Source organism: Rhopalosiphum maidis, chromosome 4, assembly GCF_003676215.2.
Source record: "Rhopalosiphum maidis isolate BTI-1 chromosome 4, ASM367621v3, whole genome shotgun sequence".
Taxonomy (NCBI): domain Eukaryota; kingdom Metazoa; phylum Arthropoda; class Insecta; order Hemiptera; family Aphididae; genus Rhopalosiphum; species Rhopalosiphum maidis.
In genome coordinates this window covers 18,129,552-18,377,824 of record NC_040880.1, presented here as the reverse complement: position 1 = coordinate 18,377,824, position 248,273 = coordinate 18,129,552, and the positions used below count along the sequence as shown (strand labels likewise).

At 28.0% G+C, this 248,273-nt stretch overlaps 13 protein-coding genes and 1 pseudogene across 37 annotated transcripts; 9 read left to right on the top strand and 5 right to left on the bottom strand.

Moving 5' to 3' along the window:
• The first annotated feature begins 4,719 nt into the window (after nt 1-4,719).
• On the top strand, nt 4,720-14,065 carry LOC113548192 (probable serine/threonine-protein kinase DDB_G0282963). 2 transcript variants are annotated; one of them, XM_026948938.1, is made up of 10 exons: nt 4,720-5,269; nt 5,338-5,445; nt 5,532-5,708; nt 8,070-10,964; nt 11,024-11,201; nt 11,262-11,456; nt 11,623-11,786; nt 11,862-12,003; nt 12,817-13,152; nt 13,246-14,065. In XM_026948938.1, exons 2-10 carry the CDS (start codon nt 5,351-5,353, stop codon nt 13,762-13,764), a joined length of 4,701 nt encoding a protein of 1,566 aa, XP_026804739.1. In that variant the 5' UTR covers nt 4,720-5,269; nt 5,338-5,350; the 3' UTR covers nt 13,765-14,065. The 2 variants fall into 2 exon arrangements, with proteins under 2 accessions (XP_026804739.1, XP_026804740.1); XM_026948939.1 differs by lacking the exons at nt 4,720-5,269; nt 5,338-5,445; nt 5,532-5,708 and adding an exon at nt 5,835-6,191 and having other exon boundaries at nt 13,246-14,063.
• Nucleotides 14,066-17,536: 3,471 nt separating this feature from the next.
• Nucleotides 17,537-20,772, bottom strand: LOC113549893 (WD repeat domain phosphoinositide-interacting protein 3). 2 transcript variants are annotated; one of them, XM_026951404.1, is made up of 8 exons: nt 20,582-20,772; nt 20,242-20,470; nt 18,772-18,948; nt 18,519-18,701; nt 18,250-18,440; nt 18,094-18,179; nt 17,782-18,002; nt 17,537-17,726 (listed from the first exon to the last, which is right to left on the bottom strand). In XM_026951404.1, exons 2-8 carry the CDS (start codon nt 20,306-20,308, stop codon nt 17,611-17,613), a joined length of 1,041 nt encoding a protein of 346 aa, XP_026807205.1. In that variant the 5' UTR covers nt 20,309-20,470; nt 20,582-20,772; the 3' UTR covers nt 17,537-17,610. The 2 variants fall into 2 exon arrangements, with proteins under 2 accessions (XP_026807205.1, XP_026807204.1); XM_026951403.1 differs by having other exon boundaries at nt 20,242-20,772.
• Nucleotides 20,773-20,974: 202 nt separating this feature from the next.
• LOC113549890 (probable multidrug resistance-associated protein lethal(2)03659) lies at nt 20,975-58,943 on the top strand. 4 transcript variants are annotated; one of them, XM_026951398.1, is made up of 26 exons: nt 20,975-21,670; nt 37,642-37,725; nt 38,734-38,844; nt 38,910-39,044; nt 49,500-49,710; nt 51,563-51,785; nt 51,921-52,077; nt 52,172-52,310; nt 52,395-52,505; nt 52,592-52,873; nt 52,938-53,102; nt 53,169-53,290; nt 55,161-55,258; nt 55,317-55,402; nt 55,517-55,908; nt 55,967-56,277; nt 56,344-56,423; nt 56,491-56,641; nt 56,762-56,868; nt 56,931-57,054; nt 57,135-57,305; nt 57,383-57,510; nt 57,573-57,818; nt 57,929-58,101; nt 58,187-58,427; nt 58,525-58,943. In XM_026951398.1, the coding sequence occupies exons 2-26, from the start codon at nt 37,649-37,651 to the stop codon at nt 58,606-58,608; spliced, it is 4,125 nt and encodes a 1,374-aa protein (XP_026807199.1). In that variant the 5' UTR covers nt 20,975-21,670; nt 37,642-37,648; the 3' UTR covers nt 58,609-58,943. The 4 variants fall into 4 exon arrangements, with proteins under 4 accessions (XP_026807199.1, XP_026807200.1, XP_026807201.1 ...); XM_026951399.1 differs by lacking the exon at nt 49,500-49,710 and adding an exon at nt 46,825-47,035; XM_026951400.1 differs by lacking the exon at nt 49,500-49,710 and adding an exon at nt 42,978-43,182.
• On the bottom strand, nt 22,815-23,822 carry LOC113548374 (annotated as a pseudogene).
• Nucleotides 58,944-65,069: 6,126 nt separating the features above from the next.
• LOC113549892 (probable multidrug resistance-associated protein lethal(2)03659) lies at nt 65,070-74,879 on the top strand. The gene is made up of 26 exons (XM_026951402.1): nt 65,070-65,241; nt 65,693-65,776; nt 66,388-66,498; nt 66,565-66,699; nt 67,290-67,500; nt 68,129-68,351; nt 68,433-68,589; nt 68,661-68,799; nt 68,897-69,004; nt 69,113-69,403; nt 69,473-69,637; nt 69,709-69,830; nt 69,901-69,998; nt 70,065-70,150; nt 70,248-70,636; nt 70,708-70,985; nt 71,054-71,133; nt 71,720-71,870; nt 72,129-72,235; nt 72,309-72,432; nt 72,494-72,664; nt 73,563-73,690; nt 73,774-74,019; nt 74,129-74,301; nt 74,382-74,622; nt 74,698-74,879. Exons 2-26 carry the CDS (start codon nt 65,700-65,702, stop codon nt 74,746-74,748), a joined length of 4,062 nt encoding a protein of 1,353 aa, XP_026807203.1. The 5' UTR covers nt 65,070-65,241; nt 65,693-65,699; the 3' UTR covers nt 74,749-74,879.
• Nucleotides 74,880-80,897: 6,018 nt separating this feature from the next.
• On the top strand, nt 80,898-90,298 carry LOC113548765 (probable multidrug resistance-associated protein lethal(2)03659). 4 transcript variants are annotated; one of them, XM_026949814.1, is made up of 27 exons: nt 80,898-81,154; nt 82,191-82,263; nt 82,906-82,992; nt 83,216-83,326; nt 83,399-83,533; nt 83,932-84,142; nt 84,472-84,694; nt 84,765-84,921; nt 84,988-85,126; nt 85,207-85,317; nt 85,398-85,688; nt 85,760-85,924; nt 85,986-86,107; nt 86,171-86,268; nt 86,342-86,427; nt 86,525-86,913; nt 86,985-87,262; nt 87,327-87,406; nt 87,498-87,648; nt 87,747-87,853; nt 87,916-88,039; nt 88,098-88,268; nt 88,851-88,978; nt 89,063-89,308; nt 89,418-89,590; nt 89,671-89,911; nt 89,975-90,019. In XM_026949814.1, the coding sequence occupies exons 3-27, from the start codon at nt 82,913-82,915 to the stop codon at nt 90,017-90,019; spliced, it is 4,062 nt and encodes a 1,353-aa protein (XP_026805615.1). In that variant the 5' UTR covers nt 80,898-81,154; nt 82,191-82,263; nt 82,906-82,912. The 4 variants fall into 4 exon arrangements, with proteins under 4 accessions (XP_026805615.1, XP_026805614.1, XP_026805616.1 ...); XM_026949813.1 differs by lacking the exon at nt 82,191-82,263; XM_026949815.1 differs by lacking the exons at nt 80,898-81,154; nt 82,191-82,263 and adding an exon at nt 82,632-82,680.
• An 868-nt stretch (nt 90,299-91,166) lies between these two features.
• Nucleotides 91,167-104,259, top strand: LOC113548766 (probable multidrug resistance-associated protein lethal(2)03659). 2 transcript variants are annotated; one of them, XM_026949817.1, is made up of 26 exons: nt 91,167-91,198; nt 95,994-96,080; nt 96,292-96,402; nt 96,476-96,610; nt 96,973-97,183; nt 97,578-97,800; nt 97,871-98,027; nt 98,094-98,232; nt 98,298-98,408; nt 98,489-98,779; nt 98,851-99,015; nt 99,087-99,208; nt 99,271-99,368; nt 99,435-99,520; nt 100,107-100,495; nt 100,567-100,844; nt 100,909-100,988; nt 101,085-101,235; nt 101,328-101,434; nt 101,497-101,620; nt 101,679-101,849; nt 102,778-102,905; nt 102,990-103,235; nt 103,345-103,517; nt 103,598-103,838; nt 103,902-104,259. In XM_026949817.1, exons 2-26 carry the CDS (start codon nt 96,001-96,003, stop codon nt 103,944-103,946), a joined length of 4,062 nt encoding a protein of 1,353 aa, XP_026805618.1. In that variant the 5' UTR covers nt 91,167-91,198; nt 95,994-96,000; the 3' UTR covers nt 103,947-104,259. The 2 variants fall into 2 exon arrangements, with proteins under 2 accessions (XP_026805618.1, XP_026805617.1); XM_026949816.1 differs by lacking the exon at nt 91,167-91,198 and adding an exon at nt 95,745-95,802.
• A 2,151-nt stretch (nt 104,260-106,410) lies between these two features.
• Nucleotides 106,411-120,353, top strand: LOC113548767 (probable multidrug resistance-associated protein lethal(2)03659). Of its 7 annotated transcripts, XM_026949820.1 has the most exons (27): nt 111,170-111,357; nt 111,440-111,464; nt 112,217-112,309; nt 112,493-112,603; nt 112,676-112,810; nt 113,184-113,394; nt 113,597-113,819; nt 113,894-114,050; nt 114,116-114,254; nt 114,336-114,443; nt 114,536-114,826; nt 114,898-115,062; nt 115,124-115,245; nt 115,309-115,406; nt 115,480-115,565; nt 115,663-116,051; nt 116,123-116,400; nt 116,466-116,545; nt 117,252-117,402; nt 117,501-117,607; nt 117,670-117,793; nt 117,853-118,023; nt 119,015-119,142; nt 119,226-119,471; nt 119,581-119,753; nt 119,834-120,074; nt 120,145-120,353. In XM_026949820.1, the coding sequence occupies exons 3-27, from the start codon at nt 112,230-112,232 to the stop codon at nt 120,187-120,189; spliced, it is 4,059 nt and encodes a 1,352-aa protein (XP_026805621.1). In that variant the 5' UTR covers nt 111,170-111,357; nt 111,440-111,464; nt 112,217-112,229; the 3' UTR covers nt 120,190-120,353. The 7 variants fall into 7 exon arrangements, with proteins under 7 accessions (XP_026805619.1, XP_026805622.1, XP_026805621.1 ...); XM_026949818.1 differs by lacking the exons at nt 111,170-111,357; nt 111,440-111,464 and adding an exon at nt 106,411-106,570; XM_026949821.1 differs by lacking the exons at nt 111,170-111,357; nt 111,440-111,464 and adding an exon at nt 109,827-109,933.
• A 2,282-nt stretch (nt 120,354-122,635) lies between these two features.
• LOC113548769 (probable multidrug resistance-associated protein lethal(2)03659) lies at nt 122,636-135,925 on the top strand. Of its 5 annotated transcripts, none has more exons than XM_026949827.1 (26): nt 122,636-122,655; nt 128,131-128,223; nt 128,456-128,566; nt 128,639-128,773; nt 129,536-129,746; nt 130,039-130,261; nt 130,332-130,488; nt 130,555-130,711; nt 130,794-130,904; nt 130,985-131,275; nt 131,342-131,506; nt 131,576-131,697; nt 131,761-131,858; nt 131,932-132,017; nt 132,107-132,495; nt 132,569-132,849; nt 132,904-132,983; nt 133,076-133,226; nt 133,329-133,435; nt 133,504-133,627; nt 133,687-133,854; nt 134,431-134,558; nt 134,643-134,888; nt 134,998-135,170; nt 135,251-135,491; nt 135,586-135,925. In XM_026949827.1, exons 2-26 carry the CDS (start codon nt 128,144-128,146, stop codon nt 135,607-135,609), a joined length of 4,059 nt encoding a protein of 1,352 aa, XP_026805628.1. In that variant the 5' UTR covers nt 122,636-122,655; nt 128,131-128,143; the 3' UTR covers nt 135,610-135,925. The 5 variants fall into 5 exon arrangements, with proteins under 5 accessions (XP_026805628.1, XP_026805627.1, XP_026805629.1 ...); XM_026949826.1 differs by lacking the exon at nt 122,636-122,655 and adding an exon at nt 123,226-123,245; XM_026949828.1 differs by lacking the exon at nt 122,636-122,655 and adding an exon at nt 127,140-127,335 and having other exon boundaries at nt 128,137-128,223.
• Nucleotides 135,926-146,160: 10,235 nt separating this feature from the next.
• On the top strand, nt 146,161-151,316 carry LOC113548248. The gene is made up of 3 exons (XM_026949031.2): nt 146,161-146,518; nt 150,014-150,253; nt 150,812-151,316. The coding sequence occupies exons 1-2, from the start codon at nt 146,409-146,411 to the stop codon at nt 150,171-150,173; spliced, it is 270 nt and encodes an 89-aa protein (XP_026804832.1). The 5' UTR covers nt 146,161-146,408; the 3' UTR covers nt 150,174-150,253; nt 150,812-151,316.
• Nucleotides 151,317-157,314: 5,998 nt separating this feature from the next.
• On the top strand, nt 157,315-168,769 carry LOC113560871 (high affinity cationic amino acid transporter 1-like). The gene is made up of 12 exons (XM_026966984.1): nt 157,315-157,540; nt 161,387-161,515; nt 162,056-162,211; nt 165,714-165,818; nt 165,906-166,180; nt 166,928-167,025; nt 167,142-167,281; nt 167,430-167,532; nt 167,639-167,826; nt 167,910-168,064; nt 168,157-168,265; nt 168,576-168,769. The coding sequence occupies exons 1-12, from the start codon at nt 157,315-157,317 to the stop codon at nt 168,680-168,682; spliced, it is 1,791 nt and encodes a 596-aa protein (XP_026822785.1). The 3' UTR covers nt 168,683-168,769.
• Nucleotides 168,770-170,298: 1,529 nt separating this feature from the next.
• Nucleotides 170,299-171,734, bottom strand: LOC113548940 (39S ribosomal protein L22, mitochondrial). The gene is made up of 3 exons (XM_026950049.1): nt 171,398-171,734; nt 171,118-171,331; nt 170,299-170,605 (listed from the first exon to the last, which is right to left on the bottom strand). The coding sequence occupies exons 1-3, from the start codon at nt 171,620-171,622 to the stop codon at nt 170,385-170,387; spliced, it is 660 nt and encodes a 219-aa protein (XP_026805850.1). The 5' UTR covers nt 171,623-171,734; the 3' UTR covers nt 170,299-170,384.
• Nucleotides 171,735-173,303: 1,569 nt separating this feature from the next.
• LOC113550046 (serine/threonine-protein kinase tousled-like 2) lies at nt 173,304-215,154 on the bottom strand. Of its 6 annotated transcripts, XM_026951650.1 has the most exons (15): nt 214,589-215,154; nt 214,216-214,282; nt 194,220-194,308; nt 177,042-177,464; nt 176,682-176,885; nt 176,322-176,569; nt 175,883-176,252; nt 175,613-175,816; nt 175,442-175,533; nt 175,234-175,381; nt 175,027-175,138; nt 174,825-174,963; nt 174,640-174,751; nt 174,458-174,565; nt 173,304-174,273 (listed from the first exon to the last, which is right to left on the bottom strand). In XM_026951650.1, the coding sequence occupies exons 2-15, from the start codon at nt 214,244-214,246 to the stop codon at nt 174,040-174,042; spliced, it is 2,514 nt and encodes an 837-aa protein (XP_026807451.1). In that variant the 5' UTR covers nt 214,247-214,282; nt 214,589-215,154; the 3' UTR covers nt 173,304-174,039. The 6 variants fall into 6 exon arrangements, with proteins under 6 accessions (XP_026807451.1, XP_026807452.1, XP_026807449.1 ...); XM_026951651.1 differs by lacking the exon at nt 194,220-194,308 and having other exon boundaries at nt 214,589-215,153; XM_026951648.1 differs by lacking the exons at nt 214,216-214,282; nt 214,589-215,154 and adding an exon at nt 202,280-203,084.
• Nucleotides 215,155-234,930: 19,776 nt separating this feature from the next.
• On the bottom strand, nt 234,931-239,589 carry LOC113560616 (late secretory pathway protein AVL9 homolog). The gene is made up of 10 exons (XM_026966602.1): nt 239,169-239,589; nt 238,519-238,725; nt 238,228-238,462; nt 237,977-238,166; nt 237,635-237,911; nt 237,436-237,570; nt 237,147-237,369; nt 236,859-237,030; nt 235,566-235,654; nt 234,931-235,464 (listed from the first exon to the last, which is right to left on the bottom strand). Exons 1-10 carry the CDS (start codon nt 239,229-239,231, stop codon nt 235,355-235,357), a joined length of 1,701 nt encoding a protein of 566 aa, XP_026822403.1. The 5' UTR covers nt 239,232-239,589; the 3' UTR covers nt 234,931-235,354.
• Nucleotides 239,590-248,273: the final 8,684 nt, after the last annotated feature.

Here is a 248,273-nt window from a genome sequence, read left to right as displayed (position 1 = left end):
AGGTAATAGTGTAATGCTGGTGATAGCTAGAGTAAGTCATATTACTTATATTAGTAATATTGTATAAAGAGATACTTTTTGGTTATTTTATGAATTTTGATCTACATGATGTATGATACAATTTTCGTCCGTGCGTAAGTAAAAGGCTTGAAAAATGAAAAACGAGATTTCTCATTAGTTTTACTTATAACTATCAAAAATACATAAGCATATTTGTCACATAAATGTTGACGAAATTCGTCTAAATCACGAAAATATGGTAGGTAATTATTTTGTTGCAGGTAGTTAAAAATACATAAAACGTTAATCAAAACATCTAAACCATGGAAATTTAATTCAAGAATATTCTAACTTTTTAAATTTTAATTAAAAAAAAAATAATAAATTTAGCGTAAAGCTATCTACATTTTTATGAGTAATGATTGAAGTTCAAATTTTGACATCAATGGATAGTCACATGTGTATAATAGTAATTTATAATAGTTAATTATTATTTTGTTGTAATTACAAAAAAACTTCGATCAATAACTAATAAAACATAGATATTACTTTTACTCACATTTTTATATTATAAATTCCTTTTCGTAATGACATTTAAAAAATATTTAAATTAATTTTATGCTATTTGTTGAGATTTGAAGTAATTAATTTAAAACATAATTTCTATAAATGCTGATAAAAATTGTTATGCTATGTCAAAATACTTAAAAATTTAATACTATTATTACTATTTATTATTTTAGTTGTTCGAACAGCAATCTAAAGATAAATAAGTACATAGGTATTATAATACACGTTACTTTTATACAGTGTATAATTAATAGTTATATTATGTTCATAATTTTAAGGCCTAACATCAAATCCTAAATATTGTGTTTACAAAATTAAATGATATGATGATATACAAAAACATAAAAAAATATTACCACTTCTCCTTTTCCATAAAAAAAAATCCTAGATTTCCGGCGCTGGCGTATTATGTTATTAAACAAAAGTTGAGGCTCTTAGCACTGACGATTTAAAATACGTATACATAGGTACAATGTAATATTTTTAAAGTTGTGAATGCAGTTTACAAATAAAGTAGGTTGTAGATATTTATGCAGGTTAGTGAGGTTAGGTATTTACTATATTAATATTATAAACTTATTATTTAATTTATGAAAAACTAAAAATAAACTTATGGTTTAGTACAATAGTACCTATATGTATATATATATAGGTAATATTTAAATGGTTTATTAAGATTTAACAAGTAGTAACTAGTAAGTAATTTAAATAATTAATACAAAAATTTACTTAAGTTATATAATTGTATTTATAATCAATGTTATATCAATTGCCAACTGGTAAAAAGCCAGCAATCGAATAGTTTATATTAGCCACGTGTGATTTATTTTAAAATGTTTAATAGTGTTTAAGTGTTAAGTAGGAACTACTCTTTTTAATGAGTAGCTATTTATGTTGCATGCGTTTAATTCAGAACAAAAATTAGTTGGTACCTACCTAATATTTAAAATACTATTAAGAGAAAAATTCTACAATAATTTATAATATTGACTATAATATGCCTATCAAAATTATAGAAATCTAATCTATCCAGGCTAGTATACTAATTACTATTAATATTTTATTTTTATAACGTTTAATAATTTAAATAAAATATATTTTTATTAAATTATATATTTATGTTCAGACAAACATATAATGTATATATATGAGCAATGAACAGCTTCTATAGCTCTACCTATATTAATTAATTCTATTTATACGTATTCACTATTCATAAAACGTAATATTATTATTTTCAATTGTTACAAATTGATATATTATAATTGTAATCTGTAACTATCTACAATCACCATAAACTATTACTAGATGATAGATATTATTGTGATTTGAGAATCATTCGTGGGTGTGGTATGATTTTTAATCATTTAAAATTATGGTTATTCTTTAATTTTATTTTAAAATCAAATTTTCTATTGTTTTACTTATATGGCTACGATTTACTATATAATCTCTAAGAAATAAACATTTGATTCAAAATTATTATATTAAATTTTATTATTACTTTATTAAATTCATATATTTGAACGTGTATCTATACTCTATAGGTAGTTTAATAGTGTTATATTGTTATACTAATAAAGTAATAATTAATAACTACTTTTCTAGAAAAATGAGTGTTAGACACTGACGAGTTATGTTTCAAAGGAACCAACATTTTAAATTTAAAGGTATTAAGTATTAAAATTAAACATAATCTAAATTGTGTCGTGTAAGTGTGTGTATAGTAATTATATAGTAAGTTATAAGTGAACTTACTAAACAGTGTGTATATTATAATAAATTAATAACAGTGTGAATAGACAGAAAATGAATGTATAGTAGGTAAGGAGTAAGGACGTAAGGTATAAACTGTAGAAATAGTAGATCACACCAGCAAGATTCATTTCAATAAAGCGCTATACAAATATTATTATTTTTTTTTTCGTAGCAGGTATTTTGCCATAAATATTTTTCCAATTTAAATAATTAGCCTAGTGCTCCGATATTTCTGAAAATATATTTAAATTAATTGTGAATTTTACATAATAACAATTTTCATATATACTTTTAAATTATTTTTTTTAGTTTAGTTATTATTAAGAGGCCACAACAGTACAACACCCACATGTGTTGGTATTTTACGATTATTAAGTTTTTAAGTGAGTTATGAGCAATTTTAATTTAGGCTATGTTATATACGCATAACTTGCTAAAAAATTAAGCTATCATAAAAAACCATTATACAAACACTGATAATTTTCTTACCACCAAGTTTCATAATAGGTCGATTCATTCTAATTTTTAAACTGATGGAGCTAAACGTGATCTGCTGAGCGTAAATTTGCTACTATGTTATGTACTTGTAAGACGGAGACAACTCAGACAACACTTGCGGGTATGACAACCTCTTAAGAGAATTCAACAAAAAAAGTGAAAAATTAATTTTATATCATACTTTACAACGAATTCAAAATTGTTTTCAGAAGTTCCCGATTATTAAGATAATCGGTATTCGGTAAATTTGGAATAAGATAGATAATAGACCTACTTTTGACAAAAAACAGGATCGAATAATCTTAAAATAATCAGCTTATGCATAGTTATATATTATGTAAATGGTGTATGATTAAAATATTTCGTATAATTATATTATAGGTTAATGTTTAAACTTTAACCTTTAAACAAGCATAATCAAATATGTTTATAATATTTTAATTACAGTATAGTATTATTACGTAATTATTATAAGCATATAATCTAAATTGTAATTTAGATTCCATCATAAGTTGAAAAAAATACGTATACATATAAGTTATTTGTCACGTTTAATATATATATATATATAGAGAGAGAGATTTATAATATTGAACTATAGTCAATATTTAACAATATATTTTAATATATAATAATATACTATATACATATACTATACTATTATAGTTGTGTGTACATTGGTGTTTAGGAATACAATTTAATATTAATCATAAAATTTACCCAATCTATGGAATTGACAATTGTTTTTCCTCAGTATAATAATATAATGTATTAATATAAATAATATATACACCTATATATATATATATATTATAAGCTTATAAGGATTATGTACTTATTACATTTGAACATTTATTAAATTTAAATCCATAGCAGCTTACAGATACTTTGGGAAATAGAGATATCCCACTATGTAAAAATAAAAGTGTAGCTACAGAATAAAAAATAGCACATTTATATGCAATATTAATATACACTATAGTAATATTTTAAACAAATTTAACAATAAATAAAAATGATTACGTAGTAGAGAAAAATAGTATAAATCATAATGACAATATCTAACTATATGTAATTATAAAACAATTCACTCAATTCAGTAGTTTTAAAGTTGAAAGTATATATTGCTATAGGCAATAGCCATATTATAGGCGAGGCCGTCGCCAACACTTCTCTCTGTTATACGCCTAGATAGATATGTACATTATAGGTCTAACCTAACCTGACGACTGACACCTATAGTAAATATTGAAGCTGTGAGTAGGTTTGGTACAGAATTTAAAATTGTAATTAAGTTTAGGTAGGTCGTTGTTAGGTATGTATAATCTATGTGTACAATATATTATAATATGTGTGATCATCGTCCATTGAGTGTTCGAGTATATCGTTAAATCTTAAACATGTTTGTTGTCTTAAACTCGAATTATTATAAGAGGTACCAAACCTATACCTAACCTTGATGGAGGGGACATGCCACAAGTCATAATTTATCATTATTTAGGTGTATAATATTACACGGTTAAAACTTACAATATGATGCGTGAGTCACGAATCCCGAATAAATTAATAACACATTATACATAATACCATATTATATTATACATAGATATTTAGACAATATTATATCGTGTTAAGTACCAAGTTTGTAGTGTATTAAACTATTAGCGTATGGTATTTATGGATCGTGATGAATCCGCGATGATGTAAATTCTATATATATTATTTTTATATTATTGTTATCACGATATGGGCAGTGTATGTTAGGCTAGCGCCACCTGTGGACGTCGCTGCCACCAGTGTATTATTATTGTTTTACTGATAAAGAACAAACTACTACAATATTATTATTCTCAGCAGCCAGCAGGTTATATGTGTTATAACGGCAGACGATACGGAACGGACTTCCCCGTCTAGCAACTGTGATAACGTATTGATCTATAGTCAGTACTCCGTAGTGTATGCATTCGTAATACTTGTATGCACGTCATCGTATATTCGAATATGATACCTTGGCGGTGGCGACTGGCAGATGGGCTTTTGCGAGGAGTCTCGTGCGATTTGGCAGTTTAAAGAATTCGCGTTCCGCTGAATAGCTTGGGACAACAAAACATTTATTATTATTTTTTATACAGTGGGACGACCGATTGTGCGATAGTAGGTACCTACTAATGAACTATTTACCTATTGCATTATGATGTGGAGGTGGCACAAATAATAATAATAATAATAATAATAATAATAGTAATATAATTAATTCTGGTGCGCCTTTCAAATTCAAAATTCAAATCGCGTTTTTGATTGTATCGGTTGGCGTATACCGTAATACTCATTAAAAGAAAAAAAAAAATAAACAAAAAATGTGAACTTTACTGCTATGTTGTCTATAGTTGTGTACACATTTCACTGGATATTTTTAGCTCCCAGATATCCATCAATGTATTGTGTAAGTGATGAATGTTATTACGATTCTTACACTAGCTGGTGTAATCAATGTTTTTAATTTTCGTCCAGTTAACGATGACTGATGGATATTGATCAATCTGTGAATGGGTGGTTTGAAAGGATAAGCTTGATACAGAGGAAAGCTGATCACTACAAGCTTCATCAAGATATTCTTTCGTGAGTACTACGTACATGTTTTTATTATAATACACATTTATCACTAGTTATATTTATGAAAACTGACAAGTACAATTTTGTCACAGATTGTTATTGGATAAGGACGGTTTTGATTTTTATATTAAATCTAAGGGAATTATTATCAGTGCACATACTTGCATATTACGCTGCCGCTGTCCACAATTTTACCATGAAGTTATAAAAAAAGTTGATGTTGCTAGTTTGCCATTATATTTATTAGAGCGCATTTCAGATTTTATCAAGTAAGTGATAAATTGTTACAGCATAACATACATCAATTAATTTGATGCTTTAAATTTCTGGTAATTGAATTATTCCACCTTTTTAAGACCAGTACTTAAAATAAATAAATAGTTATACTGTTGAAAGTATAAACTATCATTTAAAATAATTAACAAATGTAGGTAACTGCAATGTAGTACCTAATGTTATCATTTATTACATGCAAGTTGTCATGGTGACTAAGATAAAACTTAACTTTCACTTGGCTCATCTTCACTGAAGCACATAGTTGTAGTTCTCATTAGAAACAATTAACTTACACCTGTTGATTTCTTGTCATTTTTTTTTGTTTTTACTCTGATATTCATGTTTTATTTATTCATGACTCTCTCTTCCAAAAATATTTGTTTTATACTCCAAAAATGAGTATTCTCAAAGTTTTATCTAAAGGTATTGATAATATGAGATATATTGCTAAAATATGGTAGGCAACTAAGTAAGTCGTAAGTAATAAACATTTAATGTTAAATTTTTATCTAATATTTATATTATTAAATCATATTTTATTTATTTTTAGCAATTCAAAACTAATATATTAATTTTATTTATTATCTATTAAAATATCAAATTTCACTGTTTCAATAAATAAAAATATTTTGGTTAATATTTCATTCAAATGCAAATAATTAGGTTCAAAAATGACTTAAATAGTTTGATTTAAGTAATAAGATTAAGTTTATAAAAATGTTCTACTTGTGTAGGTGGATTAAAGGTGTGGTAATGTGCATTTTGCCCGTGATTTGTAAAATATAAGATCAGATTTTTTTCTAAATTATCCTTAAAATGTATTTATTTTTTTACATTATTGAAGTATTTCCATTATAAAATAATTTATCAATATTTCAAGCTTGTTTAAATTCACTAATCAATAAATATCATTAAAGTTTTTAATTTCTTATCAAAGGAATGAATTAGATGATCTGTATCTACTTAATATATATATACTATACAATATACATGTCTATACTTACAATTGACAATATCTTCTATAATAAAATACACTTTTTATTTAAGATTCATGTACAGGACATTTTTATGAGAAATTGGTGAATTTATTTATATATATATAGGGAATCTTAGTTTCATAAATTTGAACAATCTTTTTTTAACCTACTCAAACTCAAACTTGAATCTTATTCAAACCTTTATTATCAATCTTTAAAACATTTAACCATTTAAAATTTTAAAATATAATAGTAATGAGTAATGACATTGTGTATTTGATAAAAATAAATTAATCTGTCATATGTACTCAAATTATTTTAACTGTTTGAGACGTTTGAATTTAAATTTTCTTAAATTTGAAATTATTTAAAATTTGAGTCTTAAAAAAATTCATAATAAATAATAAAATAAACAGTTTATATTAATTATAATTTTTAGTAGTTATGTATGTACAATGTACATTGTACATATCTTATATGCGTGTTTATTACTGAATATTTATGTATAATCTGAATATTTTGGAAAATAAAAGTGTATCTAAATTTGATATAAAAATAATAAGGTATTTTAAATACATTTAATTGAGATACAAAATAATGTTTAAGAAAATATTTTGTTTATTTATAAATTAAAAGTTATATTATTGATTCATAATCAATTATTTCAGAATTCTACCTAAAATCAAGAATTAATCTCATCTCATAAGGGTGCAAGCGATATTTATATAGATTGTTAAACACCTATTTTAAATACCTAGGTAAGATATAGGCTGTATAAATATCACTTTTGTGAAAATATCGCATGTACCCCTTTGCATGATTTTATACATTGACCTGTCACCTTTAAATGATAAATTATTTTTTTTCATATATCACTTATTTAAAATTGATAATGGAATTTGATGTATAATACCTTGAGTTTCCTATTAAATTAACTATAATTTTATCTATTTTCTAATTATTACTAACATAAATATAAGAAATGTATTTATTGGTAGACTTTACAATTAATTTAAAGTTAAATTTTATAAAACTACTAAAACAGGCTTAGTACATAATCAAGTAACTTTATGAAACAAAAAATTTCTTGAAGCTTTTAAAAAATACTAAAAATGGTTACCTATTTAAAAATGAACAAACATGTATTTATACAAAATTGTATACTCATCATCTTGTATAATACTATCTTTTAGATGTAATAATAATTATTAATTATTTATGGTTGAGGACAATGGGCAGGCAAATCACACCTTTTAAAGAATCACAATGTTTACATACAATTTGCTTTTCATGGTTATCGTTTTTTTTTAACTAAATGTTTATTCTATATGTTTATTCAAGACTTAGTAATTTTGTATTTAATTATTTATTTTGTAGGTGTGTTTATTCTGAGAACAATGTCACTGTACTAGAAAAAAAATTAATTAAATCAATTAATGTTGACCATCCGAAAATAAAAAAACTTCCATCAATTGATTTATATGAGCCTAAAAGGATCTCATGTGATATAAATCCATTATATTATTCACTAGCACAGTATGATGATCTTTCTTCAAGTGAGTTTAGTGATTTTGAACAGTGTGCATATGATGGCATAGAATCAGTCATCTTAAACAAGGTGAATATTAGTAACTCTTCGTTTAACAGCATGGACATTAAATCAAATAATTCAATTGAATCTCATCAAGTTAAGTCTCAATCAAGTTGCTCTCATAAAGAGTCAAATGTGTTAGTTAATAAAGACAGTTTTATAGATGAAAATTCTGCACTCAATTTTAAAATTGATGGATTAGATATTGGCAACAAAGTTCAAATAGTAAACAATCTTAGCAATGAATTACAACATGATCTTATAAAAAAACCGAATAATGACATAAATAGTTTTTCAAATTTAGAACTTGCAAATGGATGCATTAATACGTTAGATTCACCAATTCATGGCCCAAATAATAAAGCAAATCAACCAATTATTGGAATTGTAAATAGTAATACCAAAGCCTGTAACCCTGATTCATCAATGATTGATAGTAAGAATTTAAATGATGAAAATATTTTACTTAATGATAAAACAAATAAAATGATTCAAGAAACTGATGATGATTTGGATGTTATATTGCCTAACAATTTTGAAACTTTTACCGTAATTAAAAAAAGCAATGAAACTGGAGATATTTTTTCTAAATGTAGTCATTTTGAAGATAGTATTATTAAAAGTAATCAAGATCAATTAAAAAGTGAATCAATTAATTTTCAGACATTCACCGTAATAAATGAAAATATAATAATTGATGATGACAATGAATTTCAAAAAGACATAGTTGTAAATAGTGAATCTTTTGATCCTGAAACTTCAAATGATTATAAAACATTTACTGTTGTTAATGGTATTAGTAGAACTCCTTTTCATACAGAACAACTGAGTAGTTCATCTAATTCACCTCTATTAAGCAGTAAAATATATGTAAATAATAATGACATTGATTTAGATGTATTACCCTCAACTCATACACTATCTCAATTTGATACCATTACATTATTACCACAGTCAAATAATGGCAACGAAGAAGACAATGTTTCAACAACTTTAAATAATGATAAAAAAGAGATTATTATGGCTAATTTTGATATTGATACAATAAAGAAAGAAAGCTGTGGAAATAATGAGTCATATAATCAAATTGATTTCAAAGCTGAGGAAAATATAAGAAATGATGTAATTAGTTGTTCAAATAATGTTGATATTAATGTAACATCAACTGAAAGTATTTTATGTACTAATATAAAACAATGTAGTGATGTTATACCTAGTACATTATGTACAGTTAGTGATAATTCTATATTCAATTTTATTTCTGAAGATAACAGTAGACAAAACAATTCAAATAACCAACATTTAGAAAAGCTAAAAAGTTCTGGTGAGTCTGATAGTACTCTTAGTTTACATCTTGACATTTTAGAGAATACCAAAGGAATGAATTCTCCTGATTCTTTAAATGAAGATGAAGTGTTTGGTCTGGAAGAAAAGCCTATTGTTTCTAATAAGCTAGAATTTGTACCTTTAGAAGCAACAAAAATAAAAGATAATAGAAGTCCACGTTTATCAAGAAAGTATATGGAATGTTCACCTGTTATATCAGCTAACGCTTATATTCCTGACATTGATGTGGACAAATCATCTGTCACGGAAGAAAATAGTGAACGAAAGAACTCAAGTTCATTTTTCATTGATTTTAATCAAGGTAAACCAAAAAATAAACCTAAACGTTTTGAAAATCTCACAAAGTCTTTAGATTCTAGTACAATTGCTAATAGCAAAGAAAAAATATTCTCTATGTTTATTGATTTTAACGAAGATTCTGAGTCTAGTGAATCATCATCTAAAGGTGTTAAACATCGTAAACCTCAAACACTTGCAGATCGCTTTGTTCGAATGCATAGTGAAGAGGCTTGTGCCAAAACTAATGATTGTGAAAATACAGTAACTCCTCCTCCAAGTCGAATGACATCAACTGTAGAAAATTCTTCTGCTGACATATCTGAATCATGTAAGAAACAAAGTGTGTTTATGTTTATTGAGAATGATTCACCTACCCCAGTCAAACGAAGATCATTACCTCAGAGCTCTAGACTTAAGTCTCAAAGAAATTCTTGGAATGTTGACAGTACAGTTGTTCATAAAACTCATCATAGAACTCATAGTGTAAATTTATCTGAAGAAAGTAATTTTGATGCCAGGATGACTCAGAGTCATATAGAAACAGGATCAAAAGACTTCAATAAACCTTCGGATTCATTTGATACTTTAGAATGTAATGTAAAAATTACTGTAAATGGTGCAAAAGATAGTGGAATTGGTTTAGTTGATTCTTTTGTTCGGCTATCTGACATGGATAAAACACCTTCTCAAGAAATTATTAATAGTTTATATAAGAGTGAGTCAAAATCTGAATCATTGAGACGAGATTTAAAAAATACAGAGTTAGGTAGATGTTTAAAACGAATGTTTCCATACTTAAAAAGTATTGAAGTTGAACGTATATTACTCTCTAAACCACCTCATGCCCTTGACAATAGAGAAGAAATTAAAACTGGTCTTGGACAAGATTTGCTTCGTATGTTTATAGAAGAAATTGGTGCTGATACAACAATTGACGTTAATGGAAGACGAATTAAAGCCCATAAATGTGTGTTAACTTCAAGATGCCAATATTTTGCTGCTATGTTCAGTGGTGGATGGGTACAGAGTGCTGGAAATGTATTATATTTGAAGGGGTAAAAAAAAAAAAGTTTGATTTTATTCTTATTATTTCATGTATTTTTTTAAATTTTAGTTTTTCTTATAATACCGTCCATTTAACATTACGATACATCTATAGTGGTGAGTGTGATTTCTCAGAGATAAAAAATGTGGCTGAATTATCCAAGTTGGCTGATATGTTGTGTCTTGAAGGATTAAAAGATAACATAATGTTATATTTAGCAGCAGAATACTGTCATTTTTTTAAAGAGGTTAATATTATGCTAATTAGTAGTTTTTGATAACTTTTAATTTATTATTGATATTATTAGGTTTGCGAGCGTTGTACTATTGGTATTCTCGAGTGCTTGACATTAAGTGTTGCTTATGGACTCGATGATCTTTACTTATCTTGTATAGTATGGATAAATGACAATTTTTCAGTGGTCTGGCCAACACACCATTTTGTTTCATTGCCACAAGATTTAAAAGTTAAATGTTTCAGACATAAAGTTGCCCATGTTGATGTAATATATTTATATTAAGTAGTTTGGTCAACAGAAATGTAATTCTCAACTACTTATTAAAATTATTTCTAAATTTATAATTTTAATAAATTATGTGTTTTTGTTGACCATCATATAATAATTGTATTTTATATGTATCATATTAATTTGTATTTAAATTTATTAGGATCTGAATGATGTATTGAGTGTAACAGAAGGCTGTGAAAAGATAAAAAAATCCTTACCAAATGATGAATGGACTAAAGAAATAATAGACTTAACTACAGACCTTTCAAATAGTATAATAAAATATTTGGCAAAACATTTTTATTCTACTATAACATCAAAATAGTAAGTCAGCTAAAATAAATCATAAATATGTCAATAAGTATAAGTTGTATAATTTAAATATGTATTTTTTGATAGTTTTAAACAAATGCTTGAAAGTGAAAACTTATTTGCCGATAGTTTTGCTACACATTTATTGGCATCTTGCAATTGCGCAAATAGAAATCAAATAAGACAAGCTTATGATCACTTGAATAAATCATCATCAAATAATTTTTGGGTAAAATTACAAGTTTTAATATGTTATAAAATCAATTTAAATTTGTTAAATGTATACAGAAAAATGTTGCCAAAAGTTTTATTATAATACTTTTGATAATTGTATGTGATTTTGTCTATAGTAAACTAATTAATAATGTATGAATATTTTTTTCTATACACTGTCTCAAATAAGAGTAACCTCAGGCCAATTTTTTTCTGGCTCTGTTAGACTACACTCATCCATTAAATCGGTTTTTATAGTTTGTTTTGATTTTAGACAATCAACTACAGCAAAAAAAAAAAAAAAAAAACTGAATTGTTTTAATCTTAGCAATATGAAAGCTAGACAGTTGTTAGAATAATACAATTGTGCTCCTGAGAGGATGGTATTTAACGTGTTTTAGCAACACCCATTAGCACCACTTGAGGTTACTCTTATTTGAGATAGATTTGATTATCTACTGTAGATATTATATGTGTATTTGTTACAAAGTTCTTTTATTATCTCGTTAGTGTTATAAAATTAATAGTTGAAAAAAATCAATTTGTACATTGGCCTTAAAATTAATAAGTTATTAATTATTTTTGCTAGTAAATAATTAATATAACTTTTGTCTTTGATATTTAAATATAAGGTAAAACAAGTATTTAAATTATTCACAAATTTACTATTTTGTTATATTACAAAGTGAAGATACTAATTAGTAATAATACTTAAAATATTAGTTATCATTCATTAAAAATAATCTAGGTAATTTTATATAGCTTTTAAATATTTATCCAATGTAAAAAATGTACATATTTTATAATATTGCTTATTATAAATTTTTAGCATACACAAGGAGACATTTTAGTGAATGCTATTATGGAGTTAATAGTTAAAGGTTTAGCTTCTGACTTCAGAAATGGTAAAGAAAGACAAGCAATGGGTAGTCTCCCAAATGATTATCGTATGTCTGAAGCTCTTGCTAAAAGAATCTCATTTGAGCTGGGTATATCTGGAATAGAATTAGCAGCAAATGGAACTCTGATAACATCAAGCCCTGTTAAAAAAATGACAAATAGTACTAGAACATTAAATAAAACACAAGAAAATAAAGTTAAACTAAAAACTGCTGTTGAAAATATTCCGTTAACAAAAGCTAAAACTCCAGGAAAATTTGCAGAGGTATTAGAAAAAAATTAATTCTTAATTATGTATTATATATTTTAAAATTATATCTATATCACATTTTATAATTATATAATAAATTAATTTCAGGTAAAATCACGGTATATGGAACCAAAACCACAACTGGCTACACCTACACCTCCAAAAGTGTTATCTGTTCATAAAGATTTACCTCGTGGCCGTCGTAATATGTCATCATCAACATCTCTGATCTCATCGCCTAGTGTTAGAAGCACTATGGCAAGTTCTAGGTTGTCTACTAATCGAATGGATAGTGGTTTGAAAACTAAAACATCATCTGAATTATCTCTATCTACTCCTAAAACAAAACCTAGGACTATGTTGCCAAAAACTGATCCTTTACCATCTAACAATCGTGCATCATCGATTGCAATAAAACAAATACCCAAAACTAGTAGAAAACCTATACAGAATATTGTAAGTATTAAAAAAACATCTAATGAGAAAATCATGAATGGAGTAAAAAAACAAACTATTATTCCAAAAACTAAAATGTTGCCAAATGGACATCCCACTATAGGTTCTAGATCAGGTACATTTTGTAAAGATGAGCCTACTGTTATACACAGTAAAGATATTACTAGTTGATTCTGTATTTTAGATTAATTGGTATTAAAAAATAAAATAAAAATATTATGGTTGATATTGCATATTATATAATAAAGTTGTAATTTTTTTCTATTTCAAATCTGATTGAGATACTTGTCTTTTTTTAATTTTACCAGGAGTAGAAATGTTTAATACTAATATTGTAATATTGTTCATTGCAATTCTACTATTATATCACCACTAAAATATATGCCCAATTACTTAATAACTGTACTAACGTAAATTTATGAATAATATTATTTGTAATATATTTATATGTTTATTGTTTCCTTCTTTTCTTTTTTTTGCACATAATATTTTTACTCATAATAATTATTATTGTTTGGATATGTTAAATATTGTACATATTTATTATTCATAAAAATATAATTTTTCATTTATCTCAAGTGAACAGTGTTTACTGTGCAATATATATATTTATAAACAGTTTAATAGATAAGTTAAAATACCTTTTAACTGTTTGTTTTTTAAGTTTCAATATACCCTCATCAATATAATACCAATATATTAATTGTAAACCTATATTAACCTCCCTAGTATAAAAATTATGATTGTAATTAGTTATAAAAACTATATTTTAAATATATATATATAGATATATTATTTTTTTCTTGTTAATTAAATCTTTTTGTTATGAAATATTTTTAACAATTTTATATTTAAATAATAAGATCCTAATGCTGTCTTTCTATGTTTTTAACTGTAAAAATTGCAATATTTTATATGGTACTTTTATTTTATAATGTGAACTAGTCATTGTGCCATTTATGATTTAAAGTTTTAAATTTTCATTTAATGTTTACTATATTTATTATTGTTTATTATTTATTTTTATATTTAATAGTTATTTAAGCACAGTTTGGTATTTATTAGTTAACTTATTTATGTTTGCAATTTATTAATAATTCTTTTGTAAATATTTTAATTTTAGTTTATCTTGTGCTTTGTCCGTCCAAATTCCAAAGATAGTATAAATAATTGTTATTTTATATGACTTGAAGCAGTTTTTTTAAGGATGATTTAAATACCATTTAACAATTGTGCAATCAAAAAAAAAATGTGCAATCTCATCATTGAAAGTGTTAAATTAATTGATTTTATTTTTGTGACTTTTGTAAATTATTTTGTTTTTAATCTCAATATCCTAAACGCAAAGATATCATATTATGTTAAAATAACTAAAGTATTGTATGTATAATTTATCTTTGTATTTTGCTTTAATTGTGCTTGAATTTAAAACATATACACTTATATATATTTTTTTAATTCAGCTTTAGTTTATACATAATATATTAAGTTATTATAAAAACTATTATTAATAATTTATGTTAATGATTAATAATATCAATCCTATTTAGTTGATCAAATCATTGTAGATTATGTGATAATAATAGAATCAACCATTTATAATTAAGCTCTCTATTTGGTTCAAATATATGTGTATATAAATTTAAGCTTTTATGTAACATTAAAGTTTTTTGTAATGTTACTGTAAGCATTTACAACTATCCTTATTATTGTTACCTATTATTTAGGTGGAAATATGTTTTGAAGTCCAATATTTGCTTTTTATAATAATTATGTTAAGCTCAATAAATATAATTATAAATATTAAGCTAATAAATTTATTCATACATATGTTTTAAATATTTTACTATTTATTTACTTCAATTATATATTAAAAATATCTTATAGAACTATATTTAAGAGTGTTAGAAGTATTCCAACATTAAGGAGTATAGTTAAGTTTGGTGAATATTAAACTTAAATAAAATTCTTGAGCAATAATAGATTTTACTCTAGTTGATTAATTATATCATACATTGAGTAATCGTCAATTTTATAGGAAAAATAAGTAAAAAAATTATAAATGTCTTAAACCTTATATTTCTCCAATATTTTATTTTATTTTCTATACATACTGCAAAAAGTTAATAAACTAACATGTCAATAATAGAACTTAGCAATTTCAGTATACAGGAATAATAATAATAATAATAATAAAATAATATAATACTATAATATATAATCAAATACTTGAGCAATTTTGTATTTTTGAGTAATTTAAATACTTTTCAAACTCTAAAGTATCTAGATATTGTCTTACTGGAGAATTTATTTAAACTTGTATTACCAACTGCCAGAGAATAATACTTGTTTTAAATAATGGTTTTACAAAATAATAAGTTACAACATTACTAATAATAATGTTTATACAATAATAATTAGTGAGAATAAAATACAAACATTTATTATAAAGCTTTCTACATAACTAGTGTTACCTTGTTAGTTGACTATGGAATGAAATATTTTTAGGTTTCAAAAATTAGATTTATTACTCAGTGAATGGATTCATTTTCTTTCACATATGCATGTATAGAAACTAAATCTGATTAAAAAAGATTAAAACTTCATAAAAATATTCAATTATTTTGCTTTATAACAGATTTGTGATTTATTATAATTTCCATGTTTTTTTTTTTATTATTGGATGATGGATATTCTAAATACAAATTTGTTTAATGAGATGGTGAATTTAAATAGGTACATACTACATAGTTTGATTTATTATATTTACGATAAGCATATTTGATGAATATTAAGGCATTTTTAATAACTATTAATATTAACTAGCTTATCATTTAAGTGCATTACTGCATATTCTAAATTATTTTAGTGTAAAAACTCTCAAACTTTATTTATTATCCAAGAGATTTTATTGTGTCATTATGTCTTAGTTTTGGAATCAATTATAAAACAATATATTCTAAAATCAATGGTATTGACTTATATAACTTTTCTATCTCTTAAGTTAAACATACATTTTTATTTTTTAGCATTGTATATTATGTACTTGTTAATTCAATTACATACAAAGCAAAAGGATTTATATTTATTTATAATATGATTAATAATATTATACTATTATAATAACAATTTATGAATTGTAATTTGTAAAATTATTATTTTTTTATCTATGGGTAAATAATCTAGATAAATATTGGCCCACATAATCATTACTTAATAGCTATGGTTTTGATTTATAATTATATATGAGTGTTGTTTTATGCAGTTTCTGTATTTATTAAATAAATGTTATGAGCTCATTATAGCTTACAAAGGTCACTTCCACAGTTTCACAAGAAAAAAACTTGATTTTACTTTTTAAACACTGTTATATTTTAAAAGGTTAGTAGCATTAAGTAATACACATATTATTATAATCCAGATAATTTATTAACATTAACATAAAACTTTACTAAAGATAGCAACAAGATATCAAATTGTCCTTCTAGTTCAGATATACAGTTGAATGTTTTTAACCACAACAGTTCACGCTAATGACAATTATGTCCTTTCTATTGATACAATTTTTATTGTTGTCAAACCTGTTTATATAAATCCAAAATAGGAATACTGTTTATAAGAGTTTATTATTCTAATATATAACTTATAAACATTTGTCAATAAATTAATTATTAGTATATTCTTTACTTCATGTATAATGAGAAACATGTTCACCTTAACCTCGCACAATTCGTAAAATGACGGAAATACAAAAATTTATAATGATGGTGAAAATGTCTTTTATTTTTTCCTTTTCATTATACATTAAGATATATAGAAATATATAATGATCCAACATTTATAATAAATACATTATATTAAGAATAACAAAAATAAATTTTAATTGGTTATATTTATAATAATTTTTTAAAACAAAATTAACTATCAATTTAAATAAAATAATACTTTTTAAATAAAATGATATGGAATATGTAAAAATAGTTGAATAAAATAAAACGATCAAAACAAAAATTAACATCAACTAATAATATTATTATCATTGGTTATTTCTAGAAATTGAGCACAAATATCTCTCCAGCATTCACCCTTTTGATTGAAAACAAACTTGTAGTAATTTCCGTCAGCACAAATTACTTGAACAGTTTAAAAATTAAAATATGCTTAAAAATTTTAAATTTAAATTATTACCTATGATGCAATTATTTTCTGATCCGAATGCGCAAACACACTGTGGTCCATTAGGCACTTGAAATTTGCAAAAGCTCCAACTAGAACTAAAGTATTTTGGTAAAAAATTAGAAGCTAAACTTGATTGTTTATTTAAACTTTGGTCTTCTAATGCAAATATATGAATGGTTCCATGATCACTAGCCACACACATCATAGTTGAATCCGCGTTGAAGTTAATACTAAAATAATGTTGTAAATAAATGAATAAACAAATACAATAAAAAATAAAATTTAAATTTTAAATTTTGTGAAATCAAAAAAATAAATTACCAATAAATTTGAGCTGTATTAGTTCCTCTTCGAAATTCATATAACATATTTCCAGACTTTGTATCAAATACTCTTATTAGAGTCCCCTAAAAAAAGTTTTTAATTGTTTTCATTAGTTTTACTGACAAATTTTATTTTTTTTTAATAAAAAAGTACTCTTTCAGAAGCAGTTGCCAGTCTTGTACCCTGTAAATTAAGAGCTATACACCCTAAAAGCGTTTCATGTGCAGCAATATCCAGAGGAGGTTTATCTGTATCTGCTAAATCTACCAATTGAACATGTCCCATTTTTCTTCCAGGGAATGCTAATAATGAATTGTTGCTATTGGGGCATAACATACACAAACCTAAAAAATACAAATATTTAATTTGACAATTCATTTTTGATGATAATGAAGAGATAGTTTAATGATACTATTAATTACCTTTTGGATTGGCATGAGTTTCAAACACATGTAGCTGCTGTGGAGTCTGCGTGAACGTGTATACTTTGATAACACCTTCAAGCACAACAACTATTCGATCTCTTCTTAGCCGCACACATAGCACATGCGTGTTGAACTCCAAAGTAATCACAGAATCTTTTTTCAGATCATCCCAGATAACAACTGTGGGCAAAACAACCTCACAAATGAAAACGCTGATGGATTTAATTTTTGTGTTCAACTGAGGTCGTACCTCTGTTTGTGGGATATTTTGGTGATGTGCCTCCACCAACCATAGCTAAATAGTTACAACGAAATAACATTTCTACAAAGGCAAGGCCGCCATCTGGGAAGTCTTGGCGTACTTTTTCTTTTAAAGGGTCACAGTTGTACACTCTAAAGCCTTTATCCATACCACAGGCGAAACATCCTGAAAACAAATAATAATTAATTAGGCTTAGATTTTTTAATAAAATAAATGCATGTATTCATTGGCTATGCAGAGGGGCTGAGGTACTTTCTGACATTATTCAATTAGTGCCTTAAAAGTTAAGCCCTTCAGACAGGGGCCTGTAGTATAACCTTGTTATTATTAAATGGAATGTTTTTTTTTTTTAACTGATAAATCATAATTAATTGTTATTATTATTATATGTAATACACAAAATTAAAAAGAATATAAATTATTAATATCTAAACAATAATAATAATTTACTTGAATTTTAAAAATAGGCTGAATAGGTAATGAGAAGGGCCTAAAAAGAGTGTAGGTACAATCTAAATTAAAGTCAGGTCTATGCATGCCATATCTAATACAAATAAAGAAAGAAAAGTTAATTAATACAACAGCAACACTATGACCAAAATAATTAGATATGTGTATGAAGTATGCCACATAATAAACTGAAACAAAAATAATAAAAAATATAAATTTTTTTTTCATTTTTAAAAAAGTTAAATAAATTTAGTAATACTTATTACGGGTTTAAGTATCTAGTTAAAAGATTTAAACATATTTTATTATTATATTAAGATATAATTTATTATTAAATTGGTGTGTGTTTTGGAACTTTTGGGCAGGTGTCTGATCCTGCTTCTGGGTAATCACCTGGACTAGATAACACAAATTGGATTTTAAATTTCAAAACTACCTTTTTGTGTGTGTGTGTGCCACATCTGGGTTGTTGTGACTAACATATTATTAAAAATTAGGTTTTAAGATATCATTAATAAATATTATTCAGTAGACCTGATTTAAAAATCATAATATTTAAACATTTTAGGGGTTAACTTGGGCAAGTATAATAAAACTAGTGTGGAAAACATTTATTTTGGTCTTTGTTTCAAAAAATGCATACAAATTATGCCATTATACGCTAAATGCCTTTGCTTTTGATATTTTATAATACAAAAACTACTTTGAGGTTCAAATGATTTGCAATAAAAGCCAGATTTTAGACATGACTATCAAGTCATATAAATGGGAATAAACTTAAAAATGATTGAATCTGGTTACTCAAGTTCTTTAAGATTTTTCAAAAACAATATCGAAATTGACATTAATATGACTGTGAAAAACAGTATATAAAAATAATGTCGAAAAAAATAATTAATAACAAGTAATTTTTAAGAACATTAGGTAGAATTCAAATAAATTAATGGAACATACTGGATGTTTAGGTATTTTAATTCGTCTAATCGGAAGAAAAAACAAATCAATTACCTTGATCTTGATTGAAGCCAGCGAATAATAGACGGTTGCCATGTGGATTACTTCTGCCGATGTTCATTATTTCAACTAGGTCAACTGGCGAATATATTTTTTTCAACAGATATCCATGCGACAAACCGTGAACAGGTAAAATTCGTTTTCAAACCAGCTTGTTAATCGCATCGGCGACCTATTGGCAGCGTGAAACACCTTGGGCGCATGATAAAAACAATTCAACTACCTAAGCATTTAAAGTTTCCTTTGTAGTGAAACAACATTACCACATAAATAACATACCGTCAGCAGATACGGAAATGTTCTACGAAAATAACGAAAAAAAAAAAATAAATACGTATTTCAGAATGGAATCGTGGCGGCAGAATTCGTGAGTTCGAAAGTGGCGGAAGAAATGAAGTGGAAAAGACTTTAAAATAATATTATAATTCGTGATCAAAAACAATAACAACAAACAACAACGAAAGCAACTTGTCTCGAAGTCGACGACGGCAATCGGGGATAAATAAAATTATAAATAATCGGAACGTCATAAAAGATAATAAAATATATATATATATATATACATATAATGTCATTATATTCTGATTTCTCACACGTCGCTTATCTCTGGACCGTTATCAACTGTCGTGAGTTGGTAGCGCCGCAACATCAGCTGCTGAACATGCGACCACCAGTGATATAAAATCGTAGTCGCAGCTTTGGTCTGTTCTCGACTTGTTTTCGCCCGTTCTATTATCTCTGACAAGTCCGCAATTTAGTAGTTTTTTCCCCTTTTGTGTTACACGCACGCCATCGATATTATTATTATTATTTCCAAACTGCCGGTGATTGCCGCCGCCGGTCTGATTCGCCGGCTTGCGAGTTGCCGCCAGTCAGTACTCACAGTGGGCCTGTGCCGAGTGTGCCGATCACCAGTCAGTCAGTGCTGTAGCGTTGTTGATTGTGTTCGCTAGTCTCTCGTTTGTGCAGTCGTCCGTCAGTCTGTCCGCGCGCCCGTTGCACCGGCCCTTGTATCTTGGTAGTCTATATAATATAAATTGTTCATTGGTTTTTCCGTAAGTCCGTAACGGTTGTTTTTTTGAAAATTGTTTCTCGACAATCCAGTGCCTATGCTGTAGCTGATTCGCATACGAAACGCAATATTTATTATTAATAACACAATATTTAACGATAATATTATTATTGACATGTCTTTGCGATGATTTCCCGTCACCCGTCGTCCGAACGTCACTCACTGCCGTCGAGTTATTGACCCATCAACATATGCTATTGGCTGCCGCTTGCTTGTCATCGGTTACGAAATCGGAAATAGGTCCCCGCGGGCTATTATAGACCACCAATCATCCGGCTACACATCCATCTGCATTGAAGTCAACACCGGATCCGTCATTGTTACTGTCAAAGCGATTTTATCCCGCAGGAGGTTTGTATTATTATATATTATGCAATTATTATGGAATAAGTTACGATAGTATAATGTCATAATAATAGTTATGCCTTTGTTAATTGTTACTATTGTGATAAATATAATTATCGTAATTAGCTAGTTAAATAGTAGGTAACTCACCTATCCATTTATATTACGCACGACAATAAGTAGGTAGCTATTACACGACGGCCGTGCTTTGTCTTTGGGAATTTTAATTTATTACGGTATTTGCATAAAACGCTGACTTGATAAAATTGCTGGTGGTATAGCCGGTAAGTAGGCACTCTATTCATATTTGTTTATTTCATATCACAGTACCCAGAATACTATACGAGTACCTACAACTAGGGTTCCATAATAGAAATAGAAATATTTTATTTAGTTGGCATCTCAAATATCTATTACTATTATCAATGATTTGAATAAAAAAATGGAGTAAAAATATATTTATTGATGGTTGGTAAAGATCAAACTCTCACAATCCTCAATCCTTGATTCATACCCGGTACGTCCCTTCAAGTGATATAAGTAATTGTAGGCATGGCATAATGATATGGTAGACACAATAAAATATCTTATATTAGAATATTACAGGTACGTTATGTTATGGTGTGTTATATTACTATTATATTACGCATACCGTATCTATAAAACGTTTTGTATTGTCCATTTGTACGCATGACTCGCTCGTGTTTTTACTATTGTCAAGGTCCGGGTGCGATTTTGGCTTTTCGTTTTGGCACTGCCATGCAGCATATTTTTATTGTGTATACGGTAGCTGCAGGTTAGTTGTGATATTAATAAAATGACGATGATGATGATAATAATAATAATGATAGAAATATGTGGTGGAGGGGAAAACTGTTTTTGAACTCGAGCCACGAACGTTTTTAAACATAGCTTCAGCACGAAACGCCCTCGAAAACGACTGACAAACCCCACCCACCCTTTAGTTGTTCCGATTGTCCCATCGGCAATAAGGTGTCACACGCCAGAGTCATGAATATGTTTTGTTGTATGAAATATTAAATAATAAGGGAAATAATATAATATACGATCAAAATTCTTTAAAATCCACTTCCGTGCCAACTTACTGGTTCAACATGAACCTGTAAATGTTGAAGCATACTACCCCGTTCTTTTCTGTCAACAAGTTGTCCGTTTCCAGTTGATAATCTACTGATGGGGATCTATTTTACGAGGTTTTGCCCGACGTTTCAATGAGATACCTGTAATAGTTATTATTTATTTTATTTATTTATATAATTTATTATATTATTATATATAATTATATTACACCTTGGAAGTAATTCTGGAGTTGTACCACACATATTTTTTACAATTTTTAGCCTCAATGGGCGCCACAAACTCTCTATTCTTTGGGTCTGTGCTTTTGATATTGGATCTACAAAATGTTCGCTATGATTTACAATATTGTGACTACCCGAGATCCGAAAGTCCATTATAACCTGACCAGCCATCGGAATGTATTGTAGACCCAGCAATGACCTCTCTTTGTATATATTATTGTGTAATGTAACCTTGTCTCTTTTTTGGACTACAAAATATCTTCCTTCGTTATTATCACGCAAACCGAATACCCATGGTCCATCAAGCCGTCTTCCATAATTTCTTGCTCCATTTTCTAGAGGATCAACATTTTCCTAGTCATCATCGATGTTAAGATTTTCGGATGGTAAATCTCCAAGTCGAAGTCGTTCTTTATTATTTTTTCTTGATCTTCGTAACAAACATTGTCTACTTGGATAACTATTCCGGATCCTCCTAATTTATTGCGGTTTTCAAATATTCTGACGGGTACATCACGACACAAGTTCATCTAGTCACACACTGTATGAGCTGATTTACCGATTAAAGTTATAATTATGGATTGGTTTAAATCTTGACACCAATAATAAACTAATTCTAGTTGTGCTCCAATGTTTAATCCACTATTATTACGCCCATTTTTATCCAAGTATGTTCAAAAACTATTGTTCTTTCTAAATATATAAGTAATTAATATTAAACATATGAAATATTAAATAGTACCTTACCTTATACTTTGAGTGGTTTGATACCCTTTCCTTTTACACCTCAACAATTTCCTTTCTTTTCCGCGTTATTTTTTTATGTAATACTTCATTTCACTACTACATATATCGCACAATACATTTTATACATTTACTAAAAGTTTTTTAGAAATTAAAAAATTAGTAGCCGATTCTTCGTTTTGAATTATAGTATAAAATTCTTTTGCAAGCATATTGAAAAGTAAAAATAAAAACCGTGTAAACCCAAGAACTGTCGGCCAATGACTAAGTACACGATCAAAAATTATATCATGCAGTAAAAGAGAGTACTAATCATTATTAGCATTAAGTCAAGATAGTAAAGATAAATTGGGTAGTAGAGCGTATACGACAAGCGTGCCGTAATTGCAGGTAGACCGCGATCTACGGTAGAGCAGCGCATACGACAAGATAGCCTGACCTCTTTAAAGATAGCTATTTTTTTTATAATCTGATTGTAAGCCCGTGTAAAGTGATTATGAAAAACTATTTTCAGTGGTGATTAAAACTAAATAAGCACGTTATTACATATTACGTATTTTAATGTAAATAGGATATAATGCGTTCACGTGGGCCATAAATTAATTATACTAATATATAAATATAATACGTATATTTAATCTATGCATGGACGATGGGCTAAAAATATTTGTCGCGAATGAAGTTTTCTACTACATCAAAGATAAGAAAGACGATTAACTGCAAGATTGTAAACAAAAAACATTCAAATTTTGAGAGTTAAAAAACCAGTTTGTAACATTACCTACATTTTTTTTATTAATTTTAATAGGTAGGAGGTAAGTACCTATGTATATATTTATTTTAATTGTACTTCTAATGAATTTTACTTATTTGACTATGTTTCCTTTTATTTAGAGGATTAGAGGTGGAAACAGGTGATCATATATCTAGCAGGTCATAACATAATTTACTTTTTAGATGTCTGGGAGAATTATCGAGAATTGTAGCAACTGCAAGATTTCTTAAAAATTATAGGGGGATAATAGATCGTTGTAGAAATGTTTGTGAAGTCAAATTGCTTTGAAATGAATTGTGTGATAAGAGACATAGGTGCGGGGCATGTTTTAGTGCTATATTTTGAAAGGTTTGAATTCTACCGATGTTAGATTTTATTGCATTATCCCATAGTTAAATGCCTATAATTTCAGATGGGTTTAATAAGGGATTTATAAATGTGAAATTTATTATTAATTTGCGTGTTAGAGCTATACATTTTCATGAACATTTTGCAATTTTTTTTTTTCATATAGATGTCGTATTATTTATATTTTTTGAATAATAGACAGTTGACCATTTGTTAGTTACACAATTATACACAAAAAACTTACTGACCTACTCATACAATAAATATACTAATTATTTAATATATTTTATTACTTAAACAATTTGTTATAAATTAAAAAAAAAAAATTAGAATTTCGAATTAATTAAATCTTTATTAGATACACGAATTGTTAAATACAATTTGCATTCTTGCATTACATACCTACATAATACCTTTTATATACTATATTATTTAATATAAGTTAAAAATTAAATATGTATTTTAATACTATTATTACATAGTTGGAAAAACAAGTTGGATACCTGACTACGGCATATGCCTATACCTATTCGTATACCTATAACTCCTGTACAAAAAAAAAAAATTGTCATGCTTACAGCCCTATGTATATTTATTATTAAAGAAAAATGTTTTCGGTAATCGTAATTCGTAAGTAATTTAAATTGAATGTTTTAGATTTTAAGTGAGGGGCTCACGTAAGGTATTTAAATATCTTATTGATTTTTTTAATAAAAAATATATTTTTAAATTCAAGTACTAATATTAATATTTTATTATGATTTATGATTATATTAATAATAATTTTCGTAACTAAAAATTTATATTGTAAAAAAAATAAATTATATTACATTTATTTTTATGAAATTTTTATTTATATTATACGTTTTATTCAAATGTAGATATGTTATGTATATTTTAGTAACCAATATTATGTGTCGGGTGCTATCGAAATAATTATATTTGGGATTAAATAGAGATCTTAACTTGGCCGCAATCATGTATCACAAATTTTCAAACTCTATCAAAAATATTATATTACCCGAATGTACAATATAAGTTTAGATATAATGTTGGGATGAGATTTATGTACACGCAGTGCGGCGAATAATCATATTTTTGATTCTTTTGCGATAGTCTTGCAATAATGATTATAAAATTGTTCTTATTGTTTTTATGTCTATGTCTATGATAATTATTTTGGGTACAATAAAGAATAACTCAATTATTATTCTTTCGTATCTTAAAAAATTGAACGTATATATGATAATATACTGGTAATTTCGTTATTTTTTTTCACTTTTCTATCTTATTATTTCAAGACCTACGAAAAAACACTTTAATATTTCCAATGTACTCGCTTTTTAAAATTGAATGAATTTTAGATATTTTGTTAAAATTTAAAAAAATATAAAAATGATATAGAGACGCAAAATTATTAATCGTTTGATATTATAGGTAGGTATAATGTAGATTTTCAAATTGAATTGTATTTTAAAAATAATTTGTAAAATAATTTTTCTATTTAAGTATTTCAAATAGTTTATAATATTATTGATAATGGTGAGTGATGATCAATGGTCATTTACCATACATATGATATACAATAGTATACGAAATATATATGTTACAAATTTTGAAATATTATTACAATATGCGTTTGTTTACTGTTACATACTTGCGCGGTGTGCCGTAAGTCCATAAGGTATTATTTGTTCGATATAAACTTGTATTTGGAACACGTTCTATCTCGTTTAGTTATTATAATTATTAACAAAGTATAGTTATTACACATAAAAAAAAAAAATAATAAATTTCACTGATTTTAACAAGACTACGGCGTTTGGAAGGTTTAATTTGTTGAATAATATGTTACCTATGCGTAAAATCGATTTTTTTTTTTTGGTATTTTTGTACGTTTGTTGTAGTTTGTTTGAATATAGTTGTCACGTTTTGTAACAACAGGACTTCATGTAATAAGTGCTACGCTATAATTTATAGTAGGTACATATTAGTATCTATAGATATTCAATAACGTATTATGTTGTGTAGGAATTCTAAAGTTAACAGTAAAAGTGTGTATGTATTATCTGATTTTTACTTTAAATATTAATGAAAAATTGTTCTATATTAGTTTGACATTCTATAGTTATTGCTTATATTGTGGCATTCGTGCGCCCGTCGATACTAATAGTTGAGCTAGTTGCATTATGCATACTTCATGAGTAAACTTAAAAATTTAATCTACCTATCATTATTCCTTTTGTGTAATGGTAGGTATATCACCTATAGAAAAATTAACTATTGTTCATCGATTGTTCATTAAGAAATAATAACACAGTATCTATGCAGCATTGTTTACCGAGTTCCTTACCAAGTATTGAAGTATCTGTTATGTATTAAGAGATTTTCAATACTCAATATTTTAGGTGTTGTCTAGTTGCGCCCTAGCCTGACCTTTTGTCCCGATTGTACATTGATAAACAATTTTAGGGCTTAAAATGATTCTTAGACTGCTGATACAAAACAAAAAGGTAAAAATTAACTTATTCCTGGTATGTGGTCTCATACTAAATCTTTTGAAGTAATGTTGAGAGTTTACAAGGTCTTATCTTGAAAAAAATAAATTAAAAACATTTTTTTTACTTGTGAAAATCTTTTTGAATTATCAAAATTTGTTAAATTATTTCAAGATTTTAAATAATGTTCACAGTGTTTGCAATATAACTCGTCAATCCATTTAATATTGATATTGACGATGATCTTGTTGAGCTTCTAATGAAAATAATAGATTTCAAGTTCCAAAATGTTCTCAAAAACGCATTCAAACAATAGCCTTTACTTAACTTATTCCATAACTTTTAAAACTAAAAAAATGTAGTTGCAAAATATTATTGTATGTTTGGTTCTATATATGTATACGAATAGGTTTTTTCTCACATTTAAAAATTAAAAACCCGACCGATTACGTCTCACAGCCATCTGCTTAATGCGCGCGTAAATAATTTTGCTGTGAAAATTAAAAAAAAATAGTGAATAATATCCATTAGCATAAATCACATTAAATGTATTCATCAAGTATTCAAATAGTTGTAATTTTATTATTCTTTAATTTATATATAAGTCAATTATAACATTTTTTTATAAAAAAAATTTTAAAAAAATACTAACGTTTTTGTCCGACATGTCCCATTAAACTTTTTAAATCTTTGAATGCGGCCCTCAGAGTACAAAAATGTTGCCGACCACTGCTCTAGATAGATAATTTACGTTATAATTGGATATTATTCGTTAAATAAGTTTCTGTATTCCCGAAATATATGACTATATATAATTTTTTTTTCAACGTACAATTGGCATTGACTAATATTTATATAATTAATTTTAATTTAATGAATTATAATTGTGAATTTATTCACATGCAATTTTAATATAAGTCGCATAGTCTATTTATTTTTAGTAAAATTATTATGGAAGAATAAATAATTATGACAAATTAAATAACATTAACTACTGTGTAAATTATATGGTTTGCGTCAAAATTATATATAATAAATAAATAACTTAATGTTTTTAAATGTATTTGTATATCTGTTTAGTGTTTACAATATTGGTAGGTACAGCGAGTTTCTATAACATGTTTGTTTCCGTCACACTAATATTAACGATCTTGAAAAATTATTATATAAGTACTTTATTATAAGATCTATAAGTACAATTTTATTGTCATCTTAATATACCATGTATCATTTTTTTTAGTTTATAATAATTGCTGATGAGAACCTTATATATACAGATGCATATTGCATATAGCATGAGTATATGAATATAGTAGGAAGGTGGTTACTGGTTAAAGTGTGTTCAAAGAAAATAGTGTAACTTTATACTAAAAAGATTTAATTTATTTTATTGATTTACAATTCTAGATCCAATTCTTTCAAAAATTCTGAAATTAAATAAGAAAAAAATAAGTAAAGTGAAAGTCATGTTAACTGCGAAGTAACTCTATAAGTACATATAAACTTTTATTTAATAACTATTTTAATGATTAATAAATAGACGTCACTGTTTCTTTAGCTTTGGAATGTAGAAAATGTATCTAAGTTATAATTTCTTGAATAATCAACCAATGCGTTCTTATTATAATGCAATTCTTTATCACGCGTATAGGTAATAATCGTAATAAGTATATCGATTTTGTATTAACTCCATTGGCAACTGTTCATAATATCCATCCACGATTTTGCCAGCTATTGATTCCATCGAGTCTTAAATTTAATATGATTTAAATATTTGAAATAATAAACTGTATTATGCAAGTCATTATTTTGAATTGCTTAGGCATTATTTTTGAATTAAATTGAACCTATTATTTATATCAAGGATGGCAACTGGTGGTCTGTGTATCTTTTTTTCTGACTCGTGCTACATTTTTAAATTACTTTATAAAATGTTAGCATTTATCTGTATTTTATTTTATAATGTTTTTTAAACATTGAAACATGATGTTAGTGTAAAAAGTAAATTTTATTGATTTTTTTTTGTTTTCTACGCATCATAATAAATCTGTTGTATATCATGTTTAAAATTTAACTAAAACATTTAGTCAAATAAAAACGGAATTTATACTCTAGCATTTTATAAATTTAAGACTTATTGGAATCGATAGGTAGATAGTATATAAATAGCCAGTGAACCAATAACCGGAAAAATCGATAAATATACAATAAACTTACTTTATTTTATTTCATTCTTTATCATTAGGTGAATCAAGAAAATACGACTTTTCTCTTTAACTTAATTGGATCATGCCATTTTTTAATTAAATACCATATTTTAAGTAAATAAATAAAGATTTAATGTAATATTGAATGTTGCAGGTACAATAAAAATATGGCTTTACTACTAATATAAATTTAAATTTTTTTTCTATGGCTAATTTACTGGAAGCTGCATCACTTGGTTTTATTCTTTTGTCAGTTATTTTAATATATTTTATTGTTTAATAGCCTATCAGATTTTAAAAACAATACAAATAATATTATATATTAGCCTCTAATAGTCTAATATTTACTAAAACTATAAACTTAATAATTAATAAATATAAATTATTAACCACATTAAAAATAAAAATTATTAGGTTTTAATCCATAATAATAATCAGTTTACTAATAACTAATAAGTATATATAAGTTTGAATTTTTTGCTAAAAAAAAAAAATAAAAAAAAATGACTAAAATGTGAAATAATAAATAATAAATTCATAACATTAAATAGATAATTTTAGCTTTTAAACGATATAGTAGACGCAAAGTTACTGCTATGTTAACCACGGTTAACCATATCCACATCCTGCAGTGACCATTTTACTTTAGCACAGTAAAAATTATAAACTTCATATTGTAATAAAAGAATTGCTCATGTATCTTGATTGACAGATAGTGATAGTTTTCGATTATGGATAGTTATAATGTTACCCTTAATTCCCTAAAAAATGTCCGGCCGTGGGCTCTTCTCTCTCCCTTGATAATACTATTGTTATAACTTATAACACCGAGTTGTGTTACCATGACAATATTTTTCAAATGAAACTATATCAAGTATTTATTTTGTGTTTAAGATACAATTGCATATTTGCTTTGTAGGACATATTTTCTAGTATATTCTGAGTGGCGTTAGTGTTACTATGACAATATTTATTTCATTACATATTTATACATAAAATATTTTGTGTTTAAGAGACTATTACACATTTGCTTTGTATAGGAAATTTTGCAGTATATCCTGCAACTAAACTATAGTATTTTCTTAGTAGGTACTTACTACCTACCTAGTTATTAAATATATTTATGTACTCTAATTAGTATAGTTATACTGATTGGAGTTGATTCATTATAATTCATTATTATTTAATATAATGGTTCTTTTATCTATATTTATTATTTTATATACTTCACAATAGTTAAGTAGGATAACCAATGATTATTCATCTTTCCGTCCCTACAATGCTGTAAGAAATTATTTTATCTGAATTTTCACAATTATTTAGTAGAATATTATATATATTCTTAGCTATTAAACTAATTAAACATTATGGTAATGAAAAGTAATGTTTCCTCTAGTTGATGTGTATTTTTTTTTTTAATTAAATAAAAATTATAATATTTTAAATATATCTTTTGTGAATTTTAGTGTTCCAAGCAGATCATCCAGACTATCTCTCCCTATTACGTCCCACGATATATCACAAACTATGTCCGAGATCGCCCTATCCACCGAATGTTGCGAATAGCAAACAAGAACATATCTAGTCTTTAAGCCTTTGTGTTTTAATACTTAATTGTAATATTTAATGTATGTCTGTTTTACTGTTCTTATCTTTCTAAACTTATCTACCTTGGACACTAGCCCTTAATGTAATGTAAATAAAAAAAATGAAAAAAAATGTCTACAATTATTATTTAGCAAGTGACTTTATTTGACTTATTCTTGTGTATATTAGGTGAAATATTATAAACTTTTATACAGCGTGAGTTTTAATTATTTACGTAATAACTAATAACGTATAATCTATTATTATTTTGAGTACAGGGTGGTTACGAAATTATGATGACGTGTATTTTTCAAATGCCTGTCATATGGTTAATAAATGGTCATTAGTATCAATTGTTAGTGGTACCAATAGTATTTTAGATTATATAGGCAGAGCAATGTTTTAATTTAAAAATATTTGTGGGTTTTGTAGAAACTTAACATATTATATTTTTATATTTTGGATATATAGGCAATAACGTTTTAAATTAAATTTTTTCGTAAAAAATTAATTCAACCTATCGTATTAACTATTAATATAAATAATAATGAAATAAATGACTAGCCATATAAATATTTCGTAAAATATACTTATGCCGGGTTGCATCATGAAAATTGATTAATTTAATGGATCAACTGTGGAGTATTAAATCATATTTTTTTTTTATTAAGGGACCATTAGCTCGCTATTGATTCATTTAATATTTGGTGATTGTTCATGCAACCTAGCATTATCGATATAAGCTGACAGACTGTCTTAGCATAGAATCGTTTTTTATGTGCAATTTATCATTCAATTCAAATTTAACTTATACTTTATAGTAACTTTTACTCAATGACTGGTTAAATTCGACACTTATATTATACACTAGGATGGTTACCTACTTTTTGAATATTTACTTTATTATAAAATTATATACAAAAGAAAAAAATATTTTCAGTTGTAAAGTATTTTATATTTTAATGTCATTTTACATCGTTTTACTATTTATAATTTGAATACTGAAATTATATAAAATAAAGGTTTTTAATCAAAAATTATAATAATTAGTAAAATTAAATTTTTTTTGTCTGAATAAAATCTATATTTATTAGATTTTAAATCACATTCCTGTAAATAAATAGAGTAATTTATTGTATGTTTTATTATTGTTTGAATGAAATATATTAAAATGTTTTACTGGTAGATAGGTACATTAACTATTATAGAGGTCACTACCTCACAACAATAGAATGTGTTATTTCTTATCTTAATATTCTCAAACTTACTAAATAATTAGTATTCTTGTTTCTAAAATTGTTAGGATTGATATTGAATTATATTGCTTACTGGGTTTTTTCCATTGCAAGGTATATAGTAAAGACAAAAAAATTCTTTTATTACGATTTCCTTTAGATTTAATATATTATATACACAATTATTACTACAGTATTATTTTTATATATTTATTTTAAGTAGGTAAGTACCATACATTCATCGACATTAGATATACATTTCATCATTTATGTCAATGGCATTAGTAATCATGGTCTTTCATTTATATTATAAAAGTTTATCAAGGTTTTTATATAACTAAGTAAAAAAACAAGAATATGTATAGGTTTATTAAACACTTGCCACTAAACTAAGTTTAATACGGTTGAATCATATATAATAATATAGCATATACGCATTAAGTACACTTTCAAATTATTAATTAACTTTTTTTTTATTTTACGTACAATTTAAATTTTTTTCTTATAATCTAATGAATTATAAAACATAATATATAATATGATACATTATTATCACCTATTTTAAAAAAAAACTTATCTATAAATATTTCCGCGTTGCATGAAATTTAAACTTATAAATGATAACGTAAAAAGTAATGTATAGAATATATCGTAATATAAATAATAAAAGATATTTTAATGTATGTTGTACAACAAGCTTATGAATATAATACTTTTTTCTACTCGTTTATAATATGTCTATATTTCTAACCATTTCTGATACAAATAACCAACTTTAAAATTAACTGATAAGAAAAATAGATTCAAAATTTAATTATTATTTTAATATATTTGTACAACTAATTAAGAACATTTTAGGATCTTATTTAATAGATATATATCGCTAATCTATTTAGTTTTCTCGATTAAAATAATTAGATTTAAAAACTTATTACTATGCTAAATGTATTTAACAAATTAAAAAAATTTTAGATTTCTTTTGATCCTATTCTCACATCATTATAAAACTTCCAATCAAAGTCAAGATGGAAATATAAAACTGTTGATTTTAGAATAGAGTAGTCTATTCTATCACCATTGATAAATATAATTGAGATTAAACACATTTTTAACAGTTGGATTAAATAGATTTTTTATTTTAAAATTGGATAATTAAACTATAATTTATCAGTATTTTGAAACTATCATGTAAGTAATCGCTTTGAAATTATCATGATAGTTGATAACACGATTATCACAACTGCCTCTATTGTTCGCACAAGATAGTGATAATATATTATTCAAACGTCTCACAGATTTCTTCTTCTTTCAGAAGTCTGTGCTGTGTCGTATGTAAACATAACGATGAAAAACAAGTGCGTTGGGATATTTACGACTATGAAATGTTTTTAGTTTTAAAAATACGATAGGCCATAAAGAAATTGATTGATGGCAGAGAAAGAGGCTCGGGAACCAAGTAGACTTTTAGAAAAAGATACTATAAAACTTATCTGTGTACCCGTTAATATCGAGAAAGAGAAAGAAGTTCTATTACAAAATATATAACAACATAAAAAAAAAGATAGCATTCATTTTATGCCCTATCCTTATGTTCAGGTATTGACTATCTCTTTCTAACAACGTTAGCTTTTGACAATTTATCGTAGGGAATGATGGAGGACGCGCAGTTTATAATTAATATGCCTATGATTTATATAAACTATATAATATAATAAAATTATTATACTAATTGTTTCTAGATATGTTTATAAGTTATTACTATATATCTTATAAATCTAAAAACCAAAATTGATGTACACGTAATACGTTTGGTTATTAGCATAAATAGGTTTGGCGTAGGTACTATATAATATAATTTATAATATATAGTAAAAAACCCGTCAACTATCTAAAATTTTAAAACATTACTTTTTTTATATACACTTCAACACTTGATAATAATTTAACTTTCATTATTCAATATTCCAAAAATTGTATTCACAAAAATGTGATTTATGGAGATAAAACAATGAAACGTTCATTAATCTTAATATGCTTAGCTACTGTTTTTAGATAAGTACAGTTAATATTAGGTATCTTAATTTTTATTTAGGTACCTAATTCTATAGTATTAGATATATTTTAATTTATCAATTATATACATAGATACAGTAATGTTTGAATAAAAGTGATTCGATGTATTTTTTTTTAAAGTTTAGGTACATCACACATGTTATTTTATCACCAATAGCAGATTATATTAAAATTAGATTGAATGTTCAAATAATATAATATATTATACGTGTAATAAATAATTAGATATTATATCTTTATTACTTATATTAGAGTATATTTTATAATTTGTATAGTTTTAATTTTCTGTGAAATAGATACAACAAAAAATTAAAATTGATTCATGTAGTGTAATTTATGGCAGTTTATATATGGTTGAACTTTTATAAAAAATAATCCCACATTATAGCTATAAATAAATTATTTTTATCACAATTTCATGACGAATATTCATAACTCATACACGTAATAATTAATATTGTAGAATTACATACCTACCTTTGTTACAGATAGCATTTTAATAGAGTATTATATAATTTTTTGAGCATACATTATGAAATAAAGTGTATGTCTATTGCCTGTTTTATACATTTATAAGTAAGAATTTATATTATATTTATGATATCAGGAGTTGTTGTCCCTAATTACTAACCAGTAACTATAGCTGTTATGAAATTAATTTATAAACTTAGAATAGTTATTTTAGAATTGTATAGATAATTATAATTTTAAACTACTTTGATAAAAGGTTTTCTATATAATACATTGTACATTTGTACGATTTTTATTAATTTTTAATATTATTATACTAAGAGATTTTAACATTTTAAAATATCTAGTAAGCCTATCTTAGGTAAAAGTTGTTTTCATGTAATATTGCTTTGAAGTGATCGAAATGGGATTAGTATTCATATACTCCAAAATCAATCTGTATCCCGAACTTTATTTTGAATGTTATTTTATTATGATTTTATTAGTATTATTCCATAACATATTTAAATAATTAAATATATATATATAAATGTATATAATTAGGTATCGTTCGAAAATATTAATTTAAAAGTCAATCAAAAAAATTTTTATATAGTTATATTTATGAATTTTGCTAAGTAATAAAAAAAATATTTTTGTGATTAATTTTATATTATGATATACGAAATGTGAACATTGCGTAACACATAAATGTTATCGTGAAATAATAAATGTATTTATTTATTGACTGTAATAAAGTTTATGTAACTTATATAAATCATATCTGAACAATGTGGTGGTCCAATTTTGACTGAGGTGATGTTTGTTTTAATTAAGGTACCTAAATTGGCTTATCATAGCTTTATAGATAATAGGTTTCGTTTACTTAAAAGATATAATTTATCGCTCCTTTGAATTGTGAGATTTGTTCCATAAAATATAATACTTATAGGTATTTATTCAAATTTTATACGGGTTGTAGTTTACGGAATTGTAGACTATAAAAAAAAAAAATATATTTTATTATATTTTGATAATATTAGTTGTTTTAATAAATATTGACCATTTTACTAGAAAGATTGACATTTTTTTCTTTTACTTTTTAAAAACTGCATATAAGATTTATGATATACTTTTATTAACTTTAACTATGGAAACTAGGGTGGAAAATAATAACATCTTCTATGTTTTAATCTCTTATATTCATAAAAACGTTTATTGGTTAAGTACTCTTTGAATATGATTCATCATTCATCTTTCACCTTCTTATATAATACCATAATATGTGTTCATTTTTTATATATACCTGCAATATTTACATTTTTGGTTAAGCACAAAATCAATAAGGTTATCGAAGGTTATAAAATTTTTTATCTGTAAAAGTTATTTTTAAAGTTCGTATAATATGTTTTTTACTAAATTTATATCACCTACTAAATAACTGGAACACGTATTATATAGGTATGTAAATAGTTTGAATTTACCTGGTTTTATGTGATGATTTTATACGTCCTTGACATATTATATCTATGGTTCCAATGAACGATCATTTTCATTATTGTTTTGCTCAATGTCTACTTTTGTTGTGCATGACATATGTTAGTATATTTATATATAGTATTCTCTAATTACTCTAGTATTCAAGGTTGGTCTTACAATTCGTTCAAATGTTAAATACTTCATTGTTCGTTAAGTTAGAAGATCTCATAATTTGTTGTCTAATTTTTAAATTTTATTATATTGCCTTTAAATTATTATTATTTTTTTAATATTCAATTTTAATATGGATTTTTAAAAATCAAATATCGCAGATTTATTTAAATTTTTTTGCACCCAATAATACTTTATATCCGGGATATTTTATATATAATTTACTTATTGGACATTACTGGAAATAAATTAAGTTAAATTGATATTCAAGCAACAAGTTACAGTTCCAGGTTTTATTATTTTATTAGGTAAATTTATAATACATACATTTTATACCTACTTTTTAAAACTTCATATTATTTTGTTCGGTGGTTATTGAGAAAGTCATATTAAATAGCAAAATAACAAAACCATGGAAGTCATTGCTCTACTGTAAAGGTACTCTGTAGGTTTGAGTATACCCGGTCATTGAATAGGTCATGTATAGAAAATAATAATTTTAAGAACAGTAAAATATTTCAAGTTTCTTGGATTAATTTTTTTGTATTACAACAAAATAACAAAATAATCGTTATTTTAAGCTTAAATATCCAAATTCGACGAAATTTTAACTTAAAACCCTTATTAGTTATTATTAATTAATAAAATTAATGTGGCTATTGGCTAAACGCTAAACTTTTTCTGCCCCCGCTCAAAATCTAAAATGTAATGTAATCAAGTGTACAATTATAAGTTTCGTTTAAATCCTGACTATTTAATATTTTTTATAAATACGTGGCTATGAATAATTTTTCAAATTAAATGATTTATCATCCTAAATAAGTTGTTTTTTCAATCATTTGATTTATTAATACTACGTTAAAATTGTATTCTCAGGGAACAGTATATTTAATATAATATCATGAATATAGTCATAACGGTTTTTACGATCGCCGATTGCCGTAATTCATGTTTGAAAATTATATATTTACAATGTACACTGTACAGTGCCTACACATTATGTGTACTTATGCACAGGTCACTGACGATAAAAACAAATATAAATACTTGGTATTGTAAATAATAATTTAAATTTTATTTTATTTTAGGTAAATTATGGACGCTGGTTTTAAAGAAGAACGGCCTTCTCATCCTAGAGCCAAAGCCAACATTTTTGAAATCCTCACATTTGGGTAATTAACTATAAATAAATTAAACATAAGAAATGTTTTAATAATAAGAATTAAATATAAGAAATGTTTTATTCTCTCTAAATTAACTGATTGGTGATTTTCTGTGATGTTCAGCTTAATTCTTAAGTATAACTATTTTTAATAAATCATATTATCAACCAGTACTGCTTAATTTAGTGTTAATTTATAAATACAATAAATGTGTACATTCAAGTTCTTCTGGTAAATTTACTTACTGATTTTTAGTATCAACAATCAAAATTGTTTTGATAACAATAAATAATTATTTTTTTAATGGACCTTGCTTCCTTTTTTAAATTAAAAATACTTCATATAAATGCGATGTATTAATTTTAAAATGTATGAAACAGGAAATACGTTGATAACATTTTACTAAAACATAAGACACGCATGTAGCACGTGCAAAATATGTTTTTATTTATTATTTTCTTATTAAAATAAAAGTTTAAATGATATCAACTCGCTTCATGATTTGTTTTTGTTTTAATTACATACGTTTATTATTCATTAAGAAAGTGAGATACAAAAATACCTAACAAGTTCTTAGATTTTAAAATAATGACAAATCAACGTATTTGTAAATAATTGAAAATAATATAATATTGACACTAGTAATTTTTTGTAATTATAAATTAACTACTGCAAAGGCTGCTTAAACTTTTAATTATTTTAAAATCGCTTCGTCTCTTTCTTATTATGTAGATAATCTTTACCGTGCATCAAGACGGAATAAGATTTCAAATTCAACATAAAGAATAGTTAAAGCATGTTTTTTCATGTAAATATAAATATGTAATATATATGATGTATTGGCCTAGAAAACAATGATTTATATACTAAACTGTAAAATTGTGTAGTTGTGTCTTGAATATATTGTTTTTAATTCTAACCTAATTAAATAATATTGTAATCGAAATTTAGTTCATAGTGGAATTGTATTTGGTAGTTACTTAGTATTAATTAATTGTTTTAATTAATTTTATTCAGGTGGACTTTAAACCTGTTCAAAACTGGACGAAAAAGAGATTTAGAAGTAAACGATTTGTATACAACACTAAATGATCATTCTTCAGCAACATTAGGAAATGAGTTAGAAAAGTAAATTTATGAAAAAGTCAAATTTATGAACTTTATCAATCATACTTATATGTATTACTTTTAAGGAAATGGAGAATAGAATTAGCTAAAGCAAAACAGACAAATCGACAGCCTAGTTTATTAAGAGCATTACTTCAAATGTTTGGACCTAAGTTAATGTTATATGGATTTTTACTTTCAATTGTTGAAATTGTACTAAGGTAAGATTTATTTATTTCCAAGGAAAACTTTAAATGGTTATTTGATGCTTAATTGTTTGATTCTTTTAAAATTGAAATATATTTTTTAGTTTTAGTTTTAGGTTAAGTTAATTATATTGATGGTTAAAAATAAATATTTATAAATAATTTTTAAACTAAACCAAACTATTAACCAAGAATATTATTTATTAAAAGGTTAATATTTTAGTAGGTATGGTATAAAATATACTATCTTGATAGTTATAAAATAAATCTAACTTTTCATGTTTTAGTATAAATGTTAATGTTCTATTAAATTAGAAATGAATATGTATTAGCAATGACTACTTGTCGACCTTAAATAAGTTAAACGTGACAAAGTTTTAAATTATCTAGAAATGTTTATATTAGGTTAAATTTGATTTGCACATATGTGAATAAAAATAAAAATGAAATAAAGTTTTATGAGCTTTTTGTTACCTTAAACAATCTTAATTTAATTCAAGGTTATTATTTTGAATTATTATGTCAAAGAAAAACAATGAATCTGATGTTGATTATTTCCTCGATTAATAATATATATATAAAAATATATATTATTTATATATTAATATAAGTTTAAAACTGGTTAATTATTAATTATTTAGTTGTATGTATAACTTTTAATTTTAAGAGTACTTTGTTTTATGTGATTCATAATTTTAGTAATTTTAGAAGAAAATTTAAATAGTATTCACTTTTGTTATACAAATATAAATTAGAAATACCATAGATTGGAAAAATATTTCATTGCTAAAAATGAATATCGTAAAATAATATAAGTATTATAGAAATATTTATATTTTTGTTTTCTAAATTGTAGAAATACTTGTTAAAATTTGTTATAATGTTGTGTTCATGTGCAAACTTCATGAATTGTTAAAAAAAGAAAAAAATAATGCACACCAAATTCAAAAGTTTAAGTTAAATAGAAAATATTATTCCTATGTTTAAGCTTATTGTGAAAAATTGGTTCAAATATGTTATACCATTAACTTGTCAAATATTGAAAAATATTTTATTCACAGTTCTTTGCTGTTTTGGAGTTATATAAATAGAACCAAGAAAAGTGAATCTTTGCTAAATATTACGTCCTGCAACTATTGATTATCTGTTTTGTGTTTTGCATCACTTTTATATAAAAAACCACTTGAGCTGATAGTCAGCTTTTTGTCTTAATTGGATTTCTGATTTAGTAGTATACCTATTCTAATTTAAAAATTATACTAGAGAAAATCTTTGAGATACTAACTTCTCTAGGTTTTGATATTTGTCCAGGAACTGATGTGTTACCTCCAATACTGTTTAGCTGCTGTTGTTATGCTTTGACTAAACCTATTAATTATCTATTTTTATTTTCATTGAGTACTTGTGAGTTTCTCTTAAAATGGAAATTGTCTATTAAAACCCCTGTTTGGAAGTCTTTCAACCATTCTACAAAATTTTTAAATTGAGTATGTTACATAAGCTATAAGAAAAACCAACTGAATAAAAGTTATTTAATATTTTTTAGATTATTTTTGTAAGTGAATAACATAGACTTCTTAAAGACAAATCGATCACTACTAATCTTATTTTGTTCTATACATTTATGATTCAAGATGTTCCATGTGTTAATCAAGTAGACAAAGTCTATATAGATCTAAAAATGCTTTTCTTTGAGGATCATGTTTCATTGATTGATATACTTAGAAATTTGGGTTTAAGTGACTAATTTTTGTTGTCTTAATACCTCCAAATTTCAATAAATTGTGATTGAAATCCAATTTTATATTTTGTATTTATCTAAACTTTAAATGGTCCAGGCCCAATTAGATAATAATAACAATTGTTCATAAAAAATAATGAAAACAAAGTAATACAATGTAAAAATAAAATAAAATAAAATACTTACAGTTATGGATTAACTAGTATAAAATTATAACGTTGCATTAGTGAGATCTATTATAGAATTTGGGCCAGTATAATAGGACCCATTTTAATGTGTCCCGGAAATCATACTTTTTTGGTGAAGTAGCATTTTTTTTTTTTATTTTAGTATCTTTTTTACTACATTTAAAATAACATTTTGTTCCATTTTAACTGACTCAACTGCTAACTCAAGTATTATATCTGATATTTCTAAATCTGGCTGGTATCTTTTATTTATATATTACCAAAACAACTGAAAACTTGATTATATCTAAGTTAAAATTATCTACAAATATGCAAAACAAACTTTTCGATAGATTTTACAGGTTATAAAACGCAAACATTTCGTACGTTAAAAATATGTTTTTGCATACAAATCCGGACTCTTGTTTTTAACGACTTGTTAAAAATGGTACAACTAAAACTGAATTAAGAAATTTTTAAAAATAATCTAAATATAATACTTATACTTATCAGTCAACAGTACTAGTTTTAAGCGATAAATTCTATTCCACGCTTCTTTACACAGAATTATTTTATTAGGTATATACAATAAATTATCATTGAATTAAAATTTTAAACATTAATTACAGCAATTTCCTCAATGATTAAGTACATTAGAAATCTTCCACCCAAGTAGTAAGAGCAACTAGTATTAAATTAGCTAAATAATTTTGTTTACTAAACAAATTTATGAATTTAAATGAATTATTGCTTGTTGTATAAGTTATGGAAAGTATTGTAAAAATCATAGATTGATATTATTCACATAAATGAGTTTAAGTTATTAGTATTATATTCATCTATATTATATCTCATGTATTGACTCAACAAATAAAGTTATTGTAAAAACGTTTCAAATTTATTATGACTTTTATTTTGAACTTAGATATGTCATTATAATTTCTCATTTCCACATTAGTGTTAAAATTTTAATATAAACAGATGTCCTTAACATATATTTTATCTTTTTCATATTTTCTATTATAATAAAAATTAAATTATATAAATATTATCTGTTCAATATCAATTTTAATATTAGTTTATGTATGTTATAATTCTAAAATATAATAGCTTATTTTCATAGCTTTTCATAAAAAAGTATTTAAGTTACTTATTACAGTTACAATAAATACATATATTATTTATATAATAAAATAGTTAAGTAAATATAGTTCCTACTACATTACAAATTGATTTTAGTATTATTTTTTTCAGATATTAATATTTTCAGGCTCAAAATCATTGAATAATTAATTGTAGATCATAACTGATGCATTAATGCTTGTTTTACAATTATCATTTTATTAGGTTGTTAATGCTTGTGTATTGTTTTTTTTTATGCTTATTCATTGTTATGCCATTATCTCTACAATATACAATATATAAATAATGTAAAAGTTACTAGTAAATTATGTTTATTTGTAAAATCAAAATACTTATAATACATATTTTAAAGGTTAGATGCACTGTTAAAATTATTATTATTTATTTACATATTTTTTTAATTGATAATCACATATTATAGATGTTTATAATTAGGTAGGAGTATCTCCGTTATTAAATTGTGTTTACTTATTGAATGAAAGTTAAATCATATAATCAGCTTTTTAATTTAAATTGATTCTGAAATTTTATTATACACTTTAAGCATTATTAAAATTGAGTTACATACTTGAAATTATTTGTACTACATTTGATCATAACTTAGTTATAATAAACTATGCTTTATTTTATTATAAAGTATTATATCATAATATTAGGTCCTTCTGATTGAAGTGTTATAATAATACAGTAATATACTAACTATCAAGTTATTTAGCAAAATGTATTGTTAAAAAGTTATTAGTTGTTATACAATTGGTACTACATTTTAGATACTTATTTTTTGTTTTAATCATTTTACTCTAATTTTTAAAGAACTCATGTTTCTTAGATTTCTTAATACTGGTTAACAGACATTTTTGTTATTCATCAACACATATCCTTGTATTGGTTGTTCAGGATGATTCAACCCATATCTATTGGTTACCTGATTGGTCATTTTGATTCACCATCTACTACTGACTTATACACAGCAACTGTGGCTGCAATTGCATTGCTGTTATCTACATTGTTGTGCACAATTGGAATGCACCAATATATGCTTGGTCAAGTTGAAATTGGTTTTAAAATACGTGTTGCTGTGACCACTATTATCTACTCAAAGGTACACACAACCTATAAAAAAATTTGTCAAAATTAAAAATATAATGATATTTGATAGAATTAAAAAAAATTGAAGATTGGTCTTTGATTTGGTGAACTCTTAAATTCTTTGTCAATGTAGTTTCTGATGATTTTTTTTATACATATATAATACATTATACCTCTTAAATTACATAACATTGTAGTTGATGTTGTGATATTTGCTTATTGTGTTCGCTATTTTCTATCTTCTCTTTACTATGCATTGTTAACAATCTAATTTAAATAGCTTGTATGAATTTTTATTTATTTCATGCACAAATTTAGTTTTGTTTCATATTAGAAAAGTAGCTGTACATAGAACAAAGTTGAATATAGTAAATCTATTATTTGCATTATTGTATTGGTACCAATATGTGTTTGTATAAGTTATTTTAATTTATAACATACTAATATCACTTCTATAATTGAATTTTATACTTAAAATTAAATTAATTTTATTTGATATATTAGTATGTGTTAATATAATATGATATTCATAAATAAAAATTAATGGTAGCTTATGTTTTTAAGCATGATATAATTCATCAGTTATTTGTAATGATTATTTTTTACTCTATTTTCAGTTGTAGATAAATAAATTATAAATATATATCATCATTTAGTAAACGATTATACAAGTTACAAAATATTAATATGATGAAACTGTATGCTAGAGAACATAAAATTTAACCCAAGGATGGTTAGGTTGCCCTCTTAGCTCTTAATACTTTTTTATTATTATAATTATTATGTATAAACTACAATAATTATATACTTCATGAAATACCTAAATTTAACTTAACTTTATTTTTGTATAATTATTTTCTTATTTGATAATTTTGTTTTAAATTAATAGAAAAATTAAATGATAAATTTAATTTGAATGATAATATTTTATAATTAAATACTTGATATAAATCTATTTATAATATGTAAAAATATTTAATTATTTGTATTTTTTTAAAAAATAGTTAAAAATATATTGTAATTGTAGTATAAATTTTAGTTTCTATAAATACAAATAAAAAAATGCTAAAAAAAATATTTGATTTGAAGAAATTAAGTTTTTAATTGTCTCTAACATAGGAAGTCTGTCTTTTGTATAATGTTTTATATAGGCATATATAGTATATACATGTATTCATCAGATCTAAACTGCATTTTTTGTAATAGTTTTGTGTTCTACAATTTTAATCTATACTTATTAGAAAAAATTATGTCATTGGGCTTATGTGTATAACAAAAAAATCCACATAAATTATTATTTTATAACAGGAAATTATTTTAAGTAGTTTGATTGACAAAAATTAAAGTTAGACATTTTAAGTGTTTTTATTCAAGTTTTTAAACAGGTAAATATAAAGTTCTATAGACTATAGATATATCTTCTCGAATATAGGGGGGATTTACTTATACATTCATTTTAACTATAATAATAGTTATTGACAAAAATTAATAAATTGTTTATGTATACTTTTCAATGTCCATATGATTTAATTAGTTTTATTAAATTATTTCTATATATTTAGTTGAACAAAAACATTTTATACCGTGGCATTACAAGAACATGAAACAATTACCTTTAGCATTCTACTCAGAGGTAATGGATAAGGTTTCACTTTTATACATATTATACATAAACATCTTATTCAGATGCTTTGAATTTTGAATTTATCATTGATTATTATACTTGATCATTATTTAAATATTTTATTTTGTCTTATACAATTCACAATCATTTTAGACTTGAAATTGCACCCTAAGTATATTTAAAATATATTAAAAAATTTTATTCACAGTTTATTTGTATGAGTATTTTATGGTGAAAAATAATATAAATAATAACTTATACATTGAAGTTTGTTCAAAATAATCTCTTTGCAATGAGTATTGCTTTTAACTTTGATATTCATTTGATATAATTATACTCCTTTTTGTTCCAACTTTTAGTGAGTATTCACTTTCCTAAATTTTTTAAAGACTACATTTTCTTATGTTTTTTTTTAAAATACTTAATTAAAAGGTATTTGTATTTTAAATGATAAATATTTTTACTTTTTACTACAGTTAATTTCTTTAGTTTCTATCATGAGTCTATACCAGTTTTATTGAACTGTCATTATTTTGTATGTCTCATTCACATTGGCTATTTTATAGGATATTTATGCAATAGAAGTCTATTTATAAACTACTATCCTTATTATAAAATATAATATCTATAACAAATATTTGTAATTTAAACTTTTTTCTTTTGGTAAGATCCAGTCGTATCTTCCAATCCTAAACATTTTAACATTAGCCTGATTTAAATTTAAAAATTAGATAAGAGTCCTTCATATGTGTGTGCACAAGTGCAGATTATTTGTGTGTTATATCTACAAAAATTTTTGGGAAAATTAATTGGCCTATAGGCCATAGCGATGTAAGTTATAATCACTTAATCACTGTTAGTTACAGGCTGGCCAAGCCAATTCTTTATTTAATAAAAGTACATAAAATTAATTTGAACAAATTTTTCTGTTAGATAATTGATACTTCCAATACTTGTACTTAGTTTACAACAAAAAGATACTTTGTCAAAATTATGAACTGTAATAACAATAACAAACCTACTTGTATAACATAAAATTAATAATTTTAGCTCAAAATTTATTTGTCGATTGTAAAATAATAGGCTACTTTATTCTGTATGCTGCATTTAAAATTATAGTCTACAGTTTATAGTTTGATGCCTAAGACCTCTTTTGTATCTCCCTTTTCTTTATAATGCCACTGGTTATACTTAATAGTTAATATTTTACAACAGATAGGTTAAAATAAACAAGTAATTAGTTATTACTAACTTTTACTTTTAGATATAAAAGTGCATAAGTGAAGATTTCAATTTCTATATACTTTAAATACTATACAATTATTGATAGATTATACTGTTTTAATCTAATAGAAAATCAAGGTATAGTAAAGTACTGCATGCACACCCAAATTAATTTTACTCATAATTTTATATAATTATCATAATATTATAATTATAAAATTGAATAGCATTAATAACATAAAATAATTTCCTATAATTTGAATTAATTCTTATTGTTTATAAAATCATATTAATTTTTCATTCTGTGCTTAGTTTAGATATTTAAATAAATTTTTAATAGTTTGTTGTTTTATTATTACTAATAATTTGTGTTGTGTATTGTACGTGTATTAATTAATATACATACATATTTATAAACTGAAAATATGATTTTATCTACATTTCATAAAAATAAAATAGCTGATTTAAATTTATTATATTTATGAAATTTGATTATGAACAGAAGGGACAAAAACTACAAAAGTTTAGAGTATACTGATTATTTAAATATTTCATAATATCTCTTAAAATTAAATTAATAATTAATATTACAGCTGTATAAAATATTACATTTTATTTAGTGTATTTTAGTTTTTTTTTCTTATTAATAATAGTTAGAAGTTAGAATTTGATGAAGAAATTGGTTTTCTGTTATATTTTAGAAGAACATAACAAATATATATGAGACATGACAATTCAGATATATTTTTTTAATTAACCGTGTTGATTATTAGAGAATATTTTTTGTGTTTGATATGACTTATATAGTGTATGCCAGCCGATCTTCTTGGGTCGTATAATCGCACAATTTGAACCAGACATTCCATCAGATCAGTCTTCTCATCTTGGGATATTTTATGGTATTTGCTTGTTGGGAGCAGTTGCGTTCAAGACTTTTGGTTTCACCGCCTACGATATGCTCACCACGCATATGGGCATGAAGATGCGCGTGTCAACGTGTTTTCTCATTTATAATAAGGTACCTTTGCGGTCCTTTCTCAATAAGAATATTTAATTAACTCAACACAAGTGTGATTGCTTAATGCATTTTCCTGGCAAACAAAAGATAGCATTTTTATCTAATTTTGAGTATGAATTAAATGTTTTAAGAAAATAAAGTTATTCTACATTTGTTTTGTACACTATAGTTGGTTCCAATAACTGAAAACAACTTTTTAATATAAATGTTGACTGTAATTTTATTCCTATTTTTGATAAATACCCTTTTTCAAGTTCATAAATTAAAGTTATTTCTTGTTATATACTAGCATAATTAATAATTCTTCAATACATATTTTTACTTATTTATTTGTTATAGAGATTTACGTGCTTAAGATAGTATTATTATTAAACCTATCCATATCCGCATTTCTAATACAATCAATTATTAATGTTATATTTATGCTGATATTATTGAAATTAAATATAGTAGTATAAATTCTTTATAATGAACAATTATAAATTATGGTAAACTATTTATTTGATTAGTTAATTCAATAAAATTACAATATAACACTTAAGTGTTGTTTAAATTTAAATAAATTTCAGTTTAGATTATAAAATTATTAACATTTTATAAACATTTTGTAAACTGTATTTCAATCAATCCAAATTTGCACTTTATTCTTATTTATACTTTGTATATAATTTTATTGTTATTGTTCTTCAATAAATATTAAATGTATATTATGTTTGGTCAGAAATAACTATAATTTTTATTTTGATATTGATGTACTGACATAATCATTTAAATTACTGCATATGCATACTGGTTGCAAAAGACAATAAATATTATAACATATTCTATGAGCAATATTTCAAATTACAATTATTGCAATAATTTAACATTTTGTTTCTAAGCGGGACTATCTAGATCAATATTTCCTTAATAGGCTACTATTAGTTCAATAAAATAAGCTTTTGTAATGTTATCTTTTGCTAGTCAACTTGGTCAACTTACTAAATTGCTATTTTTTTTTTATTGCTATTGCATTGAATTTTGTTTCTTTTAATATTTTTGTGTGTTTTGTGCTTTTTTAACATGTGTAAAAAATAATTTTATGTTTAGTTAGATATTTAGATTTTACATTAAAAAAAAATAAAAAAAAAAATACTAAAATAGGCAATGCATTAAATATCTATCAAGTTGTATAGATTATTATATTCACATCTAAAATATAGTAGATTTTAAATATTTAGATTATTAGTTAGTTAAAATATTATATTTTAATAAATAAATAATATTTGGGGTTTTATTAATTTATCAATTTTTAATGTTGAAATATATATTTAACATTTACCATGACATCATATGGTTTTATTAATATTTGTATGTATGTATATTGTAATGTATTGGCAACTATACTTAATTATATAAATTATTAGTTAGATATAAAACCTAAAATAAACATTATTTGCTTATAATACTTTTACATTATTATAATTCCATAAAAAAGCTAAAATCTACAAATTAGAAAAATAATATATTAAATAACAAAAATAGTTTTTTTTTAAGTTTAAAATTTAGTTAGCTTTTTATGAGTACTAATGTGATAATAATAAATAACTTATAATCTAAATTATAAACATGTTATTAAATATCATGTCCATTTAATTTATCAAATTCTTGTATGGTTACTTCTTACGCTTCTAATAAATTTTAAAATTGCCTTCACATCATTTTATTTTGTATACTTGACAAGGATTTTAATTTGTGTAATTTTGCAGTAACGGTTTTGAGAGGGGTTGATGGTGGTGAATGGTGATCACTCTTCTTCCTTTGGACTTAGTTTCCTTGATAATTATTTTAAATTTTAAAATATAACATGAATTTATTCTAACTAAGTAAACTTGGAAAGTTTAGCTAGAGGACGAATACAACTTTTTGTGCCATTGTACTAAATTTGGGGTGAAAACTCTTTTTTTAATGTTTTGTCTAAACCGCTTATGTATTTCTGGCGACTGGCGTAGGACGTTAATTGTCACAAGATGCTTGGTCGGTTCAATGCCTACATTAGTATGTGACCAAGCAACTGTTTGAAATTTGATAGATATGCTGGTTAATATTCATTATTTGATTAACAAACACATAACAACATTTTTTTGATTTATTCTATGCAATTTATAGTCTAGATAATTTATCGATGTGGGTGGGTTTAGTTTAATGTTTTATATATTTTTTTAATTTTGGTCTATGGTAAGTAAAAAAAGAAGAATTGTATATTGTTTAAATCTAGACGTTTAGGATATTATTGTTTGTATACAATTTATTATTCAGGTCCACGATTGAAAATATTATTCTGCCTATTTATTATTTGTATAGAACATAATAGGATTATGTATTTTTGTATTAATATTTTAATTTACAACAGAATGAGCAATGTGTTTTATATTTTATTTATATGTACCTATATATATGTGTGTGTGTGTGTGTACCTATGTAGAATGTCTCAGCCTCTGCTCATTGGCGGACTGTTAGCATATTTCGACCCTGATGAGTCCAGACATACCGACTTGAGACATGCATATTATTATGCATTTGGTTTGGTGTTAAGCATGTTTGCTACACTGGTCTTGTATCATTCAACACAATTAGAAATCATACATTGCGGGATGAAGATGCGTGTTGCCTGCTGTTCATCAATATTTTATAAGGTACATAACTTCTCAACAAAAGTTGACAAGTTTTTTTTTATTTGATTATGTGAGTTCTTTGAAAGCTTTGAAAAGAACACATCTTGTTCTATTTCTGATTACTTACTCAAAATTAATTATACTTTTTTTATAGTTAACGTGTTATTACTATTATTATTCAAACATGTATGAAACAACGATATACTATTATATTTATTATTGTGACGAGTAATCTCTTGTTTGTTATCTTTATCTAATTAGCCAAATATACAAACAATATAGATTGATATGAATAAACTATACAGGAAATGTTATATAGTATACCTATTACCTACGTCCTACGTATTATATAGGTTATTTTTGTCGATGCTATTACACTTGAACAATTTGTTTTGTAATACCTAATTAATAAATAAAATTAAGATAACATATTAAGTCTTAACACGCGATAATGTGAATGAAAATAAATAATCTCACTGTTAAAACTATTTATTATTAGATCCATTTTTATAGATCTAATCGTTATAATAATAATTTTCTAATTGATGTTATTTATTTCTTAGCTGATTAATTTTATCGTTTATAATTTTTTATTAGGTTTTTAATTGTATCTTACTGTTTTTTGATTTTCTATTGGTAAATTTGGTTAATCAATTTAGGAACTTAAAATAAAAATGTTCTATACCTATTGTGTAAAAACAGTGACATTTTTTATGTAGAATCAAAATAATATATAATCTTGTAATTAACTGTGTAGGTAGTAAGAACTTTTTATAATTTCGTTATTATTACAAATCTTATATTGGTCTATTATTTTAAAATTCTGACTAATGATAAAATCAAAGTAATGAATACATGATTTTTGATGCATACATTTTAGTATATTACATATTTTTACCCGTTAAATTTATGTAATTGTTTCATTTTACTACAAAATAGATTACATTTTATCTATTCTATGATTCTACCGAAATGAAATATTTTTCCTGTGTTTTTTCTACAAAAAATAATTTTGTTTGTTTTAATTGAATATTTATTTGCAAATCTGATTCATTATATTTTAATTATTATTACTAAATATTTTCTTCATGTAACAACTTAAATGAATTAAAAAATAAAGATATATTTGGATCACTCATATTTATTATTATTTATTATTTTATTTCATAGTGAATGTACTTTTTATGAAACAATATGTGAGTACATTTCTTGTATACCTTATGCAAATTTGGTTTGTGTGATATTTGTTTTATATCTTACAAAATAATAACTTATCTAATGTCTTTTTTTTAAGTATTTGTAAATCTACTTGTGAAGCGCATGGACTATACACAATATATTATGTCTTTATTTAGTCAAGTAGGTAAATTTTAATTTCTATATTTAGGACAAAATTATACTTGAATATAATTTTCTTTATTATTTTCATATTTTTGGTTTCAAAAATTGCTCTTCCAAGATTTTGGATAGATATAATTAAACATTTTTTCACATATCTACGTACATTATAATATACACTTACCTGTAGGCTGTAACCTACCAACATTATCAAAAAGTTATTACAATAATAATGTGTATATATTAAATTGTGTGTAAATAAACTGTAAATTATTTGTGCATGTTGTTTGAGCTTTAATAATATTTTAACGTAGAAAATAAAATATTTGATTTTTTTGCATGGTTTGTGTTTTATAATATTGTATTGTATATATATACACATGTATATAGTGCTAAAAGAAATATTAATATTGTTATTAGATTTTATTTTAAATATTATTATGTATTGAATTATGATATATTAGTTAATTTAGCAATATAAATATTGTGAACAAGTATATATAAAAAAAAAAAATAAGACATTTATTATGTATAGGCATTACGGCTAAGTAAAACTGCTCTTGGTGAAACCACGGTCGGTCAAGTTGTAAATTTATTATCAAATGATGTAAATCGATTCGATATAGCAGTTATATTTCTGCACTATCTATGGATCGGTCCACTAGAAACTATCGTGGTTACATATTTTTTGTGGCAAGAAGTAGGCGTGTCGTCAATATTTGGAGTAGGCGCGTTACTTATGTTTATTCCTTTACAAGGTTTGTAAAATAATATTTAAAAAGCCGAATACCGCAATAATATATAAATGTACCTAATATAATAGCGTGCACCTCCATAGGTTACCTATTATTGGGTTTGATATTTAATAAAATAAACAAATGTTCAACTTTTAGGCTGGTTGGGTAAAAAAACTTCGGAACTTCGACTGAAGACGGCTATCCGGACTGACGAAAGAGTTCGTTTGATGAATGAAATCATTTCGGGCATACAAGTAATTAAAATGTATACTTGGGAAAAACCTTTTGCCTACCTTGTACAATATGCTAGAAAGTACGTTGATATATTAAACTTAATAGGCTGTAATTTGGTAAAAATAAATACAACTTGTTTAAAATTATTTATAATTTATATTTCGTAATGTTAGGAAAGAAATTCAACAAATTAAGGGATCCTCTTACATAAGAGGAGTTTTGTTATCATTCATAGTATTTCACACTAGAATTGCATTGTTCTTCAGTATTTTGTCGTACGTGCTGCTTGGAAATTTTATCACCGCCCAAAAAGTATAAATTGATGCAATTAAAATAATAGTTGTTTTACTGGTATTAAAATAATACAACATTTAAATTACATTTTCATGTTTTTAGGTTTTTGTCATAACTTCGTACTACAATATATTGCGAACAACGATGACAGTATTTTTCCCTCAAGGTATTGGACAAATAGCCGAGATGTTAATATCTATAAAACGCCTTCAAGTATGAATAATTTCATATTTATTTTAATAATAATTAATTTATACTCAATAAATATATTTTAAATTATGTATGTATTTTTTTTTTAGAATTTTCTATTGTATGAAGAAAAAAATAATCAAGTGGCAAATCGTTCAAAAGCTGACAAAGCTTCTAATGGTGTTAGAAAACCAATCATTATTAATGACAACGATACATCCCCACTGAACGACCAAACTAACCCTGAACAATCAGCCAATTTAGGAATAGTTGTTTCTAATGCTACAGCTAAGTGGACAGATGCTCAAACTGAAAATTCTTTAGAAAATATCAATCTAACCGTAAAACCTGGTAGATTAGTCGCAGTCATTGGTCCTGTAGGAGCCGGAAAAGTAAAATTTACGAGAACTATGAATTATTAGAAATCCGGTTATAATATTATAATATATATTACAGAGTTCATTATTACATGCAATTTTACGAGAATTACCTCTTTCCGAAGGAAATATTTCAGTGCGTGGTGTAGTATCGTATGCATCGCAAGAACCGTGGTTATTTGCCGGATCAGTTCAACAAAATATTTTATTTGGTTTGCCTATGGACAAAGAACGTTATAGAAAAGTAACTAATCAACAAAATGTTCTGATCCATAATAATAATTTGTATACTTATTTGTTTGTAAACTAGGTTATAAAAGTATGTGCTTTGAAAACAGATTTTGAGCAATTTCCTTATGGTGATAGAACAATTGTAGGAGAAAGAGGAGTTTCACTAAGTGGTGGACAAAGAGCAAGAATTAATTTAGCTAGGTAAGTTCAGTTAATAGCTTGCAGCAAAGCAAGTTTATAATAATTATTAACAGTAGTTTTAGATTCTGAGCGGAGCGATAATTGTATTGATTTTACAATAATGTGTTTTTTTTTCTATTATCACCTGTTGGGATAGTAAAAATGTTTTGATTTTCAACTTGGGGAGGGGGGTTCTAGTGAAAAAAAAACTAGTTAGTAAATACTTCAGAGTAAAAAATTCTCAGTTGCTTTCTTAATGATGGGTAAAAACAAAAAAAAAGTAAATAAAAACTTGAATTTTTACGCTAAAGCAGTTTTTGACCAAACTAATTTACTTATTTTATTATAGTTTATTTAAACATGAATAATTGTAGAAATTTATTTTCACCATGTTTAAATTATTTTCTATACATCGTATAATTTTTAAAATATTTTGAATTTTTTTGAGCTATTTAAAGGTTTCTCATAATTTTGTTATCATTAGAAATTTTAATAAAAGTTAGCGTAAATCTATAAAAAAATTTTATAAGCATTTGAAGATAGAATTTCTTCAGTCGTTAAAATTAGCAAATTATTTTGTGCTGGTTAAAAATTCATAACAAATGTATAATAATGCCTAAGATTTGAAAATTGAATAAAAAATTTTTTTTTAAGTTTTGTGCCTTTATAAAAAAAAAAAACAAAATTTCTGCTGAAGTCAAATGAATTTTTTATGATCGTTTGAAGTTTAAATTTTTTCTACATTGCTTATTCGCCCGTAAAATAACTATTTCTCTTCAAACTTTTTTTTTTATTTTGTTGTAATTCGAAAACAAATTTTATTTTTGATTCTATTGAGTTATTTATAGGCATGAGAAATTTTCAATTTTTTTTACAGTATTTTCTATAAATTACGATTTAAAATTTGTTGCTTGAAAACTGAATACAAGATCAAGTTATCTTTATATCTGTATAAATATAAAAATACATATGTATGCCAAATTTTGTTTAAGTATTATATACATTTTAAGTTAAAATTTTTACAAAACCACAACAATTTACAAACTAGAAGTGTTTTTCAGTAAAAAATTTAAGGTTTGAAAGTTAAATACAATATTCCTCATTTAGTTCAAATTGGAACTAAAATTTCTAAATAATATTAAACACAATTATTTTTTATAGACTTTTGATGTTCAAATTTTGACTAAATGATATATTTCAATGATGTATATTGATTATATTAAAATATTATAATTTAAAAACATTATTCACGGAGATTCAAAACTTTTACGTGTATTATGAATTTTATTTTACATAATGACATTTAAAAAAAATTAAGATATTATCTAAGTATATCTTAAACTTATTCAAACCGTTTTTTGGAAGATATTATTGACTTAAAAGTTATTAACAATAACATAGTATGGTTTAATTAAATTAGTCTACTATACTATTAAATGAAAAATAAGTTTTTTTAATTGCATTATCAAAAAACATTATAAAATATTCCTAGTGATATAGGCTGACAGATCATCACCGCTCAATATTGTTTTTTGTGCATAATTATGTATCAATGTATTCTAATTTAACATATTAATTTATAGTGACCCACTCGACACCTACTGTACAGCAGAGCGGTAACCTTATTTTATCTACATTTTTATTTGATTAAAATAAATATATTATTAAATTAAAAGTTATTATATGTCACTGTTGGCTATGTTTCTAATGTTTTATCCTATTAAATGTAGTAGTTAGTGAGTAATATACAAATATTGAAGTAATTTTCTTATCTTCTACAAGTTGAATAAGAAACTTTATCAGCTATAAATATAATCCTTACACCATATTACAATTAAATTGTTATTTTTTTATTTTAGATAATTCAAAATTTTATACTTCTTTGTTACAGAGCTATTTATAAACCAGCAGATATTTACTTATTGGATGATCCTTTATCTGCTGTGGATACTCATGTTGGCAAGCATTTATTTGAGATATGTATTAAAGGTAATTTTGAGTACAAACTAAAGTTATCACAAATAATTGTCAACAATTCAATTTTTAGGTTATCTGAAAGAAAAGACTTGTATTCTGATTACTCATCAGTTACAATATTTAACTAAAGTTGATCAAATTGTTTTAATGGAAAATGTAAGTATTATTGAATATAGAATTATATGATTTATACATTTTCGTATTATATAAGTTATGAATGATAAATAATTAAATAAATAATGATTAATGAGTCTATGTATATTTTTTTAGGCAAATATATTAGCTGAAGGTTCATATCAGGAACTTCAAGCTTCTGGTTTAGACTTTACAAAATTGCTTGGATCTTTAGTAGATACAACTGTTGTATCAGATAATGAATCTAGTTCTAAATATGCAAGTACACATACATTAAGTCCCCGAACTATTTTATCAAGACAAGTTTCTATTCAAAGTGTTGCTTCGTCTATTGACGAGAGCAAACTTGGAACTCAGGAAGAACCAATTGAAGTAGCTGAAACTCGTTCATCTGGAAATATTTCACTTACTGTATACTCATCATATTTTTCTGCTGGTGGAAATGTTTGTAAAATATCATTTTTATTGTTCATGTGTGTTTTTACCCAAGTTTTAGCATCTGGTGGAGATTATTGGATAACATATTGGTACTGTGCTATTATTACCTTGGTATTTATTTTATTATATATCAAATTTTATTTTTAGGGTTAATTTAGAAGAACTTGTTTTTCGTAATACAAGTAGTGTAAATGATGATTTATTGACATCCAATGATAATAATAGTACAACTACATCAACAACTAGTGTTATATCTAATAAATTATTATGGTGGACAATTTCACGGCAAACTTGTGTCATAGTTTTTGCTGTCTTAACATTTTCTATGATATTAGCCACCCTAGTTAGGTCTGCTACATTTGTGTCAGTTTGTATGAGAGCGTCTATGAATCTGCACAACAAAATGTTTAATGCTATAACCAGAGCCACAATGTATTTTTTCAACACAAATTCATCTGGTAAAAATTGTGTATATTATTGCATATTAATAAGTTATACATAATCTATTTATTTTGTTTTATTAGGACGAATTCTCAACCGATTTTCAAAAGATATGGGTGCAATTGACGAAATGTTACCTGTGGCTTTAATGGATTGTATACAAGTAATATTAATATTTACTTAATCAAAAATGTATGAAACAAAATCCTATTGATTTATGATTATTATAGATTGGATTAACACTGTTGGGAATCATTATCGTTGTTGGTCTAGTTAATGTTTATCTTATGATACCAACATTTATAGTTGGAATAGTCTTTTACAAAATTCGAGTTTTCTATTTGTCGACTTCTCGAAGTGTCAAACGATTGGAAGGAGTTAGTAAGCACACAGGAGTATTAAATAACTTAATTTAAATTAATTAAACACCTATTTTTGATATTTTGAAATAATGTAATGTTTTAAAATTGATTTTATTTTTTTTTTTGTCATAAAAAATAGCACGAAGTCCTGTATTTGCACATTTAAATGCATCTTTACAAGGTTTAACAACAATTAGAGCATTTGAAGCAGAACAAATTTTATCTAAAGAATTTGATAACCACCAAGTTAGTAAAAATAGCTATAGTTTTTTTTTATATTTAAATGTTTATTATTTCAACAATTTTAGGATTTACATTCTTCAGCATGGTATTTATTTATATCTTCAAGTAGAGCATTTGGTTTTTGGTTGGATATGGTCTGCCTTATCTATATAAGCGTAGTAACATTCAGCTTCTTAGTTATAGGCAGCAGTAAGTTTTAAAAAAAATAATCTTAAAATAATACATTTGGTTTATATGTTGTAAATGCTATTTATTTAATTTAATTTTAGATACATTTGGAGGAAATGTGGGTCTGGCTATTACTCAAGCAATTGGATTGACTGGCATGTTCCAATGGGGAATGAGACAATCAGCAGAGTTGGAAAACCAAATGACATCAGTTGAAAGAGTATTAGAATATACCAATGCCCCACAGGAAGCTGCTCTTGAATCACCCCCGGGTAATTTTAATAAAATTGTTAACCAAACGTAAATCAAATGACACTGAGTATGATGTTTTGTAAATAATTGTTTCTAGAGAAAAAACCATCAAAGGAGTGGCCTCAGAAAGGACAAATTATGTTTAAAAACTTTTATTTACGTTATAGCCTAGATTCACCACATGTTTTGAAAGATCTCAATATTAAAATTGAATCAATGGAAAAAGTAATTTGTAGTACTAAATCATACTTTTTAAAACAGTTATTAATGACCAATATTATATTTAGATCGGAATTGTTGGTAGGACTGGTGCTGGAAAGTCGTCCTTGATAGGAGCATTGTTTAGATTAGCTGTGAATGAAGGTTCAATTTTTGTTGATGATTTAGACATTAATGATTTGGGACTACATGAACTTAGATCCAAACTTTCCATCATTCCTCAGGAACCGGTTTTGTTTTCAGGAACAATGCGAAAAAATTTAGATCCTTTTGATGAATACCCAGATCATGCTCTTTGGAATGCTTTAGACGAAGTAATGATTAATATGTATTTTTTTTTTATTTTAATACTAATGCAATTAGTGATGCTTATGCTTGAATAATAGTTACAATTCTCAAATTAATTATTATACTATTGTTTAAGGTTGAACTTAAGGATGCAGTTGAAGATTTACCTGGTGGCCTGAACTCAAAAATGTCTGAAGGTGGTTCTAATTTCAGTGTTGGTCAAAGACAATTAGTCTGCTTAGCTAGAGCTATAGTGCGAAACAATAAAATCCTGGTGTTGGACGAAGCCACTGCCAATGTTGATCCACAGTAATAAATAAATTTCAAAACAATAATTGTCTATCGATACTATAAAATATCCAAACTATATGATTTCCTTGTTTTATTTTCACAGAACTGATGCATTAATTCAAAATACAATTAGAAATAAGTTCAGATTGTGTACAGTCTTAACAATCGCTCACCGTTTGAATACTGTTATGGATTCAGACAAGGTTCTTGTAATGGATGCTGGTAAAATGGTTGAATTCGATCATCCCCACAATTTGTTGAAAAACAAGGATGGGTTTTTGTACAAAATGGTGGATCAAACCGGAAGGGCTACAGCTGAATTGTTGCATAGTGTAGCTGCCGAGGTAATATATTTTATAATTCTCTATTTTTGTTTGATAGTATCAAAATGTGTGCATATCTAATGTTGATTTAATAAAATTAAATTTTTTGTCACGACAGAGTTATAGAACCCAGCAGTTGACTAGAGAATCTCCAATCAAACTAATTGATGAAGATGTAGATGACACAAATAGAAATACCTAGTTATTTTTCTTTCCAAAATTATTAATATTAATCACATGATGCCTTACATAATACATTATTATTATAAAACATTTTTTTAATGACCATGATAATTGTTCACAATGTCAAAATTGCTATGTTATTTTAAAAGAATTTTGTACAACAAGTTTATCATCCTACATTTATGTTTCAAATTCAAATCAAATTAGTTTTATTTAGTCAATGTGTTAGTATTTACAAGACATTTAAACATTTTATTTTATGGTTTAAATTGTATACTATAGGGATATAAGTAAGTTGTTGTCTGTTAAATTCTACATGTTTATTTTGTTAAAATAAAGATGATCACTTTTGTACTTAAGTGTTACTTATTTTTACCGTTCCAAACAATTTCATAATGTACACATTACTTTCAAATTAATTTAATACAATATAGCAATTTATATAATACATGCTATGGCTATGATGTATAGCTAGGTATATAAGTTGTATAATTAATGTCAATAATTAATTTTAAGTGATTATTTGAAATATTTAATACCTTTTCCTATAACTCTTAAAAATATTTGTACACTTAGTTTTTGGCTGTTCTTTGGAGTTTTAAATCAAGTCTTTCAAACTATATATAAGTATACTTTTGCAAGCATTTCTGTGGTATATATAAGAAAACCTATTTTAACTTCTTTTACCTACAAACTTTATTTTAAATGTTATTCAATTAAATTAATTAAATACAATGTTTATATTTCATCAACTTTTGTACCAATACAACTAATGATGGGATAATAAATTGATAACATATGCATTTGTTTTTAAATTAGTTTGAGATCAATCAACTTCCTTTCTCAAATTTAAACTGTTAATCCCTTTTAAATTTTATTTAAAATGTTTAAACTGTTTATACAGGATTAAAAAAAGAAAATCTAAAATATAAGGTGATCAAGTAAACTTTTTAAACTTTATACCAAATTTAAATATGTTTTCAGATAATTCTTATCACATGATTGTAACCATGGTCAAAATGTACCTATATGTTTTCGTATAAATTACTACTCGTTGACTACAGGTTGGCGATATATGTGCATTTACTTGAGTAAGTCACTGTTTCTTTTATATTACAATTAACAGTTGCATATAAGTAAAACGTGAATCCAACTTCTCCCTTGTATTCTAAATAAGTAGGTCTCTCTCTCAAAGATCTGTATTAGGGTCAACGTTGTTTAATATTTATTGCCATGACATACACACACCATAGTATAGTTAGCAACGTATGCGCTTGTAGCCAGAAATCAAAATCGTAGGTGAAATTATACATTTGTTAAAGGCTAGACCAAAATATAACTTTAAATTTTAGTGAATTTGCTCTCCAATACTGTCACTTATACACTTATAATTCAAATAGGTTAATCATAATATGTGTATCATTATATTAATTTTATTCAATTTCATGTTTTTTTAATAATATAGGTTGTAGTTTTTGGTTTAATGTTATCTAGTGTATTATTTATTTTATGTGATTTAGAATATAAAAGTTATTATTTTAGTTACCTATAGTATAAAAGTTTTATACAATTTGTAGATCTTACACATACTGTCTTACTCTTTTGTTCTGTTTGTAGGCACTTTCAATGTCATATCTTATGAAAATCTGTGCATTTATAAATTTTTTTGTTTTCTTGCAATACAAACATTTTCTTAGACAAAAAAAGTTAATTTTCTTCACAAAATTATGGTTTATATCCATTTTTTAAAGACTATGCGCAGGAATTCTATGTAAGTTAAATCAATGAATAATATTAACTGATTGTTTATGTTGCTAATAGTTTCACACAAATAGGTAACGTAATTAATTATTCTTATTTTAGTCTGATAATATTTTATTTTTTAAAAATATTGTTTACATTAAACATTCTTGTTTTATTAAATAGAAATGACAAACAATACTAATGTGATTGGTCAAACTCTATAGATACATGGGTGTAATATAATTTACTGAAGTAGTCAGTGCCGCAATTACCGGGTGTTGGGGTGCAAAAAACCCCCGGGCCTCGGGTGGCTGGACCCCAAATTATTTCATAATAATAGGCCCGTGACTGAACTATTTGGAACTCTTTTCTAAGTATTATTATGGTTACAATTTATTATATGTCTCATCAATATGAAAAATGTTTAGACTATAAGAGAATTATAAATCAATAATGCTATAATAATAACTGTTACAGTGTTACGCGTCGTGAAAACAAGTATTTCGAATCACAAAACGATTTCATTTAACGTTGTTACTTTATTTAATACTATATAACTATATGTGTTGTGTTGTCTTGAATGTTTAAAAAAGCACGACCGAATACGTCCGTTACGCCGGTTACATATATACTGACGATTATTGAGCTTCGTGCGATATGATCGCCGAGCTGAGCTTATCGCATACGGTCGACACGTACCGAACAATAACAATTCTGTGAATTAAGAAATTAAATAATTTATTCATTATCTAAAAATAGAAGGATTTTGTATAAAATTAACGTATGTCTAATGACTAATAGTTTATTGCACCGTACCATCCTCCATAAAACGTTTCATATAAGTATATTATATAATATATATAATATAAGGTAATTTTTTAAGCATGCACACCTCATTTTTATGCTTAAATTATTTTTCCACTCAAACCCCACCCGCAATATAGATAAATACTTTCACCTAAAATTATTATTATTTGAGTAGTCTTAGAGTTAAATCACTTATTACAAAAATTATAGAAGGTAATATTTTTGAGCGAATTATATTCCTATTGGTTTTATATTTTATTGTTATTTGATTTTGAATTCGACTTTCAAAAAAACAAGAAAATGAAAATTTTCAATAATGTTTGAAATTTTTGAGACAATATTTAGACAAATCGATATGTCATACCCTCAAAAATATTATTTTTTATCGTTTTTGTAATTGGTGATTTTACTCTAAGATTAGGTAAGTACTTAAAAACAAAAAATAACGACTCTGTCTTTATAAATACGTTTTGTCTATATTTTGCATGAGCCAGACAGAGAAATCAAACAGTGCACTGACATCCTCTTAACAATTTATTGGATACTATCAAAGTAAAACAATAAAATAAAAATTATATTCTATAAATTTAATTCTATATTCAATAAATCAAATTTGAATTTGACTTTCCTTTAATAAGCTTCGACGAATTGAAACTTTCTGTAGTTAACGGTCATTCCTATACATAGATCGCTAGCAGCACAGAAAAAAGCATTATTTAATACACGTCGTATATACAAAATGAGTTGATGATGGTGTATAAATCATAAAGTGTTGTCTTACAAAGGGAATATTTATATGTTTATTTAGGTATGTTGCTGACCAACAGCAGGCAGATAGTAATCTACAAATACAAGTACCTCAACTTATTAACTATCAAATCAAATATTATAATTTATAATAAATAATATTTGAATATTCATATAATATAATCATATACAACATAATAAAATCATAATTGCCGACCACTATGTCAAAACGATAAATTTTCCGACTAAAATGAACCAGGTATCTTGAGAGGGAAAGGGTGTAGGTAATACCCCCACGCCCCCCATTAAATTCGATCCTGCACACATAACGATTATAAAATAATATTATATATTGTAAAATCAATACATTTATTGTTCGGTGTTCGGCTCAGAATTAATAAAAAATAAATTTTTAAATTATGACAATAATTAACCATATTTCAATTTAATATAAGTCTGGTTATCGTGATAAATGGCTAGGTTAAATTCACTAACACGTGTCGTAAGAACGGTATAACCTTTGTATCTTTTGTCTCTTTGAGGTTCGTACGTGCCAAGTTGGCTCGGTTCGTGGCTCGTGCAGTCGTGCTTCATGCTAATTTTTGGTTTTATATCTAGACCTTAGTTAACAGTTATATATTAGTTTATATACCTAATTAGTAATAACTAATTACTAATTACTATAATGTTTTATTTAAAAAAAATTCAATTAGTTTTTTTATGTCATACACGTACATTGTACAATTTTGTTTCAGCAATGTGAAACAACTATAAATTTATCAGAACGTAAATAATATTATATTTTATTTATTAAATTGTTATTAATTCATAAATTTGTAATATTCGTATTATATTCAATTTTGATTTGTAATGTTTAATCTGTCACATAAAGTTATTATAAAATAAATTAATGACTTACTGCAGTTTTGACTTTAGTTTGAGATGCAATGTATATACATTATATAGTATAATATACTATTGAATATTGATAACATACAAGCACTACGTCATACAGATAATACTTGCGTCCGAGCCACTGTAGCGCTCTAAAAAATAGGTAGCTATATACCAGCTAGATACGGGGTATCAAATATATTCATCTGTTTATTTTTTATGATTTCACGATTTTATTTAACTTTATTTGAATAAGCAAATAAAATTAATATTTTAATGAAACAAAATCCTATTTATGCTTCGGCGAGATAGGTTTCGGCAGGATATATTTGTGCAGGATATGTCACGATATATTAGGAGCCTTGTATTAATATTTCAGTCTTTTTGACCTAACGAATACGATTGTTGACAATTAAAAAAAAAAAAAAAAAGCTCTGATGAGTAAAAACTGAAATTTTTTGGCAAAATAGGATTCGAAAAAATGGCATTCGACCAAATGGGATTTGTTATCAATCCGTATACAACTGGTTTTTTATCGGTAAAGTGGGATTCGGCGAAATGGGACGATACCGTTTATAATTTGAGAGGTCTAAGGCTAATAAATACCTAATCCGTAATCATCATTGCACACGAATTGCATCCAGGTGCAGACATTTATGTAACGAATACATAAACACATTGCGTCCTAATGTAAAAAATTATTTTCTTTCAATTTTACACAGATTTAGGAGTTAGGACTGCGAATAGCAAATTATAATTATCGGTAGTTTAAAAATATTGAAATTTGGCGTTGTTATGCAATTAGCAGTACGCAATTGTAAGTAAAATGAAAACGTGAAGGTAGTAGGTTTAAATTATAGGAGTGCAATAATTAAAATAAAAAATAATAAATAAGTTATAAATATAAAATTAAAAAATGTTGTGTAAACATTTTAGTACAAGTATCTTTATTTTCACTATTAAATAAAAAAAATACCAGTGGTACATAATAATTATTTTTCAAGTTGTGAATTGTACAAAATTGTTTAAACAATTTTAGACAATTTTTAAGAGTTCCATTCATGAATATTGAATCAATTTCACTTAAAAATTTAAAAACCCAGACGCAATTCATGTAGTCGTTTAGATAAAGCTGGACGCAGTTCGCGTAATACCCACTTATCAATTTTTTTTTATTTCAAGACGCTATTCGTAATTATTAATTTTTCAAATAGGTATATTATATAATTATTAATTTATATTATCTGTTAGCCCTGTTAAACTCAGATAAAAATGTAGGTACCTACAGGAAATTAGGAGTATGTAGTAAAGATGGATAGGCAATTTTATAAATACATTTATATAAATAAATTTGTATAAGCACTAAGTTGAATATTTTGAAAAATTGATATTTTTACAAACAATTATCATTTTTATTTTTTATTGTATTACATCTTCAAACTAGAAATTAATTTTAAAATTAGCGATAAGTATTATAACAAATATAATTCTAGTATTATACTAAGCATTTTTTTCTCATAAAGGTTAAAAATCTTGAATAATGTTTTTTTTTGTATTTATAAAAGGTTATTAATACAGATTCATAATATTATAATATTATATAATATTTAATAAGTGTTATCTGACTTATACTGGCTATATATACTGGGTGTTCAATTTATTTAAGTTTAATTTTATTAGGAATTTATTTTTACACAATTTGATAAAGTTTTTAAATTCCACATCTATTTAAAAATAATCGAAAAATTACTATAATTTACATTTTATTGATTAATTATAGATTTTTTATGAAAGTCTTCGATAGGTAATTCATGTTTACCTATTTAAGGTTTAAAAAAATACATACTATATATTTTAAGAAAACATCAATGAAAAAATAGAATACTAGATTTGACTACTATTCACAAAACTGTAATAATGGAAGTTAACGCTTTATATTTATAAAAAAACCTAAAAACCATTATGTATTACATGGATATCATTGAATAAGTCAAATGAATCATACCTTATAACATATCATGTTCACGACCTAAGTGACCTAAGAGGACCAATAGTCTGTTTAGCTTCGTTTCATATTTTTATTTTTAAATCATAACAGGTATTGGACTTGTATTTTAATGTTAAATAAGAAATATAGTTGTTGGTAATTTAAAATCGTTCCTGTTATATAATAATTTGTTTCAATTCCAAATGAAACACGTTAATATATTTTTAATGTTTGAATTAAAGTTTTAATCATAATAATTTTAATTTTTGAAAAAAACTGTGCAGTTAAATGACAATTTTTACTTTATCCTAAGCTAGTTTATTTCTTATACAAATTTTATACTAAGAGTAGGTACCTATATAATAGAAAGTGTATAATGTGTGTAACAATAAATTATAATTTAAAGTAAGAACTTTTGAACTGTTTACTCAACGGATCCATACATATATAGTTTTTATACATTCATCACACACGGTATGTAGTCTAAGGTTTTTATAATAATGTCTTAAAATATGTATTGGGTATTTTATTTTATTTGACAAAAAATATACAGCCTATATTAAAACGATATTTAATAAGCATATTAATATAATATTATAGAAATTATGTAAAAAAATTTGCAATGCTTCTCGTGTGTAGAGATTATTCTTCACTGATGAAATTCGAGTACATTGTATTTCAACAAAATATACTGTCAAATAGGTACCCAAGTGACTAAAGTATAAACCATCAAATATAATATCAGTTGAAACTTTCATTCTATTTCATTTCATAAAATGTATTTAAAACTCTTTTACTTCTATACCTACAATAAATGTATATATACTAATACTGCTTGATACATGATCAAGTTTCAATGGTTCAATATATTTTAATATAATCCATTATAAATTTGATTGTTTTTTTTTTGTTTTTAACATGTTAGGTCAAGAATGGATGCAGGTAATAAAGAAGAGCGGCCTCTAAATCCACGAGCCAAAGCAAATATCTTAGAAATCTTTACTTTTAGGTGAATTTTGTTATACCTATTAATTAGTAATTAGAAACACTTATGTTAGTTTAGAAATTAAAATTTAATTATCAGGGCGTTTTGAATCAGAATATATCTATTATTACTAGTATTTTAGTTGTAAGTTGTGTTCGATATACACGGCAAGAGCCAGGGGAGGCGTTAGGGTTCAGACCCCCCCCCCCCGAAATTTTTTCTTGTTATTAGATTTCATAATAATTTCATATTTTATTACATCATGTATCATGTTTATATTCTATCTCCCTTCCCCCAAATATTTTGCTGGCTACGGCCTTGTCGATATAACTTAGTTTATTCCTAAGATATTATTAGGATAATATTATCCTTATTTAATCAAAATTAATTTATTTATTCATAATGCTTTCAAAGTATATTAAACACAGCAAACATAAATGAACATAATATTTGTATAAATAGTCATATATCTGTATAATCGGAAGTTCTGATTAGGAACATAAATATTATGATTTATAACATAGTTTTTTAGTAGCCTCATTTGTTAGGTTCTATTTTTATATTTTACTATAACAACGATTTGTTCGATTTGATTTTTTATAACGATTCAATTATAATTTGTTTGTTTGTTTTAGCTGGATTTTTAAACTTTTCAAAGTTGGCCGTAAAAGGGATTTAGAATTCAGTGATTTATACATACCTCTAAATAATGACAGATCATCATTATTAGGAGTCGAATTAAAAAAGTAAACTGGTTAAAATGTTAATATTGTATTTTAATAAATTGAGTTACATTTTTTTTGTCATGCTAGGAGATGGAAAATCGAGACGGTTAATGCGAAAAATGAGAATAGAGAGCCTAGTTTGGTAAGGGTATTAGTTCGAATGTTTGGTGCCAAGCTTATGTTATATGGATTCATACAAGCATTTGTTGAAATTGTATTAAGGTAAATTTATTAATTAGTTGTTGCAATGATAAAAAATGTATTCACCACATAGCACACAATGTTATTTTTAAAATAAACAGTTGTTGTACCTATCATAATTTTATCTGTTGTCACAACAGTGTTGTGCATACAATATAGGTAATAAAAAACAAATTGGCCAGTATTATAAATAGTGATTTCATTATTTTTAATATTTGATAATATTATGAAATACGTTTACTGTTTACGATTAATTGTTGGGTAATATCGACGTTGAAATTTGTTATCATTGGTAGGTAATTCCTAACTGTGATGTTCAAAAACGGAATTTTGGTTTAATTTAAATTACAATTTTTGTTATTTATAATTTATTTGTTAGAATTTTTGAATAAACCGTATTTTGTAAAGTTTGCAAATTATTTTAACGATGACTGAAAGTCTGGAAATATATATAATGTATAATGTATACAATATAAAAATATATATCTGTAACATACACACTAACACACTATGTTTAAATATATAAATATTATTTTTATTATTTTTAATATTGTTTTTGTATAAATAACAAATTATCTTGATTTTATGTGTGTACGTATGTTATTTTGAAGAATGTCTCAACCCATACTTATTGGTGGATTATTAGAATATTTCAACCCTGACAAGTCTAATACTAAGGACTTGAATCATGCATATTTTTATGCGTCTGGTCTATTATTAAACATGTTGGCTAATATATTATTGTTTCATTATTCACAAATGGAAATGGGGCACCTCGGGATGAAGATTCGAGTCGCCTGCTGTTCAGCAATATATAAAAAGGTAAACTATCAATTATTAAAAAAAAAAAAGTATTTATATATATTATATAATGTATCTAATTAAATTAATTAAGCTATTAAATATATCATAAATATTTAATAAATTATATTTCCCAAATATATGTTTTATCTATATAATCTCATAAATAATATACTAATAATATAATGTACAGCCATAAAGCATTTGTCTAAATGACTAATTATTATTAAACTTTAAAATAGAATACAGACAATACAATGAATACTGTATATTTACTATGAAATAATAAACAAGTCTTTCATTTTTATTGATATTAAATTAAATTGTATGCTCTGTGAAACAAACCGTATGAAAAAAAAAATTAACTTTATTTCAAATTGAAAATAACTAAAATATATTTGGTTAAATAATACCTATAAGATTGAGTAAACATTTTTTGTATATAATAATATTTCAAAAAAATGTGTTTAGTTTTTATTCGTTAAATTTGATTTTTAATTGGATGATTGTTTTAAAACGCAATCGGCAACTCAAACTTGCCATGAATTTAAAGGTAATTAAAAAGAGAGTTTATTGTTTCCGCCTGTTATTGAAAATCTATGAAAAAAAAGATTTATATAGTTTTCATTATTTTTTATCTTAAAAATAGGCATTGCGATTAAGTAAAACATCTCTAGGTAAAACCACGATTGGCCAAGTGGTAAACTTGTTGTCCAATGATGTCAATCGGTTTGATATAGCATTTATATTTATACACTTTCTATGGGTCGGACCCCTTCAAACAATTGTGGTCACCTATTTTTTGTGGCAAGAACTTGGCGTATCATCGTTAGTTGGAGTGGCTATATTTCTTGTATTTATTCCACTACAAGGTATGTATATAGACTATTGTCACGGATTTAACGCATAATATAAGACATACTAATAGGAGTAAGCAAACATTTCAATTTAAGGATGGCTGGGAAAAAAAACTTCCGAATATCGGTCAAGAACAGCCCCTAGGACAGACGAAAGAGTAAGGTTAATGAACGAAATAATATCAGGCATACAAGTGATAAAGATGTACACTTGGGAGAAACCTTTTGCAGTGCTTGTACAATTAGCAAGAAAGTATGTGTATTGGATTTCCACAATAAGAGATAATAATATAAAGTTTGTAATACTCATTTTTATTGTTATAGGATGGAACTTAAGCAGATTAGAGGTGTCTTATTTATCAGAGTATTTTTGCAATCTTTTATAATATTTCATCTACGATTTGCGTTGTTTATAAGTATTTTGTCATACATATTATTAGGGAACTACATCAATACTCAAAAAGTAAAGAAAAATATATATATATATATATTGTAAATTGTAATACAATATGTTGAAAGAGTATAATGTATAAATATTATTTTTTATGACGTATTTTCAGGTTTTTGTCATACTCTCGTACTTAAAGATATTGACAACAATGACAGTATTTTTTCCACAAGGTATTTTAACGTTAGCTGAGATGCTAATATCCATTAAACGCATTCAGGTATAATAAATAGAAAAAAATGTTATTGACACAAAAAAAAAACAATCATATTAAATTTTAAAAATAATTAAGAATAATTAATAAATTAATATTAATTTTGTTTTAAAGACATTTTTCCTACAAGACGAAAAGCACAAACATAATCAAATATTGTCTTCAAAACCAGAAGCAACATCAAAAAATAGTATTGAAATGTTACATTTTAATAGCGAACATTTTGCGACTAATAAAAATGACAATGAAGAAAATACAGTCCAATCGGATAATTTTGGAATAGACGTTTTAAACGCGTCGGCTAAATGGATACTCAATCAACCCGAAAACTCTTTAAATAACATTAACTTATCCGTTAGACCAGGCCGATTGGTTGCAATCATTGGGCCTGTAGGAGCCGGAAAAGTATATACAAGTGCTACTTAGAAAATTATTAAAACGATAATACGATTAAACGTTACTTATATTGTACAGAGTTCATTGATTCAAGCTATTTTACGAGAATTACCACTTTGCGAAGGAAGTATTTCCGTATGCGGCACAGTGTCATACGCGTCTCAAGAACCATGGTTGTTTAATGGATCAATTCAACAAAATATACTTTTTGGCTCACCCATGGATTATAATCGTTACAAAGAAGTTATATTTTTAGAATATAAATTCATACTTTTAAATTAAAAATCGTATATTTTATTTAAATTATTCATTAGGTTATAAAAGTATGTGCATTGAAAACCGATTTTAAACAACTGCCTTATGGTGACAGATCTTTAGTAGGAGAAAGAGGAGATTCGCTTAGTGGAGGTCAAAGAGCGAGAGTAAATCTAGCGAGGCAAGTCGAAAATTAGTACTGTTTGTGATAATGGTGATGATTGTTTAATATGATATATTGTTTTTTTCAGAGCTGTATATAAACAAGCCGATATTTATTTATTAGACGATCCACTATCAGCTGTTGACACACACGTTGGAAAACATTTATTTGAAAAATGCATTAAAAGTATCAATGTCATATACCATTGTCGTTAGAACCTTTATTTAATGAAATTTTATTTTTGATTTACAGATTACCTGAAAAAGAAAACCTGTATTCTCATTACTCATCAAATACAATACTTGTCGAGCGTTGACCACATTGTTTTGATGGAAAATGTAAGTACAGAGTAGGGTTATGAGTTGGAAGTTAATTTTTCAAAATTATTTTAATTTTAATAATAGCATAATAATATATTTAGTTATCGTTTACTAGGCGAATATATTAGCCGAGGGTTCGTATCAAGAACTTCAATCATCTGGTTTAGACTTTACAAAATTGTTGAAGTCATCGGATGAGACAGCTGATAGTGAAATTGATGATACAAAAGCAACTATTAATAACAGCGTGGAGCAATTATCAAGTTTATCTCGTCAAGGTTCTATTGGAAGTTTTTCATCGTCTATTGATGATGATAAATTAAACGGAACTCGGGCAGAACCCATTGAGGTGGCTGAAACCCGGTCTTCTGGAAAAGTTTCACGTAGTATTTATTTGTCTTACGTTTCTGCCGGAGGAAATGCTTTTAAAATATTATTTTTATTATTCATATGTATATTCACTCAAATGCTTGGTACTGGTGGAGATTATTGGATAAGTTATTGGTACGTTTGTTTTGAATTTGATTTTATTTATTGGCTTAACTGTAATGCTAAAAGATATTTATTTATTTTAGGGTTAATCTAGAAGATAACGTGTTTCGTAATATAGAGAGTAAATCTACGAATACTAGTAATTTTATGACCTACGTGACATCTGGTTCATCGTGGGTAATATCTCGCCAGTGTTGTATTATAGTATATACTGTAATAAACGTATCTATGATAATAGTTATTTTTATAAGATGTGCTACATTCGTATCAGTTTTCATAGGCACTTCTATGAACTTGCATACCAATATGTTCAACGCTATTACCAGAGCAACAATGTATTTCTTTAATACAAATTCATCTGGTAGAATATTTAATAAATAGTTAATTAAATATGAATTTATACTTAATCAATATTTATTATTTTATTAGGACGGATTCTAAACCGCTTTACAAAAGATATTGGAGCTATTGATGAAATGATAACAGTTCCTTCATTGGATTTTATATATGTAAATAATCAGCTTACGTAAACTTCAACATTTTTACTCATTCATTTGAGACATTTTGACCTTGGCAAATTTTTTTTAAGTTCATGGCATGTTTGCGCAAACACTATAAACTGTTTACTATATACGATGATTTGTACACTTGTTTTTGAAAATACTATTGCGCGTATGGGTAAATATAATATGTAAGCATGAAATTCTAAGAAAGTAAGAATTGTCACTGCAGAACTAGAAATAATAATAATACAATTATAATAGTTATATTATATTGTTTACAAATCTGTGGTTAGTATAAATATAAAAGTTCAGTTATATTCGATTTAAAAACAAATAGCGATTACCAAGTACCAACGGAAAGTTAATGAAATTAAATAATAATTATAAATAGATTAATGAGTATATAATATTATAAACATTTTTTTCAAATAAACATAATATAGTGTTTAGGTATTCATATATTTTTTAATGCGCGCAACGTTGTATTATGTTTCAATATTTTATGTCCAAAAATAACTTTGAAGTATATACTTGTAAACGGTTTATTATATCATGGTAACATTTTTGTTTTTATTTACACTTTTTAAACTAGAATTCATTGTCACTAATGGGAATTATTGTTGTGGTTGGAATAGTTAATGTTTACCTTCTAATACCTACATTCTTCATTGGGGTATTATTTTATTATACAGTAGTGTATTATTTATCTACATCACGCAGTATCAAACGTTTGGAGGGAGTTTGTAAGTATAAAAATTTATATTTTTATATTTCGTAGTACATTTTGATTCTCAATAATTTGATTTTTTCCTGTCTTAATAAATCATATATATAAGTAATATATTTTGAGTTATTTATTTTTTAAGTTATAATTAATGAACTTTTTACAAAATTTATTTTTACTTGTGTTGAAAGTCGAGTTATTGAAACTTGAATGTACATAACCTATTGTAAAGCTTTTTTAATTAAGAATTATTATATTTTTTAAATAAAATATTTAGCTCGAAGTCCAGTACTAGGATATATGAACGCATCGCTTCAGGGTTTATCAACAATAAGAGCATTTGAAGCTGAAGAAGTTTTGTCTCTAGAGTTTGATCACCATCAAGTAAGAAAAACAACTATTTCATATTGAAATAACTATATTATAATAATATTCATATTTTGTTTAAAATGTTTAGGATTTACATTCTTCAGCGTGGTATATTTTTATTTCATCTACCGAAGCCTTAGGTTTTGCGTTGGATATAATCTGTCTCATATATATGAGTATTTTAACATTTAGTTTTTTAGTCATCGAAAATGGTATTATATTAATTTTATTTTTCAAAATTTATTTCGGTAAAAATAACTACTTTGTTTTCAGATATTTTTGGGGGAGATGTTGGACTAGTTATAACTCAAGCAATTGGTTTGACGGGTTCACTCCAGTGGGGAATAAGACAGTTTGCACAATTAGATAATCAGATGACATCCGTTGAAAGAGTACTTGAGTATACAAATGTTCCACAGGAAGCAGCACTTGAATCTTCACAAGGTAATATTCGTTGCAGTAACGTATTCCACAAAATCTTTATTCATTACCTACATAAAAAACATTATTCTATAAAATAAAGACGAAAAATTGGGAGTTTCTATCTTAAAGTTGAATGTCTTAAGGAATACTTTTAATTTATATTCGGAAAACATATTTGAATAGTCGGTTTAAAAAATATTGAATATAATATAATTTGAATTCTTTAAAAAATAAATATTCAGAAATCAAAATAATTTAAAAATACTTTGAGAATATTAATTTTACTTAATATACAATTTTTAGTAAAGTAAATAAAATAATTATTACATTTATACATAAATTATTAATTATTTTTATAATATTCATACGTAAATATACTTAATCGATTTTGGCAACAAAAAAACTGGCATCGGTTTTTAGTCTTCATATTATGGATTATTAAAATTCTAATGATAACAAACAGGTTTTTTATTTATAAACGTAAATAAATTATTTTCCAAAACAGTATAAAAATATAAAATAATAATATTAAAAATTTCAGACCACGATTTTTTTTCAAAAAAGGTATTTAGGATACTTTTATTTAAAATTTAAATACTATACAAGACTGCTATTGTGTTAGCTATTTAAAATTTATAACGTTTTATATAACTTCAAGACGTATTGAATACCTTAAACTTACATAAATCTTTAACGTAATCTGGTAATGGCTAAACAACGTAATAACATAGTGTACATATTATAATTTAACGTTTATTATAAATTGTATTGTTCATATTTTTTAGTTCAGTAAACATTACATTAGTATATTAAGAATTAAAAACTCTTTTAAACACGATATTATATTGCATAAATTATAAATAGGTACGCACTGAATTATAAAGTATATTATGTTTTTCATTACTTATTTATGTTTTAGATAAAAAACCACCAAAAGGATGGCCGGATAAAGGTCAAATCGTGTTTGACAATTTTTATCTACGTTATAGTTTAGATGCAGCTCACGTTTTAAAAAATCTTAATATACAAATTCAGGCAATGGAAAAAGTAATACAAAAAATTACGTACTTTAGTGTCTTATTAATATTTTTTAACAGCTTTTATATTAAGATAATTTTCTTTTAATATAGATTGGAATTGTAGGTCGAACTGGTGCAGGAAAATCGTCGTTGATAGGAGCGTTATTTAGATTAGCTCTCAATGAGGGCAATATCACTATCGATGGTATAGAAATTCACGAAATTGGATTACACGATTTACGTTCCAAAATTTCAATAATTCCTCAAGAACCGATTTTGTTTTCGGGATCAATGAGAAAAAACCTAGATCCCTTAAACGAATACCCAGATCATGCCCTTTGGAATGCTTTAGAAGAAGTATATATTTTCATTTATTATTTACAAACACGATACATGTTTTTAATTGAATAATAATTATTATTAGGAACTAAATAAAGTTTGACAATTTATTTTTTGTTGATTTAAGGTGGAACTCAAAACTATTGTAGAAGATTTGCCCGACGGTCTGAACTCAAAAATGTCAGAAGGCGGATCAAATTTCAGTGTAGGCCAAAGGCAATTAGTGTGTTTAGCCAGAGCTATAGTGCGTAGCAATAAAATCCTCGTGCTAGACGAAGCTACCGCCAATGTCGATTCACAGTAATTGATACAAATCTTATAAAATTTCTTTTCTCGTTTAATCGTAAAACTATGTTTTATGTATTATTTTTTATTTTCAGGACCGATGCTTTGATTCAAAAAACGATAAGAAATAAATTCCGGTCATGTACAGTATTAACGATCGCTCATCGTCTGAACACAGTTATGGATTCTGACAGAGTGCTTGTTATGGACGCTGGAACAATGGTCGAATTCGATCATCCATACAGCTTGTTGAAAAATAAAGATGGATTTTTTTACAAAATGGTAGAACAAACAGGGCCCGAAACGTGTGATTTTTTACATAACATTGCAGTTGAGGTACTATATGAATCTGGTCGTATTATGAGTTTATTATATTTATCATTTAAACTAACTATGTACAATTTTTTTTAGAGCTTTATGAACATGGCACAAGAAAATAACGAATTGACCACAAATTTCTAAGGTTCAGCTGAACTTAAAAGTACATAAATGATTGTCAGTTATTGTTAATTATTGTATAGTATTTAATCGATAAGTTTTCTGCACTACTGACTGTATTAATTATTCATTTTATTAAATTTTTATTAACTTTATTGTCTTAATAATATTTCATTAGATATTATACAACTTCACACCAACTTCTAACTAGAAAACTTATTCTTATTGATACCTATTGTTAATATACGATATATATATTTGATTAGTTATATTTTCTGGTCAATTAAACTTATAACAAAATTTAAAAAAAATTTAAATATGCAAATTTTAAGTTTTAAATACGTTACTTAAAATTTGAGTAAATATACTGAAATATGTTAACTATATATCAATCAACGATTATTGATAAATAAAAAAAAATGTCATATTATATCGCTGTTAAGATTATAAAAATAATAATTTATACAGACACTTATGAAGTATAAAACAACATAGATATGTTATATAATATGTAAAATAATTAATAATTAAACAGGTATTAGTTAATATTAAGTGTTAAAAAGTTTAAAATCAAAAATTACTTTAAATACTAAAACAATATCTAAAAATCAAACTTGTTTACAGATTTATTAAAAAAATGATTGTAGTAAAAAAATTAAATAACTCTACATAGATAATACAATATTATTAATAACTAAATATTTACAATATATTATGTTTTTTGTTTTATAAATATAAATTATTCTTTAACAATCGTTGCGAAAATGTACCTTTTACGATTAATTATTAATACAACATATATTTTTGAATCTAATCAAAACTAAGTCATGTATTAAACATACAAAAATTAATAGTTTCTTTACATTTATATTGTATATGATGATTATGATGTAAATTACTTTTTAAAGTTAAATTAACCATTAATCACATTGTATTTTAAATATCGTTGCAGACATTGGATTTTTACTTGATAATTAATTATAAATAGTATGTCAACATTGTCAACGTTAATTGTATATCGGTTAGATACTACAGTATTCTAATGAATTATCATATATTTAGTTTATAATACTAACTATACAACTCTCTGATATTTAAATACTAAAAAAGTGGATATCACTCTGCCGTATAGTAAACATGATGATGAGTAGGTTACTATAATAAAGGATGTGTTAAATTTGAATGCAATGACAGGTATCATTGTATACGAAAAACGATTCTAAACGGAGATTATTTGAAAATCTAGGATAATTAGTAGGTTATATTATATTCTTGCCTATATTTAAATTGTAATATATCGTTATTTTATTCGATTTCGTAAAAAAATAAATTTCATACGCCCATACAATTTTTTCTATACTGACGTTGGAGTTTTTTTTTTTACTGTTATTTGAAGAAAAAGTAATGGAGAATCTTGTGTTGGATATTTTAACCTTAAATATAAATCACAACAATTTTATGAATTTTCAACTTCAAAATTCCTTGTCAATTTTGGTGATTTTGTAAACATTTGAATTTTTAATACTTATAAACAAAAATTGTAACTAACGATTTTTGATTTTTTTTTTACTACAATAAGAAAAATTTATAATAAACCTTGTATCAAATTTTAAAGGTTTTTTGGATAGCCAAATTTTTTTTATTGGCATTTCAAGAAAAAAACTTTAGAAACATGGAAAATTTCATGTCGTATAAATAGTTTAAAAAAAGGTCTAAATATTTTAAAAATTTAATCGTAAATAGATAACGCTAATATAGACATTTTGTGAAAATTTTAAGTATTTACAATGATTTGTTTTTGAGTTACAGCAAAATCAAAAAATCGATTTGGTCGAAAAGTGGTTATGCGTAAAAATTCCCGTTTTTCAGTTACTTTTTCAGGGTTTTTTCTGACGCTTTTGAAAATTTTTACTTTTGACCTCCGCCCCCAAGTACCAATTGAATTCAGTTTCCTTTTCAAAGAGGGACTGCAGTCAAAAATTAAAGCACTATTACTATTCCAAAACGTTATATCATACAAAAAAAAAAAAAAAAATTAAAAAAAAACACACACACACATCATTGTAAAATCAATACATTCATCACTCCATTCAGAATCTAAAATAAACATAAATATCGTATAATAAAGTAAAGTATTATTATTTATATTAGAAATTAGAATATTTACAAATTAAATTAAATTGGATTTATTTTACGAACTTTTTTATGCTAATTTCGTCAGTAAATATTTGAATTTAATATTTATCATAATTTTTTCTTTGATTAAAATTGTAATAAAATCACTTAACCTCTATTAGGTCATTGATATTCTTAAATATTCTTTTCTTATTATTAACTTAGAAAAGCCTCTTAACCCATATATCCCGGATACAGTCTTTATTAAATAATGTGTTACGTTACAACTTCATTTTGAGTAAAATTGTTGTTATTTATTATAAACTGTAATAATTTTAAAAGGGTTCTATCAAGTTTTATTAGTTTAAATAATACAATTAATTAATTTCTTTTTTCCATTGCATAATCTTTGTTTTATTAAATCCTTATTTTTTGAAAATACACAGTTGTATAAATTAATAAAAACGTTTCTATTACACTCTTAAGGCATATTATAAAAATTACTAATGTCATACAAGAACTTTCAATGATTGCAATGGTAATATATATGTTCAAACCATTTTTTAAGAGATTTAATCGCTACATCAAAATTTAAAATATGGTATTGGCTTAAAGTTAAAGTTTAATTTTTATATTAACTTTTAGTTCATATGTTATCCTAATTTTAATAAAACAAAAATATAATATTCTTTTTTTGCTGACAAATAAAATCTTGTATTATTTATGATGCTTAATTTTCTAATTAACTAGCGATAACCTAAACTTCTGTAAATAATTCATAAATTAATTTATTTTGTTTAATGATATAGTATTAGGTTTTATATTGGATGAAAATAAGATTAAGCTTATTTTTAAGATTGAATTAATTTTTATTTTAAAAACCGTAGTGACAGCCCCCCCAAAAAAAAACCTCTATTATTTGTAAAAACAATATGTAATTTCAAAGACTGCTCTGAATCTAAAAATCTATAACCTAATTAATTAGTTAATAAAATAGTTTTAAAAATATGTACCAAAAGTTTAATTCAAGGCAAAATCTATTATTTTCTAGTTTTACGAATTACATAAATTATATTAACTAGCTTATCCTCCAGGAAGTTACCTCGGACAAATTAAATGCCTGTAGATTTACCCTTTTTCAAACAAAGTAAAATGTAAACTAAACAGATTTTTATATTAAAATATAAAATCTAAATCTAAAATTGTATCCAATTAAACTGGCTATATTTTATTTATTTAAATATTCTCGGACATAGGATAAACTATGTACTAAATTACAGTACTATGAATATGATAGACTTGGCTGTGAACAGCTAACACACACAATGTATTTTATTAATAAAGATAAATTTGTGATTTTCGTTTTGATAATTTATATAAGTTATAGGATGTAATAGGTACACACTTATTGATAAATACTAAATACTTAAACAAAATGACGAAAAGAAATTTGTTAAGTGTATACTTATTGTAAATTTCGATGAAAGTATTTCCTGTTATAATATATTGTTATAGTACACTTATAAGGTTGAAAATTGAAACCATATAAATATAATATAATTACACAAATTATCCAATCATTAGTATTCAACTATATGCGATTTACCTGATATTATTTTACGAAATAAACTATTAGAGGCGGATTGGTGAAATTTTTCGGCCCAACATATATGGATCAAACTGGCTCTGTGCCAATGTAACTTTCCCTTACCTCTCCCACAAAAAAGGCAAAATTTTAAAATGTATTATTTAGTTTTACTCCTAAATTAGTAAAATATTTAATACTTATAAATTATAATTAAAGCTAACAGTTTTCTCCGCAATTATCAATTTTTAATTTCTTAATTATTACAGTTCTAAAATATAAATATATTTTAATTATAATTACTCATTATTAAGTACATACACCTTAATAATAATTAAGTTCTCTAAAAAGCATTTTATTCTTATTTTTCAATAGTCCAATTACTTGGTCAGAAGCTATATTACTCTAAATATTTTTGTTCGAATACTTATGGTTAAAACCTTCTAATTTATCTTCATTTATAGTATTTCTTAAGCGAGATTTTATTACTTTTAAAATTGAAAACGAACGTTAACAGCTCATAATAAAGAATATTAAAGCAAATAAGTATAACAAAATGTATAATAAATATATAACATTTAAGCTAAAGCAATACAAATATTATTTAATACATTAACTGGATTGAAGGATGAGTTTGAATAGATACTTATAGCCTATAGTTTTAGTAATGAATTGGCGATAAACTTGCTAAGTTTATGTGTATTTGATTATTTTTCATGAATCTTTTTTCCATGCTTTTCACTAAATCCATCACATTATTATACATTACTACAGTAAAAAATTAAAATGAATCAACGATTGGGTCATTTTTTGTCAACACTTTAAAAGCTTCTTTTATTCTTAATCTTAATTTTTGTAACTATTTCAATAGTAATGTCCAACTCTACTTCATTTTCGTGGTTCGTCAATAAGACAATAAATGACTCCATTTTATTATTAACATTAATAATAAATCTATCCAATTCTACTATAGAGTATAACAACAGTAGTAAATACCACAAATATATGTATAATATAGTAATAATTAATAATATAGACATCTATGATAAATACTCTAGTTAGTCTAGTAATTAGACTCTAGTTTAATATTAAGGTTTATAGATAGGTAATAATAGTAATATGAGTATTATTATTTTTAAACCTTGATTTAATACAATTTAATATATTTTTAAATTATCGTACTAATTCCGTCGGTCAGTAATACTACGAATGTACCAATAAGTACCAAAATAATAACTTTATATTTGATTTTTTTTTTAAATATTATGCTTATTTTACAAGAATACATCGTTTTTTTTAATAAGTATAGCGGCCCTTACTAGAACCGGCCTATCGGGAAGATTCTTGATTTACCGATAGGCCATTCTGCCCCTGTTTAAATAAATCAACTATAATCAATGATTTGGAATATTTTAATAAATACAATTTAGGTCTAAATAGTTCAAATATGAAATAAGTATATGTCTTATATTGTGGTAGAAAAAATAATGTGATTAGTACTGAAATAGTTTTATAGTTTTTTATTGTTGAACAATAAACTACGTACCGATTTTTTTAATACATATTTGGAATACTAAAACATTGGTCGGGTATTATACATATATATAAAGCTATAATGTGTACGTACATTATGGCTATCAATAATTTACCTATAGGTATATTTATAATTATAAATAATTAAAATACAATGTACTAGATCGTTTTGGCCTACAATTGAATATATATTTTTTTCATAACTTAAAAATTACATAATATATATATTTAACTACGTTGTGATATAATATTATTAATCTCTAATTGGATAACTATAACTATTATTGCACGTAATGGACAATGTTTAATTTAAAAAAAAACATAGATTATTTGCTCTGTTATATAAATAAATTGATTATCTAACTTACTAATATGCATAATACTGAGTGATCAATTAAATGTGAAGCATAAACACGAATACACGATCATAATGACTGAGTATGTCATTTGTTGTGTTTTCTAAATTCATCATATTTCGTTATTTCACCAAAAGACATTTATAAATTACAGTTATATTTATAAATTCATAATATTAATTGAATAATTTTAAAAATCAAGCCTTTTAAAATTTCTTATTTTAATGATTTTGTACGTTAAAAACTTTTTAAAACTCTATTTAAGAGTAAAATAACTGTGAGTAGTTAAAAAAAAGTATTGAACATAAAAATTAATAATTAAAACACAAAAAATAAAGAAACTTTAAAGTTTACATCTTATATGATTAATATGCATAATAATATACATTATATATTATATATTAATCAGTGTACACATTAGATCAATCACTCATTATAATATCATATTATCTGCGACCTATGTGACCTAGTCGATTAACTATAGTTACTACGATGTTCTAACAATTTTACTCACAGCAGGTGCTTCATTTTAAATTAGATATTAAACAAATTATTTAGTCGTTTTTATCATCTTGTTCAACAATATTTTTGATTGTGACTTTAAAAAAACGATTCTAACGTTCTCGTGTTTAAAAGAATGTCATCTATTAAAAGTATTTTAAACTGTTTAAACTTTGTATTTAAATAAATTATGATTGGTTTCAAGACAACATTTTTTTAATATTATGAATAATTCTGTTGTGTATTATAAATCTCATACAGTTTATATACAAACAATTGAACCGTATACACAACAAATCTGCATACATTTTTCATAATTTTTATATATTAATCGCATATGGTACGTAATCTGTTTTTATTAAAATTTGTATTACATTTTTTAAAAGTCTTATCTAGTATATATTATAAATGAGTTTTCAGTTGTGTAAAAATTAACAATAGGTTAAACGTTTGTCGAGATTAAATGATTTACAAAAACAAAGTTGATAAATTACATAAATCTGAAATATTACTATTTTTATCATTATTAATAAAATATACTAAAAGTTCTATAGAACATTCGTGAATCGATTATCGTAGAATTTTGAAAGTGCTTACAGTAATACATCAAAATTCTAAGGCAAGCCGTCTGCAATTTTTCCCTAATATATTGTTAAATTATTAAAGTATAGTATTAATATAATTAATATAATTATCCTAATTAATGATACAGTAGAACTTTATTTAACCATCATACTCAAAAATAAATATTATTAAATAAGTGTCAAATATTTTTAGTGTTGAAAATTTTCGGGTGCTAAATATAATATTTGATAATTCGGCACACTTATTTGATAATGTGTTAAAAATTTATTCGGTCGTATATCAGTTAGAAATTGATAGTCAAGTGTCAAGTCGAGTTGTTTTTGTATTGTTTTTAGAATAATTTACACAGATTTTTTTTTAAAATTACACATTACAATGTTTCATAATAAAATATATACATATACAACAATGTATGAAAATTAAAAATAAATTTTTTTCTTTTTCTTTTAACAAAATTATTCAATACATCCAATTATCCGTATATTTGAATATTTCTTAGGACTTTATTCCGGTGCCAGACGAATAATCAAAGTTCCACTAAAATATATACTACAGTGGCATAATTAATTTATTATGAATTAATAAAGTCATGCTGTATATAAAAATAAAAATTAAAAAAACGAAAAGTAATTAGTAATAGTAAAGAAAACGTGAATTATAATAATAAATGTTCAATATTTAAACAAAGTTGCAAATATGAGTAATGCATTAATATAGTTAAGTCACGTAGGTTGTTAAAACCTGTTCAATAATAATATCGACCTATTTTTTTTTTTTTTTTATAATTCAAGTTAAAAAAATTATTTGAAATTCAAAATGATCGGGACAGCAATCAACATCCAATGAGTTAATCGTTACTTACGAGTAAGTTTCAGAAATAATTTAGGAAATACTGATGACTAAAACATTATTTTTGTCCCTCTAAATGATAACTAGCATAATAGAAATATCAACAAGAATATTTGATACATGATAAAAAAATTCTTGATAACAATTAAATGAGATAAACTGATTCTAGTAAAATAAATTAACGGCCATGGCATGTCATTGTTTTTTCCATATTGTAATTACGTGCATGCCTTTTCTAGAGTATTTGTTTTAAATATTGTAGTGTATTTGTTGGTGATTTTTAAATTAACAAAATTAAACTTTCTTTAACAGATTGTGAAATATGTGAAGGGAGAATAGAAAAAAAATTATAGTATTTAAAATGTCTTTATTATATTCAGACTATTAAAAATAATTTATTAAAACAATAAATTATTGCATTATTGACTAAAGGTAAATTAATTTTAATTATTTGACCAAGATTTTAAAAAGCATAATAGTAGTAAATAAATAGATCTTAATATATTTTTGTAGTAAAAAATAAAAAAAAGTATATTTTAAAAATAACTAAATATTATTGTTTTATAGTGTATAAGTGTTTTTGAAAATATTTTCCTTTGTTATACATATTTCACAATGTATTACTAAACTAAGTTTATTTTTAAAATTATGTTTTAGATTAAAGATGGAAACTGTGGGAAATAAAGAAAAACAGCTACCAAATCCACGAGCCAAAGCAAATATCTTCGAAGTCCTTACATTTAGGTACATAATATATTGATATATATATATATATATATGAATTATAATTTAAATTAGAATGTTAACTTATAAACAATAAGAGTTGAAAAAATAAAATTGTAAAAATTCTTTACATCATCAAATAATAATTTCGTATTGGCATTAGCCGAATTAATAAAAAATTAACCAAAAATTAAATATTTTATTTTAATACTTATTATAAATTTAATAATTCATTATGGTACAGCTGGATTTTAAACCTCTTTAAAACGGGACAAAAGAAAGATTTGGAGACCAATGATTTGTATGCTACACTTGACGATGACAAGTCCTCACTATTAGGATTCAAATTCGAAAAGTAAGTTCAAATATGATTATATCCTATTATAAAATTATTTTAACACATTTACATGTATTTTTCCGATAAAAGTATGTGGAAAAACGAAATCGCTAATGCAAAAAGTACAAATCGAGAACCTAGTATATCAAGAGCTATACTACGAACTTTTGGTGGAAATATAATGTTTTATGGATTGGTGCAAATGTTCACAGAAACGATATTAAGGTGAACTTAATAAGTAAATAAAAAAAAAAATTGTTACGTTTTCACTTATACAGTCATACGTTGTGGTATTTATTGTATAAAATGATACTAGAGAATTTGCTATGCTGTATAGTACTAAGTAACTCATACTAAACTCATGCTTGAGTTATTATACAATATTATATATGAGCAATTGGGTAAGATAATGGTATTTCTATTAAATGTTATACTTGAAATAGTTTAATAGTTAAAGTACACATTTTTTTTATACAATAATAATTGTATATTATTAATAAAATGTTATAAAATAAAAAATGTTGATGATTATTATTTAATGCATTTTTAATAATACGTGTTAAAATACAATCATCTTTGTTTATAATATCTTAGACAGATTGATGAGATTAAATTTTTTATAGAATAACTCAACCTATACTCATTAGAGGGCTGTTAGCATATTTCAACCACAGTGAGTCAAACAACGTAGACATAAAACAAGCATATATGTACGCCACCGGTCTATTGATAAACATGTTAGCAAACATATTGTTGTATCATTATTCGGAACTGGAAATGTTGCATCTTGGAATGAAGATCCGCGTTGCTTGCTGTTCAGTGATATATAAAAAGGTCAATTCACTTAATCAAAACCACTAAACAATTATATCGTATTCTATTTAATAATATCATTAAATAAATACAAAAAAAATCTCCAATATATTTTTATATAGAAAAGTATTAATAAAATATGATGAGATACTCATGTGAATGGATATTTGTAGATACTTATGCTATATTTATTTTTTGCAACAGTAAATGTATTATATGTATATAATATATATTGAATATTATTTTATGATAACAGTTTTTCGATATAATTGAATATTAAAAATTCTATATAATTTATTATAACTTCTCTATTATTATTATGCGTTATACAAATATAATATATAATATAGGCATTAACATTAAGTGGGACTTCTCTAAGTGCAACTACTGTCGGTCAAGTAGTAAATTTGATATCAAATGACGTAAACCGGATTGATTTAGCATTTAGATTTCTACATTTCATATGGATAGGACCTCTGCAAACTATTGTGGTCACTTATTTTTTATGGCAAGAAATAGGTGTATCATCAATAATCGGAGTAACTGTATTTCTTGGGCTTGTTCCGATACAAGGTACATACAAAGAATATTTATATCTGTAATATTATAATGTATTTATAAATGAAAATATTTTTATTTTCAGGCTGGTTAGGGAAGAAGACATCTGACTATCGATCAAAAACAGCCCCTAGAACTGACGAAAGAGTAAGACTTATGAATGAAATAATATCAGGCATTCAGGTGATTAAGATGTTCACGTGGGAGAAACCTTTTGCGTTACTTGTACAATATGCAAGAAAGTATGCGCTACTCAAAAATATAATAATTATTGCAATGGTAAAAATATATGAATTGGATTGTTATAGGATGGAAATTAAACAGATAAAAGGAGCTTCGTGGATTAGAGTATTTTTACAATCATTCAGAATCTTTCATTTTAGATTTGCATTGTTTATAAGCATTTTATCATATGTCTTATTAGGAAATAACATTAATACACAACAAGTAAATACAAGATAAAACACTTATTATAAAAAAAGTTGTATTATAATACTTTTATTATTATAATTAACATACTGTTATAGGTATTTGTTATGATATCATACTACGGTATATTAATGACAACAATGACAGTGTTTTTCCCTCTAGGAGTTTTAACACAAGCTGAGATGATGATATCCAATAAACGCATTCAGGTACAAAAATAATTAATCATAAAACGATGACGAATACATATATTTATAAATAATCAATATTTATTACTTTTGTTAAAAAGTCGTTTTTACTACAAGATGAAAAGGAGAAACACAATAAAACATTATTATTAAAATCAGAAACAACATCAAAAAATGGTATAGAAATGTCAAATATTAACAGCGACAATAACACAGAAAACGGAACTAGTAATGAAAAAGATATGGATCAATTGGATAATTTTGGAATAGACGTTTTAAACGCTTCGGCTAAATGGATACTCAATCAACCCGAAAACTCTTTAAATAACATTAACTTATCTGTTAGACCAGGGCGATTGGTTGCAATCATTGGGCCCGTAGGAGCCGGAAAAGTATATACATGTGCTATTCAGAAAACTATTACAATTATAACACTATATTAAACGTTACATTTTTTGAACAGAGTTCATTGATCCAAGCGATCTTACGAGAATTACCACTTTGCGAAGGCAGTATTTCCGTATGCGGTACATTGTCATACGCGTCTCAAGAGCCATGGTTGTTTAACGGTTCAATTCAACAAAACATACTTTTTGGTTCACCGATGGATTATAATCGTTACGAAGAAGTATTGTTTTTAGAATATAAATTCATACTTTTATATTAAAAATATAGAAGTTATTTTTTAGGTTATAAAAGTATGTGCATTGAAAACCGATTTTAAACAACTGCCTTATGGTGACAGATCTTTAGTAGGAGAAAGAGGAGTTTCGCTTAGTGGAGGTCAAAGAGCGAGAGTGAATCTAGCGAGGCAAGTCGAAAATTAGTACTGTTTATAATAATACAGATTAATATAATATTTCATTTTTTTTAGAGCTATATATAAACAAGCCGATATTTATTTGTTAGACGATCCACTATCCGCTGTTGATACACACGTTGGAAAACATATATTTGAAAAATGCATTAAGGGTATCAATGTCAAAGATAATATTGTCGTTAGAACCCTTGTTTAATGAAATTGCATTTTATTTTTGATTTACAGATTACCTGAAAAAAAAAACCTGTATTCTCATTACTCATCAAATACAATACTTGTCGAGCGTTGACCACATTGTTTTGATGGAAAATGTAAGTACAGAGTAGGGTTATGAGTTGGAAGTTAATTTTTCAAAATTATTTTAATTTTAATAATAGCATAATAATATATTTAGTTATCGTTTACTAGGCGAATATATTAGCCGAGGGTTCGTATCAAGAACTTCAATCATCTGGTTTAGACTTTACAAAATTGTTGAAGTCATCCGATGAGACAGCTGATAGTGAAATTGATGATACAAAAGCAACTATTAATAACAGCGTGGAGCAATTATCAAGTTTATCTCGTCAAGGTTCTATTGGAAGTATTTCATCGTCTATTGATGATGATAAATTAAACGAAACTCGAGCAGAACCCATTGAGGTGGCTGAAACCCGGTCTTTTGGAAACGTTTCACGTAGTATTTATTTGTCTTATATTTCTGCCGGAGGAAATGCTTTTACAATAGCATTTTTATTATTCATATGTGTATTCACTCAAATACTTGGTACTGGTGGAGATTATTGGATAAGTTATTGGTACTTTTATTTTTATTTTGATCTCATTAATTGGCTTTTATTCAATGCAAAAAAATATTCGTTTATTTTAGGGTTAATCTAGAAGATAACGTTTTTCGTAATACAGAGAGTAAATCTATGAATATCAGTAATTTCATTACAGGCGCATTATTTGATACACCTATGGTAATATCACGAGAGTTTTGTGTTATAATATACTCTATTATAAATATAGCTCTACTAGTAGTTATTGTCATACGATGTGCTATGTTTGTATCAGTTCTAATGAGTGCTTCTATGAATTTACATAACAATATGTTCAACGCCATTACCAGGGCCACAATGTATTTCTTTAATACAAATCAATCAGGTAATGCATTTTATAAATAATTTTTATCCTTCTGTTTAATAGTTAAACAATATTTATTTTTTAGGTCGTATACTTAACCGCTTTGCTAAAGATATTGGTGCAATTGATGAAGTATTGCCAACACCTATATTGGATTTTGTCCATGTAATTGTTTATTTAATTTAATTAGCTTAATATAAAATTATGACGTTATACAGCACATAAAAAACAATTTTATATTTGAATTTTTTACTAGATATCATTGCAACTTCTGGGAACTTTTGTGGTAGTTGGTTTAATTAATTTTTATCTTCTTATTCCGACCTTTATCATAGGATTGATTTGTTACTATACGTTTTATTTTTATTTATTGACATCACGTAGTATTAAACGTTTGGAAGGTGTTTGTAAGTGAATAATAATTATTTTATAATCGTAATAAAATATATTACGATTATATAGAGTTTAAAAACTTTTAATTTTTTTTTTATAAAATAAATTATAGCTCGTAGTCCTGTGTATGGGTATTTGAATGCGTCGCTCCAAGGAATATCTACTATCCGAGCGTTTCAAGCTGAGGACGTTTTGAGTAAAGAATTTGATGGTCATCAAGTAAAGGAAATATATTAGGTGCTTTATGATAAAATGTTAATATTTTGTTTTTAAATTCAAAGGATTTACATTCTTCGGCTTGGTATCTATTTATAACATCAAGTGAAGCATTTGGATTTTCGTTGGACATAATATGCTTTATTTATATATGTATTTTAACTTTTAGTTTCTTAATCGTAAACAATGGTAATTTATAATTTATAATGTTTTATTTATTTTATTTATAATGTTGCCTAATTTTTAGATAATTTTGGGGGGGATGTTGGATTGGTCTTAACTCAAGCAATTAATATGACAGGTGCGCTCCAGTGGGGAATAAGACAATTAGCAGAATTAGATAACCAAATGACATCTGTTGAAAGAGTTGTTGAGTATACAAATATTCCTCAAGAAGCTGCTCTTGAATCTTCCCCTGGTAATAAATATTTTTTAATAAATAACTGAATGCTAAAAATTTTTACACGACAATCCTTTGTCCTGATTTTCAAAGTCTAATAGTATTTAAACTGCTATGGAACTATACTTAAAAAAAGTCAAGTAGTAAACGTAATGCGGTTTTTCTATGAAAAGCTGGTATTGGGTATATGGTTTTTTAAAATTTTGATGATAAAAATTCAGGGTTTTTATTTTAAATAAGAAAATCAATTATTTTATAAAAAGTAATTAAACTTTGACAGCATAACTATACTATTATACTAGACTACGAGAAGCATATTTTTTTTAAAAATGTTTATAGAAATATTTTATTTAAATATTTTACAAGACTGCTATAGTATTATTCAATTAAAATGTATAACCTAACATATTTTGCATAAGATTATGCAAAATAATATTTATAATAATATTATTATTTTTTTTTTCAAGATGTATTGATTACCTTAAACTTAAATCAATCTTAAACATAATAAATTAGTATTACTAATTATTATAATTTAATGTTTATTATTTTAGGGTTAGGTTATTATATTATATTTTTCATTACTGATATATGTTTTAGATAAAAAACCACCAAAAGAATGGCCGGATAAAGGTCAAATCGTGTTTGACAATTTTTATCTACGTTATAGTTTAGATGCTGCTCACGTTTTAAAAAATCTTAATTTTCAAATTCAGGCAATGGAAAAAGTAATACAAAAAATAACGTACTTTTGTGTCTTATTAATATTAAATTAACAGGTTTTATATTCAGATGATTTTCTTTTAATATAGATTGGAATTGTAGGTCGAACTGGTGCAGGAAAATCGTCGTTGATAGGAGCGTTATTTAGACTAGCTCTCAACGAGGGCAATATCACTATCGATAATATAGAAATTCACGAAATAGGATTACACGATTTACGTTCCAAAATTTCAATAATTCCTCAAGAACCGATTTTGTTTTCGGGATCAATGAGAAAAAACCTAGATCCCTTAAACGAATACCCAGATCATGTTCTTTGGAACGCTTTAGAAGATGTACGTATTTTCATTTATTATTTCCATACTCGATATATTGTTTTAATTGTGTCATAATAATTATGAAAAATTTAGACAAGTTTGACGAATTATGTTTTGTTGATTTAAGGTGGAACTCAAAACTATTGTAAAAGATTTGCCCGACGGTCTGAACTCAAAAATGTCGGAAGGCGGATCAAATTTCAGTGTAGGTCAAAGGCAATTAGTGTGTTTAGCCAGAGCTATAGTGCGTTGTAATAAAATCCTCGTGCTGGACGAAGCTACCGCCAATGTCGATTCACAGTAATTGATAAAAATCTTATAAAATTTCTTTCCTCGTTTAATCATTATACTGTGTTTTATGTATTATTTTTTATTTTCAGGACCGATGCTTTGATTCAAAAAACGATAAGAAATAAATTCCGGTCATGTACAGTATTAACGATCGCTCATCGTCTGAACACAGTTATGGATTCTGACAGGGTGCTTGTTATGGACGATGGAACAATGGTCGAATTCGACCACCCATATAACTTGTTGACGAATAAAGATGGATTTTTTTACAAAATGGTAGAACAAACGGGGTCAGAAACGTTTGATTTTTTATATAAAATTGCAGTTGAGGTAAGTATCTGATCGTATTGTGTGTTATCATATTTACCATTTAAACTCCGTACATTTTTTTAGAGCTTTATGAACATTACTCAAGAAAATAATGAATTGACCACGTGATTGCTAAGGTTCAGAGCAGATCTTAAAAGTACATGGATGATTGTCTGCAGTTATAATTAATTATTGTTTCTTATATACTCATGAAATGTTCTGCAACGCTCACTGTATATATTATTAATAATTAATTTTATTAATTTTTTATCAACATTAGTATCTTGATAGTTATTTTTTCATCAGTTCATATACAATTTATTCACAAAGATAACATTTTCTAACTAGAAAAAAATTAATATTATTGTTTCTGTGTATATTGCTTATAAGATACCTACCTATTCTTAATGTACGAAATATATAGTAATACAATTAAATAATGTATTAAAATCTAGACATGTTTAGTTTGAAATTTATTACTTAAAATTTTAGTAAATGTACCTATTTAAATATGTATTTAATATTGATAACTATATGTTAATGTGCCTATTAATTCTTTGTGATAATTAAAAAACAATATAATATGTCTCTGTTGTGTTTATAAAAATAACAAATTATGCAGGTTGGTTCTTACAAAGTATAATTCAATATCGATATTATACTGTACTTATGTGTAAAATGTTTCTAAAAATAGTAACTAGTTAATATAAAGTGTTTAAAAGTTTATAACCAACAATTACTTTAGAGAATAAAACAATATCTAAAAAAAAAACAACATGTGTGTTCGAACAACACCGACCCTCTTGGCGCGTTTCAGCCGGGTCAAAGGTCATCGCGACGTTAGTGACAGTCCGGCATCACAATTGGCCAATTTTCCTTTCCGAGTGGTCAAGGTGTGATCGGCTAGGACTTGTTCGCCGCCGTCTCGGTCGACTCGTCAACTTTGTCGCGCCATCTTGATATCTTTGACACATTCGTCAAAAACCGGTCGTGCTGCGTTGTTACCGCGGTAGGCTTTACGCACTGTATCCGTGTGCCCGGGTTCTTATGTCCGTTGACATATAAAAAGCGCTAAGTTCGCGTTTTCGTTGTTCGCGTTCGCGTTTTTACCCATTTATCGGCCAAGTACCATTTTCGGTAGTCGTAATATATACGGTAACCGCTGCGGCCGTATTTTCTGTATAATATATATTTATTATAATATTATATTACTACGTCGTCAAGTTGGTTCTAATATTTTATTATATACCAGTGAAGATTTCCAACTCAAACCCGGGATATTATATCGACACCGCTACCGGAAATCAGGTATATTTATTTATATTGCATTATACCCTTTTTTGCCTAAAAGGTAAATTAATTATTTATGTTAGAATTTATTGTAAAACTCATATGACTGTATTATTTATATGTTGTTATCATTATTATTATTTTGTGGCCCAGTGTTATTATGATATTATATTAGTAACACATTGCGACAGTGTCGTAATATCATATATATCGAAAATTTGCAACTAATTTATTATCATAATTTGTTATTATATATTGATCACCTACTTATATCTTTTCCACGCGAGTCGCGTCAAACAACTGCCTATATTGTAAGATTTATCGCGACGACAGTACAATGTGAAAATAATTTAGTGTTATATGCAAAATAAATTTTAATTTTATTCTATTGTTATATAAATAAAAGTTTAATATATTTATAGTTCTTACATTAGACTAAAATTATAATTTTTTTTTTTTTTTATAAATGCAGGGTATATATAATATGTATGTCTTTGAATTTTTTTACTGTTTTAGAAAATGAATAGAAATATTAAATGTTATAGCTAAATGTGTGTATTTAAATTCACAAAAGTGGGTATTAAAACAATGATTGTTGAAGAAAAATGAAATAACTTTATACAACATGGATAATATAATATTTAATATCTAAATATTTCCATTATCTATAAATATTTTTGTTTCATAAATATAGATTTTATTGTCTACGATAATAATTTTTAATTATACTTATATTTTTACCACAAAACATTTTTAATAACTATTTGCCATTTTATATTATATTAAAATAAAAACTTTAGATATGGTATTGAAGTGTATATCATGTATGTATTATTTATATAAAAATATATCAAGGTATATTTATTAACTATTATAATTATTTTCAAAAGCCTGGTCAAATAATTAAAATTAATTCACTTTCCATTAAAAATGAAATTAATAAATTTATCTTTAACGGTCTAAAAATAATAGAGAATTTTTAAATACTACAATAATTTCCGTATTTTGTAACCACTTGTTAGTTATTTGTGATTCATATACGATTTATGTATATACATATACCTAATATGTGTTATCATATCGTTACGCACATAATAGCTTTAGGTAGATATTATGTATATACAATACATTTACGCAGTTTTACGAGTATAATGTCCCTTATAGGTTTTGTTGCAGTCTGAATAATGTTAAATTTTTGTGTGCCACAGTTTACATGTCGACTTTTAGAAAAGGTGTTATTTTATTGCAGTTTACATATAACCGTAAAATCTAATCAATTATCAGAATATATACAAATTAAATTAATTTTGATTAATTTTACAAACATTTTTTATGTTATTTTTCTCAATAAATATATGAATTTATTATCTACCATGACATCTCTATGATTAAAATTGCAATAAAAACACTTAATCTCTATTGGTCATTGTCCATTGATATCCTTTTATTATTATTAACTTAGAAAATCCTCTTAACCCATATATACCGGATACGGCCATTATTAAATATGTGTTAGGTGACAACTTCTTTTTGAGTTAAATTGTTATAATTTATAATAAACTCCAATAATTTTAATAGTACTCTATCAACTTTTATTAGTTTAAATAATGCAATTAGTTCATTTCTTATTTCTATTGCATAACCCTGGCTTTATTATATCGTTATTTTCTAAAAATACCATGTTGTTAAAAATAAATAAAAACGTTTGTATTACCATCTTAAGGCATATTATATATATTATATTATAGTTATAGATTTTAATGTTTAAATTTGAAATTTGGTTGGAGATATTTTGAATAAGTAATTAATTTTATAATTATTATCATAATTAATGAAGATTATTTCCTGATTTCTTGACCTAATTCGATAAAATTAATAAATTATGAATTAATTAATCTATATGTACAAACATTTCGACAAATACTAAATACTTAAATACAATAATGAGATGTAAAGAAATTTATGAAGTATATTTATTTTAAAATTTGATGAAAATAATACCCTTCATAATATTTAGGTATTTATAGTACTTATATAAGTTCGAAAGTTTAAATCATATAAATATAAGTATTATATAATTACAAAAATTATTTAAACATTAGGATTTAACTATATGTTATTTGCCTATTTGAATTTTATCATAAACTAATATAGTCAATGTTTTGGTATATTTTAATAAAGAAAATCTTGGATTAAAGAATTCAAATAAGTACAGTCTTATGTTGACGTGAAAAAATAAAGTTATTAGTACTGAAATAAAGTTTTATAGTTTCTTATTTTTCAACGATAAACTACTAGTCCAGACTTTAAAATGAAAAATAGGAGGGCGGGGATTAGTTAGAAAGTATTCCGTAACTTTTTTCTGTTTTTTACTTATTATCTCATAAACTAATCATTTTCTGGGTTCAATTGAGTATAACATAGTTGTAGACTTGGTTGGTAAAACAATTTTTTAGATCAAAAATTAACCGAGATACAACCGATCAGAGTCAGATAAAGTTTCTCAAAATATAAAAAAAAAAAAAAACTAAAAACAAAGGTTTTGGGTCTACAACTATTTAATACCATAATTTCCATGTTAATTTATATCAATCACTCATCAATATCAACATCTAGGATCACCTATGACCCACCCTCCCTAATTTCTGGTGTATTAAGAATTACACTTCTCTCGATAATGACGATTCGTGTAGCTTTTAATATAATAATTCGGGTATATTAAATGCCTCTATCGATATCTAATAACTAAATAATAACATCATGGTCAGCTATTGCGAGATAATATCACGTGTTATTTGTACTGTTGATGTTGTCCATACAACTTAGAAATCGCTTTTGAGTAAGTAATATTGTATCATATTATATTGAATGCATTTTTCATGTTTATTTTATTTATTTATACTCTAAGCCAGTGGTACTCAATCTTTTTAGTACCGCGGCCCAAATTAATCCTGAAATATTTTTCGTGACCCACATGGTTTCACTTTTCAAAAAGTAGTTATAAAAAACAAAATTTGTATTATATAAATATGTATAAATTTGTAGTATATATTTAATACTTTATAGGTTTAATATGATCAATTTATTTTTATAAATGTACTTTTAATAATGAGGTAAATGCGAAATGTTTGCTTGTTTTCTCTTATGGTTAATAACAGCATTGAAATCATAATTCAAAAAATTGTTTCACAACACACTAAAAATTGATTGACGACCCACACTTTGAGAAACGCTGCTCTAAGCTATATTTATATATTAATTGTATTTATTTAAAGTAATATAGTTTGTAGAATATTTCGTAGAGGAAACTAAAAATATACTTTATTCTTAAATTGTTCTGATCTCAATATAAGTGGTGAAAAAATTAAATAATAAGATGTTTTTTTTAGTAAATTGATACCTAAGTGAGCAAAATAATTTGCCATCTAAACATTTACGATACTAAAAGATCTATAAAACATTTATGAATCCATTATCGCTCAATTTAGATAGAACGCTGAAAAAAAATTTAATATTTCTTAATAGATTACTTAAATGTAAGTAATCTACTGAGAATTCATAAAAAATATATGTGAACTGTGGTTTTAATAATGATGTAGTGGAGTGTAAAGTGAATAAATCATTATCTAAATTTGTATTGCATTTAATCTTACAGTAATACATGAAAATCTAGTGCTAAGACGTATACACTTTTCCTGGTATATGGTTAAATGATTAAAGTATAATAATTAATATAATTAGTACAGTTATATTAATAATATTAGTAATTTATTGCTAAAATAAATACTACATTTGGATAATTAATCGCTTATGGAGTAATGAAGTCATACTGAATTTAAAAATGAAGATAAAATATTAATAACAAAGAATACACAAATTACAAAAAAATAAAATATGTTCAATTTAAGTGGCAAATACGAGTAATATATTAATATATATATTTTATAGTTAGAAATGTTGGTTATAAAAATCTGTTCTATAATAATTTAGACTTATTAGTTATTTATAAATTAAGTTATTAAAAATATTTTGAAATTCAAATTAGTAGGAACAGTAATCAAAATCCAATAGGTTAATCCAATTTACGATGCGATCAACTGATTCTTGTAAAATAAATTAATGGACATGTAATGTCATTGGTTTTTCCGTATTGTTATTACACGCATGCCTTTTCTATCATAATTTATTTATATATTTTGTTGTATTGGTGTTATTTAAATTAAAAAATTCAAACCTTATTTAAAAAGCGAATATCAAGGGAAAATAATAAAAAATTGTAGAATTTAAAATGTATTTATGATTTATAGACAGTTTAAGATAAAATTAGTTTTTTCAAAATTGATTGAAGGTAAATTAATTTCAATTATTTGACCAAGTTTTTAAAACGTATTATAATGGTTTATAAACATAACTTGATATATTTTTATGTAAATGGTAAATACACTCATATTCAAGAATAAAGAAATTACATTATAGATGAAACATGGTTGAAACTTGTTTGGATACACAATGATATTAAATATATAACTGGTTTGAAAACGCAATAATAATTGTATTTTACCTATCCATACCGATCCGGTATAAAATTAGTGAAGTTTTTTAATCGTGACGTGGAACCTTTTGTAAGTAATTTTAAATTTAATAAACATCGTGTTTTGAATAGTAGTGATTTTTATTTTTGATATCCTAAGTTTATTAAGGGGAAGAATAATTTATATAGTTACTATTAAACATGTGTTAACAATTAATAATTATTAATGATAAACAAGTATTATATTACTAAACTAAGTTTATTTTTGTAATTATGTTTTAGATTAAAGATGGAAGCTGTGGGCAATAAAGAAAAACTGTTACCAAATCCACGAGCCAAAGCAAATATCTTCGAAGTCCTTACATTTAGGTACTAATATATTGATAAATATATGAATTATAATTTAAATTAGAATGTTAACTTATAAACAATAAGAGTTGAAAAAACAAAATTGTAAAATTTCTTTACATCTTCAAATAATAATTTCGTTTTAGAATTAGCCAGACTTATAAATATTAACCCAAAATTAAATATTTTATTTTAACACTTATTATAAATTTACTTATTCACTATGGTACAGCTGGATTTTAAAGCTATTTAAAACGGGACGAAAGAGAGAGTTGGAGACCAATGATTTATACGCTCCACTTGACGATGACAAGTCCTCATTATTAGGACTAAAATTCGAAAAGTAAGTTAATATATGAATATATTTTATTTTAAAGTTACTTTAACAAAATTTTTTTACATTTTTCCGATAACAGTATGTGGAAAATCGAGATCGCTAATGCAAAAAGTACAAATCGAGAACCTAGTTTATCAAGTGTTATAATACGAATATTTTTTGGAAATATCATATTTATTGGATTAGTACACGTTTTTATAGAAATGATAATAAGGTGAATATAATTAATAAATAAAAAAAATGTTGTACAATTTTAATAATGTCTTCGATATTGTATTTAAATAGTAAACAACAATTTATTATATAATATAATACTAGAGAGCTTGCTCTATAGTATAGCAATAAGCAACCTCCAACATCATATATATGTGCAATTAGGTAAGTTAAGTGTGTTGCTATAAAATTGTATACTTGAATTTGTTAAAGAACACATTATTTTTATACGATAATTGTACATAAATATTGGATACATTTTGATGATGAATAATTAATGTCTATAAAAATAATAATTGCTTAAATAAAATCATTTTTGTTTATAATATCTTTGTCAAATTGATGAGATTGAATTTATTATAGAATGACTCAACCTATACTCATTAGAGGACTGTTAGAATACTTCAACCACAATAAGTCGAACAACGTAGACTTAAAATACGCATTCATATACGCTTCAGGTCTGCTGATGACAATATTTGCAAACGTATTGTTGTTTCATTATTCGCATGTGGAAATGACGCACCTCGGAATGAAGATCCGAGTAGCATGTTGTTCAGTAATGTATAAAAAGGTGAATACACTTACACAAAAATACTAAACAATTACATCACATTATATTTAATAATATAAAAATATATCATTAAACATATACAACCAAACACAAATAAAATTAAATTTTTAAATTATTTTCTGTGTTAGTTTTAAAAATATTTTTATACAGAAAAGTCTTAATAGAATGTGATGAGATACTCATGTGAATAAATACTTGGACACACCTAAAGTTTTTCATAAGAAATGTTCATTATGAATCAAAAAAAAAGAAATATGCAATTTATATGTATATATATATTTAATATTATTTTAAGTTAACTGTTATTTCGATATTATGGAATATTAAAAATATAATATAATAACTTCATTAATTATAATTATTATGCTTTATATAAATATATTATATAATATAGGCATTAACATTAAGTGGAACTTCTCTATGTACAACCACAGTCAGTCAAGTAATAAATTTGATATCAAATGACGCAAATCGAATTGATATAGCATTTAAATATGTACACTACTTATGGATCGGACCCCTTCAAACTATTTTGGTCACTTATTTTTTATGGCAAGAAATAGGTGTATCATCAATTATTGGATTAACTATATTTCTTGCATTTGTTCCGTTACAGAGTATGTTCAAAAAAAATTTTTATCTGCAGCTTAATGATGTATTTATAAATGATGAGATTTTTATTTTCAGGCTGGTTGGGGAAGAAGACATCTGACTATCGATCAAAAACAGCCCCTAGCACTGACGAAAGAGTAAAACTGATGAATGAATTATTATCAGGTATTCAGGTGATAAAGATGTTTACGTGGGAGAAACCCTTTGCATTACTTGTACAATATGCAAGAAAGTATGCGTTACTCAAAAATATAATAATTGATGATATGTTAAATAAATATTAATTGGTTTGTTATAGGATGGAAATTGAACAGATCAAAGGAGCAACGTGGATTAGAGTATTTTCGCAATCATTCAGAATATTTCATTTTAGATTTGCATTGTTCATAAGTATTTTATCATATGTTTTGTTAGGAAATAACATTAATACGCAACAAGTAAATACAAGTTAAAAACACTTAATTAAAAAAAAGGTCAAATTATTTTATTAATACTTTTATAGGTTTTCGTTATAATAACGTATTACAGTATATTAATGACAACTATGACGGTGTTTTTCCCTTTAAGTGTTATAACACTAGCTGACATGTTAATATCCAATAAACGCATTCAGGTACAAAAATAATTAATCATAAAACAATGACGAATACATATATTTATATATAATCAATATTTATTACTTTTATTAAAAAGTCATTTCTTCTACAAGATGAAAAGGAGCAACACAATAAAACATTATTATTAAAATCAGAAACAACATCAAAAAATGGTATAGAAATGTCAAATATTAACAGCGACAATAACACAGAAAACGGAACTAGTAATGAAAAAGATATGAACCAATTTGATAATTTTGGAATAGACGTTTTAAACGCGTCGGCTAAATGGATACTCAATCAACCCGAAAACTCTTTAAATAACATTAATTTATCTGTTAGACCAGGGCGATTGGTTGCAATCATTGGTCCCATAGGAGCCGGAAAAGTATATACATGTGCTATTCAGAAAACTATTACAATTATAACACTATATTAAACGTTACTTCTTTTAAACAGAGTTCATTGATTCAAGCAATCTTGCGCGAATTACCACTTTGCGAAGGCAGTATTTCCGTATGCGGCTCAGTGTCATACGCGTCTCAAGAACCATGGTTGTTTAACAGTTCAATTCAACAAAATATACTTTTTGGTTCACCCATGGATTATAATCGTTACAAAGAAGTTATATTTTTAGAATATAAATTCATACTTTTAAATTAAAAATCGTATATTTTATTTAAATTATTTATTAGGTTATAAAAGTATGTGCATTGAAAACCGATTTTAAACAACTGCCTTATGGTGACAGATCTTTAGTAGGAGAAAGAGGAGTTTCGCTTAGTGGAGGTCAAAGAGCGAGAGTGAATCTAGCGAGGCAAGTCAAAAAATTGTATTGTTTGTAATAATGCCTATTAATATAATATTTCATTTTTTTAGAGCTATATATAAACAAGCCGATATTTATTTGTTAGATGATCCACTATCCGCTGTTGATACACACGTTGGAAAACATATATTTGAAAAATGCATTAAGGGTATCAATATAATTTACAATTGTTGTTAGAACCCTTATTTAATTAAATTGAATTTATCATTTACAGATTACTTGAAAAAAAAAACTTGTATTCTGGTTACTCACCATATACAATACTTGTCGAGCGTTGACCAAATTGTTTTAATGGAAAATGTAAGTACAGGCAGGGGCGCTGAAACAATGGGGGCAATGGGGACAATTGCCTCCATAGAATAAATACTATAGGATCAGGGCGCCTACGACTTCATGCCCTATTTTTATTTACATTTAGCTCACAATACCTAAACAGTATTCTATATTTTTGTTCAGCAAGTAATGTGTTATATCTGTCAGTAATTTAAAATACTGAATATCACAGTAATTGGCAGAATAAGACATAATATGAACTTATTATTCCTCACTCCAGAAAAATATATTTTGTATTGCGTACAATTTTTATACTTACATAATTTTAATTTGTTTGATAAATATTTGTAAGAAAAAAATGTAATTATACCTATGTACACATTTCCTTGGCAAAAGAGCTGTAAAAATTGGTGAATGGATGGAAATGAAGCACCAAAAAAATAAGCACCTCTATTTTTGCTGCTATGCCCTCTAAAAAAAAGCTTGAAATATTTTGCCCCTTCAGCAAAAAAATCGTTCCGGCACCCCTGAGCACAGGGTAGAGTTGTATGAAGGAAGTTAATATTTTTCAATAATAATAACATAATAATATATTTTAGTTATCGTTTTCTAGGCGAATAAATTAGCCGAGGGTTCGTATCAAGAACTTCAATCATCTGGTTTAGACTTTACAAAATTGTTGAAGTCATCGGATGAGACAGCTGATAGTGAAATTGATGATACAAAAGCAACTATCAATAACAGCGTGGAGCAATTATCAAGTTTATCTCGTCAAGGTTCTATTGGAAGTTTTTCGTCGTCTATTGATGATGATAAATTAAACGAAACTCCAGCAGAACCCATTGAGGTGGCTGAAACCCGGTCTTTTGGAAACGTTTCACGTAGTATTTATTTGTCTTATATTTCTGCCGGAGGAAATGCTTTTACAATTGCATTTTTATTATTCATATGTGTATTCACTCAAATACTTGGTACTGGTGGAGATTATTGGATAAGTTATTGGTACTTTTATTTTTATTTTGATCTTATTAATTGGCTTTTATTCAATGCAAAAAAATATTCGTTTATTTTAGGGTTAATCTAGAAGATAACGTTTTTCGTAATACAGAGAGTAAATCTATGAATGTCAGTAATTTCATTACAGGCGCATTATTTGATATACCTATGGTAATATCACGAGAGTTTTGTGTTATAATATACTCTATTATAAATATAGCTCTACTAGTAGTTATTGTCATACGATGTGCTATGTTTGTATCAGTTTTAATGAGTGCTTCTATGAATTTACACAACAATATGTTCAACTCCATCATCAGAGCCACAATTTATTTTTTCAATACAAATCCATCAGGTCAAACATTTTTCAAATTATTTTTATCTTTTCGTTTAATATTTAAACATTTTTTATTTTTCAGGTCGCATACTTAACCGCTTTGCTAAAGATATTGGTGCAATTGATGAAGTATTGCCAATTCCATTATTAGACTTTTTCACTGTAATTGTTTATTTTATTTCATTTAATTAGCTCTATGCATTTTATGAGGTTATACAACGCACAAAACAAACTTTTTTTTTTACATTTTTTTATTAGATAACAATGCAGCATATAGGAACTCTAGTTGTGGTTGGTATAGTTAATTTGTATTTTCTTATACCAACCTTCATCGTAGGATTGATTTGTTATTCTACTGTTTACTTTTATTTATCAACATCACGTAGTATTAAACGTTTGGAAGCTGTTTGTAAGTGTTAAATTATTATTTTATAATTGCTTACTATAAAACATATTACAAGTTTAAAAACTTTTCATTTTTTTTTGTAAAACAAATTATAGCTCGTAGCCCTGTGTATGGGTATTTGAATGCGTCGCTCCAAGGAATATCTACTATCCGAGCATTTCAAGCTGAGGACGTTTTGAGTAAAGAATTTGATGATCATCAAGTAAAGGAAATATATTAGGTGCTTTATGATAAAATGTTAATATTTTGTTTTTTAATTCAAAGGATTTACATTCTTCGGCTTGGTATCTATTTATAACATCAAGTGAAGCATTAGGATTTACGTTGGACATAATATACTTAATTTATATATGTATTTTAACTTTTAGTTTCTTAATCGTAAACAATGGTAATTTATAATTTATAATGTTTTATTTATTTTATTTATAATGTTGCCTAATTTTTAGATAATTTTGGGGGGGATGTTGGATTGGTCTTAACTCAAGCAATTAATATGACAGGTGCACTCCAGTGGGGAATAAGACAATTACTAGAATTGGATAACCAAATGATATCTGTCGAAAGAGTAGTTGAGTATACAAATATCGCGCAAGAAGCTGCTTTTGAATCTTGCCCGGGTAATATACATTTTCTATAAATTTGTTATTATGTCAAGAATTATTATAATACGATCCTGTATGATGATATTGAATATTAAATTCTATTTAAAATTCTTGGGAATTATAATTATTAGAAAATGCCAATTAGAAAATGAATAAAAAAATGTTGGAAAATTTATAATTACTGTTACATCCTATTAATTGTATGGTGCAATAGTTAAAATAGAAGCAGATACTTATAAAATAACTTAATATAGAGTATGCTAAGCTTTTTATAGTTATAAAAATAAAATATCAATTCTTTATTATTTATGTATTTTTGTATGTTGTATTTGTCATACTTGACAAATTAGTATTGTCGTCAATGCTGTAATTCATATATTTGGTTTAAAGTATTTAATATATATTGCAAATCACAACATAAATATTGAGGACTACCAAATTGAATTTTTGATTTGAAAAATCCATGTATTTTAATTTAAATTAGTAAATAAATTGTTTTAAAAAAAATATTAAACTATAACTAGACTATTAAACTAGGTTACGAGAAGCATATCTATAAAAAAAAAAGTATTTAGAATACTTTTATTCAAATACTTTACAAGACTACTATACTGTTAATTATATGTATCGAATTACATGTTTCGCATAACATCAAGATGTTTTGAGTACCTTAGACTTATAAATACTTAAATACAAAAAGTACTTAACTACTTTAATTTAATCTGGCGAAGGCAAAAAACGTAATATATGAGTGTTTCTAATTATTATAGTTCGATGTTAATTATAAATTGTATTGATCATATTATTTAAGTTTAGTAAATATTACAATAGTATATTTAGATTTCAAACTCATTTAAAAATGAAATTACAATGTATAATATAATATAAGTAGCGAATTATAGATATAGTATATTAAAATTTTCATTACTTACTTTTGTTTTAGATAAAAAACCACCAAAAGAATGGCCGGATAAAGGTCAAATCGTGTTTGACAATTTTTATCTACGTTATAGTTTAGATGCTGCTCACGTTTTAAAAAATCTTAATTTTCAAATTCAGGCAATGGAAAAAGTAATACAAAAAATAACGTACTTTTGTGTCTTATTAATATTAAATTAACAGGTTTTATATTCAGATGATTTTCTTTTAATATAGATTGGAATTGTAGGTCGAACTGGTGCAGGAAAATCGTCGTTGATAGGAGCGTTATTTAGACTAGCTCTCAACGAGGGCAATATCACTATCGATAATATAGAAATTCACGAAATAGGATTACACGATTTACGTTCCAAAATTTCAATAATTCCTCAAGAACCGATTTTGTTTTCGGGATCAATGAGAAAAAACCTAGATCCCTTAAACGAATACCCAGATCATGTTCTTTGGAACGCTTTAGAAGATGTACGTATTTTCATTTATTATTTCCATACTCGATATATTGTTTTAATTGTGTCATAATAATTATGAAAAATTTAGACAAGTTTGACGAATTATGTTTTGTTGATTTAAGGTGGAACTCAAAACTATTGTAGAAGATTTGCCCGACGGTCTGAACTCAAAAATGTCGGAAGGCGGATCAAATTTCAGTGTAGGTCAAAGGCAATTAGTGTGTTTAGCCAGAGCTATAGTGCGTTGTAATAAAATCCTCGTGCTGGACGAAGCTACCGCCAATGTCGATTCACAGTAATTGATAAAAATCTTATAAAATTTCTTTCCTCGTTTAATCATTATACTGTGTTTTATGTATTATTTTTTATTTTCAGGACCGATGCTTTGATTCAAAAAACGATAAGAAATAAATTCCGGTCATGTACAGTATTAACGATCGCTCATCGTCTGAACACAGTTATGGATTCTGACAGGGTGCTTGTTATGGACGATGGAACAATGGTCGAATTCGACCACCCATATAACTTGTTGACGAATAAAGATGGATTTTTTTACAAAATGGTAGAACAAACGGGGTCAGAAACGTTTGATTTTTTATATAAAATTGCAGTTGAGGTAAGTATCTGATCGTATTGTGTGTTATCATATTTACCATTTAAACTCCGTACATTTTTTTAGAGCTTTATGAACATTGCTCAAGAAAATAATGAATTGACCACGTGATTGCTATGGTTCAGAGCAGATCTTAAAAGTACATGGATGATTGTCTGCAGTTATAATTAATTATTGTTTCTTATATACTCATGACATGTTCTGCAACGCTCACTGTATATATTATTAATAATTCATTTTATTAATTTTTTATCAACATTAGTATCTTGATAGTTATTTTTTCATCAGTTCATATACAATTTATTCACAAAGATAACATTTTCTAACTAGAAAAAAATTAATATTATTGTTTCTGTGTATATTGCTTATAAGATACCTACCTATTCTTAATGTACGAAATATATAATAATACAATTAAATAATGTATTAAAATCTAGACATGTTTAGTTTAAAATTTATTACTTAAAATTTTAGTAAATGTACCTATTTAAATATGTATTTAATATTGATAACTATATGTTAATGTGCCTATTAATTCTTTGTGATAATTAAAAAACAATATAATATGTCTCTGTTGTGTTTATAAAAATAACAAATTATGCAGGTTGGTTCTTACAAAGTATAATTCAATATCGATATTATACTGTACTTATGTGTAAAATGTTTCTAAAAATAGTAACTTACTTACATACTTTAGAGAATAAAACAATATCTAAAAAAAAAAAACCAATATCTGAAAATAATTTAATCTTATATGCAAAATAAATTTTAATTTTATTCCATTGTTATAGAATTCAAAGATTAATATATTTATAGTTCTTAAATTAAACTAAAATTATAAATTTTTTTTTTACGAAAGCAACGTATATATAATATGTATATCTTTGTATTTTTTTACTGTTTTAGAAAATGAACAGAAATGTTAGTATAAATATTAAATGTTATAGCTAAATATGTGTATTTAAATTCACAAAGGTAGGTATTCAAACAATAATTGTTGAAGAAAAATGAAATAATTTTGTATAATATGGATAGTACAATATTTAATATCTATATATTTCCAGTATCTGTAAATATTTTTGTTTTATAAATCTTTGTCATCAGTGAAAAAGGGCATGAGTCATAATTATCAAGTTTTCAGGGCGAGTAATTGAATGTTTAAAAAACTCATTTTCTAAGACTTATGGCTAAATATTTTGACCAAAAATTGCTATATTATTAAAAAAACAAGCTGTTTATGATTTTTTCCACATAGTAGTTCTCGTTTTTTTTAGATAAAGAGATATTAATTCATAAGTGTTAGCCTTTTTAGTCTCAAGTCCTAAAAATTATTAATTAAGTCATTTTGATCAATTTAACTTGGACATATAATATTATTATAATATCATTATAGTAATATTTTATACTCGAGTAGATTTATAATATAGGTACATAGGTAAAATTAGAATTTTAAAGATAGTATTCGATAAATTTTTTGCTTCACTGACTGTATATATTATTAATAATAAAATTTTTGAATTTTTTTATTTCACTCTCTCACGTATAAAGTATTTTATTTATATAGATAAATTGTTGATTTTCGCTTTCATAATTTATAGATTTTAATGTAAACATTGCTCCGAGATATTTTGAATAAGTCATTCATTTCATTATTATTATCAATGATAATTTATCATATTCAACGTAGACTATTTACCTGAAATGTTGATCTAATTCGATAAATAAGTTGATAAATTATGAATTAATTCATCTATAGGTACATATCTGATAAATACTACGTAAATACTACTACGTAAATACTCAAACACAATGAGATGAAAAGAAATTTATTAAATGTATACTTATATTAAATTTTGATGAAAATATTGGGTTTCATAATGTATAGTTGTAGTACTTATAAGGACGACAATTTAAACCATATAAATAAAAGTATAATATAATTACCATTTTTTGTATTTGAATTATCTAAACATTAATATTTAACTGACACGGTTACGGCGGAAAAGTCGACGGTGTCGTTTCGTCGTTGCCTGTAGTGGTGGTTGATAAGGCGTAGACCGGTGGCTGCGGTGCTTATACTTTGTACCGGCGACTGTTGCGTACCGTGTCATAACTTTATGCGATTTGCCTAATTTTATTTTACGAAATAAACTACTATAATTAATGTTTTTGTATATTTCAATAAAGAAAATTTAGGTCTAAATAATTCAAATACGTACATGTCTTATGTTGGTGTAGAAAAAATAGGAAAAGGAAAAGGAATATCTACTATCCGAGCGTTCAAGCCGAGAACATTTTGAGTAAAGAATTTGATGAACATCAAGTAAGGGAAATATATTAGGTGCCTTATAAGAAAATACTAATGTTTTGTTTGATATTTTAAGGATTTACATTCTTCGAATTGGTATTTATTTATATCATCAAGTGAAGCATTTGGATTTTCGTTGGACATAATATGCTTTATTTATACATGTATTTTAACTCTTAGTTTCTTAATCGTAAACAATGGTAATTTATAATTTATAATGTTATTTATTTTATTTATAATGTTGCCTAATTTTTAAATAATTTTGAGGGGGATATTGGATTGGTCTTAACTCAAGCAATTAGTATGACGGGTGCTCTCCAGTGGGGAATAAGACATTTAGTAGAATTAGATAACCAAATGATATCTGTCGTACGAGAAGTTGAGTATACAAATGTCGCGCAAGAAGCTGCTCTTGAATCTTCACCGGGTAATGTACACTTTCTATAGATTAGTTATTATTTCAAGAATTATTATAATACGATCCTGTATGATGATATTGAATATTAAATTCTATTTAAAATTCTTGGGAATTATAATTATTAGAAAATGCCAATTAGAAAATGAATAAAAAAATGTTGGAAAATTTATAATTACTGTTACATCCTATTAATTGTATGGTGCAATAGCTAAAATAGAAGCAGATACTTATAAAATAACTTAATATAGAGTATGCTAAGCTTTTTATAAATAAAATAAATTTAAGCAGTTTGTAAAATGTACCTTATTGGTTTTGTCAAAGTCTGTATTATGTTAATTATTTTATGCCACAGTTTACATATCGACTTTTAGAAAAAATTTTATTTTGCCGCAGTTTATATACAGCCGTAAAATAAAATTAATTATTAGAATATAAATAAATTAAATTAAATTAAATTAGATTTATTTTACTAACTCATTTTATGTTTATTTCATCAATTAATATTTGAATTTAATATCTACCCTACCATGACATCTCTCTGATGAAAACTGTAATAAAATCACTTAACCTCTATTGGGTCATTGATATACTTAAATTTTTTTATTATTTTTAACTTAGTTAAGCTTCTTAACCCATATTTATATATATCAAATACGGGCTTTATTAAATAATATGTTACGTAAAAATTTCATTTTAAGTAAAATTGTTATTATTATTTATAAGAAACTGCATTAATTTTAACAGGGTTTTAATAGTTTAAATAATGCAACTAATTAATTTCTTATTTCCATTGCATAATCGCCTGCTTTATTGTATGCTTATTTCTAAAAATATGCATTTGTTAAAGATCAATATAATGTTTATATTACCGTCTTAAAGAATGTTTTAAAAATAACTTATGATGACATACAAAAACTTTAAATTATTACAATGGTTATATATTTGTTCAAACTATTCTTCAAGAAATTTAAGCGCTACATCAAAATTTAGAAATATAGTATTTGATTATACTTTAAGTTTCATTTTTATATTAACTTTTGGTGCAGAGTTTATACTAATTTAAAAAAAAATAAAATATAGTATTCTTTTTTTTGCTGACAAATAAAATCCTGTACTGTAAACTAGTTTATTTTTAAGATAGAATTAATTTTTATTTTACAAACCGAGGTGATAGCTCTCTAAAAAACAATGTATTATTTTTAAGTCTGCTCTGAATCTAAGAATCTAATTTCTGATTAATAACTTATGATATATTTAAAAAAAAATTATATTAAGTTTAAATAATAATGGCAAAATCTATTATTTTCTAGTATTACAGATTACATTGTTTATATTATACCTGTCACAAATTAAATTCCTGTGAATTATCCCTTCTTAATCTATGTTAAATTTTTAAGACAGTTTTATAGGTTGTTTTAACAGGTATAAAATATTAATCAAAAATTGTATGCAATTAAAATAACTATTTTATTTTTATTAACCAATGACAATTCTACACAAACAAAAAATATAATTTTTTATGAGCCAAACAACTCACAAACAGGGTATTTTATTAATAAAAATAAATTGTTGATTTTTGTTTTGATAAGTCGTCTAGTTATAGATTTTAATGTTTAAATTTGAAATTTGGTCAGAGATATTTTAAATAAACCATTAATTTAATAATTATTATCATATTCAATGAAGACTATATATACCTGAGATCTTGACCTAAATCGATAAAATTGATAAATTATGAATTAATTAATCTATATGTACACACATTTTGATAAATACTAAATACTTAAACACATTGAAATGAAAAGAAATTTATTGTAAAATTTGATGTTAATATTATCTGTTATAATATATTGGTAATTATAGTCATTATATAAGTTTAAAAGTTTAAATCATATAAGTATAAGACAAGTGTTATACTCGTAATATAATTACAAAAAATATTTAAACATAAGTATTTAACTATATTATGTTATTTGCCTATTTGTATTTTATTAAATAACCTTCTATAATAAATGTTTCGGTAATTTTAAATAATACAAATTTATCATAAGTAATTCAAATAAGTTTATGTCTTATTCTGATATAGAAAAAACAATGTTATTGGTACTGAAATATTTTTATAGTTTCTAATTTTTCAACAATAAATTACGGGTTTTCTTAATATTTTGTATACTAGAACATTGGTGGTGTGATATATAATATAAAAAGCAATAATATATATTATACACTATGACTATATCACCAATTTATCTAGGACAGGGCCTCTCTAAGTTCTCTAATTTGTGGCTCACTAGGTCCATAAACAAAAATAATTATTTTATTATATAATATATTATTTTACATTAGATTTTTGTTGCAAAACCGACATACGCTTACCACTATCTAATCACACCTATTCGTGTACCTAATTCAAACTAAAAAAAAAAATTGAAAAATTAAAAACATGAGATATTTCAGTCATTTAAAATTTTCTATTGTTGAAAATTTCAATGAAAAAAATGTTCATACCTAAAGCTTTATAATTATGGGGTTATCTTATGTACTGTTGTGAATAACACTAGGTGATCAATTAAACGCGTAGCCTAAACATGATCAGAATGATTTAATATATCATTTATTGTGTTTTCTAAATTAACAATATTTCGCCAGCAGACATTTATTTATTTCAGTTCTTCTCATAACCAGAAATAGGTACTTGTAAATATCAAGCATTTACCAAATTTCTTATATCAGTGATTTTGTACGTTAAAAACTTTTTAGTACTATATTTAAGGATAAAAAAAATGTGGATGATTTAGAAAAATATTGACCCTAAAGAATTAATAATTAAAATAAAAAATAAAGAAAGTTTAAAGTTAAAATCTTATATGATCAATATGCATAAAATATACATAATAATATTACATATTAATCAGTGTACACATCAAATCAACCGCTCGTTATAACGTCTTATTATTATCTGCAACCTATACGACCTAATCAACTGATTGTAGGTACTAGTTACTACTATATTCTAACATTTTTACTCACAACAGGTGCTTAATTTTAAATTAGATATTAAATAAATTATTTAGGTATTTTTTTTCATCTTGTGCAACAGTATTTTTGATTGTGGCTTTAAACGAAACCTTTTTACTTTAATTATTACATTCTCGTGTTTAAAAAAATGTCATCAAATTAAAGTACTTTAAACTGTTTAATCTATATTTTTAAATAAATTATAATTGGATTCAAGACAACATTTTTTTTCATATTATGAATAACTTTATTGTATATTATAAACCTCATGTAATTTATGTATAAAGAATCGAACCGTATACCAAACAAATCTGCATAAATTGTTCATAATTTTTCTTTTTTTAATTACATATGGTACGTAATCTGTGTTTTTCTTAAATTTTTATTGAATTTTTTAAAAGTCTTTATCACGTGTATATTATAAATGAGTTTTCATTGATGTAAAAAATTATACTTTATACGATATTCGATTGAAAAAAGTTAAATGTTTTACAAAAACAAAATTCATAAACAACATGTAAAAAATGTAATAAATCTGAAATATTAATATGTTGATCATTATTAATAAAAGATACTTAAAGTTCTGTAGAACATTCATTAATCGATTATCGTGTAACTTAGATAATACTTTGAAAGAATATTTAATATTTCTCAATAGATTACTCAAATGTAATTAAACTTTTTATAATTCATAAAAATAATCAAAAATAAATTAGAATTGTGGTTTATAAGGTGAATAAATCATCATCTTAATTAGCATTGCATTTAATCTTACAATAATCTAATGCTAACGCGCCTAAGACGTTTCTCTGATATATAGTTAAATGATTAAAGATGATGAATGATTATAGTAATCAATATAATTAAAACAATGTTATTAATCATATTAGTAATTTGTTGCTAAAATAAATACTACAATTGGATAATTAATCGTTTATGCAGTAACAAAATCATGCTGTTTATAAAAATTAAAATTAAAAAAAATTTAAGAGTAAATATTAATAGTAAAAAATACACGAATTATAAATAAATATGATCAATTTTTAAACTAAGTGGCAAATAGGAATAATATATTAATATATAGTTAAGTAAAGTCAAACATAATTTTTGTCGCTTAAAATGAAAATTAGTATAATTTAAATTCAACAAGATTATTTGATACGACATGATAAAAATTAAATTAAATAAACTGATTTTTTTGTAAAATAATTTTATGAATATGGCATGTCGTTGTTTTTTCCATATTTTTATATATACTTGCGTTTTCTAGAGGATTTGTTTTAAATATTTTAAAATCAAACCTTATTTAACAAACAGTGAAACATGTGAAGGGAAATTAAGAAAGATTGTAGTATTTTATGTGTCTTTATTATTTTTAGACTGTTAAAGATTAACTTAATTATATAATTATTGATACGTATTTCACATTATATTATTTAACTTAGTTTATTCATAAAATTACGTTTTAGATTAAATATGACTGCAACTGGTTTGAGCATATTTTTATTTTTTACTCGAAAAATCAGAGCTAGTTTGCATACACGGTTATATTAAATAAATAACTGGTTTGAGCACACGACAATAATTGTATTTCACCTGTCTATATCGATCCGGAAACTAATAATCATTGATAACGATTACAGAAATATTATTAATTCCCTACAAACAGTACACCTCGAGAACTTACAGTATGCGTACATATATTTTGTGACCCTAACCTATATATACTAAACATGGATATAGAAATTAGTGAAGTTTTCTAATCGCGACGTGGAAATGTATGTGTTAATATAAATAATTTTAAATTTATAATAATTTATAATTTTAAAAAGTGGTGATTTTTATTTTTGATGTCCTAAGTTTATTTAGGGGAAGAATAATTTATGTAATTACTATTAAACAAATATTAATTATAAACATAAATCAATGAAAAACAAGTTTTAACATATAAATTAACTAAAATGTAACTGTGCGCAAACCACGTGTATAATTTAAGCCTCAACTATTCCCGAATCAGTGGTAATTTGGTGCGCAAATAAGTTGTATTTTTGATATTTGTGCGCAAACTAATACCGCCCTTAAATATGGACGCTGCTAGGAATAAAGAAAAGCAACTACCTGATCCACGAGTATAAGCAAAAATCTCCAAAATCCTAAAACATAATTTTTTTCGTTTTGAATGATAACTAACATAATAATTATAATATTTAATATACCATCAAAAAGATTCCTGACAAAATTAATTGAGATAAACTGATTTTTGTAAAACAAATTAACGGCCATTGTTTTTTTCTATATTGTAATAACATGCATGACTTTTTAGAGTATTTGATTTAAATATTTAGTTATTTTTATTGGTGTTATTTAAATTTAATAAATTAAAATTGTAAAGGAAGAAAAAAGAATTCAGACCGTTAAAAATAAACTTAATTATTTGACCAACAATTTAAAAAGAATTATATTAGTTAATAAATAGAACTTGATATATTTTTGTAGTAAAAAATTAAACTGAATACAATTTAAAATTATTAAAATATTAATGTTTTACAATAGATAAATATTTTTGAAAATATTTTCTTTTGTTATGCGTATTTCACATTATATTGTATATCATCTAAATTTATTTTTAAAATTAAGTTTTAGATTAAAAATGGAAGCTGCAGGCAATAAAAAAAAACAACTACCAAATCCACGAGCTAAAGCAAACATCTTCGAAGTCTTTACATTTAGGTACTAAGCTATTGATATATATATATATGAATTATAATTTAAACTAGAAAATAAATTTGTAAAAGTTTTTAACAGATTCAAATAATAATTTCGAGTTGGCATTAGCCGCATTAAAATATTAACCCTAAATTAAATATTTCATTTTAATATTTATTATAAATTTACTTATTCTTTATGATACAGCTGGATTTTAAACTTCTTTAAAACGGGACAAAAGAGAAATTTGGAGACCAATGATTTGTACACTCCGCTTAACGATGACAAGTCATCATTATTAGGATTAAAATTCGAAAAGTAAGTTAATACATGAATATATTTTATTTTAAATTTACTTTTACAAATTTTCTTACATTTTTTCGATAAAAGGATATGGAAAATTGAAGTCGCTAATGCAAAAAGTACAAATCGGGAACCTAGTTTATCAAGAGTTATAGTACGAACGTTTTTTGGAAATATCTTATTTAATGGATTAGTACACGTCTTCACAGAAATGATATTAAGGTGAGTATAACATATAAATAAAAATAAAAATGTTATACAGTTTTCATGTCTTCGACATTGTATTTAAAGTAATCAACAATTTATTGTATAATATAACACTAGAGAACTTGCTCTACAGTATAGTTCTAAGCAACCTCAAATATTATATATATGTACAATTGGATAAGTTAAGTGTGTTTCTATTAAATATCATACATGAAAAAGTTAATGACCGCATTTTTTTTGATACGAAAATTATATATTATATTTATAGGTATTAGACAACATTTTTAATGATTATTAATTATTAACCTTAAAAATAATAGGTGGATAAGTAAAATCATATTTGTTTATAATAGTCTTGGTCAGAATACTGAGATTGAACTTATTATAGAATGATTCAACCTATACTCATTGGAAGGCTGTTAGCATATTTCAACCACAGTGAGTCAAATATCATAAACTCAGTACAAGCATATATGTACGCATCCGGTCTATTGTTAAATATGTTAGCTATCATATTGTTGTATCATTATTCGCAAGTGGAAATGATGCACCTTGGAATGAAGATCAGAGTTGCATGTTGCTCAGTGATATATAAAAAGGTGAATTCACATACTCCAAATTTCTCAAAAATTACCTACATCATATAATATTTAATAATATAAAAAAGTATCATTGAAAAAATACAATAAAATATAAAAAAAAATTTAAGTTAACAGTTTTTTCGATATTATTAAATATTAAAAATACCATATAACTTATTTATTATTACTATGCTTTATATAAATATAGTATATAATATAGGCATTAAAATTAAATGGAACTTCTCTAAGTGCAACCACGGTCGGTCAAGTAGTAAATTTGATATCGAATGATGTAAACCGGATTGATATAGCATTTAAACATATACACTATTTATGGGTCGGACCCCTTCAAAGTATTTTGGTAACTTATTATTTATGGCAAGAAATAGGTCTATCATCAATAATTGGAATAACTGTATTTCTTGTGCTTGTTCCGTGGCAAGGTATAAACAAAGAAAATTTTTATTTGCATTTCTATGTATTTATAATTTATAAATGATAAAATGCTTATTTTCAGGCTGGTTGGGGAAGAAAACATCAGACTATCGATTAAAAACAGCCCCTAGCACTGATGAAAGAGTAAAACTAATGAATGAAATAATTTCAGGCATTCAGATTATTAAGATGTACACGTGGGAGAAACCCTTTGCGTTACTTGTAAAATATGCAAGAAAGTATGCGCTACGAAAAGCATAATAATTCATGCATTATTAAATAAATATTAATTGGTTTATTATAGGATTGAAATTGAACAGATCAAAGAAGCGTCGTGGATTAAAGTATTTTTGCAATCATTCAGAATATTTCATTTTAGGTTTGCATTGTTTATAAGCATTTTATCATATGTCTTATTAGGAAATAACATAAATACACAACAAGTAAATACAAGTTAAAACACTTATTATGACAAAAGGTAATATTATAATAACATAACTGTTATAACTAATATACATTTAAAGGTTTTCGTTATAATATCATACTATGGTATATTATTTACAATGACAGTGTGCTTCCCTCAAGGTGTTATAACACTAGCTGAGATGCTGATATCCAATAAACGTATTCAGGTACAAAATAAATTATTAGTCATTTTAAATTCTAATAACGATGACAAATAAAATATTATAAATAATGAATTATTATTACTTTTGTTAAAAAGTCGTTTCTACTACAAGATGAAAAGGAGAAACACAATAAACCATTATTATTAAAATCAGAAACAACATCAAAAAATGGTATAGAAATGTCAAATATTAACAGCGACAATAACACAGAAAACGGAACTAGTAATGAAAAAGATATGGATCAATTGGATAATTTTGGAATAGACGTTTTAAACGCTTCGGCTAAATGGATACTCAATCAACCCGAAAACTCTTTAAATAACATTAACTTATCTGTTAGACCAGGGCGATTGGTTGCAATCATTGGGCCCGTAGGAGCCGGAAAAGTATATACATGTGCTATTCAGAAAACTATTAAAATTATAACACTATATTAAACGTTACATTTTTTGAACAGAGTTCATTGATCCAAGCGATCTTACGAGAATTACCACTTTGCGAAGGCAGTATTTCCGTATGCGGTACATTGTCATACGCGTCTCAAGAGCCATGGTTGTTTAACGGTTCAATTCAACAAAACATACTTTTTGGTTCACCGATGGATTATAATCGTTACGAAGAAGTATTGTTTTTAGAATATAAATTCATACTTTTATATTAAAAATATAGAAGTTATTTTTTAGGTTATAAAAGTATGTGCATTGAAAACCGATTTTAAACAACTGCCTTATGGTGACAGATCTTTAGTAGGAGAAAGAGGAGTTTCGCTTAGTGGAGGTCAAAGAGCGAGAGTGAATCTAGCGAGGCAAGTCGAAAATTAGTACTGTTTATAATAATACAGATTAATATAATATTTCATTTTTTTTAGAGCTATATATAAACAAGCCGATATTTATTTGTTAGACGATCCACTATCCGCTGTTGATACACACGTTGGAAAACATATATTTGAAAAATGCATTAAGGGTATCAATGTCAAAGATAATATTGTCGTTAGAACCCTTGTTTAATGAAATTGCATTTTATTTTTGATTTACAGATTACCTGAAAAAAAAAACCTGTATTCTCATTACTCATCAAATACAATACTTGTCGAGCGTTGACCACATTGTTTTGATGGAAAATGTAAGTACAGAGTAGGATTATGAGTTGGAAGTTAATTTTTCAAAATTATTTTAATTTTAATAATAGCATAATAATATATTTAGTTATCGTTTACTAGGCGAATATATTAGCCGAGGGTTCGTATCAAGAACTTCAATCATCTGGTTTAGACTTTACAAAATTGTTGAAGTCATCGGATGAGACAGCTGATAGTGAAATTGATGATACAAAAGCAACTATTAATAACAGCGTGGAGCAATTATCAAGTTTATCTCGTCAAGGTTCTATTGGAAGTATTTCATCGTCTATTGATGATGATAAATTAAACGAAACTCGAGCAGAACCCATTGAGGTGGCTGAAACCCGGTCTTTTGGAAACGTTTCACGTAGTATTTATTTGTCTTATATTTCTGCCGGAGGAAATGCTTTCACAATAGCATTTTTATTATTCATATGTATATTCACTCAAATACTTGGTACTGGTGGAGATTATTGGATAAGTTATTGGTACTTTTATTTTTATTTTGATCTTATTAATTGGCTTTTATTCAATGCAAAAAAATATTCGTTTATTTTAGGGTTAATCTAGAAGATAACGTTTTTCGTAATACAGAGAGTAAATCTATGAATATCAGTAATTTCATTACAGGCGCATTATTTGATACACCTATGGTAATATCACGAGAGTTTTGTGTTATAATATACTCTATTATAAATATAGCTCTACTAGTAGTTATTGTCATACGATGTGCTATGTTTGTATCAGTTCTAATGAGTGCTTCTATGAATTTACACAACAATATGTTCAACGCCATCATCAGAGCCACAATATATTTTTTCAATACAAATCCATCAGGTAATGCATTTTTCAAATAATTTTTTATCTTTCTCTTTAATATTTAAACAATGGTAATGTTTCAGGTAGAATTCTTAACCGGTTTACATACGATATTGGTGCTATTGATGAAGTATTGTTAATGCCTTTATTGGATTTTGTCTCTGTAATTGTTTATTTAATTAAATAAATACAATATAATATTATGAGTAAAGACTGGATATTGCAAACAATGAATGTTCAAAATGCATATTTTACATAAAAACGTATGTTTTTACATACTATTTATATATTTTAATGTTTTTATTTAGTTTTATAATTATGTATACAAATATTATCTATATATTTGGTCCTCAACAGAAAAATTACAAACTTTATTAAAAATATAATATTACGTTTTTTTAGATCATTATTACTTATTAGTTGCATGGTAACTTGGTCGGTATACCTAATTCATTGCATACTGATTTTCATATCGAGTAGTTTTATCTTATCTATTTCGTCTAACATAATCAACTTAACTCGGAGCTATAAACGCAAAATGGATTGACACATTATTGTTATTTATTGTTTTTTCAATAACGAACAAACTGTCTATTTTTTCATCACAAATTCATAAAATATATTGTATATATAATATTTTAGTTAATTTTTTATCATTAATGTAGTAATTTTATACTTTTACAATAAATAAATACACAGCTGTTATAATGAAAAATTATTTTGCATATTTTGAGCATTTTATATGCATATTTGATACTTTTGAAGTGCATATTTTCATGCAATTTTTAAATGCACATAAATCTGGTCTTTAGTTATGAGGTTATACATCAGCACACAAAAACATGTTTATAATTGAATTTTTTTATTAGATAGCATTGCAACTTCTAGGAACTCTTGTGGTGGTTGGTATAATAAATGTTTATCTTCTTATACCGACCTTCATCATAGGATTGATGTGTTATTCTACTGTTTATTTTTATTTATCAACATCACGAAGTATTAAACGTTTGGAAGCTGTTTGTACGTAATTAATTATTATTATATAATTGTTTACTATAAAACATATTACAAGTTTAAAAACTTTCCATTTTTTTTTTTTTTTGTAAAACAAATTATAGCTCGTAGCCCTGTGTATGGATATTTGAATGCGTCGCTCCAAGGAATATCTACTATCCGAGCATTTCAAACTGAGGACGTTTTGAGTAAAGAATTTGATGATCATCAAGTAAAGGAAATATATTAGGTGCTTTATAATAAAATGTTAATATTTTGTTTTTTAATTCAAAGGATTTACATTCTTCGGCTTGGTATTTATTTATATCATCAAGTGAAGCATTTGGATTTTCGTTGGACATAATATGCTTTATTTATATATGTATTTTAACTTTTAGTTTCTTAATCGTAAACAATGGTAATTCAAAATGTAATATTTTGAAATGTATTTTATTTAAAATGCAGCTTAATTTTTAGGTAACTTTGTGGGAGATGTTGGATTGGTCTTAACTCAAGCAATTAGTATGACGGGTGCTCTCCAGAGAGGAATAAGACAATTAATTGAATTAGATAACCAAATGATATCTGTTGAAAGAGTAATTGAGTATACAAATGTTGCACAAGAAGCTGCTCTTGAATCTTCCCCGGGTAATTTTAATAGATAAGTAATAGTGTCAAGAATTTTATATTACCATCCTTTATGATGATATTGAAGATCAAATTGTATTTAAACTGCTTGGGAAATGTAATTAGTTATAACAAATTGATAAAAGTAAAAAAAAAATGTTAGGATATTTATATTAGTACTACATCGTGTTAATTTTATGGTGCAATAGCTAATAAAGAAGCAGATATTTATAAAATAATTTAATATACACTATAGTTAGTTTTATATAAGTACTTATAGAAATATCGTATTAAGTTTTTAGTATTTATGTTTTTTTTTATGTTGTATTAGTCATACAAAACAAACTAGTATCAGATCAGTGATAACTATAATATATTTGGTGTAAAGTGTATAATATATATTACATTTTACAACATAATTATTAAAGTGTAGATATTTTGTCATTTTTGTTTTATATAAAAAAATCCACCAAAAGTATTTTTTGATATTTATACATAAATATACTTAATTAATTTCGATCATAGAAAAGATAGTAACTCGTATTAATATTCCTGATATGTTTATTAATTTAATGATATAACAATCCCGGTTTTTAATTTATAAACGTAAATTAATTGTTTTCCAAAAAAATATGATAATATAAAATAAAAATATACTATGAGAAGCATATCTTTTTAAAAATATTTATAGGATACTTTTATTTAAATTCTATACAAAACTACTATAGTGTTGTATGATAGAAATGTACATCTTTACACTTTTTGTATCGAAACGTATTGAATAACTTACACTAACATGAATCTTAAACGTAATATAGAAAATGCTAAAACCGTTATAAATCAGTGTTTCCAATTAGTATAGTTCAATGTTAATTGGTAATTTTTTTAATCACATATTACAATAATACATTAAGAAGTTTTTAAACTCTTTTAAACATGATATTATAGTATATACATATAAGCACTGAATTGTAAAGTACATTACATTGTTTATTACTTATTTTCGTTTTAGATAAAAAACCATCAAATGAATGGCCGGATAAAGGTCAAATCGTGTTTGACAATTTTTATCTACGTTATAGTTTAGATGCAGCTCACGTTTTAAAACATCTTAATATACAAATTCAGGCAATGGAAAAAGTAATACAAAAAATTACGTACTTTAGTGTCTTATTAATATTTTTTAACAGCTTTTATATTAAGATAATTTTCTTTTAATATAGATTGGAATTGTAGGTCGAACTGGTGCAGGAAAATCGTCGTTGATAGGAGCGTTATTTAGATTAGCTCTCAATGAGGGCAATATCACTATCGATGGTATAGAAATTCACGAAATTGGATTACACGATTTACGTTCCAAAATTTCAATAATTCCTCAAGAACCAATTTTGTTTTCGGGATCAATGCGAAAAAACCTAGATCCCTTAAACGAATACCCAGATCATGCCCTTTGGAATGCTTTAGAAGAAGTATATATTTTCATTTATTATTTACAAACACGATACATGTTTTTAATTGAATAATAATTATTATTAAGAACTAAATAAAGTTTGACAATTTATTTTTTGTTGATTTAAGGTGGAACTCAAAACTATTGTAGAAGATTTGCCCGACGGTCTGAACTCAAAAATGTCAGAAGGCGGATCAAATTTCAGTGTAGGCCAAAGGCAATTAGTGTGTTTAGCCAGAGCTATAGTGCGTTGTAATAAAATCCTCGTGCTAGACGAAGCTACCGCCAATGTCGATTCACAGTAATTGATACAAATCTTATAAAATTTCTTTTCTCGTTTAATCGTAAAACTATGTTTTATGTATTATTTTTTATTTTCAGGACCGATGCTTTGATTCAAAAAACGATAAGAAATAAATTCCGGTCATGTACAGTATTAACGATCGCTCATCGTCTGAACACAGTTATGGATTCTGACAGAGTGCTTGTTATGGACGCTGGAACAATTGTCGAATTCGACCACCCATATAAGTTGTTGAAAAATAAAGATGGATTTTTTTACAAAATGGTAGAACAAACGGGGTCAGAAACGTTTGATTTTTTATATAAAATTGCAGTTGAGGTAATAAGAAACTGACTGTTTGTATTGTGTGTTATCATATTTACCATTAAAACTGTGTACATTTTTTTAGAACTTCATGAATATTGCTCAAGAAAACAACAAATTTACCACATGATTATTAAGGTTTAGGTGATCTTAAAAGTACATAAATGGTTATTAGATAGAATTAATTATTGTTTCTTATATTTACTCGGTAAATTCCTTGCACTACCGACTTTATATTAGTTATAATGAATTTTATTAATTTTTTATTTACTTTATGTCTTAAATTTTGTTTTTCAATAGTTATTATACAAATTTACCTCCAACTTCTAAGTATATAAAATGTATTTTTATTTTTCCCGTATATATTGCGTTTATGATTCTTATTTTTAATGTATTTGATGAGTTATATTCTCAGACGAATGATATATATATATATATATAACAATATTTTAAATAATGTATTAAAATCTGTAAATTTTTAGTTTGAAATGTAATATTTAAAATTATAATTAATTAATTAAATTATGCATTTAATATTGTTAACCATATGTTAAAGTGCCTATCAAGTCGTATTGATAATTTAAATACAATATCATATCTATGTCCTTGATACATTTATAAAATGAACAATTTATACAGGTTGGTTCTTACAAATTACTTGTATAGCAATATAGATATGAAATATATTTGTATTTTATTTTTATAATTATAATTTAATAAATATGTGTAAAAATAGTTAGTAGTTAATATAAGGTGTTAATAATTCTAAACTAATATGCAGAATAAATTTTAATGTTATTCCATTGTTACATAAATTAGACTTTAATATATTTACAGTTCTTACAATAAGCTAAAATTATAATTTGTTTTCTATAAATATAGGATATATAGTGTATGTCCCGTAAAGATTTACCCATTGCGATATCTTCTGAAATTATGGAGATATCATAATTTTGATTTTTTAATAAGTTTCACATGGACAAGAACTACAAATATTTGATGTTTTAATTTATTTTAATATTATGGTAAAAATGTTAAAAAATTTAGATAATAATTTAGATAGAACATTCATAAATAGATTATCGTATAGTACTTTAAAAGAATATTTAATATTTCTCAATAGATTACTTAAATGTAAGTAACCTACTAAGAATTCATAAAATTTTCAAAAATATATAAGAATTGTAGTTTTAAAAACGATTTAGTAGTTTATACAGTAAATAAATCATTTTAATTCACATTGCATTTAATCTTACAATAATATACCAAAATTCAGTTCTAAGACGTATACAACTTTTCTCTGATATGGTTAAACGACTAAAGTATAGAAATTAATATAATTAATACAATTGCATCAGTAATAATAGTAATTTATTGCTAAAATTAATACTACAATTGAATAATTATTCGCTAATGGAGTAATAAAATCATGCTGTTTATAAAAATAAAAATTAAAAAAAGTTAAAAGTAAGTATTAACAACAAAAAATACACGAATTATAAAAAAATATGATCGATTTTTAAACTAAATGGCAAATAGGAGTAATATATTAATATAAAGTCAAGTAACGTAAGTTATAAAAATGAGTATTATAATAATTTTGATCCATAAGTTATTTATTAATTAAGTTATTAAAAAATGTTCTGAAAGTCAAATTACTTGGGACTGGAATCAATGTCCAATGGTTTAATCCAACTTACAAGTATATGGCATGGTTTCAGAAATAATTTAAAAATTATTGATGACTTAAACGTTTCAAACATAATATTATTGTCGCTTAAAATTATAATTAGCATAATATAAATTCAACAAGAATACTGGATAAATGATAAAAAAAAAGGTTATAATGAAAATTAAATTAAATATACTGATTTTTGTAAAATATGGTAATTAACATGTAAATTAATGGCATGCCGTTGACATAGTTAAATAATAATAAATACTATGGTTGACTTATTAAAAACGTTGTTTGGTAAAAAAAATAAGTATAATTAAATATTAACAAAATATTTATGTTTTACAATGAATAATTTTTTTTGAAAATGTTTTCCTTTGTTGCACATAACGAGTATATTTTTATATTAATTAACTAAGTTTATTCTTAAAATTACGTTTTAGATTAAATATGGATGCGTCTTGTTTGGGCACATTTTTATTTTTTACCTGTAAATCGGAACTCTTTTGGACACACGACCATTTTCAATGTATAACTGGTTTGAGCACACGACAATAATTTAATTTTATCTGTTTATACCGATCTGGGAATTTAAAATCATCAATAAAGAGTTTGGAAATATTATTAAGTTCCATATAAAACAGTATATCTTGAGAATTTACAGTGTGCGTACATAAATTTTGTGACTCTAACCTATATTTACTGAGCATAGATTTAGTAATCATTGAAGATTTCTAAACGCTACATGAAAATGTTTGTATTTATATAAATAACTTTAAATTTACTAAGTATCTTGTTTTAAAAAGTGGTGATATTTAGTTTCATTGTTTTAAGTCTGTTAAGGGAAAAGGAAATTGTATGTAAATATTATGAAACAATTATTAACTATTAACAAGTATTTACATGCAACGTAACTAAAAGGTAACAGTATGCAAATCACGTGTATAGTTTAAACATCAACTTTTCCCAAACCAGTGGTAGTTTTGTGTACAAATAAGTATCACCCTTAAATATGGACGCGGCGGTAATATAGAACAGCAACTACCTAATCCAAGAGCTTGGGCAAATACCTTCGAAAACCTAAAACATAATTTTTGTCACTTTAAATGATAACTAACATTTTTGAGTAAAGGATTTGATGATCATCAAGTAAAGAAAGAAATTAGGTGCTTTATAATCAAATGCAAATAATTTGTCTTACATTTGAAGGGTTTACATTCTTCGACTTCATATCTATTTATAACATCAAGTGAAGCATTTGAATTTTCGTTGGACATAATATGCTTTATTTATATATGTATATTAACTTTTAGTTTCTTAACCGTAAACAATGGTAATTTATTATTTATTATTTTGTAATTTATTTTATGTATAATGTTGCTTAATTTTTAGATAATTTTGGTGGAGACGTTGGATTGGTCGTAACTCAAGCAATTAATATGATGGGCACGCTACAGTAGGGAATAAGACAATTAGCAGAATTAGATAACCAAATGATATCTGTCAAAAAAGTAATTGAGTATATAAACATTCCACAAAAAAATCATGAATCTTCCCCGAGTAATATAAATTTTCTATAAATAACTAACTGTCAAGAATTTTTGTATTATGATATTAAAGATCAAATTATATTTAAACTGCTAATTAAGAATAGCCAATTGGTAAATGTAAAAATATAAATAAATATGAATATTCATAATTAGAAAGTTTTTAGTAAAGTAAATAAAATTATTATTACAGTGATACATTGATTCTTTTTATAATATTCATACTTTAATATACTTAATTGATTTTGGCAATAAAAAAACTCATGTTGGGTTTTAGTCTTTATACTCTGGTTTATTAAAACTCTAAAAATAACTAACAGGTTTTTAATTTATAGACATATACAAATTGTTTTGCAAAAAAGTATTAAAATATAAAATACAAATATTAAAAAATTTAAACCACGATAAACGTATTTTTAGAAAAAGGTAGTTAGAATGCTTTTATTAAAACTCTATACAAGACCGCTATAGTATTACTTAATTAAAATGTATAATTAACACGTTTTACATAAGATCAAGATGTATTAAATACATTAAACTTACATAAATCTTAAACATAATCTGGTAAAATCTAAAAAACCTAATAAAGTAGTTTTTCTGCATTCAATCAATATATTCAAATCATTCATCGATTTTATTGATCATATTATTATTTAGTTAACCTTTTAAAGAGGTAAAAATAACATTAGTATTTTCAAAATTTAAAACTCTTTTAAACATGATATTACATTGCATACATTATTCATAGGTACGCTGTAAATTATAAAGTATATTACATATTTTCGTTTTAGATAAAAAAAAAAAAAACCACCTAATGAATGGCCGGATAAAGGTCAAATCGTGTTTGACAATTTTTATCTACGTTATAGCTTTGACACGTTTTAAACAATTTTAATATTCAAATACAGGCAATGGAAAAAGTTATATAAAAAACTATGTACTTTTGTGACTTATTAATATTATTTTAACAGCTTTTATATTCAGATAATTTTCTTTTAATATAGATAGATATAGTAGGTCGAACTGGTGCAGGAAAATCGTCATTGATAGGTGCGTTATTTAGGCTAGCTCTCAATGAAGGCAATATCACTATCGATGACTAAAATACTTATTCTCATTTGTTCTGTGTATATTGCTTGTAAAAATCTTATTGTTTATATACGATATATATATATTATATATTTTGTGTGAATTATATTTTTAACAATACCTTAAATAATGTATCAAAATCTAGAAATTTTTAATTTTACATTTAAAACTTTATGTTTCTGTTATGTTTATAAAAAGGATAATTTATGCAGGTTCCTACAAAGTATAAAACAAGATAGATTTACTGTACCCTTGTTTAAATTTTCTTTAATTAAAAAAATATGTGTAAAAATAGTTATTATTTAATATAAAGAGTTGAAAATTCTAAACTGTTTTTCTGAACGAATTTTAATTTCATTCCACTGTTATATAAATTACGTAATTAAATTTTGACAAACGAAGTAGTGGACAAACATTTTGCCACAGTTACCTCGTACCACTCTACTCTGCGCATCTTAACTTTAAATACTTATAACTCATAAACTACTCGCTCCAAATTCGATTCTTATGTATCAAAATACTCAGAAAATTATTAATATGAAATTAAAACTATGTTGTCATTCAAAAAAGTAAAAAACTTATATTATTATATATATTATATATACTTAGTTATAACTTATATAACTTATAACTAATGTAAGGATAAAAAATATTTAAAAATATATTTTTTTTAACAACTTGAAACTGTGTAAAAAAATGTTTTCAAAAACATGAATACTTTTAGAAATAATGAATGTACAACGATAAAAGAATCACCTTGTATACTAATTAAATTAAATTAAATTAATTTTACGAAACTTTTTTTAAGTTTATTTCGTCAATAAATATTTGAATTTAATATCTACCATGACATCTCTCTGCTTAGAACTGTAGTACGATTACTTAACATCGATTTGGTCATTGATGAACTAAAAAAAAAATTGAAAAATTGCCTAAAGCTCTATAATTATACGATTATCGTATGTACTGTTGTGAATAACACTAGATGATCAATTAAACGTGTAGCATTAACATGATCAAAATGACTGAACATGTCATTTATTATTGCGTTTTCTAAATTAACCATATTTCGCTATAAGACATTTATCAATTTCAGTTATACTCCTAATCATAAATACTTGTAAATATCAAGAATTTACGAAATTTCTTACCTTAGTGATTTTGTACGTTAAAAACGTTTTAATACTGTAGTTATTTAAGAATAAAAGAATTGTGAGTAATAAAAAAATATTGAACATAAAGAATTAATAATTACAATAAAATATAAAAGAAACTTAAAAGTTTTAATCTAATATAAATGTATAATAATATTCGTAATATTATTATTTATGATTCACACACTAAATTAATCATTCGTTATAACATCATATTATCTGCGACCTATACAACCTAATCGACTAACTATATATCGGTACTAGTTAGTATTATATTCTAACATTTTTAATCACAGCAGCTACAAAACTTTTATACTTTAACTATTACGTTCTTGGGTTTAAAAAAAAATGTCATCTATAAAAATTATTTTAAACTGTTTAAACTGTGTATATAATTAAATTATGTACAATTTCAAAACAACATTTTTTCAATATTGCGAATAACTCTGTTGAATATTATAAATGAGTTTTCAGTTGTGTAAAAATTAATAATACATTTTACGAATGTCGATTGAGAAAGGTTAAATGATTTACAAAAACAAAATCCATAAACTACATGTAAAAAATTACATTAATATGAAATATTAATATTTTATTAATTATTAATAAAAGATACTAAAAACTCTATGGATTAATCGCCTATGGGGTAATAAGTCATGCTATTTATAAAACTTAAAATTAAAAAATATAATATGTTCAATTTTTAAACAAAGTGACAATTACGAGGAACATATTAATACATGTTAAGTAACGTCAAACATAATTTTTGTCGTTTAGAGTGATAATTAGCATAAAAGAAATATCAAGAAGAATATTAATTGATACATGATAAAAAAAATCCATGATATAAATTAAATGAGATAAACCGATTCTTGTAAAATAAACTAATGGACATGGAATATTATTGGATTTGGTATTTTAATTACATACATAACTTTTCTAACGTATTTAATTAAAATATTTTTGTTTAATTGGTGTTATTTAAATTTAAAAAATAATCATGTCAAGAGAAAATAAATAAAATTGTAGTATTTAAAATCTCTTTATGATTTTTAGACTGTTAAAGATATACTTAATTATTTAATTATTGATTGAAAGTAAATTAATTTAAATTATTTGACCAAGTTTTTAAAACGTATTATAATGGTTAATAAACATAACTTAATATATTTTTATGTAAATAGTACATATATAATATATTATTTTACTAAAATATGAAATTGTGAATACTTATTAAAACCACTTTGTGGTAAAAAAAATAAATATAATAATAAATTATCGAAATATTATTGTTTACATTGAAAATAAGTGTTTTTGAAATGTTTTTTTTTTTTTATTATACACAATTCACATTATACTAATTAACTAAGTTTATTCTTACAATTACGTTTTAGATTAAATATGGATGCGTCTTGTTTGGGCACGTTTTTATTTTTTACCTAAAAAATCGGAACTCGTTTGGACACACGACCATTAAAAATATATAACTGGTTTGAGCACACGACAATAACTTAATTTTATCTGTCTATACCGATCTGGACATTTATAATCATCAATAAAGAGTTTGGAAATATTATTAAATTCCTTACAAACAGTATATCTTGAGAACTTATAGTGTGCGTACATATATTTTGTAACCCTAACTTATATTTACTGAAAATGGATTTAGAAATTAGTGAAGTTTTCTAATTACGGCATGCAAATGTTTGTATTAATATAAATAGTTTTAAATTTACTAAGTATCGTGTTTTAAAAACTAGTAATTTTTATTTTCGTTGTATTAATCCAAGTCCGTCAAGGGGAAAGAAAATGTATGTAAATACTATGAAACAAGTATTAAATATTAACAATTATCAATGATAAACATGTATTAACATGCAAAGTAACTAAAAGGTAACTGTGTGTAAGCCTCGTGTATAGTTTAAACCTCATCTGTTCCCAAACCAGTGGTAGTTTTGTGTAAAGATAATTTGTCTTTTTAGTATTTGTGCGCAAGTTAATACCGTCCTTAACATAATTAAAATGATAATTAACATAATAAAAATATTCAAATATTAACAAGAATATTTGATACGTGAAAAAAAAGTTCCTAAAAAATATTTAATGAGATAAACTGATTCTTGAAATATAAATTAACATCCATATGGCAAGTCATTGTTTTTTCCATATTGTAATTACATGCATGCCTTTTCTGGAGTATTATTTGTTTTAAATATGTTGCTCTACTTATTAGTGTTACTTAAATTTAAAAAAATTAAACTTTGTTTAACAGATTGTGAAATATGTGAAGGTAGAATAAAAAATGTATATTATTTTTCTTTATTATTTTCAGACCGTTAAAAATAAACTTAATTATTTCATTATTGATAATAACCATAATTAATGTAAATTAATTTTAATTATTCGACCAAGATTTTAAGAATTATTATAATAATTAATAAATAGAACTTGATATATTTTTGTGGTAAAAAATTAAACTGAATATAATTTAAAATTATTAGTGTATTATTGTTTTACAGTAGATAAGTATTTTTGAAAATATATTTCTTTGTTATGAGTATTTCACATTATATTACATATTATCTAAATTTATTTTTAAAATTAAGTTTTAGATTAAAAATGGAAGCTGCAGGCAATAAAAAAAAACAATTACCAAATCCACGAGCTAAAGCAAACATCTTCGAAATCCTTACATTTAGGTACTAAGTTATTGATATATATATATATACTTATATTTATATGAATTATAATTTAAATTAGAATGTTAACATATAAATAATAAGAGTTGAAAGAAACAAAATTGTAAAAGTTATTTACATCTTCAAATAATAATTTCGTATTGGCATTAACTGAATTAAAATATTAACCCTTAATTAAATATTTCATTTTAATATGTATTTATTATAAATTCACTTATTCTTTATGGTACAGCTGGATTTTTAACCTCTTTAAAGCGGGACAAAAGAGAGATTTGGAGACCAATGATTTATACGCTCCACTTGACGATGTTAAGTCCTCGTTATTAGGATTCAAATTCGAAAAGTAAGTTAATACATGAATATATTTTATTTTAAATTTACTTTTACAAATTTTCTTACATTTATCCAATAATAGGATATGGAAAAACGAGATCACTAATGCAAAACGTACAAATCGGGAACCTAGTTTATCAATAGTTATAATACGAATGTTTGGTGGTCATATCTTGTTTTATGGATTAATACAAATGTTCACAGAAACGATATTAGGGTAAATATAATAAATAAATTGTGAAAAAAATGTTTAATTTTAACTCGTGTGTAGACAACTAATACTGTCTTTGACATAATATTTAAAATAAACAACAATTTATTGTATTAAATGATACCAACGTACTCCCTCCGCTATATAGTATACAAGGAACCTTTTTTATATATAAAATTTGGTGTACGACGCGTACGTCTGTGGCGCAATCCCAAATATACTGAACCGATTTTGACGAAATTATGATCGATTTGTGTGATTTTGTCTCCTTCGTAAGATAGGATAGTTTTTATCTCTTTATTAGGACTGTGTAATTATTCAAAAAATCGATTATTTTTACGAATGATATAATCGGTTAATCGATTGAATAAATGCAACGCAAGGCGGAACAGCTATGTAAAGTTGATATGTCAAAAATATCATCTTTACACCAAATCAGAAAATCAAAAATGTTATTTATCCTCACGCTAAATGTTAGCAATAGACAATCAAATTTACACGAATGCATTTTGTACAGGCGAAAATGCATGGTGTTTAGATCCTACATTAAATATAATAAATTATATGTGCAAATAGAAAAAGTCTGTTTCTATTAAATTTTATATTTTAAATTAATGGAATACAAATTTTTTTGTATACAACAATTGTAAATTAATATTGGACAATTGTTGATGATTATTAATTAATGTACTTAAATATAGGTGCTTAAAAAAAATATTTTTGTTTATAATAATCTGAGTCAGAATGCTGAGATTAAACGTTTTATAGAATGATTCAACCTGTACTCATTGGAAAACTGTTAGAATATTTCAACCACAATGAGTCAAACATCATAAACTTAAAAAACGCATACATGTACGGATTCGGTCTATTGATAAACATGTTAGCCATCATATTATTGAATCATTATTCGCAAGTAGAACTGTGGTACCTCGGTATGAAGATCCGAGTTGCCTGCTGTTCAGTAATATATAAAAAGGTGAATTCACTTACTTAAAATTACTAAACAATTACAAAATATTATTATATTTAATAAAATCATTAAACATATACAATCAAAAATTGAATTTTAAAATCACCATTCAATTATATACAATTATATGCGATTCAATATATATATTTATATACATATAATAAATATTATTTTAAGTAAACAGTTTATTTCGATATTATTGAATATTAAAAGTTCCATATTATGATTTATAATAATTAATAAATTATTTATTATTATAATGCTTTATATACATATATTACATATTTATATAATATAGGCATTAACATTAAGTGGAACTTCTATATGTGCAAGCAAAGTCGGTCAAGTAGTAAATTTGATAACAAATGACGTAAACCGGATTAATAAGGCATTTAAACATATACACTACTTATGGATTGGACCCCTGCAAATTATTTTGGTTACATATTATTTATGGCAAGAAATAGGTGCAGCATCAATAATTGGAGTGACTGTATTTTTTGTGCTTGGTCCATTACATAGTATGTAAAAAGACAATTTTTATCTATAGTTTAATTATGTATTTATAAATCATAACATTTTTATTTTAAGGCTGGTTGGGGAAGAAGAACTCTGGCCATCGATCAAAAACAGCCTCTAGAACTGACAAAAGGGTAAAACTGATGAATGAAATAATATCAGGCATTCAGGGGATTAAGATGCACGCATGGGAGAAACCCTTTGAATCACTTGTACAATATGCAAGAAAGTATACGCTACTGAAATATTAAATAACTATTGTTTTGTTACATAAATATTAATTGGATTGTTATAGCATGGAAATTGGACACATCAAAAGAGCATCGTTGGTTAGAGTATTTTTACTATCATTCAAAATATTTCATTTTAGATTTGCTATATTTCAATTATTTCCATTATTTACAAGCATTTCATCATACACATTAATAAGAAATATTATTAATACACAAAATGTAAATATAAGTTAAAAACACTTACTATGAAAAAAGGTTATATTACAGTACGATTAATGTTATGATTAACATACGTTTACAGGTTTTCGTTATAATATCATATTTCAGTATATTAAGGAAAATAATGTCAGTGAGTTTTCCTCATAGTGTTTTAACACTATCTGACATACTGATAACCAATAAACGCATTCAGGTACAAAAATAATTAATCATCATGAATTCAAAAAACGATGAATAAATACATAAATAATTATTATTACTTTTGTTAAAAAGTCGTTTTTACTACAAGATGAAAAGGAGAAAAACAATAAACCATTATTATTAAAATCAGAAATAACATCAAAAAATGGCATAGAAATGTCATACATTAATAGCAACAATTACACAAAAAACGGCACTAGTAATAAAAAAGATAAGAACCAATCGAATAATTTGGGAATTGACTTATTTAACGTGTCGACTAAATGGATACTCAATCAACCTAAAAACTCATTAAATAATATTAATTTATCCGTTAGACCAGGCCGATTGGTTGCAATCATTGGGCCCGTAGGAGCCGGAAAAGTATACAAAAGTGCTATTAGGAAATAATTAAAACAATAATACGATTAAACGTTACTTATTGTACAGACTTCATTGATCCACGCGATTTTACGAGAATTACCACTTTGCGAAGGAAGTATTTCCGTATGCGGTACAGTGTCATACGCGTCTCAAGAACCATGGTTGTTTAACGGTTCAATTCAACAAAACATACTTTTTGGTTCACCGATGGATTATAATCGTTACGAAGAAGTATTGTTTTTAGAATATAAATTCATACTTTTATATTAAAAATTGTATTTCATAGAAGTTATTTTTTAGGTTATAAAAGTATGTGCATTGAAAACCGATTTTAAACAACTGCCTTATGGTGACAGATCTTTAGTAGGAGAAAGAGGAGTTTCGCTTAGTGGAGGTCAAAGAGCGAGAGTGAATCTAGCGAGGCAAGTCGAAAATTAGTACTGTTTGTAATAATACCGATTAATATAATATTTCATTTTTTTTAGAGCTATATATAAACAAGCCGATATTTATTTGTTAGACGATCCACTATCCGCTGTTGATACACACGTTGGAAAACATATATTTGAAAAATGCATTAAGGGTATCAATGTCAAAGACAATATTGTCGTTAGAACCCTTGTTTAATGAAATTGCATTTTATTTTTGATTTACAGATTACTTGAAAGAAAAAACTTGTATTCTCGTTACTCACCAAATACAATATTTGTCGAGCGTTGAACAAATTGTTTTGATGGAAAATGTAAGCACAAAATTGGATTGTCTGCTGGAATTTAATATTTTTTAATAATAATAATAATAGAATAATATATTTTATTTATCGTTTTCTAGGCGACTATATTAGTCGAGGGTTCGTATCAAGAACTTCAATCATCTGGTTTAGACTTTACAAAATTGTTGAAGTCATCGGAGGAAACAACCGATTACGAAATTGATGATATAAATGCATCTATTAATAACAGTGTGGAGCAACTAACAAGTATATCTCGTCAAGGTTCTATTGCAAGTATTTCGTCGTCTATTGATAATAATGAATTAAATGAAACTCAGGACGAACCCATTGAAGTAGCTGAAACCCGGTCTTCTGGAAAAGTTTCACGCAGTATTTATTTGTCATATATTTCTTCCGGAGGAAATGCTTTTTCATTATTATTTTTATTATTCATAAGTTTATTCACTCAAATGCTTGGTACTGGTGGAGATTATTGGTTAAGTTATTGGTACATTGATTTGGATTTTATTTTATTTATTGGCTAACTTTATTTAATACTAAAAATTTTAAATTTATTTTAGGGTTAATCTAGAAGATAACGTTCATCGTAACAATACAGAGACTAACTCTACGAATATCAGTAATTTTATTTTTTACGTATTATCTGATACACCTTTGATAATATCAAGTCCGTTTTATGTTATAATGTACTTTATTATAAACATAGCTATGCTGGTATTTATTGGCATACGATGTGCTATGTTTGTAACAGTTCTTACGAGAACTTCTACGAATTTACATAACAATATGTTCAACGCCATTACCAGGGCCACCATGAATTTTTTCAATACAAATTCATCAGGTAATGAATTAATCAAATAATTTTTTATCTTTACCTTAAATATTAATTTTTCAGGTCGAATTCTTAACCGCTTTACAAACGATATTGGTGCTATCGATGAAGTATTGCCAACACCTTTATTGGATTTTGTACACGTAATTGTTTATTTAATTTAATTAGCTCACTATAATATTATAAAGTTATAAGGCACGCAATAATCTTTTATATACTTGTATTTGTTTACTAGATGGCATTGCAACTTCCAGGAACTATTGTTGTGGTTGGTATAATAAATTATTATCTTCTTATACCAATATTCATCACAGGATTGATGTGTTATTATACTTTTCATTTTTATTTATCAACATCACGTAGTATTAAACGTTTGGAAAGTGTTTGTAAGTGATTAGTTATTAATTAATTATTATTTTATAATTGTTTACTATAAAACATATCACAAGTTTTGAAACTTTCAATTTTTTTTCTTAAATAAATTATAGCTCGTAGTCCTATCTATGGGTATTTGAATGCATCGCTCAAAGGAATATCTACTATCCGAGCATTTCAAGCTGAGGACATTTTGAGTAAAGAATTTGATGATCATCAAGTAAAGAAACAAATTAGGTGCTTAATAATCAAAAATCAAATATAAATATTTTGTTTTTAAATTATAAGGATTTACATTCTTCGAGTTCGTATTTATTTATATCATCAAGTGAAGCATTTGGATTTTCGTTGGACATAATATGCTTTATTTATATATGTATATTAACTTTTAGTGCCTTAATCGTAAACAATGGTAATTTATTATTTATTATTTTGTAATTTATTTTATATATAATGTTGCTTAATTTTTAGATAATTTTGGGGGAAATGTTGGATTGGTCTTAAGTCAAGCAATTAATATGATGGGCCCGCTACAGTTGGGATTAAGACAATTAGCAGAATTAGATATCCAAATGACTTCCGTTGAAAGAGTAGTTGAGTATACAAACATCCCACAAGAAGCTCTTGAATCTTCTGCGGGTAATATACATTTTTATAAACAACTAAATGTCAAAATTTTTTGTACTATGATTCTTTAAGATATTATTGATTATCAAATTGTATTTAAACTGCTTGAAAACTGTAATTTTGAATAACCAACTAGTAAAAGTAAAAAAAAAATGTTGGAAAATTTATAAATACTGTTATATCGTGCTAATTTTATTGTTTAATAGCTAAAAAAGAAGCAGAAATTTATGAAATAATTTAATATAGTATTGGCGATTTCGTGTTATGAGCAATGGGGTAACCGCGCGTTCTAGGTCAGCGAGAATTGTTGAAGGAACTAACTACTCTCGCCGACTTCGGACGGTTACCACATTGCTCATAACGTTAAATTACCAATGTTTAGCTTTATAAAGTTATAATCTTATAGAAATATAGAATCAAGTTTTTATTATTAAAGTTGTATCGTATGTTGTAATTGTCATAATAAACAAACTAATATTGTGGTCAATGCTGACCTTTATTTATTTGGTGTAAAGTATTAAACATTTATATTATATATAATAAAACATAATTTTTTAAAATGTAGATATTTCCTCATTTTTGTTTTAGATAAAAAACCACCAAAAGAATGGCCGGATAAAGGTCAAATCGTGTTTGAAAATGTTTATCTACGTTATAGTTTAGATACCGCGTACGTTTTAAAAAATCTCAACATTCAAATTCAGGCAATGGAAAAAGTAATATAAAAAATAACGTACTTTTGTGTCTTATTAATATTAAATTCACAGGTTTTATATTCAGATGATTTTCTTTTAATATAGATTGGAATTGTAGGTCGATCTGGTGCAGGAAAATCGTCGTTGATAGGAGCGTTATTTAGACTAGCTCTCAATGAGGGCAATATCACTATCGATAATATAGAAATACACGAAATAGGATTACACGATTTACGTTCCAAAATTTCAATAATTCCTCAAGAACCGATTTTGTTTTCGGGATCAATGAGAAAAAACCTAGATCCCTTAAACGAATACCCAGATCATGTTCTTTGGAATGCTTTAGAAGATGTACGTATTTTCATTTATTATTTCCATACTCGATATATAGTTTTAATTGTGTCATAATAATTATGAAGAATTTAGACAAGTTTGACGAATTATATTTTGTTGATTTAAGGTGGAACTCAAAACTATTGTAGAAGATTTACCCGATGGTCTGAACTCAAAAATATCGGAAGGCGGATCTAATTTCAGTGCGGGTCAAAGGCAATTAGTGTGTTTAGCCAGAGCTATAGTGCGTAGCAATAAAATCCTCGTGCTAGACGAAGCTACCGCCAATGTCGATTCACAGTAATTGATACAAATCTTATAAAATTTCTTTCCTCGTTTAATCATTATACTGTGTTTTATGTATTATTTTTTATTTTCAGGACCGATGCTTTGATTCAAAAAACGATAAGAAATAAATTCCGGTCATGTACAGTATTAACGATCGCTCATCGTCTGAACACAATTATGGGTTCTGACAGGGTGCTTGTTATAGACGCTGGAACAATTGTGGAATTTGACCACCCTCTCAATTTGTTGAAAAATAAAAATGGATTTTTTTACAAAATGGTAGAACGAACGGGAACCAAAACGTCTGATTTGTTACATAGTATAGCAGCTAAGGTACTTTTCAATAGTTAATTATACAGCTAATATTTTTTCCATAGAATATTAGTTCTTTGTTAATAACTTGATTTGTACATAATTATTTTTTTAGAGTTATACGAACATGAAGAGTTAATTGCATAACAATTTTGCTGAAGATAATCATTTATAATTATTTTTGGTTTTTAAATTTTATTTTTTTTTTTACCAAAATAAATTAGATTTGTGATAACGTTTAATGTTTTACAACTTACACTAGTAAATTTACCACTACCCCAAGTCCACATACTTTTAAATTATATTAACATCGCGCATATTATTTTATAATTTTATATTTAATAATAGTAGAAGGTAATAAGATGGTATTTTTTAGTACATTAGAAATACATTATAGTAACCTATCCTAATTTTTCATAGTGTCTTCCTAATAACTTAATCTATATGTATTACATTTATTGTATGTTCAAACTCCAAATGATTAATTACTTAACTAAATAATAATATTATGTGGCTATTGAAGGAAGTATGTAAATTAAAGTATTCATAGCTAATACAATTTTAATTTAAATTGGTGTAAAATGTTTGGATATATACATATTACGTATAATCTGTTTCAAATATTTCAAGTATTTTATACATAATATATGTACGTATTTATCTTAAAAATGGAATTTATAAAATTTATACTAAATAATTTTAGATAAATGTTATTTTTTTTAAATAATTACTAACACATATTAATCAAAACTCTTAAAAATATACTGTCATTGATAAAATAATAGTATTTATATGATTGTATTGCTGTGGAGTCGGGATTAATTTATTAATATAATCTAACCAAGTTTATATGATGGTGAAAAAGTTTAATTTTCATAATTTTTTAGTTTTCAAAAATTACAATTGTTTAGACTGCGTGGAGGGGAATTTTCCAGGTGGTGTATTCAAAGTTTGTGTTTCTATGAGTAGTCTATAGCGAAACAATGCAGATATTTGTTGATAAAATTTTTGTACGAATTTATTTTAAGCGGATAAGTAAATTTTAAATAAAATGTTAAAGTCACAACAAATGTGTTATATTATGTCAATCAGCCATCATTGAGTCTAACATTTTTTATTTTTTCGATTTCATAATACTCATATACATTACATTTTTTTTTGTTGCACGATAAGTTTATAATATTATATTTACTTGCGCTCACAAATAAATAACTTACTTTTCAATACATTTTTATTCTGAAATTTGCATAAAAAATTCCCCGCAACGTTCGTATAATTATTAATAGTAAACAATAATTACGAATATAAGAATTTTCGTAAAGATAAAATTATTTTTAAAAAAAACATAACTTTTCGGAATACCATAAATATCATAAAGAGGTATGTTTACTTTTAAATATTTATATATTTTATTTAATAACAGTTATAACAATATTATATCATATTAAATATCGTGTAAGTATAATGCAACTATTTCAAACGATTGTTTGTAAAAAAGTCACCTATTAGTGTTCAGTAAATATTTTTTTTTTTTTTTGTCTGCGGCATAATACATTATAGCATAACTCAGTCTAAATTGCTTGGCAAACTTTTGGTGTATTACAATACCAAACAATTTAAAAATACTAATATAAAATAAACATGCATATTTGCATCTGGTTTAGTATTCACTATTCAGCGTACTTAAATCTACAGTTGTATTCATTTTAATGAGTCAAGAGTACTTGAACAAAGCGATAAAGTTATGAATTGTGCTTACTGTTCGTTAATATTCAGAATGGTAAACCTGTATAATAATATTTTTAAAGATAATAATTTACAATTATTCTACTCATATACAATAGACTAAGTAAAATTTAAAATTTAAAGAAGTTTAACTTGAATTTTTTTATTAGGTTTTCTTATTACAGTATTACGAGTCAATTATAATTTTTAATTTTATTAACCTTTCTTTTCTACGATGTTTTGATAATAAACTGATAATTAAATAACCATATTATTTTATTTACTTTTTTTTACAGTGTTTCAAAACAGGCCAAATGATAAAAAATCTCCAAACAAATAAATTATTGAAAAATTGGTGCTGTTTAAAGAACAATCCATTAGATCATGGTTACTATTTTAATTTTTATCAATATAAGATTGGCTTAATTAATATTTTTCTTGAATCTAGAGTCTAAACCAAGGCCGTAGCAAGGGTGAGGCAACTGAGGTATTTGCCTCAGGCGCCAATGAAATGAGAGCGCTAAACTTTGATATATTTTTTAAATTAAAATATTATTCTACCAATATTTAAGGAGCATTTAAAAAAAAAATATTTAACTATTCAATTACACCACTTGTAACTGCCACCAGGAGCGCTGACTACCCGATGAGGGCTCAAATAACATACTAAAGTTTGTATCTTGTATAGCATATAATGCATTTTAGCATTTATTCTTACTTTAAGCTCTCGTCTTCTATCGTTTTATTTCCTGCTATTTATTTATTTTATTATGTTTGGGTAACTCAGAGTTACATCCAGGCACAAAACGCTTAAGAGCAGTCTTCCGCATTACACATGTACACTCATATCAATATAATAATATAGTCTATAATGCATAAAATTAATTATTGTCCATGACGTATCATAATTTATTTATTTTAATACATCAGCCTGCACACCGATTAAAATTTATAATATTTCAAGATAATAGTTAGGTATTCAATTCAAAATATATTATATTGTTACTGAACTTACCCGTAATAAAATAAAAAGCTTATGAATTTTAAGTTATTTGAAAAATACATATTATTTAATTATAAACGTATAAAACGATTAATAATTTATTACTAAGATGATCATTATGATCACTTTAATATTTATAATCTACACCAATTATTCACAGCCGACAGTGCACAATAAAAGGATACAGATCAATAATATATATTAGAATTTTTTTTATTTTTGTTTAGTATTTACTATTTAGCATAATTTTTTGATTTTTTGAATAAAAATGATGTGTAGACTGTTGTAGACCTACTTTAAAAGCTATCTGGTGGTCCATGATTACAAAAATAATAAAAATCATTATTTGACGTTGTACATAGTGCCAAACATTATACCACGACCTCAATAACAACGGACGTATTCTATCACCCATTGTAAAATAATATATTCTCCAAAGCTCCACCCATACCGTTTCCCATCCAGACTGGCAGTATCACTAACACTCATGGTCATATTGAAGCACAGACCAACACGAATCGCACGCATGTATTTACATATAATTTCTGATTGCTATATAATTGAACTCCTTGAACACTGTCCGTTTATATTCTCATCGTCAATAAAAGTCAATGTAACGTGTTTTTTTTTTTTTTATTTTAACGATACTAGCGCTTAGTACCACACAACAGTATGTAAATGCCCTACTCTAGAATGAAACTAACACAAATCCTAAACATGAATAGTAAGTATTGTACGTTTATATTAATTAATATTTTAAAAGCCGTATAGTCCATTCGCGCAGCATACATTCACGATACATTTTACATAAATATTTAATCATTTTAATATTTATTTCAAAATGGTATGTCGCAAAATATTTATGTCACTATGTTATTGTTCAAAACTGTTTGTTACATGATGTGATACCAACTCCACCTCTGGTAATGTCCAATTACCGGATTATAATAGTCGACACGTTTCAGTAATTTTTAAAATTTTAAATTCATATACATGATATTGTGTTCATCACAAAAACGTACACCTATAAAAATTATTCTGAATTACAAATAATTAATCCCTTATAAACATCGTGATTATAATTATAGATCAGATTTATATTCTCTTAAAATATCTAAAATATGATATTATTATTCACTAATAAAATCTACAAATACTTATTCTCCTTATTATTTTTTAAAAATTTAAAAAATATTCAATAAACATCAATATATTATACTAATTTTTGTATTATTATTTATTCTTTATCTTTAACAATTTTTCTTTAATAAGAATTCCAGTAAAAAATAAACTTTCATAATAGAATAATTGCACTATGGTGAAAAACGCAATGACATTACAAAGTATTTAATACTCAATAAATAAATATGAGTACTTCTCGTGAGTATAACAATTACTCTGACAGTATAACAGGCTAGCCACAATGATTTAATTATCACTCTTACTGTGCGTTTTTTTTATACCCCCCCCCCCACCCACACAAAAAAAATTATATTTTTCTGCATATGTCACTGATTGCACATATAATATCACATATTATTATTTTTAGTAACTTCCCGAATGAATAGGCTCATTGAATAAATAGGTTGCTTAAAATTATTAAAAAATTTTGAAAATTGCATATTGTGTGCATAAAAATAACAGCAGTATACGTGATAAAAAAAATACGATTAATATATTATGTTAAAATATTATTAATTTTTTATTTCATTTGGTCAAAACTATACCATCAAAAAGCATGCCTATAAAATAAATTGTGATTTTCGATATTTTTAAATTTTTAAAAGTAAAGATTTTTAATTTTCTAACTAATTGACCATGCATATAACAATTTTAGTAATATATTTGTAGTAAAAAAGTAAGTAACAAATATGTGACCGCACTGCTATACTGTATTTACTATTTGTTAAGTGTACGTTAAATGTAAAATCATTTCTGAAGAATTCATTATTTTACAATCAAATATAAAATGTCACCACCATTGGAATTTCTATTGCTCATGAAAAAATACGGTGACTTTATACTTTTAATTTTTATCGATTAACAGATAAAACTATGAGAAATCTTGTATACAATTTTGGCGAATTTTGTAAACATTGAAACATTTAATATTTATAAAAACAATTTGTAACTGCATTTTATATTTTTATAATTTGTATATGCTTTATAATAAACTTGCTAAGAGCTTTGTACTCAATGAATTTTCAAGGTTTTCACTTGTAAAACAAAATATTATTAATTATTATAATAAATCAAAAATAATATATATATTTATATATATTTATATATTTAAAAAAAAAAATAATGTTTATAAATAGCACCTAAAGAAACAAAACCTTTTGAAAACTATGTCACGTTTAGTAAATGGTAGTATGAATATTTGGTGAAATACTCACAGCTATTCAATTTTAAATTTCAATAACGTAAAAGAAAAATCTTGTCAAATTCTGTTTTAAGGTAAAATTTCTTATTTTTTACAAATATATTGTTTTTGGTTTTCCAACTTTTTTGAAAAATACTAAGAATTCTACTTATTTACCTCCAAAAAGCATCTATTTCATTCAATATGGACAATATGCTACCAAAAATCATTAGCAAAATTATAAATTCTCACTTAGACGTTCAAATTAAACGCTTATAAGTAAATTTGTTTTTTTTTTTTTATTATTATTCTTGTGAATTATATACTTTGAGTAGGTATTAACATAAAATTAATATTCGTTATTATATTTGTTCACTATAGCGTTAATATTTTATCCTCACCTATTTTTTATTTTTCTTCTAATTTGTTGAATTTTTGTTTATTCTAATAGAGGGAAATGTGCGAAATTCAAAGGTGCAATAACAATAATTCCTAAACATGATGACGCAAAAGTAATTTATGCGTAACCTGTGATACAAAGCATGGAATTTTTGTCTATGGCCGCAAATAATATTGACCATAGAAGTTTGGAATATATAATGATTAATGACATAAGAAAATTATTTTTATCACTCTATATTGTATGTTTTATATGCGCGTTTATTTTCTACTAACCCTCTAATAATAGACATTTATTCTTTAAATATTATAACCTATTTTATATTTAAGATAACCTTTGCGAATCTAGAAAATTATTATTCAAAAACATTAACATTTCAAACGAAGCAAGAACAAGGTCATGATACAGCATTTTCAGATTTATTATAGCAGTAGAATTCATAGCTGATTCATGAATTCTTCATTTTTATTCTAACTTATGTTTTTATTAAATAAAAAATTGTCTTACGTTTATTATTTAACTATATAATATTTAGATCATAGACAGAGTGTTTACCAAGAAGTATTGATTTTTATGAACAAAAATCCGAATATCATAAATTTTCTTATGAATGGACATGATTTTTGTAGTTTTCTATATTATATACTAATTTACTACTTAATTATAACTGAATACCATAGTTTGTATGTTAAACATAGGTGAGCGCACAGAGGGTTCCGGCTGTCCTTGGGCATCCTCCGATATGTAATTGGGGCCTTAAAATTAAAATCCTATAACATATGTATGGGTCCATATTTTAACTAATGTTACTAGAATAAAAATGATACTTTTTCTAAAATATGTTGTAAAAAATTATGTTTTGAGATAAAAAAAAAACAATTTGACTTAAAATATTTTAAATTTGCACGGTAAAACTTATTATGATTGTTTTGATTATAACAACTAGATTTTATTGACTACAAAAGTAAAATTAATAAATAAAATATAATGCAATTATCTTGAAAATAGATTTTAGATCCAACTATCTAATGAAATATTATATAACTTGGTACTAGTAATAGTAGCAATACTACTGATTAATATGTAATATAATATAAGTAATGTTTATTCATGCATTATAATTTATTAAAATATGTACATGTCTTGTTAAGAGAAGGCCCGAATTAAGAAAAGGGACCGAAAAATTTGTAGCCACCCCCAAGTCTGCGTACGCATATGATGTTAAATATCACTAAGTATATTGTTATATTTACATATACACTATGTATAATATATACTAATATTGTTAGCTAATAATGCTTCAAAAAATTAGTTTTTTATTAAAACATCAATATTTCTTAATTTTCTTATAAAAGACTGATTAAACGTCTAAATATCAAATTACCAAATTATTATAATATTGTATAATAGTTGTTAATCAATTTCTGCAGTTTAAATAATTTTCCTATGTTATAGTAGAAGAAATAAGTAAATGTTTGTTAGACTTTACTGAATATATGGTAAAATAACTTGTTCCGAAAATTAGGCAAGGGGTAACATTATTTTATTAGAGAACTTCAGAAATGTATAGGTAGTTATTGCATTATTACTTTAGATATTTCTAAAATAGTAGATATATTGCAATTATCTAAATTAATATTAGTTTTTCAGTAAACATGGAGTGTATTTATCTACCTCTTTTGAGCATAGCCAGTGTAGAACGTTAATATTAAAAATTACAATACAATTTGTTTAAGTAAATAGTTAAAAATAACTATTTACTTTCTACCAGAAAAGAAAGGCTAAAAAATATATTGTATTTGTGGGACTAGTGCGTGATCCGACAGCCGTTGAGCCGACAACCGATGAGCTGACGTTGGGTATTATTATTACGATAAAGATATTATTTATGTTCCTCCCCACCCACTTTAACCTAGGAACTTCAAACCCCTTTGGAAAAATTGAAAAAAATACCAATAATATATTCACAGATACGTTTTTACAACAGTATAATAAATATTAAATTATAACACTATAATAATTTGACTAGGTATATCATGATGGTGACGTCATTAAAATATCATTAGGAGTCAATATATAGAAATAATATTGAAAAGTAGTGATAAAATCGTTGCTTACAAAATTCTTGCGATGAATACTTATGACTTAAGTAGAATGACAGATTATTACATAATTTTTACTACAGATAAAATACGTATATATTCAAATTAAGAAAAAATTGAACTCAAAATAATATTTTATATTTTAAAATTTAAAATTACATTTAATGTCATTTTCATATGTGTTGAAACTTGAAATGAACGGGCGAAAATGGTGAACTTTATGCAGTTTTAGGTGTATTAGAACAACTTCAAAACAATTGTCCATTTTATCGGTCTGGTGAATTTCTTATTAAATTAAAATATCAATGTGCGTTAAGTAAAACATTATTTTCATCTAGTGTTTCTGATATTTTGAATCAAATACAAAGTTATCAAGTTGGATTTAAAGAATTAAAAAAATTAACTGAACTTATTATTGTAATTCTTGTATCTAGTTTTTCAACGAAAAGAAGCTTTTCAACAATGAGAAGATTGAAAACATACCTCAGATATACTATGAAAAGTTTTAGACTAAATAATTTGACATTACTTTCTATAGAAAGTGAAAATGTGGACAATTCATGGATAATCCGTCAGCTGTCATTGACGAGTTTGCTGTCATGTTAGAATTTTTACTTTGAAAATATATTATAAATTTACAATAATACGTATATTATTAGTTACGAGTATATTAATTAATATTTATAATTGTATTATGTAAAACTGTTTCGTATTTAAGTTAATAGCATCTTTTGAAACTATCTAATTATTTTTTGGTTCAATTTATTTTAAATTAATAATTATTCAATTATTGATAAGAACAATCATTAACAACTTTAAAATTATGGTAGGCTAATAAAAAAATGTCCATCGGTGAGTAGGTTTATAGTGGCCCTATCCCAAAAAAAAATCTAGCTACGCCCCTGAATGGAGTGTTTTTTGTTGAACAACAAACTTTTTATAAATGATGACTTTGTTATGATCAAAAATAAGAAACTGTTAAATAATATAATTGATGATACATTTAATAGGACCACCATAGATTTTCTAAAAAGTAAAGCTTATAATATAAAGTTATAAATTTAATTTTTTTCTTAACTTTTAATTATTAAAATGAATATTTTTTAGACGATTATAGTAATAATATGAAATATAAATATGTGTACATAAGTGTAATATGTGTAATATGTGTAATATGTGAATAATACATTGTAATTTAGTGATAATTATTTATTTTTAAACATACAAATTAGAATTTTAATACCCAGTTGTCCTGGTATCTTATCGGACAAATATTCTTCGGCCTGATATCCTGACAGCCTACTAGTTGTCGACTCAACGTCGTGATTCCGTATTTGTTTATATATAGATAGGTACGTGAGTACGTGACAATAGGACTGTTTCAATGAGAAATTATGTTGATATATATTGTACATGTTTATGGTTTTCTGTGTCGATACCAAGTACCAATATATTCAAAGTTATAGTCGTTGTCGAGATAATATTCGGAATTGCAGTACGGATATTTTTATTTTAGTACACAATGCCCTTTTTTTGCTATTTTTGTGAAATAATGATGAGTTATGTTTTTTTCTATAGATATGTATCTTCACCCGTCATGCAAAAGTTGTGTACACTATACACCACTAATTATACTACATAACAGTAATACGTAAACTTACAATATCATTTATGTTAATTACACATGTACACCCGTATTTAACACAAAAAATTAATATTATCTATAATATATAATTATATAATTTATATATAGTTTCATCTAAGTTCTCTGGCTACATAATCATGTATGTACCTATTTTATCTTTAGTTTTTCTTTTTTTGTATAATTTGATTATAGTTTATTGTTTACTTTTTCACCTATATTATTTTGACAAGTTCCGTTTGGTAGTGTCGTAAGTATATGTATATAAATATTATTAAATATATTAAATATGTATATTACGTATTTACGTATGTAATAATAGTTATACAATTGATAATATCTATATATTTTATTATTTATTATTGCCTGTGATAAAATAAAAATGTTCACTAAATGCTTTTTTTTACCAATCCGCCGTAAAAGTGTAAATCCAGTACACCATTAATTTTTGTAATAAAGATAAATTTCCACGGCCATGCTTTAGTAGAATTGTTGAAGATTTTCAATTAATTTTCAAAATTAAAATTCATCTAACCCAAGTCCCATAGTTTTGTCTAGCTTTTGAACTGTTTTATGTGATTATTTGTACCTGTTCCAGCACACTAAATTATATTACACTATTGTTGATCCGAGGAGAAAAACAAATATTGCGCTGGCATCCTCTTGATTTTACATATATTTTGAAATTTTTTTACATACATTTTTTGCATCCGGCTGCAGCATATTGTTTTAATTATTTATGTAGAAAAATAAGGAAAATTCCATTAGTCATGGTTATACATAACAGCTTACTCACACCTAAATTTAACCTAATCGGTAAACTGTTTTATTTAAATAATTAATAAGAATACTATATAGCGCTTAATACTATACCAGTGGTTTTCAACCTTTTTGGGTCTATGGCTCCTTTTAATTTTGATTTTAGCTCTCAGACAAACATTTAAAATAATCAAATTTATATTATTAAATCTGACTTTATTTAATGATAAAATAAACATGTAATTATTAATAATAGAAACCATTTTTAAACAATAATAATAATAATCTTAATATTTAGTGGGACGGCTGTGTTTGTTTTTATTGCATAATATTATCAAAATATCATGGTGTAAATTTTTGAATAAGCGTGATTCTCATTTCCTCATTTCCAGATCATCCTTTGAAAAATAATTTTGGAATTGAACAATAAGTTGTGATAAGTGTTCCATGAGTAACAATATGACAGATTCTATCAAGTTTCTATTTTTTTATTTTTTTATTTCTACTGCGAACGCGGCTGCCTTGATAATAATCAACGACGCCCCTGCAGGGAGCCGCGACGCACAAGTTGAAAACCACTGTAACTAGTGACACGTAATTAAATACCCCACTCTAAAATAAAATTGATGCAAATTATGGACTTTGAGTAATAAAAGTGCTGTGTGTTTATTTATATTGATAATTTAAGTATTTTAGTTAGTAAGTATAGTTCATTCGCGCTGCATACATTCACGATACATTTTACATAAATATTTAATCGATTTAATATTTATTTCAAAATGGTATATCGCAAAATATTCAAGTCGCTGTGTTATTGCTTAAAAATTTTAAATTTGTATGTTTTAAAATGCTGAAAAATATTTGAGAATACTTGAATCCAACTGTTCGTTAAATAATGTGATACCAACTCCACCTCTAATAATTTCCAATTTTTATTGGAAAATAATGAAAGAAAACAAATTTAAGGCTTTCATTCCTACAACAGATCGCATTGTTTATTATAATCTAGAAGAATACGATAGATTCATGACCATCGATCAAATTGACGATTACGGGTTAGTATACGTATATATTATATATAATATATGCAACTATTTATATAATTAAACTATATTATTATTTATTATTATATAGTGGACATGGATAAGGGTAATACATTTTTAAAATTTAAAATACATGACTTGTAATAAAATGTATTACACAAGATATAAACCTATAACGCCTATTGTCGTTTGCACATCACTATTGTTAATTTTAACCTTTTTTGTAAGACACTTGCGCAGCGTTTGATATTTGGGTTATCATCTTTTGCTCATCAGCTGTTTAAAAGGTCTTACATCATTTGAGTATCAATATTATTTACATAATAAATAATAAGACTACACAAAATGTGTATACCCAAAAGTGATAGTTGTTTTCTAACTTCGATCTTAAAATTTACACATCTCCAAATGTACTCTCGTAATATTCAATTTTAAAATATTGTATAGGTATTTCTGTTTTAAAATATATATGTACCGCATTAATACTGTATCATTAAGAAGTTAACAATAACTCGACAAGATTAACAACCAAAGTATACGGATGACCATTCGAGTTGCGATAACTCGAAAAACTTGACAACTCGATTTTTTTTATATTCCCTTAGAAATTAGAAATATAAATTATACATAAATGAATATAAATTCGAGTTAGATATCTCGAATACTACATAGCTCGAAGCGAATTTTTATCTCCCTTCAATTTCGAGTTACCACGACTTGGGTGTATATATATTTATTATATTTACGTGTGTATTATAATAATATTAATATATTAATATGTGAACATATCATTACACAATATAAAATAGGCCAGAACCAACATTTAGACAAAATATTAATTTTCACCGACGAATCTACATTTTTAAGAAATGAACGAATTGTTATTATACACTAGACTAGATGACTATTGATCAGACTAAAACCAACATGAATCCATTAAATATTGAAAAGTTAAATGTTTGGAACGAGAAAAGTATAGAGATAAAAAAAAATATGTGTGGGTAATAATTTTTAAATTAATTCATATCAACAGAATAGATATCATTTTGGGAGGTCGGTAATTGGGCTACATTTTATCTACGATAATGTTTTACCTTTTTGACCAAACGTTTGAGAACATTTAAAATTCACAAAGAATTTACCGCTAAGCCAAAATAAACTAATACAATTGAAAACGGATTTTCGTGTAACGTTACCATATAATTTATTTGGTAATCAAAAGATTAAAATGTTGTATTATATTGGTCAAACCACCGAAGACCTTAGATATAGCTACAAATTAATCCCTATTAGTTTAAGAAATAGTTTTTTTTATTAAACTGAAAACATAAGTGTAATAGTGAAAAATATTAATATTTAATATAATATATATTATTAAAAAAATGTCTTTATAATAACTAATGTAAATATGTAATTAAAAATATGTTATTAACGTATGTAAATTAAACGTGTAATAAAAACATTCTTAAAATAAGTCTCAAGTTAATAATTAAAATTTTATAAAAATATATTAAAACAAATATAACAAATATTAAATTATTTAACAGACTGTTAGACTGTTTATATACCATTTAGTAGCGTTTACTTTAATTATATACTAATTATCCATAAATCATAATAATCGTTGTAACTAGTAGTTATTAACGTAGTATTATAACGTAAGTTTTACGCTTTAATGGTAATCACTAATCCGTCATTGGTCGCGTCTTTTGTTTGTACTTCTTTGGTCGCGTGGTAAGAGATTCTCTCACCTTCTTTAAATGTCATATAATATATTTTAAATTACCAAAACACATTTATTATGTAGATGAACACTTAAAAATATATACATTACATATTACAATTAAAATAATTTTGCATTAACATATTATAGTTATGACAAAAAAATAAAATGTTTTTGAATTTGCGTATTACATATACAGGAATCGCAGTTTTAGCATTTTTTGCTACCGTTTTTACACCAGTTCTTAGTATTACAACATTTCTTTGTGGAGTTTGAGATTTTCTCACCACGCGACCAATGAGTAATGACAGTAACAGCTCTAGGGGAGGGGCTCAGAGGGCTATGCCCCCCCCAAAAAAAAAACAGGTGAATTTAATAATAATATAATACGCTTATATTACAATTTATAATATTATATTATATTAGTTTACTAGATATCATTTAATTGTAAATTCTCATTAGTCGTTATCTTATATTTTCGCATAGTACACTAGTATGTAGTATTGTAGTATGAAAAAGGTTTTCCGATAAGGACTCTCGGATTTTCTATATGGTATATTTCTAATTTAGTTGATTTCTTATTGTTAATATGTTTGACCATTTGACGACTGTCGTGTTTAGACGTTCAAATTAATATCGTTTTAAATGTTTTAATTTTTGTAGCTTCATTTTACCACAGCCATTTTACGCGAGCAGACGACCAAAATAGTTACCATTGTAAAAAATTTAACCTCTGGCTTTTGTAATTTGCATTGTAATGATACTTTGAAATTTTATTTCAGCATATTAAATTATAATTATTTGATTAATTTCTTTACTCTAAACTCTTTATTTCATTTCAATAAGTGTTTACTATACTATAACTTTAGAATTTAGATTATTAATTTAAAAAAAAAAAAAAAAAATCTTTTTATAATTAATGTTTTCAATGATTACACTAAACGACTAAACCATATAAGTTATATACAATGAATTATTGTATACAATAAAAAACGATTGTGAACGGAAAGAACGGAGATGGAATAAAGTTTCTTTTATTAGTATAGAATTTTGACAAATTTTATAATAATTCTAACTTCAAATGCTAAAAAAATATAGTGCATATTATGTATTTTAAAGTTTTTTAAACTACTGTAGGCCATATTTTTACCTGCGTTATACAATTATTTTATATGGTAATATAATCAATTAAATATATTTTTATTTTTAACATTAGACATAATATAGTTATATAGATATAAATTTAAATAAAACACCAATAACTAAAAATGTTTTCAATCTCACTTTAATGAACAATTTTAAAATAGCATCTCAATTCCCAATAGGTATTTTTATATTTTTGGAAGTTTTAGTCAAATTGAAATTATATCAAACATAATATGATCATATAAAAATCAATAACAGCAGTAATAACATAAAATCATTAACCATTAAAAAAATAAAAATCATAATATCAGTTTAGAAAAAATGTTAAAATTATAACCTAACCTAACCTCGCTCTCATGCACATTCATCGAGACAATCTATGGATATAGATAAAGTTATAGATAGATTTGCTAAAAATAAAAATCAAAAATTAGAATTCGTTTTATAAAATGTAATTATTATATATATATATTTTGCACTAATGATTAATGTGGGTAATGTATGGCACTAATTTGAATAAATATATTATAAAATATTTTTAAAAAAATTGTGTGATATTTATGCCCCTCTCCCCCCAGAATCAAATTCTAGAGCCACCACTGAGTAATTATGGACTAATCATATTATTTATTTTGAAGATGGAAATATGCGAAAAAATGTGTACTATTAGCTGTATCGAATATATATACAGAAGATCAACAGTTTATTCAACAAATGGAGTCAATAATTGGTAATTTAACTGCTTGGCAAGAACATAGTAATGAAAACGTTACAGAATTATCTAACGGGCAAAATTAACCCTATAAACACACAAATATACATTATGTCATTACCAAGTACTTTGTGAATAAAATAATAAATGTTCCAGTCAGAGAAAGGTACATATATCTAATTTATACATTATTAGTAATAAATGATTACATATATTTTATATTATGTTTATGTATTTTTTACACGATTTTAAAGATTTTTTGCTATTCTAACACGTTAGTTGTTCAGTATGTTAAATTTATTTATCCAAAGAACATTGCACATACCTATTTATATAATATTATATTAAGATTATTATAATATGTTATCATTTATTATTATTTTTAGTAACTATTATTGAGTAAATAGGTTTGTTGAATAAATAAAATATATAATGGCAAATAGTTAAAAGTCAATACGATTAATATATGTTTGATTGCAACTCATTAGATAAAATTGTATAATTCGTTTTATTTTATTTTGTCAAAACCTTTGATAAAATTTAATAAAATCACAGAAATGTATAAATTGTTTTGGTGTTAAAAATGTATAAAATGCTAATAGCCAAGGCCTACAATTTAATACAAAATTATTATCAATTATCATGATTCCTTATAAATAATTCTACTAAAATCAAAATCTTAAAAAACATTCTAATTTGTTGAATTTTTTGTTTATTCAACTAGAGGGTATTATGCAGAATTCAAAGATACACTAACAATAACTTCTGGACATGATAACGCAAACATTATTGATACAATGAACATTGCATTTGAATTACCTGCAAAACGTTTTGTCGATGATTTAAATTGTAAAGTATATTCTTATCCAGCTTTTAGTAATTAAAATATGTGTATATCAAATGATCGTCAACAAGAAAAGGCTCACACTGAAATAAATATATAATATAATAGTATCTATTACCTCACGACCGCAGTCACTATAATGATAGTGTACCCACTGTATTATATATTAGTCTTCAACGAATTGTATTTACCACATACACACACAAATCCATTATGACTAAAATATTACATACAATTATTATTGTTTAAATATTTTAGTCTCAAAACCAACATAATATATCTATTGTTTACAATTATACTGTTCACGTATTGTTTGGTGTGAATTTTTTATATTATGATATTATGTTGTCTGCTCTGTATAAATTTAATAAATGAAATTATTTTATTTATATTATTATTTATTAATCCTATAGTGGATTTTTTTGAACTATTTTATTATATACCCTGTTAACTAACATTGATTTATTTATTAATTTTTGAAATTCAAAATGTATGGTCTAAATAATAATTAATAAAATAAACATAAGCTATTATTATTCTAACTGAGTTAAAAACACAGTTTATATAATATACATAATATATTTTCAATATTAACAAATATTTGAGAAAATGCGTTTCCTACAATGCGTATTAATCGCTTATTACAGCATCACATTTGCCATTGATGATTTTTTTATCAATTTAAATTATTATATATTATAAATTATTTATACAGTTTTCTAGACTTCTTACATTAAATGTTTCATTTTCAACAGTTCAACAGCAAGGTTGTAGACGTGTATATCCGCACGTGTGTACGGCGGATTTATTACGTTGTCTAATGGACGATAGTACATGCAAACCAGGTACGGCATAACAAAAACCACGATATAATATTTTAACAATGCACTGTATTCCGTAAACCCATATATAACAATGAATAATAAAATCAGTACGAATAATCCTTACCAGGTCGACCTACTCTAATGTAATATAATATATTGATCTTAAACACTAATACATTTTTTGTGATTTAATAACATAATAAAGATATACGTAACAAATATATAAATGAGTCTGACCTTATCAGCGACAGGAAAGGACAACCGAAACGCATCAAATTGAATCACCGTTGAGCCATATTACACCATACTATGCTATATTACAATAATGTAAGTTCAAACGCGGTTAACTACACCCGGCGTGTAATAATATAATAACCTAACCGCGAATAAGAATATAGAATTGAATATCGAGCCGAATATAATATATCAGTCGAATCGCGTTGACACTATATAATATTATAGTTTATAGTACACACCGTGTGTACTGCATGAAAAGAAAAACGAACAGCGAATAAAATTAATGTACACCGTGTACATTATTAAAAATGGCGTAGGAACGACAACAACGACGACGACGCATCGATAGCCACGGATGACCGGCCCTGTGCGTTCTAATAATATTGCTCAGGCGGTTGGTGGAAGCACCATCAGTCCATCAAGTCATCGATACCACGGTCATATTACAATAAATTGATAACGAATTCCGATAACATCAAATAATATCGAACAAAGGTACTCATATTACATATAAGTTGTGAGAGCGGTTTATTGTTATGTAAGACATCGAATCCCTTACTGAAAACACCCGATCAGAATCTTCAGTTCAAAAATCATATTTGGTAATTTATTTAAATTCAAAGGTTAGTTTGACTAATAATATTAAAAATTAAAATATTATATTACATAATATGATAAATGTGACGAGACCGTGCAATAAGAGTTACTGTCAGACAACGATTCGAGGTACAGAGAGTTATGAAATATTCTTCTACTATGACATTACAGTGTTAGACACATTTTAAATATTTGTATATTATAAATTTTTATAAGATTTCATATCATGCTAAATACTATTTTCACCCGATACTACATATCTACCTAAATAAAACCTCTATTGTGTATCAAATATAAGAGATACATATGTAGTAGAGGCGTGCTATGATATTTTATATTGTGTAAGCGTTAAAATAATTATATATAAAAATATAAAAAAAATCTGTATAAATTAATTATGAATCTTACCTAATATTTATTATTTTTTTAATTTTGCCATTAAATGGTAAATTGCGTAACTACGAAACGATGAACAGCGTTGATCGACACAATAATACAGGGTGCGGCAGTCAAACCCGACGATTTTAACAAGAACTGGTGGGCAGGGCTAAAGTGGTAGAGATTTCAGGAATGTTCTTATCGCTTTTAAATACCCGGTATTTAGTAACCACGGAGCATTGGTCGAGTAAACAGAGTGCGTTCGCGGTAAAAGCGTATTACAAAAATAATGAGTTTCGTAGGCCTAAGTTATCGGACTGTAAAATAACATAAAATTCCACTTGTGTAGTTTTTATTTGTTTGGCGAAAAATTAATAAAAAATTTTTTTCTATTTTTCTAAATCGTCAGATTTGACTGCCGCACCCTGTATATAAGCAAAATACGATTTAGAATTTTTGTTCAGTTTACGGTCAAGCGGAAATGTTGAAAATTAAAATTTTCTTAGTTTTAAATTTTTAAATACCAATTTAGTTATTGTTTACTTTTTATTAGTCACCATACACATAGGTTCAATAATGTGGTTCTCCAAGACAACTCTCTGGTCAGATCGTATAATATTTTGTTCCGTATTTCTAACGGTGCTCGGCGCTAACGCAGTTTGGTCAGGACTGTTGTTAATATATACATATATTATACAAGACACCCAATAAAGAGATAACCAAACATTAAATAAATATATAGCTATCGTTCAATCATAACTAGACACGTCCGGATTGGTTCAACGAGTTACAGAGTAAAACTTAGTGGACCGTCACAATTTTGGGCAGTTCCAGTCATGAGTAGCCGCTGACTTAAAATACGTCATGAATTAAAAGTCGATGAAATGGAAGCTGTTGGGAATGTTGGACTCGCACAGACCATAATATAATATGGTTGTAGGTTTTCGATATTAAATATTATATATAAGTACGGAAAACTCTGTGGGTCGAATTTGCCCAATCCGGCACTGCTAAGTTATTTTTTGTAGTCTTTTTTTAAAGTTTTTTTCAATTTAAAATATTTTATTAACATTTACTCTTTATTGAATGTCTTGAAAATACATATTTTTTGTAGGTCCCAATATTGAGTATGTAGTTCTACACTTCTACGTGTCACCGCACTGCTACTATTTACTATTATAATAATATGCACTTTGAATAATTGGATGTAAAAACAATGGAAGCCCAAATAATTACCGGTATAGAATTTATAAACCGCGATTTGTTAAACAGTTTACTTTATATGCAGTAATAGCTGGTTTTTCGTGGTGATACACGGAGCGTACCTAGGGAGCAGACAATTAAGTGCCAAATTCGCGAAGTAAATTGAAGTTCTTTAGACTTCCGATAAATGATTTAATCACACCAATGCTTAAATTTAAAAATGAGTAAATGTAAGTTTGTTTTTTGGTTCTACGATTACTTTAAATATCCAACTAGGTGAAATGCCGAAATGGGACCATTGAGACCCGCTCACTGCAGTAGTGCAGTGATCGGAATGGACGGACATCTGAAGTAGAGAAAAATATATCAACATTTTAATACTTAAGATAATACATAATAGCTTACAAATGTATTGAACTTATAGAACTAAATAAATTATAATTGAATAAAATATTATTTAATGTTTTCATATGTATGGTAAAAATTAATCCTTTTATATAACAAGGCATAAGTAAACACTTACACCCATAGTCGTATCTCAATGCGGCAATGTATTCATTATGTAGTGTATGAAGTTGCACTGTGCACCTGTACAAACGGTTTTTATTAAATAGGTTGTGTCACACTTGTCATAGAAGTAATATATAAATTGTTTTGAATATATATTGTTGATTGTGATTAAGATGTTATATTAATTAATTAGTAATTACTAATTACACGTTAAATTACATTTATTATTAATAATTTTGTGTACCGTTATTTACATTGACCTCGACATTACACATTACCTATCTCAAAATGTATTAACTATTATAAAAATTATTTTTTTTTCAAAGTTTATAGCCTACCAACATTTTTGAAAAAAAAACTTTATTGTTTATTATTATCTTTTTTAATTTTCTACTGTTTTGGATGATAACATACATTTTAATTTTATATTCTGCGGTAAAATATTTTTTTAGGAATTTTATCTTAATAAAAACTTTATTAATTACAAACTACTTTACTTTAAAATTATTTTGAACGAGTAATAAATTATAATTATTTATAACTTTATAAGTATTAAAAGTTTTGATGAGCGTATTGGAGTACTCACAGTGGTATAAGTAGTAATGCTAAATATATATATACTGTACATCATTTAAGGAAAATAATAAAAATAATTGTATAATTTTGATAAATGTGTTAAGTGCTGCATAGAACAATTAAGAATAAAATAATATAAAACATAATATATAATATTATAGTTTAATTAAAATATTGTAATAAAAACTATCAATTTAGATAAAGCATATTTTTATTATGTTTTCTTATTCGATCATGAACGATATACTTATCAAGGTACGATATACATTTTTACCAAACAGTTAGGTTAGGTGGTTAGGTAAACCACCGGTTAGAATCTAACCGTTGATTATCAATACTTTAATGTTCATAACGTAATAAGTTTACACGGCGCTTTGTATAGGCAATTTAGAGCCATTAGTACAATATTAAAATGTGTGCACTACCTACTTGTTTGCTTTATTGATATAATCGTAATAATTATCATATTTTATGATAATACGTTTGGTGCCTTGGTTTTTCCATTTAATATAAGATAGAAATAAATATGGCCTCAATATAAAAATTATTTAATTAAGTGGGCAACAACTACTCTTGAGTATCTATTTATTTAAAAATTGCGCTTAAGAAGACGCTGTACCCGCATGTGTAGTTTCAATCTTACACCCGCGCAACATTATTGTATATCTACGTATTGGATTCATATTACAGTTTAATTCTAGTTATTATATTTATAAGAGCGAATTTAATTCACATAATATCGAATTCGTAGTGGGAATATAAACTGTAAGAGAAAATGTTTTTTTCATATTTTCATTTTAAAATGAGTACCTACTTAAATAGTCTTAAATAAATTGAATATATCTTTAAAATAAAAATATGAGAAAAAACTTTTTTAGAATGCAGTTTATATTTTCAGATTTTTAACAAATTCCATTTGTAAAATTTTCTCTAATATTATATAAATAACTATAAATAAACTATAGTAAACATACATGGAACCTATGTTTTTTATGTTAAACGTGTATAAGACACACACGCTGCAGGTCATCTAAATATATTATTAATTTAATTATTTATTGATTCACGTATCAAGTACGCATACGGAGCCTCTAACATTTTTTTTATTTGAGATTTGTTTTTTGTTCATACTTTATAAACTGATTTTACACATTAATATAATATGGTTTAAAATCGAAACTTCTCAGCACGCCTGTGAATTACAGAGCATATTTGCGTACGATAAGGTTCAAGTTCTCCCGTCGAAAAACTCTTGAGATGTGATCGATTCGGATTTCAAACACGTGACCTTCAACATGCAACGGTTCGTCGATTAACCTCTCAATACACACACACACACATAATAACAACTAACGCGTTACGTGCATATGCTGTGCGTATCATATTATCATTTTATAACGAAAACGTATTAACGTCAAGACCGCACCGTACACTGTACTATACGGCATCATCGTCCATACGCGTCATAATAATTTATTACACTATAATAATATTATATATAGGCTCATATGTATGTGTGTGTGTGTGTGATACCGCGCTGTTATCGTAGACGCCGCCACCTCCTCCTTGTCCACGTTGATAAGACATCGTAGGTAAGACGTGTAGCCGCAGCTCGTCACGCGTGATTGGAACACGCGCAGTCTGCACGTTGAACGCGTCCCGCCACGACGTTGAGTTGTCGTCCGTCACCAGCCGCTCGCTCGGCTCTCCCGCAGCACTCGTATTATAGCGCGACGGCGATTAGTCAATTATTAAATAAATCGAATAGACATTATACTATCGTTCTGACTACGCCGACCGATATCGTCGATCTTTCGGCGGCATTGCATATATATATTATATTTATATACAACACTATAAATTATATACGTAATTAATATAATATTGTCGGCCATCGCTGGCGAAGACACTTTTGGTCCTGTACTGCCGGTCATCCTCGTGATACGGCTACTGCGGAATACGTGAGCGAGCAGAGCGTGCAAGTGGCGGGCCCGCGGTGACGTCCGCGTGATCCTGCGCACACTACGTACCTACAGCTGTCTACGATATAGTACGACGATGGCGGTCGGTAAAAAGTTGAACCGTAAGAAGACGATGGCGGGCGTGGTGCGCGAGTCGTCCATGTTGGACAGGGTGCTGACCACCACCGACCTGACAGCGTTGGGCGTAGGCAGCACCATCGGCGTGGGAGTGTACGTTTTGCCCGGTGCCCTATCGAAGTACGTGGCCGGTCCCGCCGTCGTCGTTTCGTTTTTCATCGCGGCCGTCGCTTCCGTGTTTGCCGGTAAGTGCGGCGAATATATAAAGAACGCCAGATTTAAAACTGCTATAGATCGAATTTATTTATATATAAATTCAAAAAAACATATATAATTTTCATCAGAAGAGGTTGAGGTTTAAACATGAAAATAATACCGGCTCTCCCTACTATCCCTACAACGCGATCACTCAGTTCATGAAATTCTTATTCATCGCCTGATCACATATTGATATTTCATTACTTTAAGATCCAACAAATTGCATGGTTTGTTCTGGTAAATTCATGACTTATAGTGTATCCCCATAGAAAAAAATCACACGATGTCAAACCGCAAGATCAAGGTAGGTAGGTTTGGTGTTTGGACGTGTTCTCTACGAACTTAATGGGGTAATAATATGATCGGGTTTAAACCTCAACCTTTTTTTAAGAGAATGATATGCTTTTTTTGATATGTTTGCATAATAAAAATTGATCTATAGCAATTTTAAATCTGGTGTTCTTTTCGAGACACCCTATATAAATTCAAAATTGTATGTTATTTTTAGTTCAATTTAACTGATCTATAGTGTTAGTTACCTACGTCAAGACTTACGATTTGCATTGTCGCATATTGATTGATATACTTGTAAATACTGGCGTTAAATGATTGATTTGTGTTATATAAATATTTGATATAAGTATTACGTGTTTTTTAATATAACATTTGCGTTCAAAGTTCATAATTTATTGATTTGTTATTGAAAACGTATTTTTTCATATTAATTTAAAAACTCGGTCAAGAATTTTTAGTATATTAGTACCTAACTTGTTAATCTACATATATTATAAGTTTAAATTGCAAATTTTAAAGCTCTAAGTACATCAATTACACTAGTTTTATATTCAAGCTGATTACTTACTAGAGATGATATTAATAACATAGATTAAAAGCAAAGATACTATTTTATTTAATTATTGAATATCGCCTTTTAAATACTTGTACATAGTAAATATTAACATTTATTCTGTTTTTAAGAATATATAACACTCCGTAAAAGGTAAAAATACAAATAATTAATAATTATTATAACATTGACTAAATTCTAAAATTTAAGTTTAATACAACAATATATAAAATACGATTAAATGATAAAAATAAAAATAATAATATGCGAAAATCAATAATTAATAAATAGTAGGTTATTTTAATTTTCCTAGAAAATCACAACAAAAAATCAAAGTTTTACAAATTATTTCTTTGGAAATTTCAAAAATTTCTTTTTTTGCAATAGTAATACGTACCTATTATTTGTATCCAATTTAATATCTATAAAGATGTTATATGGTAGATTTTCAGAAAATAAAAGTTTTTTATTTACAAAATGTTGCATTATTTGATCAAGAAATAAATTATTTTCTATAATATTTAGGCCTTTACGCGAGTATTCTCAGTAAGGATCAGTATTCTTACGAAAAATTTTAAACAACTAAATTTGCATTCATAAAAGTATCAAAAAAAATCATAATTTTAAATTTGTGTGAAAAATAATTAAAAATAGTATTAGACTAATAATATACATGCATGATATAAATAAATTATTGTATTTTATTTGCAAACGAAGATCAAATTAAATTCTAAATATAAATAGATTAGTTAGGTATACATAAATATCTAAAGTGATAAGTATGATAAACTAAGTAGAATATATTTTTTTAATATTTATTCTGTTATAACTTCTTTTATACCTACCTACTAATTTCATCAATATTTACATATGAGATAGTAGCCTCGTAGTTATAATGTTAAATTAAAATATACACAGATCTGTTATACACATCAACAATAATTTTCGTGCATATTTTTAAGGAAAAAAATAAGTACCTAAAATCAAAATACCAATAAAAGTGAAATTCCATATTAGATGCAAAACTATACTTGCAAACCTAACGATTTATGACTATTAATATTTGTAATTACCAAATTACATTTGAAACTATTATCAAAAATGAATAAGGTGTAGACATTTTGTAATCTTATTACTATTATTATTTAGTGTAGTTCATCTGTTTATTCATATTTAAAATGTTCATTAATAACATAAATCATATATATCTAAATACAGGTAGGTAGATAAATATTAAATACATAAAGATGTTTTCTTCGTTTCAAACATGTAAATAAAATACTTAGATATAGTCATAACTCATAACATATATAATAATAAAATATAATATAAATTAAGAAGAAGACTTATAAGCAGTGATGTGTTTTTTTTGGGGGGGAGGGGGTATCCACGGTGTCTGGGCACCCCCCAAACCAAAAAAAAAAATTCAATATTTAATGTCGATAAATTTTGAAGGGAATTTGGCAAACAATAATATGTGATTCGTTATGAACTAATTTAATATTATATAAAGTCATAAACTAATTTTAAATTAATTCACAACGAATCAAATATTATTGTTTGCCAAATTCCGTTCAAAATTTATCGACATTAAATATTGAATTTTTTTTATATTTAAATAAGTCATAAACTAATTAAGAAGAAAAATAAATTTAGTTTTAAATAATGTACTTATTATCCTATTATATTTTTAATTATTTATAAAACTGTTATTCTTATAGCATAATTGGTATCGAATTTAACAAACAAAATACATAGTAATAATTATGTTTACAGTAGATATTTTATACCTGTATGATTTAAATTACATAAAAATTACTACTTTTAATTAAATAAATAAAAATGTTTCATTACAATATTTGATGAGTATATTATGAGCTTTGTGGTAGTAGATGTAAAATAGAAATATTGCAACCAATTAACAAATAAGTATATACCTATATTATCTGAACACCCCCCCCCCCCCCAAAAAAAAAAATACCTAATATTATAAAATATTACCAACTATGATGTAAATTATATGTATTTTGTCAACAAACTTTATAAAACAAATATGATAAATATCCAATCTAATTTTAATATAGATACGTAGGTTCGTAGGTGCAGTTTGAGATTAGGTAGGTATAATAATCTAGTAGAGACGTAGTAACATATATCAGTACCTATTGTGTAGATTATATATTATTAAGTATTGATCCATAAATGGCAAATCACAAAATTTGCTGTTATTAATACTAAAGTCCATCGACGGATCAAGACAGTTGATAATATTATGGTTTCAGAACAATAGATAATTAGTTATAAATATCCATAAAATATATAAAGATTGTACAAAAATAAATGTATAATAATAGATTAAACACATATTTACACAAATCACGATTATAAAATTTAAAGATATAAGTCAATGACTATAAATTTTACATGTGTTTCTTTTACTACTTCGTAAAAAAATTAAATTCGATAAACATTAGTTTTACTTCAATATTATTTTGTATATTTAAGGGTTTAAAAGATATGATTGTATTTTAAATAATTTATAGTAATCCAATATTATATTATTTGTTTGTTATATATAGTTACTGTATTTCGAATAAAGGTGTACTTCAAATTATATTCATTTATATTTTTAAATTGCATGTTTTGAGAATAATTTTACTGATTTCTAGTTTACAAGTATTTGATCATTCAAAAATAAATAAATAGCCTAGGTTAGGTTGAAAAATAAAATGATAATCACTCCACGATTCATAAGATATATGTTTACAATGTATAAATAATATGTATATTATATATTATACAAAATTATATAAATTTATATTTGCATGAAATATCTATTGAAGTTATTTTATGGTTTATTAATAAGAATATTTTACGCTTTGTTTGAACTTTTTGTATATTTATGCATAAACCAATACTTTAACTTTTTATTTAAGTACCTATGATTTTACAAATCATTAATTGTATTAACGTTAATATTTTTCAGGATTATGTTACGCCGAACTAAGCAGTCGAGTCCCTAGGGCAGGATCGGCTTACTCGTATGCTTATATAGCCGTTGGCGAACTAGCAGCATTCATAGTTGGATGGAATTTACTTCTAGAATATACAATAGGTATTATTAATATAAAGCGTTTATAACAAAATAATAATTATTAATAAAAAAGTATGGGAACCAAACAATATACAACTTAAATTATTTTTAAACATGAAAATATCATTTAAAAATGTTTATTTTAACTAAAATAGTTCAAATATAAAATGGCAACCAACAAATCTCCTTTAAAAACAACTTATGCCAGTTATTTAAAAGTAATTTAATACTACAACTACTTAGTGCTTACCCTTGATTTCTACCACAGTAGTAATAATAGTATACATAATAATATGAAGAATAAATTAAAATATAATAATATTTTTTTCTTAATTAACTTCGTCGTGTTCAAGAGATTTATATTAGGTTTATCGTTTAAGGTATTTACATTAGATCGCATCTATTTAACTATTTTATAAAAACTCGAATTGTCTAGGTATTTTATTTAATATATGTAAAATAGTAGTTTCAAAGTTCATGTCTAACTTATTAATATGTTCTTTTATAAATATAAAAACAAATTTAAAATATTATAAAATTTAATAATGAGTTTTTATCCAGGTGGAGCTAGTATAGCCAGAGGAATGAGTGTTTATATCGATTCGCTGACAAACAAGACAATGGAAACAGCTTTCAGAGGGCTTTACGAGATCGAATTACCATACCTAGCAGAGTACTTCGACTTTTTCGCCATGTTCATTGTTCTTGTGTTCTCTGGTAATAACAACTTACTACCTAGGTTAGGTTAGGTTAATAAATGGCTAAATAGGAATAATTTTTTTTTCCTTAAAAATTATGATCGTACATTGCAAATATAAATTGTTTTAAACTGTAAGTATAAACCATCAACATGTGTAGATACATAAACTTCTACTTTTAAATTTTAAAATAAAATTATAATTGACTTAAATCTAGTGATTAAGCCATGAATATCAATACAATTACGGACGTGTTCACAATCACATAATCGAACTCGGTCATAAAAATAATCTTTTTGACTAGAATGAGCGTGATTTTATTTTATTATGATGTCTCAATGAACAGTCTTGCCTTAATTTTTGTTATATTTATATTCATAATAATAATTAGTTTAAGTATTAAGTACAAAGGTTAAAATAGGAATACAAGTAATAAAAAAAATTGATAACATAAAAAAAGTTGTTATAAAAACCTTTATAATAATAATTATTTATGATAATTTCATCATGCCTTTACATTCATGTATGTGATGTGTGTATTATAGTATAAATTCCAATATTTCACACGCTATATCAGAAACCGATAACGAAATATACATGTATTATCTATGTATAATTTTTTATTATACGTACAATTAAACACACATTTTTTTTGCAATAATATCTCGTTGTTGGCTTTTATAAATATATTGGTAGATATATAATTTATAATTAATTACATACAATTTGTCGTATAAACTAATAGCATTGTTGTTACTAATTGAATATGTGTATTATAAGTACGGGTAACATACGTATTTTTTATGTTCTGCATTCTATCTGTAACGTTTAATATTTTATGTACCTTGATACTTAATATGTATTTTACATCTTGAGCATAGAAAAATTACAAAATAACAGGATTGAGTGTTATTAATAGGAAATAAAATTATAAGACTGCATAGTAAATTTAAAAAAAATAAAATAAAAGAAAGTATGAAATTTTTAAAATTTTAAATCTAATATAACTAATAAAATATAAAGACTCATAAAGGTAAGTTTTTATGTGCATACATATTTTTATATTTATAATCATTAGGCGCTAATATAAAATATAATACACCATATTTAGATAATATTAACACTTATAGCTGTAATAATAGCATACATATAATTAATTGCTAATGAATAATAGACTTATTGTCATTATGACATCGAATTTACATTCGATCGATAAGAAACTTTTGTGTGCAGTTGCAAGTACAGTGCATTGCAATATTAAATTTGTCTAAGTATAATATAGGTGCCAAAACGGTAGGTAATAGGTATATATAAAAAGTATGGTAAAAAATTAAAACTATACAACGCTTCAAAAAATAATCTTCAAATAGTTAATGAAAATATAAGATATTCATATTGATTCTATTTACACAATAGAAACTTGAGTTTTATACGTATTAACGTACAATGCATTGTATAAATTGTAACTAAATATAATAAGCTCTATATGAGATGCACGCGGTTAGATGTGATAAAAAATAATAATATTTTACCTATTATATTATGTTCAAAATAAAATAAATACGTTTTCTTCATTTTACCATTTACCACAAATTGTTATATGTACTTGTTTAACGTAAAATAATAATTGATTAATTATACTTGTATATATATTAATTATATGTACATTGTTTTACATATATAGTATCAACAATTGTAAAGTTTAAGTTAATACCGTTATTTTTTCACATACAAATCGAAAGACCCTGTTTACAGCTATATTTTATATTTAAACGGTTAGATTTTTGTGTTGAAAGTGTAAAAAGAACTTATAGAATTAATCACAAATCATATTATTTATTTATTTAATGAATATGCAGACATATTTTCTATTGTTTACATAAATATAAAATTTGAAAATTTAATTTACAAAAGATTTCTTAAATAATACATACAAAAAAAACTTATAAAGTTATAAGTATAACTATTGAATTTTAAAGATAGACATTAGAAAAGAGGGATCGATATTGATACTAGACATTATAGCCACCTTTTTAACACGTGAAGTTGATGATAGAAAGGGGAATAAAAAATTTAGCAGCAGTAGTTTTATATAATATTAAAAACTAAAAATTAACAATAATGCTAATGAAGTTTTAAAGTAAATGCATACGCATAAATTAACACCTATATACCTTAAAAAAAAGTATCAATATTATACATTAGCAACACGATTATTGTATAGATGCATTGTATAATAGCAATACCAAACCGGCCTAAAGGATAAAATCCGTGATATTTATTAATTTTATCTATCGTTAAAATTATTTTACTTTTTAAAGCTATTGAAACAATGATAAGACTTACGTAAGAAGTCTTCTTGGTTATTTAGGCACATATTTCAATTTTTATTTGAATAATCTTGTTTGCAATATGCTAATTTTTAGTTTTGACCTATTGACATTAATTGATTATCTAAATTTATTATATCTTCATCAAGTTAACATTTAAATATCACTCGGTCAATTCGTGAATTTTATTGAATCAACATTACCACCTACATACCCACATACCTGACCGTAGGTAATTTACGAAGTGCATGCGAAATATGTACTGTGGCTTGTCGTGTAAACGTGTAAATAATAATAAGCGATATAGTATAATGGGATAGTGTAAGAGATAAATTAATTAAAAAGTAAAAATCCAAATAATTTACTTTATAAATGAAAAAAATGTTTAAAAATAGGAAAAACAAGAATTTTTACACAATAATACTACCAGTTTTTACTTTTTTAGTAAAATTGATTATATTATTTTGTACATTATTTTGTTGTGAATCAAAAACGGATAACAGTTTATGCGTACATTAGCATAATCTCTAGATGTGATCATATTTTAAATATTTAGGCATTTTAAAAATATTTATAAAAATTTGAAATTTTTTTTTTTTCTATTAATGAATTTTTTCCAAAAAAACCACAAATATACGTAAAATCCACAATAAAATTCATGTTTTCACTCTTAAATATTTTAGTCTACTTATAAACATAATAACTAATAGTTTAATCGCAATTTTAGGGGAGCTAAGCCCCCCTTCACCTTAATGGTTTATATATATATATCCCCTTTCCCCTTTATATATCACAGGTAGTATACACACATTACATATATGCAAATTATAATAGCCCCCCCCCAAATTTAAAACTCAAATTGCGCTGATGACTAATAGGTGTGTATTATTAACTATTAAAATATTTAACAACCATGCAATATTAAATATTAATAATGTATACAATATATTATATTGTATTATACCTTTATTATACTTATACGCAGCACGAATATCTAACATTTAAATTTAATTTCCTTGTTACGTTTTAAGATCTTAGTTCTTCGCTCTTTACCTATATAACAGTATTATGTACAAAGTATTTAATATGCCTATCAAATTAAAAAACAAATAAATTATTTAGATACCTATACATGGATATTTATAATACAATATAATTATTTATTTATTACCTATAAATTATGTGTTTCAGTCGCTCTGGCTTGCGGTCTCAAAGACTCAGTGCGTCTCAATAACTTATTCACGTTGTTGAATTGTGCAATCATGGTCATAGTCATCGTTGGTGGATCATTTCACAGTAAAAATTATTTAGTTAAACGATTTGCCTTTCGCAGAATTTAGTGACTTTTATACTTAATATCAATTTAATGTTACTTGGCCACAGTCGACTTCAAAAATTGGTCACTACCGAAAGCTGAAGTACCCAACTGGGCAGGTGAAGGCGGCTTCTGGCCGTACGGTCTGCAGGGAGCACTACAAGGGGCGGCCACTTGCTTTTATGGATATGTAGGATTTGACTGTATAGCTGCGTCTGGCGAAGAAGTGAGAAACCCTCAAAAGTCATTACCGTTGGCTATCATATTGTCACTGTTCATTGTGTTCCTCGCATATTCCGGAGTGTCCGCCGTCCTCACGTTAATGATACCGTACTACGCGCAGGTAGGTAACGCTATTAAAAATAAACACATCTAATTAGAAATCACGAAAAAACAAATATAATTGATTATTTTTACAAAAAACTTGTAATTTAATAATTTTTATTGAAATATATAAAAATCAAATTTATACTAATACCTAACCTAAGTCCATCGAACTTTTTATTTTAGTTTTTAAGTTATTTTTAGTATGTAAAATTTAGGACTTTGTTAGATAATCTTAAAATCATTTATGTACATAAAATCCAGTTCTTAACTTTACTACTTGTGAGTTATTATGGAACAAAAATTAAAGGTTTTATTATATTTATATATCAAGCATAGGTGCAACTAGAGCTCTATTTCTGGGTAAGCTAAATTGATATATCAGCTTTTCCCCTACACCACTAGTATTGATTATTAACACTGAAATAAAAAACTGAGTGAGTTAAGCCCACTCAAATCCTCCCTCCTAGTTGCGTCTATGATAACAAGTAAATTAATAACTACAACTCGGCTACAAGGTGTAACCTTACCTATTTATACTATTGAAATAATAAAGAATCTATGATATATTTCTATTTTGTTGAGAAAATATTTAAATGTATTAGTAGACGCTATAACAATGTATATTAAAACACTTATATTTATTACAAAAATTGTTTTATCCCAACTGACGTGTTTATATCAACGCTTCTAGTTTACCAGTTTTATATCGATAATATTTAAATACATAGGAATATTTCAATTACGTATCTATTTATATGTTTAGGACGCAAATATGCCATTAAGTCATGCGTTCGACGTTATTGGATGGACACCTCTGAAATGGATCATAGGTGTGGGAGCCGTTTTTGGGATGTGTGCCTGGTAAGTAGAGTACATTGAACTAGATATAGAAGTATAATTATATGTTCGGAACGTTACTATACAGCCGTAGCTATTAAAACAATAACAGAAATAATAAAGTTGAATTACGTTTTCAGCATGTTCGGTTCAATGTACCCGCTGCCGAGGATTTTGTACGCCATGTCCAACGATGGTCTGATATTTAAAAGTTTGGGGAAAGTACACCCTAGGTTCAAGACTCCGTTTTTTGGAACGATATTTGCTGGCATCATTACAGGTATCAAATTATTTACACTCATATAATAATTTAAGTATAATATAATACGGTGGTGAATGGTGATTATACAGTATAAAATAGATACTTCATTTAGCTACACTTAATGTACAATAATATTGATCATTTTACGCTTTCGTTTTTTCAAAAGGTTTTTTCTCCGCTCTACTAAATCTCCAACAACTAGTGGACATGATGACAATCGGCACTCTGCTCGTATACGTCATGGTCGCTGTGTGTGTACTGTACACGAGGTAAACTCAAAATTTTTCGCCTTTTGGTTAAGTTTTCCTCAGTTTGACGATAACTGTACAATACCATTTTATTCATATTAACATCTTACGGTAATTTTTATAACAGATATCAAGAACAAAGTGACATGGACTACGATATATTAGCTGACGAATACATCGAATCTACGTCGTTGGTCACGATAAAAGTAAAATACACGAAGAAGCAAATACTGAAACAGTTATTCAACTGCCACAAATTCGTGAGGGCAAACAGTCTTAGTAGCTATGTAGCGTCTTTACAGACGACATGTTTCAGTAAGCAAAATATGCATATTATTGTTTAAAAACATTTAAAACCAAGTTTACATATGCATATCATGAACAAATTGTAATTTCAGCAATAATATGTTTGCCTCTTGCTCTCTATCTAAGTCACTGGTATGAGCTAAACAGTACCCATTGGATTATTGTCCAAGTTCTCGTAGGCGTCATGATTTTACAGCTTATATCCATCGGTATGCAACCGACGTCTAAAACGCCAGTCGCATTTAAAGTAAAGCATTAATTAATTATAATAATCAAAATTGTATTGCTTTATAATTATTTTAGTTAATTGGATTTTTTTTTTCATATTTTATGTTACAGGTGCCATTTGTACCACTTACCCCAGCACTGAGTATATTTATTAACATTTATTTAATGTTCTTTTTTGACATATACACATGGACAAAATTCATCATTTGGATGATCATTGGTTGGTATTTATTACACGCAAAAGACTGTAAAATTTTAGACTTGCAGCTTGTTGATTAAAACTAATTAATAGTAGATAGGTACTTATCATAATATAATTCAGGAATTGACATATTTTAAAAATTTTAAATGACTAAAATATTTAAACAAATTCATGTCAACAAAATACAATATAAATATTGAATAAACATTCAAATTATTCTTACAAATATTATTAACAAAATAGTTATCTTAAAATCGTAGAACAAAAAATATAATAGGTATAATAATATTTTTTATTCTTGCACTATTAAACTAATATTTATTTTTAGGTTTTGCAATTTATTTTGGATATGGTATCACACACAGCAAGGAAAACAATCCAGAGATAAATATTGTCAACAGTAATCAATCAAAATCTTCATTAAATATAGATTGACATATTTTAAATATTTTTAAGAACATGTTCTCATTATAATTACCTACTATCAAAGTATCAATGAAAATAATAAACAAATAAAAACATTGTTATTTATAAATATATAATAATAGCAACAAATGTACCTTCTCTATTCTCATTTAGGTAGCCAGTTTTCCTGTTAATTACTAAAGTACCTAATCACCCAAGTATTCTAGCAATTTGTTGCTACATCCTATAGTCTATACAATAGTTAAGGTCTCAAGGGTTTTGGCGCCAAACTTGGAGTTTAAGTCTGGTCATGACGAGACCAAATTTTTAGAGGTGGTTGGTATGGTATGCGAGTAATGAATGTGAATGAATCAATCCTATAAATCACTTATATTTTGATGGGGTGGATGGTAAAATTTAAATAGGATGGCTGTTCGTCAGACTATCCAAAGTTTTGTTCGGTGCCACTGGTTAAGGCTAATGTATTATGGAGTTGAACATCACTTTATTTGTAAATATAACTAATATAATAGTATGAGCTAAAACCATAATACCTACATGGCTACATATTATTAAGTTAGGTTAAAGTGGTTAAACTATAAAATACTAAATCTATCCTATATATATATATATTTAAAGAAATAAACATACATTTTCAAACTTAGTCGCATACTAATAAGTTATAAGTGCTGTACTATTCATGTTCAATGTTTATAAGCAATTAAAAAATAATATTATGTGGAAATCTTAAAAGGGGCCAATAATGCAATCCAAACATTATTTTTGAAAAATTTGGTTTTTTAACATAACTATGTAACATTAATTTTTAAAAGTTTTATAGCTATTTACTTAAAAGTAGGCTATAGTTAATAGTTATGGATATTATCCATTGGATAATATATTATATTATGTATGATCAATACTAAAATTTACTATTATATCAACATATTAAACTGTTTGGAAAGTAATAGGCAAATTAATAATTACCTCAGGAACATGACAATCACAAATATATAATATTACGTCATAAGATTTTTACCTTTTTTAAAATATAAAACCCTTATTAAAAAATGTATTCATGCATTTAAGTATTTATTTTTATTTTTATTTATATAAAACATTTAAATTCATATTCACTGTCCTCCACTGTATATTTTTACTCATTATTTAATTATTTTCACCTATCTAGGTCCCAATATTTTGTGTCAAAAATATAGGTATTTATTATATACAATTAATGAATTATAATTTTCAGAGTATAAATTGGTCTGCATATTTAAATTAATTATAATATTTGAATAATAAATAAAATATTGAAGATAGAAATTACAACTATAAAAACCATAATTTAAAATAATGCAAAATACTTATGCATTGTCTATTAATAATTTTATTCGTTTTAGTTGTTCTTCTTATTTTTTTATCGACACAGTTTTTAAATTATTTATAATAATAAGAGAAGTACTGATAGACAATCAATTTTTGTTTACGGCAATCAGATGCTTTTTCCACCATTTTAAACGAGACCTTCCGGCCTTCAGAACAAAACATATGCGCACAAGTCAGTTGCCTGGTCCCAAGTACCACTCTTAATCTGAATAGACTAAATACTAAAATAACAACTATAAAATCAAAAATGTTTGATATAAGTTTACAAAATTTGTTTATTTAATTTTAGTAAATACATAAACAAATATATTTCTTATCACTAATTTTTATCTTTAAATATGACTTATAATGATCCTTGAATTTTACGATCACGGATTTCATCAATCCACTGGGCTAACAGAGCTGGGCCTGTCTTAGGCCAGCTATAATAATAATTTTCTGGAGGTGTCCCTTCTTCTAATCTTACAAAATAATGACAGTGCCTGTACATTATTTCACCCATTCGCATCCTTGCATGTCTACGCATACCTTTTATCACAGGTCCTTTACCACAAAATGATTCGGCTAAAATAAAAAAAAATTATTAAATTTTAACATACTGTTTCACATGTTTGTTCTAAATCAAAACCATAGCATATAAAGTAGTAAACCTTTAAAATGTATTTTTAATTAAAATATTACTTTCAACGATCATATTATTACAAACATTTAAATTAATACTTTCTAATAATCCATTTTTCATTATAACCTTATTATTGTTGATTTTATAATAAGATGAAATGTAGGTGTATTGTTTTCAACAAACAGAAAGTTAAAATAATTCTGTTCTAAAAATGAAGTAATTTATTTTCCTGCGAGTGTCTACATCTCTATATATTAAATTTATATATTTAAATAAATAATAAATAAATAATTAGAATATTGAATTAAAGTAATTTAAAAATGAATAAAAAGTATAGATTACTGAGTATTCATTTATAGTAAAAGATATTTAAGATAATGTTAATATGTTAGAACTAAACATAGAAACGTTACAACAAAAATGTGAGATATAAACTTAAAGTTGCTGTTCTTACCAATCCATAGATTTGTCTTAAATTCGACATTATGGTTTTCAACAGCTAGCTGTTGAGCTTCTAAAATAGTATCTTTCACTATAGTGGCACCTTTACGACCGACCATGGGTAATTGTTTAAGTGCTTCGTCAACAGACATGCCACGTACAAAACTTGCGACATACCACATTTTTTTTGGACTATATTTGATATTTAACTTTTGGTGACATACATACTGTAACATTCAAATAAAATACTGAATTCAACATACATAACTGCATAAATACAATAGTTAACATACAGCTGGTCTTCTCTCTTCACCGGGTTCTTGTGGTGGATAAATAACATCGTTATACGCTAACCAACGTTTAGGATCTTTCTCTGAACCGGCTAATTTGATAGAAGAAGTGCTAAAATCTGTTTTGGGTGTAGTAAGCAGTGCCACACATTCCTTAAGATTGTTGTAACTTGATGGAGGTCTACTATGATAAAATAACGTCAACTTGTTGGTTATACAATTTAACATTTCTATAAAAGGAATAGAACTGAAAAAGTATGAAATGGGTAATAAATAATGACTAAATTAATCTAAAACACTAAAATCTCTGGAATTTTATTTGTAGTAAATATTAAATAGTAATGTTAACAGAATATTATTATTTGATAAGAAATAACTAATAAGATCCGCATGGTCACATATAAAAAGATCAGATGAACAAACATTAGTAATTTTTGTTATAGTATTAACTACTAGATAGCGTTGAGAATAGCATGTAATACAATATTTTGAAAAATTTAGACAATAATGAATTTGCCTAGTTAGAATAATGTTTAATTTAATATCAAATATTATCGATATTTTATTTTTTTGTAGGGGTAGGGAACATTTTCAAAATGGTATTTAAGGATTTACAATATTTTTGTGAATGCATCATTATTTTTTCTTTTTAATTATTCCACATGATGTATTGATGTATGTATTAATATATTATGTACATGTTCTAAATAATATAGAACTGGTTTATAAAAAAAATATTTTGTTTTGTATATAAGTATTTTTGTATCTAATTTGGAATTTTATCAATCATCGGGTACTTTTAAAAATAACCAAAAACTAATTAGTGCTCTAAAAATGTGAAATAAAATTTTTAAAGCATCTATTAGATTAAATTAATTAAGTAGGTACTTGAAATTCATTGTTATAGAATCCCAAAAAATAATGCACTTTTCATTGATATCTTAGTCCTAAACATAACAATAACACTATTCAATCAAACTTTAAACTTCAAAGTAATTTGCCACAGATATGATGTACAGTATATATGGTTATTGAAAGCACCAAATTTCAATATAGATCTGTTTTTATTTACTTCCGGTAAACTCATATATTGTTTTCATCATTTATTTTGAAGAATCAATAATGGTTTGTTTAACACATATAAATTAATAGCCAATGGAAATATGATACAATTTTCAACAATTTTATCTCATCTACAACGTTGAATCAGAAAATAAGTATCATCTTCTTTGTGGTTTCCGATAAACTGTTAATTTATGTTTGACTTGATTGGCCATTACATATTATACGATAACTTAACAAAACCTAATTTAAAAATATTAACTTTAATTGCACTCAGTATGGCCATTATATTACTATTGTAAACATACAATTTAAAACAATAGTATTGCTAATATACAATTAATATTTTTAATTAGTTACCAAATAATGCATTTCATATATCAATAGTCAATAAACTATAATTATTATTCGAAATATATTATTAAATGATTGGATTTTTCTTTTTTATCAATATTATTATTATTATTATTATTAATTACACATCCGAGTAGTTATTAAAATCATAAAAATAATATTAAGAACATTATTGAATGGAAAAAAAACAAAACCAAACACTAAGTGTTATTGACAAAAAATAATAATAATAACAATAATTTGAACATAATAGGGTACACATTTGAGTAAAAAAGATATAGATACACATTTTTTTTTTTTAAATTCACTTTCTTTTATTTTTATAATAGTAATAATAATAGTATCAATAATAATTATACAATGTTTGTTATTACTAAAGATAGTAATAAACCTTACAACAAATCTAGTGTGTCTAAAATAATAATTATAAAGTCTCATTGGCTCGAAAAAAAACCGCCTTTCAATTTTTCCAAATGTTAAGGAAAAACTATTATTATTATTATATATTAATATTTCTTTTTCTCCACAATTTCTTTTCGCGTATTTTTTTTTTTTTTTATCACAACAAAATAAACATTTTTGTGTTAACAATAAACAAACTAAATAACATTTTATCGTCGAAATTCTTATATCGAATTCACATGTCATTTACAAAAAAAAAAAATCAGTTAATATATACAAATATTTTTATACAAATATATATACAAAAAAAATAATAATAATAATGGTGAAACTGTACAAAGCAAAAAATAAAAATAAATTGTGATGATGGGACAATTATATCATTATAATGAAATCTAACATATTAGGTATTCGCAGAAAATAGTATATAAATTAAAGCTTCCATTCTTTTTCACATTTTTTTTTATCAAAATCTAATCTTACTTTCATAGTGTGTACAGAGTACAGTTAAAATTGTGTTCTGCAAGAATCAAGTGATTCTAAAACAAGTATCACTATTTTAATTTTAGGTAATAGTAAAACATAATCATAAATGTACTCAGGAACTCATTTGCAGCAGTGACAAAAACGATTTGACTAGTACATTCATATAATAATATTATAATAATAATGATCATTCAATTAAAATTTCCTAAGGCCGTTTGTGAACACCATTTTTTATTTGGTCAAATAATTTAATCCAAATGGCACAAGGCGTGTTTAACATATTGTCCGTTCACATAATATTATATATAATTATTTAGTAATTATTGTTAACTATCTTGGTCTTAGGATGAACTAGATGCATTCATGTTACCGAACATGCCAGATGCAAAATTAGCAGCTGATATTTGTTGCTGCTGCTGTTGCTGCTGTTGTTGTTGTTGCTGCTGCTGTTGTTGATTGTTGGCTGACTGACGGCCATGTTTTGGTAATGGTGGTTGTAGGTATTCATGCCTAGACAAGGTGAACACATCAATACGATCTTCTTTACGGTACGCAAGACAGCAACGAATAAAGCTCTGTAAAAAAAACATCTTATTACACCAATATCTTATATATTAATATTTACTTTTTTTAAACATTGTTAGATTATTTAGTCCCATACAATTTAAATGTCAATGGTTAATCTAATATTAATAAATCATAACTAACATGTAAAAATACATGTTAAGTTGATATATAAAATTAAAAATGTTTATATACCTTAGCTTCATTACTGACGGTAGGTTTGTTGGCAAACTGTACTTCAGTAGCCTTTAATATTGTATTTTCTTCTAAAATTGTAGCTTGAGATTGATTATGACCAAAAGGCTGTAAGAAATAATAATAATAATAAATAATTATTATCAAGTATAAAGCAATTTTAATAATAAAAGTTATATTACCTTTTTGCCGTACAGACATTGATAAAATATTACACCAACGCTCCAAACGTCAACTTTAGATGATATTTTAGGTGGGTTTTTACCAACTACAAAACATTCTGGTGGCAGATACCTAAAAAACAATATACAATTATTTTTTATATTACATTTTTATAAAAATATACTTTTTTAATTCCATTACTCACCAGTATGTTCCAGCTCCTTGTGATGTTAGGTCCATTCCATGATCTGGATTATAATTTTCTTCATCCATCACTTTACTAAGGCCGAAATCTGTGATTTTTATTTCACCACAGACATTACCTTCAGTTAGTAATATGTTTCCTACAACAAATTTCAAAATGAACAATTGTTTTAATTTACATAATTGAAATAAATAATACATACCAGGTTTTAAATCATAATGTATCACAGGAGGTTTGATCTCATTCAAATATTTAAGTGCGGATACCACTTGCATAACTATTGATCTAGCTTCTCGTTCAGCTATCGTCTTGTGCTTTAAAGATTAAAAATTGGTAACATTATTTTAGGTACTATTTATGAAGTAAGTTATACATTATTTTGGTGATTTTAGTTAGGTATTTGTCTTACCTGTTTTAAATAAAAATCTAAATCATGTCCATCACAATATTCGAGTACAGTGCAAAACGAATTTGCATCTATTTCAAACACATCATACAATTTAACAACCCTTGGATGGTCCAAAGATTTATGAATATTGTACTCTCGCAGTGCATGCCTGAAAAAAATTATTTATTAATTTTCTATGAACTAAGACTTTAAAAATGCTATGATTTACTTTATATAATTAGCCTTTTTATCCTCTTTCCAGTCTTTATTCAGTTGGTGAACCTTACATGCTACATAACGTTGTTCTTTTAAATCAAACGCCTGTGAAAATAAATAAAAATATAATTTAAATGAATACAAGAAAAGAATTAACAACAAATGGTAACAGTTTAATACTCACTTTGTGGACTTCACTGAAGCCACCTTTCCCCAACAACATGAGCAACAAATAACGGTCATTTAACACAGGGTGATTGTTGAACCTAGATTGGTCTTCATTATGAATCCTTTTCAGTTCCCTTATGTGTAAATTTCTCTCTCGCTCCAACTTCTCCATTTCTAGCTGCAAATCAGCATCTTCTTTTTTCAATGCTGACTGTCGCAACTATACACATAAAAACAAATTTATTTATTTATCATTTCATTGATTATATGGCATAATGAAAATTACCTTGAGTATCTCATCTGCTTCATAATACTCTTGCCACGATAAACCCGGAACAGCTTCTGGCTTTAGGAACGTTGCTGTGTCCAATGCGGACGATGGGGCTACAGTACCGTTGTGCAAGACCGTACCTGTTGTAGCACCAGTCACTTGGTTATTGTTGATACTTGCACTGGGTAGCGTTATGGGTGGTGTAGAAACTGAGGGTGTTGAATTGATAGGTACACTGTTAGTACTCGAACTACTACTTCCTGTACCCGACTGACTACTAGCTCGTTTGCGTCCACCAGTTTCGCTATTTGATGGCCGCTTTTTGACCAGCATCTTTTTTTGTCGGTCAATCTCTTCTCTTTCTGATGTTATTTCTTCTTGTCTTCTACTCAATGAATAACAATATATTAACCATAAATTATCTGACTACGAAAAAAAAATGTTTCACACATACCTAGACAATTCTTGAAATGCATAGCCATCAGTCCAATTTTCTTGAAATTGTGCACCAACCCTTTGCGTTACAAATTGACCAAGTCGAAGTCTGTTTTGCATACACCGCTGTCTTGCTTCTTTTTTTTCAATATTTGACTTTTCTTTCAACAGCTTCTTCACCACTTCAATGCACTTATTTATATGCGACTTGTGCTGCTCGATTGTTTTCTGTTGACTGCTTAATTGGTGTTTCAGTTCTTCATTTGTCTAAAATCAAATATTTATTATTATTATTATTATCATTATTATTATTATTATTATTATTAATCAATTATGTAATTATAATATTATACAAGCGATTAAAAACTAATGGCATTACCCTATTCAAATCATCAATTTTATTATTTCTGAGTTCCAAATCCGAAGAAGCCTGACATTCAAACTCTTGGATTGCATGACTCGTTAAATCAGTCTGTATACATTTTGTAATGGAACTAGAGTTAATCCTAGGTGGGTGGAGTATGGAAACATAGTCCGGAGTCAGTACGGGACTCAATGCTTGAGGCCCACTCGCCGGATTAAACTAAAAACGAAACGAGAAATCATTGTTATTGTTATTGCCGACAACAGACGAGTTCTTCTTCGGTGGAAAAATTTTTATTTATGTTTTGGTTTTGGTTTTTTTTTTTTTTTATATATATAAACATTTTTAAAAATTTTTCTTCCGAATTACACTCACCATGGGGTAACCTTGTTGTGGCGGTCCGCCTGGCGACGGTGACTTGGCCCCGCCGTGTCTTATCGGGTTGGACACGGGATGGGCGCCATGCTTGGTGAAGTAGTCGTTTATTTTCTTGGTGTCGGCGACCGACCTTGGCGGGGGTGGAGGGGGCCCCCCAACCACCATATTTGGTGGTTGCGGTTGCTGCTGCTGCTGTTGCTTGTTGCTAGCTATATCGTCTATTTTCCGTTTGCGCTTGCGCTCGGTAGGAGTGCGAGTGATACTGTTGGCTTTTTCCGGAGTGTCCTGCTCCTTATCGCTGTGCGACGAACCTGTACTCATATTCGAGTCTTGGCTATGAATAGTACTCCCCGGTTGAGGGTGTGGTAGGTGCATTTGGCCAGCCTGCGGAGCCATCTGCAGCTGAGTCCCGGCCGACATCTATAAAATGCACAAAACGGAAATACAAAATTAAAATTATATTACATAAGTATACATTATTAGATTAATACAATATAAACGACGACCAACGCACGGTAACAATAATATTATGTCACAGTCTATAATAATAATTACTAATTATCGGGATAGAATGGAAGGGATGTCATGTTTATTTTTTTTTTCTATGAAGCAGTTTTCGCGAACAAGCCTTATCGTAGCATCGATTTCAAATTTTGATAATAACGTGTATTTATAAGTTATAATAATGATATTTTAGGTAATAGGTATTATTCTTCTTCGACGACTACAAACAAAACCCAGAATATCATGCTTGTAAACATACGAAACAGTTAGCTAAAATATCAATAATTTATAAAGTCCAGTTTTTAATTATTTTAAAGTACGAAGTATTATTATTGATCAAGCTCGAGTTATGAAAAAAAAACACCCACACAAACAGCACATTAAATAATTACTGTACAATGGACAAGTGTACAAAATACAATTTATAGTAGAGTAACGTAGTAAAAATCGATAAAAAAAAAATAAAAAATAATAATCATGAAATAATATTATATGATAAAATCTATCTCTTTATGTATAGACATCGAATCATCGGCCACCTCGGAGAAACGATAAAATATACAACATGACTTTACGACATAAATATTTCGAATAAGCAACACTTTTTCTCGATGAAATACAAAATAAAAATGAATGTAAAAATAATCACGAAAATCGTATATCTAATTTTTTTTTTTAATTTTTACGCGTTGATCCTAAACAATATTATATACATTGTGCAATACATACAACTAGAAAACGATTAAATCATACTTTATAAAAAAAAAATATGGCCGGTAAGAAATACTATTAGATATGACGTCATATTATAATAATATAACAACGACATTTATAATATGATGCTAAAAACGGACGAATAAAATTCACTCTCGTTGCAAAATATATCTTTAAAAAAAAATTTCTTCGACGAACGTGAACCATATACTGCGGAAATATCTCGATCGACAAAAGAGGAAAACCGTTAAAGTTTATTTTTCGTCGACCGTTACGCGCGCGGTTCTAAACCGGAATTCAAAGCGATATCCATTCTGGCGTTAACCACGACACAATACCAGCGATATTGCAGTACTGTTATCTACGAAACGTATATGCGGTACATATTTGGTCGATCAGCCTCTCGGAAGGCATTTCTAAAACGACGTATTAAATCACTGTATCATCCACACGTAGAAAAACGAGTAAACGCATCACAGTAAGAGGCGATGACTTCCATCGTCGTGTAGTAGGGTTAGGCGCGAGATATCGCGATGTACAAACGAAGTACGGGTTCGGTTGACGCATTGTGTATAATGTCGATAGGTATAATCCCATTTGAAAAATCCTAAACACACCAACGCCGTCGCAGCAAAAGCACTTTACTATATGTATACAAACTACACGAGTGTAGTACGCACACACACACACACACACACACACACACACACACACACATAACAACGCCGCACGGTCTGACCGGAAAATCGGTATCCCTTCTCTCGAGCGTGACCCCGGAAGTGGCCGACCGCCGTCAACTGTACCTCAGCGGTATAAAATATACCTATATAAAATGCCTACCAACTACTGTGCAAGCTACACATAATTATATTATTATTTGGCGTATCCGCGTCATCGGAGAAAACTTTCGGACGAGTATCATATGTTATATTATTATTTGTATACACACGAACGGGCGTCTTGTGGACAACAACCACCACGTCGTGTGAATTCGCCTTTGCTGCAGCCGTCGCAACACCTAGCTATTATCCATTTGGACGCGACGCGGCTTGGGACGGCTCGTATAATATATATATAACATATATAATGTACAATATTGTTACTCGCCGAGAGGAGGAAATCGGTCGATTGTCAACACTGTCGGCTTTACAACGAATCGATGTGTATACGCGAACGACCGGGACACTGCAGGGGCGACGGCAGCGGGGGTGGAAGCAAATAATATATATATATATAAGTGTAAGTGTGTACGTGCGTGTTGTATATAAATATATATGTATATATACACAGATAAATACACACATACACAATAGTCGGGCCAGAGGGGTAAGGAGGATAAGTTCGGTGTAAGGAGAGGGGGTAGATCGCACTACGGTGTGTCGGTTGGTATGATGATGACGACGACGACGACGGCAATACGTGGTGCACGAAAGAGAGGAGTTACGGGGTACCTACTATGTGACTGGGGGAGATGATGACGGCGAGGGGAATTACATTTCTGTTATATTCATTTATATACACACAGTTTTCTGCCGGGCAGCAGCCACAAGCCCACAGCACACACACACACACAGCTTCTGTTGCCCGACGTTGCCAAACCGATTCTTATAATACCATGACGACTGCGACGGGGTGAAAGGTAGTGGTCGGAGGGAGGGTGACGTGACCGATCCCCCCCGCCGCCGTCACCAGCGACGATTCAGTAAATCCGTTTTTCCACCTCGCCTACGTATTTAGCCGCTGCCGCCGCCGCCTCCCGACAACCGGGCACGATAACCATACTGCGTCGTGCACTATATTGTAATTTAGCTATGGTATGTATATATATATATATATAATTACACCGTGCACAAGTTATTGTCGTCGTCTTGGTCGGGCTTTTCATAAAAGTCAATCGATTACACGCAAACCTTACGGCGACGACAACATACACAGTGAGGGATTTTTCGACATAAATTTTAGCGTCGCTGTAAACATAAATATGGCGATCAAAATGTTTGATAAACCATCGCCAAAGTGTATAACATCGTATATAAACGAGTAGTGCGAAAGTCAATGACTGGAGGCGACAGACTGGAAACTTCGGTCTGTTTAGAAGGAGTGTTCACACGCGTTTTGGGGTCGTCTCAAAAACGAAGGGTTATAATATAATGCGTAGACGGAGGATATGTATGCCGATGCTGCCGAGAAAGAGGACGTATCGATTAGAAGAAGGCCTATACCCTATATACAGCTGCTGCAGCTAGTAGTAGTGCTATACTACTACTACTACTACTATACCCCTCACACCCATCACATCCCTATATATTATATATGCGTGTTTGTGTGTGTGACCGTTACCCGATTTTCCACCTTTTACATACATATAACCCGTGCGAACTATTGATTTTGTAAATAAACACATACATATATATATATATATGGTTTATAAACTACCCAACCCTTTTCGGTACATCCCCTTGTTCCTCTCCAACTGTATATTGGCAGGGAACGACTACAGCTACGACGACGATGACGACGAGACTATATAATACTATATATAATATATATATACACACTGTGTGCACAATACTGGCCACTGCTACGGCGGATGGTATATGGTAAACATAATAATAATATCCAAGTATCAACGACATAAAAAAAAAATAATGATAAAAACTAAAAGCAAGTCCAGCCGAAGTATTATTATAATATTATAGGTTATAATCATTGACGATGGTGGTCGCAGTGTCCAATGGGTTTCGAATTTATTATTATTTTCCAATCGACGTGGTGGGCGTAAAACTTTTTATTTTGGTTTTAATTTGACGAACGCGAATCGATAAATAGGTTGTAGTCGTCCCCTCCCTCTCCCTCTCATCGACATCGCACATTCGACAGAAAACGGCATCTTGGATCCGGCGCGTTTCGGCGGACAAAAAATAAACACGGCCGATCGGCAAAACGAAAGGTATTTTAAACATAATACTATTATTGCTTACGATGCAACGTTTAAAATAATTATAATAATATAATAATGTAATCCCGGCGGCGGATGTACACAGCCGCGACGATGGCGGGTCACCGAACCTTATTAAAACGCAGCGCGCGGGCTACATTCCAGTCGACATTTAACCCGATTTCCTCGCCTATTATTATTTACCATTATTATCAATAATTGAAAATATTTATATTCATCTCATCGTTACCGTCGAAAAATGGAAGGTGACCGTCGGTTTTTGAAATCTCCGAATTGCTTCCCGACACATAACAAATATAATACAACGATAATAATTAATAATAATTGCATCATCTCTTCGGTATATGCGCACACATCACAACAATATCGGTTATTAGTAGTCGTTACTTATACATTGTTTCAAACGCATAATGTGGTTCACAAAAGTACAACGCCGCCATAGACGTTCTCTTTCCGAACGAGATATTTTTTTTCTCCGCGTATTATTGCGCGCGCCGATACGTTTCGTAAATAAAACGACGACGACGAACTGCTACTATTACTGTGTATATATAATACCACCGCCGCCTGTACACAACGACCACGTAAATGGAAAACACTAGCGTCCCTCCCTTAGGTCCTCACCTTCCCCAGTTTAACGACAATAGGGTGTGCCAACCCGGGAGATTTCAATTCCTCGATTACACACGCAGATACACACACAATGTAATAATGGAAACCTGACAACAGTGTATAATACACTACGACGCCAATGTTTAAAAACATTCGGTCCAATAAATAATAGTGCGACCAAAAACTTAAATGGAAATTATATTATTATTATACGACGAATATCCAAACACCGACGGGGGTTCCGTCTGTTTTTACATCGTGGTGAAGATTTAACGAACGACCCTCGTGGAATTCGGTACTATACAACAGCCATCACAGTGTTTTTGTACCTACTACCTAGTAATAAGTAACAACCAATGCATTTTCTATTGTCAGTTGGCCAAATCACGAATAAAAACGTATACTTAAAAGCCGTTTTTTACCGGTCACCCAGATACATGTTTAGCACCTGCTCTCGACAGCGGCGGGGTATATTGCGGAACACGAATACTAAAACGAACAAAAAAAAAAAAAAAACACACAACACACACATTTTGGGGATAACGAACGGAGCGGATTCGAAAAACCTAGTTCAGTTCAAGGGTTCGTAACCGGTTTGGAACACGACATTTACCGATTTCGGGTATGGTATAAAATCGTGATTTATTTTTTTTACATAATATAATATGATTATACCCCACCTCATCCTAATACTGTCGAGTAAGAGACAATGTGCACAAATCGAGAAGCAAAAAATAAAACCTGGTGCGCCAGAATCGGAAAAGCAGCATCGATTAGGTAGACCAAAAAGCAATATAATGTGTGTGTAGAGAGAGAGAGAGAGAGATAGCGTCGACTGGGAATCTGAGAAAATTGCTGTCGTTCGCTGACGGAAAAATCGTCGTAAAACCTCAGACAATGGCCGACCACAATAAAACGGTGCACACGGCTATGTATACATGATGAAAACGGAATACGGGAAAAAACCGTTTTTCTAGACGAAAATCGGACTGGGGCGCGCAATAACGGCGGCGGTGGCGACCGTATAAATATGACGACGATTATATTATTAAAATAATGAAATGAAAAGAGACGATGATATCCAAAATGGCGGTCCGATTTACAGACACACACACATTAACGTACACGGCGTTTAATTAGAAGAGGCCGAAGAGGCGATCAGGGTACGCACACAAACACACACACACACACACACACACACACACAGATAGCAACACGGCAACGTCGAAAACGGGTCGGTGGCGGCGGCAGTAGTCAGAGAGAGAGAGAGAGAGAGAGTGAGAGAGACAGAGATGACGACGAAATGGTAACGCGGCGCTTCGGAGAGAGGTGTCGCGGCGGCGGTAGATGGCGGTGCCGGTTTTGATTAGCCAACACAATAACGCATAAGCGAGTGGCAAAGCGGTTAGAGGTGCCTACTTTTCCCTTCACGCGCCCGCCAGCCGTTCGACTCACCGTAAATACGCACCACATCATCGGCGGGTGACGGCCGGCGGTGGTGCGCGCACGTTGAAACCCGGTCGTCGTCTGGTCGTCGTCGTCGTCGTCGACGCCGCAGCCGATACGGAACAACAGCGCCATCAAAACGAGAACGACAGTGCACTCGACTACGGTGTAGTGTAAGTGTAGTATACTACTACTACTACTACTACTACTACTACTACTACTACTACTACTACTACTACTATACTACTACTACTATTACTATTACTACGCCGCTAAACGGTGTGTGTGTATTGTTTTTTTTTTTTACAGGGTTCTCGCCAAGCACTTTAACACACGGCGCGCGCGCTCAGATAACCATCGGGCAAAACAAAACCGTCCGCCGTCGCGCGTATACAGAGCGGTTCAAATATCGACCGACACGAGAGCGCATCGTCTCCGATAAACAACACAACGATTAACAATATTATTAACCACTAATACAATTAAAATTATTTTTATTTTTCGTCGTCCGGCGGTAGTATTACAATAGGGCAGGCATGTCGGTGGTATTTTGAAACAACGCGCACGCACACAAGCCGACGCAGCTTTAATCAATCGTCATCGTTTTTTTTTTTTTTTTTTTTTTTTTTAACTATTTCATGTTTAAATGAAACGATGTAATTGTGTGCTAGCCGAGTTTTTTTTTTTTTTAGAAAATTCATACCTCGTCACGACAACAGCTGACGCCGCCATTGCAGCGTCCGTTTATTCGACGCGAAACGCAAACCAATAATATAATATTATTATTAAATAGGTATGTGGGAAATTAGCAATCGAGTAAATATTATTTACACAACATTACATTTACACGAAACAGTATAATATTATAAAAAAGAAAATAACGTAGTACACTGATATTGTATCAAACCGATTGGCCTTGTGTCTTTCCCCCTCCGCCAATAAATTAGGAGGCCTATAGTGTATGGTTAATTGTTAAAAAAACGTCCGAATCAGCACAACGATTGACCTTTTAGGTATTTTTCGACCAACAATCAACATCGTTGTGCAAAATCCTAAAACTAAAACTATGCACAAAACGTTCCTTGCCAGCTGATTAAGTCCCTAATGCGAAATGTCAGTAGTAAGCGCACTACACACCATTGAACAATTTTTTTTAAGTGCATACATGGTATTTTCTCACAATATGATTTTATTAATTTAGAATACATTAGAAATCAATTCATCATGGAATATAAGATTCCATCACAATGAGTAATTGGAAATAGTATTTTTTTTACATTTAAAGATAAAAAAAGTTTTTGGTATTATCATATCTGCAGTAGGTACATAATTTTAAGACATTATAAAAATGAACAACTTTAAAATGTAATAATTTAATAACACATTTACATCATGCATACTCTTATAATTTATCTCAGAAATACGAACGATATTAATAAAACAAATTGCATGAATCTTATATTTTTTTATTTTAAAATTGAGTACTTTAAAATACATAAGGTATTAAGAAATTGATAATCACTAATACACTGTTATCTAACATAAATTGTAATAATTAATAATACATACTGAAATCGTAATAAAAAACTACGATTTTATTTAAATTAAAAATTGAGTTTTTACAAATAAAATTCGAATTGATTTAAATGTTCTTCGACGTGGATAACCCGACTATTAAGTGATCTATTTAACTGAAGAAAAATTAGGATGAAATTTCAACAAAAGCTCAAAAATAATGTTTAACCTGATTTAAAGTTTTAAAATTTATATAGGTAGAAAAATATACTGATCAATATTTAAGTCACATTATTCGTCAAGGTGTTAATCGTTTTTATAAAACTAATTGACTGAGTAACCCTGGTAAATATTAGGTTAGGTTAGTGTTAGTATATTTCTTAAATAATATTCTATTCACGTTTGTGATCGAATTCGGGAATATATGGATCGATTTGAAATAATTGTTACTAAATATAAAATATAAATATAAAAACGAAAATCGTTATACCAAACAATTATAATTTATAATCGTGTGTATGTAAGAATCACAAATAGTTTGCATATATATACTTAAGTCGGCCGTTTTGTTAAGTATACTTATATTAACAAATGCACAAGTGGCTACAAAGATAAACAGGTATTACTTTCAAGTTATACTCGCGAAGGTGGTTCTTGGATTGAATAAAAATACATTAATTACATCAGTTTCAATAAAATATATAATAGTACCTACACATCGAAAACAGTTTACCTGTTATCAATTCAAAATAGGTGAAGGAGTTGCTTATCAGCGAACAGGTTTTCGACCGAATGACCTTACACTAGACTTTAGGAAATTAGTGCGCGTCCATTAATTACGAGAACATCACATATTATACACGTATTACACCTGTATATAAATAAATGGACCCGCAGAGCAAGCAACTAGTAACCAATGTAGAAACCGAAGTTTCGAAAGTCGTCGTGCGTGCCAATAATATAAGTGTAAAAAATGTAAACGAATTTAATTGTTGAAACGGTTATTAAAACCGAATTATATACTCATGTATAATAACATAATATAGCAAACCGACCGGCACCTATATAGCGGCGGACTATAGTCGCTCGATTGAAAACAATAAATACAAACCTATGGCGTGCGATGTACCTACAATAATATTATTATATTATAGGTACCATGGGTCCATATGTACGCGGGTTACCATATTATATTTATTATAATAAGCTAGTCGGAGAGAGATAAAATATTTTCTAGTGCGTTGACTCTCGCCCGGGAAACGAGCAAACTTATATACCGGATTCCGTTGCTAGAACATAATGTAATAATATTATTGAGTGTATGTGTAAGTGTATCGGACGATTTCCTTTCATGTACACACACACACACACATAAATATAATATTGTTATGTACACGTATAAGTATAAATCGTCGGCTCGTCGTCGTCGTCGTCGTCGTCGCCAGCCCACTCTCCTGGCAGCCCCCTACATGGAGCGCCGTGTGTCCGCAACAGCAACGACGACGACGTTCGGTTCAATTCAATTGTCTTGTCTTGTCTTGTCGGTTGGTCATTCGGTGCGAGGGGTGCAATAACACAACAATACGCACGCGCATCAATCACAAGCAAGGAAACATCACGAGATATTCTATTTTACCACGGTTAGCAACCAACATGGTGGCTGGTCGGCCACGCAAACACGAAGGAAAAAATGCGAAAAAATATACTGATAATAATGATATTACATAAAATTATGATTTGTTTTTTGGGAACGCGTCGGGAAAACCTTGACCCTAACCCCTCCCCCCAAACGTAGAACCGACACGAACACACACGCTTGCGGCCATTAAAAGTCAACATAATATATTAATATTAACATAATAAACATAACCACCGATCAATTTCGTATGTAGACGACAACTCACCATTAAATGTTATATATATATATATATACAAATCGAACGTCGTCGTCCGACGGATTCTTGTCGGAAAGTCGTTTTACTCATCGTACATTCCGTCGAATATAAAAAAAATCCACCGACGACGAATACTACATACATGATTATCTATTATATATTATTACTATTTCGCATATCGGGGAAATCGACTGTTGATCGACCGGACCTGACGAAAAACGACGTAAATATTGTATTATAGTGTCCATAACCACCCGTCCAATTAGCACGAAATATACAATAATAATAACACTGGACTTATACACTATTACAGTATTATAATCAGAAACCGGTCCGACGGGTTTTCGTCACTATGCACACAATATATTATTGTATAGCGTAAGTATCATATTTAAACGCATCTCTCGTACACGCGGCTCTCGAGTACAATATAATATTATGTACCTACCTACACGCATTATGTACCATAAATATATAAATACGACGTACATATTATAATAGCAGTAAGTAGGTATTAACATTATTATTGTGATCGTGACCGACCAGTGTAATCCGGCACCGTTTAATTTGGTCAACCTGTCTCATATACCGACCAATTTTTCTACGAATGACAATATATAATATTATAATACACCTATATTAATGTTATATATTGTATTATTGTACACACAACACTGCAAACGCCATAAAAACATGTCGGACATACACACACGATTTCACTAAAATTCATTCTTAAAAAAAATAAATAAACTAAATTATTTTAAATCTTCTAATTAGATAACTGTAATCTAATGATTCTAATGGAAAATAATTAACTTTTCCGTATGGCTATCTTGCTAACCGTTGTGGCCCAGTTGCATAATTAATAATATATATTAAAAATGTTTTGCATTGTTTGGTGGTTTAATTGATAGTTAGAACTCATCATGGCTATTCGTCGTAGTTACTTTTGTATATATTATGAAGACTGTGAAGTCCATTATTTAGCCGTACGTGGAAATATAAAATAATATCTGCATGAGTACACACCCCAACGAGCGTTTTTTAAGTGATAAATATTTTTCCACAAATCGGGATAAACTATCAAACACATTATAATATCATGTACTACGAATAATTAACAAATTTGAAACTAGTTATAAAGTAATCTATTTAAATAAGACTATACGAAGGAGGCCATTATAGAAGGTTCAATATTTTGGTGATAACTGATAAGTGACTGAGCCCTAAAAGGCACACCCCATGTTTATATAACTTTGTGCATTTATATATTTGCCTTTAAACATTTAGATGGAGTCAATTAAAAATCCCAAGCTGAGGCTATTTGTTTTGATGAATAAACAAAATGAATTATCAATAACTTCGTCGTGTGAAAGAACTCAAGATTTCAAATTAAGTGAACATAATATATTTAACAACGTCTGTATTATAACTTATAATAGTAGTTGAGTGCTTATAATTTATAAACACTAAACTTATGTATATGTCAGGCATCTTTAAAACAAACCACTATAGAAACATTTACACTACGGAGGACATACTACAATAACGCCGCCTTATATAATATGGTATTAAAAACTAGTAACGGATATATAGATAGAAAGAGTTCAAGCAACGATCATAAGAAATTCCGAAATTATAAAATAAAAACAACGATTTTTGATCAAGAAAACAAATACAAAATATACAGCGCGTGTAGAATTAATTAAATAGTCTTTTATTTTATTTTCTATATCGTAATATTACGTTTATAAGAATGCGACATTTTAGTATAACCAACAGGGAGGATTCACTACAAACAAAGACGATATCTATACTATACCTATATGAGCTAAGTGTATTTAAAATAATAACATTTATATAGAATTAAAAATCCTAGAAAAATTTCAGTAGTTTCAGTTAATGAGCTAAAGGAAAATTCAAGGTAAGCTAATCGTTAATAAGAAAGGGGGATGTTATTTTTTTCATAAGAGACAAAACTTTAAAATGTATTCGTCAAAAAAGGATAGGAGAAAAATTAAATTAAAATAAAATAAAAAATTATATATTCGCAATGTGTCTTTGATAGGCAAGGTTAGATTAATATAAGGGCATGTGAGAAAATAAACGATGCGATTTCGCAAAAACAAATGATTTCATTACGAAATAAAAATATGGTGTAAACGAAAAAAGATCGTGTGGGCGACGAGGCGATCACTCGGTATGTGTGGCGGCGGTAGCGATTACGTGGCACGCCGGTTGATCGGCCGTGGCGCAGGTTATGTCTGTCAACAACCGGTGCCCGGGCGGCGAGAGGAACAACCAGCCGGTGATCATATGGCCACGCGCGTCCCGAGCCCACAGACTGACTGACTGTGAACATGAATGGCGAGCCGCCGACGTTCCACGCACGCACGCCGCCCGCCCACCGACGCACCGGGTTACTACGTCACACGATATTACCGTGCCGCGGCGTACGATAATTACCGTACTCATTGAGCTTCGGCTGGCCGGCCGGCGCGCACGCTCACGCGTCGGCACTACGACACGCACACGCCGAAGCGCTCGCGTGACGTCGCGCACAGCGTATACACTACGGGGACGGGGTAACGTGTAAATATTATATTATGTATATATTGTGCTCGTGTATCAAAATATTATGTGTACAAGTGACGTGCATCGTTTCCATCGAAACGCCGTCGTCGAGTATCGGTTTTTTTACCCATCGTTTCCGGGACTTTTTCCGCGGGCGATCCACGACTACTTGCAATCGGACGCGATCAAACGAGCACTGCTGCTGCTGAAGTTGCTGTTGCTGCCGATAACACGCGGGTCCGACGACACGACACTTGACCATTGTGGCGACGATATCCGTTAATGAACGACGTCGACGACGGCAGACGATAACGACACATGCCTCGGCGGCGATGGTTCCGGTGCAGCAGTGGCCACACTACTACTACTATTACTAACACTACACTTAACGCTGTTACTATTACACGTCATGTATGACTAAAAGCGCGTATTGTTGACGGGCGGTGTAGTGGCGGTGTGTGTGCGATGACGGTGGGCGGTGTGGTGGCGGTGGCGGTGGTGTCGTCCACCCTTTCCGCGCACACCACAACCGTTCGTATGGCCCTCCGCCGCCGCCTATACTGCTCCGCGACCGACGTTGATCAATAACACACGCTCGAAAGGCAGCATCAACTGACTGAAACGTCGCGGTCGTCGTCGTCGGAACGAAAACGAAACGCCGACGAACAACAAAACTCTGCCGCGGCTAGCCCCCCGGTCGAGAAATGCGCGTCGAGAGCGAGTAATACACACTGACACTGCACCGTATGTGCACCACCGGACACTCGAAAGTCGTATAGTCGTCGTCGTCGCCGCCGCCGCCGACAACTGCTGGCCGAGACACGCGCCGCTGTGGCGTTCACCTCTCGACGACGACGACTCAAGGGGTGGATGGGTGGGCGGATTGAAATTGCGTAAGCGAGATAAAATAAAAAAATATCGCGACCAACAACAACAACAACAACAACAACGCACACGCAAACAAACCGGGCGCGACGACACAAACTCGCGGCGTCCACGAGCGCACTACTCCGTGCAGACCCGGCGATCGCGCGCGTTATACGCACGTCGTGTATATGTCATATACGTGTAGAGTTGGTGTATAGTATTTACCATCGAAAGTATACACAGTTCACACACACCGAGAGAGTTTACGGTACGCACCGCCGCGCGGCGCTACGGTGATTTTCACTTGTAAGCGGCTTACCGGGGAGAGCTCTGCGGACGGCGGCGTTGTTTACTACTACCATAATAATAATAATAATAATAATAATAATATTATATATACATATTAGTTGTTATTATTATTATGACGACGTCGCGCGCGCGAGAGAGAGAGAGAGAAATCTAAATTAAATATGGCGTTCCGCGTCTATGTGTGTATATCCATAATGATATAATATAATATTTCGAGTTAGCTCAATATTTTTTTCAACGTCTTCCTCACCCCCTCCCCCCACCACAACACTTATCACGGCACGACGACCCTCAATAGTATACACCTTTCCAAAAAGACACACACACACACATACGTTTCATAAGCGTTTTACACAACAGAGCGTGTGTGTATCTGTGTACTAGCGAATGGATGGGTGAGAGGAGAAAAAAATCGACGAATAGTATTATACGAATGTATATAATATAATGTACTATTATACACTCGTTATGATATTATGTGTGCCGTAAAAAATATATTATGGGTCGTATCGTTTGAAATTATCCCACCTCCGCGTTTTACATACCAAAAATACACCAGGTAGATATATTTATATATATTTATACAGGGTGTGCAAAGTGTGTACAGTTGACCGTTCAATCAAATGAAACATTTTTAAACATAAAACTTAATGACTCTTTTCGTTTTTTTACACGTTCACGAGAGTAACAAAAAAACGAATCCTTTGTATCCTAAAAGCAATGTTAGCTCATATTTGGGCTTTTATTCCGTACTAAAGTGTAATGTATCACTACAATGCTGTATCAACGAGGAAAGTTCTCCTTACATCGTGTGAATGGATGTTGTGAACGTGAACGTTCAACGTTTAAACTAGGAAATCAGCACCGCGGCGATGTCGTTGATAATAATACGCACAGCTGTTGTATATAGTACATCCAGAGTTATTCTCTGTTTGGGGAAGGGAGAACGATTGTGTTAAAATGTTTCAAATGATACTTGACGCGTGCGCGTTCGTAATCGAATGTTGTTTGAAAAAAAAATATATATTCAATTTCAGAATTTGATTAAATAAACATTATTTTCGAAACATGAACACATTTTTACATAATATATCACCGTTAATAAATTATCGACAGAAATTATTAACCAACCTAACTATTAGCGTTAATCAAACACGATGGTTCAAATTTCATAATACATTCTTTGAAAACATGAATTATTAAAAAATATTCATTATAGTCAACGTTTTAGATAAGGAACATTATTAATAATTATGAACTAATGATCTAGCAATCGATCAAATTTTCTTAAAAGTTAAAAAATAAGTTTATTATAAATTTCAAGAAAAATTGAGATAACGATGATTTGAAGTTTTTCTGTTATATATTAGTATATATAAATAAATAAATTACATTATTATAGAAGCATTTAAAACCTCGATATTTATGATATCGTTCATTAGTCGCCATCATAATTAAAGCTGAAACAATATGAAGGGGATTTTTTTCTTTAACTCCGCGGTAACGGAACAAAATAATGAAAACGTTTGAATCAAGTTTATGGTTATAAAAATTAAAACAATAAAACAGTTTTTGAAAATAAAAGTTATTGGCTGACGTTTAATAACTAATAAGCAGTATGATAGGTTGGTATTTAAGTTTTAAATATTTTATTAAAAATTTCCTAAATTTTTTAGAAGAAAATACACGAAATAAAAAAATTATAAAATACTCTATAAACAGCTTTAGAACAGATATTCTTGTAAATGTAAATAAAACAAACATGTACAGATTTTTTCATGATGGTGTTATAATAAAAACACGTTTCAATATTTAAAATACCTGTGAACTTTATATCTTTTATTACGAAAATTGTTAGATAAAAATAACAATAAAATATATTAACGATGAACATTATTTCATTAATGAATATTAATGGGAACGTTCGTTTTAAACGTTAAAAACAATCTAAAGTATCGAGACAAGCAACACGTAAACGAGGAAACCGCAAACTTGTACAATAATGTTGTGAATAATCATAACATTAATGAATAGTATTTATTAGCCGCAGCAAAACGTTTGTATTATAATATTAAATATTATTTATTTCTATTGAATCGTACTATACAGGATATGATGATGATGACGATGACGAACTCGTTCAAACTTCCTCGACACGCAGTCGATTGGTGATTACCCCCTCCGCAAACAACGATACCGTTAAAAATAACCATTAACGTATAAAAAGACGCGTACGGCTGGTTGGCTTACTACGTATACCTATATAATGGTGATATTAAAATATTATGCTCGGAGATCGGAGAGCAGTAAACGATTGCGGTGTGTATGCATGTACCGATTGTCGTCGACTGGGGAATGGGGATTTATAAATAGAAATAGAAGACTCGTGTGACTTACGGGCTGGAATGACGAACATAATTATTGTAGAACACCAGCACAATCATGGTTGTTGTGATTTAACGGCGGTTTTCGAAGACGATCTTAAAATGACACGGGCAAAACGCACAAAGCAAAAGAAAAAACCGTCACATGTCGCCGAGGGTCACCTTGAAACGCAATAAAATAATACTGGTAATCGATCGTTTCCTGTTCCGAAATGATTAACACTATTGTCGTGAAAAAACACGGAGACTAGAGAAAAAATACAAATTTTGTACGATAACCGACGACGATATTGATGTACAATAAAAAATTGTGTCGTTTTGTCTAAAAGTCTACGCCCCGTTTTAGAGTCTAAAAGAATTCTCGGGAACTGTTTCGAAACACAGTTTTAGCGCTCATTAGAATTAAAAAAAAAAATAGAGACGAGTATGTGTAAATGGCATTAGCAACGATGACGACGACTTTCGATGATAACGATAATTTTATATTGTAGTGTATACGTCTACGAGTTTGCTGGCTGGATGGTGATAACGTCAACGCGACGACAATTTTATGGACATTATTATTAGCCGAGTAACGACGTAACACGAATCGACCGATTAAAGAAAAAGACACGTCGGCTGTGGTCGCGGTGAGTATGTTCGAGCTGTTTCGTATATATGCAAATAAATACAAATCGATCGATAATATTTTAAATATCGAGTGCGCAAATCACGTACCGGCGCATAATATAAACGTATATTATGTGTATATATATATATAATTTTTTTTCGTCGTTTCTGAGCCAAGTTTTGACAGCGTTATCGAGCAAGCAAACGGAACACGCGACTGTTGCCATTTACACGGGCGGCGGCCGTAACTCTATTTCGATTCCGCGGTGTACCTACTACCTACACAATAATACTCGTCTCCCGGCAATTATAATATGTTTACTATTGGTCTATTATTCAAAATAATAATTTGCTACACAATTTTCCAAACGTACGGATTAGCGTATTTTTTACGGTTAATATTATCATTCAACATTGTTCTTTTCCTCCAGGCCCGAATTTTATACAGTTTATACGATATAAATTTGTTTACGTTTCCCGTCCGCATCGTCGTGCTCTGAAATTTAACGATAATAATATTACTACTACGATATTCCAGCGATGCCGAGCACACGGGCGCGCGGTCAAAACTGGTACTTGTGGGAGGGGTAGAGGGGAAGCTACAGCTCAGAGCTCACTACTATTATAATACATACAAACCGATGCTGACACGGTGTTATTTCTTTTAAAAGACACCACACAACGATGGATAAAAATTATTTTATACAAAACATTAATAATATTACGATACCGTGCGCAGACGATTTTTACATTACGGTTTTATGTGTTTTTTTTTGTGTTGACTTACTCGTGCGCCGATGAACCTGGCTTCCAGTAATTCTTGTTTACGTGGATCCAGCGCAGCTTGGAAGTGATGCTCCATTTTGACGCTAGCACCTATACGAAACACAAAACCTTGGTCAGAGAAACTATCGACAAATCAGTTGAAAACGTGTAGGCACAATAACATAATATTATATTACGATGGCGCGCGGTGGCGTATATATTACTATGTTTTGTCTCCGGTTATTATATTTTACTTGGTTTCCGAGCTGCGCGCGACGGCGGCCTAATTAATCGCCCGCCAGTCTATCCGACTGATCTCGCCCGCCCGCCCGCCCGACGATCGGATTTCGATTAAACCACATACAGAAAACTTCCCAAATCGCGAATTTCCATCGAACAAAATGTTACATAGATACGATTTTTGTTTACAGGAAAGGAAAACGAAAAAATGAGTATACAACACAAACACATCATTCGACCGTCGTCAGGCACTATTAGTTATTATTATCGGTAATCGCCACTCGCAATATCGTTCGGGGAAATTTCGTTTATAGGTATATGTGATGATTTTTGTGTGCGGCTGCAATATTGATGGACAATCCGATTGCCAGCGATCGAAATTCATATTCCACCCGGCGGCCTGTTAAGTCGAAATAACCTATTTTTAAACGGGTCGCGCGAAAAATGCCGAAGGTCAACTGAAAGTTAATTTTAACCAATCGCCGTATTTTGTCTTCAACACACTACACTTTGATGGCAGCACCAGTAACACGATATTATTAATATCATCATCACTGCAGTCGTCGTTTTGTTTTGCAATCCGATAAATGAAATTCCACTCGTTCCGTGCCACAAATTTTCTCGACATTTCCCGCCGCGCAAAACACAACACAATATTGCGGTACTTTACCACCACCCGCCACCGACGGTCGTCATCACACGCACACACACAGGCTTGCAAACCAAAAATAAGCGTCGACGGGTGCGCGCGGGGGAGGGCAATCTATTCTTATCGGGTTATCGCACTTGGGCCAACCTAATCAGAGCCTCCCCGGCCCAAACTCACCCGGTGGTATCATTACGCGAGAGCGCCATACAACACACCACGTCGGGATGACGGTGTAAAGTGGAAACGCTCATACGGAACAAACCACCGCCGCCTGCAACGGGTTCTGTACGCCGGGGCGACGGTTATTCGAGGGGTTACGACGTTGCACGTTGTCGGAGAATTATTATTCTTTATATTATTTGTACTCGTCTCGCGCGCACGCCGATGTCGCGGCGTCTTGTTATTGGTCTCCGTCCCTCCTCCTCGAGACGGTTATTTCCGTGTGCACGGAAAACCGACAACCGACGTCGTCGTATAGGGTTGATGTCGGCGTCGGGACAGAAGGGAGATCGGGGTGATACCCACGGATAATTATTCGTATTATTATTATTATTATTACTATTTATACTTAATACGCATAGCGGTCGACCGGAGAAACGGAGATGACGGCGGTGAGTGGTGTGTGTGTGTGTGTGCACGCAGCGGTCGTACACATAATTATGGACATTTTCATCCCGACATTGTGTTCGACCGCCGCCGATAAAACGAAGAGCGACGTTGCCGGTTTGCGTACGGTCGAGAGGGCGGCGGCGGACTCGCACGCACACACACACATACGCGCGCGCGTACTATAAGACATCGACGGCGACGGCAACGGCAACAGTCAGACCGAAGAGAAATGTACTAAGCTTAATATTGTGTTGTTTTTTATTCTATTTCGTTTTGCTTTTTATATTGTTATTGCGTGCGCACTGCAGAGCACACCGATATTCGTATTTTATAATACACGTGTATAATAATAATACACATAACACATAATAGCACCGAGCGCTGCGCTCTCTCCCTCTCATTCTGGCGCACACCGGCAGACGGATTACTCACACACACTCGCGTCTCACACACAGACAGATACACGTACACGCCGGCACACAATACGATATGTTATACATATATTATTATTATTATTATCGCGTATGTGTGTGGCGTACGGGAGTATTTAGAATTCACACCGATCGGGCCGCGGGAGTAGGACCCGGAGCGCGGAGAAGAGGGTTTGTGCGCGCGGGGAGGGGAGGTCATCCGTCGGGCTGCGTTGCCGGATCGTGTCCGTTTCACGGTGCGTCTACGGAAAAGGGCAGGACCCCGCCACCGCCCGCCACCGGAGGGAGATGGACTGATTCGTGACACGAGGTATATACCGAATAGCAACGGCTTACGCGTGTGTGTTGTGTGTGTGTGTGTGTGTGTGTGTGTACACCGGGTTAGGCCGGCGGCGGGTGGATCGGCGATGGCGACGGTGGCGAGTGGCGACTGGCAGGACTGGCGGGTGGGTGCCAAGAGAAAACGATCGATTCTCTAGCTATTCTAGCAAACTCCGTTTTATACATATTGTACATACGCGCGAGCGTGCGTGTGCGTGTGTACACGTAAAAGCCACTGTGTCGTTGTCGGGCGGCCATGCATAAGTAACACACCGGAGCGGGCACACAGACGTTTGAAAACTCCAGCGGAACCCCCCCCGCGCACCGCCACACCATCAGTCAAGGCAGTAACGGTGCAAACAAAACCCATCGCCGCCACCCTCCTGCCACCGACGTTACCCGGTAGTACCCGGTTACAGCCGATTTGACGGTCGTCGAAGACTCCGCCGCCGAGATTCTCGTCCCGTCAAAAAGACGCGTCCTTCTCGTCCCCGCCAACACCACCGCCACGCAGGGTCCTCGAGTAGTCGAGCATCGTGATATCCTCTTCACGACCACTTTACACGATATTATTATTGCAGAATGCGACCGCGCGGTATATTGTTGACGCGAAGTATAATATCATCGAGTCGAAGTGGAAGAGAACAAAAAACAAAAAAAAAAAAAACACTCATCGACTCTCGGGCGTAAGCACACCGCCGTCATTCTTCCATAATGTACTGGAAGAGGTCGTTCAAAAAACCTTAATCGTGTTATTTTTATACGACACACACGCGCGCGCGTAAACAAACAAATGTGACGTTAATTCGACCGTGATCAGCGTCAGCCGCCGAGAAAACGAGCTTTTGAAAACATCAGCGAAACGTCACAACAAAAGCTATTCGCAACAGTTTAAAACCGAAATGGCGCAAGAACGCGGAACCACCCTGATCGAAAACTACTACACAGCCACCGCCGCACGCCGATCGAGCAGCGTAGACGCCACAAAAAATAATACCCAGCTTGACCATATAAATAAATGTTACGGATTTCGAATACACGCCACCTGCGCCGTGCAAAGGTATAAAACAATAATTTTTCGAAAGAAAAAAAAACTGTGGTGTGGACATAATATGATATAGTTCTGGAATCCAGCGGACGTTTTTAGACGCATTACCGAGACGGCAATAATGACGTTTTACGACATAATACTACACTTATTGCCTATGGCATACCGTTTACGCTCAGCACCGTCGTCGTCGTCGTCGTCGTCTCTGGCGCATCGTCGGCAGTACGAGTGTAAATCATAATTTTAAAATTATTGCACTGTTATAGCATTACTTTCAGACGATATTATTTACATTTCGACATAGCCGTCAAAGGCGAATCGATAAAAACACCACGACGTCGACGGAGATATTTTAATAATAATGTCTACGTCGTCGGCTTAGTTGGTAATGACGAATGCGTTTAATTATAATGATTTTGAAAATACATTCGTGGAGCACGACGTCGACGACGACCGGTTGAAATTTTTCAACGAGAATGAGAAAAAAATAAATAAAACACTGGTGTTCTCGTTGACGTGGAAATAAAAAAATAATAATATCGCACACTCGACTGCTGCGCAAATTTCGAAACGCAATTAAATAACAGTCGCCCGGCGGCGGCATGTATAATACTCAATGACAAACGAGAAAATATTCGTATTGTCATATATGTATATATAAATTATACATGCATTATTATTATATGTACCTACGTGGTATTTTTATTAATACACACAAATAAGACTCCCACCGACCGACAGTCAGACAACGCGACGTGTGCGATTCGTACGTAACGTCCGCAGTAGTGCAGTGTTATTATATTTTACCTTACACTATTATAAACACAATATAATAATAATATTATATTCTAAAGAAGGCAATCCTGATTTCAACTGATCATGCACATCAAATATGTAACCTAACCAATAGTAGCATACTATATTTTAATAATTATACTAGCCTAAAAATAAGAACAATGTTGAAATCATTTATCGATAAATATTCTGTTGTAGATAGGCATTCACAAAGTATAATAATATACTTTCCCGCAAATTAAAATACTCCATAGTCTCTCCTCGAGTGAATGACAGTAAATACAACCTTATTTGGGCGAGGAGTTACCTAAGAGCATAACGCGGGTTTTAGTAAGTTATAAAAAAATCGGATCAATTGTATTAATCTGCGAGACGCACAAGTGGCGGCGACGGTGGTGGTTTTTTAAAATCGTTATTTTTTTAGACGAATGATATTAGTTGGGTTGTTTTGGGGATTTAAAATAGAGCCCCGCCCGGTTTTCTCACGGCGTCACGTTACCGAATTACCGACATTTTACCATGTACGACACTATGCCGACGACAACGTAGGCGGAGGTGAATCGTTCAAATACGACGACAACGACGACGATCGTTCTGTTTTCTGTAGTCTTACGTTCTCTATAATATAATGTTAAATGGTACGCGGCCACGCGGGAGAGTAAATTATTTTATGCTGTGTTTTTTTAAACGCAATTATTATTGTCGGCCAAGAAAATATGTTCACTCGTTGTTCAACTCGGTAGAACACTTTGGGGTCAACGAAACTATATTATTACTATTATTATATTATAGTCGGACGATCGAGTACCGTTTTTTTCTATTTTCGCAGTTGTTGTAAATTTGATCATGTCGGTAATAAAATAATGGTTGAAAACAATTTGCACACGGCAATGTATAATATTCACCGATCCAAGTCGAAAAATGCGAACGACGACGGTATCTCCGCCATTCGCGAAACTATACTGCTATACTACAATAAATTGTATACCCGTTCAAAAACATTTTTATTTCCATTTTAATTCGTTTGATTGTATGATTGTACCATCGACTACATTCTCAAACATTCTGCGCTAATAGATCCATCTATATGTAATCATCTATATTTATTGACAACATAATAGTATGTTGTTTTAAGATTATTTTTCTAGTAAACTAGCGCAGAATACAACGGTAAAACTAATTTATATCGATTTAAATATAAAATATAAGACTCGAGTAGGTACTCAAGACACTTATAATACGATTATAATATACTTGTCGGATGATTATTGATAAAACGTTTGGTTAGATACGAAGTGAAAAAAATAACTACCTAACGTTTATTAATATTATAATCTTACAGCGACACGTCGACAACGCACGGTAAGAAAATAAGAAAAATAGCTTTTATAATCTGCCCTCTCTAGGTCACATACATAAAATTAGTCCTTGGTCACGTTACACGATGTCGTTTTTTATCAATTAAATATTCAGTACAAATGTCATTTCAAATGCGGCAAACGTAATTTTTCGTGTGCAACGTTGTTAGACATATTTTATTAATTATTCACCAAATTATAACTTATCAAAACTGTGAACTCGTCGCTTGATCTACGGCTAGAGGTTTGACGACGGTGTGAAACGTACGTACAAGTTCACACAGTAAATATAACAATATTATTTCTTATATTGTTCATTAAACGGCGCGCAATAATTTTTCAATGTTTTACATCACACACATGGACCGGTAGAGACGTGTTTTCGAAAATTAACACGAAAAAACGTGAGAAACGGTCAAAAAGTCTCGCGCGACCGACCGTCTAACTAATCGCGGATTGTTGTTTTTTTTACATTATATCTTTAAAACGGAATTAAATCGTAAGCGATTCTCATGAACGCGCGCGCATATGTCACTGCAAATCGACTTAAAGCGTTATGGACATTGAAACTACGTCATGCACTCGTATATATATATGCCTATACGTAACATACTATTATAAAACGTAATGTATATGATCGGATTCGTTTCGTGCCCGGTACTGCACAACACACAACAGTGGTCTCGTCGTAATAATATTGCTACGAAAACGATTTTTCGAGCACACAAAATAATAACGACGGTCCTTGGACACAAACGTCGAGCAGCACCGCGCTCCAACCACCCACCCACCCACCTGCGTACCTATAAACCTACCTACATACACGCCGGCCGTCCGTTCGCCTCTCGGGCGCGGAAATGACGCAAAGGCGGAAAAAGCCGACGAAACGGTCTCTCGGTGCATGCGTACACGACGAAAAGTCGCGGATTTGGGTTATAGTCGTATGAGACGCGCGCGCAAAAATAAAACACATCGGAATGCGGCGGCACAAACTTTGGCCGGTCATCTCTCTCGCTCGCTCGCTCTCCGTCTTTCCCGTCATCGGTGCACAACACAAACACACACAAACACATATGCGCGCGCATGTGTGTGTGTGTGTGTGTGTGTGTGTGTGTGTATTTGTGTGCGGTGTTCGGCCGCCATTGTTCGCGCGCGCCCGGTTACACTTCTCGGCCGCTTATTTATTACACGACGTATTTATCCAGAGCACATCTCCTCTCTCGGCTCTCGCTCTCGCACAAGACACACACGCACACACACACAAGCGTGCGCGGTCTCCCGCCCTCCCTCACTTTGCGTACAAAAGACGACACAGGCGGCGGCGGCCGAGTGTTCCACGAATGTGCTATGCGAACTTGCCACGTACACGCACACGCACACACACACACACGATGACGACGACCTATGGAGGAATCCGTTGCCAGAGGCGAATGCGATTATAAAAAAAATAAAATCCACACGAGGTTTACACAACACACACATAAGTATAATATATATTATATACATATGTATTATGTATATATATATGAGTTCTTGGCGTATAATAATATTGTAGAGGAATCGAAACGCGTCTTTCGACGACGATGCAGCAATATCGCCATTTACGGATTTCGTCGTTTAAGCCGTCGCTACACTACCGTACAACAACCTACCAACTGGCACGTGTGTGTATGTGCATCGATACATTATTTTATATTTATATTATATCGTGTAGTTGTGTGTGAGCAGAGAAAAAAAATAACATTTAATTGAACCTGCAGCGGCGGCGGCAACGGTGAAGAAATATTTTGCGGGGGGAAAACGGTCGGAACAAGGTAGTGTGTACATAGTAGCGCGCGGTGTCGACTAATATATGGTGGAGGGGGCGTGGTACGGCGACGACTACGACGACCGTCGTGCAATTTCTCGTACATTTTAGAATAAACGCAAACCGTATTTAAAAAACCCACAGAGAGGTCGAGGCGTTATCGATCGGCGGTCGTCCGAAAATAATACGACTACTACAACTATAGAATACGCAACCAACACCACTACGACAGCAGACGGTGCGGAGCAACCCTCTCGTCGTAACCAACCGGGTGGGGGTTGTCTTTGTACGGCGTAAGCGTCATGTGTGTTTTCAGTACACAATAATAGTAATAAAATCAGGACGACGGATGTTCACCTAAAGAGAGGTTATATGATATTACAAGAAAGTAGACATTTTCGATGTGAATGACGAAAAGCTAGTCCCGCCAAGAATGCGGAAGAGACGACGCGACCGTAGAGCATAATATTATTGTTTGTACGCGATACGCTTAAATTATGATACTAAATTATAATATATTGTAATTTAGTATAATAATATATTAATAATACTATAATAATTATATTATTAAATCGCAAGTTTTCGAAAAAGATTTCTTTGAGATATCACCCGATAACGATGTTTACATACATCGACGCACACCGTATCATCGTGGCATGCAATCGATTTACAAACATCGTCGAACGACAATTTATTATACAAAATATTGAAATATAATATACGTGTTATATATAAGTGCATATATTATTATAAAATAATAAACGTATATAATTGAATTGCACGGTCTTGTGGAACACATAAAATTGTACAGGTGTCGAACTAACCTTGGGAACACATCATCATCGATAAATGCGCACCGGTCGCTGCTGCTGCTGCTTCTGACAACGACGGCGAAGGCGGCGGCAGCGGCACGAGGTAACACGACATATGCACTGGCGACGCAACAATATGAACTCTGCGCCTCTTCCATGTGCCGGTGCGAGTAGGGTAGTGGCTGTCGGTGACGGGAAAGATGTGTCGGCGGGGGGAGGGGTAGGACGGCGAGGAAAGTACACCCCACCGCCGCTCAATCGCTGCCGTAACACTAGTTAGGTATAGTACTACTAAAACGGCAGCAGCCGTTGGCGGAACTCATCGTCCGAATTTCCACACGACGTAATATTGATTTTACAATGAAATTCGCCGACGACGGCGGAGGCCGTTAAAAAAAAAAATAAATAAATAACAAGAAAAACGCCTCGCGACGTCGGGCGTACGCGTCTCCTCCAGTGGCACAAGACGAGAGCGCCGCCTCCGGTGTGCACAGGGCGCGAGTGCGCGCACGCGAATTCGGACGGGAAGAAAAGCGCGTCGTGCGTATATTAATTACTATCCCGGCCTCGGGATAAAATAATAACAATAATAATAATGAAAATAATAATATTATTATTATTAAAACAACAATAATATTATCATTATAGTCGTCGGTGTTATCACGCCCGCGGGTGGCTTTAGTCGGAAACCATAGGTACGACGAAGACGAAACACGATACGGACGGAGAAGAGATGTGATCGGAACGAACGGACGGACGACAACGACGGACGGACGCGCACGCACTGCCGACTGGCGGTTTTGTGAAACGATCACTGCGGCCCGTACGACCCGATGACCGGACTCAGAATGGGAATAATGACTCTATATCCTCCCGACGATAATATAATACAATATATATGTATATAATATAAAATAATAATAATATATAATATGACAGTGTGCACACAAGCAGCTGCTCTGCTCTCCGGGACCCGCTCTCTATAAAACGCGTATCATACACTGCTGCAGTGTTATAGTATACCGCAGTATAGTAGTAGTAGTAATAGTAGTAGTAGTAGTAGTGTGCATTCCTTTCCTGTGTTTGGTAATAATAATAATATTCAACTACTATAATTTTTATTCTCTCCTCTTCTCTTTCTTTTTCGATTGCGCGCAATGCCCAATGCTGCGCGACCTTCGCACACCGCGCCACCACCGCACCAGTGTAACCACTCACTGGCTCTTCCCCACCGACACTCTCACACACTCTCTCCTTTAGTGGTGTTCCTACCCTGTTGCGAATTTTCATCGACAATTTTCAACCACCTACCGTGTGCGTATCACACACCGCGGCCCGCAACACTACCATTGTGTAACGCGTATCTAAGCTACCCAACTACGCACAACGATTTTTCGATCCCTTCCACCACTCGGTTCGTTTTCGTCTTCTTTCGGTTTCATCACGAAAAGGGTCGACGAAAAGACGTATACGACAATGAAACGCGACAAACGGTTGTCCCCGACTTGTAAACGAGAATAGCAATCTCCTCCGATGTCATGATATACTATGTATATAGTATCAGTATAACGCGCTAAATCCGCTTAAGTTTAAACTGATACATTTTTTTTTCTCAAATTTTTTTCGAGACGAATAATTTATAAATAACCGACAGTGTTAACACGACGCCGTAGAAATCATATTGAAACTATTTTTGGCCACTAACCGACAGAGCGGCAAGTACAACTAACCCTTTTGTGTACCGATCCGGTTAGGCTGAACGGAAATTATTACAGCTGATCTATCCGCTCGCAATGACGTTATATCAAGAACATTCGAGATTAGAAGAATCTATTTATAGCCTCTACGAGAGACTTTCGAATATGCGTACAATGACTAAAAATATGTAAGGTACGTGCGTGTAGAGGAAAATCGGAAAATAAATCTCACTGATAACGCGAAAAATATAATATTAATAATGATATGTATATGGGAACCGTGTGCTAGACGTATACGGAGATTACAATATCGTTACGTAGGTATAACTTATCATTGTGTGCGAGTAAACGTTATGCACCGCAGTGTTGTTGTGCACTATAACGACGCAGTAGTTGTACCTAATATTATATTGTGTGGTATCGTGAAAAAGATATCGCCAAATGAGGTTACACGATCACATCGGCGGCGGCGATGGGGGAAAAACAAAACTAAGATGGCGCCGCCCATCGGTTTTTAGCGAAGTGGTAAATTGAAATGCACACACGCGCGCGTACTAGCTGGCTCGGCGTCCGGTGTTGTATACCGTGTACATTATAATAGTCGTGATTTAGTGCAACGGGCAACGGCCGCGTAAACAACAAAAATCCTCGACGAGAGTCCAATATGGCGACTCCTCCGCCAACGGTAATGTCGGCCGGAGAAGCGTACAACACCACCGACGTACGGCGATGCGTTCCTCTCTGCGCATATATAATATAATATGTATACACGTAAATTGTATTATATTAAAATAATAATAGTAATAACACCGGAGAAACACGAAAGGTATAACTAAGGAATAATATAATGGTAATACACGACGTCCTAATAGGAGACCCGAGTGTGTGTATTATATTATATACATATTATTATGTGCATGTGTCGGTGTGCGAGCGCGCGAGACATTGGGAAAAATATATATATAATAATAAAACGGGAGGACGAAAAGAGGAAAAGAATGAGCGAGAAAAAATGAAATAAAACCGACGGAGGAAGGAAGTGTGTGCGTGTGTACGTGAAAAGGTGCGGACGGGGAACGCGGGGATGCACGGTTCGACAACACCGCCGGATCCGTGACGTCACTGCCGCGGCTGGTACGGCTGAGTGGGCAGTCAGCTGACGACTACTACACGGACTCGAACGGTAATGCTACGATTATTTTTATCAGCAGGGCACTGCGGGGCACGTCTGATGTCTGGCGCGCGTACCGCGGCGGCGTTTGGTCGCGCGCGCGGACCGGGCGCCGCATACACGAAACTTCACAGATTCCGACACGTCCGGTGAGATGCAACATGATAACAAATATGTTGATTTAATATTTTAGTACTCGAGTAGTCGTAAGAATAAAAGATGCAGCGAAATAAAAAACGGGAATCGCGTCGACGCTCGATCGAAATCTGTAATTGATCGATCATCGATTCGCACAAAATTGTAATCCTCATAGCATGACTAACATTGTACAGGAATCTTATGTGCACGTCATCTTATCGGTAAACGGGGCCGTATACGGAGCAGGGCAAGAGGGCATGGGCCAAGGGTTCAGATTTCAATACTAGTTATGTAATAATTTTTTCACGTAATTTTTGAAAAATATATATTTAATTTAACAACTTACCACGGTAATCTCGCTCTATTTTTATAAGGCTGTTGAGTGTTGGAGTACAACATTTGAAATATTGACAATTCATTATGCATGAAATATGTTATATATTATGCGTATATTTGATGTGTGTGGTGATATTCTCGTAAAATAGATATTAGGTAAGTATGTATGTATTTATAGTATAACTGTGCCTATACGAAATGTACGTGGCTTGTCAAATGCAAATTTACCATTTGGGGGGGGGGTATCGCAAATGCATGGGCGTAACTAGGATTTAATAGTTACAGGGGCTAGTCGTAGAAAACCAAAATTAAAAATAACTTGAAGGCTAATTGAGGCTAAAAAGTAAAACCCTGTAGGGGGGCTAAATACCCTAGTTACGCTGATGCGCAAATCCAGTGGTTCGCCAGTACGCCACCAAAGATCAAAGCTCAATACGGTCCTGTCGGTAATATCGGAATAATGTTTGATGGCTACAATATAATAATATCATTATCGTCGTACGGATGCACTAAATCGCAATCGCGGCGTCGATAACATCTGAAGACGAGTTTATTAAATGTTAAGAGTATAATATATAATGTAGATTAAACAGGGCACTCCAGATGTGAATGTTTTAATTTCGAGTGTATATGTCATCATGACCACCAGAGGTGGCGGTTCGGCCTAAACGGTATCTTCGATTAATGCAAAGGAAAAAATAATAATAATAATACGATATGGCAGTAAAATAATTCGATCGCCAATCTATAACCCGGTTATGGGTTACCTAAAATACAACGACGCGTGCGCGTTGACGTAATAATATTATTATTATGGTAATTGTGTCACAGACGTAAACGGCGTCGGCCGGTAGAGGAAACGTAACCGCGCTCCCCGGTCCGAATCCCACAGAAACCACCTACGCCGCCGTATTACTACACTATTACTTCTATTCGGATGACTCGCGCGCGCGCGATCGTCGCCGTCGGCGGCCCAAGCGCATATAAATGAACGACTGGTCGCGCGCGCGCCGCTGAATTGAATTATATCGCGTTTATAAGCTCCCCGTGTTTTTACGCCCGCGGGACGACAACGGAGGGCGGCCGGCGTACGAACGGAGCGGCGCCGAGTCTATTGTGTCCGACGGGTCGGGCGGTTGTGGATTGTTCGATGGGGTGGGGGGAGGGGAGGGCCTCAAGGACCGGTATGTGTGAGGAGTGTGTATACCGCCGCCGCCGCCGCCGTCGTCGTCGATGTAATTAGCGAATTCGATTCACTCTCGGCGTTGCCAGACTTACGACAGATTTCACAATCGGAATAGAAAAAACCATAATAATAAAACATAAAACATAACGGGGCAAAACTGGTTGCCGGTTCGTCGTTTTTTCGCTATGTTTGCATAGGCCACCACCAACGGCGGCTGCACGGCGAACGTTTTTTTTCCATGCACACGACCGCCGTTGCTGACTGCTCTACTAAATGAACGGGAGCGGTTCATTGGTATTTAAATAATATTATTATTATACGATATCACGATGGGTATAATATAATATTATAATATTATTGTATTGGTCCCAGTCTGTTGCGATCGAGTAGGAGACACTGTTTCCGAGTTGTGAACCGAGCGCAATGTATTCGTTTTACAACGACGATGACGTGTGTAATTTATACATAATAATAATAATATGACGTCTGCGGCGATATCATTTTCTCTCGATGTGTATATGTAGTTACTCGATGTATCTTATTTCCGATATCGAAGATATTGTAAGTTTGGAAAGGTAATTTTTCTGGATTTTCTCGCCTTTTAGTGTGATGCGCGCGTAAGATAAAACGACTCCACCAATCATTTGATAAACCTGTTTTTCATAGACACGAGATAGGTTTTTTCGATACAATTAAAAACAATAGAAAGAAACACTCACCAATTGAATTCAATTTTGAAAATAATAATAATTTATTAATCATAAGGCCAACTAAAAACCGGATAAACTCATTGGTAAATACAATATAATAAAATATACAAAATACAATACATAATACCCCCACTCATCATTGAAAAAATTATGTTATTGGTGAAATAAGCTAATAAAAAGAAAATATGTAAATATTCTTACGTGTTTTTTTTTCTTTGTATGTTACTGAGGTACAGTAAAAAACGTTAAATTTTACCAAAAATAAATATGAAAGATATTATGTTAATAATAAATATTATACACATAACGTACTACAATCAGTTTCACATTGCATATACTATAAAGATTAAAACATGTTTATGCCATTAATTAACCAAATTGTTTTAATGGTTATTAATATTTAATAAGTTAAAATCTACTTGTGAAAGACATTGGCTTGATTTTAACGTTCAAATAGTGAAGATATCTAAATTATTTGTTCAACATGTTTTATAGAATGGTATTGGATTTACATTCAACTAATATCTAAAACACGGGGCATATATGTACCTATGAAATAAGTGTTATAAGTATACATTGAACACTAAATTCTTTGTACAGTTTACTATAGTAGAATATGATTTGGTTTTATTTAAAAATATTTTGATTATCTGAACAAAAATAAAATAACAAAGATTTTTTATGAGCGATTCTATATGGGTAGTAAAAAAGTTTTGCTCTGTATCGATTTTTAAAAACTTTGCGCTAACAATGCTACACAAAACACGATAAGGTATTAAAGCTGCTTTCAGATAGTTCAAACGAATAGTCAAACAACAGGGTGGGCTACAACCGTAGAGAAATGGATTTTTCAGATTCGGATGCAAGAGCGGAAGCGCGAAAAACGAGCGCTCACGTCACAGCGTTCAACCACGGCTCTACAGGAAATAAAAAAAAACGCCACCACCCACACACAATCCACCCCACTAAAATACGATAGGATTTACCTTTGAAACAGCGTCGGTGTTTAATAAATACGAATATTTAAATTTTACCGTCGGAAAAAATGCGAACGTAAACACCAAATGTAATAACAAATCGAGTTTACAATAATATAAACGCACGAGGAGGAGATTGTCCTAGATACCAGAGATAGCTTGTGCGATAGGCTTTAAGATACGTTTAATCAAATAAATGAATATAATGACGTTTTTTTTTTCTATACTCGGTTTGTGTAACCCACACTTCTGTCAGCCCGGAACAACATGTCCTCTTACTCTTCACTCCGACCGACGCGCCAACGTATTAACATCGTAGGCACAACACTGAACAAACGCGCGATTTTATAGGAATCCGTTATTATGTATTAATTTTTTTTTATGAAAAACAGTACGTCATATTATTAGTGAAATATTATACCTTCACCGGCGCGCGTGTCTTCCACACTCGCCCATCCAATCATACACCCACCAACCACGAAGACCGATTATCAGCTGACTATGTAGTACATACACACCACAAAATGATGTGCGGCGGCGGATAGAGATATTTCGAACAAAATATAAGCTACTGCGAAGCCCAGTCGTCGATAATAATATTATATATTATATATATTTATTTTTTATTACAGGCAACTCGACGGTGCATATTATATAGCGACACGATTCGACATCATATACAATATGCTTAGATTTTGTTTGACACAAAACATTTATGTACATTGTATACAACCGATTAATAGGTAGTCATTCGATGGTGATATTATTACCATTATTATTATTATTATTATTACACTGCGGCGGCGGTATGGAACGAGTCGACCTAAAAAAAATAAAACAGTACATAAACTGCTAAGCGGGGAGGAGGGGCGCAGGTTGCAGGTCTCCGATTTTACATACATATATGATTATTGTTTCACAAGAGTATAAATGTCAAACGTTATATTATATATATATATAATCAACGAGAACTATCCGTCTACGCAATACTAATAATATTATTGAAATATACAAATATCGAGCAGCCGAGCCGTACGATTAACGTGAGGTGAAAACGCCTTTTACGGTATTATTATTTGTACAAAAACTGGGTCTCGTAAATGCGTGTATATAATATTAATAATATCATATTGTTTACGCCATTGCGCCGTAGTAGTATAACCCAACAACGCCATTGTGTTTTTTAGCGGCGTTAATCGAGCCGAAGAAGGCAGAAAACGTATTATGTAGGGCGTCCTTATAATTAAATCATAGTGTCAACATAATTCTCCTCCGATCGTTTTTCCGTGGATTCTGCGCAGAGAGCGCACGCGGAACGCGACGAGCAGACCAGTTTTTGAACGGAAAAAAATGCGTTTTTTTCTATCAAACGAGTGTATAACATTATTTTATTAATAGCACGCGTTAAAATGTCAACCGGTCGTTAAACCAAAAATCTTTCATTTTTTATTTCTTTTTCTCGTCATACCTTCGGGAAAATAATATCGGACCTGTGTCGTGTTCAGAACGACACGAAAATTATCATTACCATCAATTACACACGGTGAGGTGTATGTGTGTGTGTGTGTGTGTGTGTGTGAGTGTGTGCGCGCGCGCGCCGCGGGCCCGCTTGTATAATGTAATTTGCGTGCGTGTGCAGTAACGCAAGTCTACGCGGCGAGGAAAGGGTTACCCGTCGAGCGTTTATCCGGTCACGCTGTGACAATGATCCACGGCCATTCAACGACCTTCCGAAAGCATATTGGCACGACACAGTGTTGCCATACGGCGTGTCGGAGATTATTTTTAAACACGATAATATTCTCGTCCGTTTCCCCGGCCCGCGCCACCGCCGTCGCCCACGAACACCGTGCGCACCGGCAGAGGCTATTTAACTCGTATCATAACAAACGCGACCGTCCCGCGTGCACACACACACACACACACACACACACATGCACGTCGACTCAACTTGATTTTCGATGCGTTTTTCACCGACGCTTTGCGACCGCCGATTTCTCGACCGCAAAACGAGCGGCGCGTTCGGATTTGTGAATTTTTTTTTTTCGTCGTTCACGTCCGCGTACCGCGCACACGTCGTCTGCTGCTTGTGTACGAGTATGATGCAAGGGCGCAAGGCGCAAGCCCATAACACTACAATATTATTAACAGGATAATATTACTATCATTACTATTATTATTCATTGTAGTCGCCGGCCGCGGATAACGCTCTTGAGAAGTCGAGAAAATCCGTGTCCGTTTTGCGATGACCTACTTACTTTGGGTAAACGTCAGTTATTGATCAATCTCTTTCTCTCCGTCACTGTCTCTCTCTCACTCTCTCACTCTATTTCTCTCTCTATCTAATGGATACATAAACACGGTGTACACACACATACACAAAACGTATACACTGCAAAACGTATACACAACAAATAGTGTGCAAAACGTTTTGAACACGTTCGCTACAATCAAACAACAACAATCCCTCTGCCACCGAGCAAACAACTTTTGCAACTCTATTTATTACTGTAAACCGTAACCTATCTATCATGCGCCGTGAACGCGATAAGAGAATAATAACGATGCCGTTCAAGCGCGGCTGAAGAAAATCCAATACGAAATACGCGCAAAAATACGTCCCTACAATACCACTTTTTGAAACGGCACTAGCGGAAGGGTGACAAAATTGAGGACGGAGTTTTCTCCCACCGGGTGTAATTCAGCCCACTTTTGGTTGTGGGTACCCGTGCGAAATGCGTGAACGCGGCGGTGTTACAAATACAGTATAATATGGTGCAGGACGAGCGAGAGCGTATAAACCGAATCGAAGTTTAATGTACGGTAGTAGAAAACGAAAAAATATATAAAAATAGAGGCCCAATGTAATACATTTCGAAGCTTATTGATCGTATTTTAACACACACACGCACACGTACGCACACAAAAACAGTCAGCCAGCTGCCTGCCACCGAGAGGATAGAAAAGGGATCGGTGGACACAGCGGAGTCGGGGGATTGTGGCGATGAGGACGGCGAGGTGGACGGACTATATACAACGACGTCGAGGTGATGGAGAGGAGGTGTAACACGGGGCGTTTTACATTATCGCGGGCGCGACGGAATTCCCGGCGACATGGGCAGAGGATTTGCCCAGCGACGGCCGTTTGACTTTGATTTCGAGACCATTATGCGTGGGGAGGGTGGGGCGGTAAAACGGAGTCAGTGGCGGCAAGGGACGACCAGAGGGGTAACGGAGCACACCAAGATGGCGGACACCCTGGGATCGTTTGTTCGGCCGGGGGATAACTTAACTTTAAAACCCCTTCCCCTCCGCCGACCGACAACGACTCACCGTCGCCTTTCGCATCATCCACCCCACACACACGCACAACGTCACGCCGCCGTAAACGGTAGCTATACCATAGGTCTCCGATACCATACGTCGTCTACTGCAGCTATGCGTGTCGCTCGCGCTTCGGCGAGCGTTGTCCAAGAGAACGATGTGCATTAGGCGGCAGCGGTGGTGGTGGCGCGAGAACGGGCCACCAAGTTGCTGCAGCCGAATGCTGTGTGAAAGACGTCTCCCAGTCGCGGCGATTGCACATTCCTCACGCATATATACATGCACACACACACACACGTATATATATATATATATTTATAATGTATACGATCGATGAGTGTGGGATCCACAAACGTGTGATGCTCACATACGTGAACAAGCTGGCGAACGGTCGACGGCTGTGGGTTGAAGTTTTACAACATTCGGTGCTCCGGCGTGTGTATATAGTTATAGTATTGTATACATATATATATATATATAGTATATATATGTGTGTGTATATGTATGTGCGGCTATGTTTAACGAAACGACCGGAGCAGTGTGCCCCTCACATAATAAATATACACGTCTCTCCCCGCGTCACCCCGTCACCGCGTCACCGCTGCCCTCCTCCTACCCGTCCACCTAGTCATCGCACTTCCTCCTGCTCCTCCGCTCCGGTTACGGCCACAGCAGCCACCGCCGCCGCCCGTCCTTCCGCGGAGCTCTCTGCCGTTCAATAGAAAACGCCATTTTATTGTATTGTACACACGCACACGCACGAGCGTACGTACATACAACCTCTCTGGCGGTTCAACCGAGAAACGACGACGTTTCGCCCCCCCTCCCCCCTGTTGAATATACCACCGCTGTCGCTGCCGTTTTTGCGCCCCAAACGTACCACTCCACATACACCACATCCCCATCCACCACCAGCCATCACCGTTACTCTCCTCGTCCGATATCCTCTCTCATCTACTACCGACGTGGTACCTGGCCGCCGGTCGATATATTCACCCGAGCGCGGTTTGTCGTATTGTAAGGGCGCGAGCGAGTTTATATTATTTACAACGGGACGTTAAGACGTCTGCAGGTGGTAGTTGTATTGATGATAGTAGTGGTATGGTGGTGGCGGTGGTGGTGGTGGTGGTGGTGGTGGCGGTGGTGGTGGTAGTAGTGGTATGGTGGTGGTGATAGTGGAGATGACGGTCGTCATATTATTAAGAATATGTATATAAATATAATAATATTACCAATTACTGGGGTGGCGACGACGAAAATATGTTCGAATCGTTTTCGTCGTCGTGTAATTCATAATAATACGTGATTTCGTTATTTATCAACGAGTCATCCATAAACCAGTACTCCAGCACCGTGACCCCTTGAATATTCATTACATATGGGAGCAGCGGTTACGGAGTCGCGACGGAAGTGTTCTACCATTTGTGGAAAAAATGTTATCGTCTCGTTGAAGCTGTGTACGGCAAAAGAACGACGCGGAACGCGATTTTCGAAGGAAACCGTCCAATGCGACGGACGGCGGCGATTCAGGAATGTCGTTCCTTCGTCGGAAAAATACAACCTTTCGACCGCTGGCCGGTGTCCACCACTACGGCAAATTATCGTCGTTGCATTGACGTAATATTACATGGGCGAACCGACTTCTCGGTGTTGCAATAATATTCTAATAGTTTTTATAGTGGATTGGGAATGAGTATAGTATCCAAGCGGAAAGCGTAAGATAAAATCTCTCGATCGGGTCGTCGCTATTTTATGTTTAACCATATTAGTATCGTAAACGACGATTTCGGGCGGCGGCGGTCGTTGTGCAGCCATTCGCACGCACACATACAATCGTCTCGCCGCCGCTCCGGTTTGATCCCGATACTTGCACGCAAACAGTTAAACACCGAGAGAGGATAGGCGGCGGCGTCGGCAGCCCACAGAATCACCGGTGTATAATATTATTACGCCGTCGGCGAGGGGTCCGAGGGGGGTGGGATAGGACACGACGGAGAGAAGGACCCGCGACTGTCGGTTTTATTATATTTTTTTCACGTTGGCCTCACTGATTATTAATAGCAACGAGTCGCATCGTGTATTATTTTTTATTATTTATTTATTTATTATTATTTTCGTAACAGATTATTCGTAACATCATATATTCTATGCGGTAATGTATTGGGCGCGTGCGTGCGTGCGTGCGTGTGACAAAATCCAGCGGCATCACACATGCACGCGCATTCATAAAGCTCCGTCATGACAGAATAAAAATCGATAAGATAATAATATTATTGTATGGCATTTCGCGAAAAACGTACACGACTACGGCGGCGGCGGTGATTGAAAGTCAGTAGTACCGAACGATGAAATTTATTTTCATAGTAAATAAAGAATAAAATGCAAAAAAAAATATTTTTGTTTACTCACCACCTCCTGATAGCCAACGGATCTCCGTCATCCCGTCAGTTCATAACGCCAATGTTTCATTTGTAATCTGGAAACAGAAACCAGAAACTGTTTTTCAAAAAGTGCAAAATAAGAAAAAAAAATAAGACGTCGACGGAATTAAGCAACACGGGGGGGATTCTCCGAGAACTATCGGATCATTTCCGTTATCAGCGCATAGAAACTTTCGCGTGTGATAACGCGCGACTGTTGATAATAAATCGTTAAAATATTATTATTTATTATTATAACGAAACAACGGCGGACGGACATTAATGTTGACAAAAACGACGACGTCGATACTGAAGAACACATATATAAATAATAACAACACAGTAACGTTGGTGATAAATACCGTTGTCCGAGGTGGTCGCCGTGGTAAACCGAGATAAAGCGAATCGGCTGCGGCGGCGGCAGAGCGCACGCACACGCCGGATGACGGTTTTCGACGATTTTATACGATATAAATCATCATGACGGTACCCAAAACTCGAAAAGGATAATTTATTCCTTAAATTTTCAAAGACTGTCGACGGCGACGGAGGACAGCCGTGTGTACGATTACATACAGACCGTCTCTGACTGACACAACACACACAAACACACTCACACTCGCATACACACGAACACCAAAAGTGAAAAATCGAAAAACTCAAAAACAAACAAAACAACACGACACCGGGTTATTAATATTTTTGTTGCGACACTCGTTTATCGGTAAAATAAAATTAAAAAAAAAAAATAAACGTATCGTCGGAAAACAAGGAATTTGATCTCTCATAGATCTCTCGAACGAGACACGACGATAATATTACTATTATTATTATTATTATTATTATTATTATTAATATTATGACACGCGCACCGCACGGACAAGTAAACTCGTCGCGTCGATTAAACGGCGAACACTACTACAACTATAATACAATACACACGCACAACACCATACTATAATAATAATAATAATAATAATAATAATAATACTATGCGGTGGCGGGCGGCGACCACGGTCGACGACGACGACGACGACGGCGGCGACTACTACGACGACGGTGGTGGCGGTGGTAGTGGTGGTGGTGGCGGCGGCGGCGGCGTCGACGACGACGACGACGACGACGACGACGACGGGTAAGTAGTGCGTGCGTGCGTTGCCGATACACACACACAGTCGCGGGCGGTGGTGATGACGACGGCGGCGGCGGTACACATGCGTTTGCGGCTAAACCGGCCGAATTAATAAACAGCGCAACCGACACTGAGCTGCTGCTGCCGCCGCCGTCAGCTCTGTCCGCTGTGCGTGTGTATGGTTTTTACGGTGTGTGAGTGCGCGTGCATTTGTATGTGATACTCCGTGTATTGGCGATGCGAGCAGGTGACAACGCGCCGCCACCACGACCCCCCCTCGTCCCCCACGCCTGTCGAAGGTACTGTCACCACGGCTCTCCCCTCCCCCACCCAAATCCTAACCGTCACCAATGCTGCTTGATCGGCTCCGAAGCGGTGCGGTCCGCGAGCGGCGAAAAAATCTTCGCCAGCCATCGTCGGGCCGGATTCCCTGTTCCGGGTTCCGAGGGGATGGAGACGGCCGCGACCCGTTCGTTGCAGAGTCTCGCGCGTTCGTCGCCTGCACGTCCCTTCACCACCGGAAAATAATAACAACCCGCCGTCGTCCTCTCCCACAGTTACACCACCACCCCACTCCCCGGACCCGTCAACGCAGCAGCTTCTGCTCGGCAAAAGTATCTCAAGAAAGTTTATGAAAATCGGTAACGTTATCACAAGCGTTACCCAACGTACTTAAAGCCGTCGTCCCGCGATACCGTTCACGTTCGTCGTATATAATATTATCACGATTATCCGTCGATTGCGATCTCTTCCGTTCTCAAATCGCTATCAACCGGTCGAAATTGAGCGCTTCTTCCGAACCCACAACAATATACCGTCCCGTCATATAATATATACCATTTGTGTACCGTATACGTTTGAATAAGAACATTTTTTTCGTTTTATCGATGACATTTACCAAAACGTCGATTACCACTGTCGCTTTTATATCCCGACATGAACACTGTCACCTCGAACACGGTTGTTCGCAGACTACGGTTAGAATGTTGTAAAGCTGGTCGACATCACAACTGTTGCGGTTAATCATACTGATATTTTCTACTGACATAATAATTGTATTGCCTAAAAATGATAAATACTATTTTAATCAAAATTAGCAGGAAGTATGGCGTGCATATTATATTGTTACCAAATACCAATCTTAATAGTTATCGTGTAGCACTTTTTACCGAATAAATCGATGTATCATAATTATTAGTTATAGAAACATACGGATTCAACAAGTCCTGTCAATAATTCTGACAGACAATATAATACACAATAGTTCGCAAAAATATACGTAATCTTTATACGTTAATTTATTCAACGTAGTAATCTAATGACGTTAAAAATATAACTTCTCAAGCATATTTTTATCTATATATGCCCAAATATATTATTGGTTCTTGAAGAGTAGTGGCATACCTAACGGAACTGATAATTTAATTTCGTTAATAAGCTAAGGTTAAGTTCAAATGTAAATTAGCTTAAATTAATACCATATGATCACATACAATCACGATATTAATTTAAACATGAAAACAATTTACCATATATATACTATATTTGTGGATAGTATAATCTTGATATCTATCTTGATTTATACTAGCTAGGAGTTATAGAATTTCAGGATGGACTGGTTAGTGGTTAATAACCCTGTTGTTTGGCTGTTATTTGTGATTTTTTTTCTTAAATACGTTAAATTGATTATGAGACGACATTATCTTTGATTGGTGTGGTATACGATCAATGAGAAAAATGAGAACTGAGAAATACTGTACCTAACTATATTACATAAAAAAATCTGACATTATTTTAAACGTAGCCGCCGAACAAGGTGCATAATTGTATAAATTGATTTACTATATTTATAATTGTATTTTATAAACGATAAAGCGCTGAATAAATTTATATTTCAAGTTTGATTTAGAACTATAGAAAAGTTAACATTAAAAATTAATTATATGCTGAATACAATAAATAATGATCTATATTTAAATTGTATAGTTAGTGCATTTATATATAATTATATAAAAGAATTTTTATACTCATTCAGTGATTATGCCACTTCAGATTTTCATTAAGAATGTCAAAGTTCGATTGATTTTTTACAATTATGCTAATATGATATAAAATAAACTAATTCAATATAATATACAATAAACATATGGATACCACCAATTCACGCAATATTTTCTCCCAAACGGTGCCTCTATCGACTCTATCATGATCACTTAATACCTATTATAGTTTTATTAAATAAATAAAAAAAATTATGTAAGTAGTCATAACTTTCCTATTTTGATTTTTTAAACAAATATTACTTAAAAACTTTGTATTATGATTAATATTCATCAAATATTAGTTATTAATATTATACTTTTAATTTTTAGAATTAATGTAATATCATTTATATGCATTTATAAGAATACTGAAATAATAGTGTGAATGAATATTTTTGAATAAAAAAATAATGGTTACAATAGAATGTAGGTACATAATTGTATTAATAATCATTGTATAAATATATTATAAGTCCTATTAAGTACATTCGAAAATAATGGTGTTAAACAATTGTACAATAGCCGTACGTGTACTCATCAGTTATCAGTCATTGTAGTATCATTATTCGGCAATAGTCAGTACAAAACTACAAACTGAACGTGCATCTTCCTCATATACCTTGAAAACTCAACATGTCAACATATTATAAACATTACACCTTTTCATTTTTAGTACGCGAACATTACCATTAAACGGTAAAATCGTAAGAATACTCGTATGTTCTATTGTTTATCGATTGTGTATTTTTTTATTTTTTTTATTATCGTTAATCACTTATCAATTTTACTGTTAAAGCTTATTGTTGCTCATTAGTTACTCTTTAAAATTATAACTTATAACCTATTTAGAAGTTGGAATTAATTCACTCTGTACTTCTTCAATTTTATATTTTTATTTTTTGATATTTCTACTGTTGTAGACAAAATACATAAGAACAAAATTAGTATATATATTATATATACATTATACTTTATAGATATTTTATATTAATTTGAATTTTAAGCTATGTTTTTCCTATGTATAATAGCAAAGCTATCTAAGTTATCTGTATAAAATCAGATATAGGCAAAATGTTTAAAGGTACCCAAATTTATCTATATTCCTGTGTACAATTTGTCTTTTGTACTCCAGTATCTTGTCGATGCAATAAATGAAAACAAATAGAAAATATTAACTACCTATAAATAAAACAATCTTCACATTTGTTTTCATAAATTATTATTAAAAATATTTAAATCTGTTAAATTGTACTGATTTACTTATAATGAACATGCCAATAGGTACGAAGTGCTACACACGGTCTTATAAATTTTAGATTAGAATAGTGACTCACAAATATTATTATTTTTTATTTTTAAAACTGAATGAGAACTGTACCAATTTTTCATTTTATCGTAACGCAGTTTAAACTTTTAGAGGTTAATTGAGAGATCTATTCTTTAAAATTATAAAAAACTTAATATTAAAACATTGAAATGTTTAATTATAATAACCTATAAATTAGAAAACATTTGTTACATGTTTGAACAAATTATACTCAAAAAATAATTCAACTATCGGGCCATCTACGTTCTACACAATCAGTGGCTCTATTATATCAATGAAAAAATTAGTGGTTTGAACCTCTCTTTTTTTCAGTTTATTTTAAATAATCATGGTAAAATTTTGAAGCATTCCACTATTACACAATAAATTATAATTTTCTATAAACAATTAAATTTTTTAAATATTTATTCTAATTTTAAGATTTTTATATGCATTTGATAACTTTGAATTTTTTCGATAGATATTGATCTAAAATATTATATAATGTTCCTCATAAGTACTTTTTACACCAGTTAAAAAATATCATGTATAAGTAGACACAATTTTTATATATACGTGTGTTTGAAGTTTAGAATTTGACAAAAATTTTTTAAATTTGATATTTATAAGGGCTGAAAAAAATGTATTAAATGCATATTTAATTCCTCGAAAATTTCTCACACAACAATTTTACGCTTTCCTTAATTTTTTATTGATTTTTTCCTAATTATTTTGAAAAGTATTAAGAATTTTAGACCACTTAAGCTTTTACCATAAACTATTATCAAAATTGAAGATTGAAGCATTTTTACCAATCCTTTAGGTGACGTCGGATACAGAAATAAAACATACATCATTGGAAAACTATTACATGCAACGCTGAATAGTGAATACATACGTAAACGTATTATTCCGTAGCAAATAAATTATAAAATATATATAAATAAATATAAATAATATTATATATTACAATATGTATAATCGTATTTTATATATAATATGAATGTTATATTATTTTTTTTTAAAAAAACTCAATACTTAGGTATTAATTAATAAAAAATTGTGCAAAGTTATGTTGGTACACAAAATAAAGATTTTTCTATTTAAATTAATTTGTATACAGAATTAGAGTTCTATTATTAATGACTACACATCAGATGATAAAAAAAGGTTCTTATCTCATTTTATGATATAGGTATACATTATATTTCATAGTGAAAATTATTTATGATCAAATGATTATTTCGCTCATTATCTTTATATGTATTTAATATAATATTATGTATTTATGTATATTGACATCGTTTTATACGCGTCTATAATTTGAATACCCAAAATCGTATAAGCCAATATACTTAATCATCGTTATAATTATAATTTAACTACCTATTTTGTTAGATATTTTATTAAATATACGTTAAACATACCCTTTTTGTTACAGATTAAATCGTAGGATTTTCAAGTTTGATTGAATAATTAATATTTAAAATATTAGAAAATATACAAAAAATAAAAATAAATATTTTATTATTTAGGAATTTAATTTTATCCTTAGCACAATATTATAATCGAATAATCGTATAGTAAATTAAGAAAGTGTAATATAGTTTATGCTTAATTGGACTAAATCATTAAGATCTAAATGTTATCTGTTATTAACACACGAAAGAGACGCATTAAATATCATTTATATTTTCATAAAATATATTATTATATAGGGTGTCTTATACAAAATTGCTAATTTAAAACAATAATATGGCTAATAATGAAGTAAATCATTTAATCATTGCGGTACTTGCTCTTATTTTTTGTCTGTAAGAATTCATAATACTCACTAAATAAAATATGGAATTGTATAACATTATAGGAAATTGATATTTTAGTTCAAGTTCTTTAGATCAATACCTACATAATTATACATTTATAATATAATAATAGGATGTTGTGAGAGATTCGACATAATTTATTTGTTAGTTTGTTTTTATCTAAATTCGCCCAATAATTTTGCCCTAGCTACTATAAAACAAATGTACCTAACTCCAAGTAGGTATATATGGTAATAATTTTTGTTGAAATTTGGAATCGAAACAGAAATAAATCGTAAGAAATTATTTAACAAGAAACGCGTTTTCTTATATAGTAAAATTAATTTAAAACTAGTCTAAATGCTAATAAATAATAATCGTACAATTATTGCAATTATTGCCAAGTGTTCACTGTTCTTGAATGGTTGAATACATAGTTCAAGTAAAAGATATAAATTACAAAAACAATGATATATCAATAGTATTAATGACTGAATTTTTAAATATTTATTTAATCGTGTATGTCGGTGAAGAATGATAAATATATTTAAAATATTATATGTTTATTGCAATTTAATATGAGATAATAGCTTTACTTTTTATTACCTATTATGATATAGTTAGTGTCGTTAGTGATTTAGGTTATGTATACCTGGGTACTATTTAATATTAAGTTTAATAAAAACACATTTTAAACTTGATGAAAAACTATAACACGGTAATGATTAATATGATTTATAAACTAATGATAATTTTGGAATATTATTTATATTAGGTTGCTTATACAATTTGAAGTGTAATCTGTAAAATGTATTGATTTTCAAAAATGTTAAATTTATTATTATTTTTATATTATATTAGTTGTTGGTATTGAACTAAAAATTGTTGTTGAAAAGTTAGTGAAAATAGAACGTAATTATTTACTTAATGCAGTATAATGATACATATGTTTATTTTATCCAACTAGTTATTTCTAAACTCGACAAAATATGCAAATGCATGAATTTCCGGGCTTTATACATACTATTTCACATTGGGCTGTTTCTAAAAAAAACCTTGGAAAAAATACCACGCATTCACTTAAGGTTTACATAATATTTGTTTAAATGTTGATAATAATTTTACATAATAATAAAACCCATGTTATAGGTATTATTATAATGCATGTTATCATTTTTTTATATTTAAAGTTCATTCCAGAGCCAATGCGATTACAATTTGATGATGTTCAGCTATATTTATAATTAAGTAGGCATGAGAAATTTGATCAATATTATTCTATTCATCTATTGTAAATAAAAATCATTAAAAATTAAAAAGTATTTTAGAGTAGGTATCAGCAAGGGAAAATAATACGCTATGTTATATACTCGTTGCCGCTATACAGTAGCCGGTTGATGTATAATGTGACAAGCATTATATTTAAACGGATATTAATTTTTACTCGATATGTTTTTATGCATAATAACGTGTTAATTTTTGATAAATTACCATTTTAATATGCTTTAATGCTTATCATAGTTTTAATAGATCGATAATGAAAAATTATTAAAACAAAACTAATAATATTATTTACCACAGAAAAAATATGATTACGTGTGGTGTGAGTAAATGGATAATGCAATAATTAAAACATTTAAAACAAAATATGTTTTCAAAAATATTTTATGGATTAATTGACATAACTTCAAATAATTTTTATCATAAAATATACATGTATTTTTAACAGCTAATTTTTTAAAATTATGTTCGAATAATCATATTACATTATGTATATATTAAATTATAGAGAATTTGTGTTATAAGTTATCTAAAAAAAATTTAAGAGTTACCAACAAATATCAATTAAATAACAAACATATTATTATTAAAAACAAATAATAATGAAACAAAAAACAAAGGATGGTATTCCGCTCAAAGTCCAAATTTAAATTTTAAATATATTAATACTAATACAATAACTGAATAACTAAACAAACAATATTATACTAATACTAGCTACTCTGCGTTTCAAGCGAAATATACATGAGTGTTCTATTGAATGTGTATTAATAAAAACGAATGATAATAATAATTATTAGATAAATAACTGATGCTTTTATATTATGTTTATGTGCAAATAATTGTAAATTAGGTGAACTAAAAAAAAAAAAAAATTATATTTCTATATATTACGGTGATGTAACTAGAAATTTTCTATGGCGAGGGAGGACGCTAAATATATGAAATGAAAATTAGAAGGTTTAAAGTTTTTTTTCATATTTACTTATTTATAATTGCATTTTTCAGTGTATTTTTTGGAAATAATTTTATTATAATAAAAAGTAATTTTTATTTTTGTAGAACATCCATAATTATGAAAAATATATTTTATTAAAAAAATTATAGGTTTTATCATTATTATTTTTTACTGACAATATTCATTTTTAATTTCATATTTCAGAAGTATACTATTTTTCAGAAAATTGTATGTATAAAATTAAATTTTGAACAAATAGTAAAATAAGTTGTGACTTTGTAAGAATATATTTTAAAGTTTATAAAATCGAAGTAGTGGACACACATTTTGCGGGATTTAATTTGATAATAAATAATAACGAAATTTCAACTAACGATAAACTGTTATCACATTTAATAATATTTAGTATTACATGTTTATCTAATTTTTGATAAAACATTTAACATGTGGTTTATTGATCAATATTGAATACAGACGTATGCTCAATATTGCATTATATTATGTTTTTTTGCTTCTAGTTTTCAATACTAAAAACTAGTGATACAAGTTAAAAAAAATGTATAATATAAAGAGGTCAATAGGGAACTTAAATCACCTTAGCCCCTCCCTGGATACGTCATTGATATATTAGAGGTAAATATAATAAAGGCATATAGAGATATTATAATAGTTATATCTTATATAACTTATAAGTAATTATTATTTGACATTGACATGCACAGTGATAAACAGAAATATGTTTAGATAAATATTCTATTATCATATTTTTATCCCTTCGCCAATCCTTATTAATGTCAACTTTCTATGATAAAAATTACTTTTATTCATATCATAATTATATTTATACCTAAAAGGTAAAATAGGAAAAATAAATTCTCCAAAATGATTCATTAGGGAATATGAGCACATAAAAAGGTAGCTTAAGACGTTTGAAGCACTTGCCAAATATTCGCCATTATCATGCCGTATAAAAACGATTCACTTGTACTATTATTTATCAATGGTGCTTTTCAAAGATTGTCAGTAAATATGTCAGAAGTCAAAGAAATGGTTATTATATTTGAATATATATAGCTACTTGACAAATTTGCTATTTGTCCGTAACAATTTATATTTAAATTATTAGCTTGTTTTAAAAATTGTTTTTGATATGTAACATAACGTGTCCAGACCTCATTTGCAGGTCATGCACAATAGTGCCGTATCCTGTAGAAGAGCTGAGGGTATACAGACAACCCCCTCCAAAAAAATAGGTTAGGGTTGAGGGATATGACCTACAAATTTCGAAATAAGCTTAAACATATAAATATATTGTATATAAAATAATTAAATCAATTTTTACTTTTTTTGTTAGGAATAAATAACAATTCTCTTTTTATCAGATAAATAAATAAGTTATATGAAATTATATTTAGTGTTTTAAATTTCGCAGGTCATGCCTGTGCATGATAGGCAGGACCCGTAGACACGCCTATGGCACTATATATAGTACAGTACTTGGCCAGTCACGAGAAGCCGGATTAATATGATCGGTGCATGTAGTAATAACGAGATTAATTTATTTTAAAATAATTTCCATATTTGTAACAACAAATTATTAATAATAGCAATGTCCAAATGTTCAATTACCCACAAAAAATTAAAGCCAAATTTACAAAGGTGTCTACAGCCTGTAATATACACTCATACAAATTTTAGGGATGTGGTTTAATATGTTATCTACCATTACGACGATATCTACCATATTATATTTTTGGTTCAAATGTTCAATATGTTATCTACTTATAAAAAAAACTATAATTTAATCGATTTAAAATTAATATAATGCAGTTCTAATTGTACTGACAACATACAACTGACAATAAGTACATAATAATTCCTGTTGAAAAATTGTTTTTAGCTTTTTTCCGTAAATACCGATAAAAATTTATCGTTTGGTAAAAATGCTAGATAATGTAATACAAGATTTCATATAAGTTTTTATATAAGAATATTAAAAATGCACTAATTTTTTTATGTACATTTTAAGCTCAAATTTTTACAAAATTCGTCAAAATTACGAAAATTGTCAAACTACAAGTATTATTATTATTTTTTGTTATTTAAGGATTCAAAATCTTAGCTTATTAGTCTGTCATTGTACTAAACATAGGTACCTATTACATTTTTTTAAAATTAAACGTTACATCATTGCAGACAAATTATAACTTACAATTTTTTTTATAATTTTTGTGGTACTTAAAAATTCTATTATTTTATTGGTTTGGCTTTCATTGAGCGCTTCTGTTATGTTGAGTGGCATTATATGTTCAAATCAGCGCGTGATGGAGTGTATTGTGTATACTCCTCCACTTTGTGTTTGATGGTTAATACTTAAAGCATGTCGTGTCGTTTATGGGTTGAGGCTCTTTACTAATATATGAATGTGTAAGAAAGGATAAGTATCGGATTCTGATGCGTGTGATCGCGATGTCTATCATCGGTTGAAATTGGTAGGAATGTGCTATTTTTTTAAAATATTTTTGAATTTTTGATTTTGGTATCAAGGGAATATTTGAGGGGAGAAGGGGGCATTTACCCCCTTCCTCATCCCATGTATTTTTTTCTATATAATACATTAATTAATAATTTATTTAAACAATTTTTCGTTTGATACAGATCGTAAATCGTAATAATGTAATGCTAATTACTAAACATAATAAGAATTTTATGGCTATTTAGGTAATCAACTGTAAATTATTTTTAGTTTGTATAGAAAAAAAATTAATTTTGCCCCTCCCCTAGTCACAACTCAAATATGCCCTTGGTTGGTATAGACTTCTAATGATTTTGCCAAGATGAGAGGATTTTTTTATTAATAGAATTGTTGATGTCGTAAGTGGATAAGTTATTTATTGTAGGATTTAGAATAGTTTTCATTGCATGGTCGGCATATTTGTCTACTTTTTGGTTTTCTGCGATACCAATGTGTGATAGCACCCACATGAATTCAATGTTATTTTTTGTTTTGTTCAGATTAACTGCGATACCTACTCCATGTTCAGATTAGATGCGTCTGTGTATATTTTGGTGTAGTTAAGGAATGTGTGCTAAATTGTATTTTTAAATTAAAAGATAATAATGACATTATTTGTTTCGATTTTATTAAGTTGAGAAGTTCGGTATTAATTCTTATTTCTTAATTCCAAGGTGGTAACACTTGAAACATAATTTTGTTAACGATTGAGATGTGTATGTCCATTGTTTGATCATTTGATGTAATTTGGTAAATATATCTCGTATATAGTTGGATTTTTTTATATTCTTTGTTTATTGAAGGTGTTATATGATTGTTGAAAATGGTTTTGTATTTAATATGGTTAGATGTGCTTTTCTTTTTGATGATGTATTATAGTGTGTCTATTGGTCTTTTTGGAGTTAGTGGAGTATTTCTCCGGCATAATTTAAAATGCTGTCAAATGTGTTGATTGCCTTGAAGGCTCCAATCAAATTCCTTCGTTGTGGATTGGGTCCAATATCTTGAAAAGGTTTGATTTAGCTGTATTGTATGTTTGTGAATTATATTTTATTTTAGATAGGATTAAAAAGTTGTTTATAATATATAGTTAGTAGTAACTTTTGATTTGCTCTTCATATGTGTGGTGGGTTAGATTTTTAATTAAATTATTTTTATTTTTGTAGGAGTTTTATAAGTATTTTGTAATGACATTTTTTAAATAATATTTACATATTATTATGTAGATTAATTTTAAGATATTATCTGTAGTTTTTATTATGATTCTAATCACACTGTCTTACGATTAGGTAGTATTAACTCAAAAGTCTATTAATTTTGTTATTATTAATAAAAATAATATAATGGTATAAATATATATTATTATAATAATTAATTACTTAATAATACATCAAATGTTTTCTGTGAAAATTAATTCAACATTCGGTAATACTAATATATGAATAAATGACTAATAGCTATATTATGAAATATATTTAGACTATTTATAGTGATATATATGAGTATATGACTCAAAACTCAAATAAAACTTTCGGTAAAATAGCTAGGTTTTATTTTAGTATATATTTAAAACCATGGCATATTATGTACCTGTATCAAAAGAACTGTTATCGGAACTAGAGTTTTAAAAAGACATAACATTATTAACTGCAGTAATAACATAATATATCATAAAAATTAATTTTAATGGTTAGATAAATCATAATTAAATTGACGAGACAAATAATGAAATAAATAAAAGCATACATTTATAAAAGTTCAATAAGCAATTGCAATCAAAATATGACAAATATAGTAAAGAAAAAAATAAATATAAATAAATTAAATATTTAGTGGGTTTGGAGTAAACATTAGATAATAATATAATATAGGCATATAAAATATCACATATATTGATAAAAGTTAATAATACATCGTCCTATAGCTGATATATGTTATAAAATACTGCAGTTATCGAATATTGGAAAAACTAAGTCCCTAGGATTTAGTCATCTAATGCGCTATACTTTCATTTTCAAATTCCTGATTCCCGATTACCTATAACTTTTTTTCCTAGTGTGTATGACAAACAAAAAACTTGTGTATATACGAATATTATTATTATTTTTTTTTTTTTGAAAAAAGACCTATTGTGAACTAATTCTGCAACACGAGTTGCATTGTATTTTTATTACAATCGTAGTTTTAATCTTACTGAAAAGTGAAAATATAGGTACTTTTAATTTTAATATATTAATATATTACTACAGTTTTACGATTTGTTAGTTTGTTAATAACGATTGGGATTATTTATTTTAATTCATTATATCTGTCGCCTTGCTGTATTGATTGAATTATAAAACAAATGTTATCCGCGAAGAAGATTAGTATTACTAATCATTTCGTTTATGTATAGGTATTTTATAATATTTTATTGTATAGGTCAGCGGTTACCAAACTGTGCTTCGTGGAGCCCTTAGTACTCCGTAATGGCTTACCAAGGGCTCCGTTTGTAATACAACAATACATTTACATAAAACACAGACAGATAAAAATTAACGTTAAATATTTCTTGAAGGCTCCACAAGAAACTTCTACTTAAAAAAAGGCTCCGAGACTAAGAAAGTTTGGGAACCGCTGGTATAGGTACTTACACGAAACTATAATACTATTATATACTATTATACTAATACACATGTTGATGTGTAACTACTAACCCGTACAAACAAATCGTGTGGAAGTGTAAATTGTGCTTTCAGATGTTTGTTTTTTATATTTACAAAAAATTAATAAATCCTAACATATGTAGGATCATTAATATTGTTCGTAGTAAACACTAGCAAAATAATAAATTGTTTAAAAATGTAAAAACAAATGCATGTAAAAATGTATAATACTATAACTATACGTCTATAGTCTATACACACATAATGATAGCTGGGATTGTTATACATTTTTATTTTTACCTACCAGGCAGTGTACCTGTATGTTGCAATACTTGTAAAATATTAAGTGATAACTGATTACCAATTATAATAATCATACTAATATTATTTAGTAGAAAATGTCTACATAATTGTATAATGAATATGAGATTCCGTATCTATTTTTTCAAGCATCGGGTTCTGTTGATAAAACTTCGAAATATTATTATTTTTAGGCAATCATTTATTTGTTCTAAAATTTCAACTAGGGTTGAAACTTCAACCTATTATTATCTGTATAATTCAATATTGTATTATGCACTAATGAATGTAATATGTGAATCATTATTGGCGTGGTTAGAAAATATTAACTGACGTATAAAAGATTATTATAAAATATTTACTGTATGTTGTATGTACTATGTAATCACTAATAAATAATAATAAATAACTAAATATAAAATGAATCATAGGGAATCGAACTATCGAAGTGCTGTATGGGGAGCTATAACAGGCCAGGATAATTATTAATTAGGAATACCTTTTACTCATCTACAAAATATTAAAATTAATGATTGAGCTAAATTTCAATTACTATTTTCCTAATTATTACATCAAAATAATTCACTTAAATGGAATGGGTTTTTTGTAATTTACAAAGTACTAATAGTTTTTTTTACAGCTTTTCGAAAATATCCAGAAAACTATAAAATTCCAATAACCACTAGTACTATTTGTGTCAAATGATTAATATAAATACTGTGTGTATAACAATATTTCGGATTAGCCCGTATAATATAATAATAATAATAATAATAAAATAATAATAATATTTAGTTGTACAAAACTTTCGAAACGAATTTCCATTTATTAAATTAAATGGTTGACAATATTTTTAAATAAAGCTAATCTAAGAAATGATTATTAATTTTTCATTAAATGTATTTGAACGCTACATTAAGTAATTAAAATAAAATGTTTACGGATTACAATGAACAATTCAATGAACATAAATACAAATTTAATGTACACAAGTATATTAATATAATAATGTGAATTATAATCATATTGATATTATGTTTACGACTTTATGTCTTGACTTCAAATTTTGACAGCAAAATTTTTTTACAAAAGATAACATATTTAGTTCAAATATATATAATTCAATAATTTTTTGGTGGAGTAGGATATTTTCTCTTGAGCACAATAAATTTTAAGTTAGAAATTTCTATTTTTTCCGTAAAATAAATATTTCTTAAGCAATTTTTTCTTGTATTGCATTAAAAAAAAAAAATAATAGATACTTGAAGTTTTCATCAAATATTTAAATCATCATTTACATTATATAATTAAATTAATTATTTAAATTCTTTTTGAGTTATGTATACAGTATACTGTATAGGTATGAGACATTTTTAAAATTTTAATTTTTTTTCTATAAAATATGTTGATAAAAAATTATTATTCTAAATAATATGCTAATATGCTAGACAATTTTAGGTATATTATTATATTTTATTATAAATGGGCTTATGATATTTTTAAATCATAAGATTAAAGTATTTCCTAATTATATTATAATACCACGAATTTTTTTTATGGAAAGTTTATATTGACTTAAAAGTTAACAACAATAATATTTGATCAATGATCATTTTAAAATGTATAACTTTTAGTTTCAACATAAGCGTTGTCACAAACGACTTCAATTATCGCAATCCTCTAACCTCTTAAAAAGGATCTTTCCATATTCCATCTTATAAAAATGCCAGGAAATCAGATTTACCTACCCGATGCAGAAAATAAAGTGGTGCAATGTGTCATGTCCAGCTACTAAGTATATAATTATTTTTCAATAATATAACAAAATAAATTTGAAAAAAATATAATGTATAATATAAGTGCATACTATAATCATAATAGGTATAATTGATAATTGATAATACTATAGTAAATGTCATGTTTTTAGGATTGTAATGGAGAATTTCTAACATTGAAAATAGCCGAGACAAAAAATGTCTGTAGGTAAATTGTCTTACAAGTTACAATCTAGATATATTTTTAAAATTTTGGTGAATTAATAAAAGCTTCAAGCTGTATATAAATAGTCTAATGGTTTCTATAACACAAATAAGTTGAGAGAATGAGGTAACTAGGAGTCTAGTAGGAAAATTTCCCCCCATGACTACCTTTAGAAGTTTAGACCATGACATTTAAGCTAAGTCCTTGCGAAAAATTAACAACATTTTTGTTATGTATTTAATGTGTATAATAATTAATTATTATATAATATATATATTAATATTTTCAATATTTTTATGTATATGGTTATTATTGGTTATTCCAGTTTTTGACGAAACAATTTAACAATCATAACTAAGTATGGCCAGTATGGGTATTGAGTATCTCTACACGATGACATTACGTAAACATAAAATATTAGTTGGTTCTTTTTCATTTACTAGAATAATTAAAACGTACATAAGGTCGACCACGTGTCCACTCCACAAAATAGATTCAAATATGTAGCTGTATTAAATATGGTAAAAAAATAAGATTGAGAAGTAATAATAATTGATAATTTTTTTAAGGTATTCGTTTCAAAATACAAGCATATATAATGTATAATTTTAATATTTTGTAAACAATAAAATAACATTTGATTTTTGATCACTATTTTTAATGTCGATGACACTCCTCCCAACTTAACTTCATGGCTTATTTTCGGGCGTCGCCCAAATGCGGCCCAAAGTAACCTTTTTATCTTTTCACCAATCCCGATTGCAGCCTGTACATAGTAGGTAGGAAATACTATTTAAATAGTTATCAAAACTAAATAAATATTCCGATTGCGTAGGATACGTATTTTGACATAATTATAAATTTATAACTATTGGTTATACACGATTCACACGATCACGTGGTAATTCGGTGCTGCCATAGATTTAGCTTCTATACAACCTTCAACGGCTAAAATACAAATATTTTGTGATTATATTGATGATGATTCTGATTTTCTACCTGAAATATGGACTACTTGTAGTTCCAGTATGTATTTAACGCCGAATGCGTGTAAAAGTTTTCATTCGAAATTTAATTTACTATTTTATACTTCACATCCAAGTATATTTCAATTTTTGGAAATTTTGAAACAATGCCAAACACACGCTAAAATAAAAATTCAATCTATAATAGTTTTTACTCCTCGGGAAATAACCATAAAAAAAAAAAAAAATGTATACAAACCAAAATTACAAAATTAAACAACTTGAAAATATCTAATTTTAATTTTGTAAAAATAATGAGTTTTAAAAATTTACCTTTAACACTATAATTAGTAATTATTTTACTATTTATTGACACATTAATTATATTTCATATATATTTTCAAATACAAATATGTCCAGTACAGTATTTAAAATATTTACTTTATTTTATTAATTATAAACTATTTTGTGAACCAATGTGTGTTTGGACACAATCGGGATACTTATATTTGGGATAAAATATGAATACCTGAATTCGGGCTGCAAACGGGCAATTCCGTTATTTTCCTCGCAGGACTCTGTGACTACTAAATGCTAGTTACATCCATAAAGGTTGATCTCCCACTGCTTATTTTTGAACTTTGATTTTGTAGGACTAGCTAACCTTTTATTTGTCTATAGTTTTGAAAATTCATCATTATCGATCAAAAATTAAAAAACGAGGCCACTGCCGCGATGTGCTAGGGTTAGAATCTAATAGTCCACGCGCGCGGTTATAGATACGTAAAGGTACATTTATATAGTTAAGTAGGTTAACACTTACTACTGGCTACTGATGTAATCAATAATTTTTCAAAAATGCTCTTCTCTGTACACAGGAAACCAACGACGGAGAAATGGCAATAATAATTTCTGACGACAGCTAGTGTTGTGTTTGGGGATTTTATATTTAGCCGTATCTACAAACGGAAAGTTAGCTGTGACGGCGGTTGATAAATTTGCTTATTTGCCATTTTTCTTTTTTATAATGTATGCGACGACGATCAGACCAACGCAGCTTTATAGTATATTAAACGATTCGTTTATTATTTCACGAATAAAATACCACAACGGAGCACTGAGCGTGCGATGACACTACGGGGGCCACTAATCACTAGACACTAATCAGTATCATATTATTATAAACGTTACAAACACAGAATTCCATTTAAGGGGATCGCAAGCGGTGATTTGCTGTCCTCGTCTATGATACAACCAATATAATATCTGAGATATCTATAGGTATTTAAACGAACTGATCTATTTATGATGATGCGATAAGAATTCTGAAAACGTTTCATTGTTTCAATTTCTTAAGTTTGAATTATTAATTTAAATCGTGAAATTAAATATATCACATGATAATATTATGTACCAATTTTTACCAATTTACTCTATTGCAATATTTGTACAGATCACAGGCGTAAATTAGGGAGGCTCAGCTTTAAGCCACCCTATCTCAAACATTTCCGAACTTAATATCACCAGTTAATAAATTATGTTAGTTTAATACCTGTTAATTGTATTTCTAACCCCCACCTCAAAATATTTTTAACATTACGCGTATGATACAGATAAAATCGATAATGTGTGATACCGATCTAAAGTTAACATTTCGAATTTGTTTTGACAATAATAATATAATATCCTTATAGCATTATCGTTTAATCGATCGATTGCTTTGTTGGAAAATATAAAATAATAATAAAATTAATATTGACGTCATAAACTAGTGACGTCTTAAGGTCGAAGGTCAATTCCACAGTAGGGTAGGAAACATAATTTATACCTATTTGTTAAAAAACTTAAAAAATTTACTTATATTAACAGTAATATGGAACATCACACGCCTCTCTCTAGATTGGATTGAGGGTTGGCTCTTTTACAAAGAGTTGCGTCTTGTATAGACATTGATTAAATATATTATGTATTATGTACACTGTACAGCCCGACAGTAGCGTAATTTGGAGTACATTATTTTCCTATTTTGTCTTAAAATAACGTGGTAGACCAGGTAACATACTTCTTGGTCGCTCACAAAAAATTAATATTGTAATATAATGGCTTAAAAATAAATAAATGTAATAGCTATACAATAAATTAAAGCTTGGATCAGGGATCAAAACAGATTCTTTACTACTACAATAAAATATCAAGGGGCAATTGGAAATTGTCTCCGCCCCATACTAGTCCATGCTAAACTTGATATATATAAATGATGATGTAAATTTACTATATATGGCATAATTATATTATAATACATTATATATTTATAATATGTTAGGTATAATTATTACTAACACAGTAAATAATAATAATACAAATAAATTACTCGCAAAAGTATATTTAATATAGATAATTAAATTCAATTATATAGGTACAATGCATCATGATCTTGTATTTTAATGAGTGTACAAACACAATATCACTACATGATTGCAATTGAAAAGGAAACTTTTTGAGCAGAAATATAGTAGGTAGGTATATTATATAAAAAAAATCATCAACAAACCATGAAATAATAAAAATAAAAATAATAATAAATAATAACATAAATACAAATAACTATCACATTGTATACCTATTTTTACTATTTAATAAACTAAATAGTAATTATTAGGTTTTTTAAATTATAAGTTTCAGGATACTAGAATATTGCAGATTAAGAGTGGAAATAATGTGCCAAAAAACAAACACATTAAAGACTGTTGCTTTTTTTTTAATTCATGGTATCTAATTGATCCATGAGCAATCATATTTATATGTAACGAAAAGAGTGTAAATTAAATTACAGTACTAGTCATCGTGATGTTATCCAATTAGTAATTAAAAAAATTAATTGAATATAAAATGTATTATGTTATAGTTTAATTGGATAGGTAGATTATTAACTTAAAAATAATTAAGCATGCAGATTCATGTCTTTAAGAATTAAGATGAAATACTTATAAAGAACTGTAAATAGTTAAAACAATTTAAAAAGAGTAGTTAAATAAATAATTTTCCAACAATTAGAAATATACTGTGGTTTAAAATGACAAATATATTATCTGTAACAACAATATTTGTATCTTACAATCGACAATAATTTTAAATCCTAATAGAATGGGTACTTAAATGTGATCACATTGATTTTAATAAAAGTATATTCTAAAATGAAACCAAGAAAAAAAATAACATTAATAGTGATTAAGTTCCTCAATTCAAATGTTATGCAAGTTATGATTAATTTGCTATTAACTGGTGAATAATAATTCATATTAAGTGACATCAATTGTATTAGCTAACAAGTATTCAAATATTCGCCAATAGTCATCATTATTAACAACTATGACAGTAAAAAAATATTTTATTTTTGCAAAATCTTGTTTTTATACTAGATTTATACTGATATTTAATAGATTTTTATCATAGTAGGTATTGTTTAAATTAAATATAATTATTTAGATGACTTAAATTAATTTGGAAATGACTGTAAAATAAAATGTATCAATAATTATTGTTACAAATTATTCTTGTAAATATTAAAATTTACTTGGTATGGATAAGTTAAAAAATATGGCTTTTTATCAATCACCACAGTTGATATAATCTAAGCTAGGAGATTCTAAAAAGTTTAAAATAAGGAATATACTAGAATTTTTTGAATATAACATAGCATTATGGTATGTTTTAAAAAAGATATATGTAAAATTAAAACTTATCAATTATAAAAGGTATGTACTATGTATATTAATGTCCAGTTATTCTAGAATATTTTATATAATGTAAAGTATACATGTGTAAAGCTATTTAAAAATAGACCTAGAGTATAATTATTTGAATTTGGTAATCAGTAATAGACCTTTTTAAATAAACACAAGTATCAATGTAAACACTGAGAAAGGAAATAAACAGAAATGTATAACATACTATATATACACTGTTGGTACTGAGTCTTTTAAAAGATAGACTATAAGGACTTATAATTTATAGCAAACCCGCTCTAGGTCCATAGTTGTCAATGTCAAATATAAATAGATTTAAAATAATTTACTTAACCTAAATAAAGATTTAATCATACAATAATACAAAAAATAAAATAAAATATAAAATGGTATAACTGAAAAAATTCAGAAGAAACAGTAGATGAATACTCTTTTAAAGTATAAAATTCAGGGTTAGACATCCTGAATAACAGGTGTATTTTTCTCATCTTCTAGATCTTGAGTTGTAGTTAAGTTACTCCACCAATTGGTTACTGCACCCTTAGCTTGTGAAATAGCACCTCCTATTAAAAATAAATATAATGTTATTATTAAAAAAAAAATAAAAACAAGGATGATTAATATAATTATAATATTATTTATTTCCTTAACATGTATTACATACCAACAACTTTACCCGTGGATGCAACTGCTCTACTTGTATTTTGGACTGCTTGATTTAACTTTCGACCACTTCTACTGCTTTGCATTGTGCTATTGAACATAATACATTTCTTACCTTAATTATAATTTATTACTTAGCTTATACATATAATTTAATAATATTATTTTTAGTTATTTAGCTTACAGATGATATAATATATTTTTCACTCTCAGCCAAAAATTGAGTGTATTTTATTATCAGTGACAATTAATAACTATTAACTTATAAATACAAATTGTATTTTATTTTAGAATATTTACGGGCTGAGCTGTTTTGTACATAATAAATTGTACTGCTTACAATACAAAAAAATCAGTTTTTTAATGATATATATTTTTTAAATTATCTATTAACTAATATTAAGTTTTATTTTAAACGTATTACTTATTGCAAAATGTTGAAGCTTGTAAGACAAGATATGGAATAAGCTTTACATTAGATAATTTTATAATCTCTATTTACAGCTTATTTAACTTTTTTCTACTATCCTCTAACCAGTCTAATCTAATTCTGATTTTATACTATCAAAATTTAAAATCTTTTATGCATAAGGTAAACTTTGTAAAATTATCTACAGTTAGAAAAATTTTCATCAATTTTGATATAGAACTAATTTGAAAATATTAAAAATAATTAAAATGAATAATGATTTAAGACTCCTATTAGTGCTATTATTATAATTTAATTTTTTAGTTAGTAATATCATAGCTAAAACTAATCAAATAAGAAGGAACATACTTCAGTTAAAAAGGATAGTTATAAAACTTATTTTAAAAGTTATCAAAATGTTTATATACCTATTTTTTATTTTTTTAGTTTTTACAATACAATATTTCTTAAACATTTATTACATTACTAACTTATATTTTTAATTTAATATTCCTAACTTTGAAACTATGTATTATTTTTAGGCTAGAGCCTGTAATCTATTTTGATGTAAAAAAATTACATTTTAAATATAATATATATTGTTAATTAGTTTAAGTATTTAAAGCTTAGATGGGTATAGTATTGAACTAAATTTTTGTAGGATATCATTGTAAAACTACCTTTAAAGTATTTTTAAAAGTATACGTAGTAGTGTACCCTGAAAAATAAAAACTTAAAAAAATAATTTTTTTTTTCAAAATTTGTATTATAGTAAATCTTAAATTAGTTTATACATAGATTTTGAATTAATAATGAATGTTTTTTGAGAAAAGTATCAATCAATATATATCTAAAAATTTAGTTTGTATTGAACCATTTACATACTGTGATATTCTTAGTCTCATATCAGCTACAGACAATTGACCAGCAAATGGATGACAAGGTTCAAGTGCCATAATTGCTTGGTGTTCTTGGTTTAACCAAATTTGGTAATTTTTTGTTTGTTGCCAAGCAGATATAAAAGATGGATTAAAGTGGTTTAATTCGGGTGCTCCTTCTATTATAAACATTAAATACATTTCATATTTTAATAGTTATGGTACTTATAAATTATTTCAAAGCTAGTTGTTAGAAAACAAGAATATAATAATTAAGTATTAAAATGCTACTGACCACTTAACAGTGATGTTCTTAATAAGGATAACAAATAAGCCTTAAACTGTGCTCTTATCCATTCATCTCCACCTTCCCATCCAACTCCATCCAGAAATACATCTTCTTTTTCTGGTTGGACAACATGTCTAACTAGATAATCAGCAAAACGAAGATCTTCTGTAGTTAAATGTAAATGTCGTTTAAGTTCAATATTTTCTATTTCTACTTTTCCTTCATCAATCTAAAATGCAATTATTTTATGAATACAATACATTATTAGTTAATTTAAAAAATAAATATACTTTACCTCTACAATGACATCAGCTAAATTTTTCTTTTGCTTGAACAATATATTTGATGCCCCGATTACATATCCTCGAACACTTGGATCTGTTAATATATCCATGTATGATAGGCAAGAATATGGTTGACATAAATTACCCTAATATAATTAATACTTTGAAATTATTATCTTTCTTGGAAAATATTGAATTATTCATACGAACATTATCAAAAATAGACATTGGAACTCCACAGTCTTCAGAATTGATTTGGGCGATACTAATCATATTATACTGTACAGCAGCTTCATCCAACGAATCAATACTAGGATCTTTAGGAATGTTTGAAACAAAGGTATTGTTAGGAACTAAGTCTTCATCAACAACTTCATTTGATTTTTGACTAACTATGCTATGATCATTATTTTCTGCTTCTGGACTTATATTTGAAACATTAACTTCACACTTGTTTTCAATAGAGGGTTGAGTAGAACTAGTAAGGCTAAGAAAAATCATATATTTTGTAATAATTGTCAATTTTATGAATGATTATAAATATTTAGTTACCTAATATTGGCAGATTTATTGAGCCCATTTTCAATTAATCCAGGGTGAAGAGATAATAAGGTCAATATTGTAGAACAGAGTGGACGAACAGGAGAGTAAAAAAATAGTACTTTATTTTCTAACAACATTAGCTTAAATAGCAACAATACTTTATGTCTAAACCTTGTCACAAGTTCAACTGCAGATAAACCTGTAAAAAAATTATAATCTAGTAATAAGTAGTTAATAAAAGTCAAAAAACAAATACGAACCAACAAATAGATGAGGACTGGTGCTAATATTGTCTATACTAGATAAACAGGCATTAAGATGGTGATAAGTGTCATGTAGGAGTGATATTTTACTGAAATCACCCTCTTCAAAATAGGCATGTGTAATTAGAGACATTTTAACTTGAATATGTCCATATAATGGTAATGTACTAAGTACACATACTGATTTTTGGATTGTACTTCTTGTCATATCAGGAGTTCGGTTAATAATTTTCTTTAAAAATAAAAATACTTTAAGCAACTCAATAGTCAAAATTATTTGTTATTTACTTCTAATGGTATTTGTCTGTAACATGAAATCCCATAAATTGTTTCATTCGGATCTTGCTGACTCGGTAGATGAAAGTATGCAGTGTCTTCATCAAAGTTGTGTGAACCATCAGGTAATGCTAAATATGGCAAATGCTTCCAAGCTGCCGGACATTCAGCAGAAACACCAGTGGTATCTTCAATAAATGGCGGATAAGCATATTCTACCTAAACATAAAAATTAATTAATATCTGAATCAATTTTTTTTAACAAATTATATAAATTTACTTTGAATGATATTTGTTCTGTATTTATTTTATTTATATACCTAACCTTTACCTATACATACACATATATACATTGAGCTACTCAATTTTGTTTAAAATATGCAATTATTTAATTTTGGCAGAAGCCAACATCTTTTATCTTTTAATATTAATAAAATAGCTTTGTAGAAAATATTAACAGAATTATAACATTGTACACATTAAGTATAAAACATACTACCTACATATTATTATATTGCATAAGTACTTATTTAGTCATATACATATTGTTTAGACAAATCAGCATAAAGACAAAACTATTAAATCTAGCAAAATTTGGACATACTGTTGAATATTTAAGACAAAACCATTATTACCATGAGTGGGTAGTCATTGAAACATACCTGACATCCTTTTTTATGATGGAATCCAACCACCAAAACGTGTAGAATTGGATTTTCTGTCATGACGATGAACGCAGTACAATACTAGTTCGCGAGTGTAAACATATTGATCGCAGTGTGTACATACGATGTACTTATTTGATACAATTTATTTACAACTCTTTGGACGGATTCGTCATTTGTGGTTGGACATTCGTATCGTTATTTGTTTTGAGTTCTATCTTACGTTTATTTTGACAGGAACGTAGTACAGTGGATGTGCGGTCCCTTCAACGTGAGTAACGTCTAATTTTGAACGACTGACGTTGACCCACCGACAACACGTAGAACAATTTGTTTTCGTACCTAATGCTGCGAATTTTTGTGTTTTGTCGTCGATCGATGATAACAATTAATATTGTCACTGAAAGAGCGGAACGGTATTATCGATTTGATAAGGACATATTGATAACAAAAGAAAAAACCCATACTACGTACTACATAGACCCATAGTAAATAAATTGTGGGTTTCTGCGCACGCGCTTGGCACTTCTCGCATTTGAAGCGCGTATATAATCGAACTGTGATGGGATTCCAAATCAGTGCCCAAAAATGGAATAAAGTACTGAGATCTCTTAAATATTTTAAGCGTACCATGCGTTTAACACTTATACACTAGTACTTAAATAATTTATGTTAACCTAATCTCCAGTCGTTGACCACTGTATTTTTTATAACACGAACATTGATTAAGTAATGACATCAGACATACATATAATTAATAATTACACTGTTTTGAATAAAAAAAAATATAGTATATCAGTATATGCAAGTGCTTATATTAATATATTAAAACAAATGGTCGAAATGAAAAATTATAAATGAGTTTAATTATAAGGTTTTCAATTAGCGTTTTAACATTAGAAGTGTTAAGAGTATTCTATAGTGACTATACTCGTAATGACGTGATTCTTAATCGATGTGTCACTAAAAAAATTTTGCTTTTTTTTTTTGGACTTAAATGTTATTTATAATAATCGTTAGACATATACCTCATGATTTAAGTGTGTTGCTATTTAATTAAATTAAATTTAGGATTTCGAGAACCACTGCCATAATAAATTGTAATATTATAGTATGTAATACGATGGAAGTAGGAAGAGATTTATAAAACAAAGGCAAAACAAATATAGTTTTGAAGGGAAGGCATTGTTTTATGTTCAGAATGCTTATCACTTTTAGAAATTATTGCTACTATTTTAATAGTTCACAAAATGCTTATGATTTTTCTGGAATTTTGACTAAATTTAAAATTCTGTGTATGAATGAGTAATCGTTTTTCATAATACAAATGTTTTCTATTTAATATTTATTACGATTCAGCTGATTTAAAAATGTATAATTCATTATTAAAATCGTATTATTATTTATTATGCATTATTTATTATAGTATCTATAAATAGATATAAATATACAATTATTATCATCATAGTAGGTATATACTTCTAATTTTCGTTTGCATGTGAAACTATCTACATCATGGTAATTAGGTACTAATCATAATTACAAAAGAATACCGAAAAAGCAATTAATTTTAAAATTTAGAAAAAACCCGTATATCTACCATTTGTGTAAGATGATATAATAGTATCTTATTTGTTATTTTAAAAAGAATAAAAAAACTACAAATTACAATTTGGTTTCTGAGCTTTTTACTGCTTATGTAAAGTCTGCAGTGCCATAAATTGTATTACATATAACGGACAACGGTCTGTCGGTCTACTATGTATATTTCCCCACTGCACCATACTCAATTCGTCTTACGCTAATACATATACACTTAAATTAACATATAGGCTATACGCCTATACATACACTCATACATAATAATATATATTACTGTAAAAGTACGAATACTGGCGAAACCTCGGATTTTACCTATAAATCTTAGTTTTCACCGACTGATGTCGGAAAGTTATTATTTAAGTACATTACAATATTTACAGGTGAACTGGGTGAACTGAAGGTACCCGCACCTACAAATTACATATTACTGGCTGTGGCGTTACAAGTTGTAGATGGAAAATTTTATCACTTGGATACAAAAGCGAGAACATTTCATTCCCCTAACTTATATTTCACTTAGAAGCAATAATTTTAGATAATGAAATTGGTATTCCTTCTTCAAGTGATAAACTCTTTGACTGTTGGATATGATAAGGTGTGTCAGGTGTGCGCGTGTCTGAAAAAAATGTAATACAAATCAATTTAATAGTCTATCAAAAAATGTATTGCACAATTCGAGATGTTAGTATTACAGTAGTCTGCATAAATAAATAATCATTTTTGATATACAAATATAGCTACCTAAATACTTAATATATAATAATAATTCAAATTGTTTAATAATATATAATAAATAATGATATAATATATATAAACTAGCTGCCCGAACTTCCTCCGGAAGAAATTATTTTTTTATAGTTTAATTTAAAAACTTAAGACTATTTTTTGTATAACTACATATTGTAGTTATTATTGTTATTGCTAATTTCTGAAAAGTATATATCCTACATTTTGAATTTAACCATTGGAGTGGTAAATTTTATTCTTTTTACTATAGAATAGAGATATGGTAGAAAAAAAATGTAACAATAAATTATTTGTTCAATGAATAATATATATTTCTAATGGAAAAATGCAAGTTCAAACAAATAAATAATTATTAATAATAATAACAATAATAAATAAAGAAACAAATATTTTTATATATAATAATTATTATTATGAGAGGAAATGATAAGGTCAGATATGTTCAAAATCGGTTTCCTTCGTCTCAAAAATTATAGTAGATTCTTATATATATAGATTTGTGAAATATAATATATAGTTATAATGAACATATATGTATCTAAAATTCTAAAATACTAGTAAATAATACTTTACGTAATTTTGAAGTTAATGTTTAAAATTGTAATTATATTACAAATACAAAGTAAGGAAACAAAATATCACACAATTGGTAAACAATTTCGTACTTTTACTAAAATTGACTGTTTATCTTAAGTCTTAACAGTTAACATATACCAAATGTCCAAATCTCATTTATAAAAGTCCAAACTACAAAAATTAATTGATGTAATTATAAATTTATTATAAAACTATAATATATTTTACATTGCCATTTGTTGACACGTATATTGATGTCGTTATTATTATTTTTACTTTAATTTGTATTGTTATACCTTATTCTTGCCGATATTTGTCCGATCGATGTTTAATTATATTATAGTATGTCCATTTACGTGTCATTGTGACCGTCTCCTCACTTAAATAAATTGTTTATAGATATACAAGATAATTAAATCTTAATATAAAAAAAATAACAAATTACACCTATACAGTCCACTAAATACCATTTAAATAATAAAATTAAATAATGACTTAATAATAAACATAGTCCATTAATGATATTTATCAATTTTTAAATGATTATGGTGCTTATTAAATAAGCTTTTTAAATTTAAAAAACAGAAGGTGCAGCACCCTGAGTGAAAAACATGTCTAAGCCCCCTAAAAGCCTAAAAAATAAATTTTGCCGATGTGCGTATAATTTTACGAATATATATATAATATTAAGTGTAATGTAAAAACATAAAACAGCCGTATAATATCTATTTTCAGTATACTAGGTGTCTAGGTGCTGTAGAAACATTGCGGTACACTCTTAAATCTGTTTGCTGCTGCAGTAGGTGTAATGCTTTTCGGACGTGGCATACGAGTAAAACGTATGACGCGGAAACACGTTGCTATATTTATTATATATTTATTTTACTGTAGGGTCCAAACACCACAAAGTTTACTACTATTTGTAGTTTATGTTTGTGCCGCCAGCGAATGTAAGACCGGACACGGCGCGCGTGGTCGTCTACACACGTATGATACAAACACACACACACACATATGACATATACAAGGATTTTAAGGTATACCACGCGATAATGACCGTAAAGTCAGTATCTATGTGCCTTCGGAGATTCGGCAGCGAGCACGATACTTACTACTTTATGTCTTCATACCCTCCTCCATTAGGAAGATGACGATTTTCAACGAGGTATTAAATATGTTGGTTGAACATTTAAAATAACCGGAATCATCGTGAATAGCTTGGGTATATAACATGGTATTGCAACAGTAGGAGAAAGGATGTTCCAGGACAGTAATTCAGTTGTGTTAGTGTGTGCAAATGTTGGGGAAGGGGTCAATTTGAAAAATCACTCATATTACCTACCAACATCATAATATGATACCTAATCGTGATGCGTTTGTAGTGTGTATCTATTATCAAAGCCGTATCTAGGGAGAGCGAACTGGGGCATTTGCTCCGGAAGTCTTTATCGGAGGGCGCCAAATTACCAAATAATACGTAAATACCTATATTAACATTTATAGGCATAATAGAGATTAGGTAAGAGAAAGCGCTAATATTATACTTTACCCCAGGTAGAAAATAAACTATAGATTCCCAATAGCCTATTATAATATTATAACTCAATATAAGTAAGCCTAATAACTAGAATCACAAATAACAAGGATTTATGGTTTTCTAACTAAGTACAAAATTATTAGGAATTTATTATACACCTACATAAAGGTATACAATTATTCAATCAACTACCTGTGTATATTAAATTGATTGAGAATAACATTAAATTTAAAGTAATTTTAAAATATATGCGATCATTTAACTAATATTTTATTATTATAATTACTAATTATTGTTATAAGAGTTGTTAATTATTTAGTAGTATGGCTTGATGTAATTATATATTATATTATTGCTATGATAAACATATGTAAAATTTAATAAATAATAATTAGATTATGATCTCCCTACTCTCATCACCAGCTTACTTACATGCAGAGAGTAGGTATCAACTTGTAAATATAAATGTAAATATTGCGTGTTGTGTAGTTGAACTTCAATAAATAAATAAAAAAATAAATGTAAAACCAATACAATAATTCTCCGCTCAGAATCTAAAAAGTTTAAGTAAATAATTTTAATTAATGATACAATAAATTACGGCTTTCATTGCAGTGGACGGTTGTTTATAATTTAAAAAATAATTATGTTTTGAAATTTCTTTGTTTATAGATTTCGATTTTCATCATAATATTGAATAATAACGATTTTTGATGCCAACAAGGCATCAAATAAAACTTTACGTATTTTGTACCCAATTACTGTAACGTCTGTAGCCTATGTAGACAATTATTTTAATTCAAATATTAATAGGTAATATATAATCCATGAAAATCGTTGAAAAAATTGTTATGATCTTTTCTTTTCTTCTTCTTTAATTAAATCACAGTTGACTGGCCGTTACTTCCAAGCTCAATACAGCTCCTCAAGCGCCTCTACTTCAGAAATTTTAAAACTTAATACTGGCGTTCTTCAACCACAAGATGGTATTTTATTTCTCCTACTTTTCAAAGTTTTTACTATTGACCAGTCTATCACTTCGCAGCTAATTATTGTGGCGGTCGACGAATTATCTACCAAACTGTTACATCATGTCAACTCACAACCCTTAGAATATAAGCTTATTGCATATATTTTAGTGTATAGATTGTTTATTTAAAATAAAAAAAATATTATCTTATCACTCCTGATAACGAATCGTATTTAGTTTTGACTACTTCCTACTGGCTATTCACAACTATATTATACACATTGATGATTGGTCGATTGGTGTACCATCATCCATCAATGTCAATATTTCTAAATTCTAAAGTAAATTGCCTATTAGTCTGCCAAAATTATTTTGATTCAAAAATTTATTTATTTATAGTTTATATTATAAATAAGTACACGATTCATAAAATTTGTTGAATTGACAATGCATTTAAAATTAATTTTATTATTGTCTACACTCTATATTATTATATTATAGGTACCTACCAATAAACTTATAACTATTAATGTACATTAATAGGTGTAGTCCTTATAAATGATATTAAATGTAAGGTGATCGATAGTAATGAGTAATGACAAATGAGACTTTATCAAGCCAATAATTTAATAACTTATATAAGCTATGGTAATTTGTAAATCGTATGCATTTGTATTGCTACTATATATTATTTGAAAGGATCACGGGTCATGGATGGATAATAGTGATTAATGGGATGTACATACTCTCAATATTTTATAAAATATAATAAAGATCCATGCTTTGATTGGCGTTCAACATTTCAAACAAAAATTGAAAATAATCATATTTATATAAACATTTTTACGCGACCTCACTATCCGGTCTACAGTTCTATCTATTGCACTATTTTATAGCAAAAATATTGTTATTTTTTATTACATTAAATTGTACAAAATAATTTATAAATACATTTTAATACATACGGGGTAAATAAAATTAATATAATTACTATTTATGTTTATAAATTTATACTAACCCGTTTATATAAGGGCTTGAATCAAAATAATTAATTAATCGCAAAAAACTGTGACGCTATATAATATATTTTATAGAAATACAAACCAAATTATATCATTATTGAATATGATATAATATAATAATAAAATGTATGGGATTGTGGAAGTCTACGTTATCGCCAATTTTATTTACCGGTAGTTGCTATTTTATCAATAGGTATCGCAGAACGAATTGGTTGTATTATAGAGTGGGGTGCCGCCGCGGCCAAAATTCTTAAGATTGCAGTTAAGTGCCTAAGTGTGTATATCAGTTGACAATGTTAACACTTTTTTGTAAAATCCTTTTACGTATTTTGAATGCTACGAAGTCTTCAAAGATTGTAGACTCATACTCTAAGTCTAAGTAATATTATGCTGATAGAAAAGTATTTTGAATAGTAATTTTTTCTATGTTTTATTGGAAACAGATTTCTGAAAATAGTATCAATCAGCGAGCATTACGGCATAATAAAAGAGCGTTTTATAAATATTAATTTGCATATAATTTAGAAAAAATCTATTTCTAACAAAACATAGTAAAATTATTACCCTAAAAACAGTGTATTACTATTATGAGTCCGCGATCATTAATGACTTTGTAGCACTTGAAATACGATCACATAATTTTTGATTAAGAATTACAGGTATGGTGTCGTCTTAGTATATAAGAGTATAATTCTCGTAATCATAGTACATATAGAACCTATGTCCTATAGACTATAAGGTATTTATCAATAGTTATTGAGTATAGGCAAGCTGATAGAGGAGGTAATGACGAGGCAAAAAATTAAGAAATTTAAGGATGTTGTAAAAGATTAGCCTCTCAAAATCCTCAAAAACTCTTTAAATTTAATATTATTGGTTCAAAATCAAAATTTTAATTAATTAAAATTATAGTATATAATTATATATTTTCTGAATTAAAAAAATATCAAAAAATATTTGAATGACTGATATTATTATATGATTGAAAATTGTAGTGGAAGTATAATAACAAGAAGATTGAAAATCCATGCACCATACTTAGTCGATTTTTTATAGTTCATACATTAAACATTCAAGGTATTAAAAATCCCTTTTTAATAATTATTGGATAATCTTATAATTTATAAGCTATCAAATTAATAGAAATAATTGTGAATAATAATTATTAATTAATAATTATATTGACAAATCAAATTATTTGTAAAAAATTGTGTGGTAAGAATCTTTTTTTTGTAAATTTATACTTTAATTTAAAATTATTTGTTTATCTGTTTATTTTTAACACACAATAAAATATATGTTAAGGATGTCACATACCAGTATGACACATACCATGTATTATATCATTCATTAGATGCACAACTATACGTAATATAGAGTTTCGTTACCGTAAATTATAAAATTAATAATATAAAATAATAAGTAATAACCAATAGATAATCATATTATAATAAATTATTATTTTATATTGAATTTCAATAGACGGAAATAATCAAATTGGCAATGTGGGTTATGAGTTAATGAATCACAAAGTTACGTATAGTTTTAAAATATGATTAGGCAATTGTAAAACCATAATAGTTATTTAAAAATATATTAAATTAGGTGGTCAATGGGTTTATTAAGTAATGACCATTGACCACCTAATTTAAGTCAGAATACTAAAGTATTGAGGGTTTGAAAATATATAATTTATAACTATACAATGTATGGACAATGTACATGTTAGTCATGGTACACGATGGTATTATTTTTAATGGCGGTACCCCTTATATTCAAAATTTACTTCATTTTTGGTCCATGTCTTCTTTCGATTAAAGATATGATAAAGACTTTATTCACTTTTCTCCTAAAAATAATCGCATTCTTTTTAGTTTTTCACCCACGATATAAAAATTTAAATTTATGTATAGATAAAAAATAAAAATAATGTATTATTTACTTCAATAGTTGGCGAACATCAATACATAATAACAATGTATATGATAAATAGAGTGTTAATTGCTAAGTATAGTAAACTATACACCGGCAGCATCATGTAAATGAAAACATGTAGAAGATCTTCATGCAACAATATTTCATGATTTTACAACAATGTTAACATAGTGTTCTATAGTAATTTCACCTAATTATCAAGTTTTTCTTAATTAGTTAAAAATAATTACTACATACTTTACAATTGATTTCTATAATATCATTATTTATTAAGTGTCTCCATTAAAATGTTTTAAAGTGATTGCCGTAAAACAGTGTTATATTATCTGAGTGATGATATATTTTAAATTGTGTTATATGTCGTCAAGGCGCAGACGATTTTCGAGTCGTGAATAGCTCGTTAAAATGGTTTCATGATATTTTCTGTGGTTACGTCTCCAAGAAAGGTCTGTAATTGTATTTGGATCGGGAAATTAAGTTTAAGAAACGAACAGTAACTTAATGGGTTTTAGTGTTTTAAGTAGGTAGAAATTGCAAATAGGTAAAAACGAAATGGCGAATGACCAGTTTCAAGTACACTATATACTATATAGGCTATGTAAATACTTAACACGTTATTAGATTTTCTCTATAATGGAATCATAAACACAATAATATCTTATTAATATTCAGTAACATACATTTTAAATGATAATATTTAGAATTTTTGTTTG

Excerpts from the sequence above, each read along its gene's own strand:
- LOC113548769 (XM_026949827.1), top strand. The coding sequence starts at position 128,144 with ATGGAAGCTGCAGGCAATAAAAAAAAACAATTACCAAATCCACGAGCT. Across the intron at positions 130,262-130,331 it reads TGTGCTTGGTCCATTACATA|GCTGGTTGGGGAAGAAGAAC; the intron begins GTATGTAAAAAG and ends TTTTATTTTAAG. Across the intron at positions 133,227-133,328 it reads TAAACGTTTGGAAAGTGTTT|CTCGTAGTCCTATCTATGGG; the intron begins GTAAGTGATTAG and ends AATAAATTATAG.
- LOC113560871 (XM_026966984.1), top strand. The coding sequence starts at position 157,315 with ATGGCGGTCGGTAAAAAGTTGAACCGTAAGAAGACGATGGCGGGCGTG. Across the intron at positions 162,212-165,713 it reads CATTGTTCTTGTGTTCTCTG|TCGCTCTGGCTTGCGGTCTC; the intron begins GTAATAACAACT and ends TATGTGTTTCAG. Across the intron at positions 167,026-167,141 it reads GTTTTTGGGATGTGTGCCTG|CATGTTCGGTTCAATGTACC; the intron begins GTAAGTAGAGTA and ends TTACGTTTTCAG.
- LOC113548248 (XM_026949031.2), top strand. The coding sequence starts at position 146,409 with ATGAAAGAAAACAAATTTAAGGCTTTCATTCCTACAACAGATCGCATT. Across the intron at positions 146,519-150,013 it reads GATCAAATTGACGATTACGG|ATGGAAATATGCGAAAAAAT; the intron begins GTTAGTATACGT and ends TTTATTTTGAAG.
- LOC113548940 (XM_026950049.1), bottom strand. The coding sequence starts at position 171,622 with ATGTTAAATTGTATAACCAACAAGTTGACGTTATTTTATCATAGTAGA. Across the intron at positions 171,332-171,397 it reads GTGAAGAGAGAAGACCAGCT|TATGTATGTCACCAAAAGTT; the intron begins GTATGTTAACTA and ends TGAATGTTACAG. Across the intron at positions 170,606-171,117 it reads TAAGACAAATCTATGGATTG|CCGAATCATTTTGTGGTAAA; the intron begins GTAAGAACAGCA and ends TTTTTATTTTAG.
- LOC113550046 (XM_026951648.1), bottom strand. The coding sequence starts at position 202,382 with ATGTCGTGTTACCTCGTGCCGCTGCCGCCGCCTTCGCCGTCGTTGTCA. Across the intron at positions 175,382-175,441 it reads AAAAAGGCTAATTATATAAA|GCATGCACTGCGAGAGTACA; the intron begins GTAAATCATAGC and ends AATTTTTTTCAG. Across the intron at positions 174,274-174,457 it reads CCGTCAGTAATGAAGCTAAG|AGCTTTATTCGTTGCTGTCT; the intron begins GTATATAAACAT and ends TTTTTTTTACAG.
- LOC113549892 (XM_026951402.1), top strand. The coding sequence starts at position 65,700 with ATGGATGCAGGTAATAAAGAAGAGCGGCCTCTAAATCCACGAGCCAAA. Across the intron at positions 72,665-73,562 it reads AGCACTTGAATCTTCACAAG|ATAAAAAACCACCAAAAGGA; the intron begins GTAATATTCGTT and ends TTTATGTTTTAG. Across the intron at positions 74,623-74,697 it reads TACATAACATTGCAGTTGAG|AGCTTTATGAACATGGCACA; the intron begins GTACTATATGAA and ends AATTTTTTTTAG.
- LOC113549890 (XM_026951398.1), top strand. The coding sequence starts at position 37,649 with ATGGACGCTGGTTTTAAAGAAGAACGGCCTTCTCATCCTAGAGCCAAA. Across the intron at positions 38,845-38,909 it reads TTAGGAAATGAGTTAGAAAA|GAAATGGAGAATAGAATTAG; the intron begins GTAAATTTATGA and ends ATTACTTTTAAG. Across the intron at positions 51,786-51,920 it reads TATGTTTATTCCTTTACAAG|GCTGGTTGGGTAAAAAAACT; the intron begins GTTTGTAAAATA and ends TTCAACTTTTAG.
- LOC113548766 (XM_026949817.1), top strand. The coding sequence starts at position 96,001 with ATGGAAGCTGTGGGCAATAAAGAAAAACTGTTACCAAATCCACGAGCC. Across the intron at positions 98,233-98,297 it reads ATAACATTAATACGCAACAA|GTTTTCGTTATAATAACGTA; the intron begins GTAAATACAAGT and ends ATACTTTTATAG. Across the intron at positions 98,780-98,850 it reads GTCCCATAGGAGCCGGAAAA|AGTTCATTGATTCAAGCAAT; the intron begins GTATATACATGT and ends TCTTTTAAACAG.
- LOC113560616 (XM_026966602.1), bottom strand. The coding sequence starts at position 239,231 with ATGACAGAAAATCCAATTCTACACGTTTTGGTGGTTGGATTCCATCAT. Across the intron at positions 238,726-239,168 it reads ATCATAAAAAAGGATGTCAG|GTAGAATATGCTTATCCGCC; the intron begins GTATGTTTCAAT and ends TTTTATGTTTAG. Across the intron at positions 237,571-237,634 it reads CAATGTCTATTTTTGATAAT|GGTAATTTATGTCAACCATA; the intron begins GTTCGTATGAAT and ends TAATTATATTAG.
- LOC113548192 (XM_026948938.1), top strand. The coding sequence starts at position 5,351 with ATGGATATTGATCAATCTGTGAATGGGTGGTTTGAAAGGATAAGCTTG. Across the intron at positions 5,446-5,531 it reads CTTCATCAAGATATTCTTTC|ATTGTTATTGGATAAGGACG; the intron begins GTGAGTACTACG and ends ATTTTGTCACAG. Across the intron at positions 10,965-11,023 it reads AATGTATTATATTTGAAGGG|TTTTTCTTATAATACCGTCC; the intron begins GTAAAAAAAAAA and ends TTTAAATTTTAG.
- LOC113549893 (XM_026951403.1), bottom strand. The coding sequence starts at position 20,308 with ATGAACATCGGCAGAAGTAATCCACATGGCAACCGTCTATTATTCGCT. Across the intron at positions 18,441-18,518 it reads AACTCATGCCAATCCAAAAG|GTTTGTGTATGTTATGCCCC; the intron begins GTAATTAATAGT and ends TGTATTTTTTAG. Across the intron at positions 18,003-18,093 it reads AATACAGCTCAAATTTATTG|TATTAACTTCAACGCGGATT; the intron begins GTAATTTATTTT and ends ACATTATTTTAG.
- LOC113548767 (XM_026949818.1), top strand. The coding sequence starts at position 112,230 with ATGGAAGCTGCAGGCAATAAAAAAAAACAACTACCAAATCCACGAGCT. Across the intron at positions 116,052-116,122 it reads GATTATTGGATAAGTTATTG|GGTTAATCTAGAAGATAACG; the intron begins GTACTTTTATTT and ends CGTTTATTTTAG. Across the intron at positions 116,546-117,251 it reads CTTTATTGGATTTTGTCTCT|ATAGCATTGCAACTTCTAGG; the intron begins GTAATTGTTTAT and ends TTTTTTTATTAG.
- LOC113548765 (XM_026949812.1), top strand. The coding sequence starts at position 82,913 with ATGGAAACTGTGGGAAATAAAGAAAAACAGCTACCAAATCCACGAGCC. Across the intron at positions 86,269-86,341 it reads ATTTGAAAAATGCATTAAGG|ATTACCTGAAAAAAAAAACC; the intron begins GTATCAATGTCA and ends TTTGATTTACAG. Across the intron at positions 87,263-87,326 it reads CTTTAATACAAATCAATCAG|GTCGTATACTTAACCGCTTT; the intron begins GTAATGCATTTT and ends TTTATTTTTTAG.